The following is a 280,843-nucleotide window of genomic DNA, read 5'->3' as shown; positions in this document are numbered from 1 at the left end:
GGGTGAGTATGAGAAACCCAAGAGAACAAATGCCAACCCATGGATCGTATTTTTAATTCAGAATTCTTATTTACCTTCTAGCTATTTTTTGATATCTAGTGTTTCTCTGATATAAGCTTCATATGTATATACAAATATATCTATGTGTATTTATAAACATATGTATATAAATATATACATATATAAATAGAGGTAAGTTTTTAAAGTATCTTCTAAGTGTCAAAAATCTTGCATGATTTCTACTTCTAGTATCATGACTAAGTAGAAGCTCTCAGACATCCAAAAGGACACATATTTTGAGTCATTGCTAATCTCATTAAAGATAAAAGTGGTCTCTGTCAATTCCTCACTCCAAAGTAGTCAAAAAACTTTTGAGCATGAATCTGGACACACTAGGGCTTCAGCATCTAAGAGTTAGGGAGTATCCAAGCACAAGAGTGAGAATACTCAGAGATGGGGAGATTAGTCCAGAGAAGTTGGAAGTTGGAGAGGATAAGAGCCAGGATGGCAGGTAGCTGACTTTGGAAATGCAGGCACTCAGAATAAATAGAGTAGCCAAGGATGAATTTCTGTAGCACCACCGTTATGGGGATAACAAACTTTGGAATTGCAATAGAACTTACATTCTGTGCTAAAATTCTCTAGAGGAGCTCAAGTTCTATTTTACATATCACTGTTCGTCTACTAGTAGAATCAAATATTTTCTGAATGAAAACTTCTCCAGGATGGAAATGTATAGGATTTTCACAAATTAAAATCAAGCAATACACTCTCACAGATCACTAAATAGATTAGTGAGAGCAAGTTATCTTTAATGAAGCCAATAAAAACAAATATAGACATCCCCTTCAAAAGATTGCAAATATTGGGATCCTTAGATGCAGAATATAACTATATAAAAATGTTTATATGCCTAAAATTTACCAGCATAAGTATGTAAAATGATATTTGAAAGAAATTAACATTTTGAAAAATTTTTAAATATATATATAATTGACCAAGCTTAAAACTCAGTGGAAGCATTACAGCAGATGAGACAGGTGAAAAAAGAACTTAGTAAGTCAAATAAAGTGATGAGAAAATGAAAAAATATGAAAGGAGGTTTAAGAGGTATGGAAGATGGAAGGGGAGACTCAGAAGAAATGGAAGAGAGGCAGTATGTAAAGAGATAACGGCTGCGAATTTCCCAGAGATGAAAAATATTTAAGTACCACCATATTCTCCATGCAGAAACATAAATTTATGCATAGAATCATTGTTGTGAAGCTGCAAACCACAAATACAGCATCTTGAAAATGCGCAGGGGGAAGGACTAATAAAAAGGGCTCAGACAGTAGTCTGAGCTCAGTAGTCTGATGGCTCAGACAGTAGTCTGCCTGCAGTAACAGGAGACCTGGGTTCCATCCCCAGGTCAGGAAGATCCTCTGGAGAAGGAAATGGCTCCCACCCCAGTATTCTTGCCTGGACAATTCCATCATTATAGTGAAACTGCAGACCGCAAAGACAACATTTTGAAAATACCAGGGAGAAAGGACTAATTATCTATGAAGGAAAGATGACAGACAGTTAACTTTTCAATAGCAACAATAGAAGCAGTGGAATATTAATTTCAGAGCATTGAAAAATGAAATGTCAACCTGGAATTGTGTAGAAAGTAAACTTATTTTTTTAAGAATCAGAGCAATTTAAAATATTTTTTAAAAGAGGGTTTGGATCAAGAGTCGTACTCAAAAGGAAGAAAGAAAATGAGCCCAAAATGATGATCTAAGATACAAAAAAAGGCTTGTAAGCAAATAAAATGGTAAACAAGGAAATCTAAATAAACCAAGTCCACACATAGAAGCCTTTTTTCCCCTAGGTTAAGTCAACAGAAACCTGGATAGCAAATGTAAGAAAATGGAGAGAAGATCAGAGCTAAAGTATTCTATTGTGTTGTTGGGGTGTCAAGGTATTGATTAACTTTAGTTAAATGTATAATCATAAAATGTCAAGGATATTCACTGAAATAATATAGTGTATATAAATTCTAAAAGATAAGATGGTAGAAGTCTAAATGTATAGCAATGTAAATAAAGAAAGCTGACTGACTAGTTAAAAGTAAAAGAGGAAATTGACTTTATAATGTTTACAAAAAGATCACTCTAAAATATACATAGAGAAGTTGAATGTAAAATTAGGAGGAAATATATATGATGCAAAAAACCAGTCAAACTGAAGCTGTGCTGGCGTTACTTAATATTGAACAAAACTGATTTTAGATGCATCTTAAAAAAAAGACTTTTTGTCACCAAGAGTGGAGTGTTTCTACACAATAATAAAAGATTGAATTCCCCAAAAAGGTACAGTAATTCAAAGCACATAGGTATCTAATAAAGTAGTCTCTAAATACAAACTTTAAGAGCTACTTAAAAATAACAAATATTCATTAGGGTGGAAGAGTTCAACTCACATTCTTGGACAACAGACTTTTTAATTAGCAAAGATATAAAATGTTGAAGAAAACAATAAGCTTGGTCCAATGGGCATACATAGATTTCTGCATCCAACAATTAAGAGAATCTACATTCTTTTCAAATTTAAATTTACAAAATGGAGCATTTACAAAAATTGCAGAAAATTATAAAATTGTACCAATTATATTTTCTAACTAGTTAGAACAAAAAGATTAAATATATATAATTTTATCTGATAAATACTGATATAAAAATACTAAAAAAAAATTACCAAATCAGATTCAGTGATATATACGAAACACACTATTCCATTAGCAAATTAAGGATGGCTTAGTATTAGAAAATCTATAATTGTCATTTACCATAGTAACAGGTTATAAAAGAAAAGGTAATAGATTTAGATACAGCTGATGACATTCATGCTTTAATAGGGCATGGCAGAGTTGGTTGAACTGATAAGTGATATATATATAGTAAAACAAAAAACACAAGTAACAAAACTCAATGGCATCATCCCATATGAGGAAACATTCTCTTTAAAATTGGGGAATGAGGCTAGAATGCCTGTCTTTACTACTTTTCAACATTGAACTCTGCTACTCTCAATAATATAAGCATTCAAAGGAGGATGTAAAATGGTTATTATTTGCAAGTGATAGGATTATCAACCTAGAAAACTTAAAAGACTACAATTAGCTAACAATTATAGTTTATCTAAGATTCTGGTTATAAGATGAAGATACAAAAAGCTGGTGACATGTCTTTGGATCATTATCAAGTAATTAGAATATAAAATATTTTTAAAAAACAACCTGACAATAGCCACGTAATTTAAAGTTACCTAAAAATAAATTTAACAAAAGATGTGCAAAATCAGTTGTTTTTGTTTTCAATTCTTTACGGGGAGACATTAAAGAAAACCTAAGTAAATGTAGAAATATCCCATCTTATCATGTGCTGCCAAGTTTTCCTCAGATTGCTCTGTAGGTTTAATGCAACTCCAGTCAGAGTTTCAACATTTTTTTTTGGTAGAACTTTACAAGTTCATTGTAAAATTTATATGGGGCTTCCCTGGTAGCTCAGCACTTAAAGAAGCCGCCTGCAGTGCAGGAGACCCTGGTTCGATTCCTGGGTTGGGAGGATCCCCTGGAGAAGGAAAAGACTACCCACTCCAGTATTCTGGCCTGGAGAATTCCATGGACCGTATAGTCCATGGAAAGTTTATATAGAACAAAAAGTCAATAATAGTAAAGAATAGTTTAAAAAATTTCTGAAGAACAAAGGGGAGAAGGAATTTACCCTACCACATATGAAGAATTTAAAAAGTGTAGCAATTATTGTAGAATTGGTACATATTACAAATTAAACAGTAAGGCCAAGGAAGAGACCCACACATATATAGAGAAATTGATGTACAAAAGAAGCAGCCTGGGGACTTACTTGGTAGCACAGTAGATAAGAATCCCCCTGCCAGTGCAGGGGACATAGGTTCAATCCCCGGTCTAGGATGATCCTGGAGACAACTAAGCCCATGCATCAAGAGAGCCCCCACAGTGAGGAACCCGCAGACCACAATAAAGAGTGCCCTACTCACCACAACCAGGGGAAGCCCACACAAGGCAGGGAAGACAAAATCAATCAAAAATTTTTTAAAAGCAATATGGCAGTTTAGTGGAGAAAAATAATGTTCCATAGATAGAGCCAGGAAAATTGCTTATCCATATGGAAAGGGAAAAAGAAACTGAATTTCTGTGTCATGCCATCCTAAAATTTCAAATGAATTTTAAAAATCTCAAAAGTAAGACATGAATCAGTGAAAATATTATACACAAGCAAAGAAAGCACTAAACTAAGAAAAATTCATAATTCAACCATAGTAAAACTCAAAAGTTCTGTTTATGAGAAGACATCATAAAGTAAAAAGGCAAGTCACAAACTGGAAGATTATTTCCATCATGTAACAGAATGATAGCTAATATACATTAAAAGTTCCTGAAATTCAATAAGGAAGACAGTGATAAAGTTCAAAAGATATGAACAGATATTTCACGTGAACAGTATATGTGTCCAATCTCAACTGTTCTTAGAAACTACAAAGTCAAGACCATACTGAGATAAAATTGTGTGCTGTGCTCAGTTGCTCAGTCGTGTCCAACTCTTGTGACCCTGTGGACTGTAGCCCACCAGGCTCTTCTGTCCATGGGATTATGCAGGCAAGAATACTAGAGTTGCCGTTTCCTCCTCCAGAGGATCTTCCCAACTCAGGAGTTGAACCCACATCTCCTGTGATTCCTGCATTGGCAGGCAGATTCTTTACCACTGAGCACACATTCAATTGGCAAAAATTTTACATTCAGCTCATATCAAGTGGTAGAGATGGAGTGGAACAATGAGATCTTGTGTAAATTGTTTTGAGGAGTATAAAGAAATAGCCACTCTGGGAACACAATTTGGTATTATCTTGTAAAGTTGAACATTTACACACTTTGGTACCCAGCAATTCCACTTGAGTACTATAGCCTTCCCAGGTGGTGCAAGTGGTAAAGAATCCGCCTGTCAGTGCAGGAGATGTAAGAGACATGGGTTCAATCCCTGTGTCGGGAACATGCCCTAGAGTAGGAAATGGCTACCCACTCTGGTATTCTTTCCTGGAGAAATTCCATAGACAGAGGAGCCTGGTTGGCTACCGTCAGTGGGATTGCAAAGAGTTGGACATGTCTGAGCACACGGTGCACTGTATCCTAAAGAAACTCTTCTTATATGCACACATACTGTTCTAGCACTATTTGTAAGCAAAGTTGGAAACAACCCAAATACTTATCAATGGAAGGAAATGGTTTAATAAAATATAATTAAACCGTGAATTATAGAGTGATGAAGATCAACTGCCCCATAGTGAGCAGTAGAAAAGAGAAAAATATGTGAAAAAAGCTAATAAAGATTATGTACAGTGTCATATAAGTTTTTAAAAGTTAAAAATTAAGCCAAACCTAAATGTGATTAAAAAAAACTATTGCTTTTCTTTTTTAAGCAAGTAATTGTTGAACAAAAATAAAGATAGGATTATCTGATGAAAGAATATGATAGTGGTGGAATACACATGATGATGCGAAGAGCTGACTCATTGGAAAAGACCCTGATGCTGGGAAAGATTGAAGGCAGGAGAAGAGAATGAGATGGTTGGATAGCATCACTGACTCAGTTCAGTTCATCAGCTCAGTCATGTCCAACTCTTTGCGACCCCGTGGACTGCAGCACACCAGGCTTCCCTGTCCATCACCAGCTCCCAGAGCTTGCTCAAACTCTTGTCCATTGAATTGGTGATGCCATCCAACCATCTTAACCTCTGTTGATATTTGAGCAAACTCTGGGAGATAGTGAAGGACAGGGATGCCTGGCGTGCTGCAGTCCATGGGGTCACAGAGTCAGACATCACTTAGCAACCGAACAACAATACTGATACGTAGAAGGTTAGATCTTCATTTTGGATGGTGATTTAATCAGTTCAGTAATATTAATAAATTATATACTCACCATCTTGAATCCTCACTTTTCTCCCTTTCTACCTTATATTGCCATCTCCATCAAGCTGTTTAATGTATAGCCTCAGCCCCCTGCTCCTCTCTTGCTTCTTAACCCTGCTAAACCCATCCAAATCTGTATTAAATCTGTTTCTGCATCTAAACAACCATGCTAACTTGTCTCACTACCATGAAGTGAGCCAATACTAAATTTCCTTAGTCTGGTGGTTCTGAAACTTTAGAGTGTATTAGAATCTCAGAATCATTGGATGAACTTGTACATGAGCCATATCAGATTGTTAGTTGTGTTTTTTTTTTTTTTTTTTTTTTTATTGGTTTGTATGAGTTCTTTGTTTATTTTGGATACTCTTTCTCTGATACGTGGTTTGCAAACACTTTCTCCCATTCCATAGGTTGCCTTTTCATTTTGTTAATTTTCTCTTGCTGTGCAGTAGCTTTTTAGTTAATGTAGTCCCACTTACTTGGCTTTTGTAGCTTGTGCTTTTGGTATCATATCTAAAAAATCATTGCTCAGACCAGTGTCAGGAAACTTTTCCTATGTATTCTTGGAGTCTTATGGTATTAGATCATAGGTTTACATCTTTAATCTATCTTGAATTAATTTTTGTGAATGGTGTCAGACAGAGATCCAGTTTCATTTTTTTGCACATGGTTGTCCAGTTTTCCTAGCATGCTGTGTTGAAGGGGCTATCTTTTCCCCGTTGAGTGTTCTTGGATCTCTTGTCAAATATTAATTGATTATAAATGTGGCGGGGGGGCATATTTCTGGACTCTGTACTGTGCTATGTCCACTTTTATGCAAGTACCGTGCTGTTTTAATTAGCTATGTAGTATAGTTTAAGATGAGCAAGTGTGAATGAATACCTTTGGTTTTCTTCTTTCTCAATATTACTTTGTTCATTCAAGTTTCCTTTTGTGGCTCCAAACAAATTTTTTGGATTATTTTTTTCTATTTCTGTGGAAAATATCATTGGGATTGTGATGGAGACTGCACTGAATCTATAGATAACTTTGAGTAATACAGATGTTGTGTATAGAAACACAACTGATTTTATATGTTGATTTTACATCCTGTAACTTTACTGAATTTGTTGATTAATTCTAATTTTTTTTTGGTTCAGTCTTTAGGGTTTTCTTTATATAATATCATGTAATCTGCAAATAACGACAATTTTACTCCCTTCTTTCCAATTTGGATGCCTTTTCATTCTTGCTGAACATTTTTCTCACTGCAGTTTTGATTGCTTGCTGACTTTGCTGTAGCTTTATTTGCTTATACATTGGAGCCAGAAATACTGTCTTTATGTCAAAGCAATCAGTTTGTCCTCCAGCATCAAAACACATTGCCATTATTAAGTTGAAAATAAGTTTAAGTGATGGGTTTGCATCTAGGAACTGTGTTGTATACCCCACCAAAAAGTACGTGTGTGTGTGTGTATGTGTGTAAACATCTGTGTCTCAAGTTTTTAAGTATTAGGATCACTTAGCAAAAACACCTGTGAAAGGCATGTGAAATTGAGACCAGCTGAGAGACAATTCACCTGACTCCCTTATCATGTTCACTCTGAAAAATTGATTTATTAAGAGATGGAGTAAAATAAGAGACAAACTGGTAGCAAAATTTACTTTTCTTTCTCTTGTATGGGTGTACATGCCAAGTAAATATTTGTATAAGTGAAATATGTGCTTGATGTTGCCAAGGAAATATAATTATGTAATTTGTAAAACACCCCTCCTCTCTTCAGATAATCAGCACTGTGTATCTCCTAGGCATGAACACACATAAACAGAAAGAAATCCAAGCTATCAAGATCACCATCTTGGCACTGGGCTTTCCAGGGCAGTTTAAGTGTTCCCATTTTCACTGACTTTTTAGATCTTGCCTTTTCCCCCCACCCACTTTCTATTCAATTCTACTCTATTCACTTGCTTGTCATCCTAATCAGATCTCTGACCTGAAACCATTGCCTGCTTGTGACCTTAGTATTACCACTTTTCCCTGTTTTTAGAAGCACAATAGTAATATTTAAAAATTTCAGTATTCTACCATATATGATCGCGTTTAATCCCCAAGCCTATCCCTGTGAAGCTGGCCGAGTGAAGTTAAGTTGCCCCAGCTCACACAGCTGCTAAGTGGCAGAGCCAGAACCTTGACCCCTTCTTTGCCCAGTGTGTTTTTTTTTTTTTTTTCTGTTAACACTACAAACCTTTTAAGTTGGTTTTAAATTAGACCAGTTGATAGTCAACTCCCCCTGAAAGTAAGATGAAGACAGAATAAAACTAGAACTCCCCTTTCCCTTCCCCCAGGAATACTAACTACCTCAGTGGTATTACATAATTCTTATTGCATTACATCAGGAGAAATGTAATATCACATTTTTCCCACTAAGTTTGATCACTTGTTTAAGTTGATGACCATGAGATCTCTCTCTGTGAAGATATATTTTTCCTTTATAACTAACAATCTGAGACAATACATTTTTTTCTTAACAACCTTCCTCCTAATACTTATCTGAATAAGATTACATTGGGAGTTGCAGAATAATTTTCCAACGCTAGTATTGCATCTACATGTGGTAACTGCCATTCCTGTTAAGCTTTCCCTTTATCCTCCTAACCTCACTTTAAAAAAAAATTGAGTATTGTGTGGGTTTTTTTTTAAATCATTGTATTATAATCCATTGCTATTACTATTTTTTTTTCTTGGATGCTTCAGTTGTCCCCAGATTTGAACCCATTGGTGTTTGAGTACCTCCATGCTTTCTTGTGCTATGAGATGTTCCCATCCCACTTTATGCATTCCCTGCAAAACCTGGAATTAGCCCTTTTTATGAGAAAGAATATTTAGAAACTTAAAATCTGCTGTTGTGAAATCATGATATCTAGTTCCTTTTAGTTGATATAGAAATAAACCCTTTTCAAAATTATGAGTCTGCTGATTTAAATGGAGCATCGCAGGATTCTTTATCAACTTTTCTTCATTTCATATTTTTATGTCTCTTCTGCCATCATAGACCCTCATTTTTAAGAGTCTGTATTTATGATTCAGTTTCATACTAGAAAGCATTATTTTTCACTTGTTTTAGAAAAACTTGTTCAGTTTACCAAAGTGATCATTATATTTGAAAACTAACAGGAGGGACTTCCCTGGAGATCCAGTGGTTAAGAATCATTGTTTCCACTGCAGAAGACACAGGTTTGATCCTTGGTCAGGGAACTAAGATCCAACATGCCATGGCACATGGCAAAAAAAAACCGATATGAAAGCTTAAAAGCTTCATGTCGCTACCTTCAATGCCTCAATGAGAAACAGGCAAACACATCAATGGTCCTGAAAAAATCCAACTTTTAGGTAATTGTTGTTACAGTTCCTAATATTCTATTTTGTTTTTCACTGTTTATACAAAGTCATCACACTCACAAATTTATTTCTACTAGTATACAGATTCATATTTCAGATTCTCAGTGGAATCCAGTTCAGTATTTTTGACATTGATAGCATTATGCTGAATTATAGTATTTGCTGCTTCATGCTTTTCATATTTCAGTGAGCTGTTTTTGAGTTGCTGGTTTACTTTGTGAAATATGGATACAATACAAAAAAAATAATGAAAAATGCAAACTAACCAAATGAAAAATACCTTATTGCCTTATCTGATTGGCACAGTCTGTGTAGTATGCATGCAATATTTAAGTGCAGTTATTAACAAGAGTTAGGTTTGTATGGAAATAGTAACTACTTTTATCTTTTACAAATTTGAAATTGTGTGAAAAAACCTTAATCCCAGTAATTTTATCTTTGGCCCCCAAACTGCTTGTAAACTACTTAGTAGACTTCCAGGGATTTCCAGCATCTAAACACTGTTTAAAAAAAAGTCATCCACCATCCTGGGCTCATCAAACCCTGGACTTCTCTGAATAAAGGAAATAAATTGCAATTTGATTTCTAAAGAACCCCTGATGCCTCCTTGGTACCTGCTTTTCCTCTACACACTGATACTACTGCCTCACTATTCCTTCAAGTTGTGTTATAGTCTAGTTGGAATAGGTAAGAAATAAATGCCAAAATGGCCCTTTAAATGTCATTTGAGGCCGATGCTCCAAATTGGAGACCTTTGAAATGAGGCCTATGAAGAAAACAGCAATCTAAATTAAAGTGTGCATTAACTGAACTAGAAATTACTTCTAGCTTAGTTAATAAAACTATATAAGTTAAAAATAATGCATATATATATGTATTTCTTTATTCTGTGTTGTGTCTTTTCCATAGATGTCCAAGCCTAGAATTCGGGAAGAGGCCTGGGCTAGAGAGGTTTCCAGTGGGAACGAGGGACAATCTTTCAGGAAGTTTGGCTGTGAAGAGAAGAAAGTGCCAAGGAGCAAAGCGTTTAGGACCCAGAAGACTGCAATGTGTTTACATGTTGATGGGAGGGCACAAGCCAGCCAAACTGGTTGTCATCCACACGGAATCCAGGCAGTAGGAGGCCACCTGGTTTGATTAATGGTGATCATTTTCAGTCTTCCCAGAGATGAGCCTAAACCCAATGTTAATCAATCTTAATGTTGATCTCAATGTTAATCATCTTCCAGATTGTAAGGGAAAACAATCTTTCTCTGACTACTCACTCTCAACATAGAATTAATCAAATTCTCACTTGTATCCCCACCATAACCTGCAAAATACTCTCCATGCTGTATTGCATTTATTTGTGTACACGACTCTTTTCTCAGGAAGTTGTGTTTTATTCAGCTTAGATGCCAAGTGCACAGCTCTGTTGCTGATGCACTGTAGCATTCAATAAAGAGTAATAGCCTTTCATTAAGTAATAACATTCATTTAAAAAAATCAGGCCTTTTGTGTTGCCCTATGGAATCTTCACAACAACCCTGTGAAAAATGCTAAGTATTCTCAGTTTCTAAGTAAGAAACCTGAGACTTAAGAAAGCTAAGTAACTTGTGCAAAGTCACACAGTAAGTGGAAGAGTCAGGACTCCAACCCAGTCTTTTAGCAAGATTCATGCTCTTAAGCTCCCTATAGTCAGTGGGTGATTGAATAAGTGAATGACTGGATGGGTATAAAGGAATTCAAAGGGATAAAAATTCCCATAAATGAACTACCACACGACTTTTAAAACATAACACATACTCAGAATTTCTAGTTGCTTAACAAATGCTTTTTGTTGGGAAAAAAAAATGGAACAGTTGCAAAACTGAAATTAAGGGTAAATTGTTAACCACTGGAGGCTTCTTGCTTGCTTTCTTATTCTTTATTGGTAGAATACAAAAAGGATTAACATCCATCCTATCTTTGTTCATCTTTGTATACATTGCTCCAAGAGCTTAATGATACTAAAAAGACCAACTCTTCATGGGAAAAGAAAGTGTCTTTTGCTTTAAAACTGTTACCTGCAAAACAATAAGGCAGTATAGCAGAAAACTATATTCAATATTGTGAGATAAGCCATAATGGAAAAGAATATGTATACATAATATGTATGTATATCATAGAAGAATATGTATACATAAATTATACATATAACTGAATTTGCTGTGCAGCAATTAATGCAATATTATAAATTAACTATGCATCAATAAAATACAAAAGTAAATTTTTTGAAAATAGCACTATTGCCTGAAATGACCACACAAACCTATTTGTCCTCTCCTACTTCAGGCATAAGGTTGATTACATCTGTAACTGTCTTAGAGCCACTGAGAGCAGTATGCGAAGCCCTTGCTTGTAGTATGTGCTGGGTATGACTGCTGCTCATGGTCTCCACAGCCACCAGCCTAGGCCTGTTGGTCCTGCTGGCATTGTGTCAAGCCATCCCATGACTGAAATAACATGGGGATGTCATGATCTCAATTTGAGATCTTAATTTATATCTAAACTAACTCAATTTATATCTAAAATATAAACTTCAAGAAAGTCTGGGATTTTGGGTTTGTTTTTGGTGGGTAGTTTTGCTTTCTAGCCTCTGCTATTCAGGGAAGTATGCTAGAAGGAAGTTAGTGAAGTGAAAAAGTCGCTAAATCATGTCTGACTCTTTGCAACCCCATGGACTATATAGTCCATGGAATTCTTATCACTGCATAATAATCCCACTATATTCTACAGATTGAACTTTACATTCTGAAAGTGCCCTTTGTTCCCCTTCCTCCATTTTTTTTTTTAATTTCAGCATTCTGAATTGTTTCTTTAGGTTTAATCTAAAGGCAATGTAAGAAAATAACCCAAAGAATTCACCTTTATTTCAAGTTGCTTCTTCAGACAATACAAGGTAGGCTTTTACCAAACCCGCTCATTATTTCCTCTGAATCATTTCCAGGGCCATTTTCATAGTAAGAGTTGAAACTTTCTTTTTAAGTAAATTACTCTGTTCTAGAAAGTTGCATAGAATGAGAAAAGAAACCTAAAAAGTTTAGTGCTTAACCATTTGATCTATAAATGAATCATTTTAGTCATAAGTATATACTCCAGTGTGGTTTCCTATCCCAAAACACAAAGCAACCCTCTTTATTAAATTCAACCAATTTTTCTTATTGAGGTATAATTGAAAAATGTCATTATATTTCATTATAATATCATTATATAGTTTCAGGTATATGACATAATGACTTGGTATTTGTATAGGATTGGCCAAAAGGTTCATTCAAGAAATAGCGTTGTAAAGTTACCACCACAATAATTCTAGTTAACATCTGTCACAATACATAGTTACAAAATTATTTTTCTTGTGATGAGAACTTTTAAGATCTATTTTCTTAGCAACTTTCAAATAAGCTATACTAACCACCTGTATTTTACATCCCCATGAGTTATTTTTTAATATAGTATAACTGCTTTACAATGTTGTTTGTTTCTGCTATACAACAGTGGTCTAATTTTATAAGAGTTTATACCCTTTGATCACCTTGAGCCATTTCTCCCATTCTCTCCACCCAAGCACCAATTTGTTCTTTGTGAAGTCATTTTGGTTTTTGTTTTTAGATACCATGTATGAAGTTGAACACTGTTTATCAGACTTATTTCACTTAGCATAGTGTCCTCAGGGTCCATGCATGTTGTCACAAATGGCTGAAGAATATTCCGTTGTATCTACATACCACATCTTCTTTATCCGTTCAACCATCAGTGGACACTAAGGTCATTTCCAGAGCTTGGCTATTGTAAATAACACTGAAACGAACATGGAGGTGCATGTATCTTGAGTTGGTGGTTTCATTTTCTTCAGATAAATACCCAGAAGTAGAATTGCTAGATCATATAGTAGTTCTGTTGTATTTTTTTTTTAAGTGCTCAAAGTTAGTTTTTAATGTTTTCACAGAAGCAAATGATAGGACTTGAATCTAAGACTTCTGATTCCAAATTCCATAATTTCCATTACACTTTGTACCTATATCATGTATCCTTCACCTTCACTTGGAGTTCTGTTTCTTCTTCCATCCTGGTCAGAGCCTTAGTTACATCAAGTACCAATCTGTAGACACTAGACACAGCTCTAAAATAAAACCCCCTTCCAAGGATAGTTGCATATTAACCAAAGGGCAGAGGAGGTAGGCAATAATGCATCTAGACTGAGGAGAGGAGCCTGTGGCCCCAGGCATCAGCAAAGTGTTACAGTCAGGAGGTAGGGGGAGCTGGAGGTCAGGGATGTGACTAAAGCTTTCTGTACCTGGGGTACAGTCAATAACCTCGCCTAAGTGCAGAACAGTGTGCTGGCCTGTAACAACTTCTTGTGTCCAAACAAAAACCCATGCACAGATCTTTGATTTACCACTCATTTTGCAGGACTTAAAACCAAAAGAACAGATTTTCAGATTGTGTATTATTCTGTTGTATTTTTTAAGGAATCTCTATACTGTTTTCCATAGTGGTTGTACCAATTTACATTCCCACTGATAATGCATGAGGATTCCGTTTTCTTCACAGCCTTGTTTAACACTTACTTATCGCGTCTTTCTGATAACAGCGTCTAATAGTTGTGAAGTTATACCTCACCATGGTTTGGATTCATGTTTCCATGATTATACTGATGTGGAGCACCTTTTCATGTACCTGGTGGGCATCTGTATATCGTCTTTGGAAAAATGTCTATTCAGATCCTTTGCCTATTTTTTAATTGAATTGTTTGGGAGAGAGGTTGCTTTTGTTTTGGTATTGAGTTGTATGAGTCTCTATTATTTTGGATATTAACTCCTTATCAGAGATATGATTTACAAATAGTTTCTCCCATTCTGTAGGCTGCATCTTCATTTTGTTGTTTCCTTGGCTGTGCAGAAGTGACTTCACCTCACCAATGGTGTGAGCATTTCACCCTAATGATGTTCTTACTGTAAAGTGAAGGAGTTATAGTAGGTCATTCATTTTTAACCTTCCTTTCAAAATCTCCAACACGTAATGAGTCAGAGCTGAAGCAGGCTGGGGGCCCAGGTCATCACACAGTGGAGGCCGGTCTCCCATCGAAGCCCCAGCCTACATAGTTTGATGTCCATGCTCCTGCAAGACCCTTCACGAAATGCCTTTTAGAGTTGTCATTCAACATCCACCATCTCCAATATGGCGGCAGACTCAAAAGTCATCGAGCTGAACTGTGGTTTAAGAGCCAAAATCCAAGCCCCTATTTTATACTGAAGAAAAGAACCTCTGCTCACACTGACAGATTAGGAGAGGAGCTGTTCAAAGACCAGATATTTGTTGGGCCACAGCAATGCAGCAGGATGTTGAAAGTTCTGAGTCCTTTTCTGATAATTCATCATTAAAGAAATGAAACTGCTTTCTGCATGTTAATCTTGTACCCCACTTCAATATCCTAAGATAAACCATAATGGTATTTTTAAATGTTTATATGTGTATAACTGGATCACTGTGGCTATACAGATTTACACAACATTGTAAATCTTAAGTTTAAAAAAAAAAAAGGAATGATGACCTAAAAAAACAAACCAAAAAAAAACCCAAACCAAATAATGGCTGTACCAACCTTAGGTTGTTGCAGGTCAGAAAGACTATGAGGTTATGGTACTCTGCATAAGTTTTATGGTCACTTTTTCCCTTCTCCTCTTTCCCCAAGTATGAGCTTGAGCCTCCCAGAATGGCAGCTAAATGTCCCCCCAGTCGGAGAAATGCCAGTCAGGATTATGAATAAAGTTTGTCCTTTTGAGAGACGCTGGTGCCCTGATGGCCTGGAAATCAGCTGAATGGTGGTTTCAGTGACACCTTGAGATCTTGAGATCCTGTTTAAAGACGTATGTATGTGTAATTTCTGAGAGGGGGAGAGCGAGATGTTTAGGAGGCCAGGGAATCTCTTAGTAGCTCCACAATTGGCAGATGAGATTAAAACTCCAGCAACAGGAAAAGTCAGGGCCACTGACAATTGGAAATATTGGCATGGGGCACAGAGGCCTCCTGGCTGGATTAGGACCAGATGGGTAACAGGCTGACCCCTCCCAGCTGTTCATCTTGATAATTAAAGTAAATCTTGCACCTGTGATACAAAATTAGCTCAGAAACCAAAGACAACCCTGGGTAAAGTACATTTGTTGCTCTGAACACAAAGGCTTACTATCAAGAGGCATTTAGTTTAAGCAGCATTTCATTTAGACAAAGAGATAAAAGAACAGTTTCTAGCTATTAACTCTTTGTCACCTGAGCGGATTTAAAAATAATTCAAACCTCACTCTGAGGAACTTTCCCCAGAGCCAGATACAAATACTACATTGAATAATTCTGTTCATTTATAAACCGAAATCTATTTGAAAGCTACAACTAAAATCAGTCCTGAAGCAGCATCCTATGTATTACAACTTAAAGGTTTTGTAGAAAAGAGCACTGGATTGAGAGATCACCAGACCTGAGTTAGTCTGCTCTCTGCTAAGCAAACTTGGACACAGCTTTTGGTTTTTCTGTGCTTCTCTCAACTACAAAATAGGGAGATTAGACCAGAGTAAACTCAGATTCCATGAAATTCATAATCAAGTCCTTGAATGAGATTAATAGCAGACTGCCAATTATTGTGGCTTTCAGTTAAATCTTTAAATACCCAAAGGGAAGGGGCCACAGTAAACACATTTTCTATTGTTCAAAGATGCTGGCATGCACTTCACCTTCATTGTTCATAGAAATGGCTTGCACAGCTCACTAATATTCCTAAATTACTGAAATGTAGGTCCCGAACAGAAGGTTGCTTCAACTTCAACATCTCTTAATGAGGTGGAGAGCTTTTGCCACGTCGAGGTTAAGACTCTAAGTGCCGTTCTCTAAAAATGCAAATACACCTGCCTACTGTTTACCCTTTAAAATCAGTTTCATTGAGCCACGTTTTTGAAATATATTTTTAAAAAAGACCAAGTTGTTGAAATAGCCAAGTAGCAGGAGCTAGATCCCTTTTCTTTTTGCTTACCTGCATTTTTTTAGTTATTTAATGGCATCCAGTCCCATCACTTCGTGGCAAATAGATGGGAAAACAGTGGATGACTTTTTTGGGCTCCAAAATCACTGCAGATGGTGACTGCAGCCATGAAATTAAAAGATGCTTACTCCTTGGAAGGAGAGTTATGACCAATCTAGACAGCATATTAAAAAGCAGAGACATTACATTGCCAACAAAGGTCCGTCCAGTCAAGGCTATGGTGTTTCCAGTAGTCAAGTATGGATGTGAGTTGGATTCTAAAGAAAGCTGAGCGCCGAAGAATTGCTTTTGAACTGTGGTGTTGGAGAAGACTCTTCAGAGTCCCTTGGACTACAAGGAGATCCAACCGGTCCATTCTAATGGAAATCAGTCCTGAATGTTCATTGGAAGGACTGATGCTGAAGCTGAAACTCCAAAACTTTGGCCACCTGGTGCGAAGAGCTGACTCATTTGAAAAGACCCTGATGCTCGGAAAGATTGAAGGCAGGAGGGGAAGGGGACGACAGAGGATGAGATGGTTGGATGGCATCACCAACTCAATGGACATGAGTTTGAGTAAACTCTCGGAGTTGGTGATGGACAGGGAGGCCGGGCATGCTGCAGTCCATGGGGTTGCAAAGAGTCAGACACGACTGAGTGACTGGACTGAATACATTTTTTTAGCCAGTAAAATGAAAAGACTAAACAAATCATATTACTATACCCAAACTGCAGCTTTATTTTAAAAATAAAATATAACAGCTAGAAAGAAAATAAATACCAAAATGCTGGTGACTATTTCTGGGTGGCTTATGGGTGTTTTCATTATGCATTTTCCAAATTTCTGTAATGCATTACAGAAATGCATTACACTAACCTTTGATAACTGCAAAAATAACTTTTAAAAAGATCTAATCTGGTTGCAGCTTGCAGAATGTCATTACTGAACAGTAGTTTTGTGGTCAACACTAGAAACTGGAGTATTAGAGGAGGGAGGCTACTGCCCTCAGTCTACACTTGGAAAGGAGATGTGTGATGCTGGGGACCAAACGTGATGCCCAGGGAGACTAACCTAGGATTTCTTTTCTTCCTAGGTCCCACTCTGGGTGAGATAGGCTCTACGTGCCTGGCGTCTACATTTCATCACTATCCTTGCAATCCTTTATTTGGGTTATAGTGTTCTTGTGTTGATTTGTCTAGTATTCTCCCACAGCTGTGAGTAGTGCTATGTCAATGTCCTACATTTTGTGCAAGGGAGAAGTATCATTTGTCTTCATCGTCCGATACCTTTCCCTTTCCGTGGTCAACAGAAATATGACAAGAGAGGTCTGATCTTCTAATAGGGAAAGTTCCTTCCTGGACCAGGGCTGGAATTTGCTCACCAAGACCACAACAGGAGACTGTCTTTTAAATCTAGTTAGTACTGAGAAGTGAAGTGTTAGTCACTCAGTCGTGTCTGACTCTGTGTGACCCCATGGACTGGAGCCCACCAGGCTCCTCTGTCCATGGAATTCTCCAGGCAAGAATACTGGAGTGGATAGCCACTGCCTCCTCCAGGGAATCTTCCGTACCCAGGGACTGACCCTGGCCTGCTGCGCTGCAGGCGGATTCTTTACTGTCTGAACCACCAGGGAAGCCCAACCTGGCGTGAGCCTCTGTCCAGATGGGTAAGAACCATGGGACCCACTGGAAGCAGGACAGTTTACAGAGACGTCTGGCATGGATTCAAGACCCCGGTACCAACTACCTAACTAGCAAAAGGGCAAATGTTGTTGGTCTTTGCTTACACTGCCTAGCAGTCAAGAAACCTTAAATTAGTGTTCATCAGACAGTGACATGCAAAACATCTTCACATCACAACCACCGAGGGGGAAGGTGCTTGATAAAAAAAATTCCTGGACATCCTTAGGCCCAATAGTTTCCATTTTAAATACTGTTTAAGAGTATCCAAAATGTAAAAATAACAAAGAACTATAGATATGCAGATTCTATAGACTGAAATGTAAACATCTGAAAATTGAAATGTCTCTACTAATTACTTACTAGCATCATATTCCACTCATTTAGCTCACTGAGAAAAAACACATACTTACACATTCTTACATTTCTAAAGCCAGTGCCTTTCAAGGCCCTGTTTAATCACTTCTTGCTTATTAATATACAAGTATTAAAAAATCACACACATACCCTCTTTCAAACCACAAACTAAATATGTTCAACAGTGGTTCCTCAAAAGCCTGTTATTTCCAGAACTTTATTAAAATAAGGAAATTAAATATATATGAAAAAAGGAATGGAAAACAAGGACCTCTATCAGTTTTATTAGCTGCAATATGCATTACATGTAATTATATATATAAATTAAAAATTACATGTAACATAACAAAAACTTTAGTTTTGGAAAACGTTTTATTCAAGAATTTCAAATATCTTCCAAAATACAGTTTCCTAGATTGCTACAAAAGAAAGCAAGTTTAATATGAAATTTAAATCATTAAATATGTTTCACTAGTATATATATACAGAATGCCAAGCAATTTTTATATTTAGCCCTGGAATGCGTACCATGTCTTTCGTTCTTCCTTATTAAAGGCTCAATCCAGCACTTGGTATATAGGCTATGTACAACAGGCAAAGTTCAGTGTTCACAGGAATTTCACATTAGCTTCCTCAACTTATAGCTGTGGTAGTTTGTCCACAGGGGTGTCAAATTTGAAGTCTGTAGGAAACAGATCTGGGGCCCGAGGATAGATTAGTCTGTACGACTGTCTGATTGTAACATCAGCAACACCAGCAATATCTCCAATCTCTAAAAGACAAATATCAAAGTATTAAGAATAACTTCCATCCTAACTCCCTTCTACCTGCATTCTAATTTTGGGACCTGGTAGTGTAAAATGTCTTAAGTGAAAAAGAAAACAAAAATATTTTTAATAGTTAAAAAGTAGAAAGTAGGGCTACAGTAACAACAATAATGGCCTCAATACCTATTATCTCAAAGGGTTGTTGTATTAACATTAAAAAGTTTACTATATATAAAACATCTGAACAGTTCAGGGCATAGCAGAATGTGTGGTAACTATTATGTTGCTCACTGTATATAGAACAGACTTCTTCACAGTAACATTTTTTTGAGGATCACAGAAGTCATCCACGAATACATTCTTGTAAAGAACTTCATTTTATTATTTGTGTTTTAAAGTTTCTCTACATCTCCCCTAGCAAACCTCTATTAAGAGGTTCTTATAAGGTTAAAACCAAATGGGACCACACTATATTTTTCTTCTAACTCTTTTTTCTATTTAACACATCTGAGATCAAATAGCTATATATTACAGCATGATGTACATGGTTTTCACTATTATAAACACATACTGGAGCATATATATTGAGCTCATTGAGTTATTTCTATAGTCTATTAAAGAATCCAAGGATCTGCACTTACCAAACTCAAGTGTCACTTCTTTCTTTTTTTAAATGAAGTCACAAAGGACTGCCACATGACAATTATTTGGTTAGTTATACATAATCAAAATAGATTTTTTAAACACATCCTTTAATACAACCTCATTTTATCTTTTCAGAGCCAGTTCGAATTGGTGAGATTTTATGGCTTCAAAGCGTGGATGTGGCCATCAGTAAATAATTTTAAATTTCCTTACCTTATGTTACATTATATTTTTCTGGACATAAATACCGATGAATGTCAACTATATGTCTATCAACTAGCTGCTGAGCAGGGAAAGAGAGGACCTTATATTTCAAGAAAACCCTTCATGTGAAACACAAACAGAAATTGTCAAGATGATTAGAAAAAACTTTACAACTATTAATAGGAATGAAGGTCAGGACAATCTGCCCAGCCACAACTTCTCAATTTTTCCAGAAGACTCAAAATTTTCTTGGAAAATACAAGTGGAGCCCAAAGGGAATGGATAATGGCACATTTAAATAACTAATGGCTGGCTTCTTTTGTCTAATCATTCTTCTGTATAATTTATTACTTTTATTAACATAGGAACATACAGCCTAAGCTGCGGTAAAAGGCTATTCTGAATAGGGTATTAAAAAGTTATTGCAGCAAGTAATTTCACTACCTCACTTTTAAATTTAGAACTGACCGCTCCTTTTTCTTTATAAAGCTTTTTGAGGATCATAGAAGTAATTAATTAGTGAATGCTGTGTGTTGTGCTGGAGGAGAAAATGGCAACCCACTCCACTACTTTCCCCGAAAAATCCCATGGGCAGAGGAGCCTGGTGGGCTACAGTCAGAAGGGTCGCAGAGAGTCAGACACAACTGAGTGACTGAGCAGAGCACAGCACACAGCTGCTCTTTCTTTATAAATCTTTTTGAGGATCATAGAAGTAATTAATAAATATATGCTTGTAAAGAAATTCACTTAGTATTTGTCTCAAAGTTCTACAACAGTAAATTAAAAAATAGCTGAAGGCTGAACAGTATTTTCATGAAGAAACTGTGAACAGCATACAAAAGAACGGGAATAGATTTCACAGAAAGTTAAAACTTGATGGTCAGCACACATTTATAGTGTGCCTATCTGTAGGGTACCATGCCAGCTCCAGAGAAACAAAGCATGGCTGCCTCCTATCAAGATTTAAAAGGTAAGTTTCGAGGTGGAAAAAAACAAGACTATTCCAAATAGCCAGAAATATTTAGGGGGTACAAATAAAAACAACTTCTAAAAATGAAAAAATGTATGAACTAAAATTACTTAATTCAAATGAAGAAAAAAGTTAAGTACATGGGGTTATGCCTGCAAATACTTTTTACTTATGAGCCACTTAAAAGCAAAATATTGTATTTTCTTAAGTTTTGATGCTAAGGAACTAACTACCTCTTCAACATGGGCCCTGGATATTTACTGTCACACCTCAGAGAACTGCAGGTTCAGTTCCAGACCCCTAAAATAAAGCCAATATTGCAACAAAGCCAAACACATGAATTTTTTGGTTTTCTAGTACATAATAAAAAATTATGTTTACACTATAGTTTATTAAGTGTGCAAAATAATTTTGTCTAAAAAAAGAATGCACATACCTTAATTTAAAAATATTTATTACTAAAAAAGAAAAATGTTAACCATCATCTGAAAAACAGAATTGCCATAAATCTTCTAATTGTAAAAAAAAAAAAAAATGCAATGTCTGTGAAGTACAACAGAATGAGGTATGGCTGTACCTGATTCATAACTTAAAATGTAAATACAATCACATACTACAGTCTTCACAATTTTATCAATACTCCTCCTGATGAAGAATCTTACCTTTTTGGGTCCTTTTCTCAGCTGATGCCTGTGAGGCCATGTAAATAGCAGCTGCTGCCACAGATATCGGGCTCCTTCCAGGAACCAAGTCCAACTCCACAGCTTTACGGGCTATATGTGTCGCTGCCATCTGTACTTGCTTAGGAAGACAAAGGTTGGAACAAAACCTGGACATGAAGTCCCCAGTTGTAATCAAATCCACACTGGTTTCTAAAGCTTTCAGAATAAGTTTAAAACATCGACCAATTTCTTTCTTAGAAATTCGTGATACAGCACATATTTCTAAAAGACAAAAAAAGTTTAAATAAATAAATCCACATAGACCATGTTTTCACCTTAAAATCTATCATTTTTTATTATAAAATATACTGCTAAATTCTATCCTGCCTTAAAGATCAATCCTCAGTGATACTTCCCACAAAACTCATTTAATATTTCTCAATTAATTTAAATGTTTACAACACCTTTAAAAAAAAAAGCTAAATGTAGGTCTTAATATTTCAAAATATTAACTTCTCTGAAGTTTCAATTCATGCAAGTTTCTTCAATCAATCAAAAATTTTTTTGATATGTATTAATCTGTTGTAAGGGGTATATCAAGAAAATGAAAGAAAATATTCAAACTAAAGAATGCCTCTCAAGTTACACAATGTCATACATACATGCAATCCCTGCAATTACAGACAACAGCAAAATGTGATCAAGTATTTGACCCTGTTGTTCTAAAATTTCAACTAAGAATAAATTTAACAGAAGTCTTAGTTTTAGTTTTAAGAACCACTGCCTCTTCAGTCTGACACAAGAAAATATATAAAATATTCCTGGATGAAGGAAGGGTAATTATAGTCTTAAGCTAAAATGTACATGTATCACAGCAACACTGAGTAAGCTGTCATGTTTTCACGCATAAACTGAAAACTACATGAAAAATATTAGTCCTCTCAAAGCCTTCAACCTAACTGTGAAATGAAAACTGTGTAACTCAAGAGAAAAAATTTCATTGATTCTAAGCCTTGACTCTCTCACCTGTAGAGACCTGTGCTGGAAGCAGAAACTTTGCTGTACATCCAGTGTACAGACTTGCAACAAAGGATTCTGAGGCCAGGCCTCAAAGCTCACAAAATACAGTCAGAAGACCTTATCAGCAAAGAACACAGGGCTTACATGGACTAACATGACTTTACATGGGAAAATAGCCTGAAAAGAACATGATCAATATGATCATAGAATTTCTGTCAAGGAATAAAATAAGGTGGTGTTTAGAAAAATGCTTAAGTGGATTACTGTATGTAACCAGGAAGCTTAATTTACTAAGCATCCAAGCTGCTTGACTTTGGCCTGTCACTTTAATATGAAATAGATTAACATTTATATCTAAACAATTAAAAACTTACCTTTAAATGTTCTAGGAACCCCTTCCTGTCGGCAGGCAATATAAAGACAAGCAGAAGCTATGGCATCATTGGCTCTCCCCTTTAGGCTCTTCTGTTCATACACTTGCTTGAATAGGTTATTTGTTCGATCCTTCAAAGCAGAGAAAAGTTAAAAGTCGCTCAGTCGTGTCTGACTTTGTGACCCCATGGACTATACAGTCCATGGAATTCTCCAGGCCAGAATACTGGAGTGGGTAGCCTTTCCATTCTTCAGCAGATCTTCCCAACCCAGGGATCGAACCCAGGTCTCCCGCATTGCAGGTGGATTCTTTACCAGCTGAGCCATGAGGGAAGTCCGCAAAGCAGAGAAACTAAGTTTAATTAATTCTAGGCTATTTAATTAACCATAATAGCAAAATTTCATGTGTTCACTAAAATTATGATAAGTCAAAGCCAACACAGTTTACAGAATATAGACAAAAACTTACAACTATATTTCGAGGGAGGTTGATTCTGTCTGCCATGGTAGTGATTTCTTTAAATGCATTCATCATTGCCCGATCAGAACTACTCATGGTTCTCCTATTCTGGTACTTAGAATTACCAAATTCATCAAAACTTGCAGCTCCTGTACCCTATAAAACAAAGTTTTATAACTTATGCAAAAAAACCTCTGAAAACCTGAATGAACAATTATTCTAAGAAAACAACATGCACAAACTGACTCCATATTGCCTAAGAAATATACCCTGAGCAACCTCTATTCCTCAAAAGAAAAAAATACCACGTTAAGGTGGTTTTAAAGAGTTTTTCTAGCAAATACTTTAAATGAAAAATATTATTAGAGAATTAATAACATAAACCATGAAATTTTAAGACCTAAGAGAAAAATCACGATTATCTCCAAAAGATGTTTAAAATAGGTAAGCAAACAAATCTCCCAAGTCCAGACCCAGCACATTGATTAATGGAGAAACATTAGCAGCATTACCACTAAAAGTCAGAAGACAAAAATGCCTCCTGTCACTACCATTTTCTAACACTGTACTAGAAAAACTAGCCAATATGACATAATTATAACTGTAAAATGTAATTATATAACAATTAATTAGTGTAATTATATTAAAATTCAGCAGGAAAGAGATGAGAAGTACAAATCTGAGACCAAACTGTTAAACTATTTTCAGATAATATCTTTGTATATACCTAGAATTATTCAAGAAAATCACTCAAACTGTAATGAATTCATCAGAGTGGCAAGGTCAAAATTAACAAACAGAAATCAACAGCCTACATATGTGTAATCAATCAGAACATGCAAGAAAAACCTGCAATTACAACAGCAACAAAAAAGATAAAATATCTAGATTAACTTAGAAAGAAAACTTTAAAACACCCACTGAAGGACAGATATGACTTAAGGAAATGCATACTATATTTCTGGATAAGATTTTTTCATTAAGAAGTCAGTTTTCCCTGAGCCAATTTTAAAATAAATCTAACCAAACAGTGAAAATAATTACCAAGTTGTTTTGTTTTCTTTTTTAATAAACAAAGTTATCCTAACATTAAATGAAAAAGACCAGTGAAGAAAATGCTGAAAAGGTTACAAAAGAAGACTAATGCTCCCAAATATTAGAATAACGTAGTGTGTCCTTAGACAACTAGACCAGGTTAGAGAAAGGATGGAAGTCCAGAAATATTCCCAAATACATACAGAAATTTAACATGTGACAAATGTAGCATCTTAAAAAATCTCTTTGCCACAAATGCATCAATAATTCTCAGAGGAGTCAGAAGAACCTAGCAGCAGTGGTTCCCTGTATCTGACAGGGAAAGGGGCTGCGGCAGAAACAGAGGTTAGGGGTCAAGGGTGAGGGAAACTACTGTTCTTTTTACTTTTTTTCAATCATGTATTCCCTACTGGAAAAAAAGTAAACATTAAAAAAAGTAACAGTATTAGTTGCAATCTTAAAATTTAAAAACGTTCTTAGTATATATTTTTCCAGCCTGTAAAGGCTATATGCAGAAACTACCTACTTTAAAAGACTCTTGAATAGTGTCAACTTTTTAACTTAGCCCACACCATGTTTTTCAAACTTAGTATGTAATCTATAGGGCATGAAAAAATGACCTGCATAATTTCTTAAAAATAGACTATGCAGTAGTATAAATTAAGTCCTAAAATAGCATATGCTTCCTCAATGAGTTCTTTGAAATAATGCCACTATTACTTCCAATTCAGATAGCAGGGCAAAAACCTGCCAGGCTGCCAGGAAGATTATGTTACTGCTTGCTATATAACAGCAGCAGGTACCATTTACTGAACACATTGTATATATTACGTGTGTATAGATGCTTTACACACATTTCCATGTAACCCTCAAAATGTCTCTGAGGTTGCAGTATTCTCACTTTACTGATGAAAAAAGTAAAGCTTAGGAGACTCATAAATTCACCATTATTAGCAAATAGTCTATTATACAGCGATCCAATTTATCTTAGTGGTATTGAGGGAAAAGAGAAAAGTTTACTAATATTTAAGGAACATTTTAATATGAACTCAAAGAGCCTACAACACTCAATTTTTTTGTGCAAAACTGCTTCATTAAAACAAAGGCCTGAGATATAGAGTCTGTAACTTCAATGTATTAGTCTCCTGTTTAAGACAGAAGAAATAAGGCAACCATCATTACCAGTAGTCTTACTGGCTGATCCTACTCTCAGATCGAAATTCCTCACTGGAACAGTGACTGATAATTTTGCAGTTTCCAATCTCCAGGTCTTTGGTCAGTCTGCGCCTGGCATTTCCTGACAAATGGATTTATTACCTTGCCAATCATAGTAGACAAATCTCCATCACTCAGAAGAGGATTCTGAGAATCTCCAACTCGAGATGGATCTTTTGTTGCTTTATCATTGCTGAAAGTTCTCCACTCAGATCCTACATCGATAACTCGGTCACCTGAGAATATAAATGGAAATGTGAATTGTCTTGTCAAGAGAGGATTTATTTAATGCTGCCTAATGCCCAACTTAGCTCTTTTATTCCCAGAAAATCTCAACATGAACATCAGGCTTCAGCTAAAGTATCTTGTCTCAGACATTTATCCTAAAATATTACTCTTGCAACAGTTCAATAATAACCCTCTTTTAAACATTATGCTATGATTAGTCATATTTTAACTCCCGGAATAAAGAGGTAGACAAAATAAAAACAGAAATAAAGTTAATCAATGTGATAAAGAGATAAAGTAAAGTAACAATGAAGAATCAAGATTTGGAAAAAAAAAAAAAGAACCAAGATGTGAACAAAACGTGCAACAGGCACAGAAATAAAAACCAGACAACATTTTTCATGATGTTATTAATACACAGTTTAAAGAAATTATGAAGTTTTCATGGGCAATGCTCTGCAAAGAACTAAGCCTAAGGGGATACTTTAGTAACTATTTGAAAATATTGAAAATATTTGGGGGTCAAATAATTAATACAAAATAAACTTAAGCCTAGAATCATTAAGCAGAAAACTAGGCAAACTTTTCTTTTTACACAAAGAAGCAGTGCCTAAAAACGCCATGCCAAGAAACCAGACAGGTAGATTTGGTGCAGATTACTGCTTTGAGGGGGGTGCTCAACGGCTGGTAATACCTCTACCAGCGACAAGCATTAACAAGAACACCTGCATATGCTCGTCACGGTGCCCTTTCTAAATGTTATTTTTCAATCCTTAAAGCTTTATAAAAACAGGTATCACTTTAATTGCCACATTAGAAATAAGATTAATTTGCCTAACATCACACAACTAAAATGCAAATGGGATTCCAGAATCCGTTCTATACTGCCTTTATAAAACATTAGTTTTTCCACCAATGTGATAAAATTAAAAGCAGGAACCAGACCATTTTCATCTGTGCCTATATATAGCAAACAGAAAGGAATGGAAGAAATAAGTTATCTCAGTAGTTAAAAAATAGTTGGTATTGACAGTCAATTAATATAATGGTTAACAGTGTGGACTCTATCAGGTACTGCTTCAGTTCAGTCGCTCAGTCGTGTCCAACTCTTTGCGACCCCATGAATTGCAGCACGCCAGGCCTCCCTGTCTATCACCAACTTCTGGAGTTTACTCAAACTCATGTCCATCGAGTCAGTGATGCCGTCCAACCATCTCATCCTCTGTCGTCCCCTTCTCCTCCTGCCCCCAATCCCTCCCAGCATCAGGGTCTTTTCCAATGAGTCAACTCTTTGCATGAGGTGGCCAAAGTACTGGAGTTTCAGCTTCAACATCAGTCCTTCCAATGAACACCCAGGACTGATCTCCTTCAGGATGGACTGGTTGCATCTCCTTGCAGTCCAAGCGACTCTCAAGAGTCTTCTCCAACACCATAGTTCAAAAGCATCAATTCTTCAGCACTCAGCTTTCTTCACAGTCCAACTCTCACATCCATACATGACCACTGGAAAAACCATAGCCCTGACTAGACAGACCTTTGTTGGCCAAGTAATGTCTCTGCTTTTTAATATGCTATCTAGGTTAGTCATAACTTTCCTTCCAAGGAGTAAGTGTCTTTTAATCTCATGGCTGCAATCACCATCTGCAGCGATTTGGGAGCCCAGAAAAATAAAGTCTGACACTGTTTCCACTGTTTCCCCATCTATTTCCCATCAAGTGATGGGACCAGATGCCATGATCTTAGTTTTCTGAATGTTGAGCTTTAAGCCAACTTTTTCACTCTGCTCTTTCACTTTCATCAAGAGGCTTTTTAGTTCCTCTTCACTTTCTGCCATAATGGTGGTGTCATCTGCATATCTGAGATTATTGATATTTCTCCCAGCAATCTTGATTCCAGCTTGTGCTTCCTTCAGCCCAGCCTTTCTCATGATGTACTCTGCATATAAGTTAAATAAGCAGGGTGACAATATACAGCCTTGACGTACTCCTTTTCCTATTTAAGTTGCTGCTTAGCCTTGGACAAATTTCCTCATTTCCGTAGTAGTGCAATGATTCAGCTTTAAATTTCCCCAATTACCTTATTCTAAATAAATTAAATAAACTAATACAGTTTCAATCTATATGAAGTGCTTAAAAACCAGTTCAAAGTAAGTTGCTTGATATTAGCTATTTAATGCTATGAAAATAAGGTGACATTCTGGGAGCCTGACGTCACTGCTGAGGAAGAGGAGCACCAGCTGTGGAACACTGGCCCGTCCTGGACTTTAAGTGTCCGCGTGCTCCGCTGCGGTGCTTGGTGCGCAGGAGGCAGAGGGGGCCGGGAGGGAACAGAAGGAGGGGACTCAGTGCAGACTGCCCAGCTTTCCATATACGGTAGTTAATGATCTGACCTTAGGGTTTTATTTTAGAAAACAAGTAGATACATAGCAGAATCATTCCTGATGATTTGGGGAAGATTTTTTCGTCTTTGAATACTCTAATCACTTGGGAATAACCAGATGTCACTTGGACTATCATATGTCCATGTCACAAGGGAAGTTGGGACAGAGATAGGAACACCACTTGCCACACCTCATGCAGTGAAAATGGCCAAGGAAAGCAGAAGCAAGATCAGGTAAGGCAACTTCTGTGGATCAGAGATTCGGCAGGCAGCCCAAAATAAGGAGAAAAAGTTACATGAATAGGATGGTCAAGATGCATTTCTCTGCTTCCTCCTCCTAAGACCAAACACCACTAAACATGGGAAGCAATTCTAATTATGTAAATTAATAATGAGTTTTAAAACTTACCTGACATTAGTGTAAAATCTCTAATCGTGCACTGAATTTTACTACAATATTAAGCAAGGCCCATGTCTCAGAGAGACTACTCTGAAGAGATCGATTTTTGTTTTTACAGAAGAGTAGCTGCTTACAAGAAATAGTTATATAAGCAAAATAAAATTACCTGTATTCCCAACACCCCAAAGATAGCCACTGTCAATACTATGGTATATATTTTCTTTTCCATTCATCTGTATACATACGTTTTTTGTGAGATTAAAATTATAGTGTCTATTCCATTACAAGCTCGTTTCACTAAATTTCTAATCAAAACACCAAAACAAGACTTTTAGACAAAGTTTAGCCCTTTCAATTGTATCCACTCCTCAAAGCGTTGCCATGTCTCCATTCTTCATGTTTTCAAAGGGAGAAAAGTGAATCTAACTTTCCTAGTCAGTAAAATAAAAACACAAAACAAAAAACTACTGCAACCTTAAAATCTAGGGTTACTTAATAAATTTAAGTGAAAAAAATCAAATGCCATCATTAACTTTTAACACTTTAATTAACACAATGGATGTATTAAGAGAATATTCTTTATCTTTACTAACACATTTTTTAAGTCTCTCTGGAACTCTAAAGATAAAGTACTAGTTTGCCAGTAGCATGCTTCATTTCATAGCATTTTTCTTTTGACCCAAATTAACTTACCATGAGTTTCTTTTGTGCTTGCTTTTACTGCCTCAAAAAAGACAAGTTGGATTAGGAGAGGGAAAAAAAAAAAATTGGCCTAGGATAGTATAAATAGAAAGCCCAGAACTGGGTAGTGATGTAATTTTTCCACATACGTGGGAATGGTCTACATGACTCATTCAACAATCTGTGGTTTGTGCTCAGAGTCATTCCCTCTTTTTATACTTTACTGCTCAAAACATAGCATTTATAGAAAATAAAATTTCCAAAATAACTCAAATAGCACATCATGAAACTACAACTAGACCATCAGATTATGTGCATGAGTAATAAGAAATACAGCGGATCATTCAAAAAAAAGTCAGAACACATAAAAGATTTTCTTGAAGAACATCTAAATGCAGTAGCATTTTTTAAAGTTGCTCTGGAAGGAAACTGCATTACAGAATCTTTTCAAGGAATAAGTGCACAAGGCAGCCATACTGTTTAGGTATAATCAACCTTTGACAAGCAGAAGCCCAACAATTAGCACATATGCACATAACATACAACCTCACATAGCCTTTTTAATGTTCTACAAACAGAGAAACATGCCAACTTTTAACAGTTCCTTTTTAAGTCACACCCTGATTTTTATAAAATCAACATCAGATAAGAAGTCTATATATAAAATAGCAAAATCATAACACTATTACAAATATATATAATAGTACTACTCTTCCCTCCATCTATATTGTGTGATCTCTTAACACTCTGATCAAGTTTCCCATCCAAAAAGGTAAAGAGACTCAATATGTATACACTCATGCACAGTTCTCAATCCATGTTATCAGAAAGGTGTCTAAAGAGTATTAACTAAGACATTTTACTAAACCCTAAAGCAATGAGTTTCATCTCTATTTTTTCAGGAAGAAATTGAGAATAACTGCCAAAATCATTCACACCAGTTTAAAACTGTTGAACTACTTTGGCACACACCTACCTTATGATTTGTGCACAACTATTGAGCCTCTGCTCCAGAACCCAGCAGCTGCGACGACCGAGCACATGCCGCAACAGAAACCCAAGCACCCTAGAGCTCATGCTCCAATGAGAAGCATGTGCACTACACTAGAGAGCAGGCCCTGCTCTCCACAACCAGAGAAGGCCCAGGCGACAGTGAAGACCCAGCACAGCCAAAAATAAGTAATTTTTTTAAAATCTCATTTTCTAACTAGAAATTGCTATTGTATTTCATATGCCTATATTCAGCCACTTTTAATAGACTTAATTTTTTAAAAATGATCTAAATAATCCAGATATAGAGTCCCATCAATGGCAAGGAACTTGATTCCTTTCCAATGCTTAACCCCCATTTCTATTTTGTATCTAAAGCACTTGTCAGAAGCTTCAAAACAATGCCTCTGATTTAAAACAAAAATGTCCCCGATTCTTCGACATTATGCACGAAAGTGACAAGTGAACTGAAAGTCTTCTGTTAAAGCATCAAGCACCATTGTACTCTAACTCAGAGTATCTTAAATGAGAAAACTGCTTACATTTGTCTGTCATCTCAGTAGACTACAGTATTTATTACATACTATCTTCTTACATGGTACACTGTAGGCATTATTCTTCTAATACTTATGTGTTAAGATTAAGTTATTTGGAGATAATAAACTGATTCAGAAGTTAGGTGGCTTAAAACAAAGATTTCTTATTTACATTACCTGTGTATAGAAGGGGGCAGGACTGCTTTCTATGCAGTCTTTACTCAGGATGATGGAATTCCTACCTCTTGAGACAAGCCAGTCATCATGCCTGGGGAATGAATTATGCACTGACTTAATCGTTTCTAGTAGTAACATTTCTACTCGCAGGCCACCAGCCACAGCCAAAGCCAGCCACGGGATGTTTAAATTCAAAGCGAGCGGGGAAATAAAATTGTACCATGTGGCCCAAGAGAAGAACCAGAAATATCAGTGAGTGGTCATCGTTACTCAGCAAATAGAACTCAAGCTCTGTATTTTTGTGGATTTATGTATAAATTAATTTTAAAAAGATTGTTCTATGACTTCCTTCTGTGTCACAAGACAAACAGGAATAAGTTAATTTCAGTGTATTAGCATTTGTCAACCCACTCCAGTATTCTTGCCTGGAGAATCCCAGGGATGGGGGAGCCTGGTGGGCTGCCGTCTATGGGGTCGCACAGAGTTGGACACGACTGATGTGACTTGGCGGCGGCAGCAGCATTTGTCACAGAGAAGTAACCATCAGTAAAATTGTGGGTCCCTTCAAGGTAACACTTTTACTGGTTAGCTGCTTACAAATGTCTGTTAATAAAACTTTTTAAATGTTAAAAGGATACATTGCCCAGTGGTGCACAGGAGTCTTGATTTTGCAACCCTAAGGTCTTCTGTGAGCAATGTAAGTTTTCTTGTACCTTTAATACTTTATCATATTCACCTGATCTTCAAACAGTACCGTGACAGCCATCTTGTCTTTACCACTTTCCAAAATTCACTCTCTATATTTTCAGGTGTTTTCTGTTTCACTGATTTAATTCCCTAGAATGTTAAGTCAGTTTATTGCTATCTAAAACAGTTTTACTGTGTTTGTCTCTTTGTGCTATCTTCTTTCTTTCTGACCCTTTTTAATAGAAACATTAAAGAGGCTTTATTTCATTGATCACAAAAAAGTAGTTATTTTCTATAGTTTTTTACTGGTAAACTATATCAGGAGAGGGCTTCCCTGGCAGCTCAGCTGGTAAAGAATCCACCTGCAATACAGGAGACCCTGGTTTGATTCCTGGTTCAGGAAGATGCCCTGGAGAAGGTAACTGGCTACCCACTCCAGTATTCTGGCCTGGAGAATTCCATGGACTGTAGTCCATGGGGTTGCAGAGTCAGACACGACTGAGCAACTATCACTATTACCAGGAGAAGAATCTTTTGTTAAGTCCACAGGACTGCTGTTCCTCCACTGTAGCTTGAATTCATAAGCCTCAAGTTGATTTTTATGCTTATTCATCCTATAATGAATTATCAAAGTCCACTGGAAAACCTTCCAATCCACCACCTCAAGTATTCTCAGCCTCTCTGGATACTCACAAATCCCTGGCAGACAAAATTGAACCCAAACAATATTAGAAAGGATACAGGTAGACTTGTAATTAAAGCAAAAACAATAAAAAGCAACAAAAAAAGATAAAAAGTAATTTCAACAAGATAGAACTTGCTCAGGTTACCAGTCCATGAGTTATAGTAATAGTTTTGGATTAGTGTGACTCCCTATCTTTTTGATAAGCCATCCTCATCATGACTTGCATTCTGCAGCATATGATGGCTGTTAGTAGTTCCCTCCATCATATCTGTATTCTAGCCAATGGGAAGCAGAAAAAGGGAAAGCACATCCCTTAGGGCTGGATCTAGAGTGCACAAATCTTTTCTACTTTACAATGCGTATTAGAATTCAATCACATGGCCACAGCTAACTACAAGGGAAGATGGGAAATACAGGCTAGCTGAGCAGCCATGGGACCAGTTAAAATTCAGGGATTCTTATTATTAAAGAAAGAATTGGAGCTTCCCTGGGGGTTCAGTGGTAAGGAATCCACCTGCCAATGCAGGAAACAAGGGTTCGATCCCTGTTTCGGGAAGATCCCACATGTCGTGGAGCAACTAAGCCTGAGTGCCACAACTACTGAGCCTGTACTCTACAGCTCAGGAGCCGGAATTACTGAGCTTGGGAGCTGCAACCAGTGAGGCTTGCATGCCCTAGAGCCCGTGCTCTGCAACAAGAGAAGTCACTGCAATGAGAAGCCCATGCGACGCAAGTAAAGTAGCCACCACTCACCACAACTAGAGAAAAATCTGTGCAACAACGAAGGCCCAGCACAACCAAAAGTAAATAAATAAAATTACAAAGAAAAAAAGAATATATCAATAATACAATGATCTTTAAAAAAAAAAAAAAGAGTGTTCAGTAATAGCTACTGAGAAACAATCAGCAGTTTCTGCTACATGGAGTAATGGGATCAGGAGAAAAAAGTATATCCCCTAGAAACAAGGTACTTTGCCTGACAGTCTAAAGGGAACAGTACACAGGGACAAATTAAACATTTAACCTTTGTACCAGGCAAGCTATAAAGCTATAACCAATGGTATTTTGTAGTACAACATTAAAATCATAATGGCTTAAGATAGCAGTTTTAATAGAGGGAAAAACTGCAACATACCAAAAGCAGCCAGGAAACCAATATTGAACAGACAGTCTTTCTAGCCTGACCTAGACTCAGAGGATATTTTTGTTTTCTGTTTTCTATTGTAAATTAACAAAAGAATTTTTTAAAAAGGGATATTGAAGCTTTGCACAGTGGCAGTATCGTAGCCAATGAGGTTTATCCAAGGCGCGATTATTGCTGATTGAAAAAAAAAAGAGGGGGATATTGAGAGGAACTGCCCAAAATTTCAAATCTTTCTGCCATCTTTCCAGAAAAGGATTTAAGTTATTTTGGCGTACCACCTCTAGTAAAGAATTCAGAAGTAAGAGTCTTACAACAGTATTTCCCAAGCTACTTGTTTTCATAAGTTAGATTTATCTAAAACCATTTAATTTAAAACAACAAAAGTTTTAACAAGTGCTGGTAAGTCAAAAGCTTCAATAATCAAAATATATTATTATTCAGGACTTCCCAGGTGGAAGAGTGGTAAAGAATCCACCTGCCAAGCAGGAGACATGGATTCAACCCCTGGGTTGGGAAGATCAAGAGGAAATGGCAACCCATTCCAGTATTCTTGCCTGGGAAATCTCATGGGCAGAGGAGCCTGGTGGGCTACAGCCCACAGAATCTGTAGAGTCGGACATGACTGAAGCAACTTAGCACACACTGGGCTTTTACTAAGTTTCAGGCACTAAATGCTTTACATACTGACATCCAGAACCTCCCTTAATATTTGAGAGACCTGAGGCAAAATTATAAGCGGAGATCAACAGGGTTGCAAAGAGTCAGATACGAAACTATTTAGGACTAAACAACAAACAACAATTATTATTATTTAAAATGGATAAGTCCAGTTTTAATTAGGTGCTCTGGAAAACTGTTTAAGCCATCACATTGTATTTTTTAAATCTAATGCTGAAAATGAAATGCATCATTAACTTCTACACCTTCCTCAGTCATCTCATTTCAAAGTATCCAAATTTTTAGTCTAGGATTACTATATATTCTCATCAGAAATCCTGCATTGATGATAACTTTGAAGGAACTTTGGTCAACAGATACTTCATAAAAAATACTATTAATAATATAGTCAGTCTCTAAATCAATTTATGTTCCTACAATGTAAACCAGGTACCAACTCATAATTAATTATCCTTTAAGGCCACAAAGCCAGGAGAAGTGGTATCTGGAAAACCCACAAGGACATTGTAGAAATTTTATGAAGGAATACAGATGTAAGCTTTATAATTTCACTAAACTACAATAAAGAATAAGTGCAGTCTTCATAAAAAAAAAAATAATAATAATTATCCTTTAGAAACAAACCAAATCACGGTTAACTTCCCAGACCAGCCCATAAAAGCCTTTTTTATCCATGTTCAGACCCTTGGAGGAGGGGAAAACCTGTACAAGTCAACAGTGATAATTACCATTTGGAAAACAGTTCCATCCCTGAATATGTGAACAGACCCTGCTTTTTCCTGAAATACAGGCAGATTTGCAGCAGCACCATCTAAGCTAAGGAGCTATGGTTCTGGTAAGAAGATGCATCTTAGCTTAGCCACAATAACATTTAGTCATTTACACACTAATCCTTTCAGGCCTCTATCCTATGGCATATGTTTCTTTACCCCTCTACCTGGAATGATTTTCCCTCCTAACATTTTTTTTTTAACCCTAACATTCTTAATCATGTTTTCCATGTAAATTCAACACTCACTTCCTCAGGAAGCCACCACTTCCTTCCTAGTGCTCTCCTCAAACTCGGAAGATCTGTAACAGAACTTTTACCACTTTCTGTTGTTTTAATTCACCCCCTCCCTCCACACACTAGCCAAAGAGCTAGTCCAGAGCTTGCTTATTGCATCTCATCTTTCCTACTCTCTCTTGACCAGCAGTGCTTAACAAAAACACGTAGCACAACGACCAGAGGCTTTTCAAGTCCCACAGATCTAGATTTAAGTGGCTGTGTCACTTACTAAACAGGGAATCTTGAGTTAATTACCCAAACACTCCAAGCCTCAGTGTCTGTTTCTGTGAAACGAAAAAACTACCTCAAAGAAGAGCTGTGTTACCCAAGCAAAATTAGTTGTTCTCTAATGCTTAAGAGAAAGTAGCGTCTATATTAAAAATTCTGAATTAGATAAAAACGCTGTGTCTGAGGGCTTACAGGACATGACAAAGCAAGAATCTGGAAGTGAATACAAATACTCCTTACAACTTGGCCATCTTAAATTAAATGTTTTCCTTTAGGAAACATTGCTAATGCAGATTTAAAGATAATCTGATAATGTTTAAAATACTATAATTGCAGCATTAAATATGCTAGACCAATAACAATCTCTCAAACACATTTTGCAAATGACCTGCTAGGGAGAATGGCATCTCAGACTTAGAATCAACCTTTTTCCTACAAGGTTAAGAAAAAAGGAGTACTTACATTCCCAAAATACATATCACTGAAATCTCATACTAAAATTCTACTGTGTATTTTATACATCACCTCATTTGATTCTTAACAATCCCTAGTAAACATGAGGTTTACGGTACATGCCCTTACAAGGGGGCTGTACTTATGTTATATACACAGAAAGCTAAGCTTGGGAAGTTTATGTAACTTGACCTAAGTCATATAACCCACTAAGTAGTAGAGCCAAATCTAGCCTCCAGGGCCAAGGACTACTAGTTTTTCCAGGAGCTATGGACACACACAGATATCTGGTTTACAGGAATAATTTTGAAGTCTAGGTCTGGAGACATGGGAAATATGAGGGCAAAGATGAAAAGCCTAAAGTAGTACAGAGATTTCAAAGAATGTGGCAAATTACAAAGTTTACAGGATTGATCTGTGTTTCTTAACATGTTACCAACGTAAGACCTGAACTAGAGTTTCTGAAAGTGGGGCCAGGAATCCTTTTAAACATATTTCTCAGCTGACGCTTAAAGCACACTCACATCCATGTCTCAGATTCACTGGTATTAACAATATCCAGAATAATTTAAGAGGGGAAGGTCAAAGTGATTCGTTTTTCTCTTTCAAATTCATCTAAACTATTCGCCCAAGAAAAAGAAATGCAAAAAAGCAAAATGGCTGTCTGAGGAGGCCTTAGAAATAGCTGTGAGAAGAAGGGAAGCAAAAAGCAAAGGAGAAAAGGAAAGATATTCCCATTTGAATGCAAAGTTCCAAAGAATAGCAAGGAGAGATAAGAAAGCCTTCCTCAGCGATCAATGCAAAGAAATAGAGGAAAACAATAGAATGGGAAAGACTAGAGATCTCTGCAAGAAAATCAGAGATACCAAGGGAACATTTCATGCAAAGATGGGCTCAATAAAGGACAGAAATGGTAGGGACCTAACAGAAGCAGAAGATATTAAGAAGAGGTGGCAAGAATACACAGAGGAACTGCACAAAAAAGATCTTCATGACCCGGACAATCAAGATGGTGTGATCACTCACCTAGAGCCAGACATCCTAGAATGAAAAGTCAAGTGGGCCTTAGGAAGCATCACTAGGAACAAAGCTAGTGGAGGTGATGAAATTCCAGTTGAGCTATTTCAAACCCTAAAAGAGAATGCTGTGAAAGTGCTGCACTCAAAATGCCAGCAAATCTGGAAAACTGAGCAGTGGTCACAGGACTGGAAAAGGTCAGTTTTCACTCCAATCCCAAAGAAAGGCAATGCCAAAGAATGCTCAAACTACCGCACAATCGCACTCATCTCACACACTAGTAAAGTAATGCTTAAAATTCTCCAAGCCAGGCTTCAGCAATACGTGAACCATGAACTTCCGTTCAAGCTGGTTTTAGAAAAGGCAGAGAACCAGAGATCAAATTGCCAACATCTGCTGGATCACAGAAAAAGCAAGAGAGTTACAGAAGAACATCTATTTCTGCTTTATTGACTATGCCAAAGTCTTTGACTGTGTGGATCACAATAAACTGTGGAAAATTCTGAAAGAGACCACCTGACCTACCTCTTGAGAAACCTGTATGCAGGTCAGGAAACAACAGTTAGAACTGGACATAGAACAACAGGCTGGTTCCAAATAGGAAAAGGAGTACATCAAGGCTATATATTGTCACCCTGCTTATTTAACTTATATGCAGAGTACATCATGAGAAACGCTAGGATGGAAGAAGCACAAGCTGGAATCAAGAATGCCAGGAGAAATATCAATAATCTCAGATATGCAGATGACACCACCATTATGGCAGAAAGTGAAGAGGAACTAAAAAGCCTCTTGATGAAAGTGAAAGAGCAGAGTGAAAAAGTTGGCTTAAAGCTCAACATTCAGAAAACTAAGATCATGGCATCTAATCCCATCACTTGATGGGAAATAGATGGGGAAACAGTGGAAACAGTGTCAGACTTTATTTTTCTGGGCTCCAAAATCTCTGCAGATGGTTACTGCAGCCATGAAATTAAAAGACACTTACTCCTTGGAAGGAAAGTTATGACCAACCTAGACAGTATATTAAAAAGCAGAGACATTACTCTTGTCAACAAAGGTTCCTCTAGTCATGGCTATGGTTTTTCCAGTGGTCACGTATGGATGTGAGAATTGGACTATAAAGGGGCTGGAAAAAAAAAAGAAAGAAAGCTGAGCACCGCAGAATTGATGCTTTTGAACTGTGGTGTTGGAGAAGATTCTTGAGAGTCCCGTGGACTACAAGGAGGTCCCACCAGTCCATCCTAAAGGAGATCAGTCCGGAGTGTTCATCGGAAGGACTGATGTTGAAGCTGAAACTCCAATACTTTGGCCACCTCATGCGAAGAGGTGACTCAGTTGAAAAGACCCTGATGCTGGGAAAGATTGAGGGCAGGAGAAGGGAACGACAGAGGATAAGATGGCTAGATGGCATCACCGACTCAATGGACATGGTTTGGGTGGACTCCGGGAGTTGGTGATGGACAGGGAGGCTTAGCGTGCTGTGGTTCATGAGGTCGCAAAGAGTTGGACACGACTGAGTGACTGAACTGAACTGAAACTATTCTCTGGTGTTTTCTTTACATTACTTGTAAGAAAAATGAAGGAATTCTGTTTTAAATGGTATTCAAAAAGTGGCTTTAAGTTGATAACACTATTTCTATACAAGACTTCACTGTGAAATCCTAATTTATAAAAGTCTTGATAATTTACTAACTTAATACTTTACAGCCTATAAGTCACATATAAACAATGCACAAGGTCAGATTCATGAACAAATTGATAATCTAAATATGATTATACTGCCACCTAGTGCTCAACTTTTAAAGTGACATAATCACAGGGTTGGGGGGAACTCACCAACAGTACTGTTGGAGCCAACAGTTTCATGGTAGAAATGACAAAGCTTTGCTTTAAAAATTGGCCCTATTTGAGTGATCACTACCAATATCTTAAGGGTCATTGACAAAACAGCCAATGACAAATAATAATACTTCAAATGTCTAAAATAACAATCTTATAATTCAAATGTCAACTAAACTGTTACATGTTGTTAAGCAGTTCTACAAACAGCTAAAAAGAAATTGGAAACAATCTAAATTATAGGAGAGACTAAATACTACACAACCATTTAAATACTGGGGAAAAATTAAACAAGACATCAAATTGTATTTTCCAAAGACAGCAGCAAGAGTATCTCCCACCTGCATATTCTTCTACAATATGACCTTGTTACCCTCACACTGGGGATTCCATGGTGGCTCAGCTGGTGAAGAATAAGCCTACAATGCAGGAAACCTAGGTTCAATCCCTGGGTTGGGAAGAGACCACAGAAAAGGGAATGGCTACCCATTCCCGTATTTTGGCCTGGAGAATTCCATGGACTGTATAGTCCACGGGGTCACAGAGAGTCAGACATGACTGAGTGACTTTCACTCACTACCCTCACACTGAGGTGGGGCCATTTCTTCTCCTCTTCCAGTCTAGGCAGGTCCTAGGACTGCTGTGACTAACAGAATACAGAAGTGATCTTGTTTCAAGGCACAGCCCTTAACTACTTGAGTCCAGCTTCCATTCTCCCTCAGAACACTTGCTGTTGGGATATCTTTCTTAGAAACCAACCAACCACCATGTGTGAGCTATTCTAATACAACTATGGAAAGGCTTTAGAGGATGACACTTCAACACAGGGAGGTCAAGGAGCAGAAAGGTACCAAAATGCAGGGGATAAACCATTAGGGAAGTGGACCCTCCAGGTCCGGTTAGGGTTGAAACAGTGGCCTAAGTGAGCCTTCCCAAATTAATGACCTATAAAATTTTGAGCAAAATTAAATGGCTGTTACAAGCCACTAAATTTTAAAGTGGTCCATCATGTAACTGAAACAGAAACTGGTTCCAGAAAGTATGATGTTGCTCTAATAAAGTCTTAAAATATGTGGCACTGGTTTTAAGACTGAGTGATGGGGCTCAAGTAGCCTATGAATGATGGCTTGAAGGACAGTGAGAAGTGTTATTAGAGACTACAAAAGAGGTATTTTATATCATACAAAACATTTTTTTGTATTATGAATTATTTCACTTAAAAAAAAAAATAATAATGGGCGCTCTTACTTGATGGCTCAGTAGAGGGGTACAATACAGCTCCAAAAATGACAGTTAAGCATTATCTGGTCTTGAGTTTGAAATTAAAGGGAGTTAGTGACAATGGGATCGAGAAGGAAATGGCAACCCACTCCAGTATTCTTGCCTGGAGAATCCCAGGGACAGGGGAGCCTGGTGGGCTGCCGTCTATGGGGTCGCACAGAGTCGTACACGACTGAAGCAACTTAGCAGCAGCAGCAGCGACAGTGGGATGCCCTAAGTTTCAAGAACACATTAGTATTAAGTAAGTACAGAGCTGTCCAGAAACAATTCTAAAAGAGCTTGTTTCTAAAGTTGTCTGGTGACTATTTAAACAAAAAGCTATTCAAAGTGCTTGTTCAATAAATGTTAATAACCTAAAAACTTCCAGGCAATGTAAAATTTCATGGCAAGTATAACCAAACTATGTACACCAAAATTATTTATTAGTAGACACATGATGATGCTATCTAAATATAAATCACTATGAACATCAATATCTCAAATGCTAAAAAAGTTACAAATTTTATGCCCTCAGTGGACTACAGAATATTTGCCCAGCTTAATTTCTTCCCTATCTCCAGAGTATTACAGATAAAGGTTGAACTGAGCTGACAAGAGAAGAGCATATGCCTTTAAATCAAAATGATGATGGAAATCTAATTTATTATTAATATATGACAATGATATATGTTTCTGTTTATGTGTACATATGTCTATGTATTTTTACAATTTAGACCCATGGAAAGTCATGATCAATTAAACTATTTTCAACATAATTTGACTGATGGTAACATCAGCAAAATGGAACTTTCTGTTTGCAGACTCCTTCTTGCTTGCCTCCCCTTGCCTGATTCTTCACTTGCAGGACATCACATTATACATTTAATCACAATACCTGTGAATGGGGCTACTGTGTATGTTAAAACAAAAGTTTGTTATACTTTGTCAGAAAACCCAACATCACAAACAGGTATTTCTATATACAGGAAAGTTTAATCAGATTATACTTCAAAATTTTCAGGCCTTAAAATCTAGCCTGGGGACTTCCCTGGTGGTCGAGTGGTTGGGAATCCAGCTTGCAGTGCAGGGAACATGGTTTTGATCCCTGGTCAGGAACAGAGATCCTACACATCACAGGGTAGCTAAGTCCACATGCCACAACTAGTGAAGTGACGTGAAGAAGTGAAGTCACTCAGTCGTGTCCAACTCTGCAACCCCATGGACTGTAGCCCGCCTGGCTCCTCCATCCATGGGATTTCCCAGGCAAGAATACTGGAGTGGGTTGCCATTGCCTTCTCCAGGGGATCTTCCCAACCCAGGGATCGAACCTGGGTCTCCTGCACTGCAGGCAGACTCTTCACCATCTGAGCCACCAGGAAAGCCACAATGAGAAAGTGCCACAACTAGAGAGTCTGTGCACCACAATGAAAGATCCTGTGTGATGCAACTAAGACCTGATGCAGCCAAATAAACTGGAAAAATAAAAATTTAGCCTACACAGTTAAGATTGAAAAATAACATTTTTGATGCTGTTCAATAATAATAATAAAGCAAAATTAAAAGGAAATTAACTGTCTTTGGTTCGAGATAGGGAAAAAAAAAGTAAAATTTAGGATTCCAAGCACTAAAAAGAATGTAAGACTTGAGAATTATATCTTCCTTCTCCAGTTACTTAATTTTATCCAACTATCTTGCTAGTTACAGCAGAAGTGAAGCTGATGGAAAAATTAGAAATACAATACAGTATTTTTCCACTATTTCTTTTTCAATGGCAACAGAAGTTAAGAGAACCAAGAAACTGAAATTCTAATTCATCTTCCGTCTCTATCTCACTCTTACATATTATCAGTTCAATCTTAATACTTGGGAAGAATTAGAATGCTCTCATTTAACTTGGGGGTCAGCAAACATTTTCTGTAAAAGGCCATAGAAAACATTTTATAAAGGCTTTGTGGGTCCAGAGGCCAAACTGAGATTATTATGTTATATATCTATATTATATATATATATATAGGTAATTGAACAAAAAGAGAATAATCCACTAGTTTTTAATCAAGTTAAAAATATAATAATGACCAAATATAATTTGTTATAATACAATTTCTACTACTGGGAGTAAAAGAATTCTCTTTTGAAGGGATAACATTTCACTTAATCAGAGTTCAAAGTCAGTGTTCCCTACCATCAGAAAAAAATTTTTTTTAATTGATTACAAATGGTCATCTGTCAGTGTTACATTAAAAAAATTTTACGTATCTTACTTTTAAAAATGTCTTCCCTCATGCAGACAAGTACAATCAAATACTGATATTAATACACAAGCATTTCTAGTAGAGCATATACACTGCTTGGAAAGCATTTACAGAATTTTATTACATTCTTCTGATATCTACCTTTTAACATGTCATTATACTGTAGATTTAAAAAATCACTTCCAATTAAAGGTTAGGTAGGAAGCTCCTTAATTACAGTTACGCAGTTTTAAAATATGAAAATTTCCTTTGCACTTGTAAAGTGCAAAGTCTGAAAAACACTGATTAAAGCTTGAGTTTGGAAAATATATCCACTGCATATTGGGGTGGGAATTAAAATCTTAGTTTTTGTTTTAACTTCTGACAACAATGAAACTATGTAAGATACATTAAAGCATTTGACATTACTTATGTTTAAATAATGCTAGTGGTCAAACTGGCTTTACTACAGTGTAATCAATCAATCACCGCTTTGCCTTTGCAGTTCTAGATTGAATTTATTAATAAACCCTAGCAACTCTGCAGGAAAACCTAATTTCTGAAGCCATTTGTGTTCAATGGTAGTGGTTGAGGGCAGTACTGGCTCAGAAAAACTTCAACCTTGCCCCAGAGCTTTAATAAAGTCACAGGAAAACTTTGCCATTATTAAGTTACCAAATGACTGTGTGGTTGGGCAAGTCAAGATATTCAGCTTCTATTTCTGACAAAAATTTATAGAATTGATGACAGTTAAGTCCATGAGGGTGAATGAAATTCACCACTGACATTATATATGGATCAATAACACATGATGAATTCAAACCTTTTCTACAACACAGCAGATGAGTAATACAATGGATTACTATACACTTGAAAAATCTTCCATTTTCACAATCTTTGTAAGTTTATCCAACTAAGTCTTCTGCACTATACATCCTAGCAGATTCCACTTCAGGTTGTACTGAATCAGTATTTTAGCAACTTAATTTACAAGCAGTTTCTCCTGTAGTTGTTCCATGCAGCTGATTCATAGTCTATGAAACTCTGCACTGACTCTGTGAATAAACAATCAGCAATATCAGTAACACCTGTCTAGTCATCAAGAGTATAGGAAAAATACTTAAATAAATTATCTTGTTTTTAATTTACTACTGATGTCACTCCCAACGTCCTCAACCCTTCAAGCAACTGTTTCTGCTGAGAAGCTAGCAGTCTTAACTAAGTTTATACTCTCTGGACACATTTCTTCAGCTACTACAAACACACAAATAACTCATCATTGGTAAATGATCTTCCCTGTTTGGCCCACAAATGAGCCACTCAGAAACTTAACTGCAGCCTTATTTTTATTCTTTTACTTTTGTGAAGAAATTCGGCTGTGATGAGATACTCTACTTGGTATTTTCTAAATTTTATGACCACTGTTTTCCTGAGTTAGCAGTATTGTCATGAGTGCTTAGCCTGATAATGTCAACATCAGTTGTCTTCTTCTGGCATATCTATAGTATGGACCACATGATAAGGACAATGTTTTGCCATTTCATCCAGTAACAAACAACGTATGCTCCACTAAGCCTTAAAAGCATGACATTCAGAGTTCATCTTTTTTTTTTTTCTCATTTTGACTTGATGGGTATGCAATGGTAACAAAATAAATAAATATAAATTTACAATATGGAGGTTATGCTTGGCACTCAAAATGCTGCAGATTTATAACTGGGATTTGTAGTGCACTGAGCGGCAGTATGATGTGATGAGAACACCACATAAGGTTTCTTTTTGTTTTTTAATTAATTATTTTAATTGGAGGCTAATTACTTTACATTATTGTACTGGTTTTTGCCATACATTGACATGTTTCTTTTACAACCACTAAATTCTGCTGTTGCAACATGAAAGCAGCCACAAACAATATATACACAAATCAGTGTGACTATATTCCAATAAAATTTTATTTATAAGTTTGACTTGGATAATATTTTCACGTCCCCAAATATTATTTTGATTTTTTAACCATTAAAACAATATAAAAGCCATTCCCAGCACACAGGCCACATAAAAACAGGTGACAGGTCATACTGGAACCATGGCAGCGGAACTAGACCGCTGGACTACGTAACCCTCAGTTTCCGCCATTTCTAAAATGAAGATGTACCTCAGAGGTTTCACCAAGGAAAAGCTGCGTGAATACGTAAGTCACTCAGAACAGTGCCTAGCTCTTAAGCTTATTAACTGCTAATAACGCTTACTGAGTAGAATATGATTGCAAATGGATTTCAATTCCTACTAACAACTCTGTATGATTAAAAACCCCCACTGGAGGTCTGAGGCAAGCACCCTATTTGGATGAATATTACACGTCCTCCAAGCAAGACACTTCCACAGTATAACACTATCCATGTTTCTGTTATACTGTCCACAATCCTACTAGCAGTTTCAGTCTTCGAGTATTTCAAACCTTAAAGTATACCTTTTCTCAGGTGCTGGAGACAACCTCACCATAAGAAAAATTTCTGAACAGACTATCTCTATCCTAAAGTTATACTACAGATCTAGATTAGTGAGCAAGTAGGAATAAAGTGAAATTTTAAGAAGCAGTATTTTTGGCAATAACAATTTCACACTAGAAATTCATAAATAAATCAGTCTGTATGAGCAAATGAAATTTAAACAAATCTTTTTTTGATGACTAAAAGGCCTTGCATGACACTCAATACCTCTATAAAGACATACCTTTATTATCCCAAAATAATTCATGCTTATCTAACTTCACTGCTCTGAAACAAATCATGTTTAAATATAAAAAAATCACAAAAGGTAGATTACATTTATTCATTATTTCCATATGCACAAGTGTGCATCAAATATTTAAGCCAAAAACTCAGAAAACAAAGGACTAAGGGCCTTTCCTTCTGGATTAATTACTTCAATTTTAGATGTTCCATCCTACCCCACATTATGAAATATATGTTTCTATAGACAGCAAAGTATGGTGTGTCTGACTTCACTCTCACTTATTTCCTTTCTTCTAAATCTATTTGCTTTACAAAAAAATATGTATTACCTGTAAGTGGAAAAAGTAAAATGTATTCATTGAAAGAGAGTTTGGAAAATATACAAAAGCAAAGTCCCCAAAATACTGTTTTCAGTTAAAATCATTGTAACTGCTTACCTACAACCAGGCCACATTCAGGACAGATCATATCACCAGCTCTGTAGTCCTCCACTAGGATCGCATCTGGATGGTTTGGACATGTGACTCTTGGAAGAGCATCCAAACTACATGAAAAAAAATTTTTCTTAAAATATCCTTCTAAGCAACATGCAACAAAGTACTAATCTCTCGGAGGGGGAAAGAGGTGGATTCTAAACACTTTCCCAATAAATTTACAGTACATCTACACTTATAATACATTTAAGCTCAAATTTCAAAGTAAACATCCTAGTTATGTTACTTTAGATCCTACTCAGCATTTAACAGATACTACTGGAACTGCCTTTGTAAGAATAGTTCCTGGTTTGCAAAATAGAAGGCTTTAAAAATATAAATAGAAAACAAGCTTTTTTTTAACATGTAGACTATTAAAGTGTTTATAAACCATGATTGGCATGGAAATGACTATCTACCATTGTTAACACTCAACATGTACATATAACCATCTGGTCTTCGACCCTTGACACTTATTTCTCTGGTGAGAGAATAAATTTCAAGTCTGTGTTTTTCTGCTTGCTGGATACTTTAATAATAAACTTGAATGTACATTGAACCTAAAAAGGATACAAACCAGGGTGGTAGATGTGGCTTTGCTGAACTTAGGATGATTTCATTCAGTCCAGAACTGAGTTTGTCAGCACTCAAGAAATGACTTCAAAAGCTACTTTTAAATCTATTTGTGATATTAATAATTTGCTCTATTACTTTATTTTGAAAATAAGGCAGTATGGGGAAGACACATCAGCCTTAAGTGACCTGAAAAAATCAGTTCTAAAAACCATCAAAGGTATTTAACATAGATTTAATAATTACTTCTATGGCTGTGGTGTCTTACAATCACAAATGTTTGGTATCACTGAAAATAAGCCCTTTATAAAAAATTCACTTGAAGTAATACAGAACAAGCTCCACAAACAAATATATAAAAGACAACATCAACTATTCTTGAAGTATGTAAACAGGTATTTGTGGTTTTGGATAAAGTTTCTCAAACTAGCAAACATAGTTCAGAATGGTTAAGTTTCAACAGAGGTGATATACACCGAAGAACTGATAATATAATCCATATCCCCAAATGTACATATTCAGGTTAACCAGAACACATCTTGAATCTTCTCACTGGGAAAACAGGGAATGGTGGTTTAGTTTACATTCACGCTTATTAGACTCTTGAGTCCCTTGAGCTGCAAGATCAAACCAGTCAATCCTAAAGGAAATCAATCCTGAATGATGCTGCAGCTAAAGCTCAAATACTTTGGCCACCTGATGTAAAGACCCAACTCACCGGAAAAGACCCTGATGCTGATAAAGACTGAAGGCAGGAGGAGAAGGGGGCAACAGAGTGTGAGATGCTTGGATGGCATCACAGACATGAGTCTGAGCAAAGTCTGGGATATAGTGAAGCACAGGGAGGCCTGGTGTGCTGCAGTCCATGGGGTTCCGAAGAGTTACTGAACAACAACAGGCTTATTCCATAAACTTCTACTAGGAAAATATTTTAATAAATTATAACAAATAAAACATTAAGAAATTAGTATAAATTATTTTTAAAAACCTGTGTCAAAATAAAGGACAGTGTTAGAAAAGTAACTGTAATTACAAATGTGTAAAATGGGCAGCTATGTGACACACAGCATTCAAAGGACTGATATATTTTGTACTATTAAAAAGTAGACTATTGTGTGCATGTATATGTACATAAAAATGATATGGGAACAACTCAAAGATATGCTGAAAGAACAACACAGGGATTTCAGAGAAAAGTGAGAAAAGAACTACAGTCATATGCAATAACATGAATAAATCTCTGGTGTCCAAAAGACACCAGACACAGAGGAATACATATGCATTTATATATAAAGTTTAAGTCAGGCAAAACAAATCTATAGTGTTAATAATAAGGATGTGGTTTTCTTTGAGAAAGGGTAATGACTGAGGGCATAAAGGAGGTTTCCAGAGTGCTTCTGCTGCTGCTAGTGGTATCTGATTGGGTGACAGCTACGTGTATGTGCTCACTTTTTAACTGAACTGCACACTTAAAACCTGTGTGCTAACTAACTTCACAAAAAAAGGTAAAATGCAAGATAGCATTCAGTTTTTATATCAGACTACTTTTTGGAAGGAAGAGAGGTTAGGATTACATGCATATGTTTGTTAAACCACAAAGTCACTAGGAAAACACCCAGAAACTGGTTACAATGACTGCTTTGAAGAATTAGATGGCTAGGAGTGAGGGAATAAAAGAAACTGCTTTTCACTTTTCTTCTTGGTTTTTATGATTTGCATGTGTCACCTATCCAAAATAAAACTGTGCTCAAGCAGTTAACTTTTAATGAAATAACCCACAAGGGTAATACAAAAGAGAAACCACAAGAGTAGGGTGGTGGGTGAAGTAAGGGATAGAAACGAAACTGAAGGAATGGAGCAAACCACCACCACTGACATTAAAACTCAGGCTGCCTAAGAAGCCACGTAATTCCAAACTTCATGTTATAGCTATCCTTTACCGGGTGCCTACTATGTGTCTAGTATTGTACATATATTATTAATCTTCATTAGCATTACCCTTCAAATTAAGCATTACCTCTATTTTAAAGATTATGCTCAGAGAATGATTTCCCTGAAGTCACAGAACTAATGAGTGGTAGAGTCTAGGTCTGAACTCACAACATTTGTGTTCTTCTCAGTGAAAACACCAAGCAGTTTCATAGCCCAGTAACTGTCCCTTTTCCTCAGAGGGGGAAAAGCTATCACAGAAATACTAACATTCATCTTTGTTCTCACTGGTAGAAAAAACTCGAGATGGACAACTGCAATAAGCCTAGGAAAAATTTCAAAGAAATATCTCAAAGATTTTTTCTTTTAATGAAGAGAATAAAGCACACAAAGGAAATGTATTTTTTTTTTCTGGTAAAGAATCTATCAAGTGAATTTACTACATTTAACTACTACAACATGTTTACTAATAAAGCCCAAATATAACCACATTCATAGTAGATCTGCCCTAGGAGAATGTCATAGATAGGCGTCCTTGGGAAGCTAGTTCTCCATTTACCTACAAGGAAGTCTAACCTGACAGAGCCACACCCAAATAGAATGATTGAGCATTTAATCACAGAATTACAATCAGTAAACAAGTGTCACTGGCCTTAAGAGTTGTTTCCAAGTAGTTTAGCTAAGGCTGCCTCCTGCCCCATCTTTTAAAAATACAGTAATATAAAGTAGTAAGCCTTGGTACTCACCAGAAAGGGTCTGGACTACTCAAAGCTTATTATTTTGTGATGATGGCTTTCATCAGGAACTCAATTCCAAAGATGAGAACAAGTTCAGAAAAATTATGCCAGTTACCTTGCCTTCCAGAAGCTACAGAACTTTATCTGATATGTTTAATACATTATGAGTTACCAAGTGTGATAACAGGAAACAGATGTATGAGATTCTACACTCTAAACACTAACCTTGGAAAAGTCAACATGGGCATGACTCAGTTTACTCTTAGGCAAAAATCTTAATATCTACCTCATACTGATCATGAGAGACATAATTAGGATCTGCAAGCATTTTTCATGTCACAGGATTAAAGGTTGTCTCTAATGGCTGCTGCTGCTGCTGTGTCGCTTCAGTCGTGTCCGGCTCTGTGTGACCCCATAGACGGCAGCCCACCAGGCTCCTCTGTCCCTGGGATTCGCCAAGCAAGAACACTGGAGTGGATTGCCGTTTCCTTCTCCAATGCATTAAAGTGAAAACTAAAAGTGAAGTCGCTCAGCCGTGACTCTTCCCGACCCCATGGACTGGAGCCTACCAGGCTCCTTCGTCCATGGGATTTCCCAGGCAAGAGTACTAATGACACTGTATGCATCTGCGGTATATCAATCAGTACATCACATTTTAAAAATATACTGGCTGCTGCCAAGTCGCTTCAGTCTGTCCGACTCTGTGAGACCCCAGAGACGGCAGCCCACCAGGCTCCCCCGTCCCTGGCAAGAACACTGGAGTGGGTTGCCATTGCCTTCTCCGAGTGACTTCCCAGTATACGTTAATTTTCTGCAGGCAAAATTTTCTTCAGGAGTATGCAGATGACATCTCTAAAGAAATCTCTTAAGGAGACTTATCAACTGTTCAGAAATGCCTTAGCTTCCACTTCAAAAGGCCTCGGGGGTGGCTATCAGTTTCCATCAGGCTTACCAACGCTGACGTCCCTAACTTTTTGTCAGATGGATAAAGGCCTAGAACTAACCCCTTCCCGCTCTCTAGAAGAGGATTCACGGACCCTCGGCGGGCAGACCAACAGATAAAAAAACAAGCGTAGAATATTTAAGAAAAAAGGACGGTTGGACCATACGCAAAAGACCCGAGACCAGGGGCTGAGGACACCGGAGCCCCCCACTCGATAGTGCCTGGGTGAGAAAACGACCAAGGACGCTGGAGAAGAAACGCCGGCGGCTCGTTACCCTCTGCGACAGCCCTGACAGCCCTGCGTCTGGAAGTGCCTTTGTCCCGAGCGGCCAGCCGGTCCGGCTGCCTCTCCCCGCACCACCGAGGCGTTCTGCTCGACGAAACAGCGGGAGCGGCCGCCCTGCAAGCCCCGGCGATCGCCGCCCGCCCTTCAGCTGGCTGGGCTCTACATGACGTACTAACCGGCTGGTAGACGCCATCTTCACGGCCACTGCAGCTCCAGCTACAAACAACGACAGACGCAACCGCAAACAGGAAGAGACAGTGGCGACGAAACGCAGCGAGACGGGCTTTTATAGGCGAGTCGCCCACGCAGTCGTAATAGGGCGTGGCTACGGGTCCGGAGAAGGGCCAAGAATGGTGAGCTCGGATACGCCACGTGCTTTGCGTTTTCTTATTTCCCTATTCACTTTCGGTCACTTTCTATGTGGCTGGGCAAATATAGGAAATCACTCGGGAAACTTCTCAAGGGCACCCTACAAACCTGCTACACCAGAGATACCCTCAACTTGACTGAATTACAACACAAAATGACTGGGCGTCGTGGAGGGGGCAAAGCCCGCATGCCCGAAGGCTAAACACCCCTCCCCCAGCCTGGAGTCAGTTACTCCAGTTTGACCGCAGTTCTTACTTGCCAAAGGGATGATTCCACCAAGGTATTTAGAAAAAAGAGAAATTCACTTAGATCAGCCCCAACAAGTGTCAATTCAGGCTCTATCATCAGCTAGCAAGCTTCTTAGGCGCGTCCTTTGCGCTTTGGGGTAAGCGGTAATAGTATATCTGCCTTACATACCCTTTTAGAATTGGCAGGAAATGCAACAAAATCATGTGAGATCACTGTACCAGTGAGGCAGGGAGATATGGGTCCTACCCTGACTGTTGTTTTCATGATCTTTGCAGATGTGGCATAGCTGAAATATAGAGAACTTAGCAAAACTGGTTAGATACTGCAAAAGGTCTCTAGGTTTATTAGTTAGACAAACTAATGTCAGAATAGTAATAAAAATAACAGAACACTATCACTACTTTGCTGAAAACAAATCACCCTCGACCCTGGGGGAATTGGAGGAAAAAAAGGTGCTCCTGGTTTCTATGGGGATGAGAACTTAGAATATACTGGCTGCTTTGTTCTTTGGGCATGTGACTTAAATGTCACTGAGCCCTCATTGTTTTCTTGAAAGGTGGGACAGACTCGTTTCCTTAGAAAGAACAGGAGGCCGAAGTTTAGGCACTGAAATCCAGATGGAGTTGGGAGAGCATTCTGTGTGTTGGGGCGCGGGGGGTGGGGGGGGAGGGTGGGCCGGCGGGGCGTCTTCTGTGACCTAATACTGTAATTTAAAAGTGTGATTGTGCTTTTGTGGGGGATTTCTCCCTCAATATCTGGCAAAGTTTCAAAAGGCCAATTTATTTAAGCTGTGCCAAGTAGAACCCCGGAAAGAGACTGAGGGTGCTGCACCCTAATCCAGCAGGAAGTTTTCATAGTGGAGCACTTTGGCTTGGGAGAAGAAGAGAGAGAGGAGAAGGAAGGGAACTGGGCACCCCTTGAGAATCAAGATAAGGACCTAATTGTTTATGGTAGGCGTTCAGTAATGTTTGTGGAAGGAAGAAACCATCAGAGAAATTGAAACCTCAGAGGAAGGAAGCTGGGCAATTGGTAAATTATTCCTGCCGCATCTGGAGAATCTCTGTCATAATCTAGCTAAGATTTCTTTTATATTAAAACACAAACAGCTAAGGTAGGCCATTCCTCTTTTTGTTAGTAGAAGAGCATTGGCATTTTGTAAAGCATTTTCATCAACATTATTCCACTGGATCTTTGTACCTGATCCTAAATTGGACCCCACATACAGAGAGTTGGGGTTTTGTCACCTAGGAATCAACGACCCATACTAGCATTCACCAAAGCTGCTGGTTGGTTAATATCATTTTATTTAACTGTATGATTAATTAATTTAAAATGTTTATTCAAATCAATTATTGAAACTAACATTTTTTAAAACTTTATTTTAAAACTTTATATCATTACTGTGAAATCACAACTTAATAGGTTATAGCTCTTCTCAAGTATAAAATGCTTTACATACCTAATAAATTTTTTTAAGTTTGTGATCCACTTAGATATATATTTTTTTAATTTATTGAAGTATGATTCCACACCACAGAATTTACCTGTTAAGAAATCAGTGATTTTTAGTAATTTTACTGAGTTGTGCAACCATCCCCACAGTCGAGTTTTAGCACAATTCCGTCATCCCATTAGGATCACTCATGACCATGTACAGTTAATGCCCACTCCATTTCCAAGACTAAGAATCACTCATCTACTTTCTGTCTGTATGTTGTTGCTGTTCAGTGGCTAAGTTGTGTCCAACTCTTTGCAAGCCCATGCATTGCAGCATGCCAGGCTTCCCTGTCCTTCACTGTTTTGCTGAGTTTGCTCAAACTCATATCCATTGAGTCAACGATGCCATCCATCTCATCTTCTGTCACCCCTTTTCCTCTTGCCCTCGGTCTTTCCTAGCATCAGCATCTTTTCCAATGAGTTGGCTCTTCGCATCAAGTGGCCAAAGTATTAGAGCTTCAGCTTCAGCAGCAGTCCTTTCAATGAACATTCAAGACTCATTTCCTTTAGGATTGACTGGTTGGATCCCCTTGCAGTCCAAGGGACTCTCAAGAGTCTTCTCCAAACACCACAATTCAAAAGCATCAATTCTTTGGCACTCAGCTTTCTTTATGATCTGACTCTATAGATTTGCCTTTTCTGTACTTTTCATGTAACTGGAACCATATTAAATATGGTCTTTTATGTCCAGCTTCTTCCTCTTGGTTTAATGTTATGGAGGTTCATTAAATTTATCTTATGGCCTCAATTTTGGAAGCATTGATATGTAAGTGTCTGTTATAAAAGTGTCATATGATGATATTGCAGAAGATGATAAATTCCTAACTTGAGCAAGATTTGACAAATACTTGACTGGAAATTATGGCATATTTGAAATATGTCATGTGACAATTCTGCTGGACTGGGAATAACTGAGGATTCACTGAAATGTGTGGCTGGCTCTGACTAGGATTCTTTTGGAAATGAGATAAAATGCCTGGAATGTTAGACAAACCTTGCTTGCCTGGTGGCTGAGTGACCATATGTATTACTTCTAGAAATGTGAGGAGTTCGTATTTTAATTTTTAAAATGTTTTATTATGTATGAAGATTTTTCAAACACATTAAAAATTAGAGAAAATACTATAATCTTCATATACCTATCATCCTGATTAAACAGTTATCATGGTTATCATAAATTTGCCACATTTGTTTTGTGTATCCTTTTCTTCCATGTTTTCTCCTTTTGCTAGAGTATTTTAAAAACCAAATCCCATATATCATCTTGATGCATACATTACATTTCTAAAAAACATGGACCTTTAAACCTTTTTATGTAGCTAAATTGTTGTTGTTGTTATTCAGTCACTAAGTCGTGTCCGACTCTGCGACCCCGACCCCATGCTTTCATGGGCTTCTCATGGTAAGAATACTGGAATGGTCTGCCATTCCAATGGGCCACATTTTGTCAGAACTTTCCACTGTGACCCGTCCATCTTGGGTGGTCCTGCATGGTGTGGCTCATAGCTACATTGAGTTATGCAAGCCGCTTTGCCACAACAAGGCTCTGATCCATGAAGGGGATAGAGCATAATAACACTTACAAAATGACCAATGATATTTTTGCTCACTAAGTTTCCAGGTGGTAATGGTCCTGGGCCTGCTTCTTTCTGGTTTGGCTACACTGGGCAGAAAGGTAAAGCCCTGCGGAAGGTGGCAGGGGGCCAGAGAGGGAAAGGGAAGGCCCCACATGGAACTGCAAGACCTAGGTAAGTTCTTGAAAGTAACTCTGAGATTCTTCTGCATTCTGAGGGCCATCTGTCAAGCTCCTCACATTCATCATCTTACCTAGTTCTTAGTTATCTTGTCAGGCAAGAATTATTAGTCTCCTTTTAAAACCTTAAGTTGAATAGGTACATTGCCCAGGGTTACACAAATAAGTTAGTGCTGATGGTAGAATTCAAAGCCAGGGATGACTGACACCAAAATTGTCCTACTTCTCTGCCGGCCTACTATGTAACTGTTGCTGCGGGACTATATTTTTAAACCCAAATCACAGTGGCCGGGAAATACAGGTTACATCTGTAGAAGCATTCATTATCCCTTTGATTCTTTAATAAAGGCATACAGTTTTATTTAAATTCAGGTAGAAGTAGTAATAAACATTAATTATCATGATATTATCATGATATTAATAGTATTAGTAAGCACTCATATAGCACTTACTATGTGCCAAATACTATTTTAAGACTTTGCATATATTAAATATTTATTTATTTATTTATTTTGGGGTTTTTTTTGTTTGTTTAAATATTAACTTATTTAATCTTTCCAACAACTTTATAAGTTGGATACTATTATTGTCCCCACTTTATGCATGGATAAATGAAGGCACAGAATGGTTAAGTAACTAGCCTGAAGTCACACAGCTAGTGAATAGAGGAGATTAGATTTGGAACCCAGCAATTTGACTCCAGAGTCCTACTAGAAACTCAATATACAGAAATTCAGCTTACAGACTTTAAGATCAGGAAATCAGTTTAACAAGCAGTTTACCTGCAGCTATTGTGTGGGCTTGATTTTGTGGGGCAGCTGTACTCCAAAATATTCTAGCCAGCTGTCTGCCTAGGGACCCTTGTGTTTGTCAGTTACTACACAATTACAGTAATTACAATTACTACCTAAACTGAAATGTGCTTGGCTCATGTGCTTTGTCCCTTCCTGGATCATATCCCATTGCTAAATGTACTTGCATATGTGATCCTGAATTTAACCTTTCCATTTGTTTGTTGATTTATTTGAAAGCTTTGATTCTCCCGTACTGGCAGCTTGTTGTCCATTTGAGAATAAATCTATTTTTCCATTGAGAAAAGGCAGCAGCTTCTTCAAGTGTTAGGAAGGAGAATATAGGCTTAAAACATTAATAATCTATAAGTGTAAAATATTAATTGTCATTATCTCCTTACAGAATCAAGAAAGAAGAGTGCAGAAATTAACTCACTTTTTAATTCAGTGTTCAGTGGGCAGTAGTTTCTTTTAAACTTCTAAATGACTCTGCTAAAAACAAAACAGAACAAAACAACTTTAAGGGGTTCACACTAGTAGCTTGTGACTTCTAATATCAATATTTTTTCCAAAAAGATGTCATTTGACAATAAGTATATGACTTCAAAAGTTATGCTACACTATTTAATGTCATTCTATTATATGTCTTAAAGTCAGTATTTTTTCCAAAAATAACGACATTCTCATTTTATAATTTTAAAAAATGGGGCTATTGAATGCTGTATGAGACTGTAATTTTCTAAAAATGTTTCTTAAGTCATTTATTTAATGTAAATAAGATTTGGCTTTAAAGTCCTACAATGGTTTTTGTGTAATGAACTATTGGGAGAAAATTAGAACATGAAATACATTCACGTGATCCATTCAGTTCAGTTCCATTACTCGATACTTTTTAAAAACAGAACTTTAACATTACTGTTTCCATGAAAATCACATGCTAAAAACCTATTGTATAAAATGCCTATTTTCAAATAATCTCTTATTTGTGTATTAAATTAAGTTTATTAATTATAAAGTATAACTATGTGATGAGAATATAAAATTGCTCTCATTACTGTTTCTCCTAATGGCCATGCATTGCTCACAGTACTATAAATTGATACAACTCCTTTAGAAAGCAATGAAGTGATACTCCAAAATTATTTAGATGTAAAAGCCTCTTGAGCCAGTAATCTCACTTCTGAGATCTGGAGTAAAGAAATAATCTAAAATATGAGATACTATATTCATGAAGATGTCCATTGCAATGTTACTTATAATTTTAGCAAGATAAATGATAAAAATAGGAAAATTGCAATTTTTGTTGTAACGTTATAAAACAGAAGCAACATTTACCTTTGAAACAGGAGAATAACATACAGTCCCTAAAATCTGAGTGCAATTTAGGCAGCAAAACCAATGCATATGCCAAGACCCTTTTCTAAACAGCGCTTTACCAGGGTTGATTCTGTTACTATAGGTGCTTGAAAATAAATGGTGGTGAGCTCACTGAGAGGTGATAAATAAATCCTAATTTATCACTGAGAGGTGATAAAATAAATCCTAATTTATGGTTTGGACCTTTGTGACTAATTTTTCACATAGAGAAAACATCCAATAACTGTGGTTTAAGTGAGCTATTGGTTGATTGAAAGAATATATTTTAAAATATCATTATTCTGACTATTCTTCACAATAATTAAAGCAAATTAGTGAAGCTTTACAAAGAGTTTTCCCATTATGGCTAGCTTTTCCTTTTTCTTCCCCCTCTAGTACTTTCTCTTGTCTATAGAATTGTATATTACCTGCTCATTCTATTTTCTGATCTTTCCTACTACCTCAGATTTTGCTCTTTTGCATTAACGAGATGAAAGGACCCATCCCACACTTGTGAAATATAGCATTTTTCACCCCGTCTTGCCACTAATCTTAGCCAAAATGGGTGGTCTCTACTCAGTTTCTCATGTTCAGACATCAAAAGAGTCCATGTTATCACTACTAGTATCATTATTATCTGATCATTAACAATCACTACTAGTATTATTATCTGAGCATTAACAATCACAACTAGTATCATTATCTGAGTATTAACAGTGTGCCCACTATTTTTCCCTTTATTTTATTTATTCGTTTTTTTTTTGGCTGCTCTGCATAGCGTGTCAGAGAAGGCAATGGCACCCCACTCCAGTACTCTTGCCTGGAAAAATCCCATGGATGGAGGAGCCTGGTAGGCTGCAATCCATGGGGTCGCTAAGAGTCAGGCACGACTAAGTGACTTCACTTTCACTTTTCACTTTCACTCATTGGAGAAGGAAATGGCAACACACTCCAGTGTTCTTGCCTGGAGAATCCCAGAGATGGGGGAGCCTGGTGGGCTGATATCCATGGGGTCCCACAGAGTCGGACACGACTGAGGTGACTTAGCAGCAGCAGCAGCAGAATCCCAACAGCATGTGGGATTTTAGTCCCCTGATCAGGGGTCCAATCCACATCCTCTGCACTAGGAGTGAGGAACCTTAACTACTGGACCACTAGGGAAGTCCCAACAAGGTGCCCACTCTTAGTGAGTATTTTAAATGACAGTATGGTAAGTAATTTCCATATATAGCTTAATAGATGTGATGTTTGATACACTATCAGTTATTTTAAATACTTTTATTGGGATGGGTTCTTTCAAGTTAAAAAAAATGAAAGTTAACATGATTATAGTTTTTCTATTAAAACTGCAAAACTGACAAAGGGTTGGCAATCTTCTACTGTTTTAATGACTTTATGGCATTTAGATCCAGATGTAGTATTAAAAAGCTGCATAGGAAGCCCCTGCCACTTAATTGAATTCATCTCTTCCCACCCAGTATTTCGACACCTCAGGCTAATTTTGTAGATTCTTATTAAAATGCTCACTCCTAATATGTCTTTGGACTATCATCTTTACTTTGTCAGTTAGGTTAAACTCTGCCTGTTATTGTCTATTTTGTGAGTGAGGGGATTGGCTATGTCTTTCTGAGTTCTTTTCTGTTATGTGGAAGTTAATGTTAAAAAAAAAAATTCCCTACAAGCCCGAGGTCAGTAGTCTGATTTTACAACAGAGATCCTAAGAATTTCCCACTAAACTAAATGGTTGCAGCTTTCTACATCTAAAATAGCTAAACTTGCTTGAGTCTTTTGAATTTTCATAAAATTGTTCCAGAGTAAAATGATATAAGCTACACTTTAATGATAATTTATATAACTGACTTTCAGACAGCTACATACTCTGTGATTATTCCTTTTACTCAAAAGTATTTGGATCTATTAATATGGCAATATACTTTTCCACTTAATTGATTATGAAATAGAGAGAGATAGATATGTAACTTCTTAAGATCATTTGTTGAGCACTGTATTCAGCTATTCCTATTTCCTGAACAAAACACTGTGCATGGGGATGTCACATCACACTGGCACTCATTCAGTTCCTCTGACTTCCCAAGCTCCTTTCACCTCAGCATTTGGGCCAAAAGATGTCACTGTTTACATCTCAAATAATACTGCCATGTTGAAATTGTATAACCAATGGACTGACAGTCTTGAAGTTATGTATTTTTTCAAATATTTTATTTGAGGAAATGAAAACTAAATTCTGAGCATAAGAAAGATTTTATTACTATTTTGATATGGTCCAATAACTAATTTGCATAATTCAAATTCATGTAGAAGGCATACATATCCTGCCTGGGCATAATCATCTATTAATATATTTTTATTTTCTTTGCACAAACAGGTTATATTCAATACTGTATTCATTTTTTTCAAGTAATGGAGATGAACTGCATTCTTTGACTAGATACCATAACCTAACGATTTTGCCAATAATGAAGGAATTAGTTGTTTCCAGTTTTGTGATATTATAGGTAATGCTGTCATGAACATCCTTGTTCATAATTTTGAGTGAAGTTTTGCATGTTCAAAGTGTAAATGCCTAACAACAGAATCAGGGTATCAAAGGACATGCGTTACAACATTTTGATACATATTGTAGAATTGCCCTCCAGAGATGATGCACCATTTCAAGTGTCCATTTCCCCATGTTCAGAAGAGATGAGAAAGCATTATCAGCATCATTTCAGACTGAGAACCAAGCCCTGATTTATTTCAGTTCAGTTAATTTGCTCAGCCATGTCTGATTCTTTGCAACCCCATGGACTGCATCACGCCAGGCTTCCCTGTCCATCACCAACTTCTGGAACTTACTCAAACTCATGTCCATTGAGTCGGTGATGCCATCCAACCATCTCATCCTCTGTCGGCCTCTTCTCCTCCTGCCTTCAACCTTTCCTAGCATCAGGGTCTTTTCAAATGAGTCAGTTCTTCACATCTGGTGGCCAAAGTATTGGAGGTTCAGCTTTAGCATCAGTCCTTCCAATGAGTATTCATGACTGATTTCCTTTATGATGGACTGGTTGGATCTCTTTGCTGTCCAAGGGATTCTCAAGAGTCTTCTCCAACACCACAGTTCAAAAGCATCAATTCTTCAGTGCTCAGCTTTCTTTATGGTCCAACTCTCACATCCATACATGACCACTAGAAAAACCATAGCTTAGACTATACGGACCTTTGCTAGCAAAGTAAGGTCTCTGCTTTTTAATATGCTGTCTAGCTTGGTCATAACTTTTCTTCCAGGGTGCAAGCATCTTTTAATTTCATGGCTGCAGTCACCATCTGCAGTGATTTTGGAGCACCCCAAAATAAAGTCTGTTACTATTTTCCACTGTTTCCCCATCTATTTGCCAAGGAGTGATGGGGCAGGATGCAATGATCTTAATTTTCTGAATGTTGAGTTTTAAGCCAACTTTTCATTCTCCTCTATCACTTTCATCATGAGGCTCTTTAGTTCTTCTCTGCTTTCTGCCATAAGGGTGGCGTCATCTGCATTTCTGAGGTTATTGATAGTTCTCCCAGAAATCTTGATTCCAGTTTGTGCTTCTTCCAGCCTGGCATTTCTCATGATGTACTCTGCATATAAGTTAAATAAGCAGGGTGACAATATACAGCCTTGACGTACTCCTTTTCCAATTTAGAACCAGTCTGTTGTTCTATGTCCAGTTCTAACTGTTGCTTTCTGACCTGCATACAGATTTCTCAGGAGGCAGGTCAGGGGGTCTGGTATTCCCATCTCTGGAAGAACTTTCCGCAGTTTGTTGTGATCCACGCAGTCAAAGGTTTTGGCATAGTCAGTAAAGCAGATGATTTTCTGGAATTCTCTTGCTTTTAAATGATCCATCGGGTGTTGGCAATTTGATCACTGGATCCTCTGCCTTTTCTAAATCCAGCTTGAACATCTGGAAGTTCGCTGTTCACATACTGTTGAAGCCTGGCTTGGAGAATTTTGAGCATTATTTTGCTAGCATTAGACATGAGTGGATTTGTGCGGTAGTTTGAACATTCTCTGGCATTGACTTTCTTTGGGACTGGAATGAAAACTGACCTTTTCCAGTCCGATGGCCACTGCTCAGTTTTCCAAATTTGCTGGCATACTGAGTGCAGCACTTTAACAGCATCATCTTTTAGGATTTGAAATAGCTCAACTGGAATTTCATCACCTCCACTAGCCTTGTTCATAGTGATGCTTCCTAAGGCCCACTTGACTTCACATTCCAGGATATCTGGCTCTAGGTGAGTGACCACACCATTGTGGTTATTTGGGTCATGATGATCTTTTTTGTATAGTTCTGTGTATTCTTGTCACGTTTTTTTTTTTTTTTTTAATTCATTTATTTGGCTGCACCAGGTCTTAGTTGCAGCATGTGGGATCTAGTTCCCTGACCAGGGATCGAACCTGGGCCCCCTGCATTGGCAGCTCAGAGTCTTAACCACTGGGCCAGCAGGGAAGTCCCTTGCCACGTCTTCTTAATATCTTCTGATTCTATTAGATCCACATCATTTCTGCCCTTTATTGTGCCTATTTTTTCATGAAATGTTCCCTTGGTAGCTCTATTTTTCTTGAAGAGATCTCCAGTCTTTCCCATTCTATTGTTTTCCTCTATTTCTTTGCACTGATCACTAAGGAAGACTTTCTTATCTCTCCTTGCTATTCTTAGAAACTCTGCATTCAAATGGCTATATCTTTCCTTTTCTCCTCTGCTTTTTAGTGTTTTGTCTTTTCTCAGCTTTTTATAAGGCCTCCTCAGACAACCATTTTCCCTTTTTGCATTTCTTTTTCATGGGGATGGTCTTGACCACTGCCTCCTGTACAATGTCATGAACCTCTGTCCATAGTTCTTCAGACACTCTGTCTATCAGATCTAATCCCTTGAGTCTATTTCTCAGTTTCACTGTATAATCATAAGGGATTTGATTTAGGTCAGACATGCATGGTCTAGTGGTTTTCCCTACATTCTTCAATTTAAATCTGAATTTGGCAATAAGGAGTTCATGATCTGAGCCACAGTCAGCTCTCAGTCTTGTTTTTGCTGACTGTATAGAGCTTCGCCATCTCTGGCTGCAAAGAACATAATCAATCTGATTTCGGTATTGACCATCTGGTGATGTCCATGTGTAGAGTCTTCTCTTGTGTTGTTGGAAGACGGTGTTTGCTATGACCAGTGCGTTCTCTTGTCAAAACTCTGTTAGCCTTTGACCTGTTTTGTTTTGTACTGCAAGGCCAAATTAATCTGTTATTCCAAGTATCTCTTGACTCCCTACTTTTGTATTCCAGCCCCCTATAATGAAAAGGACATTCTTTTGGGGTGCTAGTTCTAGAAGGTCTTGTTGGTCTTCATAGAACTGTTCAACTTCAGCTTCTTCAGCATTACTGGTCGGGGAATAGACTTGGATTACTGTGATATTGAATGGTTTGCCTTGGAAACAAAGAGAGATTCTGTCATTTTTGAGATTGCATCCAAGTACCACATTTCAGACTCGTTTGTTGACCATGATGGCTACTCCATTTCTTCTAAGGGATTCTTGCCTACAGTAGTAGATATAATGGTCATTTGAGTTAAATTCACCCATTCCAGTCCATTTTAGTTCACTGATTCCTAAAATGTTGATGTTCTCTCTTGCCATCTCCTGTTTGACCACTTCCAATTTGCCTTGATTCATGGACATTCCAGGTCCTATGAAATATTGCTCTTTATAGCCTCAGACTTTACTTCTCTCACCAGTCGCATCCACAACTAAGTGTTGTTTTTGCTTTGGCTCCGTCTCTTCATTCTATCTGAAGTTATTTCTCCACTGATCTCCAGTAGCATATTGGGCTTCTACCAACCTGGGGAGATCATCTTTCATTGTCCTATCTTTTTGCCTTTTCATACTGTTCATGGGGTTCTCAAGGCAAGAATACTGAAGTGGTTTGCCATTCCCTTCTCTGCTGCTGCTAAGTCGTTTCAGTCGTGTCCGACTCTGTGAGACCCCATAGACAGCAGCCCACCAGGGTCCCCTGTCCCTGGGATTCTCCAGGCAAGAACACTGGAGTGGGTTGCCATTTCCTTCTCCAATTACCTTCTCTAGTGGACCATATTTTGTCAGAACTCTGCACCATGACACGTCCGTCTTGGGTGACCATACGCAGCACGGTTCGTAGTTTCATTGAGTTAGCCAAGGCTGTGGTCCATGTGATCAGATTGGTTAGTTTTCTGTGATGGTGGTTTTCATTCTGTCTGCCCTCTGATGGAGAAGGATAAGAGGCTTATGGAAACTTCCTGATGGGAAAGAGTGACTGAGGGGGAAAGTGGGTCTTGTTCTGATTTCTCACCTGACCTGCCTCTTGAGAAATCTGTATGCAGGTCAGGAGGCAACAGTTAGAACTGGACATGGAACAACAGGCCTGTTCCAAATAGGAAAAGAAGTATGTTAAGGCTGTATATTGTCACCCTGCTTATTTAACTTCTATGCAGAGTACATCGTGAGAAATGCTGGGCTGGATGAAGCACAAGCTGGAATCAAAATTGCCAGGAGAAATCTCAATAACATCAGATATGTGGATGACACCACCATTATGGCAGAAAGGGAAGAACTATAGAGCCTCTTGATGAAAGTGAAAGCGGAGAGTGTAAAAGCTACCATAAAGCTCAACGTTCAGAAAACCAAGATCATGGCATCTGGTCCCATCACTTCATGGCAAATAGATGGGGAAACAGTGGAAACAGTGGCAGACTTTATTTTTGGGGGCTCCAAAATCACTACAGATGGTGATTGCAGCCATGAAATTAAAAGACGCTTACTCCTTGAAAGAAAAGTTATGACCAACCTAGATAGAATATTAAAAAGCAGAGACATTACTTTGCCAACAAAGGTCCGTCTAGTTAAGGCTATGGTTTTTCCAGTGGTCATGTATGAATGTGAGAGTTGGACTGTGAAGAAAGCTGGGCGCCAAAAAATTGATGCTTTTGAACTGTGGTGTTGGAGAAGACTCTTGAGAGTCCCTTGGACTGCAAGGAGATCCAACCATTCCATCCTGAAGGAGATCAGTCCTGGGTGTTCATTGGAAGAACTGATGTTGAAGCTGAAACTCCAATACTTTGGCCACCTGATGTGAAGAGCTGACTCACTGAAAAGACCCTGATGCTGGAAAAGATTGAGGGCAGGAGGAGAATGGGACGACAGAGGATGAGATGGTTGGATGGAATCACCAACTCAGTGGACATGAGTTTGGTAAACTCCGTGATTTATGATGGACAGGGAGGCCTGGCATGCTGCAGTCCATGGGGTGGCAAGGAGTCAGACAGGACTGAGTGACTGAACTGATCTGATGGCCATGCTCATTAAATCTTTAATCCAATTTTCTGTTGATGGTCAGGGCTGTGTTCCCTCCCTGTTATTTGATCTGAGGTCAAACTATGTAGAGTTAATGAAGATAATGGCAGCCTCCTTCAAAAGGTCCCTTGCATATACTACTTCACTCAATGCCCCCAACCCTGTAGCAGGCCATCACCAACCCACGCCTCCACCAGAGACTCCTGGACACTCATGGGCAAGCCTGAGTCAATCTCTTGTGGTGTCACTGCTCTTTTCTCCTGGGTCGTGGTACACACAAGGTTTTGGTCGTGCGCTCCAAGAGTCTTTTTGCCCAGTCCTGTGTAAGTTCTGGCGGCTCTATGGTGGGATTAATGGCCACCTCCTCCAAGAGGGCTTATGCCATACCCAGGTCTACTGCACCCAGAGCCCCTGCCCCTGCAGCAGGCCACTCCGATCTGTACCTCTGCAGCAGACACTCAAACACAGTTCTGTCTGTCTCTGTGGGGTCTCTGGGTCTCTGGGGCTCAAAACAAGGTTTGTCTGAGCCCTCCGAGCATCTCTGGTGGGTATGGGGTTTTATTTCTAAGCCCTGATTAGAAATCCTTATTTGCCAGGCCAAAGGAAGATAGATGTAATTCCAAACTTGCATATGTGTGTGTGTATGTATACAAATTTGTGTGCATGTACATGTGTGTGCATATGCACATGTACATATGTACTCACTTGACATAAAAATGCTAGCAGAACACTACTCTATTCAATTTAATTGTCTTGGAGCTAGGAACCAAGTGAAACTTTGAGTCCTGTATTCTGAGGTTGGGCTTCCAGAGGTCAGATAGAGAGTCCCACATAATTGATTAGCTGAGGCCTTCAGCACAGGTGATTCAGAAGCCTGGCTAATCATATCTGCAGTTTTAGGAACAATATTTGGCACTTTAGAAAACTATTATTAAATGAAAGACAAGGGCCAAAGCAAGACCCAAGGTTAAAAACAAATCAGTATTAAAAAAATAACAACAACAAAAAAAACCCAGTCGTGTTCTGAGGACCAATTTCAATTGCAGATACTCATTTATTCAGTGCTACTTTTTGCGGGAGTCTGCTTTAGGTGCTGCTGATACAGCCTTGAACAAAAAAATAAAAATTCTTGGCTTCATGGTATGTAAATTAGGAGGGGATAAAAATGATAAATAGATTGAGAGAAACATTTTAAGTTTAATAGTAGTAAATGCTAAGGAGAAAAATAAGGCAGGGAAAAGGGATGAGAAGAGCCAGGATTTATGATCTTAAATGGGAGATCAGGTAAGTTCTCCTAAGATGACATTTGAGTAAAGATTGGAAGAGGCCAAGTGGACACTGGGCAAAAAGTATGCAGGCAGAGGGAAACTTAGGTCCTCCAGGACCTAATCTGGAGCTGGTCCGGTGTTCAGGGATGAGCAAGGAGTGCATGGAGCGGAGGGTGGAGTGGTAGGAGATGAGGTTAGGGGAGAGCAGGGTCAAGTACAGGGCTCCAAGGTCAGAGTGAGGATTTTGGCTTTTATTCTGGGTGAAGCCAAGTGGCGTTGAAGGGCTTCCACTAGCAAAGTGTCATGTGCAGACTTACTTTCAGAAATGTTCACTTCCCAGGGTAGAGCAGGCAGACCAGTATTTCACCAGGGCATTTCAGAGAGAAAAAAAAGACTTCAGAAAACAGAATGGTTTTTATGAGTTTAGTACTCTTCCATATATGTATAGGTCAGCAGAATGCTCCAAGAATAATTATAAAAGTAGTCTTATAAGTCATTGGGGGAAATTCTCTGGCAGTCAAGTGGTGAGGACTTGGCGCTTTCACTGCTGAGGGCATGGGTTCAATCCTTGGTCAGGAAACTAAGATCCCACATGCCATGCAGCACAGCCAAAAAAAGAAAAAACAAGTCGTCTCAGTAGTTCACATAGAAAATGAGGTTATGTTGTTAGAAGTTATAGATCTAAGTTTTAAGCTAATATATGATGTTTATACTTCCAATGGATAATGAGAGGGGTAGATTTTAAAATCTCTCATTGACAAAAGGACAAAATTATTAATCTTTTTTACTATGAGATTTTGCTACAAATGACAAGTTTTACATATAAGAAAAAGATGCTGTATTAAATATAAAAGTAGCAGCTGTATAATATGATAAAGTTAATATTGATTAGAAAATCCAATTATTTCTACAATTTATTCTGATCTATCCCAAGATAGCTGTTTGTCAGCAGGTGGAAGTTCCTATTTAATTGGCATGATTGAGTAATTAGATGTATTCTCAGAGCAGCAATAAAATGAAATTCTTATGTCTCAGGGACGTAGTTGAGGTTTTTGTTTTGTTTTACCCAAGTTTATCCAACTGAAACAAGACTTGTTTTATTTGGGAACAATTTTTGATTTAAAATATTTGTTAATTGTGCCATTATGTAATTGCTTTTTATCATAAGAATTGCTTTTTATCATAAGAATGAAATTGTATGAATTTGACAAATATTTGTGATGATGTATCTTTCTCTCATACAAAATCCTTCAGGGCCTCACTATCCCCTTCCTGTAAGACCCTTGATTGGTTTCTCTCACTACCTCCAGGCCTTTTCATCAGGTCAATTTATATTCTAGAAGAAAAAACTGATCTCTCTATCATATCTTCTATATCAGGTAGTAATTCATTCATCTGTAAATAACAAAAAAAAATGTTATTCTGGTGGATTGAAAAATAGGCGTTCATTTGTCTCATGCATTGCAAACTCTGGGGATACAGTAACTCTAAATAGCTTCCAGGGCCTGGAAGCTATGTTTCTGCTCTATAGTTCTTATTATGTAGGCCTTCACTATAATGCCATTTGCTGCCTGAACGCAAGATGGCTATTGTACCTCTAATCCTTACTTCCAGAAAGTTAGGAAGAAGGTAGAAGGATGAAGAGGACAAGAAAGACAAAAAAGTCTCAGGATAACTTTGCCTCTTTTTCCAAAAAGAGAAGCTCTTTTAACACACTTTTGACTAGTTCCAGGGAAGCTAAGAAAATTGGATACTTTGACTTTTAGCCTCAATAGTAGACACAGTCAAAGGAGAAAGTACATTATTATTGGCTTTTGGATACGCAAACTTATCTTCCACGGAAATCTTTAGTAAAAGGCAAAAGATTTCAAACTTAACTTCCAGAAAGAATCTTTAAAAATTCATTCTTGCTTACTGTGTGAAGTCCCTATCTTTTATTATTAAACGATATAATGTCATAGAATGAGTTCTTACATAACTGGGAATCTGTAGACATCTTAGGGCTTCCCAGGTGGGTCAGATGGTAAAGAATCCACCATCAATGCAGGAGACCTGGGTTTGATCCCTGGGTTGGGACGATCCCCTGGAGAAGAGAATGGTTACCCACTCCACTATTCTGGCCTGGAGAATTCCACGGCAAGAGGAGCCTGGAGGGCTACAGTCCACAGGGTCACAAAGAGTCAGACATGACTGAGTGACTAACACAAGTACATAAATACAAGTGCACAATAGATTGCCTACATTAACCATGATTGAAGGTTAGGAAATGACGTTTGCTAAAAGGCAGAGAACAAGGGGCTCACTTAGAAACTGACATGAGTTCAGTAAGACTGGACATTTGAGTAGGAAAAGATGAGAAATATGAGACTGGGGGAGGAAAAGGGAAACCAGGTCATACAGGGCACTGTAAGCCCTGATGAGGAGAATCTGAGTAACTGAGGAGAAATGACCTCCAGGGGTGATTCCCTTACCTGACTAAGCAATGAACTCATTCTTTCCTCAGTCAAGAAGAGTTTGCATCAGAGAACGATCTTCTAAAACCCCCAAATACCAACAAAACAAAACAAAATCGCAAAGCAACAGCAGCAAAAGACTAATTATGTCAAGAGCAATGGGGAGTAAAAAGTTTTAAGTCACTTAAGACATTTTCACATTCGTTTCCTCCATTTGTCATTCTGTCCCTTCTTTGATCCAATGTAGTTCATGTAGAGTTGACTTGCATTGGCCTAAGTTATTTAGCATGTCCATTCCCAAGGCCTCAGGAGGTAGCTCAGGAAAGAGCCAGTAAGACACAGTATACCATTTGCTGGAGCCTTCAAGAAAGCGTCCCCTTTTTTACTGGATTTTCTAGTGTCACCATATGATACTCATAAACTGCTGCAGCCATGTATCCAAGAGATACCAGCTGGAGATAAAGCTGACACAGAGAAGACAGAATTATAAGCTGAAGAGCTTGGTTACATATTACAGTCTGAGTCTTGGATCAGTTCAGTTCAGTTCAGTCGCTCAGTCATGTCCGACCCTTTGCAACCCCATGGACTGCAACACGACAGGCCTCCCTGTCCATCACCAACTCCTGGAGTTTACTCAAACTCATGTCCATTGATTCAGTATTGCCATCCAACCATCTCATTCTCGCCGTTCCTTTCTCCTCCTGCCCTCAATCTTTCCCAGAATCAGGGTCTTTTCAAATGCGTCAGCTCTTTGTATCAGGTGGCCAAAGTACTGGAGTTTCAGCTTCAACATCAGTCCTTCCAATGAACACTCAGGACTGATTTCCTGTAGGATAGACCGGTTGGATCTTCTTGCAGTCCAAGGGACTCTCAAGAGTCTTCTCCAACACCACAGTTCAAAAGTATCAATTCTTCAGCGCTCAGCTTTCTTCACAGTCCGAATCTCACATCCATACATGACTACTGGAAAAATCATAGCCTCAACTAGACTGACCTTTGTTGGCAAAGTAATGTCTCTGCTTTTTAATATGCTATCTAAGTTGGCCATAACTTTTCTTCCAAGGAGTAAGCGTCTTTTAATTTCACAGCTGCAGTCACCATCTGCAGTGATTTTGGAGCCCAAAAAAATAAAGTTGGCACTGTTTACACTGTTTCCCCATCTATTTGCCATGAAGTGATGGAACCGGATGCCAGGATCTTTGTTATCTGAATGTTGAACTTTAAGCCAACTTTTTCACTCTCCTCTTTTACTTTCATCAAGAGGCTTTTTAGTTCTTCACTTTCTGCCATAAGGGTGGTGTCATCTGCATATCTGAGGTTACTGATATTTCTCCTGGTAGTCTTGATTCCAGCTTGTGCTTCATCCAGCCCAGCATTTCTCATGATGTACTCTGCATAGAAGTTAAATAAGCAGGGTGACAATATACAGCCTTGACGTACTCCTTTTCCTATTTGGAACCAGTCTGTTGTTCCATGTCCAGTTCTAACTGTTGCTTCCTGACCTGCATACAGGTTTCTCAAGAGGCAGGTCAGGTGGTCTGGTATTCCCATCTCTTGAAGAATTTTCCACAGTTCATTGTGATCCACACAGTCAAAGGCTTTGGCATAGTCAACAGAGCAGAAATAGATGTTTTTCTGGAACTCTCTTGCTTTTTCAATGATCCAGTGGATGTTGATTTCTGGTTCCTATGGCTTTTCTAAATCCAGCTTGAATATCTGGAAGTTCACAGTTCATGTGTTGTTGAAGCCTGGTTTGGAGAATTTTGAGCATTACTTTGCAGGCTTGTGAGATGAGTGCAATTGTGCGGTAGTTTGAGCATTCTTTGGCATCGCCTTTCTTTGGGATTGGAATGAAAACTGACCTTTTCCAGTCCTGTGGCCACTGCTGTTTTCCAAATTTACTGGCATACTGAGTGCAGTACTTTCATAGCATCCTCTTTTAGGATTTGAAATAGCTTAACTAGAATTCCATCACATCCACTAGCTTTGTTTGTAGTGATGCTTCCTAAGGCCCACTTGACTTCACATTCCAGGATGTCTGGCTCTAGGTGAGTGACCACACCATTGTGGTTATCTGGGTTGTGAAGATCTTTTTTGTACAGTTCTTCTGTGTATTCTTGCCACCTCTTCTTTATAGCTTCTGTTTCTGTTACATCCCTACCATTTCTGTCCTTTATTGAGCCCATCTTTGCATGAAATGTTCCCTTGGTATCTCTGATTTTCTTGAAGAGATCTCTAGTCTTTCCCATTCTGTTGTTTTCCTCTATTTCTTTAAGGCTTTCTGAACTCTCCTTGCTATTCTTTTGAACTCTGCATTTAAATGGGAATATCTTTCCTTTTCTCCTTTGCTTTTCACTTCCCTTCTTTTCACAGCTGTTTGTAAGGCCTTCTCAGACAGCCATTTCGCTTTTTTGCATTTCTTTTTCTTGGGGATGGTCTTGATTCCTGTCTCCTGTACAATGTCAGGAACTTCCATCCATAGTTCATCAGGCACTCTGTCTATGAGATCTAGTCCCTTAAATCTATTTCTCACTTCCACTGTATAGTCATAAGGGATTTGATTTAGGTCATACCTGAATGGCCTAGTGGTTTTCTCCACTTTCTTCAATTTCAGTCAGAATTTCACAATAAAGAGTTCATGATCTGAAAGTGCTGCACTCAATATGCCAGCAAACTTGGAAAATGCAGCAGTGGCCACAGGACTGCAAAAGTTCAGTATTCATTCCGATCCCAAAGACAATGCCAAAGAATGCTCAAACCACCACACAACTGCAATCATCTCACATGCTAGTAAAGTAATGCTCAAAATTCTCCAAGCCAAGTTTCAGCAATATGTGTACCGTGAAATTCCAGATGTTCAAGCTGGTTTTAGAAAAGTCAGAGGAACCAGAAATCAAATTGCCAACATCTGCTGGATCATTGAAAAAGCAAGAGAGTTCCAGAAAAACATCTATTTCTGCTTTATTGACTACGCCAAAGCCTTCGACTGTGTGGATCACAATGAACTGTGGAAAATTCTTCAAGAGATGGGAATACCAGACCACCTGACCTGCCTCTTGAGAAACCTGTATGCAGGTCAGGAAGCAACAGTTAGAACTGGACATGTTAAGACAACAGATTGGTTCCAAATAAGAAAAGGATTACATCAATGCTGTATATTGTCACCCTGCTTATTTAACTTCTATGCAGAGTACATCATGAGAAATGCTGGGCTGGATGAAGCACAAGCTGGAATCAAGACTACCAGGAGAAATATCAGTAACCTCAGATATGCAGATGACACCACCCTTATGGCAGAAAGTAAAGAACTAAAGAGCCTCTTGATGAAAGTAAAAGAGGAGAGTGAAAAAGTTGGCTTAAAGTTTAACATTCAGAAAACAAAGATCCTGGCATCCGGTTCCATCACTTCATGGCAAATAGATGGGGAAATAATGGAAACAGTGTCAGACTTTATTTTTGGGGGCTCTAAAATCACTGCATATGGTGATTGCAGCCATGAAATTAAAAGACGCTTACTCCTTAGAAGAAAAGTTATGACCAACCTAGATAGAATATTAAAAGGCAGAGACATTATTTTGCCAACAAAGGTCTGTCTCGTTAAGGCTATGATTTTTCCAGTGGTCATGTATGGATGTCAGATTTGGACTGTGAAGAAAGCCGAGTGCTGCAGAATTGATGCTTTTGAACTGTGGTGTTGGAGAAGACTCTTGAGAGTCCCTTGGACTACAAGGAGATCCAACCAGTCCATCCTAAAGGAGATCAGTGCTAGGTATTCATTGGAAGGACTGATGCTGAAGCTGAGAAACTCCAATACCTTGGCCACCTCATGTGAACAGTTGACTCATTGGAAAAGACCCTGATGCTGGGAGGGATTGGGGGCAGGAGGAGAAGGGGACGGCAGAGGATGAGGTGGCTGGATGGTATCACAGACCTGATGGACATGAGTTTGAGTAAACTCCGGGAGTTGGTGATAGACAGGGAGGCCTGGTGTGCAGCGATTCATGGGATCACAGAGTCGGACAGGATTAAGTGACTGAACTGAACTGACTGAACTGTGGTCGATGTGATTAGATTGGTTAGTTTTCTGTGATGGTGGTTTTCAGTCTGTCTGCCCTCTGATGCAGAAGAATAAGAGGCTTATTAAAGCTTTCTGATGGGATAGACTGACTGAGGGGGGTACTGGGTCTTTTCTGATGGGCAGGGCCATGCTCAGTAAATCTTTAGTCCAATTTTCTGTTGATGGGTGGAGCTGTGTTCCCTCCCTGCTATTTACATGGGACCAAACTATGGTGAAGGTAATGAAGACAATGGTGACCTCCCTCAAAAGATCCCATCCATTTACTGCTACAGTTCTTGCCCCCAATCCTGCGGCAGGCCACCACCAACCTACGCCTTTGTCAGAGACACCCAGACACCCACAGACAAGTCTCCTGTCTGGTCACTGTTCCTTTCTCTTGGGCCTTGGTGCACAAGGTTCTGTTGTGCCCTCCAAGAGTCTATTTCCCAGTCCTATGTAAGTTCTGGTGACTCTAGTGGGGTTTATGGTGACCTCCTCCAAGAGGACTTAAGCCATACCCACACCCAGAGCCCCCGTCCCTGTCGTAGACCACTGCCAACCCGTACCTCCACAGGAGACGCTCAAACAGTCTTTGATCAAGCTTTAACAAAACTAGACTACCCCTAAATGCTCAGTTGAGACAGACAATTCTTTTTCATTTGATTTAAACCCATATGGGTTAGGCTTTCTATCACTTGCAACAGGAATATTCTTAAGTAATATATGTAACATGATTACATTTACAGTTTATAAAGCTTGTCTGGGCTACAGGGATACATTGTAAGCAAGACGGCTGGGAGAACTGTTAAAGAGTTGAACTGGTTGAGAAATGGTATGGCTGGTGGGGGCAGGGATGGGGGCAACTGGAGCAGAGAAAAGTGATAGATTTAAAGGATATTTAGGGTACTAGTTAGAGGATTTGGATGGAGAGAAAAGTTAAAAATGACTTGTGTCAATAGGCTTTCTGACCTGAGTTAGTAGATTGGGGGCACCATTCACTGAGGTGAGGAGATTGGATATTGTTTGCCAAACAATACTGGATATTGCTTATCCAATCCAGACTGGATAAGGTTTGCCTATAAAATGTCTGTGTGAGATGACAAATGGGGTATTGGCTATATGGGTCTGAAATTCAACAGACAGGACTAGGCTGTTACAGATTTAAGAGTCACTAGTGGGCTTCCCTGGTGGCTCAGAGGTTAAAGCGTCTGCCTCCAAAGCGGGAGACCCAGGTTAGATCCCTGGGTTGGGAAGATCCCCTGGAGAAGGAAATGGTAACCCACTCCAGTCTTCTTGCCTGGAGAATCTTATGGATGGAGGAGCCTGGTAGGCTACAGTCCACGGGGTCGCAAAGAGTCAGAGACGACTGAGCGACTTCACTAGTGTATTCAGCAGAGAAGACAATGGCACCCCACTCCAGTACTCTTGCCTGGAAAATCCCATGGATGGAGGAGCCTGGTGGGCTGCAGTCCATGGGGTCGCTAAGAGTCCAACATGACTGAGCAACTTCACTTTCCCTTTTCACTTTCATGCATTGGAGAAGGAAATGGCAACCCACTCCAGTGTTCTTGCCTGGAGAATCCCAGGGACGGGGGAGCCTGGTGGGCTGCCGTCTATGGGGTCGCAGAGTCGGACATGACTCAAGTGACTTAGGAGCAGCAGCATCAGCAGCAGTGTATTCAGAGTAAATGAAGTTGTTTAGTGAGAAAGACAGAATATCAATATCTAAGAAAAGGTGAAGGAGATGAAGAAGGAACAGAGAGAAGGTAATTCACGAATGTGCAGCATCACAGGAGCCAAAAAAAAAAAAACAAACGGGTTACGAAGGCCAGAGTGGCAAAGGCTGTTTCGTTCAACTCTCTGCGACCCCATGGACTGTAGCCCACCAGGCTCCTCTGTCTATGGAATTTTCCAGGCAAAATACCATAAGGAGTTGCCACTTCTACTCCAGGGGATCTTCCAGACCCAGGAATGGAACCCACATCTTTTGTGTCTCCTGTAATGACAGCCGGATTCTTTACCGCTACCGCAACATGGGAAGTAAGAGGTAAAGTTGGATGGAACTGGGAAGGTTCTTTTAAATCTTAAGAACATGGAGGTCATTAGCAAATTTTGAACAATAATGGGTACAATCTAGATTATAGCAGGTTGAGGTTAAGTGAGGAGTGTGTTTGTGAGAAAGTAGAATCATCAAACGAGAAGAACTTTTTCAAGTTATTCCACTTTGCAGTCACATTTTTCAAAAAGTCCAGAGCTAAGTCATCAGCCCCCTTTAGTTTCTAATACTGACCTATTTGGTGCTCTTATCCAGTCTCATGTCTTTTTTTTGGTTACCAGTTTGGAGTAATTAGAAACCATGCTCCGATAAACATTATTTTACTCATTAAAAAAAAAAAGTATGGATGAGATGGTATCAAACCATTATCCCTCCTCTAGTCCTTGAGGTCCTATGCTGCTACTCTGCCCTAATACCTACTACTCTGTCCCTTGGTTATTTGGTACTCATCAAACAAAAGACGCCTTCCAGTTGTTGTAGACCCTTTGCACTGGCTATTTCTTGTTCCTGGAGTGTGCCTCCCTAAGATCTTCACAAGGCTCTCTCCCTCTCCTCTTCTAAGTCTGTTCCTATGGCACCTCCATGAAACTCACCTGACCACACTATTTAAAATACCAATTTGCTTCCCTGATACTCTTATTCCCCTCTACCCTGCCTTACTTCTTTTCTTCACACAACTAACAAGTATAAGTTTAACAAACAATGAATGTCATTATGTTTATGACAAAGATAAAATATTAAAAGCAACAAGAGAAAAGTGACAAATAAGATACAAGGAATTTCCATCAGGTTATCAGCTGATTTCTCAACAGAAACTCTACAAGCCAGAAGAGAATGGCATGATACATTTAACTGATGAAAGAGAAGAACCTACAACCAAGAATACTCTACCCAGCAAGACTCTCATTCAGATTTGATGGAGAAATCAAAAGTTTTCCAGACAAGCAAAAGTTAAAATAATTCAACACCACCAAACTAGCTTTATAACAAATTCTAAAGGAACTCTAGGCAGGAAACAAGACAAGGAAAAGACTTACAGAAAATAAACCCAAAACAATTAAGAAAATGGTAATAGGATCAAACATATCCGATAACTACCTTGAATGTAAATGGATTAAATGCACCAACCAAAAGACACCGATGAAAACATGTGCCATATATGTACTTCCACTTACTACATCACTCTGTTTGATCCCCAAACTGTATGTAATTATTTTATAGTTAGGTTAATCATGTTCCCATCATGGCTTGCAATTGTCATTATCTTTTACTTTTTGTCTGGCTATTGATTGTGAAAACTGATAAACATCTTTTATTATTGTGATTATATAACTATTATTCACTTAATACCATTGTATCATGATTGGTCAACAGAAAAATAATAGAATTCTATATCACCAAAACTGTCATTTAATAGAAAAACCTGTAATCCAGATGCGTATCAGAATTATCTCGGAAATTTTTGAAAAATACAAATACCCAGATATTGTTTTTTTGCTCCAAAGCTCCAGATATGTTTCTAGAGAGCAGTCATGTTTAAAAACAACTGGACTATATGATGATCTTTTACCTTTATCTAGTTTTGTTTCACTTTTTCTATTTCATATTCAGTTCTCTCATTTCATTTAGTTTATGTTTTCCAATTTCTCCATCTCTCTTTTTTTTGTTCTTTCTCAAGACTTTCTCAAGTATAGTAGAAAAACTTTTGCATACATATATATAATACATATAATATACATATTAGATAACATGAATTTTTGCCTAATTAAAAAAATTATGGCGTTAAATAAATCTAAGTTGGATAAGGAAGGGGGTGAAGATATAAAGAGTCTGAGACAAATTAAAAGGTTCCATGAACTACAGCAGTGATTGTCAAACTTTAGTGGTGTAAGAATCACCGGGAAAGGGGCAGATTCTGAATTATTCAGTAGGTCTGGGCTGAAGACCAAAATTTATTTTCAACAACGATCCTAGTTGATTCTGATGTCAGAGGGCCATAGACCAATATTTGAGTAGTAGTGGATTTGAAATGATAGTTTAAAGTGCTGTTTTGAAAGAAGCTGAGAGAAAGAGAGAGGGAAATAGTGGGGGGTGATGATATTTACTGCAGGAATAGGTGGTTACAGTGTGAGATGATTAACTTATTATCTCAAAGATGGAACAGCCTGGAATGATGAAAGGAGTGGGTTGCTGAAGTGGAGACTGAAATGGAAATAAATATCACCAGAGGGGAGTACCAAAAGTCTAGGTAATAATCCATGTGGACCCTAAAGCTGCCCCAGATGATGGCAGTACTTGTAAGCAACAGGCAAAAGTATGAACAAAGTTCAAAACCATTAGTAAATGAGGGGAAGGAACTATAGGTGGGTAGAGATCAAGCAAAAATATGAAGTTGAAGGACCTGTAATTAGCCAAGAGTTTTTACGCAATGGCAGAGAAGTGAAACTGGCCAATAGTATGTGAGCCCTTATTGTCTGGCAGGCTTTACAAACATCAGTCCATTTCACTCTCACAAACAACAACTCACAAACTTCATATAAAGTGAAAGTGAAGTCGCTCAGTCGTGTCCAACTCTTTGTGTCCCCATGGACGGTAGCCTACCAGGCTTCTCCATCCACGGGATTTTCCAGGCAAGAGTACTGGAGTGGGTTGCCATTTCCTTCTCCAGGGGATCTTCCCGACCCAGGGATCGAACCCAGGTCTCCTGCATTGTAGGGAGACACTTCACCGTCTGAGCCACCAGGGAAGTCATATAAATAAAAGTAGGTGTAATTTTTATTTCACTGTTATGAGGAAACAGAAGCTGTTTTAATACAGTTCAGCAAAAGAAAAAAAAAAGATCTCCAGAATATTGTTAGGGGTGAGGCTATCAATGGAAATGTTCCTTTAAATTTTATTTGTATTGAAAGATTTTCTTTTCAATATCTAGCAAGTGGCAGCATCAAGTAATTTTACATTAGGTCACTGAATAGAAACAACACACTCTGTATGTATCAAGAGTTCTGTCTACTCCACGCCTTGATGATTTCTTCAGCAGCATCCAATGTACTGTCTTTCTGTAAATTAATGAAATAGTCATCATTACAAATCAAAATAAATTCAAGACGAAGTAAAGATTTAAATACAAACAGTATACCAAAGTCAGTCCATCTGTAAGAGTCATGTAGTGATTTGGAAACTGAGTGGTCCTCAACCCCTGATAACCTGAGCCAGGCTTTAGCTGGTCCTCGGCCTCTGTAGCTGAGACAGAGTCCAACAGCATGGCATGGGGATGGGGGATACCTTGAGTAGTGTCACTGGAAGTTCTACCCCATTTTAAACCATTTAACCTTAGCAAGAACACAAAAACTGGGAAATGGCATCTACAGCATCATCCTTTGCCTTGGTGGCCAAATACACAAGTCACAAGCTCTTTTAGGAGCCTAGCAGCAAATCAAACAGGCTGAATATTTATAATGCTATTATTCCATTGCTGTCAGGCTAGAGAAGTGTATGAACCTCATAAGAATTCAATGTTAGGGGAGCTATAGAAGTGTCAACAGCAATCATTACATTATACTGTTTTGTGATGCTGGCCGCTGGTTCAGAGCACTTTATTACTACTATCCTGACACCAAAAGAACTCTACAAATTAACTAGTATGGGGCCAAGGAACATTACCAAGAAAATGATCAATAATCTGTATATACAGCTCAGTCTGAAAACAGCTTAACCTAATCCCAGCCAAAACCATGTCTGTCAGTGTGGACGCCCTCACTGCCAGAGACTCAGACTTATAAATAACACTGATGCAGGAGGAGGGCCTGAAGGATGTACTGATGAGATCCTTATTTACTGTTTGGTTCACTTGTGTAGGAAGAGCACAAAATCACACACTTCTTTCACAGAGCCGTGTAGACAACAAAAGGAAACCCCTCCCTTAGCTCCCAACAAAGAGGATGCCAGGCGGAGTGAGACTACAGTAATAAATTAATATACAACTACAGAAAAAAGTCAAAGAATACAGAAGAGTTTACACTGAAAAATAATCATCTGTTTCTTCCCTTCTCGTGCCTTTCTACTACCCCTATCATCCTCTAAGTCAACTTCCTATGGCAATTTTGATTTTAGTTCTAGTGATTACCAACAAAATCTAAATAATGTATGCTCCTAGTTTTTTAATTTATCAACTTCAGACAATGTTTACCATTCTCTGCTCTGAATGAGGATAAATTGGTTCTTTCACACTACTCTGCTCCCTCCTATTGAAGTCTCACAGTTATAAGCTCCTAACACCACAGTGAGAGGGCCAACTGTAAGGATACAATTTATTTGTTTTTTGAATAGGTAATATGTACATATGATATAAAGTTAAATTGATGGATAAACCTCCTCTTGCTCTCCCCACTCTTTTCCTTTCTCTTCCATCTCTACAGAACGACTTACTCCAAAGCCGTTCGGTGGGGCTGAGGGAAACAGGAGAGCACGCATGGGGCTGGGAGAGCCTCAGCAGCCTGGCGCAGGATGCTCCAGCCGGAGTGAAGTAAGAAGACCTTCCAGCAGCGGGGCATGAGGTGGTGGTGAAGACAGTGGTGGCACTGGTCAGGAATAGGGCGTCAGAATCGAGGGGGTAAGTAAGCAAGGCATCTGCATGGCAGGGTAGTTCCAGGCAGCATGCAGCCTGGAGGGGATGAGGCAGGCATCTGCCAACGCAGACGGGTACGGAGCGTCAGAGCCTGTAAGGGAAGAGGGGCGCTTCCATGCAGCGGGTGACAGTGGTGGCTTTGTGTGTGGTGGTGGAGACTCAGAGGAGGGTATCTCTGCAGGAAGGTGATGGAAGCAGGTCAGCACATGGTGCTGAAGCTCAGGTGAGGTGAGGATGGTGACCATACAAGGGACAGGGGTGGTAGACTGGTAAAAATGTCAAAGCCTGAGTAGGATAAAGGGTGCCTGTCGGGGTGGTGGGTGGAGGGGCAGTAGCACTGACGGAGACTGGTCACACGCAGAGGTCCTGATTAAAGAAGTGGTTAAATGATGAGCTAGGTGTTTTCACTGTCAATACTGTCAAAGAAAGGACTGACTAACATATATAGGGAGAAAGCTGGAATAAACTAGGAGGTGGTTTCAATGTATTTAGATAGACATAGGAATAAGTAGAATAGATAGACATAGAAAGTATGGACATACATTTACATGTTCCCTATCTCTGTCTTCTGGGAGGGCCTGGGAATACTAATACCCCAATGAGCACTTGTCATGACCAGATCTTGGTTTCTTAATACCATTCTCCAGTAAAAGGTGATTTCAGGTTGAGTTGGACAATGACAAAGTGAACCTACTGCATCTTGAAATGCCAGAAAGTAAGAAAGTGCTCAAAAAATGATGGGAGACAAGTCAAAGGAAACAGAGACCAGCTTAACGGGGCTCCTAATGGCCAAATTTTGGAAAATTTGAGCATTGAAATAAGTAATAATAATAATAAATTTTAACCCACTGAAAAAAACAAAAATTTATGAGTCCTTACATATATGAATGGTTAAATGAATAAATTATTAGATGTGATATAGAATATTTTCATAGTTTAAAGTACTTCACCACAAAACATTCATTATTTATCAAGCAAACAGTGAAACTTTACAGTAGAGAAGCCTGGCAGACACCACCTCAATAAAATGATTAAACTTAACATCACCAATTGTAGATAAAACTAAAATCACGTGCTATCTGATAGGATGCAAAATGAACAAAATATCACTTCTGTGGTTTCTACCAAAAGTGCATAACCTGAATCTATCCATGAGTAAATGTAAAACAAACATTGAGGGACTTTCTTCAAAAGAATTGGTCAATAATTTTCAAAAGTATCAAGATTATGAAAATCAAGGAAATCTGAGGAAACTTCCCAGCTTGAAGAAGACATGACAACTTAATGCAATGCACAATTCTGGCTTGGACTGACTGACTGATGACTGGTTGATTGATACAATTGTGACCTGGATTTTATTTATTTATTTGCTTGCGATAAAAAAAAGACATTATTGGGACAATCAATGAAACCTGAATTGGATCTGAGAATTAGAATAATATAGCACTCTTAAGTTCATGATGTTGATGGTTATATTGTAGAATGTTGTATAATGGAGAATACATAATAAGATATTTGGCAGTAACAGAGGCATCAATAATTAAGTTAGGAACTTGCTCTACAATTGTTTGGAAAAACAGGTTTCAAAACTTATTTACTGAGACTATTTAAACATATATTTCTTTAAGTAACCCAGGCTCTCACCCATGCCTCTCAGCCATTCAGTTTTCCTCCCCAGAAGCAACACTGGATTTTATTATGTATCCTTCCAGAGAGACAGTTGAGGCATTTAAAAGCTTCTTCTCCTTCCCTTCCTTCTTTTCCTTTTTATGTAAATGATATGGTTCCTCACAAACTAATCTGCTCCTTGCTTTTCACTTATTCTCAGCACTCCACAGAGCTGCTTCACTCGTTTAGGTATGTGAATGTACCATAATTTATTCAAGCAGGCTGCACTGGTGAGTACTGCGGTTGTCTATTATAACTCTTTTTTTTTTCCCATTTATTTTTATTAGTTGGAGGCTAATTACTTTACATCATTGCAGTGGTTTTTGTCATATGTTGACATGAATTAGCCATGGATTTACATGTATTCCCCATCCCGGTCCCCCCTCCCACCTCCCTCTCCACCCGATCCCTCTGGGTCTTCCCAGTGCACCAGGCCCGAGCACTTGTCTCATGCACCCAACCTGGGCTGGTGATCTGTTTCAACCTAGATAATATACATGTTTCGATGCTGGGTGGGATATTTCAAGAGAACAGTATTATAACTCTTTGATAGTACAAACAATGCTTCCCTGAAAATCCTTGAATACAGACCTTCAATATGCAAGTAAATCCACAGAAAAAAATCCTACAAGCAGAACTGGTGGGCCAAAAGACATGTGCATTTACATTTAGATAATTTTCAAACTAACCCCCGTAGAGGTTTTACAAATTATACTTGTACTCTCAATCAATGCATGAGATTATCTTAGGGAACTTTCCAGTTGTTTTGGTTATTTCCAATCTAACAGATAATATAAAATTTCATGGCAGTTTTCTTTTTCTTTTTTTTGGGCAGTTTTATTTTTCATTTGTTGTATTATTGAGATGCTGTATCCTTTTATATATTTGACAGCTACTGAGGATTTTACTAATAGCCACTGTAAAGTGCTGCCTTTGGCTTGTTCTGTCCTAAAATTCACCCTGCTTTCTTTCAGTTTCCACTTTCTTGGCATGCTTTGCCCTCCTTTTATTTTTTGCTTTTCCAAGCAGTTGGGTTAGGCATGTCAGCTTTCCTTAGGGGCTGGGTGTTGCTCCACAGTCTTCCAATATTGAATGCTCAAAGGTGAGTCTACACTGATATTCCTCCTCTCCTGTCTCCATGGAGGCCCTGATCACCTTGTGTAGGGACCAAAGAATCATTTATAAAGTCCAATATATTAAACAAGGTACATCTCAGTGTTTTTCTGTGACATTCCTGAGACAAGCCATTTCCTTCCTTGTTTCAAATGGAAAGGATTCTCAAAGCTATAAAATTCTTTCCCAATTCTACTTGTTCTGCCCCCTTCACCCCTACCCTCCACTCCTCCAGGAACTCTAGATATATCATTTGTCTTCCACATTTATACTTTTTCTAACATTTAAAAACTCTTTGTTCCTGGGAATTCCCTGGCAGCCCAGTCCTTAGGACTCCATGCTTTCACTGCTGAGGGCCCAAGTTCAATTCCTGGTCAGGGAACTAAGATCCTACAAGCTGTATGGCATAGCCCCCCCCCCCCCCCTAAAAAAAAAAGAAATTCCTTGTTCCCTTCACTTCTTTTCACCCACTTTTCTCAATCCTCAGTGTACTTACAGAAGAATTTAGTGTTCTCTATGCTGCTTCCAATGTCACTACTGTTATCAATAGCTATATTTTTTCTCCTTCAACATCTTACCTGATCTCTTGACAGCAACCATTTCATCTTCTTATATTATCTTACTATAGCTTCCCTGAATTTTAAAAAACTTCTGCTGTTAACTCTTGTTTTAAATGTTTTGAATTTGAAATATAACACTTTTCACTTGCTCTATGGCAACAGTTCCTTTTTGGTTTTGGTTTTTTGTTGTTGTTGTTGAATATTCTCTGATACTTATTTTTCATTATATTTTTCTCCTTCTCCTTAATAGCATCTTTGTAGATTCATAGTCGGGTCCTTTTTATTGCTCATTTTTGGGTGAATTCTCTTTGTAAGCTCCCACAGCCAGCACAATTATGGTTCCTATTGTTCTGGGTAATGAGTAAGCTAGTTGCTGGCTCTATGATTTGAACATGTATTTGCAGATTTGTATAAAGGAGGAGACAGGAAAGAACTAGAAGGGAGTAGAAATTATTTTTGGCTCACAGTAAAGTTAAATATGATTGATGGAGAGTTCAGTGAAGGGGAGTTCTTTTTGACTTTATTTCTTTTTAACTAATGTAACTGTCTCCCTCCAATTTAATGTATCCACTTTGCCTCAACACAGCTTTAGCAAAAATGAGAGGAAAGAGTAAATCTATAGCCCTTTCTTTCTACTTGGTTCTCATAGGTACTAGATGACATGACCGTACGTTTCTACTCTGCCTTGTCCACGCTGCCAAATGGGTCTGGAGAAGTTTCTACTCTCAGTGCCCTTACTGTTCCTGCTGCTCTGGATAATGAATAGGCTACCTACTGGCTCTGTCTGTCAGGACGTAGAAGCAGGAGCCTTTCTCTGTGTCTTCCCTCTGCCATATCCTTCACTGTATTTGGCAACTCTTCCTCATTTCCTGGTGGATTTGGAATTTATTTTCCATTTTCCTAGCTGTTCTTTTTAAAAAATAATTTCCAAGAAGAGAATGGGAGAAGGCCTGTTGACCATTTCTAAAACTGGAAGTCTTATGTTACTTTTTTGTTCTATTAGTTCTGCTTATAACTTCAAATAATATATATTTATACCTCTATAAATCCACTATAAGATGCAAGTATTAATGGCCTTACCCTTTCTTCTACATTTCAGATAATTAAATGTTGACATTGTTAGATTGTTAAAATTTATATTCTATTCTAAATAAGTCTCCCATAGTTTGTCTATATGGTGTCTCTAAAAGTTGAAAACAGTGTTTACATCATTCTGACCAGACTTATAGATGAGTGTGTTGGTATAGAGAGTGCCTTAATTTTGATAAGATTGTTTTCAGTAGTGATAACATCTTAAAAATAGCAACAATACATTCAGATGATCTTTTAGCACAGATCTGATGGTGCTGAATTCTCTTAGCTTTCATTTATCAGGGATGTATATTTTGTTTTCAATGTAAAAGGATATTTTCCTGGATATAGAATATGTCAGCACTTTAAAGGTGCCACTTCATTGTAATCTGGTCTCTACTGTTCCTGATAAGAAATTAGTCAACATTCATATCTTTACTCCCATGCATGTGAAGTGTAGTTTTTCTCTGGCTGCTTTCAAGATCTTATCATTATCTATAGCTTTCAGCAGTTTAATTATGATGTGCCAAGTTGTGATTTTATTTGTATCCTGTGTGGTTCACTGAATTTTTAGATCTCTAAATTGCTATTCACCAAATATAGGGAAATATAGTCCTTTTAAAAAATATTTTTTTCTGCCACATTCTCTCTCTTTTTTTTTTTGGATACTCCAGTTACATGTATATTATTACTTGACATTGACACTGAGGCTCTGTCTATTTTTCAAAAATAATTTTTCCCTCTTTTTTCAGACTGGATGATTTCTATGGATCTGTATTAAGGTGGACACTTTTTTTTCTCACATCCTCAATCTTCTGTATGTTACGACTATATATTTTTCACACCAAGTATTACATTTCAAAATTCTTTAAGTTCCATTTGGTTCTCTTTTTAATTGCTTTAATCTAGTTGCTCATTATGACCATATCTTCACATTTATAATATCTGCTTTAAAGTCCTTGTCTACTAATTCCTACATATGAGTAACCCTTAAGATCTGTTTCTATTGACTGTGTAGAAGTCACATTTTTTTCTTTTTCATTAAAGGTTGCATTTTCTTGTGTCTTCACATGTGTCTGGATACTTTAATGTTACAGGTAAGGAATCTAATTATATTGTAATCCAATAAACTCAGCTTCAAAAAGTGCTGAGTTTTTGTTCTGGTAATTTTATGGTAGCAAGCCAAAACTTAAAAACTGCATATGAGCACATCATGCCTAGCAATAGAAAAAAAAAATGGTGCTTTATAAACCAGAAGGAAGGACATTATAAATGTGTAGAACAGGGAACTTACTTTAATGAAGCAAAATCGCACAAATTTCTCAAACTGTAATTTGGTCTCTGCATTACAGAATGCTGAAACTGGGATAGCTGACAGTTTCTGAAAAACAAATAGGAAAAATATGAAAACTACTTACACTTTAAATATTAATTTTTAGAGCACAAACATTAAAAACAAATAGATACTTCCAAATATTCACAATAATTTCCAAAAGAAATGTATTTTTAAAATCCTCCAGAGAATTCTCTGGTGAACCAATGGTTAGGATTCTCTGCTTTCACTGCCAAGGGCATAGGTTCAATCCTTGGTCACAGAATTAAGATCCTGTAAACCGCATAATGTGGCCCAAAATAAAATAAATAAATAAATAAATAAAATCTTCCAAATAACTGTGAGTAGAATATCAGGGAATAAAACTACAGCTCACATTTTTCAAGGCATGTCAACAGGTTTCCTTCGTAATTTACTATAACATACAGCACAATATTGCAAAAGCCAATAAACATTACCTTATTTTTAATCATCCATTTCACGAATTTATAGTCATAAGGTTCATTGCTGTCCTTCATATCAAAGAGGTCTACATCTAAAACAATAATAAAAATTGGATGGGCTATGTAGTTATTATATCTGAGGCAAAGTGTGTTTCATTTGTCTAAGATTCAAAATTTCCTCATGCTGGATTCATACTGCATGATATGGTGGGAAGTAAGGAATTCCCAGAGAAGCTTTACAGATATGACACTCTAAGGCACTACTCACATATACATCTGGTTGATCATGTTTCTGTATACATCTTTTAGCACTGGAAGATAGTTGGAAGGGGCAGGACAACAAGGAGTGTTACTCTTCCATTTAGAAATAATATATGCCTCTATGATCATTATTAAGGAAATAACCTCAATTTTTAAGGTATTCATCTGTAAGAATTTTATTTCCAAATGGTAATTCATTATTAGATTGTAAGCTCCACAGGGATATTGCAAGTTATCACTATCCCCATCTCCAAGGTCAGTATCTAGCATGTAAGTACTGAAAAGCATGTTTGTGGAATGAGTAAATTAATATAATTCATTATTTATGAAGGGAAAATGTCTACATAGTTCTCCCAAGTGATATATTTATTGTTTCCCTCTTCCAAATATTATGCTTAATTTTTTAAAAATTTGGTGAAAAATTTCAAATACACATTCCTATATTTATCTCTTGTTCCAATCTTGCTTTAAGGTCTGGACAAGATATTTCTCTGGCATTGGGATTCAGCAACCAACACTTCATATCGTTTCAACTGTACTGACTTGTACTCAAGATCTTTTTGAATGCCCCAAAGCAACAAACACTGATGGTCACTGTAATCAATTATTTTATCCTTTACTGTGGCTACCCTGGTAGCTCAATTCATGAAGAATGTGCCTGCAATGCAGGAGATCCAGGTTTGATCCCTAGGTAGGGAAGATCCTCTGGAGAAAGGACTGACAACCCTGTCCAGTATTCATTCTCGCTTGGAGAATTCCATGGACAGAGGAGCCTGTCGGCCTACAGTCCATGGGGTTGCAAAGAGACAGACACGACTAAGCAACTAACACACACATACTTTATTGCTCAAAATAAATCAAGGCAGTTATCTTCTTTCTTTTATTCACTAAATAATACTGGGTCCCTTCAACTTAATAGTGTAAAAACCTTGACACTAAAGAAAGTTTCACCTTTATTTTTTTAAATGACTTAATATGGCTTTCCTTAATGATTTTATTTCAATTTTCTCCTGTGATTTAAGAATGTAAAATTTCCATATAATAATGCTAATAATATGCTACCATTTATTACTATTTGTTAAACATGTTACATGATTCTCTCATTCATTTGCCCTATAATTCTGTGAGATGCAACAATTCTCATTTTACAGATGAAGTTAAACTACTACTTTAAGTCATATGTATGTATGTGTGTTTAATTCAGATTTGACTCTAAAAAAATGACAACTTAAAACAGAGTCTAATTGCCAATTCTGTGAAAACTCCAAGTGACAATTACACAAGAGTAGCACACTCAAAGTTAACCTGGAGAGAGTCGTGATTACAACAGTAGAAGAAACAACAGGAGGGTACTGACATGCTGTAATTAACACTGTCTATACTATTCATTTCTTCTTTTTTTTTAATTTATTGAGGTATAGATAGTGAGGGACAGGGAGGCCTGGTGTGCTGCAGTCCATGGGGTCACAGAGTTGGACACAACCCAATGACTGGACAGCAACAACAGAGAGTTGATGTACAATGCTGTGTTAGTTTCTGTACAGCAAAGTGAGTCAGTTCCACACACACACATATCCACTCTTCTTCAGATTCTTTTCCCATGTAGGTGCCTAGAGTGTCCTGAGAAGAGTTCCCTGTGCTACACAGTAGGTCCTCATTAGCTATTTTATATATAGCAGTGTGTATATGTCCAGTCTCAATTCTTCCATTTATCCCCCTCACCCAGCTTTCCCCCTTGGTAACCGTAAGTTTCACTCAGTATAGTAACTGCTTATTTATTCTTCTAACACTTAGAAAAGAGAAATTTATTGCCATGGTACTCAAAGAAAAGGAAGGGAATAAATACAATTCTAAATATTTTAGTTTGGAGAGAGTTGGAATCTACTTCTTTTCAATGCTTCAGGGACAGATGTTCAAACAAACTAAAGATAATATCTGTTTCCTGGAGGTAGGAGTTTGAACCATATTATAATAGCACTAGCTTATTTAAGTAAACTATGAAAACAAAAATCGGTTGTTCTATTCCCACTATCTCCTCCCTAATTTCACACCTTATCTTACTATCTTCCTATTTGTAATCTTGTCTTCTGATTAAATGTTTCCCTTTTTAGTTCTAGGATGATGCTCACTGGTCAGGGAAGTTGCTGAGTATAGCAGAAAATATGTTTACTGGTTAGTACACGCATCTCTGCATTCAGAGTCCACCTCTGATACTTATTAATTGATTAACTTCAGTAAATGTCTTAACTTTTAATGATATCTTTCTCAACTATTAATGGGGATATAACAGCACCAATCTTATATGGCTTTTGTGAGATTTTGATATTTGTAAAGCAAACTACTGTATCATAAATGTTCAAAAAATATTAACTAGTTAGTCACTGCTATGAGCTATAAAGAGAATTACTATGTTCATGAATTTTATGGTTCATTTTTATCTTTAAGTTACCATCAAATGAAAGTTTTGTTTCTTGCTTCTGTCTTTTGAAAAAGCTGGAACTAACCTCCAGTATATGGAAGAATTTCTATAATCAAAATAATCAGATGAAAGAGAAAAATAAACTTGTCTTCATATGGAGAAGGGTCTTATAGACATTAACATTCTTTCTCACACAGGTGAAGGATCATAAAGAATACACATCTTTTTCCCCATCATCATAAAAGTTGTTTTCTAGCCCAAATCCTTTCTGGTATTACAACCATACTAGTTCAAGATCTAGGACCTAAACCAACACTGCATGCAGGCTGGATCAATTGAGGATAAAATGGGAAACTATTTAAGAGCTTAATGCAAAAAAAAGTTGCATTCCTGTCTTTTTGATGTTTAATGTCAAAATGTGATAAATTTCTTTTAGAATTTACTATCTGCAAAAGTTTGGTTCCAGGAAAGACTTACTTGTATCTAAAAAGCTGTTAAGTTTAATTTTATCCGAGAATCATGTAACTGATTCCATCTTTCTATTTGTCTTCGTTGCCATGAAGTGTGGAACCAAGTTAATGCTAATTACAATACAGCTGACCCTTGAACAATACAGGTTTGAACTGTGTAAGTCCACTTATACACAGATTTTTTTCAATAGCAAACACCATGGTACATACAATCCATGGTTGGTTGAATCCACTTCTGTGGAACCTTAGATAAGGAGGGACTACATACACAGAAAGACCTCAGATATGGAGGGCCAACTATAAATTATACATGGATTTTCAACTGTACAGAGTCACCATCTTGCAACCCCTGCATTATTCTAGGGTCAACTACATATGAACCCAGGTGACTAAAATATTTGCTTTCCCTACTCCATGTTACTTTAACATATGAATATTTCTACTTACATATCATTGCATAGAAGACTTTAAATATGAATTAGCTCAAAGTTTTGTTGGAAGCAGATAAAAGTAAAATAATTTTCTTCTAAATAGATGAAAACTGTGCCATTTCTTTTTATCATTTCATGAAATGAGCTGCACATTTAAGCCCAATACAGGAAAAGTGGTTTCTAAACCTTAGAATATAGAACATCATAAGGGTTTTTATATAAGAAGAGAACTTAGGAGCCTAACAAATACAGCTCTCTGGCAATAGCAGAGCCAAGAACCCCTGGTCACTCTGCTTTTCTCACAGCAAATGAGTAAATAATAATCACTGTTTTGTTATAACATTGAAAGTTTCTAGCTTCATAAAATTTAGTATATATAAAAGAATTTTCAAGCTCACTGGCATATCACCTCACTGTAATAAAACCTTAAAACATTTAAAACTATGCAGAATTGCTGTAATTTCTGTCAAAATAAATTAGGCTCTTAAATTTACTGTGACTAACACTACAGTTCTGGGGAAGAAATATGTTATACATAAAATATTACTATGCTTCTAACTTTAGATTTGTACGGCACGTCAGAATTCCATATCGTAGCTTCAAGTAATGTAAAGGTCATCGTTTTTTTGGAGACAAAACTATTTGGAATCTAGTTGTATGACTTCAGGTAAGTTATTCTCTAAGTCTCCATATCTTAAAAAACAGAGATAACAATGCTTTTTTTAAAAAAGAGTATTTGAAGCGTTGGCATGCAGTAGACCATCAATAAATATTACTTTCCTCCTTGACCTCATTTCTGTATACTCTAAAGTGACAGGTATTCTCCAATAGCATCAATATTCTAGAAATGTTTTTTTTTCTTAAGTAAAAAGGAAACTAAGATTTTACTAAAAGGAACACAAAGGATACATATTTTTTCACGTACCTGTTTTAAATTACATACCAGAACAAGGTAACAGTAAATTCTATGTTTATTAGAATACCTAGAACAAATAACTCCATAATAGTCATATTCAAGGTCAATGACCTAATCATCAAGATGATTGCAGAAAAACACTGACACTGTGGAAATCCATTTTCCCATAAATGAAAGGCTGATATTGGCTTTAGTACCAATCTTTTCTTCATAAATTTGATATAATTCCACACCTAGGTTTCTGTATATTTGAATAATAAACACCTTTACAAACCTAGCAAAGACACGTCAGCAATGATGAAGTATCCCCCATCAGGAACTATGGGTTTTAGGCCAACACTTTCAAGTAAATGTACCATCCGATCTCTTTTTACTTCTAACTCTTTTGGCAAAGAATTGAAGTAACATTCTGGGTCATCCATGCGCTTGATGTCAATCCAGAGAGCTTGAGCCAAGGCTTCCTGTATGTTAAGATTGAAAAATATGGAAAGGAAATATGGCAATGTTATGTACTGCCAAGTTTACTGGTATAATAAATAAAGATTGTCTGAGTAATATTACTGACAAGAAAATGATTCAGGGAATTACAGTTGAACCTATGTGAAATTCTACAGACTAATGGAAGAACAAGTTACATGGAAATGATTAAATCTAATGTGAAGAACTGAGGATGAACCACAAAAATTCAAATTGAAATAGGGGTACAGTTGTCCCTTACTATTCACACAGGTGATTGGTTCCAGGGCCCCTGCAAATACCAAAATCCGAGGATGTTCAAGTCTTTTATATGAAATGCATCCATGGGCTCTGCATCTGTGAATTCAACCAACCCTGCATCCACAATCTTTAGCTGAATCAATGGATGCAGAACCTGTGGATAGGGAGGGCCAACTGTATTATATAAAGACGCCTTCCTTGGAAATGAAAAAGACAACTGTGTTTTCTACTAAGGTTAGCTTCAGAGTGATTTGCTAGATCTAAGCCTGAAAGACAATCAGAGAAATGATAAACTAGCCAGCATTTCCCCATTACCTTTCAGGGCAAGATAGTGTAAATGAAAGCTGATCGATCCACTGTGTCACTCTTCGTAAATGTATGAATCCCTGTACTAATCATTCACATTTTTTCTCCACTGCTTTTATCAACATCTGACATATTATGTTATAAAACATTTACTTGCTTATTATCTGTGCTCCCCCAATAGTCTATAAGCTTCAAAAGGGCAGGGATTCTTGACCGCTTTATCTCTGACACTCAGTAAGTATTTTTTTATTAAGTGAATAGATTTATTTTGAGAATGAAAAGAGTTGAATACAATAAAAATCAATGCCCAACTAGCTTTTATCATGATATCATTTTATAGTCATTTGAAAAAAAATTTTATTAGGATTTTTTTTCTTATTCAGTAGGTATTTTTGATAGGAAACAAAAAAGTTTATTGTAGCCAACATGTTTCCCGGTTTTGGCTTTTTAATTGCTTCCCCAAAAAATAGTTTTCAGTATTCTGATTATTCACAGAATAATAGTACATAGATCCCTGTTTTATAGATATTAAAAAACTAGAAACAATATAAAAAAATATACATTAAAAAGTCTTGCAACCCACCCCAGACCCTATCTACTAGTTTCATCTGTTCCCTTTACTCCTCAAATAGCCACTTTAACTAGTTTCATATGGTCCTTCCAGAGATTCTTTAAGAAAGTATAAGCAAATAGTTTTCTCCCTTTCTTATACAGAATATAACATAAATAATGATATATACTGCTCTGTATCTTGCTTTTATTTTTACAATATATCCTGGGTATCTTTCCGCATCAGTAATTACAGAGTTTTCTCATTCTTTTTTGTTTTTCCTTTCCCTTTCCTTTCTTTTCACTTTTTTTTTTTTTCATTTATTTTTATTAGTTGGAGGCTAATTACTTTACAATATTGTAGTGGGTTTTGTCATACACTGACATGAATCAGCCATGGATTTACATGTATTCCCCATCCCGATCCCTCTGGGTCTTCCCAGTGCACCAGGCCTGAGCACTTGTCTCGTGTATCCAACCTGGGCTGGTGATCTGTTTCACCATAGATAATATACATGTTTCGATGCTGTTCTCTCAAAACATCCCACCCTCACCTTCTCCTACAGAGTCCAAAAGTCTGTTCTGTACATCTGTGTCTCTTTTTCTGTTTTGCATATAGGGTTATCATTACCATCTTTCTAAATTCCATATATATGTGTTAGTATGCTGTAATGTTCTTTATCTTTCTGGCTTACTTCGCTCTGTATAATGGGCTCCAGTTTCATCCATCTCATTAGAACTGATTCAAATGAATTCTTTTTAATGGCTGAGTAATAGTCCATGGTGTATGTGTACCACAGCTTCCTTATCCATTCATCTGCTGATGGGCATCTAGGTTGCTTCCATGTCCTGGCTATTATAAACAGTGCTGCGATGAACACTGGGGTGCAAGTGTCTCTTTCAGATCTGGTTTCCTCGGTGTGTATGCCCAGAAGTGGGATTGCTGGGTCATATGGCAGTTCTATTTCCAGTTTTTTAAGAAACCTCCACACTGTTCTCCATAGTGGTTGTACTAGTTTGCACTCCCACCAACAGTGTAAGAGGGTTCCCTTTTCTCCACACCCTCTACAGCATTTATTGCTTGTAGACTTTTGGATAGCAGCCATCCTGACTGGCGTGTAATGGTACCTCATTGTGGTTTTGATTTGCATTTCTCAAATGCACAAATGCATTTGATTTGCATTTGTGTTTGTTAGTCATCTGTATGTCTTCTTTGGAGAAATGTCTGTTTAGTTCTTTGGCCCATTTTTTGATTGGGTCATTTATTTTTCTGGAATTGAGCTTCAGGAGTTGCTTGTATATTTTTGAGATTAATCCTTTGTCTGTTGCTTCGTTTGCTATTATTTTCTCCCAATCTGAGGGCTGTCTTTTCACCTTGCTTATAGTTTCCTTTGTTGTGCAAAAGCTTTTAAGTTTCATTAGGTCCCATTTGTTTATTTTTGCTTTTATTTCCAATATTCTGGGAGGTGGGTCATAGAGGATCCTGCTGTGATTTATGTCGGAGAGTGTTTTGCCTATGTTCTCCTCTAGGAGTTTTATAGTTTCTGGTCTTACATTTAGATCTTTAATCCATTTTGAGTTTATTTTTGTGTATGGTGTTAGAAAGTGTTCTAGTTGCATTCTTTTACAGGTGGTTGACCAGTTTTCCCAGCACCACTTGTTAAAGAGGTTGTCTTTTTTCCATTGTATATCCTTGCCTCCTTTGTCGAAGATAAGGTGTCCACAGGTTCGTGGATTTACCTCTGGGCTTTCTATTCTGTTCCATTGATCTATATTTCTGTCTTTGTGCCAGTACCATACTGTCTTGATGACTGTGGCTTTGTAGTATAGTCTGGAGTCAGGCAGGTTGATTCCTTCAGTTCCATTCTTTCTCAGGATTACTTTGGCTATTCGAGGTGTTTTGTATTTCCATACAAACTGTGAAATTACTTGTTCTAGTTCTGTGAAAAATACCGTTGCTAGCTTGATGGGGATTGCATTGAATCTATAGATTGCTTTGGGTAGTATAGCCATTTTGACAATATTGATTCTTCCAATCCATGAACACGGCATTTTGCAATCCCCACCAGCAATGTATGAGTGAAAAAAGTTAAAATTTTATTGTTAAAACCAAAACCATTCTTGATAGCAATGAATATGTGTTTGCTTCTAAATTTCCAAATTATACTGAAAGGACATGAAGGAACTGAGCCAACTGAAGTACAGAACATAAAAATAACACCTCTGCCCAAAGACCATGCAGCAGCCCCAAATTACTGTAACACCTACCTGTAAAGGGGTTGCACAAGTATAAACGGTGTTTTGCTGAACTGTCTGTAAATGTTTTATCAAATGTTTAGGACCAATCGACCAGCCAAGCTGGAAAAGGAAAAGATTTAAGAATTAATCTAATTGTACGTACCAGATCTGATAGAGTAGTAGCTAAGCTTAATGCAATTATTAAATATATGCATTTCTAAACCCTTTACACTATGAAAGCTGTGCAGTCTTAGTAGCTAGAAACACTTCAATTTTGATCTTTTTGTGGAATAGTTTCCAACTGAAGTCACTAAATTCTGCCTTCAGAAGGCAAACAGTGCTTGCAATCATTAATATCTACCCCTCTCTTTGAATTTGCTATTTTTGATATTCTGGAAGTCTAATAACTGGCAACAAAGCTTGTTTGAATATAGATAAAAGTAACTTTCAACGAGGGCCTTAAGGGACTCTTCCATAATTTGGTTCTCCAGGCTCGTTTTTGATACTTCTTAGCCAAGGTCAGGAGAAGTGAAATTGGAAGACAATCAAGTTTCAATTCGATCAATTATGATTGTATTACATAGTACAGTGGTTAAGTGCATGGATTCTAAACCTAGATTTCCTGCCCTGGCTGGAATTCGAATTTATTAGCAATGAAACCTTAGGCAAGTTACTTAGATTCTCTGTATTTTAGTTTTAATGTCTGTAAAAGGGGAATAATAAATTACATCCAACTCAGAATGTGGTTATGAGAATGAAAGAAATCAGTATGTGTAAATCTCTAGAACCTGGTACATAGTAAGCATTAAAACATTCAGTTCAGTTCAGTTCAGTGGCTCAGGCGTGTCCAACTTTTTGCGACCCCATGAACTACAGCATGACAGGCCTCCCTGTCTATCACCAACTCCTGGAGTTTACTCAAACTCATGTCCATGAGCTGGTGATACCATCCAACCATCTCATCCTCTGTCATCCCCTTCTCCTCCTATCCTCAATCTTTCCCAGCATCAGGGTCTTTTCAAATGAGTCAGCTCTTCGCAAAGTGGGCCAAAGTATTGGAGTTTCAGCTTCAACATCAGTCCTTCCAATGAACACCCAGGACTGATCTCCTTTAGGATGGACTGGTTGGATCTCTTTGCAGTCCAAGGGACTCTCAAGAGTCTTCTCCAACACCACAGTTCAAAAGCATCAATTCTTCTGCACTCAGCTTTCTTTACACTCCAACTCTCACATCCATACCTGACCACTGGAAAAACCATGGCCTTGACTAGATGGACCTTTGTTGGCAAAGTAATGTCTCTGCTTTTTAATATGCTGTCTAGGTTGGTCATAACTTTCCTTTCAAGGAGTAAGAGTCTTTTAGTTTCATGGCTGCAATCACCATCTGCAGTGATTTTGGAGCCCAAAAAAATAAAGTCAGCCACTGTTTCCCCATCTATTTGCCATGAAGTGATAGGATCAGATGCCATGATCTTAGTTTTCTGAATGTTGAGCTTTAAGCCAACTTTTCACTCTCCTCTTTCTCTTTCATCAAAAGGCTCTTTAGTTCTTCCTCACTTTCTGCCATAAGGGTGGTGTCATCTGCATATCTGAGGTTATTGATATTTCCCCCAGCAATCTTGATTCCAGCTTGTGCTTCTTCCAGCCCAGCATTTCTCATGATGTACTCTGCATATAAGTCAAATAAGCAGGGTGATAATATGCAGCCTTGACATACTCCTTTCCCTGTTTGGAACCAGTCTGTTGTTCCATGTCCAGTACTAACGGTTGCTTCCTGACCTGCATACAGGTTTCTCAAGAGGCAGGTCAGGTGGTCTGGTATTCCCATCTCTTGAAGAATCTTCCACAGTTTATTGTGATCCACACAGTAAAAGGCTTTGCCACAGTCAATAAAGCAGAAATAGATGTTTTTCTGGAATTCTCTTGCTTTTTCGATGTTCCAGCAGATATTGGCAATATGATCTCTGGTTCCTCTGCCTTTCCTAAAACCAGCTTGAAATCTGGAAGTTCATGGTTCACGTATGGCTGAAGGCTGGCTTGGAGAATCTTGAGCATTACTTTGCTAGCGTGTGAGATGAGTATAATTGTGTCATAGTTTGAGCATTCTTTGGCATTTCCTTTCTTTGAGATTGAAATGAAAACTGACCTTTTCCACTCCTGTGGCCACTGCTGAGTTTTCCAAGTTTGCTGACATATTGAGTGTAGCACTTCCACAGCATCATCGTTCAGGATTTGAAATAGCTCAACTGGGATTCCTGCCTCTTGCAAAAACTGACCTGCCTCTTGGGAAACCTGTATGCAGGTCAGGAAGCAACAGTTAGAACTGGACATGGAAAAACAGACTGGTTTCAAATAGGAAAAGGAGCCCATCAAGGCTGTATATTGTCACCCTGCTTATTTAACTTATATGCAGAGTACATCATGAGAAATGCTGGGCTGGAAGAAGCACAAGCTGGAATCAAGATTGCCAGGAGAAATATCAATAACCTCAGATATGCAGATGACACCACCCTTATGGCAGAAAGTAAAGAAGAACTAAAGAGCCTTGATGAAATTGAAAGAGCAGAGTGAAAAAGTTGGCTTAAAGCTCAACATTCAGAAAACTAAGATCATGGCATCTGGTCCCATCATTCCATGGCAAATAGATGAGGAAAGAGTGGAAACAGTGGCTGACTTTATTTTTTCTGGGCTCCAAAATCACTGTAGATGGTGATTGCAGCCATGAAACTAAAAGACTCTTACTCCTTGAAAGGAAAGTTATGATCAACCTAGACAGCATATTAAAAAGCAGAGACATTACTTTGCCAACAAAGGTCCATCTAGTCAAGGCCATGGTTTTTCCAGTGGTCATGTATGGATGTGAGAGTTGGAGTGTAAAGAAAGCTGAGCGCAGAAGAATTGATGCTTTTGAACTGTGGTGTTGGAGAAGACTCTTGAGAGTCCCTTAGACTGAACAAAGATCCAACCAGTCCATCCTAAAGGAGATCAGTCCTGGGTGTTCATTGGAAGGACTGATGTTGAAGCTGAAACTCCAATACTTTGGCCACCTGATGCAAAGAGCTGACTCATTTGAAAAGACCCTGATGATGGGAAAGATTGAGGGCAGGAGGAGAAGGGGATGACAGAGGATGAGATGGTTAGATGGCATCACCAACTTAATGGATTGCCAACTCCAGGAGTTGGCAATGGACAGGGAGGCCTGGCGTGCTGTGGTTCATGGGTCACAAGGAGTCGGACACTACTGAGCCACTGAGCTGAACTGGGATTCCATCACTTCCACTACCTTTGTATATAGTGATGCTTCCTAAGGCCCACTTCACTTCACATTCCAGGATATCTGGTCTAGGTGAGTGATCACACCATCGTGATTAACTGGGTCGTGAAGATCTTCTTTGTACACTTCTTCACATTAGCTATTATTTTTTCTCCTTTTAATTAATGTACAGTAATCATACATTGCAAAGAAAAGAGTATCATCAATTGGTTACTTATAAAATAAGAAAATTACCCTATGTTTCTTACTTTCAAAAGAATGATTATGTCTCAAAAAGGATAAAGACAATATGAAAACTGAATAGGAAAGCAGATCAGTAAGTATAAAAACCTGTGTAAACTGAGTATCTGTGCATTTAAAACACACAAAAAACCCTACAAGAAATAAGATATGTGCCTGTTTTCAAACAATTAAATTCTTCATCTTACCTTCCAGCCAGTTACACTGAAAGTCTTTCCAGCACTTCCTATGGTTATTGTTCTCTCCCACATACCTGGGAAAGTGGCTGAATAGCAAGAAAAGGGGGAAAACAGTTAGTTAATTGCTTTATAATCAGTCTACACTCAGTATAATCTAAAAACAAAAATGCCTTATAATATAGGCAGTATGGTTATTTCAATAGGTTTTTAACAGATAATTTAGCTTTAACCCAAACTCAGCTGAAAATGTTAACAAGCTTGAAAACATTTAAGTGGCAAAATTATCTCCCAGGGCAGGAATGGTCAGAAGCCCCAGCCGGCAGCACTCCGGGCCGGTCCAGTGCAGCGGTCATCGGAGCAATAGCACCCGGCGTTCAGTGTTAGTGGTGGCTGGGGGCGAGCACGATCATTCTGTGGCACAGTTTTGGTTGTGGTTTTGGTAGTGTTTAGCTCACCTCTACTCTGTCCATTTTCTGAGTCTATTTCTACAGGATTCCTAGGGCAGTGGTTCTTAAAATACATTTCCCACCTAGCAATATCAGTATCACTGAGGTAGTCATTAAAAAGGCAAACTCTTGGATCCTCAGAAACTCTGGGGAAGGCCCAGCAATTTGCAGGCATGTGCAAGAGTGAGGGTGTGTATTTTAGAAATAGCACACTGAGATATAAATCCATGACATATAAGATATAAGGTAGCTAAAGAAAGTTCTAAAATATAAACATAGGCAATTTCAGCCTATCATGAAATATCTGTCAATACTTATAAAGGTAGGAAAGCCATATAAATTGAAAGAGTTACCACTGTATTCTCTGTGAAACCCAAAAAGAAATCCCAAAAGGACAAATGAAAAAAATATTTAGAGGGTCCATTCAAAGACAGAATATTCTAACATATATCCTCTCAAGTTTTGAGACATTTCTATTCTTCCAAAATATTCCAAAGGACATGGCATGTCTTACTTTTCTATTTGACCACAGGAATATCTAAACTATGTATAAAGCAGAGTATCACTCCCTTTAAAGTAATAATATATATCCCAAATCAGGAATTATCTATTATTAAGAACAACACTTAGAAATAAATTCTTTGAAAATAAGAATTACCCAAACTAATACAAACCTAGCATGTTTTAACAATAAGTTAAACATGAAGTAAATAAAAACTATGTACACATCAAATGTAGGTTACATTCACAAAGTATCAAAACTAATTAAAGTATTTAAAAGCTAAGTATTTTCTTGATGGCTATTTTGGCCATATAAAAGTGAATCTTTTTTTTTCTTTCAAGGAGTAGGATGATCAGCTAAATAATTTATGAGGAATTCTATACTAATTTACCAAATATCAAGGGATTAGTATATAAATACCAATGTATTAGTATAATCTCTTCCAGAACAAAGGTTTCTTTTGTTGAATGTAATGTCATTTTACTGAAACCTGGAGACACCATATGAGTCAAGAATGTGACCCAGTATGAACAAATTCTACAATTCAATTAAAAGGGTCACAAGTAATTTAAAACCAGGAGAATGAAATGGCAACCCACTCCAGTATTCGTGCCTGGAAAATCCCAGGGACAAAAGAGCCTGGCGGGCTACAGTCTCCGGGGTCACAAAAGAGTCAGACATGACTTAGTGACTAAACACAGACGCACAAGTAATTTAAGAACATCTAGATAATCATGTCCTCTCCGTCTCAGAGATTTGGGGAGCTACAGAAGTTAAACAGAGTAGAAGACCACTACACTGCATGTGAATACAGTAACAGAAAAAAAAAAAAAAAATCTTTACAGATCTGATGATTTAGAAAAACCATATCTAGTTCCAGTACTGGTAAGTTTAGCCTGCAGTTAAATGTGAAAGGCAACTGGTCTTTGCACTTCTCATGTATGACCCATCCTCCTTAAATCAACCACAGCAGCTATAACAGTTATTCACGGGTGACTTAGGCTTCAATAGAAGTCAGATAAAGATTAGAGACATGATGAAGAGTGCAAGCTACACCTGGGAAAACTATTTCTGTGACATGAAGGTGATGCTAATTTCATGATGTGTGGCCAGAATCTTATTGTATTAAAGAGCTACTATTGTACTCTGCAAATTGATGGAATAGCCATTTCTTATCTTTCATGTAACAAAGGCCACCGTATTTAACAGACTACATTTTCAGATGTTTGCACTCTCTAAATAATGAAATAGAATGAATAATGAAATGAATAATGATGATAATGAAACAAATGAATAATGAAGTCATTTTTTTCTTGTTTTAACATCCTGAGTTGTTACAACTAAAAAATCTGAGTTAAAAATATATGTCTTGATATCTTTAGCAAATAATATCATTTAAACTTTTATCATGAAGTATTTATAATATAAGGTTTAAACAATAAGTTTCAAGATCATTTAAAGCAATATTTTGAATAGAATATTGCTAAACTGAGTTAAATAAAATTTAAAAGCTTTGAGTTATTGCACGGACATGAACATTTGTAAAATGTACAAAATGTTAAGCATAAAAATATATTTATTCATTAGGTAGATGCCTCTTCCTCTCTCTACTTAATCTTAAAAAAATTATCAAAAAATGTAATTGTCCATGTTGGCTTGATTTTCAACTGAGGAGTAGTTAATGACCTGAGACAGAGATCATCAACAAGATATGGGAAGGTGAACTCTGATGCAATTTTGACAAATAACAAAATGCGCTGTGTTAAGATACCATACCTTACAAATTTCTGGCCCTCTTCTTTGTTTATACATTCTCCCTTAGAAGATACATTGCCTTACATGTGTTCCACTATCAACAAAATTTTGATGACTGTCAAAAATAAATCCCTTCACAATTTGATCCTGACAGTCAGGCCTATAATTCTACTTGTCTGTAGACATCTCCTCCTCTATGAGTCAAAGACACTGAAACAGCATGAGAAGCAGGAATTTCCTTTGCTCAGCTCTTCCCACAGGCCTCTCTCCTTCCATTTCCATCCCTGGTTAAGGCCTCATCACTGCTGAGTGGTCCAGGCTAGAGATCTCAGAATCATGCTTGCCTTCCCACCTTTAAATGCTATGTTCTGTGCCCCACAGTTTATACTTCTAAACAACCCCAGCGTATGATCTCCACTGCCAGGGCATCTGACTTAACATCCTCACCTGCAGCTGGTTCTTACCTTTATAAAACAAATCCAATACAGAACCAATTACCTTGCCTCATCACACATCGTCATTGCCTGTTGCAGCTGTTCTCAAAGTAAGCTCACTGGTACCCTGATGATCAAATTAATTATTGAGTTTTTTTAATAGAGCTTGAAAAAATCAACTTTAAATTTTCCACAAAATTTTCTTTAGCGCTTCAAACTGCTACTGGTTATCTCAGTAGTAAAGAACCAGCCTGCCAATGCAGGAGACATGGGTTTGATCGCTGGGTTGGGAAGATCCCCTGGAGAAGGAAATGGCAATCCACTCCAGTATTCTTGCCTGGAAAATCCCGTGGACAGAGGATTCTGGCAGGTTACAGCCCATGGGGGTCACAAAAAGACAGTTGGACACGACTTAGTAACTAAAACAACAACTGGTTATCTGATGGTGAATGGTTATCTGATGGTGAATGCTACCAATAGTGAAACAAATGAGCATCACGAAATGAACAATAATGGCAAAAATCAGAAAAACTCAGATGTATTTATTTCAATAACACTTTGTTACAGGCAAATAGACACAAATTTGGGATTTTTATATTGACTTCTAATTATTGAATTTCTGTTAAGAAAATTACCTCTAGCTTCATGATGAAATACAGTATATATTGTCACTAATTCATCATGTGAACATCGTGACTTCACTATACTCTATCACTAAAATAAAATAAAAGTTTAAGAACCATTGGCTCCCCCTCAATGAAATTTAAATTCTTTATATTCATATATAAATTCCTTCAGAATCACCCTACTCTTCCATTCTCATCGTGCCAGTTACTGCAACACACTGTTATAAGCCAGTTAAGTATATCTTGATCTTTCATGCCATCTCACCTTGGTACACAAGTTTATCTGAGAAGAATTTTCTTTCTACTTCTCTGACTAAGTCCATCTTTTGCCCACTTTGTTGATCTCCTCTGCGTCTCCACAACAGTTTGTAATTTACCAAGGATAATTATGAGGTGTGCAACAACTATTTATGTATAAGTACATTAATTTTAAAATTTATTGGTTCCTGACAGTGATATTAGTTATTCTTCCCTCACCCTTTCATACTTACTATTCATTTTATTCAACGATTATTTTCTGATTGTCTACCATGCACAAGACCCTATTCTGGGAACTAAGGATTCAGAAGAGATCAAAACATTTAAAAATCCCTACCTCCTTGCAGGTTATAAGTAAAAATATACAGATCCTTATATTTGTTATACAGGAAAACACAGGACAGAAGGGTTTTCCTGGTGGTCCAGTAGTTAAAAACCTTCCTTGCAATGCAGGGGACATGGGTTTGATCCCAGGTCCAGGAAGATCCCATATGCCTCAGAGCAGCTAAGCCTGTGTGCCATAACTACTGAGTCTGCATTCTAGAGCCTGTGTTCTGCAACAAAAGAAGCCACTGCAATGAGAAGTCCGAACACCGCAACGAAGAGTAGCCCTGGCTCACCGTAACTAGAGAAAGCCTGAGTGCAGCAAAAAAGACCCATCACAGCCAAAAAACCAAAACAAAAGAACAGAAAAAGGACAAAGAAAATGCAGAGAGGTTTAAATCTTAAATGTTGTGGTCATAAAATCTGAAAACTGAATAAAGACCCCAGGGAGGTGACTCTGAGTCATTTGGATATCTGAAGGAAAAGTGTTTCCAAGTATAGGAAGGGAAAGTACAAAGACCCAAAGACTGAAGCACAGTTATACCCCTGTAGCTGATCTAAGTTTGGATCACCCCAGAAGACACCATGGTATCTGTGAGATGGCCTGGGTGTGTGTGTGTGTACACTAAGTCACTTGAGTCATGTCCAACTCTTTGTGACCCTATAAACTATAGCCCGCCAGGCTCCTCTGTCCACAAGATTCTCCAAGCAAGAATACTGGAGTGGGCTGCCATGCTCTCCTCCAGGGGATCTTCCTGACCCAGGGGTTGAACCCGCATCTCCTGCATTGCAGGCAGATTCTTTACCACTGAGCCACCGGGGAAACCCGAGATGGAGTAGAAATGGTGAAATCCATTGCAGCAATACCTTACTATCACAGCAATTTCTTTCCTGTTTATCTGGCATTTCAGCATTTCCCTTAGTAGGGACAGACCAGCTCAAGAATAAGTAAGTTCCCTATGTCTTATATACAAAGTAATAGCTAGATTATTTGGAGGGGGGGGAAGCTAAGAATAAAGGCAAAAGTACTACTTCTCTGGTTTCCTGGTTGTATACTGTGATCTAAAATCTCATCTCCTAAGTTTGTACTGCTTGTCCTTCAACCTGTTCATAAAACCACTCAAACATCATTCATTCAAGTCCCATTTTTAAATGCTCACAGACATCTACCCATTATAAAGACTATTCTAAAGCTGGTCTGGGATCCTTTCCAATCAGATATTCCACATGTGTCCAAACACATTTAGATCTGTGACTCTATGTAATAATTGGTACCTATTTTAAAATGCTTATTTCCAGGATATACAAGCCATTCATAAACCTCATCACTGATGCAGAGTGTGTCATATTTGATGCAAAGGTCGGCAATTACTTGGAGTTCCTCTTTGGTATACACCTACACATATGAAAGGAAACAGAAGAGCAGAGCCAATTACTCAACGTGTGAGAGAATGATGGATCAGAAGACGTACAACGAGATCAAAGACTCACCTTGCCAAGAGGGTTATGCGGAGTATTTAGCATTATAGCTTTGGTTTTGGAATTAAATTTGCTTGCCAGTTCTTGAGGATCTAAGGTCCAGTCAGAACTAGAGCATTTTTTCCCATCAACAGGTTTCTAAGCATGAAGAATGAAGATGTGATTTAATTCAGTTAATTCATGTTTGCTGTATTATAAATAAATAACCTAATAAGGAAAAAAACAGTAGAGAAAGGCATGGCAAAGGTAACTTAATAGATAACTAACAAAGGAAAGAAACCAAAATAACTAAGATTTATGTCTGCCTTAAGAGCCCAACAGGACTTGAGTCCCATGCTCATACCTGTTAAATGGAAACATGAACTCTGTCATCATTAACAGCTATAAAAGTGCCTAAATTCCTTCAGAGGAGCCAGCTATATGGTTATGATTAACACGTGTGATTATGGTTAACAGCTATGGTTAACAGGTCTGATTCTGTAAGGCTAATAAAAGATTCTGTGATTTGCCTTAGTGTGTTACTTGTTTTAATAAGATTTTTAAAAAAAACAATGAAACTATACTGTATTCCTAAAGATAAAAGTAGAGTAAAAAACCAAAACACTTCATTCAGAATTCAGTAAGTATTTATTGAACACCCAGCACATACCCTGGAATTCTCAGGGGGTTCAATAGTAAAGAATCAGCCAGCCAAGCAGCAAACCCGAGTTCAATCCCTGAGTCAGGAAGACCCCCTGGAGGAGGAAATAGCAACCCACTCCACTAGTCTTGCCTGAAAAATCCCATGGAGAGAGAAGCCTGGAGGGCTACAATCCGTGGGGTCAGAGTCAGCCACGACTTAATGAGTAGACCACCACCACCAACACATACCCTGAACTGTCCGTCACTGGGGACCAGAGCTATAACAGTGAGTCAGAAGTGGCCTTTGACCTGGTGGTGCTCAGTCAGTAGGGCAGATACATAACCATAAAAAGCAGTATCACATACAATGCAGAAGCTGTTACAACAGATACATGGCAAACATATGATGAAGGAATAAAAATTCCCCCTTAAACAGCTGTTACCTTCAGTCATGGTAGAGATATACAGTAAATCCCAAAATGTAATCAAAGTAGAAACTTGATTGGCAACAAAGTAATTGGCATTTTCAAAACTTTTTAAAAAACGTAAATCATAGGGGCAGACTTACACATCTCAGGGGAACAAAAACAGGTGTTGCTCCAGCCATTCTCAACATGGACTCATAGCAGTCATAGAAAGGCACGATCACTATGACCTGGAATCAAACCAAATAACATATCTATCAGTAATTAATCCATTTAACAAATACTGTGTACCTACTATGTGTGAAGCACTATACAACATGCTAAGATGCAGCAGTGAAGAAAGCAGTCTTTGTCTTCACACACCTGAGTGAAAAAGACCTTGGGAACAAACTTGTCAGGAGCCTTAATTGGACCCCTTGATTTCCTAGGGAGCTCTGTGGATAGGCTTGCAGTGGGACACTTCAAATTGTATGCAAAATTTTCTACATGCATAGGTTTATTTTACTGGAGAAGGGATCCATAGCTCTCATTACGTTCTCAAAGGGATGATCTAGCCAAAAACAGTGAGTTTAAATTTCAAATTAAAAAATAAACGATCAGTGGCAGAGCAAGACCAGAAGGAAAGAGAGGACTGCAGGGATACTCTCTGTTATGGAGTAGTAATTTCTAAGTATTATCCTGAGAGAAGAACAGGGAAGCCTGGCATGCAACAACAGTCCATGGGGTCACAAAGAGCTGGACACAATTGTGTGACTGAACACAACAAAGACGTTTCTCTTTTTTTCAAAAACATCCCCAAACAAAGACAGAATGCAAGAAGACAGGATGCTACCATTGTCTGATACCCACAATTTCCCTCCAGGTGACTTACATCTGTATTCTTTTTTCCTAGCTCCTTTGCTCCTACAAGGTCCTGGAGGCTCCTACAGGCTCTCTCAACCTACTCGTGGCCTGTCTCTCAGGTCAGTGGGCCAGACCGACCTGTTCTGCAATATGCCAGTCTGCACCTAGTATCCCTGACCTTTTGCTTTTCTATAATGAGTTTAAACACATGATTTATATCCATTGTTGACATTCAGTTTTTCTATCTTTTTTACACATAGCAATACTTCACAAACATTTAATATTGTTTAGTTTTAATGTATTGTTTTAATGGCTATTTGAGAGTCTACTGAATTCTAGGATAATTTTTTATAGTTTGTATAAATAACAGTACAATGTGAATTAGTGACTGCACAGTTTCTCCATTTTAGTGCTTGTTACCGCTAGACTAGAGTATAAACACCTTTTATGGTACCTTATATATATATATACATGTATGTATATATATATTCAAACTGCTTTTGAAAAATCTGGCAACAATGTATAATTTTACAAGTCTACACTTAAATTGAAGAAAGTAGGGAAAACTACTAGACCACTCAGGTTCTGACCTAAATCAAATCCCTTATGATTATACAGTGGAAGTGAGAAATAGATTTAAGGGACTAGATCTGATAGAGTGCTTGATGAATTATGGATGGAGGTTCATGACATTGTACAGGAGACAGAGATCAAGACTATCCCCAAGAAAAAGAAATGCAAAAAAGCAAAATGGCTATCTGAGGAGGCCTTACAAATAGCTGTGAAAAGAAAAGACAGGAAAAGCAAAGGAGAAAAGGAAAGATATACCCATTTGAACAGAGTTCCAAAGAATAGCAAGGAGAGATAAGAAAGCCTTACTCAGTGATTAATGCAAAGAAATAGAGGAAAACAACAGAATGGGAAAGACTAGAGATCACTTCAAGAAAATCAGAGATACCAAGGGAACATTTCATGCAAAGATGGGCTCAATAAAGGACAGAAATGGTATGGACCTAACAGAAGCAGAAGATATTAAGAAGAGGTGGCAAGATAATACAGTAGAACTGTACAAAAAAGATCTTCAATACCCAGATAATCACAAAGGTGTGATCACTCTTCTAGAGCCAGGCATCCTGGAATGCAAAGTCTAGTAGGCCTTAGGAAGCATCACTACAAACAAAGCTAGGGGAGGTGATGGAATTCCAGTTGAGCTATTTCAAATCAGAACAGATGATGCTGTGAAAAGTGCTGCACTCAATATGTCAGCAAATTTAGAAAACTCAACAGTGGCCACAGGACTGGAAAAGGTCAGTTTTCATTCCAGTTCCAAAGAAAGGCAATCCCAAAGAATTCTCAAACTACCGCACAGTTGCACTCATCTCACACGCTAGTAAAGTAATGCTCAAAATTCTCCAAGCCAAGCTTCAACAATACGTGAACCATGAATTACCAGAAGTTCAAGCTGGTTTTAGAAAAGCCAGAGGAACCACAGATCAAATTAACAACATCCACTGGATCATCGAAAAAGCAAAAGAGTTCCCGAAAAACATCTACTTCTGCTTTATTGACTATGCCAAAGCTTTTGACTGTGTGGATCACAAAAAACTGTGGAAAATTCTGAAAGAGATGGTAATACCAGACCACCTGACCTGCCTCCTGAGAAATCTGTATGCAGGTTTAGAAAGCAACAGCTAGAACTGGACATGGGACAACAGACTGGTTCCAAATAGGGAAAGGAGTATGTCAAGGCTGTATATTGTCACCCTGCTTATTTAACTTATATGCAGAGTACATCATGAGAAATGCTGGGCTTTATGAAGCACAAGCTGGAATCAAGACTGAAGGGAGAAATATCAATAATCTCAGATATGCAGATGATACCACCCTTATGGCAGAAAGTGAAAAAGAACTAAAGAGCCTCTTCATGGAACGAGGAGAGTGAAAAAGTTGGCTTAAAGTTCAACATTCAGAAAACTAAGATCATGGCATCTTCACGGCAAATAGATGCAAAAACAGTGACAGACTTTATTTTTTGGGGCCCCAAAATCACTGCAGATGGTGACTGTAGCCATGAAATTAAAAGATGTTTACTCCTTGGAAGGAAAGTTATGACCAACCTAGACAGCATATTAAAAAGCAGAGACATTACTTTGCCAACAAAGGTCCATCTAGTCAAGGCCATGGTTTTTCCAGTGGTCATGTATGGATGTGAGAGTTGGAGTGTAAAGAAAGCTGAGCACAGAAGAATTGATGCTTTTGAACTGTGGTGTTGGAGAAGACTCTTGAGAGTCCCTTGGACTACAAGGAGAAACAACCAACTCATTCTAAAGGAAATCAGTCTTGAATATTCATTGGAAGGACTGATGCTGAAGCTGAAACTCAAATACTTTGGCCACCTGATGTGAAGAGGTGACTCATTTGAAAAAATCCTGATGCTGGGAAAGATTGAAGGTGGGAGGAGAAGGGGATGACAGAGGATGAGATGGTTGGAGGGCATTACCGACTCATTGGACATGAGTTTGAGTATACTCCGGGAGTTGGTGATGGACACGGAAGCCTGGCGTGCTGAGGTTCATGGGGTTGCAAAGAGTCAGAAACGACTGAGTGACTGAACTGAACTGAACACTAAACTGTCTTTAAGTTTGTGTTGGTTAAATTCATGGCACCTAATTATCATCCTAAATTTCTACTTTTTACTATTTATATTTCCTGTTAAAGGCATGTCTCACTGGAGTCAATGGAGGCCCTTACATTCTAAAGTCCCTTTGTTTGTACATGTCATCTAATTCACACTGAATATTTTCTATACAACATGCTATGTTAGGTGTTGGGTATTGTGGAGGACAAGACATGAGCCAGGAATGTATGTTTTCCTCAAGTTCATTAAACTGTGATATTCTTAGGGACTAAGATAACCCATCTTTGCAGCCCTGATGAGACACAGTGCCTGGTATGAAGTGAGAACTCAATGAAGGAAAGGAAACGGGGGAGGCAGCAAGGTGGAACTGAGAATATACCCTACACTCTTCCCTGAAATTTCCTTACTTTTACAATGGAAATGACTCCCCTCTTTTTTTGAAGAATATTGACTGAGCACTCACTATTTCAAATGTTGGCTCTACAACAATAAACTAATTTTCCTGGAACTTAAATTCTACAGAGAGAGACATAATAAATAAGAAACAAGGAAGAAAATTAGATAATTTCAGATAGTAATAAATATTATAAGGAAAATAATAGGCCTATATGATGCAAAGTGATGTGTGTGGTTTCAAAATATTAGATAAGTTGATCAGGGAAGAAGAATAGAGAAAAGAGGGCAAAGGGCTGAGCCTTGGGACACACCAACAGAGTGCAGAGGAGGAGGAAGCAACACAGAGGCAACACGATCAGCCTGAGCTGAAACTTCAGCTATTTTATAGGAAGGAAGGAAATTACATATATGAGAGTATGACTATACTTCCTTACCATGATTCCTTAAGTAACTTATTGTTTGGCAGAGCAGAGGGAACAGAGATATAGAAGAAAAGGTAATACAAAGTCCCAGAGGCATCTTTCATAAAGGAGGTACAGATAAAGTGCTGGCGGGGTGGGGGTGGTTCAGGACTTCCCTGGGGGCTCACTGATTAAGAATCTGCCTGCCAACGCAAGGGGATACAGGTCTGATCCCTGGTCCGGGAAGATCCCACGTGCCCTGGAGCTCCTGCGCCACAGCTACTGAAGCCCCTGCTCTGCAATAAGAGAAGCCCACACACCACAACAAAGACGGGCCCCTGCTCAGCACAGCTAAAGCAAGCCTGCACTGAGCAATGAAGACCCAGTGCTGGAAGAGTTCAAAGGAGGGAATTAACAATACAGATCACGGCAAATATTCATTCCTCAGACTTGGCTTACCCAACACTTCTCTGGAGCTTTCTGGACCTATATTAGCAGAGTTCATCACTTCTTCCTCTCGTCACCATGGTAACTTACACATTCCCCACCACTGCCTATCACACTGCATCCTTCTCTATCTGTTTACAAGTCCATCTCCTTTACTAAACAGGGAACCTCTTCCACATAGAAACAGTCTTTTAAAAAAATCTTCTCTCCCACATTGTCTAGCACATTCTCAATAAATTTTGAATAAATGGAAGGGGTGAGTAAATATGAAAGCAAGGGTACTGGAATGATAAGGGTGCTGAGGAAGCAGGAGCAGAGCTACTGAGGTCAGTGCTGAAGTGGGTTTTATATCACCTCACTAAATAAAGAAGTCACTCGGTTGTCTTGTTATACATCCCTCACACGGTACTGCTAACAAAACAGGGCACAAAAAAACAGTGACCAAATACTTGTTGATTGCGTTTTAAAAGTTGTTTTAGCAGCGAAAACTAAGATTCATCTTCCCATATTACTGCTAGCCTCTTTTACCTGCCCTTATGTAAACAGGCGGTAAACAGAAGAACAAACATGCAACAAAAATGAATGAATCTCACAGACAAAATGATAAATGAGAGAAGCCAGACTCAAGAGTATATACTGTATGATTCTATTACATCAGGTTAAAGAGCTAGTGAAATGAATCTCTGGTGACAGAACACAGAAGATTGTTACCTCTGGAGACTACAGACTAGGAAGGGGCAAAAGGGAGCCTTCCGGGTTGCTGGAAATGTACTGTATCTTCATCTGGTTTGTGGTTACAGGGAGACAAACATGCACACATGTAAATATTTACTAAGTTGTACTTAACAGTTTTTTGTGAACTTGACTGCATATGTACTAGATTTGAAAAATACTTAAAAGAGCATTAAAAAAGTGAAAATAAAAGCAAGACAAATGATAGTGATTAATACAGGCAGCATTATAATGTTAATATACTTACTTCATCCCCCTCATCAATCAATCCTTGAATGGCATTAAAAAGAGATCCATATGCTCCTACAGTCACGAGGATTTCTTCATTTGGATTGATTTGATTTTGATAAAACTTTTCATACAGGCAAGACAGAGCTTTCACAAGTGATGGATGACCCTGTTGAGTGAAAAGGAAGAACAAACCCTTGGATTTAATTATGAGACCCACTTCTTTGAGATAGTTTGGCACTGAAATGTTAAAAATTTTTAACATTTAGGTTTTACAATTCTCTAATGTGTATTTTTATGGCAACAAATTAAAAAAAAATTGTTCCCCTTATTTTCAGAGGGTTCCTGAATGAATGGTCATGATGATTTGCTAATGATTAAAAACTTCCCTATTAAATGACTGATTTTTGACTACAAAATTTCAAGGTATCAGCTTTGTTATCCAATATCTTGATATCTGTTTTTTTCTGCCCAGCATCTGCATCCTCTTTTTGCTTTTAGTAACCACCTTGATTTTCAGTCATTTGCAGAAAATATTAGTAAGTGTCCAAGTGCAGGTCTTGTGACTCTGTTAGGAAAGCACCCAGCTCTGGAGTAATAACCTGGGTCAGGATGCAGGAGAAGAGGGAGATCGCTTAGATATATCCTAGGTTGGTGAGGTAGAAAAGTATGGCTCCTTCTAAGTTGTCCATCCCAGTTCATACGAAGAAAAGGAGGAAGTTTTTTGTTAAGGATGTATTTATTTGTCATCTTTGTATTTCTTTCGGAACAGTGGCATGTATGTCCCAGAGCCTCACCTGGTTAAAATCAATAAAAGTGAAGCCAGAGCACATTTTTTGTATTCGAAATTAGGAAGTATTATAGTATTAGAGAAGCTGGTTGTAATTAGTAATAGAGGGTCAAAAAATATACACAAATTGATGAAAGAGCAAGAGACAGTTGTCACCCCTCCCAGAAATCCAAAATACTTTGAATTCATTTTAATACTAGGTTTAACAAATTCTAGCAAAGGGTGATATGAAAGCAACTATAAACACTACACATCTGTCCTTACAGTAACAAGGATTTGTGTTTACATTTTTTAATTACAAAGTGACTCATGATTCATGTAAGTAAAATGAGGCAAAAGATACATAAAGAAAAATTACCTTTCCTCAAAATCTCTTCTTATTTCCCATGCCCTGAGGTGACTAATGTCCACAGCCTGCTGACACTGCAACCCCATCCCCACTGCTACACCAATATAAACACACACACATGTATATACACTCATATATATTCGCAAAAGCTGGAAAATATATGAATGATGGGTATGGGTATGTTCCAAGAAAACCTTACTTATGAAGTCAGGGATTGGTTGGACTTGGCCCATGGACCATAGCTTGCCACTCTCTGCCATGGATCAATTTAGGGAGAACTGACACCTTAACATACTTAGTCTTCCAATCTATGAAAATCATATATTACTCCATTTATTCAGGTATCATTTAATATCTCTCAGCAAAGTGATGCAGTTTTCAGTGAACAAATATTGTATGTATCTAAAAAAATCAGTTCTAAATTTCAGTGTGTTTGGATACTATTGTAAATGGCATTTTAAACAATTTTACTTTTTAACTTCACTTTTAGTACAACAGAAATACAACTGATTTTTGTACATTGGCCTTGTGTCCCGAAGCTTTGCTCAATTCACTTAGTAAGTTGTGGTACTTTTTTTTGGTAGAACCTGGGAACTCTCTTGCTATCGTAGGCATTCTAGCAAGAAGGATGAGGTTGGGCTGAGGCAGAGAGAAAGTAACTGGCTGGAAATAGATGATATTAATGTAGAGACCAGTGCTGAGGCTGCGTAAGTATGAAAGGAGAGAAAACATGTCTCAAGTGAATACTCTCCTTCCTTTGTTGCCATGGGAACCCCAACCTGGAACAGTAATTAAGGAGGGGCCAAGACAGGACTTTGGAGAAGCTGGAAGTAGGGGACAGCTTATCCTCGGAGATAAGGGGAAGGGTGAGGGTTCCTTTGCCCAGCAGGTTGGGATAGTTGGATCCAGAAAGCAAATTACAGAGAAGTGACAGAGTATATTCACACACAATATGATATAAAACACAAGCTCACACCACATACAGTGCTCATATACTTACAAAGCCCCGTGTGTACTGATTCAGATTATCAATTGCTGCAATCTTGGATAATTCTTCCTTTACATATATCGGAGGGGATATATCTGGAAAGCCTTGGCCAAGATTCACAACAGAGGGGTCTGCAGCCAGTTTGGTAAATTCAATCCTAAGATAAAAATGACTAGTGTTAGTAAGCACTATGATTACAAAGTTAGCTTTCTATACCTCTTAGTCTTATAAAACTGAAAAATAAGGCTTAGTTTAGTCTTATAGATCAAAAAAAAAATTAATGAGTTCAAGACAACAATTTTACCAACTACAAAATGACTTTGCCTAGAAAAATGATGGTCGAACTGATAAACTTAATGTTTCTTACAAATCTCAGTTCCATGATGCCTATATTTTAATCACATTTTTTTTCTCAACCATCTGCTGCTAGGTTCTCTCATTAGAGAGGAGAGCTAACAGGAAAAGTTCATGGATTAAGAAGGTAAGTTTCACAAGGTCATCACCCAATTTGTCCCTTTCGCTGTCTATTTCCAGTGCCTAGCACAGGGACTGGCACAGTGGTTAAGGGAATAAAAAAATGTATGAATCATTATTTCCATTACCAATGAATGGATGCAAAAAAACTTTACCCAATTATTGTTCATTGTAAGGTACTCACCATACACTGCTATCAAGGCCTTCAATTCTTTTTGCATTTTTGAATTTCAAAGACATTTTCTGAAATATATAAAATTGAAGGGGTTTTTAAAACTTTCTTCATCAAACAATAATGCCAGAAAATCATGGGTAACTCTTTCTTTTCCCTACTGGCACCATAGAAAAAGCAGTACCATAAAGAAAAATGCTAGATGCCATTAAAAAATTCCCAAGAGGAATTCATCTCCCATCTACTGTTCTAAATAAATCAATTTAAAGGCCTGAAATGTACTGAAGAGAACAATGATGGTACTAAAAAGAAGTCAGTAAAAGCAATATCTTGAGTCATGCTCTGAAGATCATTTTAGGTCAGGGGGATCAATAGTTTCCCAAGTTAGTTCCATATATGGCATACAGGAAGCACCAAAACAGATGGTTTCAAGACTACTCAATAAGGAGTTCTAAATAATAGTAGTAATAGGTAACATTATTGAGTGTGTACCAGGCACTGTTCTAAGGGTCTTAAATAATTAACTCAGTTAATATTTACAACAACCCCATATTATGGTTCTATCACTAGCCATAATTTACACATGAGGAACGTGAGGTACAGAGAGGATAAGATCATGCAACTTTACATCTGCCCAAGTTCACAAAAGCAAGTAGCATTTAAACCTAAACAGATTCAACTCAGGATATGAACCCAGGCATTCTGACTTCAGAACACACACTCAGCACTGTTTCCACACACTGTCTTTTGCAGAAGACATTCTAAAAGAGACTACTAGAATGTTGCCTTTTAAAAAAAGTATATCAGACATTTAGGTCAGGTCTACTCACATTAAGCAAGCTTGACATATTAAAAGCTAAAATTTCAGCAAAGCAGTCAGGTTTTTACTTCTTTAAGATTCTAAAAGGAAGTTTACATTATCTCTCAGAAGCATGGAGCTATCTTTGATTTCATTGTTAATAAGCTGCTGAAATAAAAAGAAATGATTGGCAGCATCTTTGCAAAGATTTTCTTAATAGAATAATAAAGTAATTTGAATTCAATCTAGAAGGAAGATAGTGATAACAATTATTAAATAGACCATTGTTCTCATTCTATTCCAATAATGGAACCAAGAAATATACCTTTTTGTTTTTCTCATATATTTTTTTTAATCTTTGAAACTACATTGAAGTAAATCACAAGCAGATTCTCCAGAGGTTAATGTGCCTTCCAGAATGGCACTATGATTTAGTGCCCACCTGAACATGATGCTGTTTTAGAGACTACAATTATAAAACTAAAAATGCCCAGAAAGATAAATAGAAAAAGACTAACTTTGCCGTGCTGCATGGCATGTGGGATCTTAGTTCCCCAGTCAGGGCTTGAATCTGCGCCCTGCATTGGGAAGGCAGTCTCGTAACCACTGGACTGCAAGGAGAGTCCCAGAAAAAGATATTTCAACAATTGTCTTTTTCCATCTCTAAGAAAAAAATTTTTTTAAATATTTATTTACTTATTTAGGCTGCGCCAGGTCTTCCATCTTCTTTGTGATACTGGGGATGTTTAGTTGCAGCACGTGAACTCTTAGTTGCAGTATGTGGGGTCTAGTTCCTTAACCAGGGATTGAACCCAGGCCCGGTGCACTGGAAGTGTCTTAGCCACTGGACCACCAAGGAGATCCCTCTAAGAAATTTTTAAATCTTGATGATTTATTCAGCATGTGCCTACAAAGTAAAGACTCATACATAAGAGTAAGCAGAGTCTACAGTAGAAAATTTAGACTAAAAAGTCCAACTTTACCTAAATTATCTAGATAAAGTCAAAATGCATTTCAGATTTAATTTTCTTTAAAATTTGTGTCTAGAACATTCTGATCTATCAAATATTCTATAGTGTTCTCTCACAAGGTTCACATCTGATCCTTCCTCCACACAACTGATCTTTCTATACAAATGTTTCTCAGTCCTTTTTTTAATTTTCTTTCTGGTCACCACTTTCCAACCATGGAGACTTTTTAGACATTTTTTCTAAACATGCCTCCCCATTTCTCTCATTAAATGTAAAGGAATAAGATTTTGTCAGACAGAGTTGAGCTCTGGATGATCAGAAAACATTGCAATAACCAAGATTTCTTTCACCCGCCAAGCAGCAGTTTCTCCCCCTTGGGGACAATAATGCCCCTGTTAAGAATGCATGCTCTACATTCAATCTAATCCCTGGACTCCACAACCTTGTCCCTTCACTCCACTAATTCCTATTCCACCTGCCACCTTCAGTTCTCAAGTTAGACTCCGTTTCCTCCAGAGACCTTCTTTGATTCCCCCAGTCAAGGTCAGATGCTCCTCCCCTGTGCTCCCATGACACGGAGTATCCAGCATTTACTACAAAACATTGTCTTTTTTTATCTGTTTGCTTTTCTGTTTTTCCTCCCTTAGACTGTTAAGTCCTTGTGAGGACTACTTATAGCTTGTTTGCTGTTCACTGATGTGTGTATTAATTGAATTTTTCTATAGAGACAGAACCAATAGGATGTACATATATACAGTGATTTATTTTAAAGAATTGGCTCTCAAGATTGTGGGAGCCAGCAAATTCAAGCCCTGCAGAGCTCCAGCCAAGGAAGAGCTGGTGTTGCAGCTGAAGTCCAAAGACAGCTAGAGACAGAATTCCTCCTTCTTTGGGGCTCCTCAGTCTTTTTCTCTACATCTTTTAACTGATTGAATCAAGGCTATGCACATCACAGTATTAATAATTCATTTTACTTAAACTGTAGTGATTGAAATGTTACTTTCAACTGAAAAATACCTTCATAGAAACATCTAGACTGGTGTTTGACCAAATATCTGGGTAATGTGGCCTAGCCAAGTTGACAGATAAAATTAATCATCACAGTATCCAACACATAGTACTATGCCGAGCACATTTGTTATTCAGTGGCTCAGTTGTGTCCAACTCTTTGCGACCCCATGGACTGCAGCACACAAAGCTACCCTGTCCTTCATTATCTCCTGGAGTTTGCTCAAACTCATGTCCATTGGATATTGGTGATGCCATACAACCATGTCATCCTCTGCTGCCCACTTCTCCTGAGTCAGCTCTTCATATCAGGTGGCCAAAGTATTGGAGCTTCAGCATCAGTCCTTCCAATGAACATTCAGGGTTGATTTCCTTTAGGATTGACTGGTTTGATCTCCTGCTGTCCAAGGGACTCTCAAGAGTCTTCTCCAGCAACACAATTCAAAAGCATCAATTTCTCAGCAATCAGCCTTCTTTATAGTCCAACTCTCACATCCATACATGGCTACTGGAAAAACCATAGCTTTGACTAGCCAGAGAAAGCTTTTATAAAATATCTCATGAACGAATGAGAAAATTCCACACATTAGGAGTGAACTTGTGGTTATCAGTTTCCTTAAATTAACACTTCAGTAACATAAGACCCCAAAGTCCCCGTTGCTTAAAATAATAAAAGGTTTATTTCTTTTTCACACTACACATCCACTGGAGGTCATGTGCTACTCTATTCCATGTCACTGTGACTCTTGAGACATAAGACGATGAAACAGATTCTTTCTGCAGTACTGCCAGATTCACAGCAAAAGGAAAAAAATTCTTAAAATTTTCTCCTTAGGTGTATACCCATCACTTCCACTCACATTTTATTGGCTAAAGCAATTAGCTTAAAGTGAAAGTGTTAGTTACTCAGTCGTCTCCAACAATTTGTGAGTCCATGGACTGTAGCCCCCCAGGCTCCTCTGTCCATGGAATTTTCCAGGCAAGAATACTGGGTGGGTAGCCATTCCCTTGTCCAAGGGATCTTCCAGACCTGAGGATCAAACCCAGGTTTCCTGCATTGCAGGCAGATTCTCTCTAGGCCTGACTATATGGCAAAAATAAAATCCAGATAATGAAACGGGTGGTTATGATGGGTTGAACTGTGACACTCGTCTCCCTCCCTTACTTGTTATGCTGAGTGCACCTCAGAAATTGACCTTATTTAGAAATAGGTTCACTGCAGATGCGGGTTTCCCTGGTGGCTCAGACAGAAAAGATTCCACCTGCAATGTGGGAGACCTGGGTTCAATCCCCGGGTTGGGCAGATCCCATGGAGGAGGGTAAGGCAACCCACTCCAGTATCCTTGCCTAGAGAATTCCACGGACAGAACAGCCTGGTGGGCTATGATCCATGGGGTAACAGAGAAACAGGACTGAGCAATTAACTTTCATTTTTTTCACTGCAGCTATAATTAACGAGTTCAGTTCCGTCGCTCAGTCATGTCTGACTCTTTGCAACACCATGAACCGCAGCATGCCAGGCCTCTCTGTCCCTCACCAACTCCTCCAGTTTACTCAAACTCATGTCCATTGACTCAGTGATGCCATCCAACCATCTCATCCTCAGTCGACCCCTTCTCCTCCTGCTGTCAATCTATCTCAGCATCAGGGTCTTTTCTAATGAGTCAGTCAGTTCTTCACATCAGGTGGCTAAAGTATTGGAGTTTCAGCTTCAGCATCAGTCCTTCCAATGATTATTCAGGATTGATTTCCTTTAGGATGGACTGATTGGAGCTCCTTGCTGTCCAAGGGACTGTCAAGAGTCTTCTCCAGCCCCACAGTTCAAATGTATCAATTCCTTGATGCTCAGCTGTCTTTACAGTCCAGCTGTCACATCCACACGTGACTACTGGAGAAACCATAGCTTTCAGTAGACGGAGGTTAATTGGCAAAGTATGTCTCTGCTTTTTAATATGCTATCTAGGTTGGTCATAGCTTTTCTTCCAAGAAGCAAGCGTCTTTTAATTTCATGGCTGCAGTCACCATGTGCAGTGATTTTGGAGCCCAAAAAACAAAGTCTGCCACTGTTTCCACTGTTTCCCCATCTATTTGCCATGAAGTCATGGGACTGGATGCCATGATCTTAGTTTTCTTAATGCTGAGCTTTAAGCCAACTTTTTCACTCTCCTCTTTCTCTTTCATCAACAGGCTCTTTAGTTCTTCTTTGCTTTCGGCCATAATGGTGGTGTCATCTGCATATCAAAGGTTATTGATATTTCTCCCGGCAATCCTGATTCCAGCTTGGGCTTCACCCAGTCCAGCATTTCTCATGATGTTCTTTGCATATAAGTTAAATAAGCAGGGTGACAATATGCAGCCTTGACATATTCCTTGTCCAATTTAGAACCAGTCTACTGTTCTATGTCCAGTTCTAACTGTTGCTTTCTGACCTGCATACAGATTTTTCAGGAGGCTGGTATTCCCATCTCTTGAAGAATTTTCCACAGTTTGTTGTGATCTACACAGTCAAAGGCTTTGGCATAGCCAATAAAGCAGAAGTAGATGTTTTTCTGGAATTCTCTTGCTTTTTTGATGATCCAATGGATGTTGGAAATTTGATCTGTGGTTCCTCTGGCTTTTCTAAATACAGCTTGAACATATGGAAGTTCTCAGTTCACGTACTATTGAAGCCTGGTTTGGCGAATTTAGAGCATTACTTTGCTATCATGTGAGATGAGTGCAATTGTGCAGTAGTTCAAGCATTCTTTGGCATTGCCTTTCTTCGGGATTGTAATGAAAACTGACCTTTTCCAAGTCCTGTGGCCACTGCTCAGTTTTCCAAATTTGCTGGCATATTGAGTGCAGCACTTTAACAGCATCCTCTTTTAGGATTGAAATAGCTCAACTGGAATTTCATCACCTCCACTAGCTTTATTCATAGTGATGCTTTCTAAGGCCCACCTGACTTCACATTCCAGGATGCCTGGCTCTAGGTAAGTGATCACACCATCGTGATTATCTGGGTCATGAAGATGTTTTTTGCATAGTTCTTCTGTCTATTCTTGCCACCTCTTCTTAGTATCATCTGATTCTGTTAGGTCCATACCATTTCTGTCCTTCATTGTGCCCATCTTTGCATGAAATGTTCCCTTGGTTTCTCTGATTTTCTTGAAGAGATTTCTAGTCTTTCCCATTCTATTGTTTCTTCTATTTCTTTGCATTGATCACTGAGAAAGGCTTTCTTATCTCTCCTTGCTATTCTTTGGAACTCTGCATTCAAATGGGTATATCTTTCCTTTTCTTCTTCGCTTTTTGCTTCTCTTCTTTTCACAGCTATTTCTAAGGTCTCCTCGGACAACCATTTTGCCTCTTTGCATTTCTTTTTCTTGGGGATGGTCTTGATCACTGCACCTGTACAAAGTCATGAACCTCTGTCCATAGTTCTTCAGGCACTCTTGTCTATCAGATCTAATCCCCTGAATCTGTTTCTCACTTCCACTATAAGGGATTTGATTTAGGTCATACCTGAATGGTCTAGTGGTTTCCCCTACTTTCTTCAATTTAAGTCTGAATTTGGCAATAAGGAATTCATGATCCGAGCCACAGTCAGCTCTCAGTCTTGTTTTTCCTGACTATATAGAGCTTCTCCATCTTTGGCTGCAAAGAATATAATCGATCTGATTTTGGTATTGACCATCTGGTGATGTCCATGTGTGGAGTCTTCTTTTGTGTTGTTGGAAGAGGGTGTTTGCTATGACCAGTATGTTCTCTTGGCAAGACTCTATTAGCCTTTCCCCCGCTTCATTCTGTACTGCTAGGCCAAATTTGCCTGTTACTCCAGGTATCTCTAGACTTCCTGCTTTTGCATTCCAGTCCCCTATAATGAAAAGGACATCTTTTTTGGGTGTTAGTTCTAGAAGGTCTTATAGGTTCATAGAACCCGTTCAACTTCAGCTTCTTCAGCATTACTGGTCGGGGCACAGACTTGGATTACCGTGATATTGAATGGTTTGCCTTGAAAACAAACAGAGATCATTCTGTTGTTTTTGAGAGTGCATCCAAGTACTGCATTTCAGACTCTTGTTGACTATGATGGCTATTCCACTTCTTCTAAGGGATTCTTGCCCATAGTAGTAGATATAATGGTCATCTGAGTTAAATTCACCCATTCCAGTCCATTTTAGTTCACTGATTCCTAAAATGTTGATGTTCACTCTTGCCATCTCCTGTTTGACCACTTCCAATTTGCCTTGATTCATGGACCTAACATTCCCAGTTCCTATACAGTATTGCTCTTTACAGCATTGGACTGTACTTCCATCACAAGTCACATCCACAACCAGGTGTTGTTTTTGTTTTGGCTCCATCCCTTCATTGTTTCTGGAGTTATTTCTCCACTGATCTCCAGTAGCATAGTGGGCATCTACCAACCTGGGGAGTTCATCTTTCAGTGTCCTATCTTTTTGCCTTTTCATACTGTTCATGGGGTTCTCAAGGCAAGAATACTGAAGTGGTTTGCCATTCCTTTCTCTAGTGGACCATGTTTTGTCAGAACTCTCCACCATGACCCATCTATCTTGGGTGGCCCTACATGGCATGGCTTGTAGTTTCACTGGACCAAGGCTGTGGTCCATGTGATCAGATTGTGATTGTGGTTTTCATTCTGTCTGCCCTGTGATGGAAAAGGTAAGAGACACATGGAAGCTTCCTTATGGGAGAGTCTGACTGAGTGGGAAATTGGCTCTTTTTCTGATGGGCTGGGCCATGCTCAGCAAATCTTTAATCCAATTTTCTGTTGATGGGCGGGGATGTGTTCCCTCCCTGTTATTTGACCTGAGGCCAAACTATGGTGGGGGTAATGAAGACAATGGCGACCTTCAAAAGGTCCCATGCGTGCTCTGCTACATCAGTGCCCCCAACCCTGCAGCAGGCCACCACCCACCCACGCCTCCACTCGAGACTCTTGGACACTCGCAGGCAAGTCTGGGTGAGTTTCTTGTGGGATCACTGCTCCTTTCTCCTGGGTGCTGGTGCACACAAATTTCTGTCTGTTTCCTCCAAGAGTCTGTTGCCCCAGTTATGGCAGCTCTATGGTGGGGTAAATGGCCACCTCCTCCAAGAGGGCTTATGCCACACCCAGGTCCACTGCACCCAGAGCCCCTGCCCCTGCAACAATCCACTGCTGACCTACGGGTGACCTACAGCTGACCTCCTCAGGAGACATCCAAATACTGTTCTGTCTCAGTCTCTGTGGGGTCTCTGGGTAGTGGTGTGCACTAGGTATATTTAAGCCCTCTGAGCATCTCTGACGGGTATTAGGGTGGGCCCTAATCCAACACCAGTGGCATCCAAATGAAAGGGGTAAATGTGGAGACGAGTGACACACAGGAAGAATGGCACCTGGAGGTGAAGGAAGAGGTCAGGGTGATGCTTCCGTGAGTGAAGAAACACCAAGACTGTCAGCTAATCACCAGAGGCTGGGAGAGCAGCACAGGACAGAGTCCGCCTCAGAGCCCTCAGAAGAAACCAACCTTGCCAGCACCTTCATCCCGGACTCCTAGTGTCCTTAACTGTTCCGTAATACATTTTTGTTGTTTAAGCTACTTAGTTTGTGCTACTTTGTTGTAAGGTAGCCTGAGGAAACAATTATTGTAGGGAAAATGTAAAAGATACCCAACAATGCCCAGAGATGTCAAGATTCAGCAGTAGGGGTAATGCTCACTGTCTGAGACTTATTGTCCAGATTAGGTCCAATATTAGGAAAATAAAATAAACCTGAAATACTATCAGGGATTAAACAGGAGGCCCAGTGGTACGACGGAACATCTACAGGGCCTGTATCATTTCTGGACAGCTAACTTCATGAAGTCACTTCTGTTCCCAGGTAGATAAATGCCTGGTATACATATACCGAAATGTTATGTAATAAATGCAAAACTGCTGGTAAAATAACAAACACTATCTTTTGCTGTTAATGTAAAGGTGAAAAACTGCAGTTCTACAGAATCACCACTAGGTGCCACTCTTGGCAGAGATGAGAAAAAGCTCACTGTTGGTCTGTAAAATGTTTACCGTACCTGTCAGAACAGCTCTCACAAGGACCCTGGTGCATTACTGGTGGGATTGTAAATTAGCACAGCCACCATGGAAAACATTAGGAGGTTCTTTTAAAAATGAAAAATAGGACTACCATACCATGTTCACATATGTGTGCATGCTTAGTCCCTAAGTTGTGTCTGACTCTTTGGGACCCCATGGACTAGCCTGCCAGGCTCCTCTCTCCATGGGATTTCCCAGGCAAGAATACTGGGGTGAGTTGCCATTTCCTCCTCCAGGAGATTTTCCCAACAGAGGGATCAAACCTGCACCTCCTATCACTGAGCCACCTGGGAAGCCCCAGAACTGAAACTGCAAGTCAAAGTAGTGGGTGGTGTTGTTACTACCAAGCAATTTCACCTATGAGTATTTACCTGAAATAAACAAAAGCACTAATATGAAAAGATATATGTACTCCAATGTTCACTGCATCATTATTTACCAATGGCCAAGATAAGTGTCCACTGATAGATAAACCTCAGATATGCAGATGACACCATCCTTATGGCAGAAAGTGAAGAAGAACTAAAGAGCCTCTTGATGAAAGTGAAAGAGCAGAGTGAAAAAGTTGGCTTAAAGCTCAACATTCAGAAAACTAAGGTCAAGGCATCTGGTCCCATCACTTCATGGCAAATAGATGAGGAAACATTGAGAGACTTAAGTTTTTTGGGCTCCAAAATCACTGCACATGGTGACTGCAGCCACGAAATTAAAAGAAGCTTGCTCCTTGGAAGAAAAGCTATGACCAACGTAGACAGCATATTAAAAAGCAGAGACATTACTTTGCCAACAAAGGTCCATCTAGTCAAGGCCATGGTTTTTCCAGTAGTCATGTATGGATGTGAGAGTTGGACTATAAAGAAAGCTGAGTGCCAGAGAGCTGATGCTTTTGAACTGTGGTGTTGGAGAAGACTTTTGAGAGTCCCTTGGACAGCAAGGAGCTCCAACCAGTCCATCCTAAAGGAAATCAATACTGAATTCATTGGAAGGACTGATGCTGAAGCTGAAACTCCAATACTTTGGCCACCTGATGCAAAGAACTGACTCATCTGAAAAGACCCTGATGCTGGGAAAGACTGAAGGCAGGAGGGGAAGGAGATGACAGAGGATGAGATGGTTGGATAGCATCACTGTCAACGGACATGAATTTTGAGTAAACTCTGGGAGTTGGTGACAGATAGGGAGGCCTGGTGTGCTGCAGTCCATGGGGTTGCAAAGAGATGGGCACGACTGAACTGAACTGAACTGATAGATAAATGGAAAAATAAGATGTGGTATGTGTGAATATACACACACACACAGTAGAATATACTCAGCAATAAAAAAATAAATAAAATCTTGTCATTTATAACAACATAAGTGGATCTAGAGGGCATTATACTAAATGAGGGTTTTCCCTGGTGGCTCAGACGCTAAAGAATATGCCTACAAGGTAGGAGATCTGGGTTCGATCCCTGGGTCAGGAAGATCCCCTGGAGAAGGGAATGGCAACCCCTTTCAGTATTCTAGCCTGGATAATTCCACAGACAGAGGGTACAGTCCATGGGGTCAGACTGAGAAAGACAAATACACCACCTATATATGGAATCTAAAAAAAAACAAAAACAAATGAACAAAATAAAAACAGTTCTACAGATACAAAGAACTCCCAGAAGGGAGAAGAGGATAGATAAAGGGGATGAAGAGGAACAAACTTGCAGTAATGCAGTAAATAAATCATGAGGATGTCATGGCCAACCTAAGGAATATGGTCAATAACATTGTAATAATGTTGTATGGGGACAGATGGTTACTATATGTTGTTGTGATCATTTCACAATGTATACATATGTCAAATCATAATGTAATATAATTGAAACTAACACAGTAGTGTATGTCAGATACAGTTCAACTTAAAAAAAATGTCTATTGCAATGGTACTGGAATAGGAAAGTTTGGAAAGAAGAACTTAACCCATTATCCTAAGACTCAAAGATGCTCAGGTCAGCAGTATATTATTTGAGGGCCCTGACTGCAAAATCTGACCCAGTTAGATAGGATAGGACAAATGTAGGAAAAAAAGACACAGTGAGCTCAAAGCGTAAAATCAAGGCAGCTGATAACTGTGACTCACAGGGTAGTCAAGTGTAAAACAGAAAGAACGCAAGAAAAAGCCAGAAACAGAAATAACAGAATTAACAGGTGGAGAGGTGAAGACAATAACCAGGCACAAGAAGCAGACAGATTCATGCATTTTAAGACTAGGCTGGACCAGAAAGGAAGCACCCATGTAATGCATACCCCTTAATGCCAGGTTGCAGGGGTACCCTAAACATCTATTATCTTTTAGATCTATGGGTTAGGTAGTCACGTACAGATGTGAGAGTTGGACCATACAGAAGGTGGAGCACCGAAGAATTGATGCTTTCGAACTCTGATGCTGAAGAAGACTCTTGAGAGTCCCTTGGACTGCAAGGAGATCAAACCAGTCAATCCTAAAGGAAATCAACCCTGAATACTCACTGGAAGGACTGATGCTGAAGCTGAAGCTCCAATACCTGATTCAAAGAGCCGACTAACTGGAAAAACACTGATGTGGGCAAGATTAAGGGCAAATGGAGAAGGGGGTGACGGAGGATGAGACGATTGGATGGCATCACCAACTCAATGGACATGAGTTTGAGCAAACCCCAGGAGACAGTGAAGGACAGGTAAGCCTGGCGTGCTGCAGTCCACAGGGTCACAGGAGTTGGACACAACTTAGCAACTAAACAACAACAACTTCGGTGATGACACAGTATCATTTGCCTTCATTTCTTAGCACTTATACAGCTTCCTCAGTGTCCTTCATTTAAATATAGATCTGCTTTAAAAAGAAACTTTGTGTCTTTCCCTTTGGAAAGGTTAATTTATTGACACATTACCCGTTTGACAGTCCACTAGAAATTTGGTTGTTCCCCAATCTGACTGAAAAAAAAAAAAAAAACAAAACCCAACAACAATAATAATACTTTGTTATGCTCTTTCCTAGCTAGAAAATGAGAAGCAAACAAAGGCAGAGATGCTCCAAAACTGTACAAATCAGATCTCTTAGTTGCAGAGACAGAATGTCAATCTGAACACTTTAGGGGAAAAAAGAAATTTCTTAGAAGGCTCATGTCACCAGGAGAAGGTAATTGGTGCAGCCAGACTCCAGGGTAACAGTGAAACCAGAAACTTAATCCTCATCAGGGTTCCACTTTATCTACTTTCCCACACAATCTGAGCCCACTTTTCTCCACATGAAACAATACACATTGAGACTTCCCAATTTCACCACCATAGAGCAACTGAGAGCTTTCTCTGGTGGCAGTTTCAAAAATCCTAGGGAAAAGCACTGAGTGGCTTACCTTTGGCTAATGAACCATGGCCTTTTCCCCTGTCTCCCTCCCATTTAAAAAGTATAATACAGTGATGAAAAGGTGAGAAAGAGCAGTGTGTAGGAAGATCAGGACAGAAATGGGGATGCAGTCAAATGATAATGCCAATGTGTGTGTGTTTTTTTTTTTTTAACATAACCAGCTTGTTATTAAATCTCCAGAGACTCCCCTCAGTCCATGGAATGTACCTCACAGTCCAACCTGGTATTCAAGGCCCTTACTCCCCTCCAGCCTTCTCTCCCCCATCCTGAATTTCATACAGTGATGCAAGAGCGCAGGATCTCCTGCCACTCTCTAATTATCTTCAGTGGGTTTCTTTTCACTTGCTTTCAATCAAGTTCTTTCCTCTGTTGGAGATGATCTACTCCATAATCCCCGCTATGCTTGGCTCAAAAACGACCTTTCCAAAGACATCTGCACCCAATCCTTGAAATCTGTGAATGGTACTTTAGAAGGAGATACATATCCTTATATCCTTGCAGATGTGATTCAGTTAAGGATCTTGAGATGGGGAGACAATTTTGGATTATCCAGTTGGGCCCTAAATTTAATCACAGGTGTCCTTAAAAGAGGAGGCAGAGGAAGATTATACACACACAGAGAAGACCAGAGAAGGCCATATAAAGATGGATCAGAGACTTATTTGGAGATGCCGGCCATGAAGATTAGGGTGATGTGGCCATAAGACAAGGAGTTACAGCAGGTATCAGAAGCTGGAAGAGGCTAGAAATGGACTCTCTCCAGTGGGTTGGGGGGACTGTAGTCCTGGTGGTAGCTTAATTTTGACTCAGTGGATCCTGGACCCTAGAACTGTGAGAGTAACTGTCACTATAATACAATCAAGTTTGTGGTCATTGTTATACCTGACGAGACATACCTTAGATTGAACATCTAATGAATGCTCTCAGATTCTAAGTAATCTTTCCTTCCTTTATTCTCCCTCTGACCTCTCTCCTCCTTATCACAATTTCTATGGCACATGTGTAATGTCTATTCTCAGGCTTTCTTTTAGAACCTGAACTGTGTCTCATGTGTTATCTTTCAGGTTGCCTAGGAAAAAAGTACACATATATCTGTATGCATATCTATATATTTATATTCAAATCTTAGATTCTTAGTAAACTGTATTTATTGAGTTATCAATAATTTTGCTTAGGAATATACATACAATGATTGAAGACACTGACAGTGTGACTAAAGAAAATTACCAAACCCTCCAAGACTGCATTTTCTTACCAGTAAATTGGAGAAAACAAAACTGTGTTAACAATATACAGTTATTAAATGAGATATCATGTAAAGCACATGGTGATCACTCAAAATGTTTATTATTATTGCTTGACTTAAAAAATATATAAAATCTATTATGATATTATAGATCAGATATGCCAACCCAATCCATGCTACTTTGACATAAGGATCATTGTGAAATAAAGGAAATTGTGAAGAGGCACACACAAGAAAGGGTTTCCCTGATGGCTCAGCAGTAAAGAATTCGACTGCAATTCAGGAGATTCGGGTTTGATTCTTGGGTAGGAACGATCCCCTAGAGGAGGAAATAGCAACCCACTCCAGTATTCTTGCCTGGGAAATCCCATGGAGAGAGGGGCCTTGAGGGCTACAGTCCAAAGGGTCACAAAGAGTCTGACGTGACTGAGCATGCACACGTAGGAAAATGTTTGCCCTCCCCCTTCCATCTGGATTAACAGGACGATTCTTAATCACCAGAGATAACTGTAGACTCTCATCAGCTGAGATAGTACCAGACTCTACAAGACAAACCTTGTTAATACAACCCCTGTTTTCATTCCTAAACTTTTTCCTTTGTCGAGTCCCTTCTCTACAAATCGACTGTTCTTTGTTAAGATGCTATTTATAAGCTCAATTTCTAATGACTCCTCTGAGGTACTAATCTCACTGAGTTCTGTGTGTATACACAATGTGCACATTAAACACTTTTTGTTTTACTCTTGTTTTAATCTTTCTTTTCAGTCTAATTCTTAGGGCCTCAGTCAGAAAACCTAGGATAGAGGAAAAAGGTGATTTTTTTCCCCTCCCCTATAATATCTTTCAGTAGGCTCAAATATCTCTTAAATAGTTGCCAGGTAAGTCTCAATATTAAAGTGTTTGCAACATGTTATTTTACAGAAGACTTTTATTTAGAGTACATAAATACACATTAAGAATACACAATTCAATAAGAAAGCAAACAATCCAGTTGAGAAAGGGCAAAAATTCTTATAGTCACTTCACAAAAGGCATATGAAAGGCTAAAAGGCACATATAAAGATGCTCAACATCATTAGTCATCAGGGAAATGCAAATTAAAAGCACAATGAGCTTCCACTAGATACCCATCAAAATGGCTAAAATTATAGATACTGTGTGTTGACAAGGATTTGAGGCTGCTAGAACTCTTGTACAGCCCTGGAAGAAATGTGAAATGATACAACCACTTTGGAAAACTGCTTAACAATTACTTTAAAAATGAATATAAATCTACCACAACCCAGTGATTCCACTGTTAGGTATTTAAACAAGAGAAATTAAAACCTATGTCCACACAATCACATATACTCAACGTTCATAACAACTTTACTCAAAATAGCTAAAACCTGGAAATAATACATAAGTCCATCAACAGGTGAATGAATGGTTAAACAAACAATACATCCATACAATAGGATTCTTTTCAGCAATAAAAAGGAATGAGCTCAAAAAACAACATGGGTCACTTTAAAATCATCATGCATGTGAAAGAACCCACACACAAATGTGTATATAGTATATGATCCACTTAGATAAAATAACAATTTTAAAAAAGCAAAATAATCTATGGTGACAAAGAGCAAATTAGCAGAGTGACAAATAGACTGTGAAGGAACATGAAGCATATTTCAGGGGTGATGGAAATATTCTATATGCTGATTATGGCAGTGGTTTTATGGTATATACATTTAAAAATAACTATTGGTTTACTGTGTCGCTTGTTTAAATATAGATCTATTTTAAAAAGAAACTTTGTGTCTTTCCCTTTGGAAAGGTTAATTTATTGACACATTACCATTTGACAGTCCACTAGAAATTTGGTTGTTCCCCAATGTGACTGAAAAAAATAAAACAAAACCCAAAAGCAACAATAAAATACTTTGTTATGCTCTTTCCTAGCTTAGAAAATGAGAAGCAAACAAGTGCAGAGATGCTCCAAAACTATACAAATCAGATCTCTTAGTTGCAGACGACAGAAACTCAATCTGAACACGTTGCGTCACACTGTCAGTGTCTTCAATCTATGTTTTACTTTGCCATTATAAGCTGATTTCAGAAAGCTGACAGGGTAGTTTCTTAGAAAACTAAAGATACTCTTACCGTACAATCTAGCAATCACTCTCCTTGGTATTTACCTAAAGGAATTAAAAGATTATGTCCATATAAAATCCTAAACACTGATGTGTATAGCATCTTTATTCATAATTTCTAAAACTTGGAAGCAATTAGGATAGATGAATGAATCAATTGTGGTACATCCAAATAATGGAGTACTCTTCCATGCAAAAGAGAATTGAGCCATCAAGCAAAGAAAAGACATTGAGGAAAATGCATATTACTAAGTGAAAGAAGCCAATGAAAAAGCCACATGTGTTATGATCACAAATGTATACATTTTGGAAAAGGCAAAATCAGATAGCAAAAGGATTAGCAGTTTAGAGAACTTAAGAGCGAAGGAGGGACCAACAGGTAGAAGACAGAGGATTTTTAGGGCAGAGAAACTGTTCTGTGTCATTCTGTAAAAATGGATTCATGTAATTATACATTCGTCAAAACACACAGAATGCACAACGCCAAGAGTGAACACCAATGTAAATTATGGACTTTGTGTGAACATAATGTATCAAGGTAGTTTCAATGTTTGTAACTAATACACCATTCAGGTGAGGGATATTGATAGTAGGGGAGGCTATGCATGTGTCAGGCCAGGGGATACATGGGAACTCTGTACTGCTCCATTTTGATCTGAAGCTATAAAGGTTTCCCTGGTAGCTCAGCTGGTAAAGAATCCACTTGCAATGTGGGAGACCTGGGTTCGATTCCTGGGTTGGAAAAATCCCCTGGAGAAGGGAACAGCTACCGACTCCAGTATGCTGGCCTGGAGAATTTGGGGTTGCAAAGAGTCAGACATGACTGAGCAACTTTCACTCACTTCACTATCATGCTCTAAAACATACAGTTCATTCAAATTTTTAAAAAAGAGCTGCCAGGATATTGTTAAACCATGTCCTCTTTCTTCTTCTGGATAAAATGCTGCCCAAGAAAGCAGATACTGACAGAATTATCTCACAGATATTAAATGTTTTCTAAGGTATGGCTCTTAATTTAAAGAAGCAGACAAATTACATTATTTTGCCACTAGATGGCATAGAAAAATAACAGAAAGTTCCTGTAATGGAAACACTGAAAGTGGAAATGCAAAGTAAAGACATAGACTTAAAAGACTCACCATGATATAAAACACTCATACAGGTTACCCAGATTCAATAACGACATCAAGATTTGCCTCATTTGCTTCATCTCTCCTTCTTTTCCTTTCCTTTTTTTTTTAAATTGTGGAATAAAATAAAAGCAAATTCTAGACTTTAAGTCCTTTCACTAAATATATACCTGGCATATATCTATACAAAATATTGATATTCTCTTGTATAACTTCAATGTCATCACCACACTAACAGTAATTCCTTAATATCATCTAATACCCAATCAACCATCATATTTCTCTGCTGCTGCTACTGCTGCTGCTAAATCACTTCAGTCGTGTCTGACTCTGTGAGACCCCTTAGACAGCAGCCCACCAGGCTTCGCCCTCCCCGGGATTCTCCAGGCAAGAATACTGGAGTGGGCTGCCATTTCCTTCTCCAATGCATGAAAATGAAAAGTGAAAGTGAAGTCGCTCAGTCGTGCTCAGTCGTGTCTGACTCTTCGCGACCCCATGACTGGAGCCCACCAGGCTCCTCTGCCCATGGGATTTTCCAGGCAAGAGTACTGGAGTGGGTTGCCATTGTCTTCTCCATCATATTTCTCTAAATATCTTCAAAAGTATCTCTTTACATTTCTGTTGATTGGAACAAGCCCCTAAACAAGGTCCATACATCATTCTGGTGGTTGTGCTTTTTAATGCTCTTTTCATCTCAGAGCAGTCCCTCTGAAATACTACCCACCCCCACTTATTCCCCACGCTACTGATTTGTTGAAGAAACCAAGTCAGAAATCAAACCTGTAGTTATGATCCACATCCTGGATTTGTTGGCTTTTCCAATTCATCATATAATCTGGTCCTCAAATCCACTGTATTTCCTACAATTGGAACTCATAGGGCCTGCACTTACAGTCACTAGACTACATTCTTTCTTAGCAGACAGAGCCAGACATTTAGAATGCATGCCAGAGCTAGAAAGGGGTAAATGTGGTATTTTGACCTGGGGTAAGATACTAAACCTATTTAAGCTGCCACTGTTCATATGTAAAAAGGATTATAGCAAATCATAATGTTAAGAATTTTATAAATATAAAGTGAAATAAGGGGACTGGATCAAGATGATATGAAGCTCACCTCCCCTAACAAACACATCAAAAATACATACATCCACATGTAGGACAAATCTCATGGAAGACTAACTGGAAACTGACAAAAGAACACCTATACAATCAAAGCTGTAAGAAAGATTTCCATCTAATGGGGTGGGATGGAAAAAAAGCTTAGGGTTGGGAGCTCTGCGACGTGAGGGATCTAAAAGACTTAAGAGAACTTTTACCCAGCAGAGCAAGCAGGTTGAGTCACAGACTGGGTGTCCCAGTCCCAGGATCTTACACGGAAGAGACAAGCCCCCTGGCTACAGAGAGAATTGTTGAAACACACAGAAGGGCTGGAGAAGCCTAGATTCTACCCGTGAAGAGTATGTGGTGGCGACCTGCCAATAAGCAGGGCAGAGAGACTTCCGCACTGGTGGCTGCTGGCTCCCGACATTTCCTAACCCAAGCAGGAAGAGGACCCCTGCCCTACCCACTGCACATCAGAGCCTAGGGGATCTGGGGCAGACAGGTCCCAGGAGAAGACTTTACTTAGGGAAACATGGCTAGGGGCCTGGGGCGTGGTCTAACTGCAACAGTGGCCCTTGTTAGCACTTACTCCTGTACCACCTGGGAATCTACGTGACCAGCATAATGGGGTCCCTTTCCTAGCCACGTGAGTATACCAGCTGCACCCACCATACCAGAGCTCAGCACTGGATGTGCGGCAGACAGGTCCCAGGAGAAGACTGCCACAGCAGCAGCCCAGGTCTCTGGTGGCAGCATCGTCATTGCATTTCCTACAGCCACAATGTCTCGACCCCAGCCCCAGTCATGTGAGTGCCTGGCTTGCCCAGTCCATGCCACAGCCTTGCACTAGATCAGTGATGATCACAAGGGGGAATGGACACTGGAGCCACAGATACCTATTCAGGAGGCACATCAGACTTCTGTGGGTACACAGAAGGCCTCACTTTCTCCAGTAATCCCCTCCTTTAGGGCAGGGCACATACATACTCAGGGAAAGGTAATCTGACTGAACCCAAACCTCAGGGCTTCGACTCCAACAACTAGGGAGCAAACCCTGTCCCTGACAGGGTGGCAAAGTGGCAGAGCAACAGGAAGTCCTGTGTCACACACTGCACAGGCTTTAGATCCAACATCAACCACAATCCCTAACAAGGAGACAGCGGCCAGCACACCCGGAGGAGAGACCTGATATCCATATCAACCAGCCCCTGCACCAACGACAGTCTACACAGGGATGCTCCAACATAAAAACACCCCTATAGGACCACAACAGATAACCATTTCAGTTCACAGAGACAGAGAAAGTTAAATAAAATGAAAAGGTAGAGGAAATTCTCCCAATTAAAAGAGGAAGAGAATTCCTGTAAAGAATAATGAAACAGATAATTGTGTGTAGTGTCCTGTCGATTAGTCACGTCCGACTCTTTGCAATCCCAAGGACTGTAGCCCACCAGCATCTCTGTCCATAGAATTTTCCAAGCAAAAATACTGGAGTCAGTTGCCAGTTCCTACTCCTGGAGATCTTCATCGCATGGGAATCAAACCTTTGTCTCTTGTATCTATGGCATTGGCAGGCAGAGTCTTTATCACTGGGCCACCTCGGAAGCCTGATAATTGGTCTACCAGACACTGAATTCAAAGAGTTAGTAATAAGAATGCTAAATGAATTAAGAAAGAGAATTGGTCTAAACACAGATTATTTCAACAAAGAACAATAGAACCTATAAAGAAGAACCAATCAAAAATAGATAATTGAATTTCTGAGATAAAAAGCACTCTAGAAGCAACGAATAGCTGTCTTAAATTATATAGAAGAAATGATCTGGAAGACAGAATAAATCACCCAATCAAACAACAAACAGAAAAATAAAAAACAAAAAAAGAAAGCAACATACAAGATTAATAAAATATAAAGTGTGCCAACCTTTCTATAACAGGAGTTCTAGAAGATGAAGAAAGACAGTAGGGGATCAAAATGTATTTTAAGGAAGTATGGCAGAAAAATTTCCAACACTAAGGAAGCAAACAGATATCCAGGTACAGGAAGCACAGAGAGTCTCCAAAAAGATGAACCTAGACAGACACACAGTAAGACAGATAAAATGGCAAAAGCAAAAGAGAGAATCAAAAGGCAGTAAGGAAAAAACAAAGAATCATGTACAAAGGAATACTTATAACACTATCAACAGGTAGTTCAGTTCAGTTCAGTTGCATCTGACTCTGCAACCCCAGGCTTCCTGTCCATCACCAACTACCAGAGCTTGCTCAAACTCATGTCCATCAACAGGGAGAGGACCCAAATAAAACACAAAATCAAAGACAGGAAATCTCAATACCACAAAGATTAAAAAAAAGAGAGAGAGAATACTATGAATGGTTATATGTCAACAAATTGCACAACTTAGAAAAAATGGACAAATTTCTAGACCCATATGGCTTGCCAAGATGGAGTCAAAAAGAATTTAACCAGACCAATCACTAGGAGAGAAATGGAATCTGTAATAAACAAAACTCCCTTCGTTTCCTGGTGGCTCAGTGGTAGAGAATCCACTTGTCAATGCAGGATACAAGGATTAGATCTCTGCTCTGGAAGACCCCACATGCTGCAGAACTAAGCTCACAGCTGTGCCACAACTGCTGAGTCTGTGCTCCGGAGCTCAGGAACTGCAGCTGCTGAAGTCCGGGTGCTCTAGAGGCTATGCTCTGAAATGAGAGAAGCCACCACAGTGAGAAGCCCATGAATCACAACTAGAAAGTGGCCCCTGCTCACTGCAACTAGAGCAAAACTGCATGTAGCAATGAAGACTCAGCACAGCCAAAAGTAAATTACGTTAAAAAGGAAAAAAAAACTCCCCTCAAACAAGTCTAGGACCTGATGGCTTCAGTGGGAAATTCTACCAAACAAATAAAGAAGAACTTAATCTTTTCAAAGTATTAAAAAAAAAAAAAAAAAAAACAGAAAAGAAGAGTTCACTCTACAATGCCACCATTACTCTGATACCAAAACCAGACAGTCACTAACAAAACAAGAAAATTATTACAGGCCAGTATCCTTGATGAATACAGAGGCAAAAATCCTCAACAAAATACTAGCAAATAGAATCCAATAATACATAAAAATGATCACACACCATGATCAAGTTGGATTTATTCCAGTGTCACATGGATAAAGGGAAGTAGCTCAGTCGTGCCGACTCTTTGAGACCCTATGGACAGTAGCCTGCACCAAGCTCCTCCGTCCATGGGATTTTCTAGGTAAGAATGCTGGAGTGGGTTGCCGTTTCCTTCTCCAGGGAATCTTCCCGACCCAGGGACTGAATCCAGGTCTCCCGCATTGTAGATAGACACTCTACCGTCTGAGCCACCAGGGAAGTCCTGTTACATGGATAATTCAACACACACAAATCAATGATACATCATTTCAACAAAAGGAAACACAGAAACCACATGTATTCTCAATAGCTGCAGAAAAAGCATTTGATAAAACACAGCATGAATTCATGATAAACACTCTTCTTAAAGTGGGTATAAAGGGTACATAGCTCAACATAAAACATAATACAGGTCATTTATGACAAACCTATAGCCAATGTAATATTCAACACTGAAAAGCTGAAAGCATTCCTGTTAAATTCGGGAACAAGACAAGGATGCCCACTCTCACTGCTTTTATTTAACATAGTATTGAAAGTCACAGACACAGCAGTCAGACAAGAAAAATAAAATAAAAAATTGGAAGGGAAAAGGTCAATTTGTCAATAGTTGTAGATGACATGATACTCCTTATATAGAGAAACCTAAAGTCTCCACACAAAACCTATTAGAACTAATAAATTCAGCAAAGTTGCAGCATACAAGATTAGTACACAGAAATCTGTTGCTCTTCTAGTCACTAATAATGAAATATCAGAAAGCAAAAGTAAAAAAACTCCCATTAAAAATCACATCAAAAACATAAAGACCTAATAAGAAACTTATCAAGGAGGTGAAAGACTTGAAATTGAAGATGATTTAATTAAATGTAAAGATATCTTGAGCTCTTGGAATGGAATAATTAATATTCTTAAAGTGACCATAGTACCCAAAGCAATCTACAGAATTTCTATCAAAATATATATGACATTTTTCATAGAATTAGAACTAAACAAGGTTTTAGAACTAGAACTAAACAAAGTTCTAGAACTAGAACTAAAACAAAATTTACATGAGACCACAAAAGATCCAAAATTGACAACACGATCTGGAGAAAAAAGAAAAAACCTGAAGATATAACCCTCCTAACTTCAGACTATACTAGAAAGCTACAGTAAGCAAAACAGTGTTGGTATTGGTACAAAAACAGATAAACAGGTTAAAGGAAGAAACTAGAGAGTCTAGAAATAACCTACTCAGCTTTGGTCAGCTAATCTACATAAAGGAGGTAAGATCATATAGGGAGAAAAGACAATCTCTTCAATAAGTGGTGCTGGGAAAACTGGACAGCCACATGTAAAATAATGAGATTAGAACATTCTCTCATACCATATACAAAAACAAACTCAAAATGGCTTAAAGACCTAAATGTAAGACAGATACCATAAAATACTCAGGAGAAAACATACAGGAGAAAAACAGTCTTTGACATACGTCATAGCAGTATTTTCTTAGTCTCCCAAGGCGAAAGAAATAAAGGAAAAAATTAACAAATGGGACCTAATCAAAATTAAGTTTTTGCATAGCAATGGAAACCATTAATAAAATGAAAAGACAACCTACAGAATGGGAAAAAATACTTGCAAATGACGCAACCAACAAGGAGTTAACACCCAAAATATACAACCAGCTCACACAACTCAATATCAAAAAAACAAAGACCTAATCAAAAAATGGGCAGAAGACCTGAATAGATATTTTTCCAAAGAAGATATACAGAGAGATGGCTACTAGGCACATAAAAAGATGCTCAACATCACTAGCTAACAGAAAAATGTAAAACAAAAGCACAATGAGCTATCAACTCATAGTGATCAGAAGGGCTATACTAAAAAATGTCTGTAAATAATAAATGTGTAGAAACAGGAATCTTTGTACCCTGTTGGTAGAAATGTAAATAGGTACAGCCAGTATGGAAAACAGTATGGAGGTTCCTTAAAAATTTTTTTAAAAATTTAAAAATAAAACTACTATATGATCCAACAAGTCCACTCCTGGGTATATACCTGGGGGGGAAAAACACCTCTGATTCAAAAGGATGCATGCTCCTCAATGTTCATAATATCACTATTTATAACAGCCAAGACATGAATGGCACCCAGGCACCATCAACAGATGACTGGCTTAAGAAGATGTGGTATATATACAAAGGAATATAACTCTCTATAAAAAAGAATGAAATACCAACATTTGCAGCAATGTGGATGGACCTAAAGAATATTATGCTAAGTAAAATAAACAGAGAAAAACAAATACTATATGATAGCACTTATATGTGGAATCTAAAAACAAACTTGTGGTTATCAAAGCAGGTGGGGTGAAATGAGGAGCGTGTGATTAACAGATACAAACCACTATACAGGAAATAGATAAGCAATAAGGATTTGCTGTATAGCACAGGGAATTATACTCAATATCCCATGATAATCTATAATGGAATATAACCTGTAAAAAAAAAACTGAATCACTATGCCGTATATCTGAAAGTAACACAATATTATAAATCAACTATATTTCAATTGAAAAAAATAAATAAATACATTGAGATAACGAATAAAATGCCCTGCACTATGCCTGACAAGGCTATGGTTTTTCCAGTAGTCATGTATGGATGTGAGAGCTAGAATATAAAGAAAGCTGAGCACCGAAGAATTGATGCTTTTGAACTGTGGTGTTGGAGAAGACTCTTGAGAGTCCTTTGGACTGCAAGGAGATCCAACCAGTCCATCCTAAAGGAAATCAGTCCTGGGTGTTCATTGGAAGGACTGATGTTGAAGCTGAAACTCCAGTACTTTGGCCAGCTGATGTGAAGAGCTGACTCACTGGAAAAGACCCTGATGCTGGGAAAGACTGAAGGCGGGAGGATAAGGGGACAACAGAGGATGAGATGGTTGGATGGCATCACCAACTCAAGAGTTTGGGTAAACTCCGGGAGTTGGTGATGGACAGGGAGGCCTGGCGTGCTATGGTTCATGGGGTCGCAAAGAGTCAGGCACGACTGAGCAATTAAACTGAACTGATGCCTGACATACAGACAGGCAAGCAGTTGTCCAGTCAAAGTCAGTTCTAGCTAATGACAAGAGATCATTTCAGCTTATATAACACAAATGCTCATTCTAATAAAATAATTAAAATAGCCATGAAAAATTGTCTTTTTCAAACACTGCAGAATATGTGCAATTTTATTTCTATAAGTGACTAAGCAATACCTACAGCAAAAGTAGACAGTCCAAGGATTTTTGAAGCACAAACTGTCTTCAGGAATTCAGGTCTACTGCTAAGGGTGCAGAGTCTCCCCCAGGCCAAAAACATGCTACAGAACAGAAGAAAAAAATTTAAAGGGAGTAAATGTATACTTATATCACTATTAAACACAGCTACCCAACAGACCATAACCTTGTATAAAATAGAAACTAACTTTTTCTATAGCTGAGTTTTCTTTCTATGATATAATCTCTCATTATGACAAATGTTCCAATTATTCCAATAGAATTCTTCTTTATACAAATTTATACATGTGTCATTTTAAACTCTATCTGTAAGGATATGATGAATTTAAAAAATAAAGCTCTACTTTAGTCTAGAGCATTAAACTATAGGAAGTAAAAGTTCTATTTCTAGTAGACATAAAATCCAGAATGTTTCAATCTAAGAACTACTGAAACTCAGAATCATCTGGAGAAGTCACTAGTAAAAGCACAATGCCTAACAGTAAATTAAAGTTGTTAGAAGCAGGTTATTTAGAAAGCTATTTGAAAAGGACTATAGTAGATCCTTGAGAAATAAAAAGAATATATGAATGAAACTTCCCTTATTTTTTTAGATAGTACTTTCCTCATCAATTCTATAATTAGCAAGCCCCATTAAGAGATTCCAGCTACCTAGCAGACATGCATTCTGAATTACTTCTCTACCTGATTCTGAATTATTTCTCTACCTGTAAGGAAATTATTATCACTATGGGTCAACAGAAGGAGATCAAAGCAAAATGGGACTTCTCTTATGATATTGCCACTTACAAGCAAAAGAATTCAGGGCAGTAGAAACTTCCCATAAGGTTTTACTCCAACAATGTTCTATCAGTGGAGGGCATCTCCTTTATCTTTAATAATCAAACTTAAAAAAAGAAAAAAAGACATACTTTATGGATTCAAACTGCCTACTGAAACTAATTATGAATCCCTTAAGTGACCAAAATTTGAAGGCTACAGAAAGCTTTATATGTGAGAAATAACACATTTGATGTTTCTAAAAAAGTAAAATAGAAAATCCTGACCTTGTCAACAAAATCTCAGCTTCAATGACAGCTTCTTGGCCATTCTACATCACATGAGCCTAAGTTAACTCTCTGTAAAGCACTTTGGCTGACAACTCACTTGCTCATTTGGTAATTTAATATAGGTGCCGTGAGTAGGGGCCTGGTGTGTTTAGTTTACTTCTCTGGTACACAGGAGGCAAGTTATAAATAAATGTGTCAAATGAATGAGTACATAAAATCACCATATAAATTAATGATTTAAGTGAACCATTTATAATGAGTTCTTTTATGAAATAGTGATTCCTTTGTAAATAACAACTTCTTAGGTTTCTTTCAAGTCAAAAAAGAAAGAAAAGTGAAGTCGCTCAGTCGTGTCCAACTCTTTAGGATCCCAAGGACTGTAGCCTACCAGTCTCCTCCATTCATGGGATTTTCCAGGCAAGAGTACTGGAGTGGGTTGCCATTGCCTTCTCCAGGGGATTTTGCTGACCCAGGGATCGAACCTGGGTCTCCCACATTATAGGCAAACAATTTACCGTCTGAGCCACCGGGGAAGTCTCTTTCAAGTCAAAGTTTTCTTAAATCAAGAAATGCCTATTCTTGGGTCATTCATAGTTTTGTTCAGGAATAAAATATTAATGGGATTAGGCAGTAGGGATAGTTCTGAGGAAAGGTATTACTGAACAACAGTAACTATCTTGAACAATCTTCACTCAGTATCAAGAAGTTATTTGAATTCAGACAATGTATTTTTCAACAAATTCCCAATTGTTTAAATTCAGCCTAATTTCTTTGGTATTAAGGAAAGTGTAAGTAAAATATTTTCTTGCAAGTAGACAAGTGAGAGAAACCTCTTCTAAGTTCTTCGCATAAATGAGGGTTGGGGGCTGAGAGGGGAGCAAACAGGATTAGGAATCAGGATGTGCTGTGCTTTGCTTAGTCATTCAGTCATGTCTGACTCTTTGTGAACCTATGGACTGTAGCCCACCAGGCTCCTCTGTCCATGGGAATTCTCCAGGCAAGAATACTGGAGTGGGTTGCCATGTCCTCCTCCAGGGGATCTTCCCAACCCAGGTCTCCCACGTTGCAGGCAGATTCTTTACTGTCTGAGCCACCAGAAAGAAAAAGAAAGAGAAGTTTCTCAGTCATGTCCGACTCTTTGCAGTCCCATGGACTGCAGCCTACCAGGCTTCTCCGTCCATGCGATTTTCCAGGCAAGAATACTGGAGTGGGTTGCTATTTCCTTCTCCAGGAGGTCTTTCCGACCCAGGGATTGAACCACGGGTCTCCCGCATTGTACGCAGACGTTTTACAGTCTGAGCCACCAGGGAATTCACCACCAGGGAAGTCCGTAAATACTGGAGTGGGTAGCCTATCCCTTCTCCAGGGGATCTTTCCAACCCAGGAATCAAACTAGGGTCTCCTGCATTAGAGGCAGATTCTTTACCAGTCGAGTTACAAGGAATCAGAGTACCTGGATTCTAATCCATATTTTTCATATTAAAAAAAAAATTTCTATTCTCAGACAATTCCCAAACTCTTGCTGGGCCTTAGTTTCTTCATATTTCTGAACAGATAAATAAATGAATCCTTGAAGGTAACCTCAGAAAGTACTGTTAAGTCACTGGCTGGTTGTGTGTGACCTCAGAGAGCAGGTCTTGGGAGATTTCCCCTCAGACTAGGTGAGCCACGTCTTCTGGCCACCAGACCTCAGTACTGATTGCCCCTAGGGAGTTGACACTAAATCTGCTGGTTTTCATCTGGAAATTCAAAGCCTAAATCCCATCCCTCTCCCATTTTCCATAGCACATTACCTCTATAATGCAATATATTGCCTGGAAACTGACACAGCTCTTCACTTCTCTTTCACTTATCAACTTTCTACTGTGCCTCTTGGAACCATTCTCAGCAAATCCCATTATATATGTTTTCAGAGAGTTCCTTCTACCTCCTAGCTTGAACTCAAACATTATTGCTCCCTGAAGATAGTACTTCTATACTCCTCAGTGTCAGCTTTTGTTTGTATATGTTCCACTTACCTCTTTCTTGCTGTCTATTCTACCATTACTGGACTATTACTCCCCTCATCTGCCTCATTGATATTATTATTAATATCTCTGACCTGATGATAACTCCTTGTCATTTTAGAATTTTATCATTAGGCACAGTTTTCTTCTCAACTCTAAGATCTGTGATTACCCCAGGTAATTCCAATGTCTTCAGAGATAACTCACCCAACAACTGATGTCCCGGTGCCCATTGCTCATTCCACTCTACGCACTGTCTCCGAAGTTCACACTGTACACCTTGCCATTACCACAATCTGGTCTAATCCCAAAACAATTAACTGAAGTATTCTGTCCTTGACCATACACTACCTATCCTTTCAATTAAATTCTTCCAACTAATATTATACATCAATATCTCTAGATCTCCAGGAGGCTGCCTCTCCTTTTCCCAATCAGCCCTCACCTTCCTTTATTTTCCAATTTAGATGCCAGTTCCACAGCTTCAGTAATGTTCTTGACAATGCCCTAGGTCCCCTTGTTTGTCTTTGCACCTACCTATTGGGTTGGCCAAAAAGTTCCTTCCATATTTTAAGTAAAAATAAAAGACACATTTTTTTCATTTTCACCAAGAACTTTATTGAATAATATATTCATCATTTTGTTCCACTACCTTCTGCCATTTTCCAAGCAACTTCATAATTCCATCTCCCCCAAATTTTTATCTTTTTGAGCAAAGATGTGTTCCGAGTGACTTTTACAACCTTCCAGGGAGTTGAAAATCATTCCATTAAGAAAATTTTATAAGGACAGAAATAAACGGACATCTGAAGGTGCAATATCTGGTGAATACGATGAATGAATCAGAACTTCCCAGCCTAGCTGTAACACTTTTTGACTGGTCATCAAAGAAACATGCAGTCTTGTGTTATCCTGATGAAAGACCATGGGTTTTTTGTTGACTAATTCTGGATGCTTTTCCTCAAGTGCTGCTTTCAGTTGGTCTAAATGGGAACATTACTTGTTGGAATTAATCATCTGGTTTTCCAGAAGGAGATCATAATAGAGGATTCCCTTCCAATCCCACCATATACACAACACCTTCTTTGGATGAAGAGCAGCCTTTGGTATGGTTGGTGGGTCATTTCACTTGCCACATGATCTCTTCTGTTCCACATTATTGTACAGTATCCATTTTTTAGTGTCCATCACAATTTTTTAAATTTATTTTTTGATTTTTTAAAATGTACATGGATATGACATATTATGTATTAGGGCTATCATAATACAATCTAACAAAATTGTTTTGAATGAAGTTAAAAACAACTAAGTGCTACTAGAGTCATCTTATGGAAAAAAGCAAATGCACCTTTTGGCCAACCCAATATAAAACCCTGACCCTAGAGGAACTCAATTATAGTGTCTGTTTTTTCCTATGGCCCATGAAGCTTTGTACTGCTGCAGAAAATCACAAAGGATAGGATTGGTTTCACCAAAAATTGATGGTCATTAATTTCAAAATGATCCCCAAAACTCTAGCATTTCTCCTATATTATATAGGTAAAGATGGTAGAGGATGCCAACCCAAAATATGCCACTTTGGCCTAAGGTTTATTTTGACCTAAAGGCATGTAAAAATAGTCGAGCCAAGAAGAGTGATCTGATCATACCCTTTCTTCCTGAAAACAGGAGATAACATGCCCATGTGAAAGATACCTGCTCTGTATCAGGGGCGGGGGGCGTGAGGTATGGAGAGAGACATTCTTAGAGAGTTAAAGCTGAGAGAATTCTGTACAAACAGACCTAGTTAAAATAATTCTTATCTTCCATTAAATTTCCCCATATTTTTTGGTTACTTTCCCACAAAGGCCTCTCTCTGTTCAACCTGCCTTAAAAGCATTTGATTTTGCCACTTCTTTGGGTCTTCATTTTCTCACAAAAGCGTCTCTGTCATATAGAACTTAAACTAAATATGTGCTTTTCTCACGTTAATCTGTCTTATGTCAGTTTAATTCTCGGCCTCAGCCAAAAGCCATTAAAAGAATAGGCAATATTTCTCTCCCATAGTACAAAATGATTATTTTAATTTTTCCAACACTCCTCTAACAGATAGCCCTCTTTAGTCTAAGCAGATGACCATGTTGTCTATCAGAGAGAAAACAGAAGCCATCATATGGAAATTTTTTCAACTTGCCCACATCTAAAAAAACTAAACCAAAAACATTCCTTTTTTCTTCCTATTATAATAAACTGATCCTGCTACAAAAGAACAGCCTCTCCTCCCATGACTTGGATGCTATTTCTCTCCCTTGCTCCATTGACTGTTACCACTCTCTTCTATATTCGTCTCTCCTAGTTAAGAAGATATAATTTTATTGACTGTTCTTTTGCTCAACCTATACTTCCTAGCCCAGGGCAACGTAACATTTCTACTGATTACTCCAGAGAGGCAGCTCTGGCCCAAGTCAATTTTGACCTTCATACTGATAAATCCAGTGGACATTGTGAAATTCTCACTTTTCTTTAGTTCTCTTCAGCTTTGTATCTGCTGGTTAAGCCCTATCTCCTCCCAGAAACACTATGTTCCCTTGGCTTTTGACACACTACAATCTCTCATTTTCCTCCCACGTCAATGACGAAATTCCTCAGTGCCCAGATACAGGCTCGATTTTCTTCTCACTCATTACTCTCACTAGGTAATTTCGCTGTAGAAGGAATTGTGGGGGCATCGGTGAAAAACTGGCTCCAAAGAAATCTAAGCAGGCTAACAGACACATATTCAGAACCTCTAAGACTTACTTCTTTTGTACTTTAAACAAACACTTTTTGAGCAGCACTTTCAAGCAATTAACTTTCCCTATGCATATTCACTAATAAAAACACCTGAGATATCACTGAAAAGTTGGAAAAAATAAAAAGGTATATGGCTTTTAATATTAAACCACATTTTCACTGTTTTGGTTTTTTTTCTCATTTATACTTAAAAACGATGCTCTGTGAAGAAAATCAGGAAACTGTGAATCAGTGTCATCTAGTAAACATGAATATGGCATATTATACATAAGGTAAATTCTACTGTAATGTAGGCATGATCAACAGAAAATTTATTTATTATCTTTGGTGTAGATTGTTTAAAACGAAGATACTGAAGATATGTGTGGTGCATCTGGGGGTGACCTGAAGTTGAGAAGGCTGATGAATTGTTACAGAATCCAGAGCCAAAAGGTGAGTAAAGCAATCCAAATGAATGGTAAAAAGTTTGAAGCGCTGGGCTTAAAATCCAAATGATGAATTTCTAACCAGTTTACATACTGAGGAGGAGAGGTAGGAAGAGATGCAGTGAATCCCACAAAGTCCAGAATGTTCAGGTTAATTGCAAGCTCAAGGAAGATTAATGTATGACTGCCAAAAGAGCGAGTGCTAGTTAATGTACAAAACAGGTTAAGAGTCTGATCAAAAGTTTATTTCCACTTCTTGCTCTGCCTGTTAGTCCACTTCTAGAATGTTTCTAAGGCTTACTGATAAAACAGAGGGAAAGTAGGAGGTGAAGAAGGTACTGGCAGGGAAAGTACAGTGGGAATAATAAACCTCAAAGCCTGAAGCAAGAATGGAAAAATCCGCCATATGGGGCCGGTATAAGACAGGAGACATGAGCCTGAAAACGCTGAAAAGCTGTTTTGTGAAAGCGGAATTCTAGCAGTTATAAACTTCTGTAGAGGGCAGTAATATGGCGCTCGGTTTAAGTTGGCAGGAGCTCGGTTTTAGGCCCACGTGACTTAAAACTTAGTAATGGTGGGTGTGCAGCCAGGTGTGGAAGGAGCCGACTGCCCGGCTCAGGCAGAGGTGGAGGAGCCCCGCGCCTGCAAGACGGAGTGTCCGTACTCGGAGGGGGGCTCCAAAAGCACCAGACTGGACCGCTTTTCTTTAATGTAAAAACCATGGGTTCCACTAAGAGCCACTATGTGGTAGGTTAGCAGCCTGTGTTTCCTTTTTTTATTGAGAATCTCGGTTACGGATCAACTGGACTCGGTATCAGCTTCCTACACCTTTTACAAAACATCCAAATTGCAAAATCAAGCGCAAAAAGGGGAGACGAGGACCAGGGTCCCGGGGTCCCACTCTAGAAGGCCAGCACTTCAGTGTTATTTCCTCTCCGCAGCAAACTCTGAAGCTCCAGCGCTGACCCTTTGCTACCAGGCCTGCAGTCCACCGAAGCCGAGTCAAGAGGCACAACTCCGAGCTCCTGCCCCAACTCGGGAAGGCGATTCCGAATCTTGTTGGAAATCTAACCCCCGCTCTTCCTCCAACCTCGCCAGGCGCGCGGCCCGGCAGCGCACCCCAACCGGTCTCCCGCCTCATCTCGCTCCCGGTGGGTCTGAGGCAAAACAGCAAACACGATCACCCGAGTGCCCTTCTAGCGCCACACTCACCTTTCTCGCGCGAACACGTCGCTTCCCGGAGCTCAAGTCCCGCGAGGGCTCGAGAGCCTGATGGGGCGGGATTCGGTTTAGGGGCGGAGCCTGAACGGAAACTGACTGGGGTCGCGGACTCGATGCGTTAGAGTAGGAGCGGGGGTGAAAAGGGGGCGGAGAGTGGTCGGAGGAGAGTAAGCCGGCAGGATGGAGCTTCGCTGCGATGTGATCAGGATTGTCTTTGGGGCTTGGATTCGGACGCGATTTGCTGTGCGGACAGCGGGATTGGGGTGGACCAGGCAGGTGGAGATGAGGAGCCAGATCGGAGATGCTGAAGCAGGTCTGGTTAAGGGGTGGAATGGGGCGGGGGGTTGTCTAAGGCCGGGATTGGGTATGAAATTTAGGTCCACAGCTCTAATTGGATGTATGTGACCGATTGGTTTGGGGCGGATTCTAGGGCAAGGATTGATTTGGAAGAAAGGGCGAGAGGTGGGGCCACAGGACTTACATAAGGGGAGGGTTGTAGTTAGAATGATGTTAGAAGGTGCCAGAGAGGGCAAGGCTAAAGAGAGTGTGTAAAAGGGTTTGTACGTGTATTTATTACCTGGCGGGGGCTGGGGCTGGGGGGTGGGGGGTGCGGTTTGAACAAAAAAGCACAGAGGAACTTTACCTTCCTAAACGAGTTCGATCAGAGAACTGAAAATGGAATGTGGTGTGAAACTGAGAAGGAAAATAAGTGACACTTGAAACGGTGAAGGAAAAATATCGGCTAGGAGAAAAAGGAACACCAGGAATTACTCATCTGTTGAGGGCGGTGTTTAGTGAAAGGAGAGGTTCTGGTAAGAATTGAGTTTCATAACTAGATTTTTCTTCCTCTCCTAATTTAAGAAGACGAGTGGATAGAAGGAGTGGGAAGAGCAGTAGCTTGTTATTCAACTACAGAGGAGAGAACAAAGATAATCTTTGGTTGAAGGAATCTACTCTGCAGCTAGGTACCAAGAGATTCAGAAGTTGATTAGGTGGGTGGAGAAATTATTGTGTACAGTAGGGAATCTACCCCAGACTGTGAGCTACTGTGAGGCACAATGGTTTGTCAATACTCTCCACCAAGAGGCCACAAGGAACACACCTGTAGTTAAAAGGTTGGGTTTATTACTCCTTGCAAAAAGAGAGAGCTTACATCTTGGGGAACTGTGGGTCGTTTCAATAACAAACTGGTAGATGAGTTGTAGAGGATTTGGGCTTATATTGAGTGATTTGGGGGGAGGGTCCAAGGAAATGGAGATCCATGCTGTTTTGTGTGCTGTCAGGAAGTGGGGGTAATCATTAGATTGGGTATCATAATATACCTCATGTAGAAGAAGGGAGGAAAATTGCAAAGCTAATTTTGTAATTGATAAAAAGCAATGTTTTTGCTAGTCAGGAGAGGAGGAAGTTTGCTGTTTTGGTAGTTGGCAGTGACCTTGTTTTATCTGGGTTTAGGTGCAATTATTGCTTGAGCTTGTCTGTTGTGTCACTTCGTCATAATTGTAGAGTGACTGTCTGATGTTAGTGTTCTGTCAGATTGCCATATTTTACCGGAAACACCTGGGCTAGTTCCTAACAACGTTGAAACCTTAAGGGTAAGTTTCAGTTCAGTCCCTCATACCAGGTACTGGTTTTCTTTTTCTCAGATTTAACAAATACATGAATTGACAACGTAGATGCCGAGCCTTCGGGGGGTAATGGGGCACAGAAAGTGTCTCAAACCTTAAAGAGGAAGAAACAGACCATAGTTAAATAAATACATACAGTGACTTCAGATGGTGATAAGTGCTCTGAAAGAAACAATGAGGGTTGGAGAGTGCAGATAGTTTAAATATGATAGTCAGGAAGTCTTCTTTTTTGAGAAGGTAGCGTTTGAACCAGAACTGAATGATAAAGAGACAGCCTTGTCAAAAATAATTCTTGAAAGGAAAATAGCAGTTGAAAAGGCTCTGATATATGAGTAAACTTGGCAAGTGAGGAACAGGAGAGAGGCAGGTGTGTCTAAAACACAGTAATCCAGGGGAAAGTGCTTCCAGATTAGGATGGAGAGGAAGACAGGGACCAGATCATGCAGATGAAGACCACAGAAAGTTTTTATTTTATATTGAAGTAGCCACTGGAAAACCTTAAGCAGAGTGATAACGTAATCTTCAGTTCAGTTCAATCACTCAGTCATGTCCAACTCTTTGAGACCCCATGAATTGCAGCACGCCAGGCCTCCCTGTCCATCACCAACTCCTGGAGTTTGCCCAAACTCATGTCTGTTGAGTCGGTGATGCCATCCAGCCATTTCATCCTCTGTCATCGCCTTCTCCTCCTGCCCCCAATCCTTCCCAGCATCAGGGTCTTTTCCAATGAGTCAACTCTTCACATCAGGTGGCCAAAGTATTGGAGTTTCAGCTTCAACATCAGTCCTTCCAATGAACACCCAGGACTGATCTCCTTTAGGATGGACTGGTTGGATCTCCTTGCTGTCCAAGGGACTCTCAAAAGTCTTCTCCAACACCACAGTTCACAAGCATCAATTCTTCAGCACTCAGCTTTCGTTGTAGTCCAACTCTCACATCCATACATGACTACTGGAAAAACCATAGCCTTGACTAGATGGACCTTTGTTGGCAAAGTAATGTCTCTGCTTTTTAATATGCTATCTAGGTTGGTCATAACTTTCCTTCCAAGGAGTAAGCTTCTTTTAATTTCATGGCTGCAGTCACCATCTGCAGTGATTTTAGAGCCCCCCCAAAATAAAGTCTGACACTATTTCCACTGTCTGCCCATCTATTTCCCAGGAGGTAATGGGCAGATGGCATGATCTTAGTTTTCTGAATGTTGAGCTTTAAGCCAACTTTTTCAGTCTCCTCTTTCACATTCATCAAGAAGCTTTTTAGTTCCTCTTCACTTTCTGCCATAAGGGTGGTGTCATCTGCATATCTTAGTCACATTTATTATTATTATTTTTTTTCTTAATCACATTTAAAATAGGCACTCCAGTTCCTTTGGAGAAGAGACTTGTTGGGCCCAGAGCAAAAGCAGAAAGATCTGTGGAGGTTGTTAGAGGGATAGATGATGTTTTCTGGGCTCAAGTGATGGCAAAGGAGGGAAAGAGTACTAAGGGTCACAATGTTCATTCTGCCAACATCTACTTACTCCTCTGTTTCAGCTCTACCCCTCCACAGTCACCTGTTGCCCTAACGATCAGGGAGCAAATAACGAGAATGAAGACAAAACACGAAATCTGGTGCAATGGGTCAGGGGACATGCAACCTCTACTGGACTGAGGTGCAGAGTCCACTCTGAGTCCAGCTTTTATTCCTAAATGCAGACTGCAGAACTTTTTTTTGATCTTATCTTTACCAAGACACTACACTGACATAGTCCAGATCTCCTTGTTTTTACCCCAGGCCATTCCCTTTTGGGCTTGTCTCAGGAACAATCAGCAAGTGCATAGGCAGCGTTCAAGCCTGATCCCGATCCCGTGTTCCAAGGTCTATGCTTTCATGATCCCAGTTATACTCCCTTCTGGGTCTGGTCTTGGGGTTTGTAACAAGGAGATTATTCTTAAGAAAAACATGAAAGATAATCATTAACACAGTTTCTTAACATATGCTGTTTTTCCAGGTGCAATTTCTGTGGAATTTCTCAAGGCTGTGAAAGTACATTTTTAGGAATTCCCACTACAGTCACCTCTGCCTAGCTTCTCCTGACTTGGAGCCTCTCTGTTTGCAGTCTTCAGAGTATAAACTGCCAATCTATTGCTGAAGTGAAGGAGAGCCAGTTATTGGGGGTGCATGAACTTGCCGTGGGGACCTGGGGATCTAGTTCTTTGTTAGAAAGGACTTTAAATGACCATCCTGTGTTTAGTCCTGAATCTTTGAAGAGTTCTGTGAGGGTAGGTGTAGTTGCTTTCTTAACTTTCTTTGTGACTGATCTGGGATTCAAGTTTTTTAATCTACTCTAAATTTCTACCTGCCTATTTGCTTTCTAACATCTTTAGTCTTGCTGTCACTGTCATTCCCTTCGTTTTGGCTCTTACAGGGTTAACGCTTAAAAGAACTGCCTCATTGTTATTTCTGTGGGGTTTAAGTAGGGAGATCTCTAGTCTTTCCCATTCTATTGTTTTCCTCTATTTCTTTGCATTGATCACTTAGGAAGGCTTTCTTATCTCTCCTTGCTATTCTTTGGAACTCTGCATTGAGATAGATATAGCTTTCCTTTTCTCCTTCTTTTCTCAACTCTTGGTAAGGCCTCCTCAGACAGCCATTTTGCCTTTTTGCATTTCTTCTTCTTGGGGATGGTTTTGATCACTGCCTCCTGTACAATGTTACAAATCTCCATCCATAGTTCTTCAGGCAGTCCATCAGATCTATTCTCTTGAAAATTTTGTCACTTCGACTATATAGTCATAAGGGATTTGATTTAGGTCATACCTGAATGGTCTAGTGGTTTTCCCTGCTTTCTTCAGTTTAAGTCTGAATTTGGAAATAAGGAGTTCATGATCTGAGCCACAGTCAGCTCCCGGTCTTGTTTTTGCTGAGTGTATAGAGCTTCTTCATCTTAGGCTGCGAAGAATATAATCAATCTGATTTCAGTATTGACCATCTGGTGATGTCCATGTGTAGAATCGTCTCTTGTGTTGTTGGAAGAGGGTGTTTGCTATGACTAGTGCATTCTTTTGGTGAAATTCTGTTTGCCTTTGCCCTGCTTCATTTTGTACTCCACGGCCAAACCTCCCTGTTGTTCCAGGTATCTCTTGACTTCCTACTTTTGCATCCCAGTCTTCTATGATGAAAAGGAGATCTTTTTTGTGTTTGTGTGTGTGTTAGTTCTAGAAGGTCTTGTAGGTCTTCATAGAACCATTCAACTTCAGCTTATTCAGCATTACTGGTCGGGGCACAGACTTGGATTACTGTGATGCTGAATGGTTTGCCTTGGAAAAGAAAAGAAATCATTCTGTTGTTTTTGAGATTGCATCCAAATACTGCATTTTGGACTCTTTTGTTGACTATGAGGGCTACTCCATTTCTTCCAAGGGATTCTTGCCCACAGTAGTAGATATAATGGTCATCTGAGTTAAATTCACCCAATCCAGTCCATTTTAGTTCACTGATTCCTGAAATGTCTGTGTTCACTCTTGCCATCTCCTGCTTGACCACTTCCAATTTACCTTGATTCATGGACCTGACATTCCAGGTTCCTATGCAATATTGTTTTTTATAGCATTAGACTTTACTGCCATCACCAGTCACATCCACAACTGGGTGTTGTTTTCGCTTTGACTCAGGCTCTTCATTCTTTCTGGGGCTATTTCTTCATTCTTCTCCAGGAGCATATTGGGCTATAAGGAGTTCATCTTTCAGTGTCTTATCTTTTTGCCTTTTCATACTGTTCCTAAGATTATCAAGGCAAGAATGCTGAAGTGGTTTGCCATTCCATTTTCCAGTGAACCATATTTTTTCAGAACTCTCCATCATGACCTGTCCATTTTGGGTGGCCTTACATGGCATGGCTCATAGTTTCATTGAGTTAGACAAGGCTGTGATCCAAGTGATCAGTTTGGTTTGTTTTCTGTTATTGTAGTTTCCATTCTTTCTTCCCTCTGATGGATAAGGATATGAGGCTTGTGGAAAGATGCAAAGGTTGGTATGATAAAAGACAGAAATGTTATGAACCTAACAGATATTAAGATATTATCTTAATATATATCTATTATATATAATAGATATCTTAATATCTATCTTAAGATATTAAGATAGAAGATTTTAAGAAGAGATAGCAAAAATGCACAGAAGAACTATGCAAAAAAGATCTTCATGGCCAGATAACCACGATGGTGTGATCACTCACCCGGAGCCAAATATCCTGAAGTACGAAGTCAAGTGGGCCTTAGGAAGCATCACTATGAACAAAGCTAGGGGAGGTGATGGAATTCCAGTTGAGTGATTTCAAATCCTAAAAGACAATGCTATGAACGTGTTGTAATCAATACACCAGCAAATTTGGAAAACTCAGCAGTGGCCACAGGACTGGAAAAGGTCAGTTTTCATTCCAAGGCCAAAGAATGTTCAAACTACCATACAATTGCACTCATCTCACACTCTAGTAAAATAATGCTCAAAATTCTCCAAGCCAGGCTTTAACAGTACGTGAACCGTGAACTTCCAGATGTTCAAGCTGGATTTAGAAAGGCAGAGGAACCAGAAATCAAATTGCCAACATCTGTTGGATCATAGAAAAAGCAAGTGAACTCCAGAAAAACATCTGCCTCATTGATTATACCAAAGCCTTTGACTGTGTGGATCACAACAAACTGTGGAAAATTCTTAAAGAGATGGGAATACCAGACATCCTGACCTGCCTCCTGAGAAATCTGTATGCAGGTCAAGAAGCAACAGTTAGAACTGGACATGGAGCAAGGGACTGGATCCAAATTGGGAAAGGAGTATGTCAAGATTGTACATCATCACCTTGCTTATTTAACTGAAATGCAGAGTACATCATGTGAAATGCTGGGCTAGATGAAGCACAAGCTGGAATCAAGACTGCTGGGAGAAATAGCAATAACCTCAGATATGCAGATGACACCACCCTTATGGCAGAAAGTGAAGAGGAACTAAAGAGCCTCTTGATGAAACTGAAACAGGAGAATGAAAAAGCTGGTTTAGAACTCAGCCTTCAAAAAACTAAGACCATGGAATCCAGTCCCATCACTTCATGACAAATAGATGGGGAAACAATGGAAACAGAGACTTTATTTTGGGAGGCTCCAAAATCACTGCAGATGGTGACTGTAACTATGAAATTAAAGACTCTCTCTCCTTAAAGGAAAAGCTCTGACAAACCTAGATAGCATATTAAAGTTACAGACAAAGGTCTGTCTAGTCAAAGCTATAGTTTTCCTAGTAGTCATGTATGGATTGAGTGTTGGACCATAAAGAAGGCTGAGCACCGAAGAATTGATGCTTTGGAACTGTGATGTTGGGGAAGACTCTTGAGAGTCCCTTGGACTACAAGGAGATCCAACCAGTCCATCCTAAAGGAAATCAGTCCTGAATATTCATTGGAAGGACTGATCCTGATGCTTAACTCCAATACTTTGGCCACCTCATATGAAGAACTGACTCATTTGAAAAGACCCTGATGCTGGGAAAGATTGAAGACAGGAAGAGAAGGATGACATTCGATGAGATGGATGGATGGCATCACCAGCTGAATGGACATGAGTTTGAGTGTTTTCCAGGAGATGGTGAAGGACAGGGAAGCCTGGCATGCTGCAGTCCGTGGGGTCACAAAGAGTCAGACAGGACTGAGTGACTAAAGTGACTAAGTATACAGAGGAAGCGTAAGTGTATTTGATTCATTGTTACTGGTTTTTATGCCCATTCTTTAAGTGATTGAAAGACCACATGCTGGGCATTCAAATAGTTGTGATATGTTAAGCCATGTGTTATTCTTTATAGTCATGTTGGCATTTGAAAGAGCAATGTAAGGGACTCCTTTGAACTAATAGCTAATGAGTGTACTTTTATATCTTATGCTCATTTGTTTTCTGAATAAAAAAGCAATATCTCCCAAGGGCTTCCCTTGTGGCTCAGGTGGTAAAGAATCCACCTACAATGCGGGAGACCAGGGTTCTATCCCTCTTTTGGGAAGATTCTCTGAAGAAGGGAAAGGCTACCCATTCCAGTATTCTGGTCTGGAGAATTCCACAAACTGTGTAATTCATGGAGTCGCAAAGAGTCGGATACGACTGAGTGACTTCACTTCGCATCACTTCATCTCCTTTACGGAGATAAAGCCTTTTCCATTGCCTCATAGAGAAGACTAAAAATATTCTGAAATACAGCAGAGAGAAGGCAATATAGCCTACTTGGCAAGCCAAACTGTGTGGATCAGATCTCAGCTGTGCAGTTTTCTAACTGTATAACCTTGGGCGAGTTACTTCATATCTCTGTGCTTCAGTTTCCTTATCTGTAGGATGTAGATTTTAGAACCTTACTTATAGTGCTATTTTGAGGATTGACTGACTCCATAGACCTAAAAAAAAAAAAAAAAAAAACCAAAAAAGCTTAGAACTGTGCTCATTTCTTCCTAAGTACCGTACAATTGTTCCTTAAGAAAAAGGGAAAGAGAGTCTTTAGGATGAGGCTGCTAGTTATGCCCCAATATTTAGTGTTCTTCTCTTCTATAGCAGTACGACTCCCAAATTTCAGCAGAGTATTTGGATGCTTGCTTAAAGACTGCATCCCCAGTCTCTGTTGTAGCTGATAGGCCATAGGATATAAGTGGAAGCTGTCTGTGCTGTTTCTAGGAAATGTCTTGAGGAACCCTACACCCCTACTGATCCCTAGGTTAGTGGTTTCTCTGACAGTTGGAGTGCAGACATGTTGGCTATTTGAACCCCCAGGTGGAATCTTCAAGTTGAAGGTGGTAGAACAATGGGTGGAGAGAAGGAGCCTGAGCTTTAATATCATGAAGCCACCATTCTAGCTCTGGGCTTCCTATATTAACATAAGAGAGAAATCAACCTCAATTTTGTTGAACTCTTTCATATAGGTTTCCTGATATGCAGTCATAGTACTGCTGTGATTATTGACCCCTCTTGTTTGCTGACCAAAGGCACTTCACTTTACATAAATCTTCCAGATGACCATAGAGTGACAGAGGGGAAACAAAGTGAAAGATATTAGCAATGCCTTATTATCTGGAAATGCTTCTCAAGTGACATTTGTCCATTGTAGGTACTACGGGTCAGGCAGGCAGAACTAACTTCTTCTTTTACTCCTAATCCTAGAGCAGTACTAGGAAGGACCTGATCCAGAAGAAAATGACAACTGAGTCTAAGTTTGCAAGTTTCTAGAACCTTTTCCATCTTACATTCCTGCTATAAAGAGTTATATTCTTGAAAGTTGCTGAGAGTAAATCTTAAGCTTTGTCAACACACACACACAGACAAGAATTAACTATGTTAACTATGTGAGGGAGATGTATGTGTTAATTATCTTGATCTCCTTAATCTTTCTACAGTGTATATGTATATGGAATCACCATGTTGCCTGCTTTAAATATATACAACTATGTCAAAAAAGAGTTCCGTTTAGTTTTCAATCTCATGCAGCTATTTTAAATGGATTACTTTGTGTGTGCATATATATTATTACAGTAAATTAGTGTTTTTTTGGCCAAATTATGACAGCTGTACAAACATTAGCTTAAACATTTCAAAAATTATAGTAGAATGATTGGCCAGCATAACTATATATCTATTTTTTATATTTGTTTGTCTACCTGTGTACCTTCTCAAATACACATTTGGCAGGATTTATAGCAATTCGGATTGATGCTGAGGCTGAAACTCCAATACTTTGGCCACCTCATGCAAAGAGTTGACTCATTGGAAAAGACCCTGATGCTTGGAGGGGTTGGGGGCAGGAGGAGAAGGCAATGACAGAGGATGAGATGGCTGGATAGCATCACTGACTCGATGGACATGAGTTTGAGTAAACTCCAGGAGTTGGTGATGGACAGGGAGGCCTGGCGCGCTGTGATTCATGGGGTCGCAAAGAGTCGGACATGACAGCAACTGAACTGAACTGAACTGAATAATAGCAATTCAAATATTAATGTTGGTTACTAAGGATGAGAAAGTCTTCACAGTTGTGAACAGTTTTTAAAAAGCAAAAATGAATTGTGACTTTACAAATCAGTTGGGTCATAAAAATTCATTCAGAGCTTCCCTGGTGGTCCAGTGGTTAAGAATCCACTTGCCAGTGCAGAGGACACAGGTTTGATCCCCGGTTGGGGAAGATTGCACATGCCGCAGGGCATCTACCTGTGTGACACAACTGCTGAGCCCAAATGCCAAAACTGCTGAAGCCCGTGTACTGGGAGCCTGTGCTCTGCAATAGCAGAAGCCACTGCAACGGGAAGACTGCACACCACAACTAGAGAAAGCCCGTGCACAGCAGTGAAGACCAAGCACAGGGAGAAATAAATATTTTTTTAAAAATTCATTCAAAACATGGGGACCATGTGTAAGGTGTAACAATAAAAATTGTGCTGGTAGAAACATTGTGCCCTTCAAGACATGGGTTAGGTGTGTGGCTTCTGGCTAATGGTATTAGAAAATGATGCTACACAAGCACCACTGTGTTAGACCCTGGTAGAAATTTCTCTTCTCAGTATGGTGTTTTTCTTCCTTTCTCAATCAGACTTTGCCTCTGGAATTCTTGGATCACATTGGAGCTTTTCAGCTTTCAGAGGCCCCTCTCTTAAGGCTCTCAGCAGGTTCTCAGCTCCTGGAGCGTTTCTCTGGCTGCTGCCCTTTCCCCCACAATTTGTCCTGGTGTGCAGTGTCCTTTTGGCAATGCTGCTGGTCCAAAGTCAGTACTTCGTGCTTTATGACAGGCAGTTCCCTAGAGCAATGGCAGGACATAAACTGACACCTAGTTCTTTAGGTCTCTAAAGAAGGGATAACGAAGAAACCCTTTGTGGCAATAAAGAAGAAGATTCACTTCTAAATGATACAAGAATACAAATGGCTATCAAAGTCTGGAAACATTCAGTATGATGCTAAATAATCAAATGGTAAACTTTCAGGCAAAAACATCAGGAATTCAGTTGGGATGATAAATGCTGTGTATAAAATATTCATTCATGTGTTTAAAAATTCTTATTGTATGGGAGGGCATACTATGTATTTGACAACCTTCTAGATCCTGCTGATTCCATAATAACCAAAACAGAGAACATTTCTGCCCACCTGGAGCTTATATTTTACTGAGGGAGTTAGGCAATAAATATGCACAAAGTAAGAGGTTTCAGGAGTGATAAAATATGATTAAGAAAATTTAAAATACTGGCCACTAGATGGGGCTCATTGCTTTTTTCATTTCTTTTACCAGTTGCCTCAAAAAGATAAGAGAAGCTGAGTGCAGGACACACTGTGTTATGTTTTGTGGCCCTGTGATAGACCCTTTTTTTCCTAAGTTTGTTTCTCTTCCTATTTCTCCCTCCCAATTTTGATTTTTTCCTACTAGTTGATTGATAAGGGGAAACCTAGTTAAGACATATTATGGCATCATCTGAGATATCTTGGTGTAGTTGGTTAGATCAACTCATTCCAAATCATAGAAATGCTCTCCCCTCAATCTCCTGAGTATTTAATATCCTGTATTTATTTGTTTAATACCTGTATTCATCATTAGACTGTTAGCTCCTTAAGAGAGAAACTTCAACTGTGTTTTGCAGTCCTTGGCAGTGTACCTGGTAGGTCCTCAACAAATATTGTGAATGGATGAATCCCTTTAGTCTGAGCCATTCCTGTTTTCCACATAGTCTCATCTAACTTTTCTTGTTGTTGTTCAGTCACTCAGTTGTGTCCGACTCTTTGTGACCATTTGAACTGCAGCATGCTAGGCTTCCCTGTCCTTCACCATCTCCCGGAACTTGCTCAAACTCATGTCCATTGAGTAGGTGATACCATTGAACCATCTTGTACTCTGTAATTCCCTTCTCCTCCTGCCTTCAGTCTTTCCCAGTATCAGGATCTTTTCCAGTGAGTCAGTTCTTCTCATCAGGTGACCAAAGTACTGGAGTTTCAGCTTCAGCATCAGTTCTTCCAATGAATAGTCAAGATTGATTTCCTTTAGGATTGACTGGTTTGATGTCCTTGAAGTCCAAGGGACTCTCAAGAGTCTTCTCCACCACCACAGTTCAAAAGCATCAATTCTTCAGTGCTCAGCCTTCTTTAGAGTCCAACTCTCACATCCATACATGACTACTGGAAAAACCATAGCTTTGACTATATGGACCTTTCTCGGCAAAGTGATGTCCCTGCTTTTTAATACGCTGTCTAGGTTTGTCATAGCTTTTCTTCCAAGAAGTAAGCATCTTTAAATTTCATGACTGCAGTCACCATGTGCAGTGACTTTGGAGTCCAAGAGAATAAAGTTAGGCCATAAATCTAACTTTCTAGAGGGATTGTGTTGGAGTTAGGTTGGAAAAAATCTCCATAATAAAAACTGGGCGAGTTTGCCTGTCTTTTGTTCTGTGACTGGCTCTCTGTCAAGATTGAAGGCAGGAGGAGAAGGGGACAACAGAGGATGAGATGGTTGGATGGCATCACCAACAGATGGACATGAGTTTGAGTAGTCTCTGGGAGTTGGTGATGGACAGGGAAGCCAGGTGTGCTGCAGTCCATGGGGTTGCAGAGTCGGACATGACAGCGACCGAACTGAACTGAACTGAACTAAGTTGTTGAAATTATGCATTTATTGTGGTAATGTTTTTTTATCTCTTTATGTATCAAATATTCAAAATATTTCTTAAATCTTTGTATTTGCGTGTTTTAGTAAATACATTTTCATTGACCTAATAATAGATTATTGACCCTGGACAAAGTAGGGCAGGGAGTTCTGCTGTTAATATTTTGCCAGTATCAGTTTATGGTGTGTCCCCTTCCTCTAGATCAGTGGAGCATATATTTCCTATATAAACTCATAGAAGGAAAAGTAATAATGTGTCACTTAGAGAAAATATACTTCTTTAGGCTAAAAAGAATTTTGACACAGAAACCCCATAAGGGTCAGCAAATATGGGCTCTAACATGTGGTATCTTTGGCAGATTGAAAGTGTATCACCTTGAATTGTGCTTTTGTCATTATACTTCTCAATGGCCCATATCAGATCTACTATATCACAAAGTCAGGGGAAGGGTAGGGGCCTGAGAATCTCCTTATATTTAATACATTTATTTTAATTCATAGCTAGATTAAGGACCACTGGTGAAAGTAACACACCTCCTTGGGAAGACAGCTGGATTTTGTTCCTGGAGCTATTATAGAGAAAGTGTTAAACCAGAGGTTAGATGATTTGGAATCTGTTAAAGAAACTCTTGCTACCATTCTAGAGAAGAAGTTACCTAATTTAGTTTAGCTTTAATTTTCTGATTTTTAAATGATTAGCAAAGAAACCACTATTTGATCTTGAAGGAACAGTTATTCTTTTCTTTCATGAAGTCTCTTCAAGTGATAAAAATGTATTTGACTTACTCTTTTGTTGCAGTGCAGCTTGGAGAGTACAAAGAATTATTTACATACATACTGCATCTAATGTGCTTTGGGTCTCATGTGGTTTCCTATAAAGTTGCAATTTGAGTAAGGAAGTACTACTTAGCACTTGCCCAATTATGGAAGGAGGCATTCTCAATCCTGATGGGAATGAAGGGGATTCAGTAGAGTAAAAGTCTCAAAACAACCAGAACAAGCAGGTTTATTAATGTAGATCCAGTGGCATTAGCTGCATCCCTGCTTTTCTCTTATCATGTAATATTTTGAAGCCCTGCGTGATCTTTTCACAATGCTCACATATGCAATCTAATTCATATGCTCCTTACAAATTCAAGAAACATAAGGCAGGTATATAGAATTTTGACTAGTATTTCTATTACATAAAGCAAGGGTCTGCAAACTATGGCTCATGGGTACCAGCTGTTTTTGAAAACAGTATTTTCTTGAAACATAGCCATGCCATCCATTTCTGTATCATTGATGGCTGCTTTATGGCAGAGTTGAGCAGTTGAGTCAGAGACCACATGGCTCACAAAGTCATGAATAGTTACTATCCCGTCTTTTACAATAAAGTTAGCCAATTTATGGCTATATAAAGTAAAACATTATTTTCTTGGTGAAATAATTTTAAAAATCAGAAATGTAAAGTTCAGTGAAGTATAATTTATTTCCAGATTGGAAATAATTCTTCATCACTCTAAGAAACTTCAACCACATACTTAGGAGTTTTGACAATTGTGATAAAGTCCTAAGTAATACCAAGAACATTATTTTACTGGTCAAAAGAAGTAAAAAACAACCCATATTCTCTTGGGGAAAAATAAGCAGGATTTCAAGTATGACTCTTAAGAATTGGGAAAAGATAGCCTAAAGTTTAAGGTTATAAACAATCTAATAGTCAATTTAGCTCAGTTTTCTAACACATTGTCATCATTTTAAGTTCATCTTTGCAAGTTATAAATTGCTACAAACACACAATATATAGTTGTCATCCTGTTACTATGTTTAGTGTCACCTAAAGTTCTAAAGAGTCCCATTAAATTGTAAACTGAGTGAATTGAGCAAGAAGGAAAAGTTTCTTTTTCTAGCCCATTTATTTATGATCCAAGTTATGATCATACTAAAAGCTTCTTCTATCTTCCTGTGAAAACTCTGTAGAGATTCTAGTTCACAATAGAAGGTGATTTACTTTAGCTTGAAATTCACCACTAAGCATTGCCCATTCCCAGGCCCAGGAATCACGTCACTGCTGACAGACTGTGCAGTCTGGAAACAGTGGGACACCATACACTGTCTTCACTAAGAAACTAGAATGGTTTTCCCTGATATTGGAACCTCTTGTGTATTTGGTCAAAGTCATGACCGACTATGCCCCAAGACTTCGGCCTCAGGCTTTGCTCAGTGCCCACTTGTCTAACTAGTGGTCGTCTGGGAGAAGCAGCTCCTGGTGGTGGTGGTTTGTGATGCCTCCTGTGCTGTCACAGAGGTAAATTGCATCTTGGTACACAGTTGACAATATTGTGAGGAAGATGCACATGATTTCAATTAAAGTGCTGCATGTCCTTGCGAATTTTAGTGTAGTAAAAATGCAAAACCAAATAAAATAAAAATGCAAAACCTAAATATTATCAAATACGGTGACACTTTTCTTAGTTTTAAACTTCTTGAGTAATGCCTTTGATAAGAGTTACCAGGAAAGCTCTATTCTTTAATTCTTTAGCTTAGGACACATGGGTGCCTTGGCTTTTCCATCTTCTTCTGGAGATTCTGTATTTCGTTTTGAAGTCGTTTGTTCTCCTCTTGGAATCCTTCCTGTAGTAGTCGGGACTGTTCCTAAAAAAGTACAAATGGAGACTGAATAACGCATATCATTGAGAAAATCTCTAACTTCTGTCTAGTTTCCACATGTCATAGATTTTTAAAAAATATTTAATGTCTTCTTAAAATTTTCTCCATCATTAATTTTTATCATTCTTTCTCTTGACCCTTCTAGCTCTGTGATTACTTTTCCTAAGTCTTCTTGAGTTAAGAAATATTTTTGACTCATATCTCCTGATATGGTGATGAATCTCAATTATCCTTCTAATTTTTTCCTCCCATTAATTGTATACAAGCTTTGTGGGCAATCTTAATGAAATGTTTGACTTCAAATCTATGCATTTTGATTTTTAAATACACACACATACACATATAATATAGAAATAAAAGAAGAATTTTCAAAATCTGATGCAGTCTGAATCTTAGATCAGGAAATTTGATCTAAGCTTCCACAACTTGGTGGCAGTGGGAGCAAAATATAGGTGAGGGAATATCAGGGTACCAGATTTGACCATACTGAATTTCTCCACATAGTTCCCCACTTAACACATACTAGAAGCAGGGAACAGAAAAAAAGTAGGAGTAACAGATGGATACAATGGTATAAGAGTTAAGGAATCCTTCTACTTATGAAGGACCCCTTACAGCTAAAATTCATCCCAGGTGTGACAGGAAAAAAATCATAGATTCCTCTAAGTGGTGAATACAGTTCAGGTATCTTTCCAAACATTGTGACCTAATAAAATTAGTTAGTCTTAACTGAACCTCTCTTTAATTTCCAAAGTAATAGGGACATAACAGTTCTTGCTTCGTACAGTACTAAGTAAGAGATATGGATAAGACCATTAAAAAAAAAATAATGCCTGGCAGATAATAGCTATTACTGGTTGACAATATAGTGAAAAAGGACTGGGTATGACACAGCTGCAAATAAAATTGTTCAACAACGAGATATTATAGGGGCCAGTTCAGGCAGGCAAATAGGGATCGAAAAGTACAAGTGAGCAAGCAAGGTCTTTCTTCTGGGCTTCATATTCTCACTGCTGTGCCACGTTTGTGAACAGAGAGTATGGCGGGAAAACAGAATAACAGGAGCCACATGGTGTTGCAATTAAATACCTGCAGTTTGAGAACAAGAGTTCTCTCTTGCTCTTCCAGTAACTGGGCCCTATCCCTCTCCATCTTCTCAGTCAGTTGTTTCACATGTTCCTGATAGCTCTTTTCTTTCTGTTCCATCATCTGCTGGTTCTTTATTTGCATTTCCTCCAGCATTTTTGCTGCAGCCTGTGCAGATTCAGCTTTCACACGTTCCACTGTCAGGAGAAAGAGGAAAAAGAAAAATGTATGTGGAGACCAAGTTGCTTCTTTCTTCCATCTACAGTTACCTATCACTGTTGCTGACTTCATATGCCCTACTCAGAAATGACTTTAGCAAGTAAGAGACATCTTTTCTCATGTTGCTATGGTTTGAGGCTCTTAGGTTCACCTAGCGGAGTTAGTTTGAACTTTTAAGAGCTTTCAGAGCTGTCTAGTCTCTTGACTAGCTCCTCACCTTCAATCAACTTTTCCTTCTCTGAAAGTGTCTGGTCTGTCTGTAGAATTGCATCAGTCACAGACTCCTTGGACTTCAAGTATTCCTGAAGAATCTCCTCAGCCTGGGACCCGGACAAAATGCGGTTAGTAGTAGGAAATGGCTGTAAGCACTCATTCCTGTTTGCCCACCACCTTTCCCTCTAGGAACTGCTCCTCTTGGCCCTGGTGTGCCTGATGATCAGATTCCCTGGCACTCGGATGAGCACATGCTCCAGACTGGCCAAGCAAGGTGCCCTCCTGAGCAGAATCCTTTATAAGAGGTTGATATATATGTAAATAGCGATCCTTTGTTCTTTTAGACTGAGGGCTCTGATTTTGGAGCTGTGGGTGCTGTGGTCCCATATGGCATGAGCTTGTTGGAGAAGGAAGGCATCATGGAGAAAGTGGATCTGAATAAAGTGGGTAGAGGGAGACTGGGAGGGAGGGAAGTGTGGGGCTAGGGGGAGCCACAGGCAAAGAGATAAATGATGACGTTATTTGAAATTTTGGATACATCTGGTAATACAGTTTATAACTCAGTTGTTAATTGAGTACAGACTCTTGGATGAGCATATAGGTTATACCTGGTGTAACAGGCTCCTTGTAGTGCTTATTGAATGAGAGTATATCAACCTTGCTTACCTGTATGCCCTTCCTGGGCTCCTGAAGATACTTCTTCTTCAGCTCTTGCATCTTCTCAATGAAGAAGCGATAGCCCCCTGATTTTGAATAAATCCCTTGTTTCACATCTTCTTCTAGAGGACTGAAAATATCCTTCAGTAAAGCAGAGCAACGATCTGATGATACTTTAAGATTCTGATTACAAAAGTCATCTCGCTTTTTGTCTAGCTGGGCCTTTAATGCAAAACAATAGAAAGTGTTAATAAACAGGAGTGAAAAGATGTTGGCTTGATGTTGAAATTTCTGGAAAAGCGTCTCAAGAAAATAGAAGTAAAAAAGGTCTCTGACCCCTAGACAGACTTATAGGCACTCAACAGGACCATATCCTTCCTCCAGATTCTGACTTTCTACTAAAGCCCTTTCACCATGGGGTGACCTTCAGAGCAGTGATTACTAGCTATATGGTATACCTTTGGAGATAAATTCCGGCTTTTCACATTGGATCAGTGACTGCATATGAAATTAATGTGGCTCAATGTAAGTCTGCTTGTGATAACTAAAACTAACATTTTCTTTATTGCCAAAATATCCAATGAGTCTGATAACAATGAGCAGGTAATTTGATTGGAAGCTCTGCTACTTGTATATGCATGTAATGAAACTATAGGGAAAAGAATATTTGTTTATTCATGATAGAAAAAAGTTTTAGTGCATAATAAGATATATCATAATAAAATTGGTTCTTCTTATGATAACACAGATTGGTTTTCACCACTTAAATATCTAGTGAGAATTACTTTTCTCAAAATAAGCACCCATCTCATTTTCTCCTATTATTTTACTTTCTAAGAACCTAGTCTGTATAAACTTGAGAAAAAAATTACCGCTAAATCTTTTTGAAACAATTGGTCTATGTCTTTGAAGGAACTCTTCATGAAGACTTCAATGGCCTCTTTCTCAGTGGCCCTGTGCAGGTCCAGCAGCTCCTGGAGGGTTTCCGTGGGAAGCTGCAGCTTCTGGCCCATCTGCTGGTCATAGTGGGCAATGGCCTTTTTCACCGCGGCAGAGTTCTCAATCTCAGCCAAGGCCAGGACTGCATTCTCCATGCAGGGCAGATCTCCACTGTTGATGGCATTGACATAGGTCTGCACCAGGGTCTCTAGACCTACAATAGAGAACAAATGATGATGTTTATTTTAGACGGGATGAGGAAACTTTCTATTCTGTGTAATTCTAATGTCTGTTACCAACCATTTGTCTTACAGCATCAATGCCTCAGCAGCATCAGTCAGTTTGACTGACTTAGACCCTCCTTTTTGGCAAGATCCTCAAGTGGCATAAATATATCAAAGGTTGAGAACCTCTGTTCTAGATAGCGAAGTCCTACATACATTCAGTGCATTCACTTTAGCAGCAGGCACTGTTAGGCCAGAAGCCATCTCTCTCTCATTTATGTCTGTATCATCAGCCCTGGTAAACATTTGATTAATATTTGTGGAGCAAATAAAAATGAGTCCTCCATTTTGTTTATTCTAGCAGAAAATTGTTCCAGGAGAATCTTCTGTGATGATTTAAGTGTTCTGTGTGTGCTGTCCAGGGTGGGAGCCACTAGCCTCAGGTGTGTGAGCCCTTGAGATATAGCTGTGTGATCAGAATGTTAAATTTCTACATTTTTTATTAGCTACATTTAAATTTAGATAGGCACACTTGTCTAGTGAAAACCATGTTGGATAGGGCAGGTCCAGTTTACTAGGACAATTTTCAGCTCTTAGAGCTTTTATTCATTGCCTTTTGTATCTTTTCTCAACTATGAAGTCTGACTAATAAAACCTATCAGAAGTGTTGGTGCCACCTAGAATTTAACATGATAATAGCAGTAGATGTGCAGTTTTTAAAATTGAAGCTACATGGATGTTATCACACCATCCTTTAGTCTTAACAGTGAGTGAAGACTGGGAATAGGACTCACGAGGTCCATCCACCTTGATGCATCCTGAGAGAGTTTTAGTTTTGGAATTGCTAAAGATGTAGGAACAGAAGACCGCAGCTTGTTGCACAAATTCGGGGTCCAGCTCATTGTCACACAGTTCCTCAAGCTGGTTCAGTTTCTTCCTGTGAGTGGGCTGGTCAAAGATGAAGCATTTCTTCTTTGGGAAGAACTTTCGGATACAGAGTCGAGGCAGATTAAAAGTTTTATCTTTCGGGCTGGTACCTGGAGGAAGAAAAAAGGAGTTTGCCTAATGTAGGGTCTTGCAAACACTTCCTGTAAAGGGTCAAACAATAAATATTTTAGACTTTGCAAGCCAGATGGTCTCTTTTCTGAGTGCTCAAGTCTCCTATTGTAGACTAAAAGCAGTCATAGAGAAACTATAAATGAATGGGTATGACATTATTCCAATAAAATCTTATTTAGAAAACCAACTGGCAGGCTAGATTAGACAATATTTGCCTGTAGCAATCCATTACCACCCCTGAACTGTGCATGGTTCACACTTGCATTTCTTTTCTTCAAATAAATGACCTTTCTACTCCTATTCTTTGGCTAATTACAGCATCATAAGCCCTAAGCATGGAGATATCAATCTAATCACAGCACAGGGAAGGTGAAAGAAAAAGAAGTTTATTCTTAGAACAGGGAGAAAAGTAACCTAAAACCAAATCTATTAATTCAGATAGTAAACAAGCATTACTTCTTAGTAATCACCCCTTGAGAAGAAATAGAAACTATAAACAGAAGACAACTGTTGATAGAAAACTAAGGAACAGTAGTTTTTAGTGTTTTGTCATCTGTTTACCAATTCTAAGTCCCCTTTACCTTTCTTAAGCTTGAGTGAATTCTCCAGGTACTCATCTGCTGTGATGGACTTTCCATCTGTTTCCAAGTCGAGGGAGAAATCCCTCAGTGTCCATACGAAGTCTGGAAAGAAGCTCACAAAGTCAGCTGAATCCTCAACCCCATCCACATCAGGTGAGGATCTTGCCCTGATTTTATCTGTCAATTCCGTTACATAGCTGAGTAGCAAAATAAGGAAAACTGGCATGAATGAAGAGTCCCCCCCCCCCAATCCTATATTAGTTCCACATACAAAACCTTTGTTTCTCCTTTGTTCTTAACCCAAGTATCCCAAGTATCAATTCTTCAGTAGGTTATAGGATTTTCCCCTTGCCATTGAATTCTTTTTTATATTTCTTGTGTTTGTTTCACCAGGATTCATAGTCAGCTATTTTTTAAATTTTGGTCTCCCCTCTGACTTTAATGTGGTTTGGATCCCAAAAGGATACTGCAGTTGGTCCATGGCCTGCTGGTTGATAGTTCCCATACTATTGTACACAAAAGTGCTGCTCAAGAGTATTGCTAGGGCAAAGATCCAGGAGTCATTCTGGTTGTCACCCTGAAAATCAGAACATATTTTACCAGGATTGTGTTTCATTCTTATGGCACTTTCCTGATCAGCAGTAGTAAAAGGATGCTCATTTAACTAGAGTTCTTTTTTTTTTTTAAGACAAATGACCTGGAAGAGAAGCTAAATCCCAGCAAAAATGACTGTTAATAGGACTTGAAAGCAAGTGTAACTTGCTTATAAAACACATGCAATAGATATACACTTGCCTCAGAGGCAAGTGTAACTTGCTTATAAAACACATGCAATAGATATACACTTGCCTCTGATATTGTATGGAATATTTAAAAGATAAGAAGTGGAAAGTGTTAGGTGAACAACAATTGTTTAATGAGATAAATACAAGTATTATTGCCCCCATACTAAGACAATTGTTCTGTAAAAATAAAGAGAAAAAATTAAATTTGAATTATATTTAAGCCCTTAGAATGTCCACCTGCAATGACTATTTGTTTTGCAACTACCTGCCATTTGAATCAGTTCTAATGAGATGGATGAAACTGGAGCCCATTATACAGAGCGAAGTAAGCCAGAAAGATAAAGACCATTACAGTATACTAACACATATATATGGACTTTAGAAAGATGGTAACGATAACCCTATATGCAAAACAGAAAAAGAGACTCAGATGTATAGAACACACTTGTGGACTCTGGGAGAAGGCGAGGGTGGGATGTTTCAAGAGAACAGCATTGAAACATGTATATTATCTAGGGTGAAACAGATCACCAGCCCAGGTTGGATACATGAGACAAGTGCTCAGGGCTGGTGTACTGGGAAGACCCAGAGGTATCGGGTGGAGAGGGAGGTGGGAGGGGGGACTGGGATGGGGAATACATGTAAATCCATGGCTAATTCATTTCAATGTATGACAAAAACTACTGTAATGATGTAAAGTAATTAGCCTCCAACTAATAAAAATAAATGGAAAAAAAAATAAAGTTATTGAGGTACTGATAGACTTTAAATCCATGAGTATGGCACTTCAGAAGCTAAATCCTTAACTAAAGTTCTTTGCAGGATAAAATTCATCACTTTGAGTTTATCTGTACTCCCTTTTTGCATCTGTGTTAACTTGCTTAGCTTATAGCTTTTTATTAATTAGGATACTGTCTACTGACCACTATGCTCTTCCTCTAGGATTCTGCCTTATGAATATTTTCCTAACCCCTGGTTCCTAACTTGGTTTCATAGCATATAGACAGAAATGAAAAAACGTGGTTAAACAAAGGTCTTATTTAAAGGAAAATGAAAAGTGTAGAGGATATTCAGAGATGAGGTCTCAGTCCAGATTGGAGCCTCATTCCTTACCTTCTCCACATCCCCCAGGCCCTCCGTATCAAGCAGAACTAGAGCATGGTTCGGCCTCTTGGGATGAGGTACACACCACATCCAGATGCCCTTCGTGTGTGCCTGCACGGTGGAGCCCAGAGAGAAGCCTGCAGGGGGCGTGGGGAAAGAGAGAGTGGGGTCCTAACATTAGGTGGCTCTGGGAGTGGGGATAACGGTTAATAAGATCAAGTTTAGGAGAACTGAAACCACCACAAGTATTAATCTTACAATCAGAGAAACAGGGCAATTAGAATATTGAATACATGAAAAGATTAAATACCTTTCATGATAAAAGCAATCAACAAGCTAGAAATAAAAGGAAATGATCTTAACATAGTAAATAACAATAACAAATAACAATTTAAAAAAGATACAGCCAACATTATACTGAATGGTGAAAGACAGAAATCATCCCTTCCACAAAATTAACCAAAATGAACCAAAGATCTACAAGAAAATGAAAGTGAAAGTGAAGCCGCTCAGTAGTGTCCGACTCTTTGTGACCCCATGAACTGTAGCCCACCAGGCTTCTCCACCCATGGGATTTTCCAGGCAAGAGTACTGGAGTGGGTTGCCATTGCCTTCTCCAGGGGATATTCCTGACCCAGGGATTGAACCCAGGTCTCCCACATTACAGGCAGATGCTTTACCCTCTGAGCCACCAGGGAAGCCCTTAAAGACCTACATGTTGGAGCTGAAACACACAAAAGAACTTCATGATTTTGGATTTGCCAATGATTTCTTGGACATGATACCCAAAACATAAATAGCAAAATAAAAATACGTAAGTTGAACTTGATCAAAATTAAAACTTATGTGTATCAAAGGACACTCTTTACAGATTTAGGTACGTAACTCAGAATGGGAGAAAATATTTGCTTGTTATGAATCTGATAAGGGATTGATATGCAGAATATATAAAGAAGTCCTACAATGTAATACAAATAAGCAAATTAAAGATCATCCCACATAAAAGAATGAGCAGAGAACTTGAATATGTTTCTCCAAAGAAATTATTCAAGTGATCAATAAACATATGAAAACATGCTCAACATTCCTAGTCGTTAGAGATTTACAAAGCAAAACCACAGTGTCTTGTAACAACCAATATTGGAAAGTAATCTGAAACATGTATAGATATAACTGAGTCACTTTACTATACACCTGAAATTAACAAAATATTTTAAATCAACTGTACTTCAAAAAAAGCACTAGTGTAGATCTTAGTGAATCCTAAAAGTTAACAATACTTATAAGAAAGTTGAAAAATTTAACACTGAATGAATTTGATAAATAATTTTTATTTAAAAAACTCCACAATGAAATACTATTTTATGCCCTTTAGGATGGCCAGTATGAAAAATCCAGAAAATAACAAGTATTGATGAGAATATGGAGAAATTAGAACCATTGTGTGTTTCTGGTGGGAATGTAAAATGGTATAGTTTTACATTTCCATCAGAATGTAAGCACCAGAATGGGACTTTCCTTGTAGCTCAGCTGGCAATCTGAGCTGCAATGCTGGAAATCTGCCTGAGCCTGCAATGCTGGAAATCTGCCTGGAATCTGCCTGCAATGCTGGAAATCTGGGTTTGATTCTTGGGTTGGAAAGATTTGCTGAGAAGGGAACAGCTACCCACTCCAATATTCTTGCCTGGAGAATTCTGTGGACAGAGGAGCCTGGCAGGCTACAGTCCATGGGGTCCCAAAGAGTTGGACATGACTAAATGACTTTCACTTTTCTGTGGAAAACAATACGACCATTTGTTTTAAAAATGAGCACAGAATTGTCATATGATCCAGCAGTTCCACTTCTGGGTGTACACCCAAAGGAAGTGAAAGCGAGGACATGAACAGATGTTTGTGTACCCATGTTCTCAATAACATCATTCATAGTAGCCAAAACAAGGAAACAGTCCAAATGTCCATCAGCTAGATGACTGGGTAAACAAATTAGTATCACATACAATTATTCAGCCTTTAAAAGGAGGTGAATTTGACACATGCTACAACATTGTTGAACCTCGAAGACATTATCCTCAGTGAAATAAGCCAATCGTTAAAGGACACTCATGTCTAATTCCTCTTGTATGAGACCAATCAGATTTATATACAATATAGAAGGGTGATTGTCAAGGTGGTTGGGGCATTATTGTTTACTGGGGTACAGAGTTCCTGTTGGAGGAAGTTTTTTTTTTGGGGGGGAGGAAGTTTATGGAGATGGATGTTGGTGATGTTTATACAACAGTGTGAATTAACTTAATACCACAGAATTTTTAAAAACAGTTACAGTGATAAATTTTGTGGTAAGTTTTATGTTATGTATATCTTACAACAATAGAAGAAAAGAAAAGAAAAAAGAATAGCCAATACAAATTTAAACACTTCTTTAAATCTTAAAGATCAGTGGAAATGTTCTTACTATACAAATATCTTTGTAAGAGTCTTATAGTTTATTGTTATATACATTACCTATTTTTTATTACCACATTAGTCTTTCTAGGAAAGGAACAATGTATGCTTTTAAAAAAGAAACTAAGGCAAAGTGCAAAGAGTGGTGAGCTGATTCTTTCAGGTCACAGTGACAATATGGATATAACTGTGGACTGAAAGTTAGCTTTCAGTATTCCTCCCAGGTCTCTCACTTCCTCTCCTCATATCACTGTGCTGCGTGCTGGGGGTGTGGATGGACAGAGGGACTTGGCTGGGCTCTGCCCGTGTCACTCACCCTTTTTCTTCCCGGCCAGCTTGTTCATCAGGTAGGACTTGCCCGTTCGGTAGAGGCCCACGATAGCCACCACCACAACGGGTTGCCTGATGGCAGACAGGATCTTCAGGGCTTTCGGATTAACCAGCAGTCGCCCATTAGTGTTCTCGATGAGGCACTCTGGGCCTGGCATGTGGATCTCTGAGGCCATGTCGCCTTGTCTGCAAGGGAAGAGATGGGACGGATTAAAATTTCCAGTCTAAACAGATCAAGAGCTTTCATCAGGTTATTTTGCATTCAGAAGGAGGAATCATAGAATCCCCCAACATGGCCAAAAGTTGTATGTCAACAGTGAGAGAGATGAGGGAAAGATTTGCCTCCTTTTAGAAAGTTACAGAAGTACAATCAGAGTAGTTCATTAAACATATTGATATGACAGTGACTTATCAGCCAGCATTCAGCTACCCTCATGAACAAACTCTTCTATTTAGTTTACATGGAAATCTTTCATTTTGGATTCTCAATTAAAAATTTATACTAGACATTAAATGTAAAGCAGAATAGGATTCAGAGAGATTTGTTGTACTTACTATGTATGAGAGATTTGATATTTATTCATTCACTAATTCTTACTATGAATAAAGAATTTCATGAATAAATGTTCATTGCTTGACATATATATCTCTGAACAATTTCTAATGATTTGAAATGCATGTTTTTCTCATTAGTTATCCCTATTTCTACTGGAGTAAGTGTCCACAGAACTTCTCACACTGCTATTCTAGAAGTGCAACTTACTTTAGCAAATTTTATAAAAAATTGGTGAAACATGTGGCTTGTGAAACACATGGCTCAAGACTCTTCCAAAACCTTGTTATGGGCTTGTGGAAGCAAGGGATCTGAAAGTTAAAATTTACTACCTTCAGAATAAATAGCCTACAACAATGTGGGGGTAAACCTTACAACTGCAAATACTGCATGTTGCTGAAAATTGTTTGTATATATGTATGTGTGTATGTGTGTAAGGGAAAAAGGACAATGAAATAAAGATTAAAAGATCAGGAAGCATATCAGGACAGCTAGAGAAGAAAGTTGTTGAAAGAAAATAGCCATATTTCCAGCCATACAGTTCTAAGTTTTCTGTTTTGTTCTTTTCCCCCATGTTATAGAAGAGAAGTGAAGCAGGAAGAGAAGGAAGAGGGGTGGAAATAAGGAGAGAGGGATAGGGAGGCAAAAAGGGAGGGGAAGCTGAAAAGGAGAGAGAGAGCTGTCAGAGGTAAGTGATAAATGGAGCTAGTGCCAAGTCAAGGAAGTCAGAGGAAGAATTTCTGGAAGGCAAGATTATAACTCCTTGAGAGCCCAGAGAGGGCAGAGTAAACAATGATGGTGCCTTTAGCACTGCACCACGGTAGTCTTTAAAGAGGAAGCTTTTTAGTAAAGTAGTGAGGTTGAATTCCGCTCCTAAGGCGTAAGACATCCTCAAGTTGGCACCAAGAAATTGAATGTAGTGAAACCTGTGGTATTTCTAAAGTAAGAAGTCCACTTTGAAACAAAGTTCACAAGTAGGGCTGAAGAATATGCTGTCTTCATGAATCTGTATCTTTCACTCTGATTTTCAGCTTTTTCTCTGTCTTCAGAGTATCAGGTGGCTATTACCACTACATCTCATTTAGTATTATTTTCTTCTCATGCAAATAACATATTTGTCACCCTGTCAGTTTCTTAGCTGCAGTCAAATCAGTATTGAACAAATATAATAAAGACATTGGTAATATAACTGTACCCCAGTCAACGCAGACAACATCAGCAAAGAGAAGGGCAATACTAATTCATTTCAAGCTATTAGATTAGCCCAGTAATTCCACACAAGCACAGTCATGACCCAGGACATGCTGCCACCTGATAACACCAGGATGTCATCCGACCTTGTGTCTCATGGCAGGATGAGCTACAGCCTGTCTTGATGCTGATGATTTTTTAAAATTTTTATTTTATTTTTAATTGGAGGAAAATTACTTTAGAATATTGTGATGGTTTCTGCCATACATAAGCATGAATCAGCCGTAAGTATACATATCCCTCCCTGCCAAGCTATCCTCCCACCTAGCTCCCCATCCCAACCCTCTAGATCCCCACAGAGTACCAACTTTGTGTTCCCTGCATCATATGATGCTGATCATTTTTTAGAAAACTAACGAACCCTTGCAGACCCCTTCCCACCCCTGCACTAATCTTATCATGGTCTCCTTCTCCCAGAGCAGGGCTCCTTTAGCACTGGAGAGAAAGATTCTCTGAGGAAAAAATAGAGTTCTTACCTGTTTTCTTCTCGGCTTAGTTGGCGTGGTTCTGCAACTTCTCTTTCTCTCACTAGATTTTAGACTTCTGTTTCACCCACTCGTATCCTAGGTCTTGCTTGCTTTGCTTAGCTACCAGACAGAAGTCAAGCCACCTCTTAACTGCTTTAGAGTAATATGAAACTGAAAGCACTGAGAGCAAAGCAGTGAGTCAATAACCATAAAAGGAATTTTTGAAAGCTGTCCTAGTAGGAGGGAAGATGGGTTTGACGCAATTTCTCAACTAGAACCTTCACATTAATTTCTTTGAAAGACATCTTAGAGATCATTTACTATTTGGAAAAGTGTCTATTAGATACTTAAGTATAATGGAATGTGTCTCAGAATTGGGGATCAGTTTAGGAAACCTAGAAGAGGAGGCATATCAATTTTTAGGTTTAATTTCCCTAAATAATGGACACACAGTGGACCTGGCTCCTCATTTATGCATGCCATAAGTGAGGAAAAAGACACATTTATGAATACACAGCCCCTGGAACTTAATACCAACTGCCCAGGCAGAAAGGAGTTCCATGTGTTGCACACATGTTCCATGCTCTGTGCTGACAGCTCCACATGGGTTAAATATTGATATCTCATAACAGACATTTCCCCACCATTTTATAGAAACTGAGACACAGAAAGATTTAATGTCTTGTCTCATTACATAATCTGAACCGAATCATTCTTGTTTCCAAACCCTCCTGTTTAACCTCTTCTATACACTGCCTTTCCTTGTCTGTTCAGTGAATAGCAGTAGAAATAACAGCTTTATTTCTTGATTGTTCTAAGGAGCACACATGTTACAAGTATAATTCAATCTTGAGTATAATCATGCAAAATAAGTGGTCTTGTCTTCATCTTACAGTGAAAAAACAGGAAGCCTTGAGGGAGGGTAAATAATATGCCTGGTCAAATTCACTAAGCACGTCGTAGAGGTGGGATGTGAATTTGAAGCTGTGTTTGCCCTTAAACTCTTCTTTTTTCTCCTCCTCAACAGGGCTTCTGAAGGAGAGAAAAGGAAAGTGAGGAGGAAGGGAGATATTCAAGGAGGAAGGGAAATATTTATAAGTTCTTCTGATCTCATGGTACATTGGTGTTTCTCCCTATCTGGACGCCAGTGTTTGAAATTTAACAAATAGAATTATTTGTTTTAATTATTTTATTTTGTTTTATTATTTTCTTTTCTTCCTTGCTATTATCTTTTAAAATGTCTCTGGGTAAGAAGTACTTCAACTTGCTTTGAAAAATATGATTTATCTGGGTCTTCCATTTGCTGGAAGGGCTTCCCTGGTGGCTCAGATGGTAAATAAACTGCCTGCAATGTGGGAGACCTGGGTTTGATCCCTGGGTCTGGAAGATCCCCTGGAGAAGTGAATGGCTACCCATTCTAGTATTCTTGCCTGGAGAATCCCATGGACAGAGGAGCCCGGTGGCTACAGTTCGTGGAGTCACAAAGAGTCAGACACAGCTGAGTGACTAACATGTGCACTTTCAGTTGTTGGAACACACTCAGGTTCTTCTTGTCTTAGCAATCTGTGTATAACAATTTGCTGCATGTGAACCTGTCCTTGGCAAGACTGGTTCCTTCTTTTTCTACTGGTCTCAGCTAAATAGTATCTTCTCATTGAGGTCTTCCATGATCGCTAATCTCCATCCTATCATCCTGGTTTTTTTTTTTTGTTTTTTTTTTTGTTTGTTTTTTTACTTTTCCCTATGACTACCTGAAATTCAAGTTCATAAAAGCATTGACTTCTTGTGTCAACTGATGTATTTCCAGCAATTAAAACACAGTTTGGGTATAAGCTCAATGAGTATTATATGTGAGTAAGTATAAAACAACTTCAACTATGAGAGTAGCACCACCATTTACCAACTTGAAGTGTAGAAGAAATATTAAAATACTTATGTAAAGCATTTAATTTGTTAATTTACTTACATTTTAAAATTATATATTTTATATTTTATGTATATGTAAATCTTCTGCTTTATTGACTATGCCATCACTTCATTGCAAATAGATGGGGAAACAGTGGAAACAGTGACAGACTTTACTTTTTTGGGCTTCAAAATCACTGTAGATGGTGACTGCAGCCATGAAATTAAATGACGCTTGCTCCTTGGAAGAAAAGTTATGACCAACCTAGACAGCATATTAAAAAGCAGAGACATTACTTTGCTGACAGGGGTCTGTCTAGTCAAGGCTACGGTTTTGCCAGTAGTCATGTATGCATGTGAGAGTTGGACTCTAAAGAAAGCTGAGCACCAAAGAATTGATGCTTTTGAACTGTGGTGTTGGAGAAGACTCTTGAGAGTCCCTTGGACAGCAAGGAGATCCAACCAGTCCATCCTAAAGGAAATCAGTCCTAAATATTCATTGGAAGGACTGATCCTGAAGCTGAAACTCCAATACTTTGGCCACCTGATGTGAAGAACTGACTCACTGGAAAAGACCCTGATGCTGGGAAATATTGAAGGTGGGAAGAGAAGGGGACGACAGAAGATGAGATGGTTGGATGGCATCACTGACTCAGTGGACATGAGTTTGAATAAACTCAGGGAGTTGGTGATGGACAGGGAGGCCAGGCGAGCTGCAGTCCATGGAGTCACAAAGAGTCGAACACAACTAACCGACTCAACTGAACTGAATGCTGATATATTTTTCTTACATTTTATAAAATAACTTTTTGATTGAAATATAGTTGATATACAATATTACATTAGTGTCAAGTGTACTACATAATGACTTGACATATGCTACATTATGGGATGATCATCACAATAAATCTGTAACCATCAATCCCCACACAAAGTTATTAAAGTATCATTGACCATATAGCTTATTCAGTATATTACATTACTGTGGTTTATGCATTATATAACTGGAGCTTTGTAGCTCCATCCCTTTCACCCTTTTGCGCCATGGCTCTGTATTTGCAAAAGTGCACTGAAATACTGTGATGCTGTGGCCTTACTATACTAACTGTGACATTCCCATTAGTCATGTTATAAAGTAAAAAGTCTCTGACTGTCCTCTACTTTTTCTTACGAGACAGCACTTTCTTCTGTCAATTAAGGACAGCTTGCAACTGTTCTATTGAACACATGCCAGTCAAAAGCGAAAGCAAGCTTAGTTTCTCAGAAATGGACTAGATGTTAGGAAACCAGCTCCTTCCTGATTAGTACAATGAGTCATGTGCAGTATTGTGTTTGGTTTTTGTGTGTGTGTGTGCATGTGTCTCTCAAGCTGCTTGAAATATTTCCTAGGGACATTTTTTTCTAAATGCTGGCTAGGAGGAAGCTGTAATTCCTCACTTTCCTGTATACGTGGAGTTGCAGTCTCTAGAACATTTACATTATTCTAAAAATAGCCACAGATCAAGTTAATTTACAGGTTAGTATTATTGCATTAAAACTTTGTGTGTGTATAAATGCTTAATGTTTTCAAATGCTGTCCAAATTTTAGTTTCCATAAAAGAGACTCTGAATTTTAAGTTTGCAATGTTTTTATATTACATTGCTTGACATGTGAAAAACTTCATGTGGCCTGTTCTAGGGTACTCAATACCAGGGGTGTTATTCATCTGGAGGCAGTAAGTCTCATATACAAAGGAGTCAGGACATCACATGGGATAACAATCTGCAATATATGTGTATGTACAGGAAACATATGTACTTGTGTGCACCTGTGCTAGGTCCAGTGGGGTGTGTAAAGATCAATTAGACATAGCCGTAGCCCTAAATACAGCTTAATCTAGTGGGTGAGATTGACTTGTACTCAAATAATAAAAGGAAAGGAATGGGAAGGATAGAAGGGAGGAGCACTATTATCCACATAGTAGTCTCAAGATCTCAGATTAGAACATTTAAAGCTTTACCCCATGAGGAATTTATTTTTATGTTAGTTGTAGGAAATTGATTGAATTTTAAGTATTTTTAACCTAGATGCCCATCAGCAGATGAATAGATAAGGAAGCTGTGGTACATATACACCATGGAATATTGCTCAGCCATTAAAAAGAATTCATTTGAATCAGTTCTAATGAGATGGATGAAACTGGAGCCCATTATACAGAGTGAACTAAGCCAGAAAGATAAAGACCATTACAGTATACTAACACATATATATGGAATATAGAAAGATGGTAATGATAACCCTATATGCAAAACAGAAAAAGAGACACAGATGTATAGAACTGACTTTTGGACTCTGTGGGAGAAGGTGAGGGTGGGATGTTTCAAGAGAACAGCATCGAAACATGTATATTATCTAGGGTGAAACAGATCACCAGCCCAGGTTGGATGCATGAGACAAGTGCTCGGACCTGGTGCACTGGGAAGACCCAGAGGGATCGGGCGGAGAGGGAGGTGGGAGGGGGGATCGGAATGGGGAACACATGTAAATCCATGGCTGATTCATGTCAATGTATGACAAAACCCACTACAATATTGTAAAGTAATTAGCCTCCAACTAATAAAAATAAATAATAAATTTAAAAAAAAAACAGCCTGACAATTCTTATTAATATTTAACTTTATTTCTCGACCATCTATTCTGTCCTGTCTGTTCATCCTAGTAAACTCAGTACAACACTTCAAATAACTATCATTTGTATGTTGTTTCAGTAATTTAGTGAATTCTTTTTAATACATGTTTTGGTTCCTCTTACCCACAAATTCTTAGTGAAAATTAGGATCACTTTGTGAAATTCCTCCATGATTAGGATTATGTCACATATAACAGGAAAATACAAATGACTTATAGATACTATTTTTAGTTAATTGTTTTCATATTTGAGTATGGATTGCTACTTTATTTAAAACCCCTTTTCAGTCTTTCAGTATTATTGGGTAGTTTTCTATAATTCTTTTCAAATTCAAATTTGAATTTGCCTTATTATTCATCCTGTTTATTTGTAATTAAAAAACAAATAACCAATATTGCACTATTTTAAGTGTATAAATTAAGTATATTTAAATGTTGATTATATTCACGTCATTGTGGAACTGATCTCTAGAGCTTATTTTTCCTGCAAAACCAAACTGTATACCTACTGAACAACTTCCCATTACCCTCTAACCCTAGCCCTTCACAACCACCATCCCACCTTCTCTTTATATGAGTTTGGACTACCTTACATACTTCATGTGAGTGGAATCAGAAAGTATTGCTTGCTTTTGTAGCTTGCCTATTTTAATTAAAATAATGGTTTCATGGTCAACCCATGTTATAGCATGTAGCAAGATTTTTCTTTTTTAAAGCTAATGTTTTCCTTGTGTGTATCTACAGCAATTTTTTATCCATTCATCTGTTGATATGGGCATATGGTTTATTTCCACCTCTTGTGAAAAATGCTCAACGTGAATAATTCTCTTTGAGATACTGCTTTTAATTCTTGTGGACATGTACCCAGTAGTGGAATTTCAGGCTCATATGATAACTCTACTTCGTTTGAGGACTCACTGTACAATTTTCCATAGGAGCTGCATAATTTTTCATTTCCACTCCCAATGCACAAGAGCTCCAATTTCTTCATGTGGTAATCAATATTTGTTATTTCCTATTTTTTAATAGTGGCCATGCTCATATACGGGGCTTCCCAGGTGGTGCTAGTGGTAAGGAATCTGCCTGCCAACACAGGAGACTCGAGAGACATGGGTTTGATCCCTGGGTTGGGAAGATTCCCTGGAGGAGGAAATGGCACCCTACTCCAACATTCTTCCTGGAAAATCCCATGGACAGAGGAGCCTGATGGGCTACAGTCCATGGGGTTGCCAAGAGTTGAACACAATTGACCGACTGAGCACACACATGCATTGTTGTATACCTTTCAGCTCTAAATATTGTGTGATTTTGTTCTACAAGTGAGCTGATGGAAAAATAGCAGAGATTATATTTTTCCAGCACTTTACAGCTAAGTCTGGACATAATGATTAAGTTTGAAAGTGAAATATGAGCAGAAGCACATGTGTGTCTCTATGGAGTGGAGTTGTAGAATGCTGATCCTATACTCTGCCAGCCTGTGTTTCCCTTCTTATTGTCTGAATTACAGATTTTGCAGTAGTCAAGTTCTGACCTTGTAGGTAAGCAATGTATCTTAGTGGGTGCAGAATGTCAAACTGAAAGAAAATTGAATCCCTGAATGACCATTTCACATAAGCCTTGAGTGTTAGAATTATATTAATCATGCTTTCTAACCCATAGCAATAGCCTTTTGATCTCTATCTCCAGTATCCACTTTATTCTCTCCTCCTGCCATCAGAGAGACAGTCCTCTAGCACAGCTCTGGGCAAGCCTAATAATAACCTTCAATATTCTACGTGTCTTGAAGCCCATGACTCAGGTCCCAACACATCTTTCAAACTCTTTTTCTACGAGCTGCTACATGACTACAGTGGATTCGGGCTGATCCTAGAATCCCACCTCTGTATATTTGCTTATTCCCCTTCTACTCCCTTGGATTATTGCTGCTAAGTCACTTCAGTCATGTCTGACTCTGTACGACCCCATTCCTGGGATTTTCCAGTTAAGAACACTGGAGTGGGTTGCCATTTCCTTCTCCAATGCATAAAAGTGAAAAGTGAAAGTGAAGTTGCTCAGTCATGTCCGACTCTTCGCGACCCCATGGACTGCAGCCTACCAGGCTCCTCCGTCCATGGGATTCTCCAGGCAAGAGTACTGGAGTGGGGTGCCGTTGCCTTCTCCACCCTTGGATTATAGATTCCAGTAAAACATACCCCTGTGTGTTGCAGGAAAGCCATACCATGTCCCAACTTGAATACCCCAAAATATGGACTGTTTAAAAAACTGATCCTCTAATTTCACCATGAAATCTTAAAAGAATATATTTTAATACTTCAAATTATGAAGGAGAGGATATTAACTCATATTAAAAGACAAATTTTCCATAAAAAATGCTATGGGTTGCATGTCATTACATGCCAAAGGAAATGGGTATATTTAATATTTAAAATTAGAAATTTGTTTCCTGAATTTCCTCCATGTCAAGATTTTTTTTTATTACATTATTTCTTAATTGAAGGATAATTGTTTTACAGAAATTTTGTAGGTTTCTGCCAAATATCAATATGAGTCAGCCATAGGTCAAAGTCTTTCTTGATTCAACTGTCATTTTAAGAATCTATTTTTGACAGCTTTACAAAAAGTGAATCTCTAATATTTAAGTGCTAGTTTGTATTATGGCATTGTCAAAAAGTCAACTTCATACCAAGATGCTGCTGAAAATGGAATTAACACTTTTAATGTCTTGTCATCCACTCAGAATATTCTGGGCAAAGTGGCTGATGATCCAAAGTGCATGGAATCAGAGATTCCATGACACAGTTCCTACCTGCATCCTTCTAGAAGACAACAGATGTAGTAAAAGAGCAATTGGATCATGCAATTCTAGTTCACTAGTTCAAAACAGAGGAGTGCCTTACATTCCTATATTTTTAATTTCTCCAGAATTATTGCTTACACTAACATTCAATGATTATCAGAAGTACCCTAATAGAAGAAAAATCAAAAGCTGAGAGGAAAATTTCTGATGATTTGACAGATTTCAAAATTTTAAATATTCACTTTTTAATTTTTTTATTTTTTAAAACTAAGAAACTGAAGTATAGTTGATTTACAGGGTGTTAATTTGTACTGTACAGTGACATGATTCAGTTTGAGTCTCTATTTGTGAATCACTGAAAGTGAATGCCCAAAATATACAAATCCTGGTCCCCCAAATCTGCATTCATCCCAGGGGAAAACATGGAAGAACAAGCCTCTAAGAGAAAGTGATTATTTTGAACTATAAAATCATAGTTTTATAAATATACACAGAACTTTCCATGGGGCACCTTTGGACAAGAGAGCTCCTCTGACATGGGCTCCAGGATGGCCTGAATGACTGTCTAAAGCCATGACAAACCTAGACAGCATATTAAAGCAGAGACATTACTTTGCCAACAAAGATCCATATAGTCAAAGATATGGTCTTTCCAGTAGTCATGTATGGATGTGAGAGTTGGACCATAAAGAAGGCTGAGTGCTGAAGAATTGATGCCTTTGAACTGTGATGTTGGAGAAGACTCTTGATAGTCCCTTGGACGGCAAGGCCATCAAACAAGTCAATCCTAAAGGAAATCAATTCTGAATATTCATTGGAAGGACTGATGCTGAGGCTGAAGCTCCAAACTTTGGCCACCTGATGCAAAGAGCTGACTCATTAGGAAAGACCCTGATGCCGGGAAAGATTGAAGTCAGGAGGAGAAGGGGACAACAGAGGTTGACATGGTTGGATGGAATCACCAACGCAATAGACATTAGTTTGAGTAGGCTCCAGGAGTTGGTGATGGAAAGGGAATGCAGGCGTGCTGCAGTCCATGGGGTCATAAAGAGTCGGACACAACTGAACAACTGAACAACAACAAAAGTTATACCACCTTAGGCAAAAGACTGGAAGAGGTGTGGAAACATGTGAATGCTGCATAGCATTCTCTTAAAAGAGTATCAAGTTCTTTGCTTTCTGTCTCCTGATGTCATGAAATGTCCTACTCATTGAGGTGAAAATCAGTTCAGTTCAATTCAGTCGTTCAGTCGCATCCAGCTGTTTGTGTCCCCATCGACTACAGCACACCAGGCTTCCCTGTCCATCACCAACTCCCTGAGTTTACTCAAACTTGTGTCCACTGAGTCGGTGATGCCATCCAACCATCTCATCCTCTCTCATCCCCTTCTCCACCTGCCTTCAATCTTTCCCAGCATCAGGGTGTTTTCAAAAGAGTCAGTTCTTCACATCAGGTGGCCAAATTATTGGAGTTTCAGCTTCAAGATCAGTCCTTCCAATGAATATTCAGGACTGATTTCCTTTAGGATGGACTGGTTGGATCTCCTTGCTGTCCAAGAGACTCTCAAGAGTCTTCTCCAACACCACAGTTCAAAAGCATCAATTCTTTGGCGTTCATCTTTCTTTAGAGTTGAACTCTCACATCCATACATGACTACAGGGAAAGCCATAGCCTTGATTAGATGGACCTTTGTCAGCAAAATAATGTCTCTGCTTTTTATATGCTGTCTAGGTTGGTCATAACTTTTCTTCCAAGGAGCAAGCATCTTTTAATTTCATGGCTGCAGTTACCATCTGCAGTGATTTTGGAGTGCCCCCAAAGTAAAGTCTGTCACTGTTTCCACTGTTTCCCCATCTATTTGTCATGAAGTAATGGGATCATATGTCATGATCTTAGTTTTCTGAATGTTGAATTTTAAGCCAACTTTTTCACTCTCCTCTTTCACTTTCATCAAGAGGCTCTTTAGTTCTTCTTTGTTTTCTGCCATAAGGATGGTGTCATCTGCATATCTGAGGTTATTGATATTTCTCCCGGCAATTTTGATTCCAACTTGCGCTTCATCCAGCCCAGTGTTTCTCATGATGTATTCTGTATATAAGTTAAATAAGCAGGGTGGCAATATACAGCCTTGACGTACTCCTTTCCCCATTTGGAATCAGTCTGTTGTTCCATATCCAGTTCTAACTATTGCTTCCTGACCTGCATACAGATTTCTCAAGAGGCAGGTCAGGTGGTCTGGTTTTCCTATCTCTTGAAGAATTTTCCACAGTTTGTTGTGATCTATGCAGTCAAAGTCTTTGGCATAGTCAATGAAGCAGATGTTTTTCTGAAATTCTCTGCTTTTTGATGATCCAGCAGATGTTGGCAATTTGATTTCTGGTTCCCGGGCCTTTCCTAAATTCAGCTTGAACATCTGGAAGTTCACGGTTCATGTACTGTTGAAGCCTGGCTTGGAGAATTTTGAGCATACTTTACTAGTGTGTGTGTATGTGTGTGTTCAGTTGCTCAGTCGTGCCTGCCTCTTTGCAACCCCATGGACTGTAGCCCTCCAGGCTCCTCTGTCAACGAGATTCTCCAGGCAAGAATACTGAAGTGGGTTGCCATTTCCTACTCCAGGAGTAGTGTGTGAGATGAGTGCAATGTGAGATGAGTGCAATTGTGTGGTAGTTTTGAGTATTCTTTGGCATTGCCTTTCTTTGGGATTGGAATGAAAACTGACCTTTTCCAGTCCTGTGGCCACTGCGGAGTTTTCCAGATTTGCTGGCATTTTGAGTGCAGCACTTTCACAGCATCCTCTTTTAGGATTTGAAAGAGCTCAACTGGAATTCCATCACCTCCACTAGCTTTGTTTGTCGTGATGCTTCCTAAGGCCCACTTGACTTTGCATTCCAGGATGTTTGGCTATAGGTGAGTGATCACACCATCATGATTATCTTTGTATGATATGTACCTATGTATGATCTTTTTTGTATGGTTCTTCTGTGTATTCTTGCCACCTCTTCCTAATATCTTCTGCTTCTGTTAGATCCATGCCATTTCTGTCCTTTATTATGCCCATCTTTGCCTGAAATGTTCCCTTGGTATCTCTAGTTTTCTTGAAGAGATCTCTAATCTTTCCCATTCTATTGTTTTCCTCTATTTCTTTGCACTGATCATTGATGAAGGCTTTCTTATCTCCCCTTGCTATTCTTTGGAACTCTGCTTTCAAACAGGTTCATCTTTCCTTTTCTCCTTTGCTTTTTGCTTCTCTCTCTTTTTTCACAGCTATTTGTAAGGCCTCCTCAGATAGGCATTTTGCTTTTTTGATGAAAATAGCCTCCCTCAAATGCAGGACTCTTGTCTGACCTGGGAGATCCTCAGTCATCTTCATTATCTGCTCTCTTCCTCTCAACCTATAGACAAAAACTGTCTTTTTGTTTGTTAAATAAATTAATCCTGGATACATATCTTTCCCTATACATGATGTAGGTCTTTCACTTCCATGTGGAGACACACTACATTCTTTATCCTTTTCCTTCTTTTCCCAGTCACTCCTCTATCCAACCTGTCTCCTGTCCCCTCCTCATCTCACTAAACCTGTCCTCATCAAGGTTGCTGATCAGCTTCATCTTGACTCTTTCTTAGAATACACTATTTATAACTTAATGCACAACAATCTCTATCCCAATTCCTGATAATTTTATTTGTTGCTTATTTTTCTCAGAACCACTTATCATCATCTAACACACATATGGACTTTGACTTTTTTTGTTTTGGTTAATCACCTGCCTGACCCTAGACTAGAGCTGCATGGGGAAGGGTTTTGTTCACTTCTGGACACTGAGAACTTAGAACAATGCATAGTACGTGTAGGTATTCCACACGTATTTGTTGAATTATTGAGACATCACGTTGTCTTGGAACTCCTAGAACCTTTTCTGACCACTTCTCTCATTTCCTCCATGTCACATCCTGCCTCTGCTCACCCCTTAGATGTTCATGTTCTCAAGACCCCATCATATATCCTTTGCTTTCTCATTCTGTTCATTTTATGCATCATATGGGCATCATTCAAACATAAATAATTTTGCTGTCAAACAAATCCTCCCTACTTCTCTGGGCGTTCAAGGTCTTATTATGGATTTAGAAACTATGTTTCAAGACTCAGTCCTCTCTACTCTGCTACTGGGAATCTTTTTCAGAACTTAACTCAGGTGACAGCTCAGTGATGGTTGATACCTATGGTGATAGCTTCTCCATTTCATTTTCCTCCTCTTCACATGGACAGAAATAAGAAAAGGAAGTGCTACATATTAGTGAATAGGAATGTAGGGTTCTCATCTCAGCCTTCTCACAAATTCTGCTTATGAATGCATGCTTTTGCTTCTTGGGAGTCAGATAAAAATATATAGGTTAATAGAAGTTGCATTAATCCTATAACATATGGAGTTTAGCTTATAAAGATATGTGGTGAATAAGGGACAGAGCATGTTTCTTGAGACAGTATTTTATATGTATAAAGTTTGGATTGTCTGTTGAAATGAAAGTAATATCTCTTCCTGTTGGGCCCTTAATTTCTTGCAGGTTTAACCCCTTTAGGTTCTGGGAAACCTGGACTACCTGCTGTCACTCACTGTATGTTGGGAACTTCTCTTCCCTTGCTGGTTTCCATCTGGGATCCACAATGTGATCTGAATCCAAGGTCATCTAAATGTGTTATGTAGCACATTCCTACAAACACTGGTTCTTCTGTGCACAGAGCTTGGACAATGAGGATCATAGGAAAAATTGTGGCCTAGCCTTTTAATTTGCTGTCTTAATTCAATTTTTGTGACTTATTCTTGGGAATAGTAAACTCATGTGTTGGATAATGAAGTTAAATTCTCTTGTTGTTCAGTTGCTAAGTTGTGTCCTATTCTTTGTGACCCTGCGGACTGCAACATGCCATGCTTCCCAGTTCTTCACCATCTCCTGGAGTTTTTCTCAAACTCATGTCCATTGAGTTGGTGATGCCATATTATCACTACTTTTTTTTTGCTCAGTGTGTCCTATGTTTGTTCATTTAGAGCTTCTTCAAACTGGTTCTTGTGTAATGGTGTGATATGCCAGAGTTTAACCACTTTTCTATGTATGGCCATTTAGATTGCTTTCAATATTTTGCAATTACAAGCAATGCTGAAATGAACAAACCTACAAACCTTCTCATATTTTTTTCTTTTCATATTTTTGTTGCTATTTCTTCAGGATAGGTTACTGGATGTGAGATTGTGGGTTCAAAAGGTAAGAGCATATGGTTTTGCTAGATGTGGACAAAGTCCTCTCCAGAAGGGTATGTTACATTTTATTCTCACTTTTTTTTTTTTTGCATTTTATTCTCCAAGAAATGAACTTTTTCCTTGGTATCTCATCTTTTTTTTTTATATTTTAATTGGAGGCTAATTACTTTACAACATCGTGGCAGCTTTTGCCATACATTCACATGAACTAGCCATGGTGTACATGTGTTCCCCATCCTGATCCTTCCTCCCACCTCCCTCCCCATCCCATCCCTCAGAGTCATCCCAATGCACCAGCCCTGAGCACCATGTCTTATGCATCAAGCCTGGACTGGCGATCTATTTCACATATGATAATATACATGTTTCAATGCTATTCTCTCAAATCACCCCACCCTCTCCTTCTTCCACAGAGTCCAACAGTCTGTTCTTTACATCTGTGTCTCTTTCGCTGTCTCATATACAGGGTCATTGTTACCATCTTTCTAAATTCCATATATATGCGTTAATATACTGTACTGGTGTTTTTCTTTCTCACTTACTTCACTCTGTATAATAGGCTCCAGTTTCAGCCACCTCATTAGAACTTATTCAAATGTATTCTTTTTAATAGCTGAGTAATATTCCATCGTGTATATGTACCACAGCTTTCTTATCCATTCATCTGCTGATGGACATCTAGGTTGCTTTCATGTCCTGGCTTTTGTAAACAGTGCTGCAATGAACATTGGGTACATGTGTCTCTTTCAATTCTGGTTTCCTCAGTGTGTATGGCCAGCAGTGGGATCTCTGGATCATATGGCAGTTCTATTTCCAGTTTTTTTTTAAGGAGTCTCCACGCTCTTCTCCATAGTGGCTGTACTAGTTTGCATTCCCACCAATAGTGTAAGAGGGTTCCTTTTTCTCCACACCTTCTCCAGCATTTATTGTTTGTAGACTTTTTGATAGCAGCCATTCTGACTGGCATGAGATGGTACCTCATTGTGGTTTTGATTTGCATTTCTCTGATAATGAGTGATGTTGAGCATCCTTTTATGTGTTTGTTAGCCATCTGTATGTCTTCTTTGGAGAAATGTCTGTTTAGTTCTTTGGTCTATTTTTTGATTGGGTCTTTTATTTTTCTGGAATTGAGCTGCAGGATTTGCTTGTATATTTTTGAGTTTAATTCTTTGTCAGTTGCTTCATTTACTATTATTTTCTCCCATTCTGAAGGCTGTTTTTTCACCTTGCTTATAGTTTCCTTCATTGTAGAAAAACTTTTAAGTTTAATTAGGTCCCATTTGTTTATTTTTGCTTTTATTTCCATTACTCTGGGAGGTGGGTCATAGAGAATCCTGTTATGATTTATGTCAGACAGTGTTTTTCCTATGTTTTCCTCTGGGAGTTTTATAATTTCTGGTCTTACATTTAGATCTTTAACCCATTTTGAGTTTATTTTTGTGTATGGTGTTAGAAAGTGTTCCAATTTATTCTTTTCCAAGTAGTTGAACAGTTTTCCCAGCACCACTTGTTAAAGAGATTGTCTTTTCTCCATTGTATATTCTTGCCTCCTTTGTCAAGGATAAGGTGTCCATAGGTGTGTGGATTTATCTCTGGGCTTTCTATTTTGTTTCTTTGATCTATGTTTCTGTCTTTGTGCCAGTACCATACTGTCTTGATGACTGTTGCTTTGTAGTATAGCCTGAAGTCAGGCAGGTTGATTCCTCCAGTTCCATTCTTCTTTCCCAAGATTTCTTTGACTATTCGAGGTTTTTTGTAATTCCATACAAATTGTGAAATTTTTTTCTTCTAATTCTCTGAAAAATACCGTTGGTAGTTTGATAGGGATTACATTGAATCTATAGATTGCTTTGCATAGTATACTCATTTTCACTATGTTGATTCTTCTGATCCATGAACATGGTATATTTCTCCATCTATTTGTGTCATCTTTGATTTCTTTCATCAGTGTTTTATAGTTTTCTATATATAGGTCTTTTGTTTCTTTAGGTAGACTTATTCTTAAGTACTTTATTCTTTTTGTTGCAATGGTGAATGGAATTGTTTCCTTAATTTCTCTTTCTGTTTTCTCATTGTTAGTGTATAGGAATTCAAGGGATTTTTGTGTGTTAATTTTATATCTTGCAACTGTACTGTATTAGTTGATTAGCTCTAGTAATTTTCTGGTGGAGTCTTTAGGGTTTTCTATGTAGAGGATCATGTCATCTGCAAACAGTGAGAGTTTTACTTCTTCTTTTCCTATCTGGATTCCTTTTATTTCTTTTTCTGCTCTGATTGCTGTGGCTAAAACTTCCAAAACTATGTTGAATAGTAGTCATGAGAGTGGGCACCCTTGTCTTGTTCCTGACTTTAGAGGAAATGCTTTCAGTTTTTCACCATTGAGGATAATGTTTGCTGTGGGTTTATCATATGTGGCTTTTATTATGTTGAGATATGTTCCTTCTATACATGCTTTCTGAAGGTTTTTTTTTTTTATCATAAGTGGATGTTGGATTTTGTCAAAGGCTTTCTCTGCATCTGTTAAGATAATCATATGGTTATCTTTAAATTAGTTAACGTGGTGTACCACTGATTGATGTGTGAATATTGAAGAATCCTTGCATTCCTGGCATAAAGCCCACTTGGTCATGATGCATGATCTTTTTAATTATGTTGTTGGATTCTGGTTGCTAGAATTTTGTTAAGGATTTTTGCATCTATGTTCATCAGTGATATTGGCCTGTAGCTTTCTTTCTTTTTTTTTTTTTTTGTGGCATCTTTGTCTGGTTTTGGTATTAGGGTGATGGTGGCCTCATAGAATAGAAGTTTACCTTCCTCTGCAATTTTCTGGAAGAGTTTGAGTAGGATAGGTGTTAGCTCTTCTCTAAATTTTTGGTAGAATTCAGCTGTGAAGCCATCTGGTGCTGGGCTTTTGTTTGTTGGAAGATTTCCGATTATGGTTTCGATTTCTGTGCTTGAGATGGATCTGTTAAGATTTTCTATTTTTGCCTGGTTCAGTTTTGGAAAGTTATACTTTTCTAAGAATTTGTCCATTTCTTCCAAGTTGTCCATTTTATTGGCATATAGTTGCTGATAGTAGTCTCTTATCCTTTGTATTACTGTGTTGTCTGCTGTGATTTCTCCATTTTCATTTCTAATTTTGTTGATTTGATTTTTCTCCCTTTGTTTCTTGATGAGTCTCGTTAATAGTTTGTCTATTTTATTCATCTTCTTGAAGAACTAGCTTTTAGTTTTGTTGATTTTTGCTATGGTCTCTTTTGTTTCTTTTGCATTTATTTCTGCCCTAATTTTTGTGATTTCTTTCCTTCTGCTAACCCTGGGATTCTTCATTTCTTCCTTTTCTAGTTTCTTTAGGTGTAGAGTTAGGTTATTTATTTGATTTCTCTCCTGTTTCTTGAGGTAGGCTTGTATTGCCATGAACCTTCCCCTTAGCACTGCTTTTACTGAATCCCATAGGTTTTGGGTTGTTGTCTTTTCATTTTGATTTGTTTCTATGCATATTTTGATTTCTTTTTTATTTCTTCTGTGATTTGTTATTTAGAAGTGTGTTGTTTAGCCTCCATATGTTTGTATTTTTAATAATTTTTCCCTGTAGTTGACATCTAATCTTACCGCATTGTGATCAGAAAAGATGCTTGAGATGATGTCAATTTTTTTTAATTTACCAAGGCTAGATTTATGCCCAGGATGTGATCTATTCTGGAGAAGGTTCCCTGTGCACTTGAGAAAAAGGTGATTGTTTTGGGGTGAAATGTCCTATAGATATCAATTTGGTCTAACTGGCCCATTGTATCATTTAAAGTTTGTGTTTCCTTGCTAATTTTCTATTTAGTTGATGTATCCATAGGTGTGAGTGGGGTATTAAAGTCTCCCACTATTATTGTGTTGCTGTTAATTTCCCCTTTCATATTTGTTAGCAGTTGCCTTACATATTGCTGTGCTCCTATGTTGGATGTATATATATTTATAGTTGTTATATCTTCTTCTTGTATTGATCCTTTAATCATTATATAGTGTCCTTCTTTGCCTCTTTCCACAGCCTTTATTTCAAAGCCTATTTTATCTGATACGAGTATTGCTACTCCTGCTTTCTTTTGGTCTCCATTTGCATGAAATATCTTTTTTCCAGCCCTTCACTTTCAGTCTGTATTTGTCCCTAGGTTTGAGGTGGGTCTCTTGTAGGCAGCATATATAGGGGTCTTGTTTTTGTATCCATTCAGCCAGTCTTTGTCTTTTGGTTGGGGCATTCAACCCATTTACATTTAAGGTAATTATTGATAAATATGATCCCATTGCCATTTACTTTGTTGTTCGGGGCTTGAGTTTATACACCTTTTCTGTTTCCTGTCTAGAGAAGATCCTTTAGCATTTGTTGAAGAGCTGGTTTGGTGGTGCTGAATTCTCTCAGCTCTTGCTTGTCTGTCAAGCTTTTGATTTCTCTGTCATATTTGAATGAAGTCCTTGCTGGGTACAGTAGTCTGGGTTGTAGGTTATTCTCTTTCATCACTTTAAGTATGTCCTGCCATTCCCTTCTGGCCTGAAGAGTTTCTATTGAAAGATCACCTGTTATGGGAATCCCCTTGTGGTTTATTTTTTTGTTTTTCCCTTGCTATTTTTAAGATTTTTTCTTTGTGTTTGATCTTCATTAATTTGATTAATATGTATCTTTGGGTGTTTCATCTTGGGTTTATCCTCTTTGGGACTCTCTGGGTTTCTTGGACTTGGGTGGCTATTTCCTTCCCCATTTTAGGGAAGTTTTCAGCTATTATCTCCTCGAGTATTTTCTCATGGCCTTTCTTTTTTGTCTTCTTCTTCTGGGACTCCTATGATTCGAATGTTGGGGCATTTAACATTGTCCCAGAGGTCTCTGAGGTTGTCCTTGTTTCTTTTAATTCTTCTTTCTTTTTTCCTCTCTGCTTCATTTATTTCCACCATTCTATCTTCCACCTCACTTATCTTCTGCCTCAGTTATTCTACTGTTGGTTCCCTCAGAGTGTTTTTGATCTCAGTTATTGCATTATTCATTGATTGACTCTTTTTTATTTCTTCTAGGTCCTTGTTAAACTTTTCTTGCATCTTCTCAATCCATGTCTCCAGACTATCTGTAACTCCATTTTGTTTTCAAAATTTTGGATTATTTTTACTATCATCATTCTGAATTTTTTTTCAGGTAGACTGCCAGTCTCCTCCTCTTTTGTTTGGTTTGATGGGCTTTTATCACGTTCCTTTAACTGCTGAATGTTTCTCTGCCTTTTCATCTTGTTTACGTTGCTGTGTTTGCAGTGGCCTTTCTCTATGCTGGAGGTTTGTGGTTCCTCTTTATTGTAGAGGTTCCTTCCTGTGGGTGGGGTTGGACGAGTGGCTTGTCAAGGTTTCCTGGTTAGAGAAACCTGCATCAGTGTTCTGGAGGGTGGAGCTGGATCTCTTCTCTCTGGATTGCAATTAAGTGTCCAGTAGTGAGTTTTGAGGTGTCTGTGGGTTTGGTGTGACTTTTGGAAGTTTGTATTTTTGTGCTCAGGGTTATGTTCCTGCTTTGTTGGAGAATTAGCTTGGTATGTCTTGCCCTGAAACTTGTTGGTTCTTGGGTGGAGCTTGGTTTCAATGTAGGTATGGAGGCTTTTGAATGAGCTGTTGTTGTTTAATGGTCCCTGGAGTCAGGAGTTTTCTGGTGTCTCAAGTTTTGGATTTAGGCCTTCTGCCTCTGGCTTTCAGTCTTATTCTTATAGTAGCCTCAAGACTTCTCCATCCATACAGCTCTGATGATAAAACATCTAGGTTAATGGTGAAAAGATTCTCCACAGTGAGGGACACCCAGAGAGGTTCACAGAGTTACATGAAGAAGAGAAGAGGGAGGAGGGAGATAGAGGTGACCAGCAGGAGAAGAGGGGGAATCAAAAGGGGAGAGAGTAGTCTAGCCAGTAATCAATTCCCTGTTTGCTCTCCACAGTCTGGAACACTCAGAGGGGTTCACAGAGTTCCATAGAGAAGAGAAGAGGGAGGAAGGAGATGGTGGTGACCAGAAGGGAAGGCGGGGGAGTCAAAAGGAGAGAGACCAATCTAGCCTGTGATCAGTTCCATAAGTTTTCTCCATAGCCTGGAACACCCAAAGAGATTCACAAAGTTAAGTAGAGAAGAGAAGGGGGAGGGAGGAGATAGAGGTGACCTGGGGGAGAAAAAAGAGTCAAAAGGGGAGAAAGCAATGAAGCCAGTAATCACACTCCTAAGTAGAAATGGGTACTGAAGATTGGATTCTTAAAGGTACAGAATTGATAACAAATATCAAAAAGCAAAGATTAAAAATCTAGAGTAGAGGTTAAACTCTCAAAAATACAATATTAAAAAAAACAAAACAAAATTGCAAAAGTTATATATATATATATATATATATATATATATATACATATATAATGAAATTTGCTTTAAAAATAGGGTCTCCTCCCCCCCCCAGGTAATAGTAGGTTTTAAAAATGAAAATTAAAGGACTACTAACTTAAAAATTAAAAAATTTTTTTTAAACTAAAAAATTATAATAGTAAGAGTATATCTAGGAATTTCTCTGGAGCTGTTGAGGGCAGTGTGTGGTCAATTCAGTTTCAGATAGTTCCTTGTTCCACCTTATACTTCTTCTCAAGGTCTATAGGTCCCTTCCAATGTAGCCAGTACTAACTACAGGGTTTTAATCTGTTGGATCTGTCACTTCCAAAGCCATTCCCTCTTCTTTGTTTATTTTGGCTTTCTCTGTTTGCAAGTCTCTTCAGTATTTAACTTCTGCCCTGATACAAGGGGGTGAAGGTGGTCATTTATTTGGGCTTATTTGTTCAATTGTGCTGTGAGGACGGAGGAACACTACAAATAAATATCACTGGCATGATACTACAAACAAATATCACTTGCAGTGTCTGGACCACACTGGCCCCTGCTCCCAGTGTGTGTGCCTTCTCGGTCTGCACTGCTCAGGCTCCAGGTTGTTCTGCCAGGGTACTGTCTAAGTTGGGCCCTGGGTTGCGCACACTTCCCAGATCTATGCCACTCAGGTTCAGGTTCTTGGGTACTCCACAAAGGCACAGACTCAGCTGGGCCTGTGTTTTGCACCCTTCCCAGGTTGGAGCAGCTCAGCTGACCAGGTGCTTGGCGAGCACAGTCTTCCCATCTGGGCGGTGCGTCTTACCACCTCCCCCGTCCCAGCCACTGGGTTTGCTGGGTGCGCAGTGAGAGCGCCGTCTCAGGTGTGCATGTGTCTCCTCTGGGGAGCTGATCTCTGGCTGCGACCCTCCTGATGGATGTCAACCATCCAGGATCCCAGGAAGACTTGGTTAGCAACTGGGAGCCTGCTCACAGTTTGGTAGGGGATGCCATGTCTGGGGCCGAGTTTGCCCCTTGCCTTCTGGCTCTGCCTGGCACCCGCCTGCCTCTCTGCATCCGGCTGGCGATGGGCCAGTCTGCAGCTGGCTGAGCCCCCTCTGGTGTTCTCTCAGTCCTTTGTTCTGTGAGCAGGCCTGGCAGTGCCTTAGGTTAGAGCTTCTCACGGGAAAGTTCTCTTTCTCTCTCTCTCTCCCCTCTTTTTTTTTTTTCCTTTTCCTCTCTGACTATTCCATGGTTTGGGTTGCTCTCTCACGTTGGTTCCCTCAGATTGCCCTCAGGGCATTCAGGCCTGGTCCTTACCCTAAGCAATGCAGCCTGTGCCTCCCTGTTCAGCCCCCGCTTGCTAGTGGCGGACGCCAGCGTCTGAGCTACTTCTCTGCTGGGAGTTGCAGTTAGGTGTGTAATCTGTGGGTTTTATTTATTTAATTTTTCCTCCTGGTTATTTGGCCCTCTGAGATCCCCAAACTCCCCACAGACCCGCCCCTGAGAGGGTTTCCTGGTGTTTGGAAACTTCTCCTCTTTTAAGAATCCCTCCCTGAGATGGGTCTCCATCCCTGACTCATTTGCCTCTCTTTTTATCTTATATTTTGTCCTACCTCCTTTCAAAGACAATGGGCTGCCTTTCTAGGTGCCTGGTGTCCTTCGCCAGTGTTCAGAAGTTGTTTTGTGGTGTTTGCTCAGCGTTCAAGTGCTCTTTTGATGAATTTGTGGGGGAGAAAGTGGTTTTCCCATCCTATTCCTCCGTCATCTTAGGACTACCCCTCATCTCTTGACTTCATCACAAAATTTGCTTTGGAAGCTCCACTTCTTCATATTTAGGTCACTGGGTTGAACAAAGCTGAGCTTTCTCAGGTCGGGTGTATAGTAGCAATAGTAGGTAGCCTGCATCTAGAGAAATGTGTCAAATATACCTCTGTACTTTGAAATGCAGATAGTGTCCTCATCTAGCCTTGGTCCTGATTTCTCTTAAGTCTGTCTCTGAGCAGAGTCTGGGTCAGATGGAGTGATTCAGACTCCACATTGGCTTCCTTCTCTTACTGTTCAGCGTGGCCCCTGGAGCTGCCAGGGCCCATCTTGTCTTCCATTCACTGGTTCTGAATCTTTGCATCTGCATTCACATGTTTCTCACCAGGCCTGATACCTCAATGTGACTCTTACTCTGTTGGCTTTTTACTCAATTGTGTTTTCAGATTTTGACCTGTTTTTTTTAATTTTTAATTTATTCTTTACCACTTCCATATGCATTAGCTTGCATATTGCTTTAAATTCATTCAGGTAATGAAGCTACAATTATGAAGCAGTCTTTGATGAATCATGGCTTGTGTTTTCCTCTGAATCTACTCTACCTAATGTGTTTATTTACACAATTGTAGGCATGGCCTCTTTAACTAGGCCTGGATAATTTGATAATTTTGTTGATTTAAAAGCAGTGAAAACCTTCTGTTAGTAGCCTTTTCTGTGTCTTTTTAATTTCAATGTCTCAATCTTGACAACTTGAGATGATCATGACCTAACATTTGTTAGCTCTTTGAGATACAAATAAACATAGAGTATAACACCCTCATTTTCAGTCTTATCCTATAATGAAGAATGATTTGCTTCCACTGTAGAGTTAATTGTTTCTGACCTGTTCACACTGAGGGCTTATTTCTAATAGGAGGTGAATCCTGTCCCCTATTTAGTTTAGCAACTCTGCAGAGGAAAATAGTAAAAAAAAAAAAAAAAAAAGAAAGAAAGAAACAAACAAACAAACAAAACACATATTTTTCTATGATCAGGACCCATTTCCTCTTAGAACAGGCCTACAAGATTTGTTGAATAGGGTGATAGTCTGTTCAACTTTATAGCTTAAGCATAACATGATAAAATGGAAATCAATCAGTGGCTGACCCAGTGAAGGCTAGACAACTTGATGATGAAAGTCCATGTGGAGAGAGAGGTCCCAGTCTTCTGGCCATCCCACTCAGGCCACAGACTGTGGACGAGGCAGCGCAAGGTCCTCCACCTCCTACAGATTCACACATAGAATATAGCCATGTGACTGAGACCAGGTGAGTCCAGGAAAAGAACTACCCACTCCACTCATAGTTTTTCTATAATGAGAAATAAAATAAATTTTGCTTTTGTTCAATAGGTTTGCAGTGTTTCTTATGTGGCAACAGACAATAGAGTCCACCAGTTGGTAAACCTCTTTGGCATTATATAATAAAGTTTAACATAAATACCCAAGGACTTGGCCATTTTACTTTTAAATATATTGCTATCAGAAATGTATGCACATGCACACCAAGGAAATACATATAATGATCATATCAGCAATATTTGTAATACTTCAGCAGTGAAAATAGCCAAATTTTTCATAAACAGTAAATGAATAAGTACCTTGTAGTATATTTGCATTGTATAACATAACTTCTAATAACTACTATGAAAAGACTTAAAGCATGAAAATGACAAAATTACAGTTTAATCTAACAACATGGATGAATCTCCTAGTGGTAATGTTGAATGAAAGGAGCCAGACACAGTAGAATCCATATTGTTTGATTCCATCTATGTATAGTTGATAAGCAAGCAGATCTAATCTCTGATGTTAAAAGCCAGGTAGTAGCTATTAGATTGGTGCAAATGTAATTGCAGTTTGGGACCATGAATTTTAAATCATTATAACTAGACTCAAACACATCTTTATTAATTAAAATAGGAACCATAACAATCAACACATTTTTGCCAACAAAAATAAGTTTGCTTATTCCTGTAGCATAAAAATCTGTGCTTCAGGATTTAATGAACTGTTGGAAAGCATTTTCTGCCTCCTGCTGGTTCTGGAAACATTTTTGCTGCAAAAAGTTGTCGAGATACTTGAAGAAGTGGTAGTCAGTTGGCAATATGGCAGATGAGGCAAAAGTCTGTAGCCCAATTTGCTCAACTTTCAAAGCAATGGTTATGTGACCTTGTGTGGTCGGATAGGTCAGGCACTGGATCTTTTCTATTGACCAATGCCACTGCAGGCATTGCAGTTTTCAGTGCACCTCATCAATTTGCTGAGCATGCTTCTCAGATGTAATGGTTTTGCCAGGATTCAGAAAGCTGTAGTGGATCAGACCAGCAGCAGACCACCAAAAGGTCATGACCTTTTTTTGATGCAAGTTTGGCTTTGAAAAGTGCTTTGGAGCTTCTTCTTGGTCCAACCACTGAGCTGGTCATTGCTGGTTATTGTATAAAAGCCACTTTTCATCACATGTCAAAATCCAATTGAGAACTGGTTGGTTGCTGTTGCATGCAGTAAGATAAGACACTACAAAATAATGACTTTTTTTGATTTGTGATCAGCTTCAGATCAGTTCAGCCGCTCAGTTGTGTCCAACTCTTTGCGACCCCATGAATCGCAGCACGCCAGGCCTCCCTGTCCATCACCAGCTCCCGGAGTTTACTCAAACTCATGCCCATCGAGTCGGTTATGCCATCCAGCCATCTCATCCTCTGTCGTCCCCTTCTCCTCCTGCCCCCAATCCCTCCCAGCATCAGGATCTTTTCCCAATGAGTCAACTCTTCGCATGAGGTGGCCAAAGCATATATAGGGGTCTTGTTTTTGTATCCATTCAGCCAGTCTTTGTCTTTGTCTTTGTCTTTGTCCATTTACATTTAAGGTAGTTATTGATAGGTATGGTCCCATTGCCATTTACTTTGTTGTTTTGGGCTCACGTTTATACAACCTTTCTGTGTTTCCTGTCTAGAGAAGATCTTTTAGCATTTGTTGAAGAGTTGGTTTGGTGGTGCTGAATTCTCTCAGCTTTTGCTTGCCTGTAAAGCTTTTGAATTCTCCTTCATATCTGAATGAGATCCTTGCTGGGTACAGTAATCTAGGTTGTAGGTTATTCTCTTTCATTACTTTATGTATGTCCTGCCATTCCCTTCTGGCCTGAAGAGTTTCTATTGATAGATCAGCTGTTATCCTTATGGGAATCCCCTTGTGTGTTATTTGTTGTTTCTCCTTTGCTGTTTTTAATATTTGTTCTTTGTGTTTGATCTTTGTTAATTTGATTAATATGTGTCTTGGGGTGTTTTGCCTTGGGTTTATTCTGTTTGGGACTCTCTGGGTTTCTTGGACCTGTGTAACTATTTCCTTCCCCATTTTAGGGAAGTTTTCAGCTATTATCTCCTCGAGTATTTTCTCATGGCCTTTCTTTTTGTCTTCTTCTTCTGGGACTCCTATGATTCGAATGTTGGGGCGTTTCACATTGTCCCAGAGGTCCCTGATGTTGTCCTCATTTCTTTTGATTCTTTTTTCTTTTTTCCTCTCTGCTTCATTTATTTCCACCATTTTATCTTCTACCTCACTTATCCTATCTTCTGTCTCCGTTATTCTACTGTTGGTTCCCTCTAGAGTGTTTTTAATCTCATTTATTGCATTATTCATTTTTAACTGACTATTTTTTATTTCTTCAAGGTCCTTATTAAACATTTCTTGCATCTTCTCAATCTTTGTCTCCAGGCTATTTATCTGTAACTCCATTTTGTTTTCAAGATTTTGGATCATTTTTATTATCATTATTCTAAATTCTTTTTCAGGTAGATTCCCTATCTCCTCCTCTTTTGTTTGACTTGGTGAGCATTTTTCATGTTCCTTTACCTGTTGGGTATTTCTCTGCCTTTTCGCCTTGTTTAGATTGCTGTGTCTGGAGTGGGCTTTCTGTATTCTGGTGGTCTGTGGTTCCTTTTTATTGTGGAGGTTTCACCCAGTGGGTGGGGTTGGACAATTGGCTTGTCAAGGTTTCCTGGTTAGGGAAGTTTGTGTCGGTGTTCTGGTGCATGGAACTGGATTTCTTCTCTCTGGAGTGCAATAGAGTGTCCAGTAGTGAGTTTTGAGATGGGTCTATGTCTTAGGTGTAACTTTGGGCAGCCTGTATGTTGACACTCAGGGCTATGTTCCTGCATTGCTGGAGAATTTGCGTGGTATGTCTTGCTCTGGAACTTATTGGCTCTTGGGTGGTGGCTGGTTACAGTGTAGGTATGGAGGCTTTTGGATGGTCTCTTATTACTTAATGTTCCCTGTAGTCAGGAGTTTTCTGGTGTTCTCAGGTTTTGGGCTTAAGTCTCCCGCCTCTGGATTTCAGTCTTATTCTTCCAGTAGTCTTAAGACTTCTCCAACTATACAGCACTGATAATAAAACTTCTAGGTTAATGGTGAAAAGATTCTTCACCATGAGGGACATCCAGAGAGGTTCAGAGTTACATGAAGAAGAGGAGAGGGAGGAGGGAGATAGAGATGAGCAGGAGGAGCAAAAGGGGGACTCGAGGAGAGAGACAGCTCTACACAGTTCTCTGTTCCCAAAGTGTCCTCCGTAGCCCAGACACCCACAGAGATTCACAGAATTGGATTGGGAAGAGAAGGGGGAGGGAGGAAATAGAGGTGATCTGAGGGAAAAAACAGACAGTCAAAAGTGGGAGAGAGTAATCAACACACTCCTGAATAAAAATGGGAACTGAATATTGGATTCTTAAACGTCCAAAATTTATATCACATACTGAAAAACAAAGATTAAAAAATCTAGAGTAGAGGTTAGACTCTTAAAAATACAATATTAAAAACAAAAACAAAAATACAAAAAATTTTAGAAATATATATTAAGTTCGGTTTAAAAGCAGGGCCCCTTTTTTGTTTTTGCAAAGTTATAGTGAAGTGAAAATGAAAATTAAGGAGTAATAGAGGACTTTAAAAGAAAATAAGAGAAAAAAAAAAAAAAATTTTTTTCTAATAAAAAATAGTAAAAATATATGAAAATGAAAGTTAAGGAGTAATGGAGGAGTAATAGGGAATTTTAAAAGAAAATAAAAGAGAAAAAATTTTAAAAAAATAAAAAAAATTTTTTAATTAAAAAAAAAGTAAAAATATATCTAGGAATTTCTCTGGAGCTGTTGCGGTCAGTGTAGATTCAGTTCAGTTTCAGATAGCTCCTTGTTCCACCTTACACTTCCCGATATCTATAGGCCCCTTCTGGTTTAGTTGGTGTTACCCACGGGGATTTTAATCTGTAGCACCGGTCACTTCTGAAGCGGTTCCCTTTGTTTATTTGGCTTCTGTTTGCTGGTCTCTTCGGTGTCTAATTTCCGCCCTGACACAGGCGGGTGGAGGTGGTCTCTTGTTTAGGCTCGCTAGTTCAGTCGTGCTGCGGGGAGGGAGGGGCGCTGCAGACAAATGTCACCGGCCTGTGTGGGGAGCACTCGCAGTGTTCCGGCCACACTGGATTTGCCCCCGCTCATGAGTATGTGTTTTCCCCGTCTACACTGCTCAGGCTCCTGGCTGCTCTATATGGAGCCGGCCCTGTGTTGCGTGCGGTTCCAGTTTTCGGATATTCCACGAAAGTGCGGACTCAGTTGGGCCCACGTTTTGTGCCTTCCCCGGCCCGAGCAGCTCAGGCAGCCAGGAGCTTGACGAGCGCACTCTCCCCGGTGCGGTGTGCCTTATCCCCTCTGCAGTCCCTGCCTCAGTTTCTGCGCACACCAGTCGGATGCGTGCACCTTGTGTCTGTTCTCAGGAGCTGGCCTCTAGCCGCGACCCTCCCAGCTGATCCAGAATCTCAGGAAGTCTTTGGTTAGAAACTGGGAGCCTGTTTGCAGTTTGGTAGGGGTGCCTTCTCTGGGGCCGAGTTTGCCCCTTTCCCCTCCCCCCTGCCTCCTGCCTCCAGCGGGGGATGGGCCGGTCCACCGCTTGCGAGCTCTTCTCTGGAATTGCTCAGTTCCTTGTTCTGCAAATGGCCGGCAGTGTGTTCCGGCCGGTTAATTTTCTCTCTCTCTCTCTCTTGCTATCCCACAGTTTAAGTTGCTATCTCACGTTAGCTCCCTCCGATTGCCCTCAGGGCATTCAGGCCCAGTCCTTACCCTAAGCAATGCCTCCCACTCCTCTTGTTCGGCCCCCACTTGCTGGTGGCGGATGCGGGCATCTGGGGTACTTTTCTGCTGGGAGCTGCTTTTAGGCATGTAATCTGTGGGTTTTATTTATTTTTCCCCCTAGTTAGGTTGCCTTCCGAGATTCGAAAACTTCCCCCAGATCCGCCAGTGAGAGGGTTTCCTGGTGTTTGGAGACTTCCTCTATTATGACTCCCTTCCCGGGACGGGTCTCTGTCCCTAGCTCTTTTGTCTCTCTTTTTATCTTTTATATTTTGTCCTACCTCCTTTCGAAGATGATGGGCTGCTTTTCTGGGCACCTGATGTCTTCTGCTAGTGGTCAGAAGTTGTTTTGTGAAGTTTGCTCAGCGTTCAAATGTTCTTTTGATGAATTTGTATGGGAGAAAGTGGTCTCCCCGTCCTGTTCCTCCGCCATCTTAGCTCCTCCCCCAGACAACCACTTAGGACTGAACATCAGAGTTGGGCAGATTCCTTTCACTCTGTTGTAATCGTCCAGTCCCTCACTCTTAACTGCTTCGTTTCTCTAAGCCATGATCACTTCCTGGCACAAACGGGTATGCCTGTTTCTTATTTGCATTACTTCTCATGTGTGTTGGACAGGCATGATGGGGAAGCAGAACTCCTCACTGCCCCGTCACCACCTTTACCAGACCATCCAGACTTCCAGTATTCAGGGCATTTCTCTGGTGACACCAGAGGGTCTTTGGGGACTGCGCCAGCTGTGGAACTTATTCCAGAGACTTTGGTCAGAGAAGTGACAACTGAACCTTAACTCACAGCCCTTAAGAAAGCAGAGTCATGCTGTAGATGCCACAGTCTGTCAGCCTGTGGCTGTCATGTTCAGTGAGAAATGGATCTTCATATCAAAAGCACAGTTTTATTTCAACAGAAGCTCCTTAAGCAACTGACAATTATGGTGGCAACCGAAGTATTGCCAATTACAGACTCTTTCTTCACTATTTTAAACAGTATCATTGTTCCGTGAGCCAAAGGTGGTTATTTAATTGCTGGATAGTTTTCTGACATAGAAACTCAAGGAACCCAGAGCATGTGGGGTATCCAGTCCCTCTCAGAGAAAAACAGCAGGTTCAGATGGGTGTGCACATGCTTTCTGCCCAAGTCCTCCTCTATATTGGCTAAAATCTGCCATGGAAAGGGCTCATTTGCTTAGATTTATAAATGACATGATTTTATCCTTTCTAGTCATTATGTCTACCTATATACATGTTCTGTCATGCATGTGTGCTTAGCTGTGGCTGACTCTGCGATCCCATGACCGTAACCTTCCAGGCTCCTCTGATTATGGGATTATCCAGGCAAGAATACTGGAGTGGCTTGCCATTTCCTCCTCCAGGGTATCTTCCTGACCTAGGGGTCGAACCCGTGGCTCCTACATTGCAGGCAGATTCTTTACCTTTGAGCCACCAGGGAAGCCCCATAGACACGTGCTAGGTATAGTTTACTGAATAATATAAAAAATATCTTCTTTAAACATCATTAAGAAGAGGAATTTCTTTAAGACTTTTAATTTACCAATAATATGAAGGATTAAATTTTTTGTCTACATTTCACACCACTTTCCAGATGACCAAAGTTACTGTCTGTAGATAAATTTGGGCATGTTTGTTGTGAATAACACAATTCATAATAGGTACATAACTGTTCTCTTTATAAAAAACATTTGTACAGCAATAATAAATACATCAGAGCTTTGAACATTATGTATTGCATTATAAACAGCATTTCTATCTCATTGTGAGGATTGTAGCTTATTGCTTTTATACTTTTCTGTGAAGAGTGAATTTTTTAAATGATTTTGAATTCTTTTATAGTCATAGAGGAACTATAGTCATAGAGGAACACATGAATGACAGGAAAGTACTTTTCCTTTGTAAAAGAGAAATATTTATTTTCAAGAGAAAATTTCCTGTTAGGTGATGGGTATTGAAATCCATTGTATACATTTGTTAGGTGAGTATTAAGTAATGAATGACATTATACAATATCTGTCATACAGAGTGTCTGATGTACATAGATGAATTATCTTAATAGAGTTGCTTATATAGAAATGAGGCTGCAATAAGAGATTTTACTAGTCCTCTTGGTTTAGACAGAAACCAGGGGTAATTGATGTAGTTTTGGGGTGCAATAAAGGTGTTTTATTCTAGTGAGCAAGTACAAAACCAAGATTCAGAACACTAGCAGGATGGAACTGGAAAAAGTTATTTTTTCCATGTGGTAATTAACATTAAAATATTTCAGAAAAATAAGTGTGCTCTTTATGTTTAGATGCTGACTCCAATTAATACCCATAGGGTGATTAATAGAATGTGAATTGACCAAATCTAGAATGAAACATTTTAAGATACAGTGATTTTGTACAGGAGGTCTTCTTATCTGAAGTAATAGCAATGAGTTTGTTAAGTGGCATAAGAATTAACAATGATGTCAGTGTGGCTTAAAACATGTGATATGTCAGGAGAACTGAACAGATCCAACCCCCTTGTATCAACAGGACATAAGGTAGGGAGGGGTCCTGGCTCTGCTAGCTGTGCATGTTCCAAGGTATACTCCTGTTGCCCCACTACTCCCCACCCCAGAGAGGACCCAGGCCCTGAGAGAATTTCAAGCCCAGAGGACCTGCCAGAGCTGCTCACCATGGACCAGGCCTTTGCTTTAGTGCAGGGCTTCCCCAGATTGCAGATTGGTTGTTTAAATGTTTTTGCCTGTATTACACTCAATGTTCACACAACTAGCAGAATAAAATCTGAGCCTCAAGAAATCAAAGGAACTCACTTGACACTTTCCTAGCCTGGCTTCCTTAAGAAGCTATTTCCCATATTCTTGAAGAGAAGTCTCTTTTCCAATTTGTGTATTACTGTTTCTGTTTTTAATTTTAATAACTGTGTTTATGTTTCAATAAGTAAGAATTCTTACAAAGTATAAAAGTCACAGAGGAATGTGCCATGCAAAGTTAGTTAGCCTCTCATGTTATCATATTTATCCCACTGTGCTCATGGATACCAATTTCTTTTTTATTTTCCAAGATAGATGATAATATATGCACATATTCATTATTTTTCAATCAGTACTACAACTATACACACTTTCTGCATCTTGAGATTTTTTTCACATTAGCACAAATAGAGTTTCCCTTTTCATTTCAGTGATTGTAGAGTTTTTTTGTGTAAGTGTGTCTCAGGATTTATCTCACTAGTATGTGACAGAGGGACTTTGAAGTATCCAGTCTTCTGGAATTACAATTTTGTGACAAATAAACTGCTACATATGTCATTTGCAACTTGGGTGAATAAATCTGTAAGATAAATGGCTAAACATGGACTTCTGTATCAGCAGTACTTGCAATTAAATATTTGATACATATTTGCACCAATTTGCACTCTCTAGCATTTATCAGAGAACCCCAATTTCCTGGTACCCTTGCCAGCCAGTGTCCTTTCCAAACTCTTCTTTCTGGCCCATCTGGGAGGTGATACATGTCCCTCCTAATTTTACCTTGTATATAGTTTATAATCAATAAAGTTAAACATATTTATTCTCTTGATATATTTTTGCTCATTTAAAAATGTGTTTGTTGTTCTTTCCTCATTGATTTATAAGGGCTCATTATAACTTAAAGAATTGATCTCCAAGACTTTATTATAGATTGTGAATGTTCTTCCTCTTCTTATTTGTTCCTTGCTTTTCTTAACACTTATCTATAATTAGTTATTATCTTCCAACTGGTTTTCCATTTATTAAAATTAACTAATTCATTCAAAATTGTGTGTTTTTCTTTTTTTTGGCATATCAGCCCTGGTAATCACTTTTGTAATAACTAGTAATTCTTTGGTAGTCAGTTTTTAAGCTCCTCTTGAACAAAACTATCATGACATACATACTTTAAAAATGAACTATAGTATTACACTACTAAAACATAAGAAGCCTTTCAAAATATACTTACTAGGGTTTCTCAGCCGCTTTCATATGATCACTGAGAAATTTCAGTCCCATACCAGCTATTTTATAAGCCCCAGGGAGTACTGCAATTAATGTCACACTTGCTATATCAAGGACATCTGAAATATTGAAGGACTTTTCAGTTGTTTGAATACCTTCTTTTAGTTGAGCTATCTCTTTATTTAATGCCTCAGCTTCCTTTTTGAATCCTTCTGTGAGTAACTCTTTTTGCATCTGTAAAAAAGAGAGTCCCCTTTTGAAAATACCCCAAATCAGCATTTTGCGTCAAATGACTACAGTTGATATGCATGTGTGTCTACTTCTCTATCACTTTAGATGCTTTTTTATATTATTCTAATATTTGCAAACATTTGCAACATGGAAGGGAGAGTATCCAGGGTTTAGAGTTTACCATGTTTTTTCAACACCATCTTCTTAGGTACAGAGAAGTTGGGTATAGGTCAGGTCTGAAAACTACCCCAGGGCAAGGTTCCAGCGGAGAACATGTAGGTGAGTTCTAAATATTTGTAAGTTTCACTGAGGTAGACGACCACCCACATGTCACCAAAATAGCATTGCTGACTCAATTCAGAACTCTAGCTATCAAACTCCAGGCTGGGAACAAAAAATGCATTTAGTTTCGGTGTATAAAATGAATCAGGAGATCTGGAAACAAATGTAGCAAATTTTACAGCTTTCAGCATCCAATATTTCATACCAGGTACAATCTGATATTTTCAGGAGCAGATGGAACTATTCCAGGTCTCTGACGGTTGTATCCCAAATTCTAAGGACTCTAAGACTGAGGTCCTATTCACTTGGGAACAAATGTGATGCTATAATCACCATGAACAGCAGTCCAGGAGCCTGGGCCATGTTATTTGTCCCATTCAAACTCTAACACTACAGAAGGTGCTGAGTCTTAGAGAGGTAAACCAATTCACATTTCTTTGATGTTACAGTGAATCCTATGTTTTTGTATTTCCTTCTGGGATCTGATTTAAGGTCAAATTCCTGTCCCTTTATTCCTGAGGAGTTAGGGTTTCCCCACCAGGCCCCACCCAGGCCCATCTAGACTTACCTTCAGCTTGTGCTCCAGCATCATTTCCTGCTGTCTCCGCAGGTTTTCTCTTTCCCTATCCATCTTCTCTTGCAGTTGGGCCAAGTTTTCTTTGAAGCTTCTCTCTTGTGCCTCCAGTTTTTGTTCCTCTTCATTCAGTTTCTCTCTTAGCAGCTCCTGTTCTCTCTTAGCTGCATCCTTCTTGGCACACGCAGCTGTTTCACAAGAATTTTAAAGAGGGGAGAACATGACTATGCTGAGCTGTCACCTCCTTTGCTCAGAGATAAAGTGGCTTTAATATTGTGGGAAGGAGTCTGACTGTTCCTGCTACCACGTCAGACAACATATGTGATGTAGAAGCACTGATTGGATGTACATACAACCCAAACTCCCCTATTTACTTCCACATGTAGCAGAGAGGTTCCACAGAAGAAGAGGAAGCTCTGGTGTCAGGAAGTGTTTGTTCCCACACCTGCCAAAAGACAACACAGGAGCTACTTTCCCCTCTGAGAGCTCAGTCCTCCCCTGTACCTGCCATGGCCTTGTCCCCATCAGTGAGGGCCTGGTCTGCCTTCAGGATGGCTTCCTCTACTCCTTGCTGTGACTGCAGGAAGCTCTGGAGGACCTGGTTTGCCTGAGGAAACAAGAAGGAGCAAAGACTTGTCAGGTAGAAAAGACGTAGTGTCTTGCTGTGGAAATTATTGTTCAGTAAACTACAGACTGTATCCTGTAAATTCTCCATCCTCTGTAAGCTCCCCAATGGTTACAGACCTGAGAATTATGTGCATGTCTACAAACACCCATGGAGCATTTGCTTGGAAGGCCAGCGGAGCTGATATTCAGGAGTCCCGGAGGGCCTGGGTAAATAAGTCTTAGCCCTTACATGGTGCACACTAAATCTCACGTGTCCCAGGACCCAGAGAATAAACAGTAACTTTATAGGAGCCTGGGTCAGACCTACCTGCTGACCCTGGAGAGTCTCCCAGATTGGCTGGAGGCAACTGGAGCTTCACCTGGGGACACAGACACTGGCAGAAGACATTCTGGGAAATTCCTTCCACCACTTGGACATTGGTGCTGGTGAGTGCCATTTTGGAAGCTTCCTCCTATCTTATTAGCCCTAAGACCCAGCCCTACCCTAATGCAATGGTATGCAGATGCCAGTACCAGGATGCCTCATGCCGAGCAACTGACTAGACATGCATGCAGCCCCATCCACCAGCAGATCTCCTGAACCCACAGCTGCCTTTGGACATGGCTGTGCCTACCAGAGAGCCAGGGACCCAGTCCCATTCACCAGGACTGAGACCTGAAACCCCCAGCATCCTGCAGTCAGAGACCCTGGGACACATTAGGGGAAGATACCAGGTGCAAAAGAGCTCAGTTTCTCAGTCTGCAGGGCTAGTCCACTCACTAGTAGGCCATGTCATTCCTGGGACCAACTGGGTTCAAGACCACTTGGACCAATATCAGGCCAACAGAATCTTCAGAATCCCCCAGATCCAGCAGCCTAACGGCTCTACCATGGTCAACACATGCTCTGGAACTCCTGGACCCTGCACCCAGACCCCAGGATGTGGCTCTCTCCTCTAGTAGGCTGTTACTAGACCTAGGACCTGGCTTACCCACCAGTGGGCAGCCAACAGACCTGGGATCTCCTGGACCCTGACTCAACTCATCAGAAAAACGGCACTAGACTCAGAACCCTCCTGGGGTTCCAAGTCAGCCTCCTCATCACCAACTGCCTCGGTGCAAATCAGGATCTGGCAACCAAATGAACCAACAAAGACCCTTTGACTCTAATCTGTTGCTCTTTCCCAATCCCATTACTCCTCACCTTAACTCCTTTCCTGGGAACCAGTTTATAGTCTTGTTCAAACTTGTTCCTTGCTTCTAAATAGAGACTGTGTCCTCCAGGAACAAAGAATGTGCCTCCTGAAATACTTTTCATTAAGGATTCTGAAAGCTGCTTAAGCTCAGTCTCACAATATTTGACAGAAGCCTCTTCACTCTGGATCATGAAACTGTCCTTCTTTTTCTCCATGATGTCCTGCCAAGGAAATAAGGGAAAATTCAATAGAAACAAGTTGTTAGACAGGATGGTCCAGCTTTGCTCCCTTGGAAGAAGCAGTCTGACAGCATCAGGGCACGAGACTCAGAATAATAGACATGGAGTCAGGCATCAGTTGTAGTCCCAGTTCCGACCAACTCTTTGTGTGACGTGTATGAAGTTCCCTAAATTCCCTGGGCTCAGTGTCAATATCTGTGCAATGAACGGGTTTGCAGAAGCAAAGTACTGGTTTAACAGCATCAGCATTAATAGTGATCTATCCATCACCAATAAACAATGAAAAGACAATTAGGACCGAACGTAGGGCTTCTTCTGCCAACTTGGGTGGTAAGGATAAAACATACATACATAGGAAATCAACTTCCTACTAACGAATCAACTATACACTGAGCAGGGCTTCCCAGGTGACACAGTGGTAAAAAATTCGCATGCCAGTGCAGGACATGCAACAGATGCTGGTTCAATCCTCGGGTTGGGAAGATCCCCTGAAGTAGGAAATGGAAGCTCATTCCAGTATTCTTGCCTGGAAAATTGTGTGGACAGAGGAGCCTGGGGGGATAATCCATGGGATCTCAGAGTGAGACATGACTTAGTGAAAGAACACCACACCAATTAGAGTTTTCAACTTTTCTTATATTCTCATTTCATTGAGAATTTGAGTGTGTGAAAATATAGGAACAGAAATTTTTTGCTTGTACTTATAAATTCCAATCAGGCTTGTTTTCTCAATATGAAGTAAGAGATTTTTGTAACTTATAATGGTCAAGCAAGACTGAAAGTCAGACTTTCAGTGAAGGTGCTAATGGTAAGCAGAATTGTGATCTCCAAGAGTTTTCTTTCCCAGGGTCCACACTCTACCTAGTCCCTGGATTTGTGAATATGATGAACAATTATTCTGTGTACAGACTATATTGCATGGAACATGTTGACTTTACAAAATGGAGATTACCCAGGTGGATATTACCTGATCACACTTGCACTTTACATGTTATTCTTCTCCAATCGGTGGCAGAAGAGGTAGTACGAGAGATTAGAAACAGAAGAAGAAAACAGGGCACCGTTGCTGTGCTGAAGATGGAGCGGAGTTCCCCAGAATGTCCATGTGGATACCAAGTCAATGTGAACCTTGTTTTTAGCTATGGTACACCAAGCAGAATACCCACAGACCCTGGGTGGGATCTGACCTGAGGAATGATAAGCTAATAGATGTGTGCTGTTTTAAGCTGCTAAGAGCAGAGTAATTTGTTTTGTCACAACAGAAATAAGAAGCCCAATTTTTAGAAAACTGATGACCTGTAGCCTGTAGAGCCCTATCACTCATTAGAATCTAAACTCTTTTATGATAAGAAGCACAGGAACCGTTTTGTCAAAAGGGGGGAGTCTCAGCATCATTCCAGAAGAAAGGAATCAGGAAGCATATATTCTAGGACACATTACCGTGAGCTTCTTCTGGAACATCTGCTTGTCATCCTTGAAGGAGTCCCTCATGAAGATGGCAATGGCTTCCTTCTCACAGGCTGCATGCACCTCTAGCAGCTCCTGGAGCGTGTCTGTGGGAAGGTTCAGTCGCTGGGTCATCTGTTCACTGTAGTGATCAGCTGCCTTCTGCACGGCTACTGAGTTCTCACGCTCAGCCAGAGTTATTACCGCATTCTCCAAACAGGGAACTCCTCCACTGTTGATGGCATCTACGTAGGCCTCCACTAGAGTCCCCAACCCTGAAAGATACATAATATTTATTAAATGGAGAGAGAATTCTTACCTGTTTTATAGATTTAGAGATTCGCAGTATAAAAAATCACTAACATTTTATGGAAGTTTCCTTTTCCTCTATGTATTCTTCTCCTCATTCTATTTACTCATGCTTGTATCCTTCTCCTGTTTGATCTATGAATCTACTTCTTTATAATAACATCACTATGCCTACTATTCACTCTACCATTTGGTTCTCAAATTCATCATATTACAATATTGAACAAATGATCTCAAACAATATGCCCAAGATTCTCCTAGATCACTTTTCCCATTGTAATAAAGAGAACTTATTATAGATATATGTAAATTACATAACTTCTGGGCATTATTTGTAAATGAAAATGTCTTGTTGAAATGTCATCAAGAATTTCAGGACAGTTGGAACAAACATGAAACCAAGCAGGGCTCATCTCAGCATGACTGCCCAGGTGGCATGTCCATGAAGCCAGCCCTGTACATAAGATTGTATTTACATTTGTTACTCAGACTCTCATTGAACTTACACAGATTCATAACTATTTATCTTCTGATTCATGTAAATTCACAAAATATCTTGCCTATTCTAACTTGAAACACTTATCCCTTCAGACATGAAGATTTCTATCTTTAATTTATATTATTAATGTAGTAGTTTCATGAGATTTGGTAGACTGCAACAAGCACTTATATATGCTTCTTTAAATGAAAAAACATGCATTTTCATGAGTGGCATGAACATTCATTTTCCAAGTCACATGGAGAAGAAAACACAGCTACAGAGAAACCCAGAGAAATCCAGAGTGTAATCACAAGTTTACCATACACTGAAGCACATTGAGACATGAGGTAGCGAAGGAGACTCACCTCCCCCAGTGACAGTGATTCCTTCTCTTAGGGTCTTGGGCTTTGCATGGGTGAAGATATATGAGCAAAAATCTTTTGATTGCTTCTGGAAATTCACATCCAATTGGTTATCTGATAGTTCCTCAATATGGAGTAATAGCCTTCTATCATTTGTAGGCCGGTCAAAGACAAAGCACTTTCTTTTTGGAAAAAATTTCCTAATACACTCTCTGGGCATGTTGGAATTTTGGATTTGGGGATCCTTGCCTGCAAAATTGGAAAAAGAGCAGGAAAGGAATAGGGGGCTGAGGACTTTAGTTCCAAGGATCTTTGTATCACTATAACTTTCATGCTCAGATATCTCCTATTATTGAATCATGCAAATCAATCTTACACTAATCTACCCAGGGGTGGAAAATCCCCTCGCCCCCCTTTTTTGTATATGTCTAAGAGCAAAGGAAGTATTTCTGAGGAGGCAGGGGAGGAACCCATTCTTAGTGACAAATTTCTGATTCTTTTCCTTAACTTTCCATGCTGTGCAGTGGATCAACTACTGATTAGATGTTTCTTGAGTAATAGATTAATCCAAGAAATTGTCAGAAATATTTTTCTGATATTACAGTTCCCATGTGAGAAATGACACATGAGCTCTATAGTAATGTGATGATAGAAATAAAGATATTTATTATATATTTATGATATTGCTGGGAAAATAACCTGTGGAAGACAAAATGATACTCAGGATGTAAAGAAACGCTTCATAAATCAGAGCAAAAAAGTACACACATTGTAGATATGATTGGAGATTACTTTAGCATACACCATTTCATGTTAATGTAGCCTAAATGAAACCAATCCCAAAGAAAGGCAATGCCAAAGAATGTTCAAACTACCACACAATTGCACCCATCTCACATGCTAGCAAAGTAATGCTCAATATTCTCCAACCTAGGCTTCAACAGTACATGAACCATGAACTTCCAGATGTTCAAGCCGGATTTAGAAAAGGCAGAGGAACCAGAGATCAAATTGCCAACATCCACTGCATCATCAAAAAAGCAAGAAAGTTCCAGAAAAACATCTACTTCTGCTTTATTGACTACTTCTGCCAAAGCCTTTGACTGTGTGGATCACAACAAACTGTGGACAATTCTTAAAGAGATGGGAATACCAAACCACCTTACCTGCCTCCTGAGAAAACTGTATGCAGGTCAAGAAGCAACATTTAGACTGGACATGGAACAACAGACTGGTTCCAAGTTGGGAAAGGAGTATATCAAGGCTATATATTGTCACCCTGCATATTTAACTTATATGCACAGTACATCATGTGAAATGTTGAGCTGGATTAAGCACAAGCTGGAATCAAGATTGCCTGGAGAAATATCAATAACCTTAGATATGCAGATGACACCACCCTTACAGCAGAAAGTGAAGAAGAACTAAAGAGCCTCTTGATGAAAGTGGAAGAGAAGTGTGGAAAAAGTTGGCTTAAAACTCAACATTCAAAAAACGAAGATCATGGCATCTGGTCTCATCACTTCATGGCAATTAGATAGGGAAACAATGGAAACAGTGAGAGACTTTATTTTTTTGGCTCTGAAGTCACTGCAGATGGTGACTGAAGCCATGAAATTAAAAGACGCTTGCTCCTTGGAAGAAAAAGTTATGAGCAACCTAGAAAGTATGTTAAAAAGCAGAGACATTACTTTCCAACAAAGGTCCATCTAGTGAAAGCTATGGTTTTTCCAGTAGTCATGTATGGATGTGAGAGTTGGACTATAAAGAAAGCTGCATGCCGAAGAATAAATGCTTTTGAACTGTGGTGAGAGTTGGACTATAAAGAAAGCTGAATGCCGAAGAATAAATGCTTTTGAACTGTGGTGTTGGAGAACACTCTTGAGAGTACCTTGGACTGCAAGGAGATCCAACCAGTCAATCCTAAAGGAAATCAATTTTGACTATTCATTGGAAGAACTGATGCTGAAGCTGAAACTCCAATACTTTGGCCACCTGATGCGAACTGCCTTATTTGAAAAGAACCTGATGCTGGGAAACATTGAAGGCAGGAGGAGAAGAGGACGACAGAGGATGAAATGGTTGCATGGCATCACTGACTTAATGGACATTAGTTTGAGCAAGCTTTGGGAGTTGGAGATGGACAGGGAAGCCTGGCGTGCTGCAGTCCATAGGGTCGCAAAGAATTGGACATGACTGAGCGACTGAAATGAACTGAACTGAACTGAAACCAGGAGACCTGATCTATTCTTTGCATCATTTTACACTGGATGTGATTATTATACAGAAGGATTCTGGGCATCTACCAGCAGTTCAACAAATATTTATTGAAAGAATGAATAAATTATTGAAAGTGAAACTTAGTCGCCTACTTATGTCCAACTCTTTGCAACCTCATGGACTGTAGCTTGCCAGGCTCCTATGTCCATGAAATTCTCCAGGCAAGAATACTGGAGTGGGTAGCCATTTTCTTCTCTGGTAGATCTTCCCAACCCAGGGATTAAACTCAGGTCTCCTGCATTGCAGGCAGATTCTTTACCAGCTGAGCCACCAGGGAAGTAAATGATTAGGTAAACAAAAATGAATATTGCTTCCAGGTACCACTCTGCTAAAATAATCTGAATAACTAACTTATTATATTAGCTGACATATACTGTGTAAGGTTCTAGGATGAAGAGTGTGATACTATAAGGAAGAGCATATAAAGGATCTGACAGTCTAACTGGAAGGACATGGCAATGCTTTTTTTCTGAGCTCTGTAGTGTATAAATAGCCTATCTATCAATATGAAGAATGTAGCTACCTATGCTGGTAAGATGCACTGTATTAAAGGTAATTTGAAAATTTGTTCTTTTGTTTACCTTTTGATTCTGGTTTGATGGATTATCTTTCTCAAATAGAAAAGGAGAAACACTTAGATTTACTATGTAATATAAGTTTATGTGAGCCTTTATTTTCCCCCACAGTATTCATTTCTCTAAAATCATTTGGTCTAATATTGGATCCAGCATTTCCTCTGTGAGCTTAAGCCCTGGTCACTAGAGTTTTCCCAGTAACAATAATGACTGAAGTCACCATCTGTCGTTCACCAGGCACCATTAGCATGGCCTCAACTCAACCTCAAATCAAGATTGATATCAAGTGCTGAATGTCAGAGCTCTGTTGACCCCCATCTCCTACTGAGCCATCCAACACTCTGGCCCTGCTCTGATACCTGGAATCAACTTCAAGGCATTCTCCAGGTACTCATCTTCAGTGATGGGGTAGTCATCTAACTCCAGTTCCAACATGAAATCCCGCACAGTCCAGATGAAGTCTGGAAAGAAACTCACAAACTTGGCTGAGTCCTCTTCTTCGTCAGAGCTGGGAGATGATTTGGTTCTGATTAACTTTGTTAGTTCAGTCACATAGCTAGGATCTTATATAAGGAATAAGAAGCACCGTCCAACATGATTTCCAGATTTTGCCCCAAAACATGTTATATCAACCTTCTCTTTTGCCCCATTTTCCCTCTATATCAGCCATGAGAATGGAATCATGGGAAAGAAGAAACAGTGTCAGTTGCTAGTCCCATAAACTCAATGAAATGTGCTGGTTCAGTTCCTGGAAGGATACTGCAGCTGCTCCAGGGCCTGGTGGTTGATGGTGTTCATGCTGTTGTAGATAAAGGTGCTGCTCAGGAGCACGGCTAGGGCAAAGATCCACAAGTCATTCTTGGAGTCCCCCTAAAAAGTACATTACAGCGTGAAGATGCTGCTCCTCATTGTCCCATACAGTTGTTTATTTACTATAACAGCTGTATTGTAACTAAATACTAAGGCAGAATTATTTTTTTAAAATGTCAAATGTTTAATACAGTGCCTGGAACACATAAGTTACGCAATAATAAATGGGCCATGATTCCTCTGCACTTCTTTTCTTGATCATAGGCTATGTTAGAACTAGGCTTGACCATAGGCTTCTTTTCTTGATCATAGGCTATGTTAGTTTGGAACTAGTGTTATTCAATAAAATTCATCAACTATTCATTATGCATTTAGAAAACAGCGGATAAGACATCTGCTTATATGGATATAAAGTTTCCTATGACAGTCCCTGCTTAGAGAGATGGAGGGGCAGATTATCTGGCAACATGTAAATACATCACGATGCCAGGCATGAAACTTAATACTATACTGTAAAGACAAAGGGGGTGATTTCAAATGAACCAGAAAATATACTCTGTGCATTCAGAGTCAGATGTGATTGTGTCTGACAGTGATATGATGGCATTAGGTTAAAAAGAGCTGGGCTTTAGAGAAATGACAGAACATGGACTTGTGCAGTTACAGGGACCATGCATGTGGAGGTCCGACAGAAACCAATCACAGTTGTCAGAAAGCGTGATCAGAAAGCATATTATAGTCATTTTATTTGACTGAAGTAGTGGTTACCCATATGGTCATAGATGATGAGTCTGAAAATGAGATTCAGGAGAAGTCATGAGTGACTTTGGAACAGAGTATATATCGCCGAGGCACACTACAGGCAGGGAGGGCAGCAAGTTCTGCTGCTATCAGTGTGCAGGCTGGTGTGCTTTGGTTCCTTGACAAATACAATTAGACAAAAAGAAGGAGGTCATGCAAACTAGAATCTAGCAGGAGTCAGTAGACCATCTTGGGTTGACACTGAGATTATTGTTGAATACTTTAAGTCTGGATTTTTTAAACTCAGAATTTCTGAATTCATGCCCTAAATCCTTTTCTGCAGTGATGAAAGTCAAAGATTCAATGCTACTACTTTTAATTTAGAAGCAGATTAATATAAATAAGGAGAGAAATTGATTGCAAGTAACACTGTGAAGACAAAATACCTAATATTATCCCATTTACATTCTCATCATGAGTCTAGCTCAAGTTTTTATAGAATTCATTAAAGAATTCCTCTTCAGAGATCCAAAACATGGAATAAAATGCTCCTGGTATGTTGGAAGCTTTTCTGGAGATTTAAAAAATAGTTTATTTGCTGAATCTACTTTCATGATTCCTACTTCCAACTTGATTAACCCTACATATCTGAACCTGTAGATCCAGTTGATTGTATGAATTATAGCTTTCACTAAGATTTCTTCCCAAACCTAAAAAACTGGGGTAAGGCCTCACTCTTTTCTTCATGGGTCAAGACTGCTTATTGTTTATCTCCCCAATTCAGCTCTGGCTTATACCTCACTCACTGTTGCACTTAACACAGAGCCTTAGATTTGAACCCAATACATATTTGCTAACTTCCATCTTTCACCCCAGTGTTAAAAATAAGGAGATGTGTCCCCAGTAACCAAAGTATTGATCTTATTAAAGAGAAAATCCAAGAAAAGAGAATTTAACCTCATTATTTATAACTGGATTTGCAGTTTACAGGAATATATTGTAAAAGTTGAATTGAGGTGAGAAATTGAATTGTAAGTGTAGTGTCAGGAGTAAAGAAGATTCCCTGCCTTACCTTCTCCACATCGCCCAGACCTTCAGTGTCCAGAAGGACCAGAGTGTGGTTTTCCTTGGAGGGGTGGGGCACACACCATATCCAGATGCCCTTGGTTTCAGACCTGACTGTGGAGCCCAGACGGAAACCTGCACAGAAAGAGGAGGAAGCAACGCGAAGTAAGAGCAGATAGTCCAGGCTGCCCACAGGTCACTTTGGGTGAACTTGTGTGCATATGAGTGCCTGCCCGTGGGGAAGATGCTTCCACTTCAACAAGTACAGAAGATCCAACCTCTACACATATTCAGAACCTTCTCAAGAAACCCTTTGTGTCCCCTATTCATCTCTTACCATTAACAGCTCAAATTGTGTCATATTCTAAAAATAATGTTAGCTCTATTAACCTCTCTATATTTGTCTGACACTGAAGAGCTAGCTCCCTTATTCTCCACTTTCTGATGGACTTTTACCAGTGAGAGGTAACAGTAGGAGATTAGAAGGCAGGCGCCTGTTGCCCTGGCTCCCACCCTGATGAACCATGGTGTCCCGGTGCCTCTGTTGCTATATTTAGTCGCATCTCCTTTTTGGTAAAGAATTGGCCTGCAATGCAGGAGACCCTGTTCAATTCCTGGGTCAGGAAGATCCCCTAGTGAAGGGATAGGCTACCTACTCCAGAATTCTTGGGCTTCCCTGGGGGCTCAGATGGTAAAGAATCCACCCGCAATGGGGGAGACCTGGGTTCCATCCCTGGGTTGGGAAGATCCCCTGGAGGACATGGCAGCCCATTCCAGTATTCTTGCCTGGAGAATCCCCATGGACAGAGGAACCTGGTGGGTTATGGTCCACGGGATCAAAAAGAGTTGGACACAACTGAGCAACTAAGCATAAGACCTTAATCTTTACCACATCTGGAGTCCACTCACTGCTTGTTTCTTCATGCTGTAGGAGATATCAAAGCTACTTGACACTGTTCCTGCCACTCTCTGAGTGTTTCTGCATTACTTCATTGGTTCCCTTTGCTCAGCTCATGCCCTGTAATCATCCCTCCAATAAACATCTTCTGCTGCTGCTAAGTCACTTCAGCTGTGTCTGACTCTGTGCGAACCCACAGACAGCAGCCCACCAGGCTCCCCCATCCCTGGGATTCTCCAGGCAAGAATACTGGAGTGGGTTGTCATTTCCTTCTCCAATGCATGAAAGTGAAAAATGAAAGTGAAGTCACTCAGTCATGTCCGACTCTTAGCGACCCCATGGCCTGCAGCCTACCAGGCTCCTCCATCCATGGGATTTTCCAGGCAAGAGTACTGGAGTGGGGTGCCATTGCCTTCTCTGCATAAACATCTTCAGTTACCCTCTAAGTGGCTTCTCTGTGTCCTTCCTTTCACAACCTGCATTGACTCATCAACTTTTGTTAGTTTTATTCCTCTTTTTCCTCCTCGTATTTTCCTCATTTCCCTTCTCCTCTTCAAAAATGATAAATTCTTTGTTTACTGACTCACATGGAGATATAACAGAAGGGAAAGCAAAACAGAACTGTAAGACTTGCTTGCCCTCCTTTCTCAAGGCTTAAGCCCAGAGATGGGAGAGGATGTGAGGTATATGCCTAAGAAGCTACAGGTAAGATATCTCATCCAACAGTCCAAGATTTTGACCTTGGTCAGATGCCAATGCTCCCTTCAACTGAGAATAGAAATGGATATGATGAATATCTAAGGGAGCATGGTTCAACATGGCTCAGGCCATCCAGTGCCATATCTTGTGTGTTCTGCTCAAAGTGGGTATAGGACCTGAGATCATCTTCACTCTTCTACATTGTGATGGCATTTGACTGTGTGCTGATTAATACAGAGTAATGTGAACTCTCAGTTCCTTCAGGGAGAAAAGACAAGCTATAAGTGGAGGTCATCACTGTCAGTTATGAGATGTAAAGAATAGACAAATGGTATCACCACAGGAGAGAAAATATTGACTTGCTTCTGCTAGTCAGCCCTGACTGGGTGCTAATTTGTTTCTTCTTCCTGTGATATGACTCAGATGGTAAGTCACAATTCAGGTGTTTTAAAACATGACTGCTTAGTCACTCAGTTGTGTCCAACTCTGTGGTCCCATAGGCAGTAGCCCGCCAGGTTTCTCTGTTCATGGGGCTTGTCCAGGCAAGAATGCTAGAGTGGGTTGCCATGCCCTCCTCCAAGGGATCTTCCCAACCTAGGGACCAAACCCAGGTTTCTCGCATTGCAGGTAGATTCTTTACCAACTGAGTCACCAGGGAAGCCCTAAAACATGACTAGGTTAAAGGTTTCCTCAGTAGGAAAATCACCTCTTTATTTACCAGATGTTATCTCAAGTAGGAAAAGAAAGAATGTTCCTCAAACTCCTCGCATGTATCTCTTTCTTAGAGTTCTGAAATCTGAAATCTCTCAAAAAATGACCTATTTATTAATTTACGCTGGCAAGCAAAAGCGTCCTCCCCTGATTGGTGATCAATTTCCTTTCAAAGAAAGACAAACATAAAATGTCTTGTTTTAAGTCAGTAAGAGATTGCAAAGGAAAAATGAGAGTGGGAGAAAGGAAGAACAAAGAGAGATGGGGGAGAAAGAGATAAAGACACAGAAACAGAGAATTTGAGTGCGACACTGAGATATTCCTAGGGACCCTTAGAGTTTAGTGAACTGAGGTGCTACCCCCTAATTGTGCTAAGCTGCTGGGCCACAGAGGAAGGCATTAGGAAAGAAATGGTGTGTGGTCTTCTTAGAAATGCCCGACAGGACATGGGTATATTATCCTAAAAATCAATTAGAAACAAGTCAGGTAACTTGGTAGAAAAAACCCTCTTGAAATAGGAAAGGCAAAAGGCAAATATATGAAAAAGTGCTCAAACCTATTAGTAGTAAGGCAAATAACAAGCAACCATACAGACACCAGATTGATAAAAGTTTAAAAATGTTTTTACTAAAATTTTGTGACAATGTGGAAATTTTAAATTGCTGCTAATAAGCACAAAAACTGAGCATAAAGCTAAAAAGGCTGTTTGGTGTTATTTAGAAAGGCTGAAGACAAACACATCTTGATTCAGCAATTCCACTTCTAGGTAAAACATAAGGAAGTTAGTATATATATACACCAGGATATAGATGAAGAATAATCATGAGAGCACCATTCATAAAAGATAAAAGTTGCAAATAATGCCAGTGTTCATCAGTAACAAATGGATCAATAAATTGTGGTATCCTCTGTCAGTTTAAAAGTAAAAAACAGTGAAAGTAATTACAGACACCTATGACAAACTAGACTCATTGGAAAAGACCCTGATGCTGGGGGGGATTGGGGGCAGGAGGAGAAGGGGGCGACAGAGGATGAGACGGCTGGATGGCATCACTGACTCGATAGGCATGAGTTTGAGTAAACTCTGGGAGTTGGTGATGGACAGGGAGGCCTGGCGTGCTGCGATTCATGGGGTCATAAAGAGTCGGACACGACTGAGCGATTGAACTGTACTGAACTGATGACAAACTAGATGAACCTCATAAACTTATTGAGAATATGAATCAAGATCCCAATGAATATCAGAATGTACTTTCCTCTATAAAGTTTAAGTTATTTTTAAGAAATAGTTGCATAAAACAGAAAAAGAGACACAGATATATAGAACAGACTTTTGGACTCTGTGGGAGAAGGCGAGGGTGGGATGTTTCAAGAGAACAGCATCGAAACATGTATATTATCTAGGGTGAAACAGATCACCAGCCCAGGTTGGATGCATGAGACAAGTGCTCGGACCTGGTGCACTGGGAAGAGCCAAAGGGATCGGGTCGAGACGGAGGTGGGAGGGGGGATCGGGATGGGGAACACATGTAAATCCATGGCTGATTCATGTCAATGTATGACAAAACCCACTACAATATTGTAAAGTAATTAGCCTCCAACTAATAAAAATAAATGAAAAAAAAAAAAAAAGAAATAGCTGCATAGATTGTAAAACAATATTTAAATATAAAGAAAGAAAGCAGGCACCATGAAAATCAAAACACTGGTGAGCTCCAGTGAGGGTGGAACAGGGTGTGATTTGGGCTTTCGGGTGTTGGTGATGTTTTATTTCTTACTCTGGGCAGTGACTGAACAGTTGATCACTTTATACTTATCAACCTTTTAATATGTGTACTTGTATTTTTATGTATTCTTCCATATGTGTTGTTGCATATGTGTGCTCAGTCGTGACTGACTCTTTGCAACTCCATGGACTATAGTCCACCACGCTCCACTGTCCATGGAATTTTCCAGGCAAGAATACTGGAGTGGCTTGCCATTTCCTTCTCCAGGGAATCTTCCCGACCCAGAGATTAAACCAAGTCTCCTGCATCTCCTGCACTGGTAGGCAGATTCTTTATCACTGCACCACCTGGGAAACCTGAAAGTGTTAGTCACTCAGTCGTGTCTGACTCTTTGCAACCCCAATAACACTAGCCCATAGCTGCCAGGCTCCTCTCTCCCTGGAATTCTCCAGGCAAGAATACTGGAATGGGCTGCCATTCCCTTCTCCAGGGGATCTTCCTGACCCAGGGATTGAAACCAGGTCTCCTGAATTGCAGGCAGAGTCTTTACTATCTGAGCCCCCAGGGAAGCCCCATCTATGTGCCTTAGAGTTCACATATTAGAAAAGACTAGTTAGAGAAAGACAATATGTATAGTTATCAAAGTTTTACTGTGAAATTAAACCAAAAGGAATGCATGGTAGTCTCGTTGAGGTATAGGATATAAGGATTTTGCTGTCAGTACTCTCTTCTATTGTTTCCTAAAAATAAGACATGTTAAAAAATATTTGTGTGCTGCTTGGAATGACTCTGTGGTTTAGGGTAAATGTGGTGAAGGAGAAAGGAAGGCAGTAATTGTTGAAGATGAGCCCCTGAGAGGATGGCTGTGGATGGAATCAGGACAAATGAGGTAGATGTTCTGATGATTGGGAACTCTTGATCACTGGACAGAAGAGTGAACATTGTGGAGGGATGGGTTTGAAGTTATAAACTCGGTGGTGAGAATTAGAAGTTATCCTCAGTGGCGGTGGGAAGAGGGGTTAGGCTCTTCCTTAACATGACCCTAGAGGAGGAGGATCAGCAGCCTGTGTTACCATGCTTTCAAGCAAATGTCCTGAACAACACTTAACAAAACTCACCGTGGTTCTGTCCTGCCAGGCGGTTCATCAGGTAGGACTTTCCGGTCCGATACAGCCCTGCGATGGCCACCACCACCACAGGCTGAGATATCTGCTCCAGAATCTTCAGTGCTCTGGGATTTACTGTCAGCTGGTTGTTCTGGTTTCTTACCAGACAGATGGGGTTCATTGTGGTGGATCCAGATGCCATGGGAAGCTGTAACCCAGAGAAACAACTCAGTAGAACACAAGGTCCCCAGAGGGGTGGGATGGGGGTGCAGGAGGGAGGCTCAAGAGGGAGAGGATTTATGTATACACATAGCTGATTCATATTGTTGTACAGCAGGAATGAACACAACGTTGTAAAGAAATTATATTTCAATTAAAAAAATGTGAAATAAAACCCTACAGGGTCCTGAGGTCATCCTTCATGGTTACATAAGTCATACGCATATTAGTCTTCTGCTTGTGGAACTTAGATATCAATTCTTTTTGCTTTGTATATTTCAAAAAGGTAAGTATTTAGCCTCGTGTGCCAAGGCCTGTAGATGTACAATATGTACATTATCTTATTGATTCTTAAATGAACCCTAACGCAACCTTGCCCACATGAGGCATACAGTGAACAGATTCAGAACACAAATCACTGATGATAGAGCTTTGAGAACACTAACATTTTGGGGGTAAGTAGAGACAGATGGGACATGAATAGGATGAGGAGTGACCAGAGATGATTTCTTGAGTTCCAGAATGATTTGATCACTCATTAATTGCACAAATATTTATTGAGAACCTTCCATGTGCTGGAGACTGTTCTAGAAGCTCAGGATCAAACAGTGAACAAGATGGATACAAATTCTTGCTTCATGGATCTCTATTCTAGTCTAGTAAAGGAGACAAATAATATAGAAAGTGAAAAAATAAAACATCCACATATGTGGATATTAGAGGGTGGTAAATGGTCAGAAGGAAATGAGCAGGGAATGGGATTTGAATTTACATGGAATTTAATCAGGGAAAACCTTGCCAACAAAGGAAGAATGAATGTGACTGGTGACCAAATGAAGCAATCAGTGGAGTAGGACAGGCTGGAGGAAGATTGATTGTGAGAGAAAGAAGTTGAGATAAAGATGCTGCTCTCTCTTAAAACAGCACAGATCTTGAAGGTACCTAACACAGTTGCACATGTTAATAATTCAGTTACTACCTGAAATTAAAGGGAATTTCTTATTATTTAAGCAGATAGAGAAGAGATGCAAGCAACTAGGGTGTTATAAGGTCTGGCTAGATATGCCAGGGTCTCACATCTGGGCCAGGCTCTACTTTAAATGATTTCATCACCATGATTAGATGTTTCATGATCTTAGGAGACAGACAGAAGTCAGAAGGCTTTGACTGTTCCTTTATTTTCTCAAAAACAATACTAAGCAACATCCACATGTTTCCATATGTTACTGACTGTGTGACGGCTGAGAAGATTAATTTCTTTGTGCCTCAGTTTTTTCTTCTGTAAAATGGCAGCATGAGACACAAAACTCAATCTGTCATTAGGGTTATTTGGAGGATTAACTAGCTCATGATGCTTACAATACTTCGAAAATTATGCTGGTACATAGTAAGTTCTATATAGGTATTGCTTTGCAACTGAATGTCTGAAGACAGGGACAGTAATTACTGAATGAAACTGGAGGACTGGCTCTGACACTTCCCTCCCTGGTTGCAAGCAAGTGGGACGACACAGCTCAAGAGGAAGATGAGCAGGCTGGGGAGATCCAGTGGTAATATCTGAGAGGGAGGACAGTGATGGGGGGAGAGTCAGGCTGGAGGAGCTCAGAGCTGCCCTGGGATGTCCAAGTACAGGTTCTGGAGTCGGGCTGCCAGGGTTCAAACCTGAAGGTTCACAGTGCTTATTATCTGTTGATGCCTTGAAAAAGGAACTTACCTTCAAAACCTTCTTTTTCTTAGCAGTTTATATGTAAAGGAACAATTCTTGATTCACTACAGCACAGCTGGTAACAGATAGGCTATAAATCATGAAAAAAATTTTTTCTGGATTCATGTACGATTTCAAATAGACAGTGTGTTATAATGTGTCAGTGAGCTCTGTAACCTGAAATTGTCAAGAATTATAAGGGATCTAAAATCTTTTTATGAGAAAAAACATTTATTTATTTAACAGATTTCTTCTGTATGATTTCTTTTCTTCTTCTATAGTGGATTTGGAGCAGAAATGCGAGAGTAAAACATGACCTTTTACTTCTGTGTTATGTCAAAATTAATAAAGGAAAACCTGGAGAATTCCCTGACAGTAGTTGGGACTCTGTGCTTTCACTGACAAGGGTGCTGGTTCCATCCCTGGTCTGGGAAGTAAGATCTCACTTGAAGGCCTGTGTCCTCTCCCCCATCATGTATGTGCTCTGTGCTCCAGGCAAGAATAGAGGAGCCTGTTGCCATTTTCTCCTCCAAGGGATCCTGACCCAGGGATCAAACCCACGTCTCTGGTGTCTCCTGCATATCTTGCACTGGCAGGCGGATTCTGAGCCAACTGGGTTTCATGTGTCCCCAACCCCCCACCCCCGCCAAAAACATGAACTTCACTCACTCAAATGGAGGCAGCAAGCCAGAAGGGGGCTTGTTGCAGACTACAGACTGGAGGTCAGTTATGGAAGAATTGTCAATTACAGACCCCAAGGGAAAAATTTTCAACAGGGAAAGAGTTATCAATGCCAAACCCTCAAGAGGAAAAGGTGTACATTGCATCTCCTACAAGAATTGACTACCCCAGCAACTCAATCAATGAGAACTGGTCATCACCCTTGAACTCTGACTTTTCTTTCCAAACCAACCTTCCCAGACCCTTACTTTTCTCTATAATGTTCTTTTTCTTAGCTGGACTTCCTTATGGCTTTTTTTTTTTTTTTTTTTAATAGCTCACTTGTCCCAAATTGCAATAACTCTACTATTCCTGAATAAATTCACTTTGGCTTGTAAAATAACTTTTATTTTAAGGTGAATAGCTATAAGCAAGAGAAATTGCAGAGTTTATATCCGAGACCAAACATTGATAAAGCTTTGTGTAAGTCAATGAGTCTACAAAGATTTTGTATTTTAACTCAAAGTATACTGAGGGACCAAAACCAACAAACTTGTAACTTCAAAACTAAGCACTTGAAAGGACTTTCCCAGCAGTCCAGTTGTTAAGACTCCGTATTCCCAATGCAAGAGATAGGGGTTAGATCCCTGGTCCAGGAACTAAGATCCCCCTCTCCCCCCACCACGTGCTGCAAGGCATGGCCTAAAAAATAAATATAAAACAACAAAAAGCCTTAAAAAAGAAACAAAACAAATAGAAAAGAACAGTGCTAACACAAGGCAGAAGATGACCAACAAGTTTCCAAAGATGACTTTAAAGAATTATCTGATAGTCAAACATACCCCACACTGGGGATTTTCAGCAAGTACCAGAAATTATTCTGAGGCTGTTAATGTATGTGCCGCTCGTTAAAAACAATGCATGATAAACAAACATGATTAGATCTTACAGTTATTAATAATAGTTTTTTTTTTTTTTTTTTTTTTTTTTAGTAAGAGTGAGATTGAATTATTCCAAAGAAAACAGTTCTGTATGTATTCAGAGTATCAAACGTTAAGACAAAAATAATCCCGGGTCCATCTTTTAGGATTTAAATTGGCTCTATGTCTAGGACCATCTTATTTGTTTAACCACTGCCCAGCGGGGTGCACTCAGGATGTATCTGAGGAGGGCAAGAGGGGGCTGGGAGAAGACACCGCACCCATCGCCTCTGCGAAGGGCGGGCTGGAGAGTAAGGGTGAGTTTGGGTCTTCAGCTTCCTTTCCTCAGAAGACGTACCTGCTCTCCTGCTTTTTGCTGCATTGCTGCTTAGATGCTCCAGGAGCAGCGGCGCATCCGGGCGATAAGCTTGGAAGCAACCTGGGATCCAAAAGCAGACCCCGAGCTGCCCGAACAATGAGCCCGGCCGGTCGCCACCCACCGGCCCCGCGCCTCCATCTGCTTCTCTCCTCCCCCAGTATGGGGTCTGCGCTAGGGGATTTATTGTTATTTAACCGAAGTGTGCTTGGAAGGTCAAGTTTAGGAGCAGACTTACCTGGAGCTGCAGCCGGGGGCTAAGTCAGTTGCTCTGCTTCGCCCCTAGGGCTCTTCCTGCTTCTGGCTCCTCTGGAAACCGACTTTTATGTTCAGAAGCCGGAAAAAAAAAAAGAAACTGAAAAGCTAGCTGGTTGTTAAAAGCCATCCAGGTAGTGGTGGGGATTATGAGAAACGAAACCAAAATCAAAAGGGATTTTTTTTTTTTTTTTTTTAAATGGAGGCAGGAATCTGGATGAATGCCAGGAAAGACAGGGAGAGAAGTGTTCCTCCAGGCCTGGCTGGATAAACAGAACTTTGTCCCTCCTCCATAGGTGGTTTGAAGGAGGTGCAAGTAATGGTAGGATGAGAGTTCAACAGTGTCTCTCAGGGGTGTTTTGTGAGAGAGGGAGTTTATTAATTTTTCTTCACTTGAAAGATGTTTCATTTTTTCCTTTCTCTTTCCTTTTTAAGAAGTGTTTTTAACTCGGTGATCTTTGTTTTCATTAGCAAAATAAATATGTGTATATAAAATCCTCAATTTTATAGCCCAGACATATTCACTATTTTTTCTAATTGAAGAATAATTGCTTTACACTGTTGCGTTGGTTTCTGCCGCACAATAACACAAACCAGCCATAATTGCATGTATATCACCTCCCTCTTGAGCTTCACTATTATTTTGTTAGTTTTCCTCTTTTCTTTTACTAGTGTGGATCCAGATTTGGAGGTTAGGGGTTGATTCAGATTCCTTCTATTCTTTTCTGTATCCTTTAAGGCATTGTACTAACCTGTAAGTTAAAAGCTTGACTGCTCATGTTAGGGAACCAGGTTCTTTTGCCCAAGGAGTTGCAAGCCAAAACACTGAGAGCAGGAGATTTGCAGCAGAGAGTTTGTGAGGCAACCCAGTAAGGCTGCAGGGCCTGTAATGTAGGTCCCCTATGGGGCAGGAGGGTCTATTCTGACTCTAATCAGCTATATTGATTTAATCTGGTTTCAGACAGTTTTGCTGTGTTACAAGAAGAAGGAGTTTTCAAACAAGCTCTTCCCTTATCTGCTCATTCTGTAAGATGAGCTCAAGAATTTCCCTTAGTCTGCAGTTTCTGTTACAGGTTTTTACCCTATGAAGCAGGGTTTCACCATCCCATTTGTATTTCAGATGAAAGTGAGGGAAAAGAAGGACAGGCAGAGTATAATCTCAAAGTTCTATGGCCAGACCTCCCCAAGAGCAAGTGCTTTGGCACATATTCCCTATGCAGACTTCTTTAGCTGAAAAAGCAGCTAGAAAAGTATAACAATCTTTAGCCAGATTGCCATCTGCTTATTTTGTAATATAGAATGAGATCATATTTGGAGCTGCAAAGTGTGTTATAAGTCTAAAGGTGTATACTACAATATCAGGGTCAGATTTTTCTAGAATTCTAGAATCTTCCCTTGGTAGATTCAAGACTTGAACCCAAACTGGGAAAACTACCGTGGCCCTGTAATCCGTCAGCCACTGAGATGCATTTACGGGGAGACTGGGCACATGACCTAAAGCCAAATAAAGTTAATCTTTTCTCAGTTGCCTGGATCCAAGAAATTTCTCTCTCTTTTCCTCCCTCATTCTTGGTCTTGTTCTGGATCTCTTGATCTATTCTCTTCTGTTTTCATTAACTTTTTGTTTTTGTCAATGTGAGCATAAAGATATATGTTTCACAATGAAGACTGTAAGGCCACTTAGATATGTTTGGCTCTGAAACATGATATATATCATTACTTACAAATAAATTTGGAGTTTTATTTTCAGTTTCCATGGTTTGTCACTGCTTCAGGAAAAATCCTTTTATAAATTATATTCTATAGGTATAATTGACAAAAGTATACTATTTTGAAAAAGTAAGAATAATTACTTAAGTAAGTAAGAATGGCATCACCAGCTCAATGGACATGAATTTGAGTGAACTCCGGGAGTTGGTGATGGACAGGGAGGCCTGGCATGCTGCAGTCCATGGGGTTGCAAACAGTCGGACAAGGCTGAGCCACTGAACTGAACTGAAGAATGATTAAAATGTTTTCCTAAATGTAAGACTTTGGCCGCCTGATGCAAAGAGCTGTCTCATTTGAAAAGACCCTGATGCTGAGAAAGATTAAGGGCAGGAGGAGAAGGGGATAACAGAGGATGAGATGGTTGGATGGCATCACTGACTCAATGGACATGAGTTTGGGTAGACTCCCAGAGTTGGTGATGGACAGGGAGGCCTGGCGTGCTGCGTCTCATGGGTTTGCAAAGAGTTGGACATGACTGAGGGCCTGAACTGAACTGAAATGGAAGACAGTCAATGAGACAATTTAACTGAAATGAAATTTTTTTGTTTCTATTAATTTAACTCCAGAAATACCACCCTTATGGCAGAAAGTGAAGAAGGACTAAAGAGCCTCTTGATGAAAGTGAAAGAGGAGAGTTTAAAAGTTGGCTTAAAGCTCAACATTCAGCAAACTAAGATCACGTCATCTGGTCCCATCATCTCATGGCAAATATTTGGGGAAACAGAGGAAACAGTGACAGACTTTATCTTTTGGGGCTCCAAAATCACTGCAAATGGTGATTGCAGCCAAGAAATTAAAAGACGCTTACTCCTTGGAAGGAAAGTTATGACCAACCTAGATAGCATATTAAAAAGCAGAGACATTACTTTATCAACAAAGGTCTGTCTTATCAAGGCTATGGTTTTTCCAGTAGTCATGTATAGATGTGAGAGTTGGACCATAAAGAAGACTGAGTGCCGAAGAATTGGTGCTTTTGAACTGTGGTGTTGGAGAAGACTCTTGAGAGTCCCTTGGACTGCAAGGAGATCCAACCTGTCCATCCCAAAGGAGATCAGCCCTGGGTGTTCATTGGAAGGACTGATGTTGAAGCTGAAACTCCAATACTTTGGTCACCTGATGGGAAGAACTGACTCATTTGAAAAGACCCTGATGCTGGGAGGGATTGAGGACAGGAGGAGAAGGGGCCAACAGAGGATGAGATGGTTGGATGGCATCACTGACTCAATGGACATGGGTTTGGGTAGACTCTGGGAGTTGGTGATGGACAGGGAGGCCTGGTGTGCTGCAGTTCATGGAGTCACAAAGTTGCTCAGAGTGAGCAACTGAACTGAACTGAACTCCAGAATGAGTGGTCTGCATCTTGCTTTAGAAATTGTGCTTGTTTGTCATCTGGTGCAGTTAACTTTGTGTCTAGTGAAATTTTTGAGAGGAAGAGTCTCATTTTCACATCCTCAGAGTTTAGTGAAAGACCATGGGCTGTGGATTGACCAGCATTGTAAATAGTTCAAACCTGAAGCACTTTCAGTTCTGAAATATGAGTGCAGTTCATCAGGTGTGGAAAATGTGGGTACAAAGGAATCATAGCCTTTGGGGATAAAATTCCTCGGTTTGGGGAGCTCTAGAATTGGGGAGAGTAGCCACTGAGACAAAATGTTTCTACAAATGTTGCAAAACTAAAAGCACCTTGGATATTGCTGAGCACAGAAATAAATAAGGTAAAAGAATAGGGATTCAGGACTATAAAATTGTAAGGTGATAGGCCTTTACTCCTTATTTGGCTATAATAAGTATGTCACTCTGCTTGTAAGCTGGAGTGGAGGTGTATCACCTGAGGAAGTTCAGCCTCAGTGTATCTGTAACACAAGGTAAAGGAATAACTGATAGTGTTCAAGCTAAACTCTCTTTAGATCTCATTCTTAAAGGAAAAAGTTATTTCTGGCTTAAGGTTTCTTGAACCATTTTTGATGTGTCAGAGAGTCCACATGATCAAAGTCCACAGACTTTAACATAGTTGGGTAGGAGTTTGAGGAGAAGGTGTCTATTAGCGCTATACAGAAAGAGAAAGCAGGATCTAATACAAACCGAAGGCCCCAAGTGTCTGTGCATTCATCCACCATTAGCCTCATTCTGTGTTGTCCATTGTTCTAAATTTTACTTCACCAGGAATGGTTACCTTCTCACTCATCTCTACTACTTTTTAAGAATATTGGAGCCAATACTCATGTCACAATTGTATTACTATAGTGAAAATCTTTAACTATATATCTAATTATCTTAAACTAGTCTATCTCATTCTTGCATGAGAAGTGGTGTGGACAGCTATCAATTAAACTGCTACTGTGTTTTGTCTTGGTTCTTACTTTGAATGAGGGGAAAAGAAACTGCAGCCATTACCCGACAAGGACAAACTCTAGTTAGGCACAAACATTTTCTTTTTCAAAGTGTTCCCAACTGTTCAATATACCCAGCTGAATTCCACTCCCTAATTTGTGCCCTTTAAATGTGCATTATAATGATAAGCAAACAAAGGGATGCTAATGCTGAGGAATTTGGAGGAGAATGTGTGAATCTCTTTTAAAGCTATAGCTTTGTAGTTACTCCTTGTTATGCTGGCTCTGATCACAGCAGGATTTCAGCATCCTTTTGAAGATTAGCCTTTTTTCAGCTCTTGGGGATGTGTTTGGCCACTCACACAATACAGAATGAGCTTAAGATCATGTGACATGAATTCCACTGGTTCTACCACAATCACACAGTTCCGAACTAGCTTGCCCAGTAGAATTGTGGAACACTCTCAAGAGGCAATTGAGATGCCAATTTGACCATAACTCTTGAGAGGATGGGATGCCATTGTTCTGGATGTGGTCAGTAACTTAAGCCCAGAGTCATTACAGGATGCTGGGTACCCAGTAGGCATAATACATGGGTTTGGAGGCCAGTGGCACACAGTATCACTCCCAGTGACTTCTTTGGGGAAATTTGTGCTCCCTGACCTTGTAAATCTAGGCCTGTGTTTCTAGAGAGGGAGTGTTTCATTGAGGGGGCACACTAAAGGCATCTTAAACCTGAAGCTATAGATACTGCCTGTTTTCTCTGGGGATCTTTTGCCAATAAAGCAGCAAGCACAGGCATAGTTTATCATGACAATTGACTTTGATCATCACGAAGAGGTATTATTGCTCCCATGTGATGGGAGCAGGGATGAATATTTTGGTTAAAATACTAGCTTACAAGTCCTAAGGGCATATATGTGACTTTGCAGACCTTGTTTTCTTGGGAGCAGAATAAAAGCACTGCTGTTGTTGTTGTTATTCAGTCACTAAGTCGTGTCCAGTGCTCTTGCCTGGAGAATCCCATGGACAGAGGAGTGTGGCAGGCCATAGTCCATAGGGTCTCAAAGAGTTGGATTTTCTATTTGCATTTCTAATGAGTTCTGACAATCCATCTGTAACACTGAAGAATTTCCTTAATAAATACATTCTGGGAGGACTGTGTAATACCCAGTCAACAGGCAAGAGACCCTCGTGAGCATGCTATACACAAGTCTAAGGAGAAAGGGAAAGGGATGTAGAGATGTCCAGAGTAGCTCTCTCTTCCTGTACTAAGTACTGTGTGAAAAAATGATTATGATGCTGCCTTCTTACAGAATTGTTCAACGAATACTTGTATAGATCTTTAAGTCCATTAGCAATTAGCATATATTTATTAGTTATGAAGTCTGGAAGAGGCCTTTCACCTGGAACTTTGTCTTGAGATGAGTATAACTTTATTCCAAGAGACGACCACTTAGGATTGAACATCAGAGCAATGCAAGTTCCTTTCACTCTGCTGTAACTGTCCAGTCCTTACTCTTGACCCCTTTGTTTCTCTAAACCATGATCACTTCATGGTGGAAACATGTGTGCCTGTTTCTTGTTTGCATTACTTCTCATGTGTGTCAGGGAGATTTGATGGGAAAGCAGAACTCCTCACTACCCCCTTTACCAGATCATCCAGACTTCTGGTATTCAGGGCATTCTTCTGGTGACACCAGAGGGTCTTTGGGGACTAGACAAGCTGCAGGACTTACTCCAGAGAGTTTGGTTAGAGAACTGGCAACTGAGTGTTAACTCACATCCCTTAAGAAAGCAGTCATCTGGTAGATGCCACGGTCTGTCAGCTTGTGGGTGACATATTCAGTGAGAAATATATCTTCCTATCAAAAGTATAGTTTTATTTCCACAGAAGCTCCTTGAACAGCTGCAATTATGATGACAACTTGAGTATTGCCAACTACAGTATCATTGTTCATGGGTCAAAGGTGATGGCCTCATTGCTGGATAGTTTTCTTGCAGAGGATTTTGAGGAACCCAGAGCACGTGAGGTGTCCAGTCCCTTCCAGAGAAGAGCAGCAGGTTCAGACGGGTGTGCATGTACTTTCCACCCAAGTCCTTTCAGTTGTTGTTGTTGTTTTAATTGCTGAATGGTTTCCAAGTCTTTGCAACCCCTTTGACTGTACACCACTAGGCTCCTCCGTCCATGTGATTTCCCAGGCAAGAATATTATATAAAAAAAAGAATACTTAAAATGCATTTCCATTTTCTTCTCCAGGGAATCTTCCTGACCCAGCGATCGAACCTTTGTCTCCTGCATTGGTAGACGAGTTCTTTACCAGGAAAGCCCATCCTTTTAGTACTAGTTCATAAAGCTGTTCTTGATTTTGAGTGTCCTAGGCAGCAGTTAATAGAGTGAGGAAATGGCAGTTTGTGGCCCTGATGAATGGAAGGTCATGTATTTATCCATGTACATTGTTTGAACACCTGGGGATTTTGAACACCTGGACTTTGTAGGGGAGATAAATACACAGTGAAGATCATCAAGTAGATGAGATCGTAAGGCAGTAGGGGAGACAGAATATAAATAGGTTATTTCAATATCAAAATTATATGAAAATCCTGTGGTCAGAGTGAAACATGGTATGATGGCCGCACACAGGAGGGACACCACACCCAGTTCATTCTGAGTACCAGAGTCTAGCATTAAACAGCTGACAAGAATCCCTAAAATGTTGAGTTGAAATGGAATGAGTCTCCTTTGAATACATGATCTTTATAAATGTGCAGGAATTGTGAGGTCATTCCAGCCAACATTCCAATAGACTTTACACCTGAGAATAACTTATGGACTAGCAGTTCAAAGCCTTAATGACAACAATATCAGGATGCATATCTAGTACTTTCTGTTTCCTGCTGTTATAAGTAGATTCCTCCTATGGAGCTGACTTTTTATTTCTCATAGTGTTTGATACTTTCATCCTGTCATAAGAACTATTCCATTCCATATATTATTCTTTTTATTTCATTATTTATATTTATTTATTTTTGAGTAGGTAATAATTCATGCAAAATATAAAACCCACAGAGGAATATGTCATACGAACCTATTTCTCCTCTCATTTTTTATCTCAGATATACAGGTCCATTCCTGTTGTGCTCAGGGATACCAGTTTCCTTTCTATTTCCAGAAATAGAGGGAAATGTGTGTATATACTGATTATGTTTTAAATCAGTTATGCAACTTACACACTTTCTGTATCTTTATTTTTTTTCACTTATATCTTGACCTCTTGATGAAGGTGAAAGAGGACAGTGAAAAAGCTGGCTTAAAATTCAAATTTCAAAAAAAGGAAGATCATGTTATGCAGTCTTGTCACTTTATGGCAAATAGATGGGGGAAAAAATGGAAACAGTGACAGACTTTATTTTCTTGGGCTCCAAAATCACAGCAGATGGTGACTTCAGCCTTGAAATGAAAAGACACTTGCTCCTTGGAAGGAAAGCTATGACAAACCTAGACAGCATGTTTAAAAGCAGAGACATCACTTTGCCAACAGAGGTCCATATAGTCAAAGCCATGGTTTTTCCAGTAGTTATGTATGGACGTGAGAGTTAGACCATAAAGAAGGTTGATGCTAAAGAATTGATGCTTTTGAACTGTGGTGTTGAAGAAGACTGTTGAGAGTCCCTTGGGCAGCAAGGAGATCCAATCAGTCAATCTTAAAGGAAATCAACCCTGAATATTCCCTGGAAGGACTGATGCTGAAGCTGAAGCACCAATACTTTGGTCACCTGATGCAAAGAACTGACTCATTGGAAAAGACCCTGATGCTTGGAAAGATTGAGGGCAGGAGGTGAAGGGGGTGACAGAGGATGAGATGGTTGGATGGCATTATCAACTCAATGGACATGAGTTTGAGCATACTCTGGCAGATAGTGAAGGACAGGGAAGCCTGGCATGCTGCAGTCCATAGTGTCGCAAAGAGTTAGACACAACTGTGCAGCTGAGCAGCAACATCTTGGAGATTGCCTCACCTTAGCACAAATAGAGTTTCCCTTTTCATTTCAGTGACTATAGAGTACTCCTGTGTAAGTGTGTCCCAGGATTGATCGCACTAGTATGTGACAGAGGGACTTTAGAGATGTTTCCAGTCTTTTGGGATCACAACAATCCCCTCAATAAATATACTACCATACATTTCATTTTCAATTTGGGTATGTAAATGTTTAAGATAAATTTCTAAATAAGAACTTGCTGTATCAACAGTATTTTCACTTAAAGTTTGGTATATATTTGCATTAATCTTCACTCTTCCTAACATATATCAGAGACTGCCAATTTCGTGCCAAACTACTTTCTGGTCCATCTGAGAGGTGACACAGGTCCCTCCTAATTTTACCCCTCATGTCTTTTATAATCAGTAAAATTAGACATTTATATTCTCAAGTTTTTACCCATTTGAACAATGTGATTGTTGCTCTTTCCTCACTGATGTATAAGGGCTCATTATGGCTTAAAGAAATAATCTTCATACCTGTTTCATGGAGACTTTTTTTCTTATGATTTGTTTTTATACTTTTCTTAAAACTTTTCTATGAATCAATCATTACCTACTAACTTCTCCATTTCTTTAAATTAATTCAATCAAAATTAGGACTTCCCTGGTGGATCAGATGGTAAAGCGTCTGCCTACAATGTGGGAGACCTGGGTTCAATCCCTGGGTTGGGAAGATCCCCTGGAGAAGGAAATGGCAACCCACTCCAGTACTCTTGCCTGGAAAATCCCATGGACGGAGAAGCTTGGTAGGCTACAGTCCATGGGGTCACAAAGAGTCGGACACGACAGAGAGACTTCACTTTCACTTTCAATCAAAATTACTTAGATATTTGGATTCCAGGCCCTGATTCTTCAGTAACAACTTCTTTTTATTTTTAAACTTTTCTGGATTGAAACTACCATGGCATATTCCAAAGATTAACAACTATTATATGAAACCCTTTATAATGTACTTAAGCGGAATTGTCAACTCATTTAATAATTCACATGAGATGCATCATCCCTATGCACATTGTGAAAAAAGTCACTTCATAAGGACATTAACACAAAAGTAAAACCTGCCAGGATTCCTAAAGTAGTAAGCACGAATTTTCATTTCTTTCAATTACTTGTCGTAGTCTAGTTATCTCAATATGTAATTCATCAGATTTATTTTGAAAGTTCACATGGAGTTGTTCCATTTGCACCTATAAAAAGAAGATAGTACCCTGTTGAAAATATCCAATTGTCATCTTTTTATATCTAACAACTACAGCAGCTGAGTACGTGTGTCTATTTCCCTACTACTTTAGATACTCTTTGATGAGTTTGTCCAGTATTTCCAAATGTTTGAACATGGTGGGAAGTGACAGCATCCGTGGTTTAGCTTTCCAGGATCCCTCAACACCATCTCCCTGAGCAAGGAGGAGTTAGGCCTAAGTCAGGACTTAAAACTATACCAGTAATGTTTTCTAGCACTAAGACTGCACTTTGGGAGGGAATGTAGGTGAATTCTAAATATTTCTCAGTTCCCTTGAGGTAGGGTGACCATACACATGTCACAAATAATGAGGTTTGCTGACTCTCTTTAGAACACTGAAACTCCAGGTTTGGACAAAGAATTCATTTACTCTAGGTGTATAAAGTGAATCAGGCAGATCTGGAAAAAAATGTAGCAACTTGAAGTTTTCAACATCCTGTATTTGGTAGAAGTACAGTTGATACTTTTGAGAGCAGATGGGAATATTACAGGTCTCCGATGGTTGTTCCGCAAGTCCTAAGTACTCTAAGACTGGGATCCTGTTCACTTAGGGGAAGTGTGACCCTCAGTCCAGGAGCCTGGGCCATTGTTTGTCCCTTCCAAGCCTTAGCACTGCAGAAGATGCTGAGTCTTCCAGAGGTACATCTTCAGCATGATCCACATTGATGTTACATGAAACCTGTCTTTGGATTTCTCTTTGGGATCTGACTATAGGTCATATTTCTGTCCCTTTATTATTGAGAAACTAGCATTTTGTCCATCAGACTCTGCCCATGCCCATCTAGACTTGTGCTCCAGCACTTCCTGCTCTCTTAGAAGGTTTTCTTTTTCCATCATGAACTTCTCTATCAGTTGGGCTATACTTACCATGTGGCTTCTCTCTTGGGCCTCCATTTTTTTATTCTTATCACTCAGTTCCTGTTTTAGCAGATCCTGTTTCATCTCTGCTGCTTGTCTTTTGGTACGTTCCTCTGTTTCACAAGAGTTTTAAACAAAAAACAGTTATGCTGAGCTATACCTTCCTGAGCTCAAAGACTAAAATGACATTAAATTGGTGGGAAGGTGTCTGACTGTTCCTGCTACCACATCAGACAACCTGCTTTGGTATATGATATAGACACACTGACTGGATGTACATACAACCCAAACTCCCTTGTTTATTTCCACATGTAGCAGAGAGGTTCCACGGAAGAAGAGGAAGCTCTGGTTCCAGGAAGTGTTTCCTCCCACACCTGTCTAAGGGCAGTACAGGAACCACTTTCCCCTCTGAGAGCTCAGTCCTCCCCTGTACCTGCCATGGCCTTGTCCGCATCAGTGAGCGCCTGGTCTGCCTGCAGGATGGCTGCCTCTACTTCTGCCTGTGACTGCAGGAAGCTCTGGAGGACCTGGTTTGCCTGAGGAAACAACAAAGAGCAAAGACTTGTCAGGCAACATCAATATAGTATCTTCCTGGGGAAATTATTGTTCAGTGAACCTACAGATTTCTTTGGGATGGTTTTGGTCACCGCCTCCTGTTCAGTGTTACACACCTCCATCCATAGCTCTTCAGGCACTCTGTCTAACAGATCTAATCTCTTGAATCTATTTGTCACCTCCACTGTGTAAACATCAGGGATTTGATTTAGCTCATATCTCAATGGCCTAGTACTTTTCCCTACTCAAGGGAGAAAGGTAAGTATATACCCAACTGAATACAGAGTTCCAGAGAATAGCAAGGAGAGATAAGAAGGTTTTCTGACATGGACAATACAGAGAAACAGAGGAAAACAATAGAATGGGAAAGACTAGAGATCTCTTCAATAAAATGGGAGATATCAAGGGAACATTTCATGTAAGGAATGGGCATGATAAAGGACAGAAGTGATAAGGACCTAATTAGAAGCAGAAGAGATTAAGAAGAGGTGACAGGAATACACAGAAGAACTATACAAGAAAGGTTTCAATGACCTGGATACCACAGTGGTGTGGTCACTCACCTAAAGCCAGACATCCTGTACTGTGAAGTCAAATGGGCCTTAGGAAGCATCACCACGAACTAGTGGCGGTGATAGATTCCAGCTGAGCCCTTTAAAATCCTAAAAGATGATGCTGTTAAAGTGCTGCCCTCACTACATCAGCAAATTTGGAAAAGAACAGTGGCCACAGAACTGGAAAAGGTCAGTTTTCATTCCAACCCCAAAGAAAGGCAATGTCAAAGAATGTTCAAACTACCACACAGTTGTGCTCATTTCAGATGCTAGTAAGGTTATGCTCAAAATCCTTCAAGCTAGGCTTCAGCGATACATGAACCAAGAACTTACAGATGTACAAGTAGGGTTTCAAAGAGATCAAATTGCCAACATTTGTTGGATCATGGAGAAAGCAAGGGCATTGCAGAAAATAATCTACCTCTGCTTCATTGACTATGCTAAAGCCTTTGATTATAAGGATCACAACAGTGTGGGAAATTCTTCAAGAGATGGGATTACCAGTCCACCTTATTTGTCCCCTGAGAAACCTGTATTCAAATCAAGAAGCAATGGTTAGAACTGGGTATGGAAAAACAAACTGGTCCAAAGTTGGGAAAGGCGTATGTGAAGGCTGTATATCATCTCTCCGCTTATTTAACTTACATGCAGAGTACATCATGTGAAATATTCGACTGGATGAAGCACAAGCTGAAATCAAGATTGCTGAGCAAAATATCAACAGTCTCAGATATGCCTGTGATACCACTCTAATGGCAGAAAGTGAAGGGGAACTAAAGAGCCTCATGAGGGTGAAAGAGGAGAGTGGAAAAAGCTGGCTTAAAACCTAACATTAAAAAAAACTAAGATCATGGCATCCAGTCCCATTGCTTCATGGCAAGTAGAAAAGGAAAAAGTGGAAGCAGACAGATTTTATTTTCCTGGGCTCCAAAATCACTGTGGATGGTGAGTGCAAAAGTGAAATTAAATATGCTTCTTCCTTGAAAGGAAAGCTATGATCAACCTAGACAACATATTAAAAAGCAGAGACATCACTTTGCTAACAAAAGTTAATACAGTCAAAGCTATGGGTTTTCTTGTAGTCATGTATGGATGTGTGAGTTGCACCCTAAAGAAGGTGGAGCACTGAAGAATTGATTCTTTAGAACTGTGGTACTGCAGAAGATTCTTTTTTTTTTTTCCATTTATTTTTATTAGTTGGAGGCTAATTACTTTACAATATTGTAGTGGTTTTTGTCATACATTGACATGAATCAGCCATGGATTTACATGTGTTCCCCATCCCGATCTCCCCTCCCACCTCCCTCTCCACCCAATCCCTCTGGGTCTTCCCAGTGCACCAGTGCACTTGTCTCATGCATCCAACCTGGGCTGATGATCTATTTCACCCTAGATAATATACATGTTTTGATGCTGTTCTCTCAAAACATCCCACCCTCGCCTTCTCCAACAGAGTCCAAAAGTCTGTTCTATACATCTGAGTCTCTTTTTCTGTTTTGCATATAGGGTTATGATTACCATCTTTCTAAATTCCATATGTATGTGTTAGTATGCTGTAATGTTCTTTATCTTTCTGGCTTACTTCACTCTGTATAATGGGCTCCAGTTTCATCCATCTCATTACAAGAATGAAACTAGAACACTTTCTAACACCATACACAAAAATAAACTCAAAATGGATTAAAGATTTAAATGTAAGACCAGAAACTATAAAACTCCTAGAGGAGAACATAGGCAAAACACTCTCCGACATAAATCACAGCAGGATCCTCTATGATCCACCTTGCAGAAGAATCTTGAGAGTCCCTTGGACAGCAGGAGATCAAACTAGTCAATCCTCAAGGAAATCAACCCTGAATATTCATTGGAAGGACTGATGCTGCAGCTGAAGATCTAATACTTTGGCAATGTGATGTAAAGAGCTGACCCACTGAAAAAGACCCTGATGCTGGGAAAGACTGAAGGCAGGAGGAGAAGGGGGCAACAGTGGATGAGCTGTTTAGATAGCATTGCTGACTGAGTGGACATAACTTTTTTTTGTTGTTGTTGTTTTTCCATTTATTTTTATTAGTTGGAGGCTAATTACTTTACAACATTGCAGTGGTTTTTGTCATACGTTGAAATGAATTAGCCATGGATTTACATGTATTCCCCATCCCAATCCCCCCCTCACACCTCCCTCTCCACCCGATCCCTCTGGGTCTTCCCAGTGCACCAGGCCCAAGCACTTGTCTCATGCATCCAACCTGGGCTGGTGATCTGTTTCACCCTAGATAATATACATGTTTCGATGCTGTTCTCTTGGAACATCCCACCCTCACCTTCTCCCACAGAGTCCACAAGTCTGTTCTATACATCTGAGTCTCTTTTTCTGTTTTGCATATAGGGTTATCGTTACCATCTTTCTAAATTTCATATATATGTGTTAGTATACTGTAATGGTCTTTATCTTTCTGGCTTACTTCGCTCTTTATAATGGGCTCCAGTTTCATCCATCTCATTAGAACTGATTCAAATGAATTCTTTTTAATGGCTGAGTAATATTCCATGGTGTATATGTACCACAGCTTCCTCATCCATTCGTCTGCTGATGGGCATCTGGGTTGCTTCCATGTCCTGGCTATTATAAACAGTGCTGTGATGAACATTGGGGTGCACGTGTCTCTTTCAGATCTGGTTTCCTTGGTGTGTATGCCCAGAAGTGGGATTGCTGGGTCATATGGCAGATCTATTTCCAGCTTTTTAAGAAATCTCCACACTGTTTTCCATAGTGGCTGTACTAATTTGCATTACCACCAACAGTGTATGAGGGTTCCCTTTTCTCCACACCCTCTGCAGCATTTATTGCTTATAGACTTTTGGATAGCAGCCATCCTGACTGGCGTGTAATGGTACCTCATTGAGGTTTTGATTTGCATTTCTCTGATAATGAGTGATGTTGAGCATCTTTTCATGTGTTTTTGTGCCATCTGTATGTCTTCCTTGGAGAAATGTCTGTTTAGTTCTTTGGCCCATTTTTTGATTGGGTCATTTATTTTTCTGGAGTTGAGCTGGAGGAGTTGCTTGTATATTTTTGAGATTAATCCTTTGTCTGTTGCTTCATTTGCTATTATTTTCTCCCAATCTGAGGGCTGTCTTTTCGCCTTGCTTATACTTTCCTTTGTTGTGCAAAAGCTTTTAAGTTTCATTAGGTCCCATTTGTTTATTTTTGCTTTTGTTTCTAAAATTCCGGGATGTGGGTCATAGAGGATCCTGCTGTGATTTATGTCGGAGAGTGTTTTGTCTATGTTCTCCTCTAGGAGTTTTATAGTTTCTGGTCTTACATTTAGATCTTTAATCCATTTTCAGTTTATTTTTGTGTATGGTGTTAGAAAGTGTTCTAGTTTCATTCTTTTACAGGTGGTTGACCAGTTTTCCCAGCACCACTTGTTAAAGAGGTTGTCTTTTTTCCATTGTATATCCTTGCCTCCTTTGTCGAAGATAAGGTGACCATAGGTTCGTGGATTTATCTCTGGGCTTTCTATTCTGTTCCATTGATCTATATTTCTGTCTTTGTGCCAGTACCATACTCTCTTGATGACTGTGGCTTTGTAGTAGAATCTGAAGTCTGGCAGGTTGTTTCCTCCAGTTCCATTCTTTCTCAAGGTTAGTTTGGCTATTCGAGGTTTTTTGTATTTCCATACAAATTGTGTAATTATTTATTCTAGTTCTGTGAAAAATACCGTTGGTAGTTTGATAGGGATTGCATTGAATCTATAGATTGCTTTGGGCAGTATAGCCATTTTGACAATATTGATTCTTCCAATCCATGAACACGGTATATTTCTCCATCTGTTTGTCTCCTCTTTGATTTCTTTTATCAGTGTTTTATAGTTTTCTATGTATAGGTCTTTTGTTTCTTTAGGTAGATATACTCCTAAGTATTTTATTCTTTTTGTTGCAATGGTGAATGGTATTGTTTCCTTAATTTCTCTTTCTGTTTTCTCATTGTTAGTGTATAGGAATGCAAGAGATTTCTGTGTGTTAATTTTATATCTTGAAATTTTACTGTATTCGTTGATTAGCTCTAGTAATTTTCTGGTAGAGTCTTTAGGGTTTTCTATGTAGAGGATCATGTCATCTGCAAACAGAGAGAGTTTCACTTCTTCTTTTCCTATCCGGATTCCTTTTAATTCTTTTTCTGCCCTGATTGCTGTGGCCAACACTTCCAAAACTATGTTGAATAGTAGTGGTGAGAGTGGGCACCCTTGTCTTGTTCCTGATTTCAGGGGAAATGCTTTCAATTTTTCACCATTGAAGGTGAGGCTTGCTGAGGGTTTGTCATATATAGCTTTTATTATGTTGAGGTATGTTCCTTCTATTCCTGCTTTCTGGAGAGTTTTAATCATAAATGGATGTTGAATTTTGTCAAAGGCTTACTCTGCATCTATTGAGATAATCATATGGCTTTTATCTTTCAATTTGTTAATGTGGTGTATTACATTGATTTGTGGATATAAAGAATCCTTGCATTCCTGGAATAAAGCCCACTTGGTCATGGTGTATGATTTTTTTAATATGTTGTTGGATTCTGTTTGCTAGAATTTTGTTAAGGATTTTTGCATCTATGTTCATCAGAGATATTGGCCTGTAGTTTTCTTTTTTTGTGGCATCTTTGTCTGGTTTTGGAATTAGGGTGATGGTGGCCTCATAGAATGAGTTTGTAAGTTTACCTTCTTCTGCAATTTTCTGGAAGAGTTTGAGTAAGATAGGTGTTAGCTTTTCTCTAAATTTTTGGTAGAATTCAGCTGTGAAGACATCTGGTCCTGGGCTTTTGTTTGCTGGAAGATTTCTGATTACAGTTTTGATTTCCTTGCTTGTGATGGTTTTGTTAAGATCTTCTATTTCTTCCTGGTTCAGTTTTGGAAAGTTATACTTCTCTAAGAACTCGTCCATTTCTTCCAAGTTGTCCATTTTATTGGCATAGAGCTGCTGGTAGTAGTCTCTTATGATTCTTTGTATTTCAGTGTTGTCTGTTGTGATCTCTCCATTTTCATTTCTAATTTTGTTATTTGGTTCTTCTCCCTTTGTTTCTTAATGAGTCTTGCTAATGGTTTGTCAATTTTGTTTATTTTTTCAAAAAACCAGCTTTTAGCCTTGTTGATTTTTGCTATGGTTTCTTTAGTTTCTTTCGCATTTATTTCTGCCCTAATTTTTAAGATTTCTTTCCTTCTACTAACCCTGGGGTTCTTCATTTCTTCCTTCTCTAGTTACTTTACGTGTAGAGTTAGGTTATTTATTTGACTTTTTTCTTGTTTCTTGAGGTAGGCCTGTAATGCTATGAATCTTCCCCTTAGCACTGCTTTTACAGTGTCCCATAGGTTTTGGGTTGTTGTGTTTTCATTTTCATTCATTTCTATGCATATTTTGATTTCTTTTTTGATTTCTTCTATGATTTGTTGGTTATTCAGAAGTGTGTTGTTTAGCCTCCATATGTTTGAATTTTTAATATTTTTTTCCTGTAATTGAGATCTAATCTTACTGCACTGTGGTCAGAAAAGATGACTGGAATAATTTTAGTTTTTTTGAATTTACCAAGACTAGATTTATGGCCCAGGATGTGATCTATTCTGGAGAAGGTTCCGTGTGCACTTGAGAAAAAGGTGAAGTTGATTGTTTTGGGGTGAAACGTCGTATAGATGTCAATTAGGTCTAGCTGGTCCATTGTGTCCTTTAAAGTTTGTGTTTCCTTATTAATTTTCTGTTTAGTTGATCTATCCATAGTTGTGAGTGGGGTATTAAAGTCTCCTACTTGAGTGGACATAACTTTGGGCAAACTCAGGGATATGGTGGACAGAGAAGCCTGGCAGGCTGCAGTCCATGTGATTACAAAGATTCAGACATGACTTAGTGACTGAACAACAGCAACGATCCTCCAGGTTTGACTCTGTAAAAGTCTTCACCTTTCTTCAGACCCCACAGTGGTTATAGATGCTGGAATTATGTGCAGTTGTAAAAACACCCATCCTCCATTGTTTGCAACTGCTCTACCTGCACATTGCTTTCCCTCTGACTCATGCTCACCAACCCTTTCTTTATTAAGTTATCATTTATTGACATTTCAACTTGTAGCTTTTGCCTCTTTCTCCAGGAAGTTTTCTTAAGCTTTATTCTGAGTTCTGAATGGCTGCCAAGAACCTAACAGCTACCCTATCAGCACTACCACTTGATAGATATGTGACATTAGGTAATGTAGTTCCTTTTCCTTATGTCATATTTATCAATTTTGTAATGAAGATGATAGCAGTATCTAATCTATATTATTCTGAGAACTAAATTGATGGTCTAACCAAAACACCTAAAGTACACTTGAAGTAGTGAGTGCTCCACATATGTCTGTCATCACCATCAGTACCACTGCAATCGTCCCTGTCATTATCTCTATCAGTCTGTACCTGTATGATAATCATTGTGCCACCATATCCAATGGATATTTACGTGTCCTCAGGTAAGATTATAAGCTTCTTGAGAACAACAACTTTAATTTTCCTTACACTTTGCAGAAAGCCCATCTTGGGGTTACTCATTTTAAAATTTTATTATTTTATTTTTTACATAATTTTTAAAGGTTATACTCTATTTATAGTTAATATAAAATATTGGCTATATTTCCTGTATTTTACAATATACCTTTGTAGCCTATCTTACACCCAGTCACTTGTACCTCCCACCCTCACTCCTATATTTCCCCCAATCCACGTTCAGTTCAGTTCAGTCGCTCAGTCTTATCCGACTCTTTGTGACCCCATGAATCGACGAAAAAGCAAGAAAGTCCCAGAAAAACATCTATTTCTGCTTTATTGACTATGCCAAAGCCTTCAACTGTGTGGATCACAATAAACTGTGGAAAATTCGGAAAGAGATGGGAATACCAGACCATGTGACCTGCCTCTTGAGAAACCTGTATGCAGGTCAGGAAGCAACAGTTAGAACTGGATATGGAACAACAGACTGGTTCCAAATAGGGAAAGGAATACATCAAGGCTGTATATTGTCACCCTGCTTATTTAACTTATATGCAGAGTACATCATGAGAAATGCTGGGCTGGAAGAAGCACAAGGTGGAATCAAGATTTCCAGGAGAAATATCAATAACCTCAGACATGCAGATGACACTCCACGTTAGTAACCACTAATTTGTTCTCTATACCTGTGAGTCTTCTTTTCAATTATAACTAATTTGTTCTATTTTTTGGATTTCACGTGTAAGTGATATCATACAGTATTGCCTTTCTCTGTCTGACATTTCTTTGAGAATAATGCCCTCAAAGTCTATCCAGGTTGCCACAAATGGCAACATTTTATTCTTTTTGATAACTGAGTAGCATTCCTGTATATGCACACTCCACATCTCCTTTATCCATTCATCTGTTGATGGACACTTACGTTGCTTCCATGTCTTGGCTATTGTAAGTAATGGCGCTATGAACATTGGGATGCTGGTATCTTTTTGATTTAGTGTTTTTTTCAAAACCTATCACAGTCTTTGCTAATTGAAAGGGATGTTCTCTTTCATCTAGATTCTTGATAATAGATCCTGTCTTTGGGAAGAAGTATTTCTAGTTTATCTAAAGAAAGTGAAAATGTTAGTCACGTAGTCATGTCTGACTCCTTGTGAGCCCATGGACTGTATGTAGCCCATGAGGCTCCTCTCTCCTTGGAATTCTCCAGGCAAGAATACTGGAGTGGGTTGCTGTTTCCTCCTCCAGGGGATCTTCCCAACCCAGGGATTGAACCCGGATCTCCAAGCAGCTGCCAAATTGTGGCTATAAAAGCTAAAAGTGTAGAAATACCACCGTGCTCTGCTTTCTCTACAAAAATGATGCTATGGTCTTAGAATTTCAAAAGAACCAGCAAAGACCCTTCGACTCCAATCTTCTGTTCTTTCCCAATCCCCTTACTCCTCACCCTAACTCCTTTCTTGGGAATGAGTTTATAGTTCTCTTCAAGCCTGCTCCTTGCTTCTAAGTAGCAACAGTGTCCTCCAGGGACAGAGAAAGTTCCTTTTGAAATACTCTTCATCAAGGGGTCTGAAAGCTTCTTAAGCTCAGCCTGGCAATAGTTGACAGACGCTTCTTCATCTTGCAGCAAGGAAGTTTCTTTCTTTTTCTTGATCATGACCTGTCAAGGAAATGAAGAGAAATTCAAAAGAAAGAAGCTGTTAGAAGAGAAAGTCCAACTGTGATCCTCTTGAAGGAAGCAGTTGCACAACATCAGGGCACATGAGAAACAGAATAATAGATACAGAGTCAGGAGACTAGTTTTAGTTCTGCTGCTGCTGCTGCTAAGTTGCTTTAGTCGTGTCCCGCTCTGTGCAACCCCATAGACAGCAGCCCACCAAGCTCCGCCGTCCCTGGGATTCTCCAGGCAAGAACTCTGGAGTGGGTTGCCATTTCCTTCTCCAATGCAGGAAAGTGAAAAGTGAAAGTGAAGTTGCTCAGTCATGTCCGACTCTTTGCGACCCCATGGACTACAGCCTACCAGGCTCCTACGTCCATGGGATTTTCCAGGCAAAAGTACTGGAGTGGGGTGCCATTGCCTTCTCCAGTTTTAGTTCTAGCTCTGACCAACTCTTTGTGTGACTTATAGGAACTCTCTTAACTCTGTTGGCTTTGTCTCAGTATCTGTGAACTGACAGATTGGTAACTGTGAATTCCATTGTTCTTTAACAGTAATAGGATTCATTGTGATCCATCCATCAACAATGAAAAATGGAAAGCTCAATTATGACTTGAAGTAGGGCTTCCTATGCAAACTAGGTGCTATAAATAAAGATATCTACTAATACATAGCTAATCAATTGCCTAACTTAATGAGTTAAGTATACCCAACAGAATTTTGAACTCTTTCTGAATTCTTGCTTCATTGAGGGGTTCAGTGTATGAAAATATAGGAACTTTACTTTTCACTTTTGTACTTGTAAACTATAATTGATCTGATTTTCCTCTAAGAGATTTTTCAACTGGGAGAATGGACAAAGGTAGACTAAAAGACAAAGTTTTCATGAATATGGCAATGGTAAGCAGGATTATGATCACCAAGAATTCTCTCCCTGGTATTCACATTCCTGGACCTGTAAGTAAGTTGAACATTGATTATGTCTTTCAGTTCAGTTGAGTTTCTCAGTCGTCTCCGACTGTTTGTGACCCCATGAACTGCAGTGCACCAGGCCTCCTTGTCCATCACCAACTTGGGAGCCCACCCAAACTCATGTCCATCGAGTCGATGATGCCATCCAACCATCTCATCCTCTGTCATCCGCTTCTCCTCCTGCCCGCAATCTTTCCCAGTATCAGGGTCTTTGCAAATGAGTCAGCTCTTCTCATTAGGTGGCCAAAGTACTGGAGTTTCAGCTTCAACATCAGACCCTCTAAAGAACACCCAGGACTGATCTCCTTTAGGAAGGACTGGTTGGATCTCCTTGCTGTCCAAGGGACTCTCAAGAGTCTTCTCCAACATCACAGTTTAAAAGGCATCAATTCTTTGGTGCTCAGCCGTCTTTATAGTCCAACTCTCACAATCCATACATGACCACTGGAAAAACCATAGCCTTGACTAGACGGAACTTTATCTGCAAAGTAATGTCTCTGCTTTTTAATATGCTGTCTAGGTTGGTCATAACTTTCCTTCCAAGGAGCAAGCGTCTTTTAATTTCATGGCTGCAATCACTATCTGCAGTGATTTTGGAGCCCCCAAAAATGAAGTCAGTCACTCTTTCCACTGTCTCCCCATCTATTTGCCATGAAGTGATGGGACCGGATGCCACCACCTTAGTTTTCTGAATGTTGAGTTTTAAGCCAACTTTTTACTCTCCTCTTTCTCTTTCATCAAGAGGCTCTTTAGTTATTCACTTTCTGCCATAAGGGTGGTGTCATCTGCATTTCTGAGGTTACTGATATTTCTCCTGGCAATCTTGATTCCAGCTTGTGCTTCCTCCAGCCCAGCGTTTCTCATGATGTACTCTGCATATAAGTTAAACAAGCAGGGTGACAATATGCAGCCTTGACGTACTCCTTTTCCTATTTGGAACCAGTCTGTTGTTCCATGTCCAGTTCTAACTGTTGTTTCCTGACCTGCATACAGGTTTCTCAAGAGGGAGATGAGGTGGTCTGGTATTCCCAACTCTTTCAGAATTTTCCACAGTTTATTGTGGCCCCCACAGTCAAAGGCTTTGGCATAGTCAATAAAGCAGAAATAGATGTTTTTCTGGAACTCTCTTGATTTTTTGATGATCCAGAAGATGTTGACAATTTGATCTCTGGTTCCTCTGCCTTTTCTAAAGCCAACTTGAACATCTGGAAGTTCACTGTTCACGTATTGTTGAAGCCTGGCTTGGAGAATTTGAACATTATTTTACTAGCGTGTGAGGTGAGTGCAATTGTGTGGTAGTTTGAGCATTCTTTGGTATTTCCTTTCTTTGGGGTTGGAATGAAAACTGACCTTTTCCAGTCCTGTGGCCACTGATGAATTTTCCAAATTTGCTGACATATTGAGTGCAGCACTTTCACAGCATCATCTTTTCTGATTTGAAATAGCTCAACTGGAATTGCATCACCTCCACTAGCTTTGTTCATAGTGATGCCTCCTAAGGCCCACTTGACTTCACATTCCAGGATGTCTGGCTCTAGGTGAGTGATCACACCATTGTGATTAACTGGGTCGTGAAGATCTTTTCTGTACAGTTCTTCTGTGTATTCTTACCACCTCTTCTTAATATCTTCTGCTTCTGTTAGGTCCATAGCATTTCTGTCCTTTATTGAGCCCATCTTTGCATGAAATATTCCCTTGGTATCTCTAATTTTCTTGAAGAAATCTCTAGTCTTTCCCATTCTGTTGTTTTCCTCTATTTCTTTGCATTGATCGCTGAGAAAGGCTTTCTTATCTCTCCTTGCTATACTTTGGAACTTTGCAGTCAAATGTATATAACTTTCCTTTTCTCCTTTGCTTTTCACTTTTCTTTTCACAGCTTTTTGTAGGGCCTCGTCAGACCGCCATTTTGCTTTTTTTGCATTTCTTTTTCTTGGGGATGATTTTGATTCCTGATTCCTGTACAGTGTTACAAACCTCTGTCCTTAGTTCATCAGGCACTCTGTCTATCAGAGCTAGTCCCTTAAATCTATTTGTCACTTCCACTGTATAATCATAAGGGATTTGATTTAGGTCATGCCTGAATGGTTTTAGAAAAGGCAGAGGAACCAGAGATCAAATTGACATCACTGGATCATCGAAAAAGCAAGAGAGTTTCAGAAAAACATCTATTTCTGCTTTATTGACTATGCCAAAGCCTTTGACTGTGGGGGTCACAATAAACTGTGGAAGATTCTGAAAGAGCTGGGAATACCAGACCACCTGACCTGCCTCTTGAGAAACCTGTATGCAGGTCAGGAAGCAACAGTTAGAACTGGACATGGAACAACAGACTGGTTCCAAATAGGAAAAGGAGTACATCAAGGCTGCATATTGTCACCCTGCTTGTTTAACTTATATGCAGAGTACATCATGAGAAACGCTGGGCTGGAGGAAGCACAAGCTGGAATCAAGATTGCCAGGAGAAATATCAGTAACCTCAGAAATGCAGATGACACCACCCTTATGGCAGAAAGTGAATAACTAAAGAGCCTCTTGATAAAAGTGAAAGAGGACAGTGAAAAAGTTGGCTTAAAGCTCAGCATTCAGAAAACTAAGATCATGGCATCTGGTTCCATCACCTCATGGCAAATAGATGGGGAAACAGTGGACACAGTGGCTGACTTTATTTTTGGGGGCTCCAAAATCACTGCCGATGGTGATTGCAGCCTTGAAATTAAAAGACGCTCTTGGAAGGAAAGTTATGACCAACCTGTGTAGCATATTAAAAAGCAGAGACATTACTTTGCCGACAAAGGTCCGTCTAGTCAAGGCTATGGTTTTTCCAGTGGTCATGTATGGATGTGAGAGTTGGACTATAAAGATGGCTGAGTGCCAAAGAATTGGTGCTTTTGAACTGTGGTGTTGGGGAAAACTCTTGAGAGTCCCTTGGATTGCAAGGAGATCCAACCAATCCATCCTTAAGGAGATCAGTCCTGAGTGTTTATTGGAGGGACTGATATTGAAGTTAAACCTCCAATACTTTGGCCACCTAATGAGAAGAGCTGACTCATTTGCAAAGACCCTGATACTGGGAAAGATTGCGGGCAGGAGGAGAAGGGGATAACAGAGGATGAGATGGTTGGATGGCATCACTGACTGGATGGACATGGGTTTGGTGGACTCTGGGAGTTGGTGATGGACAGGGAGGCCTAGCATGCTGCAGTTCACTGGATCACAAAGAGTTGAACACAACTGAGTCACTGAACTGAACTGAACTGAACTGAACTGAATGGTTTAGTAGTTTCCCCCACTTTCTTCAATTTATGTCTGAATTTGGCAATAAGTACTTCATGATCTGAGCCACAGTCAGCTCCTGGTCTTGTTTTTGCTGACTGTATAGAGCTTCTCCATCTTTGGCTGCAAAGAATATAATCAATCTGATTTCGGTGTCGACCATCTGGTGAAGTCCCTGTGTAGAGCCTTCTCTTGTGTTGTTGGAAGAGGGTGTTTGCTATGACCAGTGTGTTCTCTTGGCAAAACTTATTAGCATTTAGATTATGTTATATAGCATAGGACACTTTAAAAAGTAGAGATGACCCTACTGGACATTGCCGAATCACATAAGTCTTTCACATCTATTTTTTTTTTTTTTGGTGGCAGAAAAGTTCATCAGAGAGATGAGCAACAAAAGAAGAATAAAGGGCACCATTGCTGGCTAAATGATGGGGCAGGGTGGTTTTTCAGAGCCAATATGAGTGCTGAAGAAAGATATATTCACATATTTACACAGGGGGAGGACAGTGTGGCTTATACACGGTTTAAATTCAACTTTATGCTAAATACAATAACCTGTTTGTGGCCTATCAAGCATGATTTACATGCTTACATTTTACATCTGCTTTAATCATTAAAGAAATACATTTAAAAATCAAAATGGAATAACTTGTGTAGGAATTCAAAACAGCTTGGTGGCCACTGTAGATATGGTTTCAGACATGTTTCTGCATCACTGAGAACTTCAGTCTTCTTAACTTTATCATACTCAAGGATGCCACTATCCATTCCCAAAACAGTGTCTGCTATAATAGCAACTGGAAGTTGTAAACTTATGGTCTCAAAGATCCCATTGCAAATAGGCAATGGTTTCAGACTCCAAACAATCCTTCTTTAACGAGCACTCTTACTTGTCTCCAACTTCTTTCTAACTTTGTTAATTCTTAACCAATAATACAGGTAATTTTGTGGGTTTTGCCTATATTGAGGGTCTTGCAACACCACCACCCCCAATCCCATCCCCGTTTTGGAGTCCAGTGGAACACAATTCAAATGCTTCTTGTATGTGTATCTTCAGGGCACTAGTCCTCATTTGGCTCAAATCAAATTCTTCTTATCCTATGACAAACTGTTTGCTGTTTATTCTTGGGAGTATTACTAAGCCCATTTGAGCCTTCTCCCCACCCCCATCTTGTTGTACACAGAGTATATCACCTGTACACCCTGACCTGGGATCTAACCTGAAGAATTTTGAGTTAATAAATGTGTATTGTTTTAAACAGCTAAGTACAGGGTAATTTGTTTACAGTAGAAAATAAAGAGGCCAGTTTTTAGAACAAAGGATGGAATGTAACCTGTAGAGTCCTGTCTTTCACATGAATCCAAACTCCTTTTACAACTGAGAAGCTTGTGAACCACAAGTGAAAAGAAGGAGCCTAAGTACATTTCTAGAAGAAAAGGTATCAGGAAGGCGATATTCTAGGTTACATTACCAGAAGTTTCTTCTGGAAATCCTTCTTTTCATCCTTGAAGGAGCTCTCCATGAAGACGGCAATGGCTTCCTTCTCACAGGCTGCGTGCACCTCCAGCAGCTCCTGGAGCGTCTCTGTGGGGAGGCTCGGTCGCTGGGCCATCTGCTCACTGTAGTGGTCAGCTGCCTTCTCCACAGCTGCTGAGTTCTCACGCGGGGCCAGAATTGTCACCGCCTTCTCCAGACAAGGAACTGATCCACTGTTGATGGCATTTACGTAGGCCTCCACCAGAGTCCCCAGCCCTGAATGACACAGTATATTTTGAAAAGAAACAGAAAGATAAAGAACATTACAGCATACTAACACATATATATGGAATTTAAAAAGATGGTAATGATAACCCTATATGCAAAACAGAAAAAGAGACTCAGATGTACAGAACAGACTTTTGGACTCTGTGGGAGAAGGCGAGGGTGGGATGTTTCAAGAGAACAGCATCAAAACATGTATATTATCTATAGTGAAACAGATCACCAGCCCAGGTTGGATGCATGAGACAAGTGCTCGGGCCTGGTGTCCTGGGAAGACTCAGAGGGATTAGGTAGAGAGGAAGGTGGGAGGGGGGATTGGGATGGGGAACACATGTAAATCCATGTCATTCATGCCAATGTATGACAAAACCCACTACAATATTGTAAAGTAATTAGCCTCCAACTAATAAAAATAAATGAAAAAAAGAAAAGAAAAGAAACAGAACATTCTGCCTCGTTTTATGAACTTTAGATCAGTACGCTTAAAACTATTAAAGTTTTATTGAATTTGAGGTTTTCTTTCTTCTCCTCATCTTCATCCTTATCCTCATCATCATATCCTCCACCTTCTATAACTTCTTATAGTAACATCACTGTGTCTCCTATGCACTCTATTTTATAGTTCTCAGTTCATCACAATACAATATTCACTGAACTATTTCAAACAATATGTTCAAAGTTCTTCTGTAACACTTTCCCATTGTAATAAAATACAAAGAACTTATATATATGTGAGTAAATTGCATATTTTGTGAGCACTATTTCCAAATGAAGATGTAGTGCCACATGTAAAAATATCATCAAGAATTTCCAGACCATGATACAAACTTTAAAGCAAGCAGGCCAATCTCAGCACAGGGCATTATGTGACTGTCCCACTGACATGGGCATGAAGCCAGCACCACATAAGATTATATTTACACTTGTTTCTCAGACTCTCAATGAGTTTACATGGATTCATGACTTACTACTTATTATTGATTCATGTAAATTCACAGAATACCTTGTATATCCTCACTAGAAACACTTATCCACTCAGTGGTTCATTACCATGAATATGTCTATCCTTAAACTATCTTTAGTGCAATATTGGGTTGGCCAAAATGTTTGTTTGGGTTTTTCCATAATATCTTACTGAAAAACCTGAAAAACATTCTGGCCAACCCAATAGTTTCATGAGACTTGGTATGCTTCAAAAAAGCCTCATACAAGGATATTTAAATGAAGAAACATGCATTTCTATGTGAGGGATGAATATCTGATTTTCCAAATTATATAGAGAACACAATTAATGAAGAAAAAAAGAAGAAAGCACCATTATTAACAATCCCAGAGTACACTTACAACTTCAACTCCACCACACATTCCTCACCCACACTTAGTCACAGAGAGACATGCCATAGCAAAGGAGGCTCACTTTTCCTGGTGACAGTGATTCCCTCTTTTAAGCTCTTGGCCTTTGCATGGGTATAGATATATGAGCAGAAAACTTTTGATTGCTTCTGGAAATTCCCATCCAGTAGGTTCTCTGGTATTTCCTCAAGATGGAGTAATTGTTTTCTGTTACTTGCAGGGCGGTCAAAGACGAAACACTTCCGTTTGGGAAAGAACTTCCTGATACACTCTCTGGGTAAGTTGGAATTTTGAATTTGGGGATTCTAATCTGCAAAAGCAGAAAAGAACAATCAAAGAAGAGACAGACTCTGGGTAAGGGGGCTGAGGACTTTGATTTCCAGGAATTTATGCAATCATTGTAATTCCTATGCCTGTAAATCTTTTCTATTTGAAAATCAACTTTATACTAAGCTACCATAGAAACTCTATTTTTATATTGAGCCAAGACTGAAGGAAATACTTCTGGGGAGGAAAAAGAACTGTTTATACCAACTGAAGAAACTTTTGTTTTCCTAAGCCATTGCATACTGTGCAATGGATCAATTACTTATTAGGTGCTTCTTGAAAGATAAACCAATCCAAATAACTGTCAAAAACACTATTCTGATGTTACAACTTCTATTTCAGACATGAAAAGTAACAGTGGAAATAAGGATATTCACAATATATCTGGGAAAGAAATCACATTGGGAACAAATGATGCACAGGAAAGAAAAGCTTTATAAAATTGAGTAAAAATGCACATTCTATAAATATGTTTTGAGATTACTGTAGCATACATAATCTCATGGTTAGATTTGCCTAAAGGAAATGAGGACACTCTATCAGTCCTCTGCAACACTTTCTATTGTATGTGACAGTATCATACGGAGAGATTTGGGGCATATACCATCAGTTCAATAAAAATTTTTGGAAGTGTAAATATATGATTAAACAAAGAAAATCAATATTACTTCTAGGTACCACCTATTATTCTCTCTGCTAAATATAATCTGAGTAACCAACTAGCATATGAATATGACATATACCACATAAGAGGGGTTATAGGTGGCTCAATCATAAAGAATCCACCCGCCAATGCAGGAGACAAAGGAGATGTGAGTTCAATCCCTGGGTAGGGGAGATCCCCAGAGAAGGAAATGGCAACCCACTCCAGTATTCTTGCCCGGAAAATCTCAAGGACAGAGGAGCCTGGCAGGCTACAGTCCACAGAGTCAAAAAGAGTCAAACATGACTGAGCAAATGAACACACGAGCATGCACGTACATATGGTGTAAGGCTCTAGAATGAAGAGTATGATGTTATGAAGATCTGATAGTCTTACTGAAAGGATGTAGCAATGCTTTTCTTTTGAATGAATTAGAGTATAAATAGCTTATCTATTAAAAATATATCTATATGGGTAATAAAAAACACTCTGTGAAATGTATCAATATTTCACAAATTAATCCTTTTATTTACCTTATGATTCTACATCTACCAATTTCAATTTGATGGGTTATTTTTCTAAAAGAGGAAAGAAGAAGCACTTAATATGTAATACAGTATGTGAGACTTTTTCTTCATGATTTTTCTAAAGTCGTTTGTTTAATACTAGATTCTAAATTTCCTCAGTGAGCTTATGCTCTGGTCTCTGAAGTTTTTCCAGTAACAATAATGACTGAAGCCACCCACCAGTTATTCACCAGGCACCATTAGCATGTCCTCATTCCAACCCCAAATTAAGATTAACATCAAGTGCTGAATGTCAGGGGTCTTGATCCCACTTCCTACTGAGCTTCCTACCACCTTGCCCCTTCTCTGATACCTGGAATCAACTTCAAGGCATTCTTCAGGTACTCATCTTCAGTGGTGGGGTTTCCCTCTAACTCCAGCTCCAGCATGAAATCCCGCACAGCCCAAGTCCAGAAAGAATCTCACAAACTCGACTGAGTCCTCTACATCATCGGAGATGGGAGATGATTTGATTCTGATCAGCTCCGTTAATTCAGTCACATAGCTGGGATCTTAGCTAAGGAAAAAGAAGCACTCTCCAACAAAATTTCCAGCTCCTACCCCAAAACAAGTTTTACAAATATTCCCTTTTGCCCCATTTTACCATCTCATCAGTCAACAGAATGGCGTCGTGGAAAAGGAGAAACGGTGTCAGTTGCTATTCCCATAAACTCAATGAAATGTGCTAGTTCAGCTCTGGAAGGATACTGCAGCTGTTCCAGGGCCTGGTGGTTGATGGTGTTCATGCTGTTGTAGATAAAGGTACTGCTCAGGAGAACGGCCAGGGCAAAGATCCACGAATCATTTTTGGAGTCCCCCTAGAAAGTACATTACAGAGTGAGGACACTACTCCTCATGCTTTCATTCATTGTTCATTTGCTGTAACAGCAGTATTGTAATTCGATAGTAAGGCAAGCAACATAAATTTTCAGCTCAGTTCAGTTCAGTCTCTCAGTCGTGTCTGACTCTTTGTGGCCCCATGGACTAAATGCAAATTTTTCTGGTGTTGATATTGACCCATCTAAGCTCTTTTGGGTGATTAGCTATTAACAGAAATGAATGGCATCTTATATATGTTTGAATGTTTACTACAGCATCTGGAACATAAGTTTTCCAGTAGAAAGTGGGCAATGATTCCCTTGCAATATTTTCTAGATCGTGATATATATTAGGAATAGAAATATTAATCAATTAAATTCAACTACTAACTGTTCATCTAGATAACAGGAGATACTCATTTGCTTACTTGAATATAAAGTTCCACATAATAATCCCTACCCTAGAGAGACAGCTTTCTGGAGGGTAAAGTATATATGGGAATATACATATTTATCCAAGATGATAAACAACTCAGTGTGGAACCAAATGTGTTACTGTAATAGACAAAGGAGTAATACCACAAAGACAGAAAAAAAATACTCTGTGCATTCAGAGCCAAGTGTGATTGTCTCTTACAGTGATGTGATGACATTAAGCTGAAAAGAATTGGGCATTAAAGAATTGACAGAAAGTAGATTTGTGAAGCTATAGGGCTTCCCTGATAGCTCAGTTGGTGAAGAATTTGCCTGTAATGTGGGATAGTAAGGAATCTTCCTGGAGTGCAGGAAACCTGGGTTTGGTCCCTGGGTTTTGAAGATCCCCTGGAGAAGGGAAAGGCTACCCATTCCAGTATCCTGGCCTGGAGAATTCCATGGACTCTATAGTCCATGGGGCCGCAAAGAGTCGGACACGAGTGAGGGCTTTCACTTCAGTCACTTCACGGACCATGCAAGTGGAAGGACCCACAGAAGCTGATCATGATTGCCAGGAACTGTGGTTATATAGAGGTATTACCAGGTTATTTTATTTGGCTGAAGTGGTGTTACCCGTGTGGTAGTAGATGAGGTGGAAAGTGATATTCAGAACAAGTCATGACTGACTTTGGAACTGATTTATATGGAATTCTTAGGCTTCCCTGGGGGCTCAGACAGTAAAGAATCTGCCTGCAATACAGGAGACCTGGGTTCGATCCCTGGGTCCAGAAGATCCCCTGGGAAAGGAATGGCTACCCACTCCAGTATTCCTGCCAGGAGAATTCCGTGGACAGGGGAGGCTGGCTGGCTGGCTACAGTCTATGGGGTTACAAAGAGTTGGTCACGACTGAGTGGCTAACACTTTCACTTCTTTCACCAAGATACATTGCAGATAGTGAGACCAGTGGTTCTGCTGCTATCAGTGTGCAGTTTGTTGTGCTTTGGCTTATGGCAAGTGAGGTTAGATAAACGCAGCAGGTTATTAAAACTACAATCTATTATGAATCATAGACCATCTTGGGTTGACACTGATGTGATTACTGAATAAGTTAAATTTTGATTTATAATTCATAATTCATGTCCCAACTCTTTTCTGCAGGGATGAAACCCAAGATTCAATGCTCCTACATTTAATTTGGATGCAGATTAATACAAATAAGGAGAAAAAACTGATTGTAGCTTAACACTAGAAAGTCAAAATACTTAAAATTATCCCATTTACAAAGCTTTTCAGTTAAGAGTTCACTGACAATGCCCAGAGCCTTGAAATAAAATGTTCCTTGTATAGAAGGAGCTTTTCTGGAGATTTTAAAAATGTATATAAAGTAGATTTTTGTTAAATAAACCTTTAAATTTTGTTTATTTTTTAAAAATGTTATTTTATTAAATATTTTTTATTAAAATAGATTTTTATTCAGAGAAACTCTCTTTCATGGTTTCTACTTACAACCCCATCAACTCCACAGCTCTCAATTAGTAGAGCCCATTGTTCCCATGAGTTATAGCTTCCACTGGACTATAACTATAGTCTTCCACCACTATAACTGGTGGAAGACTGCTTATAGTCTTCTGACCATAGCCAGACTTCCACCAGTCTAGCTTTCACCAGATTTCCCAAACTAACAACTGATATAGGTTATCACTTTGTGTAAACATGGTTCCATGTGCTGATAACACTGCATATTTCTTACCTCACCAACTGAGCTCTGGGCCTTTAGCTCCATCACTGTGATACCTGTTGCATTTAACACAAAGCCCTGGGATTCAGATGCCCAATAAATATTTATTAACTTATACCTTTCGTCTCCCCTGGAGGAGGGCATGGCAACCTACTCCAGTATCCTTGCCTGGAGAATCCCCATGGACAGAGGAGCCTGATAGGCTATAGTCCATGCGGTTGCAAAGAATAACAATTGTGTGTTAATTTTATATCCTGCAACTTTACTATATTCATTGATTAGCTCTAGTAATTTTCTGGTAGAGTCTTTAAGGTTTTCTATGTAGAGGATCATGCCATCTGCAAACAGTGGGAGTTTCATTTCTTCTTTTCCTATCTGGATCCTTTTATTTGTTTTTCTGCTCTGATTGCTGTGGCCAAAACTTCCAAAACTATGTTGAATAGTAATGGTGAGAATGGGCACCCTTGTCTTGTTCCTGATTTTAGGGGAAATGCTTTCAATTTTTCACCATTGAGGATAATGTTTGCTGTGGGTTTGTCATATATAGCTTTCATTATGTTGAGGTATGTTCTTTCTATACAACTGAGCAACTAAGCAACAGCACAGCACATTTTTTGTCTCAGTGATGAAAATAAGAAGATCTATCTATAATAACGGCAGGAGGGCTGAGAGGAGCTACTCCAGTTCAAGGTCAGGAGGGGCGGCCGTGAGAAGATACCCCTCCGCCAAGGTAAGGAGCAGCGGCTGTGCTTTGCTGGAGCAGCCGTGAAGAGATACCCCACGTCCGAGGTAAGAGAAACCCAAGTAAGATGGTAGGTGTTGCTAGAGGGCATCAGAGGGCAGACACACTAAAACCATAATCACAGAAAACTAGCCAATCTGATCACAGGACCACAGTCTTGTCTAACTCAGTGAAACTAAGCCATGCCGTGTGGAGCCACCCAAGACGGACGGGTCATGGTGGAGAGGTCTGACAGGATGAGGTTCACTGGAGAAGGGAATGGCAAACCACTTCAGTATTCTTGCCTTGAGAACCCCATGAACAGTATGAGAAGGCAAAATGATAGGATACTGAAAGAAGAACTCCCCAGGTCGGTAGGTGCCCAATATGCTACTGGAGATCAGTGGAGAAATAACTCCAGAAAGAATGAAGGGATGGAGCCAAAGCAAAAACAGTACCCAGTTGTGGATGGGACCAGTGATAGAAGCAAGGTCCGATGCTGTGAAGAGCAATATTGCAGAGGAACCTGGAATGTTAGGTCCATGAATTAAGGCAAATTGGAAGTGGTCAAACAGGAGATGGCAAGAGTGAATGTTGACATTCTAGCAATCAGTGAACTAAAATGGACTGCAATGGGTGAATTTAACTCAGATGACCATTATATCTACTACTGTGGGCAGGAATCCCTTAGAAGAAATGGAGTAGCCATCATAGTCAACAAAAGAGTCTGAAATGCAGTACTTGGATTCAGTCTCAAAAATGACAGAATGATCTCTGTTCGTTTCGAAGGCAAACCATTCAATATCACAGTAATCCAAGCCTATGCCTCAACTAGTAACACTGAAGAAGCTGAAGTTAAATGGTTCTATGAAGACCTACAAGACCTTTTACAACTAACACCCCCCAAAAAATGTCCTTTTCATTACAGGGGACTGGAATGCAAAAGTAGGAAGTCAAAAAACACCTGGAGTAACAGGCAAATTTGGCCTTGGAGTATGGAATGAAGCAGGACAAAGGCTCATAGAGTTTTGCCAAGAGAACACACTGGTCATAGCAAACACCCTCTTCCAACAACACAAGAGAAGACTCTACACAGGGACATCACCAGATGGTCGACACTGAAATCAGATTGATTATATTCTTTGCAGCCAAAGATGGAGAAGCTCTATACAGTCAGCAAAAACAAGACCAGGAGCTGACTGTGGCTCAGATCATGAACTCCTTATTGCCAAATTCAGACTTAAACTGAAGAAAGTGGGGAAAACCACTAGACCATTCAGGTATGACCTAAATCAAATCCCTTATGACTATACAGTGGAAGTGAGAAATAGATTTAAGGGACTAGATCTGATAGACAGAGAGCCTGATGAATTATGGATGGAGGTTTGTGACATTGTACAGGAGACAGGGATCAAGACCACCCCCATGGAAAAGAAATGCAAAAAGGCAAGACGGTTGTCTGAGGAGGCCTTACAAATAGCTGCGAAAAGAAGAGAAGTGAAAAGCAAAGGAGAAAAGGAAAGATATTCCCATGTGAATGCAGAGTTCCAAAGAATAGCAAGGAGAGATAAGAAAGCCTTCCTCAGTGATCAATGCAAAGAAATAGAGGAAAAACAACAGAATGGGAAAGACTAGAGATCTCTTCAAGAAAATTAGAGATACCAAGGGAACATTTCAGGCAAAGATGGGTTCGATAAAGGACAGAAATGCTATGGACCTAACAGAAGCAGAAGATATTAAAGAGAGGTGGCAAGAATACACAGAAGAACTGTATAAGAAAGATCTTCATGACCCAGATAATCACGATGGTGTGATCACTCACCTAGAGCCAGACATCCTGGAATGTGAAATCAGGTGGGCCTTAGAAAGCATCACTATGAACAAAGCTAGTGGATGTGATGGAATTCCAGTTGAGCTATTTCAAATCCTGAAAGATGATGCTGTGAAAGTGCTGCATTCCATATGCCAGCAAATTTGGAAAACTGAGCAGTGGCCACAGGACTGGAAAAGGTCCGTTTTCATTCCAATCCCTAAGAAAGGCAATCCCAAAGAATGCTCAAACTACCGCACAATTGCACTCATCTCACACACTAGTAAAGTAATGCTCAAAATTCTCCAAGCCAGGCTTCAGCAATATGTGAACTGTGAACTTCCAGATGTTCAAGCTGGTTTTAGAAAAGGCAGAGGAACCAGAGATCAAATTGCCAATATCCGCTGGATCACCAAAAAGACAAGAGTTGCAGAAAAACATCTACTTCTACTTTATTGACTATGCCAAAGCCTTCGACTGTGTGGATCACAATAAACTGTGGAAAATTCTGAAAGAGATGGGAATACCAGACCACCTGACCTGCCTCTTGAGAAATCTGTATGCAGGTCAGGAAGCAACAGTTAGAACTGGACATGGAACAACAGACTGGTTCCAAATAGGAAAAGGAGTATGTCAAGGCTGTGTATTGTCACCCTGCTTGTTTAACTTATATGCAGAGTACATCATGAGAAATGCTGGGCTGGAAGAAACACAAGCTGGAATCAAGATTGCCAGCAGAAATATCAATAACCTCAGAAATGCACATGACACCACCCTTATGGCAGAGAGTAAAGAGGAACTGAAAAGCCTCTTGATAAAAGTGAAAGAGGAGAGTGGAAAAGTTGGCTTAAAGCTTAACATTCAGAAAACTAAGATCATGGCATCTGGTCCCATCACCTCATGGGAAATAGATGGGGAGACAGTGGAAACAGTGTCAGACTTTATTTTGGGGGGCTCCAAAATCACTGCGGATGGTGACTGCAGCCATGAAATTAAAAGACCCTTACTCCTTGGAAGGAAAGTTATGACCAACCTAGATAGCATATTAAAAAGCAGAGACATTACTTTGCTAACAAAGGTCTGTCTGGTCAAGGCTATGGTTTTTCCAGTGGTCATGTATGGTTGTGAGAGTTGGACTGTGAAGAAAGCTGAGCACCAAAAAATTGATGCTTTTAAACTGTGGTGTTGATGAAGACTCTTGAGAGTCCCTTGGACTTCAAGGAGATCCAACCAGTCCATCCTAAAGGAGATCAGTCCTGGGTGTTCATTGGATGGACTAATGCTGAAGCTGAAACTCCAGTACTTTGGCCACCTCATGCGAAGAGTTGCCTCATTGGAAAAGACCCTGATGCTGGGAGGGATTGGGGGCAGGAGGAGAAGGGGACGAGAGAGGATGAGATGGCTGGATGGCATCATCGACTCGATGTTCATGAGTTTGAGTAAACTCTGGAGGTTGGTGATGGACAGGGAGGCCTGGCGTGCTGCGATTCATAGGGTCACAAAGAGTCGGACATGACTGAGCGACTGAACTGAACTGAACTGATCTATAATAACCAAACTATTGAACTTATTATAGAATAAATTCAAGGAAAGGTTTTTTAGCCTCATAATTCATAGTTTGATTGGCATAATTTGTTTGGGACATGTCATAAAAATTGAACTGAGGTGGGAAATTGAAATGTAAGTAGAGTAAGGAATAAAGAAGATTCCCTGCCTTACCTTCTCCATATCACCCAGACCCTCAGTGTCCAGAAGGACCAGGGTGTGGTTCTTCTTGGAGAGGTGGGACACACACCACATCCAGATTCCCTTGGTTTCAGACTGCACTGTGGAGCCCAGATGGAAACCTGCACATAAAAGAGAATCAAGCAACACAGTGGAAGAGCAGAGAGTGCAGGCTACCCAGGGATTGCTTTGGAAAATGGTTGGAATGTGAGTGCCTGGGTTTGGACAGGTGTTTCCATTTCAGCAAGGACAAGTGCTACACATACTCAGGACCTTCCCAAGAAATATTTAATGTCCCTTATTCACCTTCTAGCATTAATGGTTCATACTGTGTCACATTAAGAGGTCAGTGTAAACTCTATTAACCTTTCTAGTTATCTGATACTGAAGAGTTCCCATATCCCCCACTTTCTGATGGAGTCCCAGCAGTACCAGCAGGAGATCAGGAGTAAGCCTCCTGTTCCCCCGGCTTCCACCCTTGTGAGCCACATTGTCCCGGGGCCTCTCTTCCTCTACCTTGACCACATCTCCTTTTGTTTAGCTCCATCCAGTAGCTCCGGTCTTAGTCACATTCTGAAATCCATTCATTGCTTGCTTCTTCACACTACAGAAGATATAAAGGCTACATGGCCATTGTTCCTGCCACCCTCTGACTTCTTCTGCATCCATCATTGATTCCTTTTGTTCTGCTTGTTCCTTTGTGATTATTTCTTCATTAAACATCTTGATTTACCCCTTAAGTGACTTCCGTATGTCCTTCCAGGACCTGGACTGATACACCTCTTGATAGATTTATTTTTCCTTCCCTTCCTCCCTGTATTTTCCTCATTTCTGTTCTCCTCTTCAAGAAATGATGAATTCTTCGTTCATTGACTCAAGGTTGCTGATATTACAGCAGTGAATCAGAAAAGACCCATGAGAATTGTTTGCCTTCTTTCTAGAGTCTTAAAACAACCGAGGGAGATTGTGTGTGTGCTTGGGCTGTAGCCCACCAGGCTCCTCTGTCCATGGGATTTCCCAGGCAAGAATATTGGAGTGGGTTGCATTGTTTCCTCCAGGGCATCTTCCCTACCCAGTGATCTAACTTGAGTCTCACATGGTTGCTGCACTGCAGGCAGATTCTTTACCACTGAGACACCAGGAAGGCCCAGAGGGAGATTATGTGAGGTATATGCCTAAAAGCTGCAGGCAGTGCATTTTATCTATAGTCCAAGATGTTAAGTGCCCACCAGATGCCCATGGTCTCTTCAGTGAGACTAGAAATGGATATGATGATATCCCTAGTGGAGTATGGTTCAGCACAGCTCAGGTCGTTCACTGATGACACCCTGTGTGTTCTGTTCAGAGAGGATATAACACCTGAGATGATCTGCACTCTTCTACATCGTGATGGCTTTACACTGCTTGCCGATTAATACCAAGAAATACAAGCTCCCATTTCCCACATGGGGAAAAAACAAGGTATAACTGGGGGTCATCACTGTCAGTTATGTGAGGTAAAGGACAGACAAAGGAGTCACAACAAGGGCAGAGTGTTCTGACTTGGTTCTTCTCGTGGGCCTTGACTGGGCACCAATTTTGTTTGATTTTTGGTTTTTGTCTTCTTGTCATACAGCTGGAGTAGTAGAGTCACAATTCAAGTTCTTTAAAACATAACTGAGGGATTTCCTTAGTAACAGAATTTGTTGTTCAGTTGCTCAGTCAAGTCTGACTCATCACAACATCATGGACTGCAGCAAGCCAGGCTTCCCTGTCCCTCACCAGCTCCTGGAGTTTGCCCAAGTTCATGTCCATTGTATCAGTGATGCCATTCACCTTCTTATTAACTGATACTATCTCACACAGACTAAAAAGAATGTCGTTGAAACACCTTGATTGTTTAAACGCTTTGACTGATAACCTTTCTCACAGTTTTCAAATCTCTTATCACTCAAAATTGACATACTAAGTAATGTAGCCTGACAGAGAAACCGGTCCTCTCCTGACTAGTTGTCAAGAGTTTCTCTAAAAGAAAGGGAAATATAAAATGTTTTTGTTTGAGGCCAATGGCAGATTGCAAAGCAAAAAGAGGAAGAAAGGAAGAAAATAGAGTAAGAGAGATAAGAGAGAGAGTCTGAGAGAGACACTGAGAAACAGCTAAGATTCTTAGATTTTAGTTGGCTGAGGTTCTACTCCCTAATCATGCTGAGACACTGAGCCACATAAAAAGGCATTAAGAAAGAAATGGTGTGTAGTTTCCTTAGACAGTAATATCCAAGACATTGGCATATTGTTCCTAAAATCAATAAGAACCAAGAAAGCAACTCGGTAGAAAAAGAAAGATTTCATGAAATTGGAAATGTAAAGGGTAAATTAATATGTTCAAAGGTACAGATGCTTATTTGTAGTGAGGTGAATAACATGCAACTGTATAGACACCAGATCAGCCAAAGTTAAAATGTCTTTTACCAGATTTTTTTAATGATGTGGAGAATTCCAGTTACTGCTAATAAGCACATAAATTGCACATAAAACTTCAAAAACTGTTTGATATTGTCTTGAGTGCCTGAAAATATATGGACTCTATGACCCAGCAGTTACACTTCTGAGTATATCACACAGGGGTAGCTAGTGTACATGTGCACCAGGATAGATACAACAATATTCACAACAGAAGCATCCATAAAAGGTAAACTACAGATAATAACAGTGTTCATCAACAATGAGTGAATTCTTCTATCCTTTGTCAATAGCATACTATGAAGTAGTGAACAAAAATAAATTACAGTCAAGTATGACAAACTAGATGAACCTTATAAACTTCTTGTTGAGCAAAAGAAGCAAGACCCCAATGACTGGCACAATTTAGTTCACCTTGTATTAAGTTCAAGCTATGTTTTACAACCTGGGTGTGGCTCAGCTGGTAAAGAATCTGTCTGCAATGTGGGAGACATGGGTTTGATCCCTGGGTTGGGAAGGTCCCCTGGAGAAGGGAAAGGCTACCCACTCCAGTATCCTAGCCTAGAGAATTCCAGGGACTGTATAGTCCATGGGGTTGCAAAGAGTTGGACACGACTGAGCGACTTTCACTTTCACTTCATGTTTTACAAATACAGAAACATAATATGAACCAATTTTCTAAAAGGAAGAGTGAAAGACTACCCCATGAAAATCAGAACACTGGTGAAGTCTAATGAAGGTGTGAGAGGGCATAACTTGGGATTTTGGGTGTTGAAGTATTATTTCTTGATCTGAGTAGTGATTAGACAGATGATTACATTATGTTTATCAATTTTGCAGTATTTATATATGTATATTTTATGCACCATTCTGTATGTGTTATAGTTAATAGTAGGAAAAAGAGAAAAAAGAAGGTGTAATTTACCAAAGTTTGGAAATAAGCAAATTAAATGAAGCAAAAAAAGATAGGTAGTAGCCCCATTGAGATATGGGTTTTACAGAGATTCATCTGTCTGTACTTCCTTCTATCCTTTTCAAAAAACAGAACATGCTGGACAACATGTTGGAAAATATAATTTTAAAAGGTCTTGTAGGTCTTCATGGAACCATTCAACTTCAGCTTCTTCAGCATTACTGGTCAGGGTATAGACTTGGATTACCATGATATTGAATGATTTGCCTTGGAAACAAACAGAGATCATTCTGTCGTTTTTGAGATTGCATCCAAGTACTGCATTTCAGACTCCTTCCATGACTATGAGGGCTACTCCATTTCTTCTAAGGGATTCTTGCCCACACTAGCAGATATAATGGTCATCTTAGTTATTCACCCAATCCAGTCCATTTTAGTTCACTGATTCCTAAAACGTTGATGTTCAATCTTGCCATCTCCTGTTGGACCACTTCCAATTTAACTTGATTGATGGTCCTATCGTTCCAGGTTCCTATACAATATTTCTCTTTACAGCATCGGACTTTACAGCCATCAACAGTCACATCCACAACTGGGTGTTGTTTCTGCTTTGACTCTGTCCCTTCATTCTTTCTGAAGTTATTTCTCCACTGATCTCCATTACCATATTGGGCACCTACCGACCTGGGGAGTTCGTCCTTCAGTGTCCTATCTTTTTGCCTTTCCATACTGTTCATAAGGTTCTCAAGGCAAGAATACTGAAGTGGTTTGCCATTCCCTTCTCCAGGGCACCACGTTTTTTCAGAAGTCTCCACCATGACCTGTCTGTCTTGGGTCACCCTACAAGGCATGGCTCATACTCATTGAGTTAGCCAAGGCTGTAGTCCATGTGATCAGATTGGTTAGTTTTCTGTGACTGTGGCTTTCATTCTGTCTGTCTTCTGATGGAGAAGAACAAGAGGCTTATGGAGCTTCCTGATGGGAGAGACAGACTGAGGAGGAAAATTGGCTCATGTTCTAATAGGCGGGACCGTGCTCAGTAAATCTTTAGTCCAGTGACTGGGGTTCAGTTCAGTTCAGTACAGTTCAGTCTCTCAGTGGTGTGGACTCTTTGCAACCCCATGAATCATAGCACTCCAGGCCTCCCTGTCCATCACCAACTCATGGAGTTTACTCAAACTCATGTTCAATGAGTCAGTGATGCCACATAGCCATCTCATCCTCTGTCATCCCCTTCTCCTCCTGCCCACAATCCCTCCCAGCATCAGGGTCTTTTCCAATGAGTCAACTCTTCGCATGAGGTGGCCAAAGTATTGGAGTTTCAGCTTCAGAATCAGTCCTTCCAATGAATACCCAGGACTGATCTCCTTTAGGATGGACTGGTTGGATCTCCTTGCAGTCCAAGGGACTCTCAAGAGTCTTCTCCAACACCACAGCTCAAAAGCATCAATTCTTTGGTGCTCAGCTTTCTTCACAGTCCAACTCTCACATCCATACATGACCACTGGAAAAACCACAGCCTTGACTGGATGGACCTTTGTTGGCAAAGTAATGTCTCTGTTTTTTTATATGCTCTCTAGGTTGGTCTTAACTTTCCTTCAAAGGAGTAAGCATCTTTTAATTTTATGGCTGCAATCACTATCTGCAGTGATTTTGGAGCCCCCCAAAACTAAAGTCTGACACTGTTTCCACTGTCTCCCCATCTATTTTCCATGAAGTGATGGGACCAGATACTGTGATCTTAGTTTTCTGAATGTTGAGCTTTAAGCCAACTTTTTCACTCTTCTCTTTCACTTTCATCAAGAGGCTTTTCAGTTCCTCTTTACTCTCTGCCATAAGGGTGGTATCATCTGCATATCTGAGGTTATTGATATTTCTGCTGGCAATCTTGATTCCAGCTTGTGCTTCTTCCAGCCCAGCGTTTGTCATGATGTACTCTGCATATAAGTTAAATAAGCAGGGTAGCAATATACAGCCTTGACATACTCCTTTTCTTATTTGGAACCAGTCTGTTGTTCCCGTGGCCACTGCTCAGTTTTCCAAATTTGCTGACATATTGAGTGCAGCACTTTCACAGTATCATCTTTTAGGATTTGAAACAGCTCAACTGGAATTCCATCACCTCCACTAGCTTTGTTCACGTGATGCTTCCTAAGGCCCACTTGATTTTGTATTCCAGGACATCTAGCTCTAGGTGAGTGATCACACCATCATGATTATCTGGTTCCTGAAGATCTTTTTTGTACAGTTCTTCTGTGTATTCTTGCTGCTGCTGCTGCTGCTAAGTCACTTCAGTCGTGTCCGACTCTGTGCGACCCCATAGACGGCAGCCCACCAGGCTCCCCCGTCTCTGGGATTCTCCAACCAAGAACACTGGAATGGGTTGCCATTTTCTTCTCCAGCGCATGAAAGTGAAAAGTGAAAATGAGGTCGCTCAGTCATGTCCGACTCTTAGCGACCCCATGGACTGCAGCCTACCAGGCTCCTCTGTCCATGGCATTTTCTAGGCAAGAGTATTGGAATGGGTTGCCATTGCCTTCTCCAATGAAAGGCTATATGTATATGTAGTTATTTTAAGTTGTTGATCTCTCATTTTCAAAAACCTGCATTTTATTCTCCTTCCTTCAAGATTACAATTTTTGATAGCCTATTTTGCATCTCATTACTTTGTGTATCCTTTAATTGCTCATTGTGGTTAGAGACCATTTTACTGCTTTTGTCTTGTAATCTCCATACTAGATTTGTGTGTGGCTGATTTCTTGCCTTTGCTGTTGAGCCTTTCATTTCATAATTTTCTTGTTTGACTTATGGCCATTTTTGCCTAGAAGTTCTTTTATCATTTGCTGTCATGGTTGTTTGGTGGTATTGAACTCTTTCAGCTTTTGCTTATCTCTAACACTTTTGAATTCTCCATCAGGTCTTAAAGATTGCCCTGTTGCACAGAGCAGGCTTAGTTTTGGTTTTTCTCTTTTATCACTTTAAATATGTGATGTCTATATATTTCATCTAGCCTGCAGTTTCTGCTGAAAAATCAGTTTACAGCTTATGGAAGTTCTTTTGCATATTATTTGCTTATTTTCCCTTCTTTTACTTTTTTCCCTGTTTCTTTTAGTATCATCTCTTAGTCTTTTTTTTTAAGTTTTGCCCATCTTTTATTTTATTTTAAATTTTTATTGAAGTATACTTGATTTACAGTGCAATGTTAATTTAAGGTGTACAGAAAATGAATCATTTATACATATACATATATCCATTTTTTTTTAAAGATTCGTATCCCATATAGGTCATTATAGAGTACTGAGTAGAGTTTCCTGTGCTATACAGTAGGTCCTTAGTAGTTGTCTATTTTATATATAGCAGTATGTATATGTTGATCACAACCTCCCAATTTATCCTTCCCCTCCTTATCCCTCGGTAACCATAAGTTTGTTTTCTACATCTGTGTCTCTACTTCTGTTTTGTAGATAACTTCATTTGTACCCTTTTTGTAGATTCCACATATAATAGATATCATATGATATTTGTCTTCCTGTGTCTGACTTCACTTAGTAATGACAATCTCCAGATCCATCCATGTTGCTGCAAATGGTATTATTTTGCTGTTTGTAAGATTGAGTAATATTCCATTGTATATATGTACCACATCTTCTGTATCTGTTCCTCTGTTGAAGGACATTTAGGCTGCTCCCATGTCCTGGCTATAGTAAATAGTGCTGCAATGAAAATTGCGGTGCATGTATCTTTTTGAATTATGATTTTCTCTGGGTATATGCCTAGGAGTGCAACTATTGGGTCATATGGTAGTTCTCTCTTTAGGTTTTTAAGGAACATCCATACTGTTCTCCATAGTGGCTATGCTGCACTGTTCTCAGTTGTGTCTGACTCTTTCACAACCACATAGACTAGCCCACCAGGATCCTCTGTCCATGGAATTTTCTAGGCATGAATACAGGAGTGGGTTGCCATTTCCTTTTCCAGGGGATCTTCCCCAGCCAGGGATCAAACCCTCATCTCTTTTGTCTCGTGCACTGGCAGGTGGATTCTTTACCCCTGAGCCCCCTGGGAAGCCCCATAATGGCTATACCAATTTATATTAATTTTATTTTTTAATTTATTTATTTTAATTGGAGGCTGATTACTTTACAATATTGTAATGGTTTTTGCCATACATTGACATGAATCATCCATGGGTATACATGTGTTCCCCATCCTTAAACCCTTCCCACCTCCCTCCCCATCCCATCCCTGAGGGTCATCCCAGTGAACTGGCCCTGAGTGCCCCGTCTCATGCATCGAACCTGGACTGGCGATCTATTTCACATATGGTAATATACATGTTTCAATGCTATTCTCTCAAATCATCCTACCCTCGTGTTCTCCCACAGAGTCCAAAAGTCTGTTCTTTACATCTCTGTCTCTGTTGCAGTCTCACATATAGGATCATGATTACCATCTTTCTAAATTCCATATATATGCAGTAATATACTGTATTAATGTTTTCTTTCTGACTTACTTCACTCTGTATAATAGGCTCCAGTTTCATCCACTTCATTAGAACTGATCAAATCATTCTTTTTAATAGCTTAGTAATATTTCATTGTATACATGTACCACAGCTTTCTTATCTATTCATCTGCTTATGGGCATCTAGGTTGCTTCCATGTCCTAGCTATTGAAAACAATGCTGCAATGAACACTGGGGTACATGTGTCTCTTTCAATTCTGGTTTCCTTGGTGTGTATGCCCAGCAGTGGGATTGCTAGGTTGTATGGCAGTTCTATTTCCAGTTTTTTAAGGAATCTCCACACTGTTCTCCATAGTGGCTATACTGGTTTGCATTCCCACCAATAGTGTAAGAGGGTTCCTTTTTATTCTCACCCTCTCCAGCATTTATTGCTTGTAGACTTTTGGATAGCAGCCATTCTGACCGTCATGAGATGGTACCTTATTATAGTTTTGATTTGCATTTTTCTGATAATGAGTGATGTTGAGCATCTTTTCATGTGTTTGTTAGCCATCTGTATGTCTTCTTTGGAGAAATGTCTGTTAGTTCTTTGGCCCATTTTTTTGATTGGGTCATTTATTTTAAAGGAATTGAGCTGCATGGGCTACTTGTGTATTTTTGAGATTAATTCTTTGTTAGTTGCTTCATTTACTATTATTTTCTCCCATTCTGAAGGCTGTCTGTTCACCTTCTTATAGCTTCCTTCATTGTGCAAAAGCTTTAAGTTTAATTAGGTCCTATTTGTTCATTTTTGCTTTTATTTCCATTACTCTGGGAGGTGGGTCATAGAGGATCTTGCTGTCATTTATGTCAAAGAGTGTTTTGCCTATGTTTGCCTCTAGTTTTATAGTTTCTGGTTGTCTTTTTCATTATAATGTATCTTGGTGTGTTGCTCTGGATTCATGTTATGTGAAACACTCTCCACTTCCTAGACTCCAGTGTCTGTTTCCTTTTCCAGGTTGGGGATGTTTTCAGCTATGATGTTATATTCTCATCCCCCTTCCTCTCTCTTTTCTCCTTCTGGGACCCCTATACTACAATGAAAATATGTGTCAGCTTAATGGTATAGGGTCTCTTAAATTGTCTTCAGCCTTTTGGTTAGGGACAGATCTTGGCGCTAAAGAGTCAATATGGCAGCTGCCGAGAGTGTTCATGTGGTTCAAAGTTCCTCAATATGGCTGCCACCCAGAATCTGTGTCTCCAGAGTGATCTACAATCACCACCTCTCCTCTCCAGGAGACTCCAAAATTAGCCAGTAGGGCTGGACCAGGCTCCTATCAAATTGCTGCTTTTTCTCTGGGTCCTCATGTGAGTGAAATTTTATGTGTGCCCTTTTAGACTGAGTCTCTATTTCCCAAAGTTCTGTGGGATTCCTGAAACTATGCCCTATTGGCCTTCAAAGTTAGATGCTCTGGGCTCATCTTCCTGGTACTGGAGCCCTGTGTTCAAGAGTCTGAAGTGGGGCTCAGAACACTCACTCCTGCAGGAGAACTTCTACAAGATAATTATTCTCCAGTTTGAGGGTTCCCTCACCCAGGGTGTATGGGATCTGATGATACTGTGATTGTGCTCCTCCTACCAATCTCCTTGTCATTCCCTTCTTATGTCTTTAATTATAGTAGATCTATTCTGGTATTTTCCCATCTTTTTCACTGACTGTTTCTCTGCAAGTAGTTCTGGTTTTGTGTGCTCATAAGTGGAAGAAAGCTCAGGGTCTTTCTAAAATTGTGTCTTGGCTGTTCTCAAAAGTTATTTCTTAACTAAGCTTTCAAGAAATTGGTGTCAGGTTCTCAAATGACATGTCAGTGTATCCATAGAGTTTAAGGCTGTATTTAAGTCTAATCTGAGAAAATTTGGGCAACAATGCATGAATTCTGCTTGTTTCCTCCCTTGCTTTGTTTGATTAATACTTTGTAAGTGATAAGTTCTAAAGTTTATCTCCACCCTTCTTCTTGAATGTAATGTGCTGGTTTCAATTTTAGAACAACATGTGAAATATAGTTTACGGTTAATAGAAGTGAAATTGAAAATGAAAGTAGGGCAGGATTGCTTTGAAGTAGGTCTAATGTTAGGAATCCAGCTTCTTATTTTGATCAAAAAATGTACTGTTTATGTGGGAAATAAACCAAAACGTTGATACCAGGGACAATTGAAACTTTTTGTAAATTGCATATAATATAAGGGTAAATGATGGTGAATTCTTTAAATTTATCACCTGAAGAAAGTTCATTTTCCCATCTCTCTTTTAGAGTGTTTCTTTCGAGATAGTTGGGCAAATGTACTTTATTTTTAAAACTATTTATGTTTCATGTGTACATCACTATAATTTGACATCTGTATATAGAAATAAATGATCACTACCACAAATACGCTTGTCATCCGTCACTATACAGTTGATTCTCTTCACCAATTTTGTCTACCCCCTGGCACCCTTTCCTCTGGTAATTGCCAATTGTTCACTGTATCTACAAGTTCATTTTGTTTTACTTTGTTTGCTTATTTGTTTTTGTTTTTTTTTTTCCCTCCTCATACGAGTGAAATAATATAGTATTTGTCTTTCTCCACTTGATCTATTTCATTCAGCATAATAGTGTCAACATCCATCAGTGTTGCAAATGTCAGAATTTCATTCTGTTTTATGGCTGACTAGTATTTATTGTATTTATATATAAAACATCTTTTTTTGTCCACTTATTCATTGCTAGGCACTTAGGTTCTTTCCATATTTTGACTATTGCAAATAAAACTGCAAAGAATATAGGGGTACCTGTATCCTTTTGAGGTATTTCCTGGTGGCTCAGATGATAAAGAGTCTGCCCATAATGTGGGAGGTCTGAGTCTACCCCTGGGTCCAGAAGATCCCCTGGAGAAGGAAATGGCAACCCACTCCTGTATTCTTGCCTGGAAAATCCCATGGATGGAGGAGCCTGACAGGCTACAGTCCATAGTATCACAAAGAGTGATCACACGACTGAGTGACTATCCTTTTACATCCTTTTGAATTACTTTTCCTATTCTTTGGGTAAATAACCAGAAGTGGAATATGGGGTAATGGTCACGATCCTTCAAGCTAGGATTCAACAGTACATGAACTGAGAACTTCCAGATGTATGGATTTAGAAAAGGCAGAGGAACCAGAGATCAAATTGCCAACATCTGTTGGATCATAGAAAAAGCAAGGGAATTCCAAAAAAAAAAATCTACTTTTGCTTCACTGACTACACTAAAGTCTTTGAGTGTATGGATCACAACAAACTTTGGAAAATTCTTAAAGAAATGGGAATACCAGACCACCTTATCTGCCTCCTGAGAAACCTGTATGCAGGTAAAGAAGCAAAAGTTAGAACTGGACATGGAATAATGGACTGGTTCAAAATTGGGAAGGGAGTACATCAAGGCTGCATATTGTCACCCTGCTTATTTAACACACATGCCGAGTACATCATATGAAATGCTGAGTTGGATGAATCACAAGCTGGAATCAAGACTGTTGGGAGAAATATCAATAATCTCTGATATGTGAATGACACCACTCTAGTGGCAGAAAGCAAAGAAGAACTAAAGAACCTCTTGATGAAGGTGAAAGAGGAAAGTGAAAAAGCTGGCTTAAAACTCAACATTCAAAAAACGAAGATCATGGCATCTGGTCCCATCTCTTTATGGCAAATAGATGGAGAAAACATGGAAATACTGACAGGCTTATTTTCTTGAGCTCCAAAATTAGTGTAGACAGTGACTCCAGCCATGAAATTAAAAGATGTTTGTTCCTTGGAAGGAAAGATATGACCAACTTAGACAGCATTTTATAAAGCAGAGACATCACTTTGCAAAAAAAAGAAAGGACATATAGTCAAAGCTATGGTTTTTCCAGTAGTCAAATACAGATGTGAGAGTTGGACCCTAAAGAAGGCTGAGCACCAAAGAACTGATGCTTTCAAATTGTGGTGCTGGAGAAGACCATTGAGAGTCCCTTGGACAGCATGGAGATCAAACCAGTCAGTCCTAAAGGAAATCAATCCTGAACATTCATTGGAAGGACTGATGCTGAAACTGAAGCTCCAATACTTTGGCCACATGATGCAAAGAGTCAACTCACTCTGGAAAAGATCCTGGGAAAGATTGAAGGAAGGAAGAGAAAGGGGCGACAGAGGATGAGATGGTTGGATGGCATCACGGACTCAATGGACATGAGTTTGAGCAAACTTTGGGTGATAGTGAAGGACAGGGAAGCCTGGCAAGCTGCAGTTCATGGAGTTGCAAAGAGTTGGACATGACTGAGTGACTGAACAACAACAGTGGTAGTTTTATTTTCAGGCTCCCTGACATCTCCGTGGCTTCACCTATGTTCAGTTCTGCCTGTAATCATTTCTCCTCAGGGAGCTGAGATGTAAAATTATTCTTTCTGATGAGGGCAATTAACCTAACAATGGATTACTCAGTTTTCAAATTAGCATGAGTTGAACACTATGAAGCAAGGCTCAGAAAGTTCAACATGTAATAGCAAATTTTGCAGTTTTCATCATTTTATGGGACAACAAGATCCCATTGATCTTAAGGAAACACACTCTGTACTGGCTAAAAAATTTAATGGAAAGGACTTATTTGCTTTGATATACAAATGAAACCATCTTATCCTTTCTAGTCATGTGTGTGTGTATTAGTCAGTCATGTCTGACTCTTTTTGACCCCATGGGATTGTAGCCCAGCAGGCTCCTCTGTCCATGGAATTCTCCAGGGAAAAATACTGGAATAGGTATACATTCACTTCTCCAGAGGACCATCCTGACCCAGAGATCGAATCCAGGTCTCCTGTATTGCAGGCAGGTTCTTTACCATCTGATTACAGTCTACCTATGTGCATGTTCTAGTGATATTCACTTAGTTGTGTCCGACTCCTTGCAACCCCATGGAGTGTGGCCTGCCAGGCTCCTCAGTCCTTGGGACTCTCCAGGCAGGAATACTGGAGTGGGTTGCCATGCCCTTCTCCAGGGGAATCTTCCTCACCCAGGGATTGAACCCAGGTCTCTCTCATTGCAGGCAGGTTCTTTACTGCCTGAGTCATGAGGGAACCTCATGTATGTACTAGGCCTGCTTATTCAATGATATAAAAATGTCCTCTTTTTAAATTGTTATGAAGAGGAATTTCTTTAAGAGTTTTAATTCACCACTAATATGAAGGAATGGAATTTTCCCCTACATTTCACACCTCTTTTCAGATGACCAAGGTTACTCTCTGTAGAGAAATTTTGGCATGTTGATTGTGAATAACTCAATTTAGAATAGGTACAAAGCTGTTCTTTTATGAAAACATTTATATATCAATAATAAACACCTGAGAATCTTGAAAATTATGTATTCAATTATAACCAGCATTTATAGCTCATTGTTAGAATTGTAGTTTATTATTTTCATACTTTTTTTGTCAATAGTGAATTTTTTCAATGATTTTGAATTCCTTTATAATCATAGTAGAATCGTAGAAGAACACATACACAACTGGAAAGTACTTTCCTTTGAAAAAGAGAAATCGTTTATTTCAAAAGAAAATTTCCTGCTAGGTGATGGGTGTTGGAATCCATTGTCATACATTTGCTAGGTAAGTATTAGTGACATTACACAATGTCTGTCGTACAGCATGTCCAATGTACATGGATGAATTATCTTAATAAAATTGCTTACATAAAAAGGAGGCTTCAATGAGGGATTTTATTTGTCCTTTTGCTTTGGACAGAAGATAAGGGCAAGTAACGAAGCTTCAGGTATGATAATGATGTTTGATTCTAGTGAGCAAGTAAGAGACAAAAATTCAAGTCAATGGCAGATTGTAATTGAAAAAGGTATTTGCTCCATGTGGTAATTAACATTAAAATATTTCAAATAATAGTGTGCTGTGTATGTTAGGATGCTGACTTCAATTAATACCCATAGGGTGGTTAATAGAATGTGAATTGACAAAATCTAGAATATAACATTTTAGATAAGGTGATTTTTGTACAGGAAGTCTTTTCTGAATTAAGAAAAAGAGTTTGTTAAGGGGCATAAGAGTCAATAGTAATGATGACATCAGTGTTGCTTAAGACATGCGATGTGTCAGGGAAACCGAACAGTCCCAATCCTCTTGCATGAACAGGACTTAGTGGGGAGGGGCCATGGCTCCTGGCAGCTGTGCTGTTCCGAGGCTCCTTCTACTGCTCTTGTTAACCACATCCCAGAGAAGACCCAGCCCCTGATAGAATTTCAAGGCCAGAGGACCTGCCATAACTGGTAACCATGGACCAGGTGTTTGCTTCATAGAGCAGGGCTTCCCCAGACTGCAGATTGGTTGCTTAAATGTTCTCGCCTGTCTTACACTCAATGCTCACACAATTAGCAGAAAAAAATCTGAGCCTGAGGAGACCAAAGGACCCTACTTGACACTTTCTTACTAGTCCTGCATCCATAAGAAGCTATTTCCCATATTCTTGAAGAGAAGTCTCTTTTCCAATGTGTGTGTTAAGCTTCTGTTTTTAATAACTGTATTGATGTTTCAATAAGTAAGAGTTTCTACAAAGCATAAAAGTCATAGAGGAATGTGTCATGCAAAGTTAGTTATCCTCTCATGTCTTACATCAAATATGCAGGTCCATTCCTATTGTGCTCATGCACACCAATTTCTTCTGTATTTTCAAAAGATAGGTGATAATATATGCACATATTCATTAATTTTCCAATCAGCAATACAACTATACACACTTTCTTCATCTTGAGATTTCCTCATGTTAGCACAAATAGAGCTTCCCTTTTCACTTCAGTGACTGTAGATTATTCCTGTGTAAGAGTGTCTCAGGATCGATCTCACTACTGTGTGACAGAGGGACATTAAAGTCATTTCCTCTTCTGGAATTAAAACAATCCTGTGGCAAATATACTGCTACATGTGTCATTTTCAACTTGGGTAAATAAATCTGCAAGATGAATTGCTAAACGTGGACTTCTGTATCAGCAGTATTTGCATTTAAATCTTTGGTACATATTTGCACCAATTTTCACTCTCCCTAGCATTTATCAGAGACCCCCATTTCCTGGTACCTTTGCCAGCCAGTGTCCTGTCCAAACTCTTCTTTCTGGACCATCTGGGAGGTGACATAGGTCCCTGCTAATTTTACCTGTACATCATTTATAATCAGTAAAGTTAAACACATTTTCTCTTGTATATTTCTGCCCATTAAAAAATGTCTTTGTTGCTTTTTCCTTACTGATTTATAAGGGCTCATTATAACTTAAAGAATTGATCTCCATGACTGCATTATAGACTGCAAATATTCTTCCTCTTCTCATTTGTTTCTTGCTTTTCTTAACACTTTTCTAGAACTAATCATTATCTTCCAAGTTGTTTTCCATTTCTTAAAATTAACTATTTTAATCAAAATTGTTTTTTTTCTTCTTCTTTGCATATCAGGCCCTGTTACTCACTTTGGTAATAACTTTAGTAATTTTTTGGTAGTCAGTTTTTATTTTTAAGCTCCTCCTGAACAAAACTAAAATGATAAACATATTTTTTAAATGAACTCTAGTATTACACTACTAAAATATAAGAAGCCTTTCAAAATATGCTTAGTAGGGTTTCTCAGCCCCTTTCATAACGATCACTGAGAAGTTTTAGTCCCACACAAAGTGCTTTATAAGCCCCAGAGAATATTGCAATTAATGTCATGCTAGCCATATCAAGGACATTTGAAATGAAGGACTTATTTTCAGTTGTTTCAATATCTTCTTTTAGCTAATCTATCTCTTTAGTTAGCTCCTCAGCTTCATTTTTAAATCCTTCTGTAAGTATTTCTTTTTGCATCTGTAAAAAAGGAGATTCCCCTTTTGAAAACGCCCCAAATTAGCATTCTGTATCAAACAGCTACAGGTGATATGCATGTGTGTCTATTTCTCTAATACCTTAGATGCTTTTTGATATTCTAATATTTGCAAACATTTGTACCAGGAAAGAGAGAACATCCAGGGTTCGGAGCTTCCCATGTTCCCTCAAGACCATCTTTTTGGGCACAGAGGATTTGGGCCTAGATCATGCCTGAAAACTACCCCAAGAAGGGGTTCCTGCCCTAAGAATACACTTTGGGAGAAGATGTGAGTGAATTCTAAATATTTATCAGGTTCACTGAGGTAGAATGACCATACACAAGTCACCAAAATGGTACTCCTGACTAGCTTTAGAACTCTGGCCATCAAACTCCAGACAGACAAAGAATGCATTTACTCTAGGTGTATGAAATGAATCAGGCAGACATGGAAACAGACGTAGTTTTACAGTTTCGTATCCTGTATTTCATACCAGCACAAGCTGATACCTTCAAGAGAAGATACAACTATTCCAGGTCTCTGATGGTTGTCTCCCAAATTCTAAAGACTCTAAGACTAAGGTCCTATTCACATGGGAGCAAATGTAATGTGATTACCACAAACAGCAGCCCAGGAGCCTGGGCCATGTTATTAGTCCCGTTCAAACACTAACACGACAGAAGGTGTTGAGTCTTACAGAGGTAAACCTTCAGCACAGTTCACATCTCTTTGATGTTGCAGTGAATCCTATGGTTTTGTATTTCCCTCTGGGATCAGACTTAAGGTCAAATTCCTGTGCCTTTATTCCTGAGGAGTTAGGGTTTCCCCACCAGGCCCCACCCAGGCCCATCTAGACTTACCTTCAGCTTGTGCTCCAGCATCATTTCCTGCTGTCTCCGCAGGTTTTCTCTTTCCCTATCCATCTTCTCTTGCAGTTGGGCCAGGTTTTCTTTGAAGCTTCTCTCTTGTGCCTCCAGTTTTTGTTCCTCTTCATTCAGTTTCTCTCTTAGCAGCTCCTGTTCTCTCTTAGCTGCATCCTTTTTGGCACACGCAGCTCTTTTACTAGAGTTTTAAAGAGGGAACAGTTGTGCTGAGCCGTCACCTCCTTTGCTCAGAGATAAAGTGGCTTTGATATTGTGGGAAGGAGTCTGACTGTTCCTGCTACCACATCAGACAACATGGTTCAGCTCATGATATAGAAGCACTGAGTGGATGTACACTCAACCCAAACTCCCCCGTTTACTTCCCCATGTAGCAGAGAGGTTCCACGGAAGAAGAGGAAGCTCTGGTGTCAGGAAGTGTTTGTTCCCACACCTGCCAAATGGCAGCACAAATGCCACCTTCCCCTCTGAGAGCTCAGTTCTGAGAGGGTAACAGGCAGGGGGGCCAGGGGTCTCCAAACAGAGGAAATAGGCTGCAAGTGCCAGACATTTTTAATCTCTCTTAAGCAGCAGGAGGAAACAAACCAGCGATATTTTTTCTTCTCTATACAAATTTAAAAGGAGGTTTCTCTTAAAATGCTGTGTTGCCATGACACCTGGTTTCACCTGATGCTAACTACTCTCAAACCTTGAGTTAACCAATACATTTTTTTTTATGGGAATGTTTATCGTAAAGCTATGTTAATTTACCCCAGACTCTGTAAGTTCCGCCAAAGGGCCTAACATACTTACTCAGATATTGTTCCCCTAATCTATGTAAATGAAACTATTTGTTGGTAATCTGCCCTTCTACAAGATTCAAGTCAGTCGTTTTATGGCCAGGGATGAATTATCTGGTGCCATTCTAAATTCTAAGACATTCCTTTCTTTTCATTAACAGACTGTGAGTGACTATATAACTTACAGCTAAAGACTAGAAGGGGGGGTACTCTTTTGCCCCCTTCTGATGCCTATGTCAGAAGCTTTCTCTATCTCCTTTATACTTTAATAACACTTTATTACACAAAAGCTCTGAGCAATCCAGCCTCGTCTCTGGCCCCAGATTGAATTCGTCTCCTCCGGAGGCCAAGAATCCCGGTGTCTTATCTTTCAGCCACAACCTTTCACTCCCCTGTATTGCGATGGCCTTGTCCCCATCAGTGAGGGGGTCTGCCTGCAGGATGGCTTCCTCTACTCTTCCCTGTGACTACAGGAAGTTCTGGAGGACCTCGTTGGCCTGAGGAAACAAGGAGCAAAGACTCATCAGGCAGCAAAGATGTAGTGTCTTGCTATGGAAATTGTTGTCACTAAACCTACAGACTGGATTCTGTAACTTCTCCATCCTTTGTAGGCTCCCCAAATGGTTACAGACCCTAGAATTCTGTGCAGGTCTACAAGCCCCCGTCATCCATTGTTCACAACTGTCATATCTGCATATCCTTTTTCTCTTGATTAATACTCATCTACTGTTTCTTTAATAGGGCATCATTTATGCACACTTCAACTTGTCCTCTCTACCTCATCTTCCTGGAAGCCTTCCTAAGCTGTATTCTGAGTTCTGAATGGCTGCCAAGAACTCCTACCCCACCAACAAACCACTTGCTGGCTGTGTTGTCTTAATCAAATTAGGAATGTCTCTGTACATCATAGTTCTCAATTTTAATATGGCATGACAGCAGTACCTAATTCATTATTCTGAGGCCTAAGCTCATTGTCTAGGCAACATAGTGGAGTGGAAAGATCCTGAGTTCACCCCCAAAGAAACAATTGTTTGCAAAACAACCGTTGGTGAAAAACATGGAACCTATCAGAAGAGATCTCCTATGAATGGTTATATAAAGGACGAACCACAGTGAGATGAGTAGGAGTCTCAATACAGTCAAATTCCATACCCCCGTGTGGGCTATTCAGAACTTTGAGGATAATTATAACCTGAAATGTTTTCCAAGGAGTGAGAATTCCTAGGTCTGTATCATCACCCACCCCTCCACCACAGCCATGGATCTAGCACCAGGAAGACAATCCTCAAGAACTTTGCTTTGAAGGCCAGTGAGGCTGGCTTTCGGCAGTCCCAGAGGGCTTGGGGAAATAAGAATCCTAGCTCTTACAGGATGCACCCTAAAGGTCACATGTCCCAGGACCCAGAGTGTAAGCGGTAATTTGATAGGAGCCTGGGTCAGACCTGCCTGCAGTGTGGGGTCTGAGCAGGGGGATTTATTGTTGTTGTCTAATGTAAGTGTGCTCGGGAGGTCAAATTGAAGAGTAAACTTAACTGAAGCTGCAGCCAGTGGTCAAGCCAGCTGCCCTGGCTTGCCCCTAGGGCTCCTCCTGCGTCCAGCTCCTCTGGAAACCTGACTCTTATACTCAAAAGCTGAAAAGCCAGCAAGTTATTAAAGGCCATCCAGGTACTGGTGGCGATTATGAGAAACGAAATCAAAATTGAAAGAACATGGATTTTTTTTTTTTTTTTTAAACAGAGGCAGGAATCTGGATGAATTCTGGGAAAGACAGGGGATGATTGTTCCTTCATGCCTGGCTGGGTGAGCACACTTTGTCCCTCCTACACAAGTGGCTTGAATGTGGCCCAAGTAATGTGGAGATGAGAGATCAACAGTCTGTCTCTCAGGGGTGTTTTTGTGAGAGAGGGGGTGTTTATTAATTTTTCTCCACTTGAAAAATGTTTCATTTTTTCCTTTCTAAAATGTTTCTTCTTTTTAACTCAGTGATTTTTTTCATTAGTAAAAGAAATATGTGTGTGTATAAAATCCTTAATTTTATAGCCCATAGTCACTATTTTTTAAAATTTTTAATTGGGGAATAATTGCTTCACAATGTTGTGTTGATTTCTCCCATACACCACCACAAATCAGCCATAATTATATGTATATCCCCACCCTCTTGATCTTCGCTATTATTTTGTTAAGAGTTTTTCTCTTTTCTTTTACTAGTGTGGATCCAGATTTGGAGGTTAGGGCTTGATTCATCCCTTCCATTCTTTTCTGTATCCTTTAAGGCATTGTAAAAACCTGCAAGTTAAAAGCTTGATTGCTGCTGTTAGGGAACCCGATTCTTTGCCCGAGGAGCTGCAAGCCAAGATACTGAGACTCCAGGTTTGCAGCAGTGAGTTTATTTGTGAGGTATCAACTAAAAAAGATGCACAATTTGAGAGTTGTGAGTTGTCTTGTTTGGGGAAAAATGACGACTGTAGCCAAAAGACAGCACCTCAGATAGCTCTGAGAGACTGCTCTGAAGAAGTAGTGGGGGAAGTTCAATATACAAGGTTTTGGTGAAGGGGGAGTTCAATGCAATCAAGTGCTTAATTTACAAGTGTTTTTCTTCTAGTCACGAGGATCTGATGTCACCGTGAACGGATTTACTGCTTTTCTAGATATGAGGGGGCTCTTCCCTGATAGCTCAGTTGGTAAAGAATCTGCCTGCAATGCAGGAGACCCTGATTCGATTCCTGGGTCAGGAAGACCTGCTGGAGAAGGGATAGGCTACCCTCTCCAGTATGCTTGGGCTTCCCTGGTGGCTCAGCTGGTAAAGAATCCACCTGCAGTGCGTGAGACCTGGGTTCAATGCCTGGGTTGGGAAGATCCACTGGAGAAGAGAAAGGCTACCCACTCCAGGATTGTGGCCTGGAGAATTTCATGGGCTGTATAGTCCCTGGGGTCGCAAAGAATCAGACACGACTGAACGACTTTCACTTTAGATAAGAGGAAATGCAGGGACTGTTATCATAAAATCTGATCCCAAATAAAATCCAACTATATGAAGACCTGTCCCATCAGATTACCCGAGCACAGCGTGCCCCAGCCCACCCTGAGCTTCCTCGGGGGTTGAAGGTCAGCAGCTGCAGCAGCGCAGGGCTCAGTCTCCTCAGAGGCAGACGGCAGACGCCCTTGTTGTTCAGCTGTTGGCAGTGCTCTTGGCAAGTGCCCGTTTACGGCTGACAGAGGCAACCCAGTAAGGCTGCACGGGCTGTGATGACAGTAGGTCATGGGGCAAGCAGGTCTCTTCTGAGCAGACTCGGATGAGCAATATTGGTTTCATCATGTTTCAGCCAGGTTTGTTGTATTACAAGAGGAAAGAGTTTTCAAACACGCTCTTCTCTTACCTGCTGTTCTGTGAAAAGAGCTCACGATTTTCCCTTAGTTACCAGTTTCTGTTACAGGTTTTCAACCCTATGAATCAGGGTTTTGCTATCTCATCGATATTTCAGATGGCAGTGAGGGGAAGGAAGGACATGCAGAGTATAGTCTCAAAATTCTATGCCCAAGCCTTCCCAAGAGCAAGGGCGGTTGCACATATTCCCTGTGCAGACTTCTCTGGCTGCAAAGGCAACTAGAGAAGTACAAGAATCCTTAGATTACCATACCCTTATTTTGTAAAATAGAATGATATGATATTTGGAGCTGCAGAGTGTGTTATAACTGTAAAGGTCTATGTGACAATATCAGGGACAGATTTTTCTTGAATTCTGAGACCACAATCAGTATCTTAAAGACTTGAACCCGAGCTGGGAAAATTACTGTGGCCTCATAAGCCTGAGTCACTGAGATTGGTTTAGAGGGAGATTGGGGATGTGACCTAAAACCAGATAAAGTTAATCTTTTCTCAGTTACCTGTATCCAAGAAATTTTTCTCTCTTCTTCTCTCTCACTCAGTCTCTTTCGGGCTCTCTTGATCTCCTCTATTCTGTTTTCGTTAACTTTTTATTGTTGTCAGCGAGGGTATAAACATGTATGATTCAAGATGAAAATTGTAATGCCATTTAGATATGTTTGGCTCTGAAACATGATATATATATTATAAACATGACATGTATTATTACTTACAAATAAATTTGGAGTCTTTCAGTTTCCATGGTTTGTAATTGCTTCAGGAAAAATACTTTAAAAGTTACATCCCGTAACTCTAATTCACAAAACTATAGTCTTAGGAAAGGAAGAATGAGTAAAATGTGTTCCTAAATGGAAGGCAGTCAGTGAGATGATTTAACTGAAGATTTTTATAGTTTCTATTTCTTTAACTCCAGAAAAAGTGGTCTTTTGCATCTTGTTTTAGAAGTTGTGCTTCTTTGTCACCTAGTAAGGAGATCAGTCCTGGGTGTTCATTGGGAGGACTGATGCTGAAGCTGAAACTCCAATACTTTGGCCACCTGATTCGAAGAACTGACTCATTTGAAAAGACCCTGATGCTGGGAATGATTGACAGCGGGAGGAGAAGGGGGTGACAGATGATGAGACGGTTGGATGGCATCACCAACTCAATGGACATGTGTTTGAGTAAGCTCCAGGAGTTGGTGATGGACAGGGAAGCCTGGCGTGCTGCAATCCATGGGGTTGCAAAGAGTCGGACAGACTGAGTGACTGAAGTGAACTGACTATTGAACACTGTGTCCAGTGAAACATCTGAGAGGAAGAATCTCATTTCCACATCCTCAGAGTTTAGTGCCAGACCACAGGGTGCGGATGGACGAGCATTATAAACAGCTCACACCTGAAGCACCTGCAGCTCTGAAATATGACTGCAGTCCTTCACGTGGAAAACGTGGGCACAAAGAAGTGATAGCTCTTTGGGGGATAAAGTTCTTAGGCTCCGGGAGCTTTAGAATTGGAGAGAGTTACCACTGAGGCAAAATGTTTATAAAAACGTGGCAACACTAAAAGCATCTTGGATATTGCAGAGCACAGACATAAACAAGATGAAAGAATAGGCATTCAGGACTGTAAAACTGCAAGGGGATAGACCCTGACTGCTTACTTGGCTATAAGAAGTATGTCACTCTGCTTACAAGCTGGGGTGGAGGTGTATCACTTGAGGAAGTTCAGCCTCAGTGTATCTGCAACACAAGGTAAAGGAATAGCTGATAGTGTTCAAGCTAAACTCTCTTTAGATCTCATTTTTAAAGGAAAAAGTTATTTCTGGCTTAAGGTTCCTTTTATCATTTTTGAAGTGTCAGAGAATTCATATGATCAAAGTCCGCAGACTTTAATATAGTTGGGTTGGAGTTTCGGGGGAAGGTGTCTATTAGCGCTATACAGAAACAGAAAGCAGAATCTAACACAAATCAAAGGCTCCAAGTGTCTGTATATTCATCCACCGTTAATCTCGTTCTGTGTTGTCCATTCTTCTAAATTTTTAGGATCCGCATGTTCTTCACCAGGAATGGTTACCTTCTCACTCATCTCCACTACTTTTTAAGAATATCAGAGCCAATAGTCGTATCACAATTGTATTACAATGTAATTGTATTTGTATTGTACAATGTAATTGTATTACATATTACAGTTGTATTATCACAATTGTAATATCTGAAACTAGTCTATCTAACTCTTGCATGAGAAGTGGTGTGGACGTCTATCAATTAAACCGCTATTCTGTTTTGTCTTGGTTCTTACTTCGAAAGAGGGGAATAGAAACTACAGCCATTACCAGACAAGGACAAACTCTAGTTAGGCACAAGCATTTTCTTTTTCAAAGTGTTCCCAACTGTTCAGTATACCCAGCTGAATTCCACTCCCTAATTTGTGCCCTTTAAATGTGCCTTATGATGATAGACAAAGGGACGCTAATGCTGAGGAATTTGGAGGAGAATGCGTAAATCTCTTTTAAAGCTATAGCTTTGTAGTTACTCCTTGTTATACTGGCTCTGATCACAGCAGGATTTCAGCGTCCTTTTGAAGATTAGCCTTTTTTCAGCTCTTGGGGATGTGTTTGGCCACTCACACAATACAGAATGAGCTTAAGATCATGTGACATGAATTCCACTGGTTCTACCACAATCACACAGTTCCGAACTAGCTTGCCCAGTAGAATTGTGGAACACTCTCAAGAGGCAATTGAGATGCCAATTTGACCGTAACTCTTGAGAGGATGGGATGCCATTGTTCTGGATGTGGTCAGTAACTTAAGCCCAGAGTCATTACAGGATGTTGGGTACCCAGTAGGCATAATACATGGGTTTGGAGGCCAGTGGCACACAGTATCACTCCCAGTGACTTCTTTGGGGAAATTTGTGCTCCTTGACCTTGTAAATCTAGGCCTGTGTTTCTAGAGAGGGAGTGTTTCATTGAGGGGGGCACACTAAAGGCATCTTAAACCTGAAGCTATAGATACTGCCTGTTTTCTCTGGGCATCTTTTGCCAATAAAGCAGCAGGCACAGGCGTAGTTTATCATGACAATTGACTTTGATCATCACGAAGAGGTATTATTGCTCCCATGTGATGGGAGCAGGGATGAATATTTTGGT

The 280,843-nt window shown here is 39.3% G+C and overlaps 4 protein-coding genes, 1 long non-coding RNA gene, 1 other non-coding gene and 2 pseudogenes across 12 annotated transcripts; 3 read left to right on the top strand and 5 right to left on the bottom strand.

Annotated features, from left to right (window-relative positions):
- Positions 1-18,776: 18,776 nt before the first annotated feature.
- On the bottom strand, positions 18,777-51,121 carry GTF2B (general transcription factor IIB). 4 transcript variants are annotated; one of them, XM_020890200.2, is made up of 7 exons: positions 50,900-50,949; positions 45,610-45,716; positions 25,876-26,009; positions 23,533-23,679; positions 23,066-23,195; positions 21,672-21,953; positions 18,777-19,195 (listed from the first exon to the last, which is right to left on the bottom strand). In XM_020890200.2, exons 1-7 carry the CDS (start codon positions 50,932-50,934, stop codon positions 19,062-19,064), a joined length of 969 nt encoding a protein of 322 aa, XP_020745859.1. In that variant the 5' UTR covers positions 50,935-50,949; the 3' UTR covers positions 18,777-19,061. The 4 variants fall into 4 exon arrangements, with proteins under 4 accessions (XP_020745859.1, XP_020745862.1, XP_020745863.1 ...); XM_020890203.2 differs by lacking the exon at positions 50,900-50,949 and adding an exon at positions 50,290-50,398; XM_020890204.2 differs by lacking the exon at positions 50,900-50,949 and adding an exon at positions 48,894-50,140.
- On the top strand, positions 33,798-33,930 carry LOC139035400 (U4 spliceosomal RNA; annotated as a pseudogene).
- Positions 51,122-72,446: 21,325 nt separating the features above from the next.
- Positions 72,447-72,518, top strand: TRNAW-CCA (transfer RNA tryptophan (anticodon CCA)). Its single transcript has one exon. It is a non-coding gene; the product is annotated as a tRNA-Trp (tRNA).
- Positions 72,519-76,172: 3,654 nt separating this feature from the next.
- KYAT3 (kynurenine aminotransferase 3) lies at positions 76,173-143,280 on the bottom strand. 3 transcript variants are annotated; one of them, XM_020890197.2, is made up of 14 exons: positions 143,191-143,280; positions 135,710-135,809; positions 111,474-111,532; positions 110,828-110,972; positions 108,708-108,857; positions 103,147-103,233; positions 101,970-102,095; positions 101,754-101,874; positions 96,143-96,219; positions 92,471-92,560; positions 88,905-89,091; positions 84,149-84,225; positions 83,652-83,738; positions 76,173-76,377 (listed from the first exon to the last, which is right to left on the bottom strand). In XM_020890197.2, exons 2-14 carry the CDS (start codon positions 135,806-135,808, stop codon positions 76,315-76,317), a joined length of 1,368 nt encoding a protein of 455 aa, XP_020745856.1. In that variant the 5' UTR covers position 135,809; positions 143,191-143,280; the 3' UTR covers positions 76,173-76,314. The 3 variants fall into 3 exon arrangements, 2 of the variants coding, with proteins under 2 accessions (XP_020745856.1, XP_020745857.1); XM_020890198.2 differs by lacking the exon at positions 135,710-135,809 and having other exon boundaries at positions 143,191-143,272; XR_011487801.1 differs by lacking the exons at positions 84,149-84,225; positions 143,191-143,280.
- On the top strand, positions 141,730-209,454 carry LOC139035197 (uncharacterized). The gene is made up of 3 exons (XR_011487802.1): positions 141,730-141,985; positions 142,920-143,512; positions 207,542-209,454. It is a non-coding gene; the product is annotated as an uncharacterized lncRNA (long non-coding RNA).
- On the bottom strand, positions 156,452-170,184 carry LOC110135254 (guanylate-binding protein 1-like). Of its 2 annotated transcripts, XM_020890205.2 has the most exons (11): positions 170,034-170,184; positions 167,740-167,939; positions 164,991-165,118; positions 163,560-163,669; positions 163,093-163,289; positions 162,247-162,489; positions 161,162-161,442; positions 160,299-160,511; positions 159,637-159,739; positions 159,204-159,397; positions 156,452-158,099 (listed from the first exon to the last, which is right to left on the bottom strand). In XM_020890205.2, the coding sequence occupies exons 2-11, from the start codon at positions 167,927-167,929 to the stop codon at positions 157,983-157,985; spliced, it is 1,776 nt and encodes a 591-aa protein (XP_020745864.2). In that variant the 5' UTR covers positions 167,930-167,939; positions 170,034-170,184; the 3' UTR covers positions 156,452-157,982. The 2 variants fall into 2 exon arrangements, with proteins under 2 accessions (XP_020745864.2, XP_070323904.1); XM_070467803.1 differs by lacking the exons at positions 164,991-165,118; positions 170,034-170,184 and having other exon boundaries at positions 167,740-167,828.
- Positions 198,804-217,427, bottom strand: LOC110135255 (guanylate-binding protein 7-like). Its single transcript, XM_070467804.1, has 10 exons — positions 217,232-217,427; positions 212,086-212,213; positions 210,223-210,332; positions 209,822-210,018; positions 206,611-206,856; positions 205,450-205,730; positions 203,779-203,991; positions 202,473-202,575; positions 201,963-202,156; positions 198,804-201,115 (listed from the first exon to the last, which is right to left on the bottom strand). Exons 1-10 carry the CDS (start codon positions 217,419-217,421, stop codon positions 200,885-200,887), a joined length of 1,893 nt encoding a protein of 630 aa, XP_070323905.1. The 5' UTR covers positions 217,422-217,427; the 3' UTR covers positions 198,804-200,884.
- A 22,088-nt stretch (positions 217,428-239,515) lies between these two features.
- LOC110135258 (guanylate-binding protein 7-like) lies at positions 239,516-274,036 on the bottom strand (annotated as a pseudogene).
- Positions 274,037-280,843: the final 6,807 nt, after the last annotated feature.

Source organism: Odocoileus virginianus, chromosome 5, assembly GCF_023699985.2.
Source record: "Odocoileus virginianus isolate 20LAN1187 ecotype Illinois chromosome 5, Ovbor_1.2, whole genome shotgun sequence".
Taxonomy (NCBI): Eukaryota; Metazoa; Chordata; class Mammalia; order Artiodactyla; family Cervidae; genus Odocoileus; species Odocoileus virginianus.
This window is presented reverse-complemented; position numbering and strand designations above follow the sequence as displayed.

What these genes read in the sequence shown, in the direction of transcription:
- GTF2B (XM_020890200.2), bottom strand. Translation starts at nt 50,934, where the DNA reads ATGATTTTGTTGCATTTCCTGCCAATTCTAAAAGG. An exon ending in TGTCTACTATGATTGGCAAG is followed by an intron (nt 23,680 to 25,875) that starts GTAATAAATCCA and finishes TTTGTTTTATAG; the next exon opens with GGTACAGGAGCTGCAAGTTT. An exon ending in ACCTCCCTCGAAATATAGTT is followed by an intron (nt 23,196 to 23,532) that starts GTAAGTTTTTGT and finishes TCTGCTTTGAAG; the next exon opens with GATCGAACAAATAACCTATT.
- LOC110135254 (XM_020890205.2), bottom strand. Translation starts at nt 167,929, where the DNA reads ATGGCCTCAGAGATCCACATGCCAGGCCCAGAGTGCCTCATCGAGAAC. An exon ending in CAGGCCATGGACCAACTGCA is followed by an intron (nt 163,290 to 163,559) that starts GTATCCTTTTGG and finishes TTTGCTACTCAG; the next exon opens with CTATGTAACGGAATTGACAG. An exon ending in TGTTTCAAAAAGATTTAGCG is followed by an intron (nt 160,512 to 161,161) that starts GTAATTTTTTTC and finishes TTTGCATTAAAG; the next exon opens with GCCCAGCTAGACAAAAAGCG.
- KYAT3 (XM_020890197.2), bottom strand. Translation starts at nt 135,808, where the DNA reads ATGTTTTTGGCCTGGGGGAGACTCTGCACCCTTAGCAGTAGACCTGAA. An exon ending in TTGGACTGTCTACTTTTGCT is followed by an intron (nt 111,533 to 135,709) that starts GTAGGTATTGCT and finishes TATATATTTCAG; the next exon opens with AAAATGTCTTTGAAATTCAA. An exon ending in ATCAGTACACACGGGGCTTT is followed by an intron (nt 108,858 to 110,827) that starts GTAAGTATATGA and finishes TTCACTCAACAG; the next exon opens with GGTCATCCATCACTTGTGAA.
- LOC110135255 (XM_070467804.1), bottom strand. Translation starts at nt 217,421, where the DNA reads ATGGCATCTGGATCCACCACAATGAACCCCATCTGTCTGGTAAGAAAC. An exon ending in TGCCTTGAAGTTGATTCCAG is followed by an intron (nt 206,857 to 209,821) that starts GTATCAGAGCAG and finishes CCAATTTTGCAG; the next exon opens with GCAAGGATCCCCAAATCCAA. An exon ending in TGCTGGAGCACAAGCTGAAG is followed by an intron (nt 201,116 to 201,962) that starts GTAAGTCTAGAT and finishes TCTTTTTTACAG; the next exon opens with ATGCAAAAAGAGTTACTCAC.